General features: G+C 40.3%; 2 protein-coding genes and 2 long non-coding RNA genes across 7 annotated transcripts; all 4 read right to left on the minus strand.

Moving 5' to 3' along the window:
- Positions 1-65,995: 65,995 nt before the first annotated feature.
- COL12A1 (collagen type XII alpha 1 chain) lies at positions 65,996-185,907 on the minus strand. 3 transcript variants are annotated; one of them, XM_055534817.1, is made up of 66 exons: positions 185,465-185,907; positions 182,420-182,527; positions 175,252-175,368; positions 173,328-173,471; positions 172,840-172,899; positions 170,320-170,583; positions 169,959-170,123; positions 168,357-168,530; positions 165,943-166,233; positions 164,897-165,499; positions 163,519-163,791; positions 160,027-160,299; positions 157,679-157,951; positions 147,663-147,935; positions 141,402-141,668; positions 140,756-140,948; positions 139,330-139,451; positions 137,474-137,623; positions 137,273-137,392; positions 137,011-137,175; positions 136,283-136,429; positions 133,449-133,588; positions 132,785-132,914; positions 130,757-130,899; positions 130,287-130,416; positions 128,283-128,423; positions 127,070-127,195; positions 124,470-124,609; positions 124,125-124,257; positions 123,990-124,016; positions 123,512-123,654; positions 120,876-121,005; positions 119,724-119,863; positions 119,160-119,289; positions 117,606-117,748; positions 116,155-116,284; positions 115,714-115,856; positions 113,085-113,214; positions 110,478-110,597; positions 109,273-109,419; positions 107,429-107,545; positions 106,905-107,051; positions 106,339-106,413; positions 104,358-104,497; positions 102,584-102,707; positions 102,275-102,418; positions 100,589-100,753; positions 99,253-99,291; positions 99,018-99,156; positions 96,336-96,478; positions 95,934-96,043; positions 90,124-90,273; positions 88,026-88,103; positions 86,616-86,702; positions 85,142-85,195; positions 83,961-84,056; positions 82,653-82,706; positions 82,248-82,301; positions 78,035-78,088; positions 76,569-76,640; positions 72,652-72,687; positions 72,476-72,542; positions 71,185-71,373; positions 70,193-70,261; positions 69,238-69,408; positions 65,996-67,051 (listed from the first exon to the last, which is right to left on the minus strand). In XM_055534817.1, exons 2-66 carry the CDS (start codon positions 182,490-182,492, stop codon positions 66,876-66,878), a joined length of 9,363 nt encoding a protein of 3,120 aa, XP_055390792.1. In that variant the 5' UTR covers positions 182,493-182,527; positions 185,465-185,907; the 3' UTR covers positions 65,996-66,875. The 3 variants fall into 3 exon arrangements, with proteins under 3 accessions (XP_055390792.1, XP_055390794.1, XP_055390793.1); XM_055534818.1 differs by lacking the exon at positions 65,996-67,051 and adding an exon at positions 67,783-68,200 and having other exon boundaries at positions 185,465-185,906; XM_055534819.1 differs by lacking the exons at positions 139,330-139,451; positions 140,756-140,948; positions 141,402-141,668; ... (10 more) ...; positions 173,328-173,471; positions 175,252-175,368 and having other exon boundaries at positions 185,465-185,903.
- Positions 185,908-196,537: 10,630 nt separating this feature from the next.
- On the minus strand, positions 196,538-212,925 carry LOC129619622 (uncharacterized). Its single transcript, XR_008697968.1, has 3 exons — positions 212,235-212,925; positions 198,712-198,816; positions 196,538-197,771 (listed from the first exon to the last, which is right to left on the minus strand). It is a non-coding gene; the product is annotated as an uncharacterized LOC129619622 (long non-coding RNA).
- Positions 212,926-217,554: 4,629 nt separating this feature from the next.
- LOC129619624 (uncharacterized) lies at positions 217,555-222,637 on the minus strand. Of its 2 annotated transcripts, none has more exons than XR_008697969.1 (2): positions 221,312-222,637; positions 217,555-218,855 (listed from the first exon to the last, which is right to left on the minus strand). It is a non-coding gene; the product is annotated as an uncharacterized LOC129619624 (long non-coding RNA). The 2 variants fall into 2 exon arrangements; XR_008697970.1 differs by lacking the exon at positions 221,312-222,637 and adding an exon at positions 220,481-220,508.
- A 15,559-nt stretch (positions 222,638-238,196) lies between these two features.
- LOC129619625 (cytochrome c oxidase subunit 7A2, mitochondrial) lies at positions 238,197-243,602 on the minus strand. The gene is made up of 4 exons (XM_055534820.1): positions 243,424-243,602; positions 242,169-242,258; positions 239,982-240,066; positions 238,197-238,397 (listed from the first exon to the last, which is right to left on the minus strand). Exons 1-4 carry the CDS (start codon positions 243,439-243,441, stop codon positions 238,339-238,341), a joined length of 252 nt encoding a protein of 83 aa, XP_055390795.1. The 5' UTR covers positions 243,442-243,602; the 3' UTR covers positions 238,197-238,338.
- Positions 243,603-252,789: the final 9,187 nt, after the last annotated feature.

Consider the following 252,789-nt stretch of genomic DNA (forward strand, 5'->3'; position numbering starts at 1 on the left):
ACATGATAATAGCAGCACCTGACATTCTGCACCTCTTTTTCCCTAGCAGGTACGCCAATTCCTTCCTGGTAAACTCATCAGAATTTCTGATGTGAAGGACAACATCTCAAGAGTAAAAGCACAGTGTAAATAGAGAGGCTTTACAAAAACTGAAACCCAACTTGAATTGGTTGCACCTTTGTACAAAGATGATCTCGTATTATTCTATCTGGTGGAAGCAATTAATCATCTCAGGAATGAGATAATAGTCTCTAGAGCTTTATAATGTTTTCACATACACACAAAAAATCCTAGTATTAAGAAAAAAATTACCAAGATTACCTGAGAATGGATCAAAAGAAAATATAGAAATACAGCTAACATGAATTACATATTAGATTATTACAGATAGACTTTAAAATAACTGTGATTAATTTGTTAGAGATGAAAAGACAAAATGAATGTACCCCAATGTTCATCGTAGAACTGTTTATAATAGCCAGGACATGGAAGCAACCTAGATGTCTATTGGCAGATGAATATATAAGAAAGCTATGGTACATATACACAATGGAATATTACTCAGCCATTAAAAAGAATACATTTGAGTCAATTCTAATGAGGTGGATGAAACTGGAGCCTATTATACAGAGTAAAGTAAGTCAGAAAGAAAAACACCAATACAGTATGCTGCTGCTGCTGCTAAGTCACTTCAGTCGTGTCTGACTCTGTGTGACCCCGTAGACGGGAGCCCACCCGGCTCCCCCATCCCTGGGATTCTCCAGGCAACAATACTGGAGTGGGTTGCCAATTTCCTTCTCCAATGCATGAAAGTGGAAAGTGAAAGTGAAGTCGCTCAGTCATGTCCGACTCTTAGCGACCCCATGGACTGCAGCCCACCAGGCTCCTCTGTCCATGGGACTTTCCAGGCAAGAGTACTGGACAGTATACTAATACATATATATGGAATTTAGAAAGATGGTAACAATGACCCTATACGTGAGACAGCAAAAGAGACACAGATGTATTGAACAGTCTTTTGGACTCTGTGGGAGAGGGAGAGGGTGGGATGATTTGAGAGAATAGCATTGAAACATGTATGTTATCATATGTGAAACAGATCTCCAGTCCAGGTTCGATGTATGAGACAAGGTGCTCAGGGCTGTTGCACTGGGATGACCCTGAGGGATGGGTTGGGGAGGGAGGTGAGAGGGGGGTTCAGGATGGGGAACACATGTACACCCATGGCTAATTCATGTCAATGTATGACAAAACCCACTACAATATTGTAAAGTAATTAGCCTTCAATTAAAATAAATTTAAAAATTTTTTAAAAGACAAAGTGGAAAATTTTGCCATCAAATTAGAATTATAAAAAATTAATCTAGATGACACCACCATTATGGCAGAAAGTGAAGAGGAACTAAAAAGCCTCTTGATGAAAGTGAAAGAGGAGAATGAAAAAGATGGCTTAAAGCTCAATATTCAGAAAACGAAGATCATGACATCTGGTCCCATCACTTCATGGGAAATAGATGGGGAAACAGTGGAAACAGTGGCTGACTTTATTTTGGGGGGGCTCCAAAATCACTGCAGATGGTGATTGCAGCCATGAAATTAAAAGACACTTACTCCTTGGAAGGAAAGTTATGACCAACCTAGATAGCATATTCAAAAGCAGAGACATTACTTTGCCAATAAAGGTCCATCTAGTCAAGGCTATGGTTTTTCCAGTGGTCATGTATAGATGTGACAGTTGGACTGTGAAGAAAACTGAGCCCCGAAGAACTGATGCTTTTGAACTGTGGTGTTGGAGAAGACGCTTGAGAGTCCCTTGGACTGCAGGGAGATCCAATCAGTCCATCCTAAAGGATATCAGTCCTGAGTGTTCATTGGAAGGACTGATGTTGAAGCTGAAACTCCAATACTTTGACCACCTGATGCAAAGAGCTGACTCATTTGAAAAGACCCTGATGCTGGGGAAGATTGAGGGCAGGAGGAGAAGGGGACAACAGAGAATGAGATGGTTGGATGGCATCACAGACTCCATGGACATGAGTTTGGGTAAACTCCGAGAGTTGGTGATGGACAGGGAGGCCTGGCATGCTGCAATTCATGGGGTTGCAAAGAGTCAGACATGAATGAGTGACTGAACTGACTGAACTGAACTGAACAACTATAATATAACTAAAAGCTAATTTTTAAAAATATAAAATTTTAAATGAATTGATTTAATAAACAATGTACTTTGGTCACAGAAGAAATCACAGTAGAAATTACAAAACACTTTAGAACTAAATGAAAATGGAAATACATCATATGAAAACTTGTGAGATGTGGCTAAAGATATGCTTAGAGGAAAAATTTTAGCCTCAAATGTATATTTTAGAAAATGTATAAAGGCATAAAATCAAATTATCTTTCACTCAACTCAAAAAGTTAAAAAAAAAAAAAGACTGAGAACCCAAAGAAATTAGAAAAAAAAAAAAGAAATGAAAAAATGAGAGCACAAATTAATTAAATGGATAAACTGTAATAAAGAAAAATAAACAAGAACAAAGGAAAAGCAAAACAACTATTACAATATACAGAAAGAAATAGAAAATGTGAATATTCATGTATCTACTAAGGAACAATCCATTTTTAAAACTTCCTGTGAAGAATGCTCTCAGATCTCATAGAGGACCCAGTGACAGCCAAGAACCAAGTAGATTACTCAAGCAGTGATTCTCCAAGAGCCTAGAGAGGTTTACAAAATAATTTGATAGCAATGCCAAGAAATAATACAGAGGTAAAAGAAAAACACAGACAAAAATAAAATTGATTTCCGAAAGTGTCGTTTTATCGATGTACTTGTGAAGCAATTTTTTTTCTTTAGATTCAATACAGGAAAAAAAATTGCTTTTAAAATTTTTTATACTTACCTAGTGCATGTAAGATGTTTTGTTTTTCTATTTTGAAATTGTGCTCATATCTAGCAAATGTATGCTGGCTGAACTTTCATTTAAACCTATCTTTTCAATTGTGAGGCATTTTAAGATACTACAATAGGACATTTGTTTCAGAAGAGGTGAGATGGTCATAAGAGTGCCAGAGACTATGCATAATTGTATATATTTCCAAGAAGGCAGAACAAGGAGAAATTTTCATGTGAAAGTAAGTAGGTTACATTTAACAATCTCCATATGGGTTTGCAATAAGTATTTCCATTTTTACCTAAAGGCTTTCAGCTACCATTTTGTGAAAAGGCAGTATAAATACATGTGTTAATTAAGTCTCAGATTTACCAGCTATTAGGCTGAATTGAAGGAATTCACTCTTTAATTCTTTTATCCTGCCTGGCTCCATTCTCAACAGTGGGCATAAGTTTGCACTGGCAACCACATGTTTCCCACCAGAAGTGCTACAAATCTTGCTTATATTATATACAGGAATTTTTGATTACATAGAAGACACTAACTCTGACAGGTTGAGAGTTAGTGCCTGGGTAAGTCAGATTCTCCTACCCTTAAACATTTAGACTTTGAATACAAATGATATTTTTGGCTAAATCCATGTACCATGTCTCCGTAACTGTACTTCTTTAATAAATACTTCCTTTCTGGTTGATATGTTTAAATCTTTTGTGAATTGCACATCAATAAAACTATAATTGAGCAATAACTTTCATATTTATTTCAGATAGTGTGAAATAAATTTACTTTACATTGACACCCTCACTTAAAATTAATTTGATTTTTTTTTAATTTATAGGATGATATATTATCAGGAGAAGTCTCTTGGATTTTCTTTCAAGTTTATATGCACAATTAATGTGATAAAGCTGTATGATAAATATCCAGATCTACAAAAAAAGCAAATCAAAAAGTGGCACCCACATTAAAAAATGAAACTAGCAGTACTTTGAGTATGATGTGGGATGTTGGTTTGTCATATAGGGCTTTCATGATGTTAAAAGACGTTTTCTTTATACACACTTTGTTGAGCAATTTTATCATAAATGGATGTTGAATTTTGTCAGAGGCATTTTCCAAGTCTAATGAGATTATTTTTATTTTTTGGTTTGTTAATGTGGTGTATCACGTTGGTTGATTTGCAGATACAGAACCATCTTTGCTTCCCCGGGATAAACCTCACTTGATCGTGGCGCATGTTCCTTTTCATCTACTGTTTAATTCCACTTGCTAATACTTTGCATAGGACTTTGGCACCTATGTTAATTAATGATATTGGCCTGTAATTTGTTGTTGTTGCTGTTGTTTCTTTGTCTCCATTTGCTATCAGGATGATGCTGGCCTTATAAAATGAGATTGAAAGTATTCTTTCCTCTTCAATTTTTTGGAATAGTTTGAGAAGAATAAACACTAATTCTTCTTTAAATATTTTATAAATTTCCCAAAAACCAGTCTGGAGAAAGAATGCCAGAAATAGTCATCATGAACACTATATTTTCTTCAGCAAAAAAGTTGCAATAAAGTGGGCAAAGAAATCCCTTCAAAGCTACCTATTGAAAATAATTATTATTCGATTTCAATTGAAAATTCAGTGTCCTTTAGGAATTAAAAAATTGAGGGCCAAATTGCCCTGTGCATTGTTCCAGAAAGAGATGTAGAAAACTTAAAGACCTTCCAGAAAGTCATTGGTTGCAATTCAGTTTTTTAAAAGCCAAAATCTCTTTTTTGGTGGTTGTTGTTTTTTTGTTCTTTTTTAATTTGCTTAACTTTTATCAGCCTGTTAGGTAGTTCGAATAGGAAAAAGGAGTCCAGAATGGCAGTGGCTAAATGAAAAGGAAGGGAAAAGCCCGCAGAAATAGAACAAAGGAAGGTCAGAGGACCAGAGTGAGGACCTCAGGTAGAACAGCACTCCTGGCTAGCCCAATTTACATAGGGCAGGCCCAGGGGGAGGAGAAAAAACTTATAAAAAGGGGAGCCAGAGGGCCGGGGGTAGGGGGGTCTCTCTCTCTCTTCTCTTCGTGTCTTTTGGTTCGTCATGCCCTCACGCCTCGATTATATATTTTTCTTTATTTTCTAAATAGAACTGAGCTGTAACATGGAGCTGTAACACTGGTCCATCTGAGAGCTGGTCCGTTGCTTCAAATTTTTGTTGTGATGAGACAGAACTGAGGAAATTACACACTTCCCCGACAAGCCTATGACTGACTTCACTGACATGAGAAGTGTTTGTGTGTGTGTGTGTATCTGCACGTGTAATATAGATCTTTACAAATTATTTGCACCATTTGCACTTCTACTTTCTCTTACAAGCTTATAGGATAATCAGGTATTAATTTTTGTTATCTCTCTCTATATTCTGAAAATAGCATTTCTGTTTTCCTCACAATAGATGTACAATTAAAACTCTATCTAAACAATCCAAATTATGAAAGAATTACAGTTAACATTGTATTCCTAAACCAAAAATACATTAAAAGTTTAACCTACATTAGGTTTTCCCTCATATAGCAGTTTTACATTATATTATTCGTCCTAGAAAGTAGCTTTACTGTGAGTTCCCGTTCTCTGACAGCTGTGTTTACCTAAAGGATGTACTTGCCAAGCTATTTGCTGCCTTTTACTTTTTAAAGTTGCTTTCTTCTTATACCCCATGTTCTGAATTAATCTATTCATTCCTTTACTTCCTCTTATAGCCTCTGTTTCACTCACTTTTCTACTCCTTTGTTTTTTGCCATTCTGGTTGGATTTCAAGGATTTTAAAACAAAAACTACAGTTTAACTCTGTATACTTTCTTTAACAAAGTCATGTTTACTAAATGCAAAGAAAGATAGATTTGAACTTTTAAAATCCTCTTTATGCCTATGTTATTATGTCAGCATCCTAGCTCTTTTCCACATTACTTGTAGCCTTTTGCCAAAATGCCTTTTTGAGCACTTCTTTCTATCGTGTCATGTTTTTTTGTGGAAAAATCTGTACTAGCTGGCTTTTCACTCCCCTTCCAGGTCTAAATGTCTCTCCCTTGTCATAATACACGGGACAACTGTCCTCCACCCAACCAGTCCAGCACTGTTGCTCCCCCGCTGTCCACTGTGTGGTTTTCCCTTTTGGCAAGGATATCTTGCTGTTAGTAAACTTGGCAGAAGCACCCCTGCCTCTGGAAGATTGTTTGTGCTTTCGTTCTCCTCTGGAATTTTTTTTATAGTTCAAGAGCTGTCTTCCCTTTGAGAATCTCCCTCACTGCCTTAACACTTGCGTTTTCTTGAGTTTTCTCTTGTTTACATTTTCTTTATCACCAATCATTTCAAGAGCATTTCATATCAGCTTAATCAAATTGTAACCTATTAATTTAGAAAAAAATAAAAATTACTAAGTGCTCACAAAAATGCTGGTTAAGTGGAAAATCTGATTTTTACTGGTTGAAATATAAATTACTATGATCTTAAAAGAAAGTAATTTGTGGTAAATATTAAAGCTTAACAGTCATCCTTTGACCCAACAATCACACTTCTGGGAATCACTGTTTTAAAGGAATAATGTTCTTATATAAAAAGATGTATGTATAAGAGTGTTCACTCACTGTGGCTCTGGTTTCTGTGATAAAAGTCCATAAATACCCTCAATGTCTCGGTAGGGATTGGTTAAATGAATTATGTTTTTAAATCTTACTTATTTTTAAATGAATTCTTGAGTAAATGAAATGAATTGTAGTACATTCATGCTAAATTATGTATAGTTAGTACCGTCAAAGTATTTTGACCTTAGAAAATACTCACAGTGCATTGCTGAGAAAGAAAAGCAAGCTACAGAGCTACATTTTAAAAAAAGCCTGCATTTTTATAATATTTAAAGCATAAAAAGTAGAAAGACATTCACTGGATTAACACTGGTTACATGGTCAAAAAGGTAGAAAATTGAAAGGAGAGAGACAGGGAAAACAGGAAATTAAAAAAAAAAAAAAAGCAAAATGGAAAAACATATGTGATGGTCGTTTATTCTGCTCACTGATGCTGGGTTCTCCTCCCTTCTGTACACATGAAGCTCTGAACTTCCTGGTTTTTCTAGGCTGTGAAACTCCATGTGACTAATTCTGGCCAATCAGTTGAGAGCAGAAGTAAGGAGTGGCATTTTGAGCCCAAGCACTTAACTGACAATTAGAAACCTTGAGTTTCCATCCCACTACTGCAATAATTGTGAAGGTTCAGTCAATGCAGAGCCTCTATTCCTTGGTTCCTGAGTGACCACAGAGGTACAGAAATCAGGGACTTCCATGGACTCCATTTGCACAAGAGGCATATGCATAACTTTTCTTGCATTGAACTATTAAAATTTGAGGTTGTCTGTTACTGCAGCATAACTTAACCTATCCTGATATATATAATAAAAAGACATTACTTTTTAATATCTAATTTTATTTCATGCAAGCTATTATATAAAATTCTAATAGCACCAAAAAGCTACATAACAGAAATCTTACTTCATCCTTACTGAAACCAGGTCCATTCCCCAGAAGCAACTTATTTGACACTTTTAGCAAATGTTATGGTAGTCAACTCTGTAACACTAGATCTTTTTCTTCTACTGCTATTTCTGGATTTACCAATTTTAAACACTGGTATGGTAAGTCAAGATGCTACATTTTTATACCACAATCACTACTCCCAAATATCATCAAAAATAATAAACTATTTTAAGCTCTCCTAATATAATTATATCACATTTTTGGTCAAAATAATAATTAATGTTTACATTATTATAACTATGCAAATAATCATTGACTGGAATAACCTTTACTGCTAGACTTCCTCTGGCCATCATCCTGAAAATTCCTTATTTCTTAATTTTCTACATCCCATACTTCTGTCACTTATATGCTTCAGTGAAAAATCATGTAGGACAGACAATTTTTCAAGACCTTGAATAACCTAGTACTATAATTTCTAGAAAGGATATATTTTTCCCTCATAATTTTTAAAGCATTTCTGCATTTTTCTCCAGCTCAGTTTCTTGGAGTAATCTACAGCATTCTTAGGCCTAGATTGAAACTATGACAGGTCATCAACCTACATTTTTCCAGAATCTTCTATTTTCTAATAAATCTTGATGTGGGTCTTTTTTTACTATTCTGTACATTTGATAGGCCTCTTAATCTGGAGATTTATGTCCTTGTATTGGTTATTTGAGATTGTTCCAATTTTCCTGTTCTCAATTTATAATTTTTCTTGCGTGAATGTTGCCCTTTAAAGATTTCACAAAACTTATGATTGAGTTTCAATTTTTCTTTTTTCTTTGTCTATATCTCTGTGTGTTATTCTGCTTTATTGGACATTTCTCAAACCTTGTCTTCTGCTTAATTTTAATTTGAGGTATTGTATTTTTGATACCCATGACTTTTCTGGTTCTCAGTATTACTCTTTCCAGCATCCAATTCTAATACTAGGGATGCAGTGAACTTAATCTCTCTGAGAATATTAACTCTATTCATGTTAAGTTAAAGTCTGTTTCTTTCCCCTTTGTTGTATTTACTTCTTTTTTTTTCTGTTTACTTATCATAACCTCTGTTTAATGAAGGAGGTTTTTACTGAATAGTTCCTGGTGATCCTTGGATATTGGTTCATGTTTAAGGTGAGGCTACAAACAAGAATGCTTGGATGTTCTCCATTCAGGCAGAGGTGAAGAGCAAAGAGTATAGGGTGCAAGGAGGAAAAGAGCTGTCAGTTAATGGTTTCACTAGAGTGACTAGGCAACGAGATGGATTTCTCACTGCGATTTCTCCAAATATCAGAATGCCCAGATCCTTTCAGTTTCTCCAAAAAGGGATTCTCCCATCTCCTGCCTGGGAAGTGGATGCCTGAGAACCAGCATCCTGGGAGCTGAGGATCATGTGACTCACCATCCATGTAAAGACTTCACTCACTTGATTCCCTTTCAGCCCAGTGGTTCACTCCTGCTCCCTATCTCCCTAAATCAAGAACTAATCTGGTGTAACATCCCCATAGAAATAAATCCCCAAGCCTCTGCACTGGTAGAGAAGTACTCAACAGTGTTCCAGGAGGGAACAAAGACCTGGGAGTTTGCTTCCTACACAAAATCCCAATTCACTCCCCCAGTTTTAGCCCCATGATTTCTGAAGCACTTGGTGCCTCCATCTCAGGATGGAGATGGGGTCTGCAGGAAAAGATTACCTTCCTTTTCTATGCCGTTCCTTCTGTAGACACTCCTAGCTGCATCTTTCTTTTAAATCAGTTACAAATCCTCTAACATCTAGCTTCCAAAACTTGTAGTCATCTCTCACCTGCTGTTCCCTCCTTGCTCTGCCTCTTCATTCTTTTGGTTTATTCATCCTTTCTGTTTATTCTGTTTTACCTGTGCCATTAGCTTGGCAGGATTTTGAAAGAGAACAGATACAAACACTTGTCTCACTTTGCTATGTCTACCCTGCAGACAAATACAAATTTTCAAATAAAACAATATAAAAAGCTAATGGCAAGCTCTTTGGGGACAGTTGACCCACAGCACCTATTACAGGAAGGAGAAGACAGTAGTTAGTAAGAACTTCATTTATTTTGAGAGGAGCTTACAGGTTAAATATTCACGGACAGCGTACTGGTATTTCAGAAACTAGAACAAAGGATTTCTTCCTTGTTGTGATAGAGCCTCTTTCTGGAGGCTTTTACAGTAAATTTAACCAGAACCTTCTCTCCCACTCATTTTTCTATTTGTTTTCATTTAGGATAAAAAAAGAACATCTTGTTTAGTCTTTTCTTCTGCAGACATGTGTGCGGGTGGGAAATGGAAAGGGGGTTTTGTTACCATTATTCACGTGGGTAGAAGTGGCCTGGGAACCCACGCACGTGTCCAGCGAAACCACAGCCTACGCACCACAGAGCGCAGTGCTGACTTTTTTCCGCGTATCCGATACCAGATAAATGTAGGATACATTAAAGATGTTCAAGATGGAAGTTTCTAAAAGACAACAGAGGAAGGAGAAGGGCACATTTTTCGATGATTTGTTTTTGCCCCCAAATTCACCACAACCTTGGCTTCTTTAGAACCTGACGCTGAGGCACTCCACAGCTGGAGGAATTGGCTTTCAGCTTGCCCAGTGAATTGTACTTTTCTCTACTCGTGGCCCTCAGATTTAGACATCAGAGATGCCTGAACCCTTCATCTAAATAAACAGACCCAGTTCTGGCTGGAGGAGCATATCTGAGTGATGTCTGTCTAAGAAATAGATCCCTCTCCACATGCCAATTTCACCATGAATTCCCACATATGGAACTTTCTTCTTAGAGATGGGGTTTAGCTTATTACAAGATGTGGAATCTGTATTATATAATTTCTCATTTATGAGTCAGTAAACAAAGATCTTTTCAAGAAAATTTATACCAGAATTTAATCAAAGGAACATTTTTGGACTTATAATTAAAATTCCAAAAAGAACCACAAATTCTGCTGTTTCTGCTTCAGCTCTAATCCCACCTCATCCTTTCGTAAAAACATCACTATTAAGCAGTTACTAGCTAAGAGAAAGGAAAGGAAAGAAAAAGATTCAATTTTCTATGCTCATAATGCAATCATCTTAAAGGACATGGAAAAATGAATAGGCTATCTGCTGTGATGTATTTTAACTAAATTTTATAAAGATCATATTGGAGGAGAAAAGGGGGATTTTTTCATTAATTTTTTTAACACCAGTGCATTAGAGGAAATAGAAGCATCTGGCATTTATTTACTATCAGCTTCGTGCCAGGAACTTTGTTGTTCCTTTTTGTAGATTCTCTCATTTAATATTCACAGCAACCCAGTAGAATAGGTGTTATTGTGCCTATTTTACAGATGACGAAACTGAGGTCTGGTTTCTAGGGTTACTCAGTTAACACGTAATCTAGCCAAGGTTTGAATCTAAGTGTTTTTGAGTCTGAATTATATAGAAAACAGCACTGTTTGTGGTATAAAGCACAGATCCTATATCAAGATTGCCTGTGTTTGAATCCTAACTCTACCTTTTCTAAGTGGCCATAAGTAAGTTGTTTCGATTCTCTCTGCTTTACTTTTCTCATCAATAAAATGAAGATGATCAAATTCTTTGGAAGGAATGATGCTAAAGCTGAAACTCCAGTACTTTGGCCACCTCATGCGAAGAGTTGACTCATTGGAAAAGACTCTGATGCTGGGAGGGGTTGGGGGCAACAGGAGAAGGGGACGACAGAGGATGAGATGGCTGGATGGCATCACTGACTCGATGGACGTGAGTCTGAGTGAACTCCGGGAGTTGGTGATGGACAGGGAGGCCTGGCATGCTGCAATTCATGGGGTCGCAAAGAGTTGGACACGACTGAGCGACTGATCTGATCTGATCTGATCTGATAGGAACATTGTAGAAATTAATAAAGTGATGCCTTCAAAGTCCTTCAGAGCAGTGCTTTACAAATAGTAACCTTTCACTAAATGTAAACTATTATTATTACATTATCTATTTTCATGAAAATATTTCCCTTACTTATTATTTCTAACAGAAAAAAATGAAGAAATTTCATAAATAGACCCAATAAGAGGCATTTTCACCTCCCAAATTTTCACTTCATACAAAACAGAAGCTGAATTTGCCTGGGCATTCAACCAAATTGGAAGTTACAAATAAGCTTAGTCATCTGTTCATTTATACATCCCAAAGGACTTCCAATATCTCTTTCCTAAAATTTCAAGTATTTTTATTGGCTCTTGACACACATATTTTGATATTTTAAAACTTAAGGCAAAAGAGCTAGTTAGGAAGTAGAGTTGGCTGACATTATGGGTAGTATGTACTTTTTATAACCATATTAAGAAGAAAAAAAGGCTAAAGTCTCAAGTATTCTCTTAGACTTGAGAAGAACCAGAGTAGACAAAATAGGAGAGTGAAGGTAAGTTCATGGTCTTCATTACTTCTTAGTTTAATGATTAACAGATTCAAAGTGTTTCCACAAATGAATTTCAAGAGTTTTTATATTCCTAACATCACTCTGTTCTCTGCTTCTAGTGATGTCAGGCTCATTGTTTTGAGGAGGGGAAAATTGGTGAACTGAATATTTGAAAATTTTTGTATCAGGTCAAAGTTCATCAGAGATCTTAAAGAAAATATCTCTTATGAATTCTGCTTTTCTCTCTGGTTGCTGAATTTCTTGGAATTGATTAAATTGTCTAAGCATTTACAGTCATTAGGCTGTTTTTCCAACCTGTAGAATGAAACTATTCATAAAGCTCTGGGAGAGCTATAAAAATTCAGCATGTGCCATTTTAATGCATGCTCCAGGTTAATTAGTGCATAGTCAATGGGATAGTATAATAGGTGGCAGGAAAACAGGAGGAAAGGAAAGAAAACAAAGCAGTAGTTTTTAGAGAATTTGTGCCACAAAAATGTGCTTACATATCCATATATTTGTCTTATAGTGAAAGTGAAAGTCGCTCAGTTGTGTTCTACTCTTTGCGACCTCAGGAACTATAGAGTCCATGGAATTCTCCAAGCCAGAATACTGGAGTGGGTAGCCTTTCCCTTCTCAAGGGGAATCTTCCCAACCCAGGGATCAAACCCAGATCTCCCACATTGCAGGCAGATTCTTTACCAGCTGAGCCACAAGGGAAGCCCAAGATTGGAGTGGAAGGAAACAAGATGTGCATCACATCAGGTGTCTCCTGTTTAAGTGGTTTAGGTTTAAGGAAAATAAGACAAAACAAAATACTTCTCAGTTGTCATTTTACTTTTATAAATATATTTTTTGACCTTTAAAAGAAATATGACTGTTCTCCATTGTATACACACTTGTTGTTGTGTCGCTCAGTCATGTCCAACTCTTTGCAACCCCATGGACTATAGCCCACCAGGCTCCTCTGTCCATGGAATTTTCCAGGCAAGAATACTGGAGTGGGTTGCCATTTCCTTCTCCAGTGTACACACTTACTCATATAGTATGTGTGTGTGTGTCTAGAAATTGATGCCACAGCTGGATAAGATAAAAGTAGTCCCAGGTGGGGAGCTGTTTGATGAAAGAAGTTGTTGAGGAAGAAAAAAGAGTTTAGATAAAAATGCAAAAGAATCAGAAAGAATCAGGGATGGCAAATTCTCAAAACTGGTCTTTGAATCTCTTCTGCCTCTCATACGCACTAATTTTTTCCCATATACAGAACAGCCCATGAAATCTGCCCAAGATTTTTCATTACACAATGAATCTGGCTATACCTTTAAAGCACAGTTTAAGGGATCTCTGCTTAAATATCTTTAGATCCAAAGATAATACCATCAATGTTTACATGAGTCCTCTTTTTTAAAGTGGCACAAACTAGAGGACACAGTTCAGTTCAGTTCAGTCGCTCAGTCGTGTCCGACTCTTTGCGACCCCATGAATCACAGCACGCCAGGCCTCCCTGTCCATCACCAACTCCTGGAGTTCACTCAGACTCATGTCCATCGAGTCAGTGATGCCATCCAGCCATATCATCCTCTGTTGTCCCCTTCTCCTCCTGCCCCCAATCCCTCCCAGCATCAGAGGCTTTTCCAATGAGTCAACTCTTTGCATGAGGTGGCCAAAGTACTGGAGTTTCAGCTTCAGCATCATTCCTTCCAAAGAACTCCCAGGGCTGATCTCCTTCAGAATGGACTGGTTGGATCTCCTTGCAGTCCAAGGGACTCTCAAGAGTCTTCTCCAACACCACAGTTCAAAAGCATCAGTTCTTCGGCGCTCACCCTTCTTCACAGTCCAACTCTCATATCCATACATGACCACTGGGAAAACCATAGCCTTGACTAGATGGACCTTTGTTGGCAAAGTAATGTCTCTGCTTTTGAATACGCTATCTAGGTTGGACATAACTTTCCTTCCAAGGAGTAAGCATCTTTTAATTTCATGGCTGCAGTCACCATCTGCAGTGATTTTGGAGCCCAAAAAAATAAAGTCTGACACTGTTTCCACTGTTTCCCCATCTATTTCCCATGAAGTGATGGGACCGGATGCCAAGAAAGTTCCAATATCTGCCTGTCTCCTCACATGATTAGCAGAAATAAACATAGTTATTTAGTGCACATGATTCATTAATCTCTATATTTCATTTACATTAACATCAATCGTAGCAATTGGCCAGAGAGGTAGTTTAATATCCCTTTGAATATAAAGCAACTGTGCTTCATTTACTTTTCTTTTCCACCTAAACTAATTAAAGTTATGTCCATTTCTATATGTCATAGAAGTATTTTTCTTGGGCATTTAGCCACCAGTTTCTATTGTGGGGCTGAATTTCAGATGTGGTGTGTTTTTCAAGGAGTTCAATCAAGCAATCCTGGATTGAATTCAAGAGTGAAAATGAAAATGAAGAACAGCAGTATAATTCTAAAACAGGTCTTGATTTTTGTATAATCAAATATCAACATATTTGATTTTATTCTGTATTTTCTCAACCAGATTTAGTTGAAAAAGTCTGCCATGCCTCTAAATTGACACATCTATCTCCCAGATTTTTTGCAAATATTTATTTTACTTTGCCTTTTTAGTTGCTGCTGCTGCTGCTGCTAAGTCGCTTCAGTCATGTCCGACTCTGTGCAACCCCATAGACGGCAGCCCACCAGGCTCCCCCATCCTTGGGGTTCTCCAGGCAAGAACAGTGGAGTGGGTTGCCATTGCCTTCTCCAATGCATGAAAGTGAAAAGTGAAAGTGAAGTCGCTCAATCGTGTCCGACTCTTAGCGACCCCATGGACTACAGCCTACCAGGCTCCTCCGTCCATGGGATTTTCCAGGCAAGAGTACTGGAGTGGGTCGCCATTACCTTTTCCGTTTTAGTTGCTAGTCTATGTGAAATTTATATCTGCATGTACTGCAAGATAATGGCTCAGTTTTCTTTGCTTTCATGTGAGTAGCCAGTCTTGCAATAGCATTATTTAGTAACTAAGTAGTCATTTTCCATTGACCTGAAATACCAACCTTAACATATATTAACTTCCTATACATAATGGGAAATATTTCTGTTGTATCTACTTTATACCTTCTATTTATTTTCTTTCTTATATTAATATTTTGTTGATTTGCTCATATTAGTTACATCTAAGGAAAAATATTTAAATAAATATTTAAATTTAAAGAAATTTTATATTTCCTCTCCATATCAGATATAAACATTGGTTGATATGGTTTAACTTATGTGAATCTTCAGTGAATCAACACATCAAAAAGTCAATAACTAAACTCACTTTTACAAACCAATGCCAATCATAACATTAGTTTCAAATACATAGGATACCGAAGCTTGGTAGCTGGCAATAACTTAAATGCAAAAGTTCTTACGATAGATGCTTGTCTCTGTGCTTTCAACCCTGGACTCTACTTAGTGATTCTATTGTAAATTGTATTCTATTCTATGCTCTGATTCCTAAAAATTGAGATTCTGATATACCATAAATACTAATGCTATCTCCATAGCATTAAACTAGTTAATCCTATCTCCATAGCATCAAACTAGTCAATCCTAAAGGAAATCAACCCTTAGTATTCATTGGGAAGACTGATGCTGAAGCTGAAGCTCCAATACTTTGGTGACCTGATAAGAAGAGCCGACTCATTGGAAAAGACCCTGATGCTGGGAAAGATTGAGGGCAAAGGGAGAAGGAGAACAGAGGGTGAGATTTTTAGACAGAATCATTGACTCAACATACATGAATGTGAGCAAAGAACAGGGAAGTCTAATGACCTGAAGTCCATGGGGTCGCAAAGAGTTATATATGACAGCGACTGAACAGCAACAACTAATGCTCTGACAATAATTCTGACCCAGGTAAATGACCTTCACAAGCAATCTTCTGTCATAAACTAAAGGCATACAGGAAAGATGGTCAGGAAAAGAAAAGCTACTGAGAATGAAGCATTGGTTCTAATAGATATCTGACAAATACCACTGGGGCCAATCCATAAACCCATCCCGTATTAAACTGGGAAATCACTTCCCTAGGCATCATATTTTCTGAAACAGTGGCCCTGAAAAAACCCAGCCTTTCAGAAAGATCCCCATGCTCTCCTGTAGCAATATATTCCAGATGCAAGTGAGCAACAAGTTCTAGAATTACGCTCTGCCTGGGAGAGCTGGAAAGACCCCAGATAAGCCTGTTGAGTCCAATTTCTTCATTCATGTAGTTAGAAATTGTCATCACACAATTAAATGCTAATTGGTTTGATCTAAAGGAATATGTTTCAAACACTTTGTTATAAACATACATAAATAAACCTTAATAATATTGTCTCTATTTCATAATTTAGGCATGCAGTGGCTCTAAAGGGGAAATTTTCCAGCCAGATGCCCAAATTAAATTCTTCTTCAACACAAAGCTCTTATATCCAGCTTGTCAGAACAATCAGAGGTACAGCACGTATAAATTATACAGAATTCCAGAGTTCATCCACTTCTTTCATAGTATAGAATTTTAAAAACTGTAATAATGATATTGAGGTGTGTATACACACAGACATATACAGGTATATTTGTATGTTAGCATCCCACCATGTTCTGAAGTGGAATGATGGCATTACACAAAGTTATAGAAAATAAAGCCAGATAGTATAAATTGGAAATAAATGAGAAAGAAAAAATAAACTTAGGAATAAAGCAAATGCAAAGCTTTATATCTTTATATTTGAATATAAATATTCAAATGCATTTTGAATATATTTCAAAATATATTTGAATTCATATGCACTTGGTACCAATATACAACAAAGATGCACTAAGATTTCTCAGGAACAATACTGCTACTTCATATCTATAGCACTTTTAGGTAGATTGTGTCATTAATGGCCTTGTGCCTACAGTGTAGGTGAGGTAATACACTACTCAAACATAGATTCTAACATCATGGGACAAAAAACTTTAAGCCTCACAAAATAGAGTGTATGCCATGAACAGCCCTCAGATTTTTCTTAAAGAGTACTATGCAAGCATAATGTTCTAGGAATCAAACGGAATACATGTACAAATAATAATGACTTACTGAATGCTTGCTATATTCTAGGCACTTTTTTCTAATTCATGTATTACTGATGAAGATCTAAGCCAGTTATCAACGGGCTTATTTAGACTATGAGAAAACTAAAGACTGGCAAAATGAAAGAACTCAGACAAGGTTAGAAAGATTTAACATTAGAGATCAGCACTCCTTCCACTGTTGTGTCAATCTATAGATCAAGTTAGTAGTTTGTTTTAGACTAGGGATCACCATGAACTCCTAGCAATCCAAAGCATAAATTTAAAAAAGGGAGGTGGGTTGTAAATTAAATATAAAGTGAAAGTATTAATCGCTCAGTCACGTCTGACTCTTTGGACCCCATGGATTTTATCCCTCCAGGCTCCTATGTCCACAGGATTCTCCAGGCAAGAATACTGGAGTGGGTTGCCATAGCCTCCTACAGGGGATCTTCCTGACCCAGGGATCAAACCCAGATTTCTTGCATTGCAGACAGATTTTTTACCATCAGAGCCATCAGGGAAACCCATAATTGTTTTTATTATCTGTATACAATGAGTTGTCTACTCTAAGCTTATTTTATACTTGGGTTTTATTTTCTAATCCAATTGTTTAAGTATTTTTAGTAAACATTTTACTTAAAAGGATATGAAATGAATGTCTATAATAGCAATGTGTATAATAACAATGATAATAACTATAATTTAGAGTTCTTTCCAACTCTGACATTCTATAATAACATATCCTTGAATATTGTATAACAGTTTACATAAATCTCAGCATTTCCATTAGATATATTTTGTATATATCATACAAATTTCAGGTTTTCAGATCAAAAAATAATTAGAGTGAGGATTTTTCTGGAATGCATTCAAATCTATCATTTGCCTGACAACAAAAAAGAATAAGAATTTCCAAAATGAAGTCTTTGTAATTGGTATCAGAATAACTCCAAAACTGTAACAGATACTTTCTTTACCTCTGTGACAAAAGCCATCTGACATATAATAAACAAGCAACCATTTAATTATTATTACTGGCAAAATATCTAAAATGAACTTAAGGAATGTTTAGATTTTGTTGATAGGTTTTTTTAAAATCCATGAATAAAAAAGTTAAAGTAATCAAACGAGTCAAGAATGTAAATAAATATATTGAGGTTGATAAAAGTAAATATCATGTCAAAAACATAGTACAGAATTTTCTGGAAAAAAAAAAAAAGAAGAATTTCTTTGCAAACTAGAAAGGCAAAACTCTTGGGGGTAAAATAAGGAAAAGGTATATTATTTAAAAATCTGTATTTAATAATGAAAAGAAGTTGTGAAGTCAATTAATTCTACCCTCCAATAACTGTAAAATAGATAATTGCTATTCTGCTGAAAATTAAATTGAAAGGTTTTAGTCCTGAATTTGAGCTACTGTCTCTCACATTCTAAGTCCTCAAATCTCACTCAATGTTGAAAAATCATAAAAGTTAGGATAAAATATTTCCCTTTGTCAAGTACATATAAACACCCATCCTTCACCAAAACAAGAAAACTACATTTGAAAATTAAGCATGACACATAAAAGTCTTACTCATGGAACCTTCTGTAAAACTCCACTTCCTAGTGGATGTGACCGTGTAGACAGAGTTGCCCATGAACATTGACTCAGTGTGAGTTAGGCACTTAGAAAAATCATCAAGGAGCAGCACTGGAAGGAATTGGAGGTTATCTTAGACTAAACCCTTCACGGTAGAGTTGAGGACACTGGAGCCGGAGGGTTTAAGTGACTCATCCCAGGTTACACAGTCACCAAGTGCAGAGTTTGAACTTGAACCCATATATCTCAACTTCAGGCCTGGTCTGCTTTCTACTGACCTTCTGAGCATTCTGGTTCAGTGAAAACAGCTCCAGACCACAAATCACAAATGCTTGCTGCCATTACTTTGATCATCAGGCATGAAGAATATGATTCTATACTGTAGAGAAAAGGTAAAACGCAGCCACACTCATAGTCGTGTTCACCACGTTGGCTTCCATTGCTGCTGTAAGAAATTACCACAAGCTGTGTGGCATAAACCACAAATTTATTATCATATAGTTCTGTAGGTTAGAAGTCCAAGACAGGGCTCACTGAGCTAAAAACAAAGTGTCAGCAGGGCTGCATAACATTCTGGAGTTTCTAGGGGAGAATCTGTCTCCATGCTTTTTCCAGCCCTTAAGAGTATGTCTCCACGTCTTGGCTCATGGTCCCCTTCTCCATTTTCAATGCCCATAGTATTACATTTCTCTGGCTATTCTTCCATAATCACATCTCCCTCTTATTTTGACCATAGCATGGAATGATTCTCTGTGTTTGATTCTTGTGATTAGATTGGTCCCATCTGAAAAATCCAGAATAATCACTCCTACAGAAAGGGGAAAACCAGTCCACCTCCAGGGAGAATTTAAATTTTAAGGAGGGAGGAGGGTTCAGGGTGGGGCACACATGTATACCTGTGGCGGATTCATTTTGATATTTGGCAAAACTAATACAATTATGTAAAGTTTAAAAATAAAATAAAATTTAAAAATAAATAAATAAATAAATTTTAAATCAGAATTCTTGAAGCTCTAGCATCTTTCAGATGCCACATTTAAAACTGACTGAGGGGTCCTTTCATCTTCAATCCAAAAGCCTGTACTCCTGGACCACCATGTTTCCCTGACCTTTAGCTTCTTCTCTTTACTCTCTAGAATTTGTAGAAACCAAGAAATTGTATCCAGTTGAAATTAAACAAAAGCAGTAGATTCCAAGAACGTAGAATCTCAAGGGGAATTCACAGATGGTGAAATGTGATTCTCATTCCTGTTCTCAATTTTTCAAATAAACAAACTGTGACCAGAAGGTTAAAGTTCTTTCTAGAGGCCATTCTGTGAGTGAGAGGGCCAGAACTTGAACCCAGGTATAGGACAGGGTTCTTTGTAAATCATGATGCTTTTGTGGGTCAACCCTCCAAATCTTTAGCATTTTAGCATGTCTTTATCTTTGTTTCAGTCAAGGATCCTTTGGCTACAAGAAGCAGTAATTGCTCAAACTAAGTCAAGTTAAAAGAATGAGGGGCACTCACAAATTTGGGGCATAGCAGATATTTCTCAGCATCACGGGAACCTGAGAGTAAGGACCTAAAGCCTTCATGCCCCCTTGTGGGGCTAATGGTCCCTCCTTCTGCTCCCCTCTAATGAATCCCTACATCTGCTTCCTTTACTTACTCAAACTCTAGTTAAACACATGGTACAAGGTCATGCCCTCCAATCTCTTCAACATCAACTGACGAGGAGATGGGCTTCCCTGTGTGTCCTTCATTTCTAAATTTTACGAAATGAAATCTGATCAGAGAAGATAAGCTATACTTGGGCACAGCTTGTTCCTCTAGGAACACAAAAGAGTCAAGTGTTCACTTTGGTTCAGTGGCCACATCTGGCTCAGTAGGTAGTGGATTAAGCTACAAAGGGGAGATGGATATGACAGTAATGTTGAATTACAGTTCTACGACTTTTACTTGACACATTTTTCCTTTTTAGATGTAGAGACCAAATCTGCTTTAAAGGTTAGTTTCTGAACTTGCCCAAATTTACATTTGTATGTTGAAAGACTGAGTAGGCTTAATTTACTGCAGCTTAGTAAGACCAATGTCCAGGTCAGAGACTAGGAACTAGTGGATTACCTGGCTCTCATATCGGGAGACTTGAGGATGCTCTGAGAAGGTTAGACATTTAGTACTCCTTCAAACCACAAATACATAAATTTCTTTGAACCTTTGCTTAGTCAGGTAAAAATAACTGGATTTTTCTGTTACTAAAAATTGTATGTTCTCTGCTCAGGTTCAAAATAAGGAATTTATTACATGCATTAAGTTCATGTGCTTCTGAGTTAGTCAGCAGCTTGGGAGGCATTTGAAAGGGTTTAACTTTAGATAATAAAACAAACCATTCGTCTTGGAAAACAGCCTCATGCCATATCTTATTCAGTTTCAGAGTGACAGCTGACTATGCCTAACAACTTTGGAAGGGGGAAGTTTCTTGTCTTTTGGTAGAGTGGCTTGGAATTGTTCCATGAAGTTTGCACATAGTTTTAACAGAGATGGAAAGGCATAGATGAAAAGTGTTTAGATTGCTACTTAGAGGCACTGTCTCTATTTGCTGGATCAAGACAACTGATATTTCCTCAATTACGTAAGTAGCAGTGGAAATTTGAGTTAACTGGTAGCATGTTTCTAACGTATTTTAGTGACTTTTCTTAATGCTTCTTAATCTGGTTCTTGTTCAGATTGATAATAACTTGAGCTTCTGAAATCTGTGAGTTTCCTGACTATAATCAGACCCAAATACCTTCTTAAGTGTTATTTGACAAAAAAACACAAATACAAAAAATGCTTTTCAGCAAGGTACTTGTCTATGAAAAGAAGGGCTGGTGTTCCAATTCGTGGCTGTCATTAATTTTAAAAAGATAAAGCAAATACTTTTGCCCTCACAAACACAGAAACAAATGTCTTGAGCTGGTTTTCGCCTTTCACAAATCAATAAAGAATCCCTTAAGGACTCCAGACAGCAGTCTTAAGTTCTCAGCCTCATAAAACAACTATTTTAATTAAATACAGAGATTCCCCACCAACTTCAATCTGCAATTATTCAAGACTTTTTAAAAAGGCATTAAATGGCATTAATAAAGGTACTGACAAACTCATGACCATGGAGAGCAGAATATGAGTTTTCAATGAAAGCGATGGTTATAGCTGCTTTATAATAAATGAGGCCCTCTAACAAGGAAGGTCTGAGCACTGCCCCTCATGCTGTTTAAATTAATCCATAAAACTCTACATGCACAGCTTGTTCCACACACACCCTGAAAAAAATGTGACTACAGAAGGCAATGAAATCTATAATGAAAATCTATGTCTACTGACAGTAACAAAGGCTCACTCTCCTTTACCCTTTGTAAAGGACTGGGATGGGCACAGTTAAGGTTAAGGTCAATAATTTGAGATAAAAAGAAACATCATAGATGCTGCTCCATAAACCCGAGTGTTCAAATATCTCTCTGCACCTGACAACTACAGAAAGAAAAGAGCAAATCTACGCACAATAATGACTCTGCCAGGAGAATTTCTTTCCTGGTTATAAGAACTGTCACCTCTGCACGTCACAGTCACTGTGCCTTCTTATGAATCTAAGAACATGAATAGGATAAGAAGTATAAAACTTACCTAAAGTAATTTACATAACTTTTTATTTTTAAATCCAAACTTTTTAAAAGATGACTGGTTTTTTTAGCAACAGGAAAAACCTTTGTATCCAAAGTAATATTAATGGGTAAATAAATAGAATATGTATGCTGTTTTTAAATAAATGTTTCCCCCAAAATTATTTCAACCACATAGGAAAACTCCATTGAAGGGAAGTTAATGTGGAAGAAATTCAGTCTTGTTCCAACAAACACACATCAAAAGTTGGCATTCTGTAATCCTTAGGCAAAACTAGCATTCCATTGAGTACCAGAGATGCAAGCATTTTTCCAGATAAATAAATTCTATTTCTGGTCTATTACTTTGAAAAGGCTGACAACTTACTTAAGTATATGGAACACCCTCATCAAACAGTCTCCAAGCCACAACATCCTGGAAAAATCATATCCGTCCTTCTTTCTAACATCTATAATTAATTTAAAAAATATGAAGTTTCTATATAGTATGTATAAATCCAGGTCATAATAACAGACTACAATAACTTCATAGGAACTATTTGAAGGTTTAAAATAAAATCTGAATGAGTATCAGAGGAAGGACATACTGTATTCATAAATGGAAAATTCACTATGATTAAAATGACAATTTTATCTCAAAATAGAATACAATTTATGGAAATTCCAAGCAGAATTTCAATGAGGTTTTATTTTGAATTGATTAAAATAATCATGTATTTCATATGACTAAAACATGTATGAACAAATAAATAACTGAAAATTGCCAAGAAGTGTTTAAAAGTAAAAGGGAGGGTTGAGGGGGAAGAGACTTAGTAGAGAATTATGCCTCACTAGATATTAAAATTGACTATAAAATCACTACCACCAAAACAAATTGACATGAAAATAGACAAATGGATAAATGGAAAAGTCCAAAGAAATCTTAATATATGAAAAAATTTTCAGTTTTTAATGGGTAAACTATTTAATGTTATTGGCACAACCGTTATCTATCCAGAAAAAAGCCATGCCATTTACGTGAATGAATTTCAGATGCATTAAAGCTTTTATTACATGTGTGTTAAATTATTTCAAACTTTTATTTTGGTAAGAACACTTAGGATGAGACCTTTACAGACTTTTAAGTGTACAACTTGGTCCTGTTATCCAAAGGCACACTGCGGTGCCTCTAGTTCTTATTCTGAAGAAGGAATTCATAGGGCCTGGACTCCATCTTAGGCCTGTTCATGCTGATCATGCTTGGCCACTTTTCCAATGGACTCTGTGTTTAGTGCCTATGAAAACAACAATTGAAGAATAAGACCCCCTCCAGACAGGGGAACCTTGAAGATCATATCTAGGTTACTCATCGCCTATGAAAAACATACACTAATCACCCCTTCCTCCAGACAGGCCATAAATTTTTCCCTATCAATCGGAATGTTACCTCAGGTTTATTGATTATTGGCTAATTGTTTGACTGTTTGAGCACATAAGCACATAGCACGTGAATGATGGGGTTATTGGGATTGTATTTTCCTTGGTTTATGTAAGTCTCAAGGAATTTGGAGTGGTAGGTTCAGACACGTACACATGGAGTATAAAAGATTTTCATAAATGCTGGTCGGGGTCCTTGGCTAAGAGGAGACTCTGCCTTGGGCCCGCCGGGGTAATAAACTGCACTCCACTATCTGCATTGTCCTTCTGAGTTTGTTTCCCGGAACGCGTGGCTACAACAGTTCATCATCAGATCTCTAGAACTGGTCCATCTTCCATAACAGAAATTTCACACATGTTATTTAGGGACTCTCCATGTCCCACTCCTCCCAGTCCCCTGCAGCATTCTACTCTATGAGTTTGGCTATGTTAAACACCTCATATACCTATATTAAATCATGCAGGATTTGTCCCTCTGTGACTGGCTTGTTTAACAGAGCATAAAGTTCTCAAGGTTGATCCATGTTGTCACATATTGCAGGATCTAATTTTACATATATGTAACACAGGATATTTGTAGACCTTCATCAGAAAGATGAAATCTAGAATTACCCAGAAGAGAAGACTGCCAAACCTGACTTCATTAAAATGTAAAATGTCTCTTTGATAAAGATTGCATGTTCTCACAGGAGGAAGACATTTGCAGCCCCTGTAATTACCATTGTTAAACATCTGTAGACAAAGAGCCTCTCAAACTAAGCATTTGAAAAATGGCCAAAGGGTAAGTGACAGAAGCAGAATAGAAAATTTGAATGAGCAATCAGCATATAACAAGTACTCAAGCTCCTGGTCATCTTCAAAATGCAAAGAAAAAAATGACAATAATAAGAGGCTATCTTTCACTCACCAGATGGGCAAATATTAGGAATCACTAATGCCTGGTCTTGGCAGAGGCTCTCATGTATGGGCAATGAGAATATGAGTTGATATATTTCCAGCAAGAGATTTGGTGTAACTGTTAAAAGTACAGTTGTGTGTAACCTTTGATTCAGCAGTTCCATATCTAAACTTCTATTCATAGAAATAAGATAATCAGTACCTAATGATGAATGTTCATGAATGCTTTCTGCAGCACTATTTGTAATAGTAAAACCTGTTAACGTCCATCCATATCAGTAGAGGAAGAGGGGGATAAACTACCACAAAATCTATAGACTATCACATAGCTATTGGAAAGAATAAACTTACTGATACATATTTACCAGAAAAGCTATTCATCTTATATGCTTCAAGTTAAAAAAAAAGTTACCAAATAATGTGTATAGTAGCATATTGAAACTAAAAATAAAATCTTTGTGTGTGAGTATATTTGTAGATAAACAGAAAAAAATCATGAAATCATACATACAAACTGACTGACATTAAATTCAAAGAGTAGGTATGCATAAAATATATAACTAATAATAGCTTACTGTATACCACAGGAAATGTTACTCAATACTCTCTAATGGCCTGTATTGGAAAAGAATCTAAAAAAAGAGTGGAGATATATATATATATATATATCTGATTCATTTTGCTGTACAACCAAAACTAACACAGCATTGGGGATTAACTATACTCTAATAAGGCAGAGGAACCAGAGATCAAATTGCCAACATCTGGTAGATCATCAAAAAGGCAAAGAGTTTCAGAAAAATATCTATTTCTGCCTTATTGACTATGCCAAAGCCTTTAACTGTGTGGATCTCAATAAAATGTGGAAAATTCTGAAAGAGATGGGAATACCAGACCTCCTGACCTACCTCTTGAGAAATCTGTTTGCAGGTCAAGAAGCAACAGTTAGAACTGGACATGGAACAACAGACTGGTTCCAAATAGGAAAAGGAGTACATCAAGGCTGTACATTGTCACCCTGCTTATTTAACTTCTATGCAGAGTACATCATGAGAAATGCTGGGCTGGGTGAAGCACCAGCTAGAATCAAGATTCCTGGGAGAAATATCAATAACCTCAGATATGCAGATGACACCACCCTCATGGCAGAAAGTGAAGAACTAAAGAGCCTCTTGATGAAAATGAAAGAGGAGAGTGAAGAAGTTGGCTTAAAGCTCAACATTCAGAAAACTAAGATCATGGCATCAGGTCCCATCACTTCATGGGAAATAGATGGGGAAACAGTGGAAACAGTGTCAGACTTTATTTTGGGGGGCTCCAAAATCACTGCAGATGGTGATTGCAGCCATGAAATTAAAAGACGCTTACTCCTTGGAAGGAACGTATGACCAACCTAGATAGCATATTAAAAAGCAGACACATTGCTTTGCCAACAAAGGTCCATTTAGTCAAGGCTATGGATTTTCCAGTAGTCATGTATAGATGTGAGAGTTGGACTACAAAGAAAGCTGAGCATCAAAGAATTGATGCTTTTGAACTGTGATGTTGAAGAAGACTCTTGAGAGTCCCTTGGACTGCAAGAAGATCCAACCAGTCCATCCTAAAGGAGATTGGTCCTGAGTGTTCATTGGAAGGACCAATGTTGAAGCTAAAGCTCCAATACTTTGGCCACCTGTTGGGAAGAGCTGACTCATTGGAAAAGACCCTGATTCTGGGAAAGATTGAAGGTGGAAGAAGGGGACAACAGAGTATGAGATGATTGGATGGCATCACCGACTCAATGGATATGAGTTTGGGTAAACTCCAAGAGTTAGTGATGGACAGGGAGGCCTGGCATGCTGCAGTCCATGGGGTCGCAAAGAGTTGGACATGACTGAGTGACTGAACTGAACTGAATAAATTTTTTTTTTAAACTTCAAAGAGCAGGAGGAGAAATTTTATAAATCAGGAAGAGAAGGCTAGTGTTAGATTTGTTATACATTATAAGACAATACAGTCACATTGTTCACAGATACGTTTCTCATCTAAAATTTTACCTGCTCCTTTGGCCTATTCATGTCCCCCCTGCTATCATCTGGCCTCTCAAAACGTGTGATTCATGGATAAACGGACAAAGAATAAGGCTGATTCAAAGCATTTTATTTAGTAAGACAGTGCCCAAGTATGACCTAACAGAGGCTGCCCAAAAATTAGTAGTGAAAAGGAGATTTCAGCCTAATTTTCCCTGTGAGTAGTCAATGAAGAGGAAAGGAAATGTAAGCCAAGCTTCTGGTATTTTAACACTTTAAAACTGTGAAAAATAAATCTGTGATCTGAGCTTTCTCTTCTTCTAAAAACTTAGCCCTAGTAGGAAGGAATCTCAAACCAGCTCAGCTATTTATCGAATTATTATCTGAAAGCATATCCATTGACACATGAGTATATTTATACTCAAATACTCATGAAGTTTTACTTACTAAATAATGGGAATGGACTTCGCTGGTGGTCCGGTGGTTAAGAATATGCATACCAACAGCAGGGGGCATGGGTTTGATCCTTGGTCTGGGGAGATCCCACATTCTGTGAGGCAGCTAAGCCCATGAGATACACAGATGACACTACCCTTATGGCAGAAAGTAAAGAAGAACTAAAGAGCCTCTTGATGAAAGTGAAAAAGGAGAGGGAAAAATTTTGTTTAAAACTCAACATTCAGAAAACTAAGATCATGGCATCAGGTCCCATCACTTCATGGCAAATGGGGAAACAGTGGAAACAGTGACAGATTTATTTTGGGGGGCTCTTAAATCACTGCAGATGGTGACTGCAGCCATGAAATTAAAAGACACTTGCTCCTTGGAAGGAAAGTTATGAACAACCCAGACAGCATATTAAAAAGTGGAGACATTACTTTGCCAACAAAGATCCATCAAGTCAAAGCTGTGGTTTTTCCAGTAGTCATGTATGGATGCAAGAGTTGGACTATAAAGAAAGCTGAGCGCTGAAGAAATTGATGCTTTTGAACTGTGGTGTTGGAGAAGACTCTTGAGAGTCCCTTGGACTGCAAGGACATCCAACCAGTCAATCCTAAAAGAATTCAGTCCTGAATATTCACAGGAAAGATGGATGCTGAAGCTGAAACTCCAGGACTTTGGCCAGCTGGTGGGAAGAACTGACTCATTGGAAAAGACCCTGATGGTGGGAAAGATTGAAGGGGGTGGAGAAGGAGATGACAGAGGATGAGATGGTTGGATGACATCACCAACTCAATGGACATGAGTTTGAGTAAACTCCAGGAGTTGGTGATGGACAGGAAGGCCTGGCATGCTGCAGTCCATGGGGTTGCAACCCTGAGGGTCCCAACCCTCAGTCGGACACAACAGAACGACTGAACTGAACTGACACTGCAACTAAAGAAAGCCTGTGCATAGCATCAAAGACCCAGAGCAGCCAATAATAACTAATTAATTTAAAAAAATAAAGAAAGAATGGGAACAATTTTCAAAATGGATAGAAAAATGGTACTGATGAAAGTATGTACAGGGCAAGGATAGACACGCAGATATAGAGAATGGACTTATGGACTTGAGAGGAAGGGGAAGATAGAACAAACAGAGACTAGCATTTATATATATACACTTCTGCTCATGCTCAATTCTGGCTCTTTGCAATACTATGGACTGTAGCCCACCAGGCACCTCTGTCCACAGGATTCTCCAGGCAAGAATACTGGAGTGAGTTGCCATTTCCTTCTCCAGGGGATTTTCCTGACCCAGGGATTGAACCCAATCGCTTGCATCTCCAGCATTAGGAGACAGATTCTTTACCGCTGAGCCACCTGGGAAGCCCATGTATATACTGCCATGTGTAAAATAGATAGCTAAAGGGAAGTTGCTGTATTGTGTAGGGAGCTCAGCTCAGTGCTCTCTGATGACCTAGAGAGGTGGGAGGGGTGAGGCGGGAAGGAAGGCTCAAGAGGGAATGGATATGTGTATACATATAGCTGATTCACTTTGTTGTACAGCAAAAACTAACACAACCAATTATACTCCAATTACAAAAAGAATAGGAACAATTTTCAAACTCTTAAGCCCTTTTGTAATAATAAATGGAGAAGGCAATGGCACCCCACTCCAGTACTCTTGCCTGGAAAAACCCATGGATGGAGGAGCCTGGTAGGCTGCAGTCCATGGGGACCCTAAGAGTCGGACACGACTGAGCGACTTCACTTTCACTTTTCACTTTCATGCATTGGAGAAGGAAATGGCAACCCACTCCAGTGTTCTTGCCTGGAGAATCCCAGGGACAGGGGAGCCTGGTGGGCTGCCGTCTCTGGGGTCACACAGAGTCGGACATGACTGAAGTGACTTAGCAGCAGCAGTAATAATAAAAAAAATTACTAACACTTTTTGAAAGCTTACTTTGTGTCAGACACCATGCTAAATGCTTCATATACTATTTTATTCCATTATCACAATTCCATTAAATAGATAATATTATACACTCTGTTTTAAAAATGAAGATGCTAAGGTTAGGGACTCTGTAATCTATGCAAAGCTATGCAGCCAGGAATTGGCTTGGTCATCAGGGAACCCACTTTGCTTCCTATAGAATAGCAGAGCCCCTAGAAAGTAGTAAATGTTTCTCTTAGCATGTTCTAAAGGCTGGTGAAACAGATCAGCCAGGGGTCCCCGCATAGACAGGACCATGGGTGTTCCAAAGGAACATTCATTCTTAGAAGATTCAAGGATAATGAGCTGTCAGCCGATGAGCTTTGACTTCATTATCTAAATCCTACAGCAATAGACACATTTAGAGGCAATTCTCAGTGGTAAGATATTTTATCCCATGTACCAGAGCAACAGGATGGAAAAAATAGCCAGCACCATGCAGCTTCAAGTAGACCAATTTGCAGCAGGCCTGAGTTGGACAAGAACTTCCACTAGATAAGGATGATGCAGAGAAATGTCTCATTGTAACTGCTATCTATTCACCCTATTTTAAAAAGCATGCACCATCCTTACAGAAGCGTCCCTAGATCTAACCTATATTTTGCCACACAAAGAACTTTGGATGATTCTTCCTTATCTTTTAGTTTTGAGGGGAATAGCCTTTAAGGAGAACTCACTCTATTTAGTATGTGAGGGTCAAGACTTCTCTGGCAGTCCAGTGGTTAAGAATCTGCCTTCCAAGGCAGGGAATGTTGGTTCACTCCCTAAGATCCCACGTGCCACGAGGCAACTAAGCCTGAGCACCACAACTCCTGAGCCCATGCGCCACAACTAGAGAACCTGTGAGCCACAGCAAAAGATCCTGCATGTGGCAATGAAGATCCCCTGTGCTGCAACTGAGACCCAATGCAGCCATACAAATAATAAATATGTAAAAAAACCACACTTTTTTTTTTTAAAGAAGAAAGTCAAACGTGGCATTACGGTGTATAGAGCCATAGATAAAGTGAACTCCAAAACCTTATAGAACACTCATGTCTACTGGAAACACAAGGTTGACTTCCCAGTTTTCTTATTGCAGGAATTTTCTGTTGAATTGATTTCAATCTATGGAAGACAAGCTAAGAGCTATTATGGCATGGTATCAGAGAGATTAAAAGATTGAAGAGATTTGTTGTGGTGATCCTCTGTGTCAGCTGAGATACCAGCAAGAAACAGATGGAATGCTCAAAAAAGAAAATATGAGAACTTTAAGAAAAATGGTTGACAGAGGGGTGGGTAGGGTGTAGGAAAACCACAAGGGCTTGGCGGGTAGTCATACTAGTTACCACTCCTGAGCCTGAAGAGGGAAGGAGAGGCAGGTCTACCAAGAGAACTGTGTGGAGAAGACCATCTTAAAGGGGCTGGGACCCTCAACCAAGGCACACAATCAACCAATTGAAAACCCACAAGAAGGGGTGCCTCCCCATGGGCTAAATCCCACCCATAATGAGAGAGCAAGAGAGATCACTGATGCAATCCCTAAAAGTCAGCCTGCTTGCCATAGAAAAGGGCGAAGAATAAGAAAAAGTGACTCTGAAGGGACAAACGAAAGATGGCCAGCACAGCATCTGTCTTTCCACTCAATGTCTGCAGCAGGCCAGACTGATGACGGTTTAGCACTGAGGAAGCACACAGTATCTTTTGGCATAGTCCATGGAACAGAAACAACTCATTCAGCACACAAACTGAATGGCACAAACATGCCTTTGGCAGTTTGGTCAGAGGACAGGGGTTCATTCACTGCAAGAACAAAAAGATCATTAATTTTAGACTTGGCTTCTCCCACTCAGTTTGTAAGAGCAAAATATACTACAAATATACATAACAGCAGTCTCCATGTAAACCCGAACCCCCATTTCCCTAGCTGCTTTCATTACAGCACCTGACATAGAGAGAAAATTAGCTGGCAAGGGACAAAAAGTAAGGAAGATGAATATTCCTAATGTTACTACAGGCCACATACATACATTTTAATCATTACTTGTTTCCAGCAGGTCAAAGGTGCATTGCCGATTACCTGTAGGTGAGCAAATTGTGATGGTCTCCACTTGGGCCACTAATCATTCCATGTGTCCAAGAAGGTTCAGTTTTCAGTGTATGCTATTGGAAAGTTATCAGAATTGTATGAAGGGTTTGGACTTCCTTCCTTCTCAATGGAATATTTTAAGAGTAATTTCAACTCACATCCAGGATTCATGACCATGAGGTAATATGTCACTGCAAGATTTTAACATTTAGATAGCATCACCAATTCAATGGACATGAACTTGAGCAAACTCCAGGAGATAGTGGAGGATCAGGAAGCCTGGCATGATGCAGTCCATGGGGTTACAAAGGCTCAGACATGACTTAGCGACTTAACAACAACAATAAGTTCAATTGTTAACCTAAGAATATCATATCCATTAATACCTCTGTAATGAAACATATGACAGAATATCTTTTATACTGCCCGATTGTTAGGTTTGTAATATTTAGATAATAGATAATAAATTTTTTATGTTACTTTTCTACACTTTTTTTCAATTTACAAAAATAAAACTTAGCTCATTTCTTAAGCAAAATGAATCAAACTTCCAACTAGGAATTTCAGAGAAAAGTTTGCATGGTATCAAAAAATTTAAAAATTCTCTTTCAGTTACTTTGGCTTATAAAAAAATGTTGGTCAGAGAAGGATTCACTCCTGGGGTCTCCCCAAGCATTCTTCCTACTTGTTGTAAGATGAACTCTTAGTCACTAGGGCTCACTTTGTGAAACAGTGGACTGATGGAGAATTCCAGGCCCAGATGGTTTCATGGTGAATTCTGCCAAACATTTAAGGAAGAAATAATAACAATTTGACAAAATTTCTTCCAGAAAATAAGAGGAGGGAACACTTCTTAGCTCATTTTGTGAAGCCAGCATCAACACCCTGATACCAAAATAGAGACATTACAAGAAAACCATGGCCCCAAAGTGTGAATTCTCATGAACAAAAACCAGGGATCAGCAAACTGCAATCTGTGGGCTGGCTGGCTGTAAACAAAGCTTTGTGGGAACACAGCCACATCCATTCATTTGCTATGACAGAGTCAAATAGTTGCAGATGCAATGGAAAATATGTGGTCCAAAAGTCAACACTATGTACTCTATGGCCATTTACAAAGTTTGCCAACTCCTGACACAAAACTCAACAAATAGCAGCAAAGTTGAGTTGAGCAATATGTAAAAGTATATAATAATTACTGACCAAGTCCACAAAGGGTGTGTCAAGGATGGGATAGATCCCAGAGCCAAAGTAGGCTGAGGAGTGCCCCTACACATGGGGACAGGCAGCAGTGGCAGTAAGAAAACAATTACCTACACAGGGAACATAGACTACATGCAAGTATACAGAGAATAATCATCTTGCACCAGAACTAAAAATCCTAAAAAAAAGTCCATAGAGCATTATGAGTATATATGAGAAGGTTCTTGCTGTTGTTCAGTCACTGAGACCTATCCAACTCTGCGACCCCTTGGACTGCAGCACACAAGGCTTCCCTGTCCTTCACCATCTCCCAGAGTTTCCTCAAATTCATGTCCATTGAGCTGGTGATGACATTCAGCCATCTTATATTTTGTCATTCCCTTTTCCTCTTGCCCTCAATTTTTCCCAGCATCAGAGAAGGTAAGAGATGCCAGTTTAAAGAGCCTCCTACTGGCCAAATTATGGACAATTTGAGCATCAAAATAAGTTATGATAATAATGGTTTGCCATCTATTGGCAAAAATAGGTATCAATGAGTTTATACTCAGTGCTCAGTTCAGTTCAGTTCACTCACTCGGTCATGTCCAACATTTTGCAACCCCAGGGACTGCAGCACACCAGGCCTCCCTGTCCATCATCAACTCCCAGAGTTTACTCAAACTCATGTCCATTGAGTTGGTGATGCCATCCAACCATCTCATCCTCTGTCGTCCCCTTTTCCTCTCCCTTCAATCTTTCCCAGCATCAGGGTCTTTTCCAATGAGTCAGTTCTTCCCATCAGCTGGCCAGAATCTTGGAATTTCAGCTTTGGCATCAGTCCTTCCAATGAATATTCAAGACTGATTTCCTTTAGGATAGACTGGTTGGATTTCCTTGCAGTCCAAGGGACTCTCAAGAGTCTTCTCCAACACCACAGGTCAAAAGCATTATATCTTCAATGCTCAATTTCTTTATAATTCAACTCTCACATTCACACATGACTACTGGAAAAACCATAGCTTTGACTAGATAGACCTTTGTTGGCAAAATGATGCCTCTGCTTTTTAATGTGCTGTCTAGGTTGGTCATAACTTTTCTTCCAAGAGCAAGTGTCTTAATTTCATGGTTGCAGTCACCATCTGCCGTGATTTTGGAGCCCAAAAAAATAAAGTCTGTCACTGTTTCCACTGTTTCCCCATCTATTTCCCATGAAGTGATGGGACCAGATGCCATGATCTTAGTTTTCTGAATGTTGATCTTTAAGCCAACTTTTTCCCTCTCCTTTTTCACTTTCATCAAGAGGCTTTTTATTCTTCACTTTCTGCCATAAGCATAGTGCTATCTGCATATATGAGGTTACTGATATTTCTCTTAACAATCTTGATTCCAGCTTGTGTTTCATCCAGCCCAGCTTTTCTCATGATGCATTCTGCATATAAATTAAATAAGCAGGGTGACAATATACAGCCTTGACATACTGCTTTCCCTCTTTGGAACCAGTCTATTGTTCCATGTCCAGTTCTAAGTATTGCTTCCTGACCTGCATACAGATTTATCAAAAGGCAGATCAAGTGGTCTGCTATTCCCATCTCTTTCAGAATTTTCCACAGTTTATTGTGATCCACAGTCAAAGGCTTTGTCATAGTCAATAAAGCAGAAATAGATGTTTTTCTGGAATTCTCTTGCTTTTTCAATGATCCAGTGGATGTTGACAATTTGATCTCTTGTTCCTTTGCTTTTTCTAAAACCAGCTTGAACATCTGGAAGTTCATGGTTCATGTACTATTGAAGCCTGGCTTGGAGAATTTTCAGCATTACATAACTAGCACGTGAGATGAGTGCAATTGTGTTGTAGTTTGAACATTCTTTGGCATTGCCTTTCTTTGGAATAGGAATGAAAACTGACCTTTTCCAGTCCTGTGGCCACTGCTGAGTTTTCCAATTTGCTGGCATATTGAGCGCAGCACATTTACAGCATCATCTTTTAGGATTTGAAAGAGCTCAACTGGAATTCCATCACCTCCACTAGCTTTGTTCATAGTGATGCTTACTAAGTCCCGCTTGACTTCGCATTCCAGGATGTCTGGCTCTAGGTGAGTGATGACAACGTTGTGATTATCTGGGTCACAAAGGTCTTTTTTCTTTAGTTCGTCTGTGTATTCTTGCCACCTCTTCTTAATATCTTCTGCTTCTGTTAGGTCCATACCATTTCTATCCTTTATTGTACTCGCCTTTGTATGAAATGTTCCCTTGGTATCTCTAATTTTCTTAAAGAGATCTCTAATCTTTCCCATTCTATTGTTTCCTCTATTTCTTTGCATTGATCACCTAGGAAGGCTTTCTTATCTCTTCTTGCTATTCTTTGGAACTCTGCATTCAGAAGGGTATATCTTTCCTTTTTTCCTTTGCCTTTCACTTCTCTTCTTTCTCAACTATTTGTAAGGCCTCCTCTGACAACTATTTTGTCTTTTTGCATTTCTTTTTCTTGGGGATGGTCTTGATTCCTGTCTCCTGTACAATGTCACGAACCTCTGTCCATAGTTCTTCAGGCACTCTGTCTATCAGATCTAGTCCCTTGAATCTATTTCTCACTTCCACTGTATAATCATAAGGGATTTGATTTAGGTCATACCTGAATGGTCCAGTAGTTTTCCCTACTTTCTTCAACTTAAGTCTGAATTTGGTAATAAGGAGTTCATGATCTGAGCCACAGTCAGCTCCCGGTCTTGTTTTTCCTGACTGTATAGAGCTTCTCCATCTTGGCTGCAAAGAATATAATCAATCTGATTTCGGTGTTGACCATCTGGTGATGTCCATGTGTGGTCTTCTCTTATGTTGTTGGAAGAGGGTGTTTGCTATGACCAGTGCCTTCTCATGGCAAAACTCTATTAGCCTTTACCCTGCTTTGTTCTGTACTCCAAGGCCAAATTTGCCTGTTACTCCAGGTATTCTTGACTTCCTGCTTTTGCATTCCAGTCCCCTATAATGAAGAGGACATCTTTTTTGCATGTTAGTTCTAGAAGGTCTTGTAGGTCTTCATACAACCATTCAACTTCAGTTTCTTCAGCATTACTGGTTGGGGCATAGGCTTGGATTACTGTGATATTGAATGGTTTGCCTTGGAAATGAACAGAGTTCATTCTGTCATTTTGAGATTGCACCCAAGTACTGCATTTTGGACTCTTGTTGACTATGATGGCTACTCCATTTCTTCTAAGGGATTCTTGCCCAAAGTAGTAGATACAATGGTCATTGGAGTTAAATTCACCCATTCCAGTCCATTTTAGTTCACTGATGCCTAAAATGTCGATGTTCACTCTTGTCATCTCCTGTTTGACCACTTTCAATTTGCCTTGATTCATGGACCTAGCATTCCAGGTTCCTATGCAATATTGCTCTTTATAGCATCAGACTTTACTTCCACCACCAGTCACATCCACAAACCAAGTGTTGTTTTTGCTTTGGCTCCATCTCTTCATTCTTTCTGGAGTTATTTCTCCATTGATCTCCAGTAGCATACGGGGCACCTACCAACCTGGGGAGTTTATCTTTCAGTGTCTATCTTTTTACCTTTTCATACTGTTCATTGCTAGGTATCAATATTTTTGCTAGGTATCAATAATTCATAATGAGTTCATCAATGTGTTCATAAATAAATAGGCTGTTCTTTTGATTTAGAAGGCCAACTAATAAGGATAGAAGGAAGAACTGAACTATAAAACTTACTGTTTGTTTGGCAGTTTTTATAGTAATAATTAATTCAGCCAAGAAACACAAATGGATATTCAAAATAGAGGCGTTTGTGCATTGGAGTTGTTGGACCTTAAAATTCCTGAGAATTTAACAACTTCAGGAATTTTAAGCTTAAAGTTGTTAAAATTATTGAAATTCAGATGATCTGAATGTGCAATTAAATTATGTTTAAATAGATGTACAGACAGATTTGATCCCTCAATCATGTCTGACTCTTCATGGCCCCTTAGCCTTTAACTCGCCAGGCTCCTTTGTCCATGGAATTTTCCAGGCAAGAATGCTGGAGTGGGTTGCCATGCTGTCCTCCAAGAAGGACTGGGATACACTATGCCAATTGTAGAGGCCAGGGCCAGATGCCCAGCCCTGGACCCAAGAAGCTGGACCAGCCTCTCTGGGAACATGTGAGCTGAGGATCATGGGAAATTTGATTCTCTGATGGAAAACAGAACTAGATGAAGGAAGAGAAGGGGCAGAGAAGGCAAGGGAAAGAGCAACCATTCAGTTTTCTAGAATGTGCTAATATCCTGCTGCTGCTGTTGCTGCTGCTAAGTCGCTTCAGCTGTGTCCGACTCTTCGCAACCCCATGGACTACAGCCTACCAGGCTCCTCCGCCTATGGTATTTTCCAGGCAAGAATACTGGAGTGGGTTGCCATTACCTTCTCCGACTAATATCCTAGGAAGCAGGAAAGAAAGTCATAAGAAAGGGGCAGGGAGAGGGGCAAAGTGTTTTATTCAGCAAACATCAAAAAAAAAAAAACATAAAAAGGAAAAAGTCTTTGTATCCAGCAATCATTAACAACATCCCAAGGGCTACTTGAGCAGAGTCAGGGATGGGGTGCTGGTCATAATCAATAGTTGACAGAATGATGGTTTCAGTGGATGGTGGGGAGATGGTAATAACAGACAGAGACTCATTTTTCAAGAAGTTTCTCTGTGAAAGGTGCGAATGAGACAAAATGTTCAAAGGCATGATTTTTTAAGGGAGAAACCTGAATATATTATTTAGAGGCAGACAGGAAGAAACACCTAAATTGTGCCATGTTTGAGAACATTGGAAATTTATTGAAATAAAGAAGTAGATAGCTAGTGGACTACTGTTAGAGCTGTGTTCCAAATGATCTCACTTTCATACTTTCTAAGAAATGTTCCTTTGTTGTGGACTAAATATTCCTGAAGGCCAGGGGTTATCTTACTTCATTGGTTTACCGAAACAGGCTGACACGGTGCCACTGAATAAATTAATAGTGAAAACATATTGTGAGTGTGCTCTGTTGAGTCAGAGGTCTCAAGATAGATAAATTACACTTGGATTTCAAATTTTTGATACCAAGCAAACAGAAGCAAGCAAAACCAAACAAAATCTGACCAAAGCAGCAAAATTCCCACAAAGAGAGACACGGCCAGATATTCAGTCTTACACTGGAGCATCATACGTTCATAAGTCATTCAATTTCCAGGAGAACATTTGCTTAATATTTATTTTAAAAATATTTGATTGCCTACTATGCGTTTTAGTAATAACCCTGTCCATAATGTGGGTTTCTATCAGTGTAGATTGAGAAGCTCTTTTGTTTGATTTTTTTCCAGATAATGTCTCTGATTTTTCAGTACTAATCTAAAAATATCAGCCATGAGGACAGTCCTCCAGTTTGGAAATCTTGATGCATTCTCCAGTGAGAACACACTGTGCCTGGGGCAGGAACTGAATCTGTCTCCTCTTTTTCTCCTTCCTCTTTCCTTGAGGGTAAGACTGGCTTAGAAGAATAATCACCCATTTGAACAGTGAACATAGCTGCCTGCTTGAGAGAGTTCTTTTAAGTCCATATCTGCATAATCCTAATGAAAAATGAGAAAGAGGAATGAATTAAGAAAAGTCCCTTAATAACAATATAATGCCTCTGTCCGTATTTGTAGGATTTGAGTTTCCATTCAGTCAGAATTGGCTAAGAAATTCAAATGTGTCTTTAGTGCAGCAAAGGACACAAAACAGATACATGATGAAGAAGAGCTATTGCTCTTCTGATTTCCTAATTCTATTCAAACAAATATGTTGACAGGTCATCTAACAGAAATTCTATAAGCAAGTTCAGTTTTCCTCTGAATTAAGCAAAGGAGTCATTTCCCAGGCAAGAAGGGAGCTCTAAGTAACCCAGTGCCCCTCTGGCTCATGGCTGCCTCTCTGTTTCTCAGTCAGTGACTGGAGGGCAGAATTCCAGAGTGACTTTGAGACTTGGCCATGCCAGGGGAAAGCCTGGATTAAATAAATCCAGACACTTCGGATCATGTCACACTCTGAGTGAATATCTCCCTCTCCGTCTCTCCATCAACTCCACACTCATCCTCAAGATAAAAGTTACGTTTCTCAGCTTGACCCCAAGACCCTTTCTCCTCCTTCTGGTTCCCTTTTCCCTCTCTCAACACATCTCTGTGTCCGCTGGGTCTCCCTTCCCCCTTCCCTGTTCCTTCACACCTTTTTATAAGTGGCTTCACTGGCCAGAAATGCCCCTCCTCTAGAAAACAAAAATTGCTCGGTTATGTTGCAATGTTCTTGTCTGAGAAAATAGTAAACCCCCAAAGGTAATGCCTCACTTGTACATCTTACCACCTATAAAATGAGACTATGTATCAGTCTAAAGTTTTACTTTTGATTTTTTTTTAGGGAAGCCTAAACTCTGTTTTTGGTAATCCACTTTGAATTGATAAGTCATTAGAATTCTAATGGAAACAAGAATAACACCAACAAGACATCAAAAGAAATACTCACCATCATATATGTGATCGGTGCAATTTGACTTTCAGTTTAACGGTGTGGATTGGCCTCTCTTATGCATTATATTTGCAGTCACTGTTGTTCACTTGGAGCTGAAATGCTGAAGTGACAATGATTATCATTCTCAACAGGCATCAACAAAAATTTTTAAGCAAAAAGTCATTTGAAAAATTTTAATTAAAACCTATAATTTAAAAGGAAACTATAATTTCAGCTATTGAGGCCCTTGGGGATTCAAGAAGTTAATTTCAGATCAATTCTCATGACAATGATGTATCATTTCTATAAAAGCTAAAGCATCAGAATAACTGGAAATCACTTATAGTCTACAATTTCATTTGTTGTTGTCACTAAGTCATGTCCAACTCTTTGCAACCCTATGGACTGTAGCACGCCAGGCCTCCCTTGCCATCTGGAGTTCACCCAACTTCATATTCATTGAATCAGTAATGCCATCCAACCACCTCATCCTTTGCCACTAGAGTTTTATGAAGATGAAGGGTCACTAGGAGTTTCTTCGGAGAAGGCAATGGCACCCCACTCCAGTACTCTTGCCTGGAAAATCCCATGGACGGAGGAGCCTGGTGGACTGTAGTCCATGGGGTCACTAGGAGTCGGACACGACTGAGCGACTTCACTTTCACTTTTCACTTACATGCATTGGAGAAGGAAATGGCAACCCACTCCAGTGTTCTTGCCTGGAGAGTCCCAGGGACGGGGGAGCCTGGTGGGCTGCCGTCTATGGGGCCGCAGAGAGTTGGACATGACTGAAGCGACTTAACAGAAGCAGGAGGAGTTTCTTATAATCTGTGATAAATGTCAAGAGGAAATCTCTTAATGATATTCATCAGAATCTAGAGAATTGGTGACTAGTCTCTTCTTTGGTATTTCTCTCATATATTTTTCATCTCTACAATCCCAGATTTTGATGGCTTCTATGCTAAAAAATTAGGCCATCTATTGCTTTTCCCAAGATAATTTCCTTGTATTTTTGGAGAGGAGGAACATGAGCTATGGATAAGGCAACAAGGAAAAGGAAGAAGACTACAGAATTAAGTACCATGAATAATGACAGTAGACGTGCCAAAAGATGACATATTAATAGAATGAGACATTTAAGTCTTGCTCTGATGTGCCAAACCTGAATTGATTCAAGCTGCTTGGAATAAGGATAGCTTGGAACCTTAATGTGCAAATGATGCTGGCTGCATAAAAAATATCCCAAACAAAATCAAACAGAACTAATAAAAGTTGGAAGAACTTCAAAAAGAAATCCATATAGTATTGGTGTAATAGAGCATGTTCCTTGGCCTTGGAAGCTGAAGGATTTTTATACCTAGAAAAGTTATTCCCAGCACAGACATCAATTAAATGATTGCTCTCACTTTTAGTAAGAATGCCTATGCTCATATCAATTGACCTTTCCTTTCTCATGATGAATAAAGAACAATGAACAAAATCAAGTGGGGATACTATTCCATTTGTTCTTTTTTTTCAAAATGTATTAAATTATGTTAGACAGCTATCCTTGAACATTTTCAAAAATTCATTCATCCACTGTTATATACAGATTTTTTGTGAGTCATCATCTTCAGCATTGCTTTTGGAAATTTTACTTTCAAATTAAATATTCAATGAAAAATGCTCAAAATATCACTAAGATGGTTTTTCCTTTCTTCTTTGTTTAGTCAGGAATCTAACATAATGTAGCCATCATTGTTCACTTAAGTAAAATTTAGCTCCCAGTCCCCTACTCTTTCTCAGTCTCCCTCTTTACAAATATATTTCTTCTCTCCATCAATTTCTTCATTTATTTTTCCCTACTTACTTTTTTCTCCATAATCTCCTATTCATCCCCACATTTGACATCTCAGTAGCTTACCTTCTCAAATAGCTCTACTAGCACCTTAGACCTCTCCAGGAAAGAGGAACGCTGTAAGCTGAATGAATAACTCTAGTTTTATTTAAAATGTATGTGATTCTTCAAAAAAAAAATATAAAGTACAGTTGTTTTTAAACCTTTCATTTTTGTGCTCTCTGAGACCTGTGAATGGAGAATTGTTTTTATTGTTGTTGTTTTTTTTAAGAACTCATTAAGAGTGGCAAGTATAACCTGACATGGTCTAAAAACTGAATGAATGAAACAGTGGCCCCAGAAGGGCACCTAAAAGGGTCTAAAACTAGAGTCCAAGGGTTGCTCACATCCTCAGCTGCAGCTCCCCGCACGTGCTGTTAGGCATTGATGGCAACCCACCCACATCTCTGCAGTGACATAATCCTCCTTAACTACAGCATTTTGAACCAAGGAAATGGCTGCCTTGTCTCACAGGAAGTCCTTATAATTCTACTTCTGCCCAGCTTCCTGGGCCCTTGCATCAGTTTTCCTTATCTAGAGGAAATCCAGCCTGAGATTATGTGTGGCTTGAGAGAGAATTTTCTTAGTATTTTTTCCCTTACAAAGATAAATGTTTCCCCACAGCACCTGAATAGTTTCCAACGCAGGCTGTCTGTACTTAGATCTGTTTCCACTATCTAAAAACGACAAGACTTGTCATTCAGTCCAACCTGCCACTTTCTCTTACAGCCATTTACGCCATGTATGGTTTAGAGTCAAGAAATAATGTCCTGCCCTTTCTACACAAGGTGAAATAGAGATTCAGAGAAGCTAGAGCATCTTCTACAGGGATCAAGGAATCAGTTAGTAGCCAATCTACTTCAGATTCCACTCCAGTGTTCTTAAGTCTCATCCCCTCGTGCGTCAGTCAGAGTCCCAGAAGACAAGAAGTAGCTCCCAAAGGGTGCAAATGATATAAAGCTTGAGTAAATAGATGATTTACATAGGTGTGAGTAAGTTCAAAAGAAAATAAATTTAGAATGGTGAAGTGTTCAGAAAATGGCAACCGGAAATTGCTCATTGTAAGGCATTAGCATTCCCAGTGCTGGAGACACACAGGAAGAAACATCAATGGTATTGTTGTCAGAGTTCAGTAGGAGCTGGCGCTGAGGAGAGGAAGACACCCAGCAAGAGACAGAGTATGGTGGGACGTGGCTACTGCCGGATATTGAGACATCAAAGACTCTCCTCCTCCCTCAGAGCTCCCACTGGTGCTTCCTGTTGCCTGAGTCCCACCCAAAGAAAGTCAGTAAAAGATCCCATGTGACTTCCTCCCAAGGAGTTGGCTTCCACAGGCCAGGAGTGCAGGATAGATTTAGAGGTTAAGACTACAGGGTGAGGAACAAAACAAAAAGCCAGAACACTTTATTTACGCCATATTTGTGAATTGATGTTTCTATTTTTCAAGGTATAATTCATACCACTAGAGATATGAGTGACTCCAATTTAAAAGAGTCTAATTAAGACTTAATTGACATTTCATCCTTGTATAGTCTTACACATAAAAAGAGTGTACAACCTCAAATACTCCTAAAAATTTCAAGATTCATGATTTCTGGCAAACCAGACATCTGCTGCTGCTGCTGCTGCTAAGTCACTTCAGTCATGTCTGACTCTGTGTGACCCCAGAGACAGCAGCCCACCAGGCTCCCCCATCCCTGGGATTCTCCAGGCAAGAACAGTGGAGTGGGTTGCCATTTCCTTCTCCAATGCATGAAAGTGAAGTCACTCAGTTGTGTCTGACTCTTCGAGACCCCATGGACTGCAGCCTACCAGGCTCCTCTGACCATGGGATTTTCCAGGCAAGAGTATTGGAGTGGTTGCCATTGCCTTCTCCAACCAGTCATCTAGCATCAGAAAATTCATGTTACCAAGTCATGAACTTTCTGGAATAAGTGTGAGCCTCCCTAAGAAAGGTTATCCTGGTGGCTCATATGGTAAAGAATCTGCCTGCAATGCAGGAGACCAGAGTTTGATCCCAAGGTTGGGAAGATCCCCTGGAAAAGGGAATGGCTACCCATTCCAGTAATCATGCCTGGAGAATTTCATGGACAGAGGAGACTGGCAGGCTACAGTCCAAGGGGGTTGCAAAGATTTGGACACAACTGACCAATAAACACAAACAGGGGAGTCTACATAGACCACATGAGAATTTTTAATGCTCTTTCTCATGAGAGGCTCCATGGAAAAATCTGGAGAGAGACCTGAAAATCTGATCAACACAAAATACCACAATTTGTGAACAGTTCCTAATCTTCACAGTCACTGAGTCAAATACAGCCCTAGCTCCACTGCTCCAACAACAGAAAATACCCTTGCATCTCATCAAAGAAGAATGTTTTGTTCAGTTCAGTTCAGTCGCTCAGTCGTGTCTGACTCCTTGCGACTCCATGAACCATAGCACGCCAGGCCTCCCTGTCCACCACCAACTCCCAGAGTTCACTCAAACCCATGTACATTGAGTCGGTGATGCCATCCAACCATCTCATTCTCTGTCGTCCCCTTCTCCTTCTGCCCTCAATCTTTCCCAGCATCAGCATCTTTTCAAACGAGTCAGCTCTTCCTATCAGGTGGCCAAAGTGTTGGAGTTTCAGCTTCAACATCAGTCCCTCCAACGAACACCCAGAACTGATCTCCTTTAGAATTGACTGGTTGGATCTCCTTGCAGTCCAAGGAACTCTCAAGAGTCTTCTCCAGCACCACAGTTCAAAAGCATCAATTCTTTGGTGCTCAGCTTTCTTTATAGTCCAACTCTCACATCCATACATGACCACTGGAAAAATCATAGCCTTGACTAGACAGACCTTTGTTGGCAAAGTAAATGTCTCTGCTTTTTAATATGCTGTCTAGATTGGTCATAACTTTCCTTGCAAAGAGTAAGAGTCTTTTAATTTCATGGTTGCAATCACCATGTGCAGTGATTCTGGAGCCCAGAAAAATAAAGTCTGACCCTGTTTCCACTGTTTCCCCATCTATTTGCCATGAAGTGATGGGACCAGATGCCACGGTCTTTGTTTTCTGAATGTTGAGCTTTAAGCCAACTTTTTCACTCTCCTCTTTCACTTTCATCATGAGGCTCTTTAGTTCTTCTTCACTTTCTGCCATAAGGGTGGTGTCATCTGCATATCTGATGTTATCGATATTTCTCCCAGGAATCTTGATTCCAGCTTGTGCTTCCTCCAGCCCAGAATTTCTCATGATGTACTCTGCATATAAGTTAAATAAGCAGGGTGACAATATACAGCCTTGACGTATTCCTTTTCCTATTTGGAACCAGTGTGTTGTTCCATGTCCAGTTCTAACTGTTGCTTCTTGACCTGCATATAGGTTTCTGAAGAGGAAGGTCAGGTGGTCTGGTATTCCCATCTCTTTCAGAATTTTCCACAGTTTATTGTGATCCACACAGTCAAAGGCTTTGGCATAGTCAATAAAGCAGAAATAGATGTTTTTCTGGAACTCTCTTGCTTTTTCCATGACCCAGCAGATGTTGGCAATTTGATCTCTGGTTCCTCTGCCTTTTCTAAAACCAGCTTGAACATCTGGAAGTTCACAGTTCACATATTTCTGAAGCCTGGCTTGGAGAATTTTCAGCATTACTTTGCTAGCATGTGAGATGAGTACAATTGTGCGGTAGTTTGAGCATTCTTTGGCAATTGCCTTTCTTTGGGATTGGAATGAAAACTGACCTTTTCCAGTCCTGTGGCCACTGCTGAGTTTTCCAAATTTGCTGGCATATTGAATGCAGCACTTTCACAGCATCATCTTTCAGGATTTGAAATAGCTCAACTGGAATTCCATCACCTCCACTAGCTTTGTTCATAGTGATGCTTTCTAAGGCCCACTTGATTTCACATCCCAGGATGTCTGGCTCTAGGTGAGTAATCACACCATCGTGATTATCTAGATCATGAAGATCTTTCTTGTAAGTTCTTCTGTGAATTCTTACCACCTCTTCTTAATATCTTCTGCTTCTGTTAGGTTCCTACCATTTCTGTCCTTTATTGTGCCCATCTTTGCATGAACTGTTCCCTTGGTATCTCTAATTTTTGAAGAGATCTCTAGTCTTTCCCATTCTATTGTTTTCCTCTATTTCTTTGCATTGATTGATGAGGAAGGCTTTCTTACCTCTCCTTGCTATTCTTTGGAACTCTGCATTCAAATGGGTATATCTTTCCTTTTCACCTTTGCTTTTCGCTTCCCTTTTTTTCACAGCTATTTGTAAGGCCTCTGCAGACAGCCATTGTGCTTTTTTGCATTTCTTTTTCTTGGGGATGGTCTTGATTCCTGTCTCCTGTACAATGTCATGAACCTCCATCCATAGTTCATCAGGCAGTCTATCAAATCTAGTCCCTTAAATCTATTTCTCACTTTCACTGTATAATCATAAGAGATTTGATTTAGGTCATACCTGAATGGTCTAGTGGTTTTCCCTACTTTCTTCAATTTAAGTCTGAATTTGGCAATCAGGAGTTCATGGTCTGAGCCACAGTCAGCTCCTGGTCTTGTTTTTGCTGACTGTATAGAGCTTCTTCATCTTTGGCTCCAAAGAATATAATCAGTCTGATTTCAGTGTTGACCATCTGGTGATATCCATGTGTAGAGTCTTCTCTTGTGTTGTTGGAAGAGGGTGTTTGCTATGACCAGTGCATTCTCATGGCAGATCTCTATTAGCCTTTGCCCTACTTCATTCTGTACTCCAAGCTTAAATTTGCCTGTTACTCCAGGTGTTTCTTGACTTCCTACTTTTGTATCCAGACCCCTATAATGAAAAGGACATCTTTTTTGGGTGTTAGTTCTAGAAGATCTTGTAGGTCTTCATAGAACTGTTCAACTTCAGCTTCTTCAGCGTTGCTGGTCGGGACATAGACTTGGATTACTGTGATATTGAGTGGTTTGCCTTGGAAATGAACAGAGATTATTCTGTCATTTTTAAGATTGCATCAAAGTACTGCATTTCAGACTCTTTTGTTGACTATGATGGCTACTCCACTTCTTCTAAGGGATTCCTGCCCACGGTAGTAGATATCATGGTCATCTGAGTTAAATTCACCATTCCAGTCCATCTTACATCACTGATTCTTAGAATGTCGATGTTCACTCTTGTTATCTCCTGTTTGACCACTTCCAATTTGCCTTGATTCATGGACCTAACATTCCAGGTTCCTATGCAATATTGCTCTTTACAGCATCTAACCCTGCTTCCATCACCAGTCCCATTCACAACTGGGTATTGTTTTTCTTTGGCTTCATCCCTTCATTCTTTCTGGAGTTATTTCTCCACTGATCTCCAGTAGCATACTGAACACCTACCAACCTGGGGAGTTCCTCTTTCAGTATCCTATCATTTTTGCCTTTTCATACTGTTCATGGGGTTCTCAAGGCAAGAATACTGAAGTGGTTTGCCATTCCCTTCTCCAGTGGACCACATTCTGTCAGACCTCTCCACCATGACCCGGCCACCTTGGGTGGCCCCACACAGCATGGCTTAGTTTCATTGAGTTAGACAAGGCTGTGGTTCATGTGATCAGATTGGCTAGATGTCCATGATTTTAGTTTCAGTCTGTCTGCCCTCTGATGCCCTCCCTCAGCTCCTACCATCTTACTTGGGTTTCTCTTACCTTGGACGTGGGGTCTCTCTTCACTGCTGCTTCAGCAAAGCACAGCCACTGCTCCTTACCTCTCATGTGGGGTAGCTCCTCTCAGCCACCGCCCCTACCCTCCAGCACGGGGTAGCTCCTCTAGGCTATGCTCATGCGCCATTGCTCCACTGCTCCAACAACAGAAAATACCCTCACATCTCATCAAAGAAAAATGTTTTGTTACCAAACCCTTTATATCCTATGGGTCTTCAACACAATTTATCAATATTTCCTACCTTTTGTCTCTTAAACAGTGCTTTCTCATTTTATCTTCTGTATATTTCCACCAATCAAAAGGACTATGGCGCTTCATTCTCTGCAATTTGTGTTACTAAGTAAGTATATTGAACTTGCATCTTGGAATACATACATATCCTCACCCTTCAAATTCTGATGAGATCCTTACCAATCCCCAAGAAAATGTGCCCCCCCCCCACCCCCACCCCACCGCCGCCCCAGCCAACAATTGAAAATCACTAACCTAGAGTCCTTGGGCCACACAGGTGGAGAGCATTCAAGCTAAAGATATCTAGATTGTATTTTAATAGCCCAGTTTTCTTCTGCAAGTATTCCCAATACTTCTTCAGAAGTTTCCCTCTGGCTTTCTGTGATTTGAACTAGACTAAGTCTGTCACACACATGTGTATCTGGTACAGCTACTGGCCCCAAGAGCCTCCAAGAAAGGAGAAAGACTTTCTTGTCCTGTCTGACCCATATGTCTGGGGTCTTTATCTGCAGAATTCATGTCTATAAAATGTAATGCCCAAAGGAGAGCTCTAGGTTGAGCCATGGCCTTAACAATGGAAGCTTCTGATTCTTCCCTTCTTAGCCCTTCGAAATTTCATTCACCAAATATCTTTACACAACATCTGGTGTCTTCATCGGTTCTTCCTCATTTTTCTAATAAAATCTTCCAAAATTCATTTACTCTAAATATAGATCACAAATATCCCAAAGTGTTGTCCATCACACTCTCCACCACCACCACCACACACACACACACACACACACACACACAGACAATGGACTTGATTATAAGCAATGATCAAAGTCAGGCAAGAAAGGAGCAAGCCAAACATCAGTGGAAACTGATAAGACCTCCAAAAGAAAAAAAGTCTTGGACATCAGATACCCTGGATCTCTCTGACTCAACTTTTACTTTCCCATCTTAGATTTCTGGGATCCCTCTGTGCCATTACCAGGCCCAAATGCAAACCTCTTTTTTCCTATTTTTAAATGTTTTGAATTGGGTTATCTTTTTTCAAGTATAACTAAATAAAGCATTATATTAGTTTCAGGTGTGTTAGGTAGTGACTCAACATTTATATACGTTATAAATTAATCACCATGTTAAGCCCAATAACATCTGTCACCACACGAGAGTTATTACAATATAATTGACTATATTTCCTATGCTGTTCATAAAGTCCATGACTTATTTATTTCATAACTGGAAGTTCATATCTCTTAAATTCCCTTCACCTGCTTCATTCAACTGCCAACCATCTTCTCCTTTGGCAACCACCAGTTTTCTCTCTGTATCAATGAGTCTGCTTCAGTTTTGGTTTTTATTCATTTGTTTTGGTTTTTAGATTCATGTATAAATGAATTTATACAATATTTATCTTTCTCTGATTCATTTCGCTTAGCATAATACTCACTAGGTCCATCCATGATGTTGCAAATAGTAAGATTTCATTCTTTTTGATCACTGAGTTATATTCCTTTATATATATATATATCATCTTTTTTATCCATTCATCTAATTATGGACACTTAGGTTGTATCCATATCTTGACTATTGTAAATAAGGCTGTGGTGAACATAAAGGTGTGTATATCTTTTCAAATGAGTGTTTTCATTTCTTCTGACAAATACCCAGAAGTGGAATTGTTGGATTATATGATAGTTCTATTTTTAATTTTTTGAGGAAAGTCTGTGTTTTCTATAGTGGCTGTGCAAATTTACATTCCCACCAACAGTGTACAAGGATTCCTTTTTCTCCACATCTTTGCCAACACTGATTATTCGTTGCCTTTTTAATAATGACCATAGCAACAAGTGTGAGGTGATATCTCATTGTGGTTTCTATTTGCATTTCCCTAATGAACTCCGGGAGTTGGTGATGGACAGGGAGGCCTGGCATGCTGCGATTCATGGGGTCGCAAAGAGTCAGACACGACTGAGCGACTGAACTGAACTGAGTGGTTCATGATGAGCATTGTTTCATGTGTCTGTCGGCCATCTATATTTCTTCCTTTGAAAAATGTCTTTGGTGGTCCTCTGCCCATTTCTAATCAGATTTTTTATATTGAGGTGTATCATTGTTGTTGTTTAGTTGCTAAGTCATGTCTGACTCTTTTGCAATCCCATGGACTGAAGATCAGGCTTCTCTGTTGGATTTCCCAGGCAAGAATATTACAGTGGATTGCCATTTCTTCAGGGATCAAACCCGCATCTCCTGCATTGACAGGCAGCTTCTTTACCACTGAGCCACCTGGGAAGCCCATTGACATGTGTAGTTTTTATATACTTTGAATATTAATCCCTTCTCAGATATATCATTTGCAAATATTTTCTCCCATTCAGTAGACTTCCCTTTAATTTTGTTGATGATTTCATCTGATATGCAAGAGCTTTTTAGTTCAATAGTACTTTGGCCTCCTCATGCAAAGAGTTAACTCACTGGAAAAGACTCTGATGCTGGGAGGGATTGGGGGTAAGAGGAGAAGGGGACGACAGAGGATGAGATGGCTCGATGGCATCACTGACTCGATGGACGTGAGTCTCAGTGAACTCCGGGAGTTGGTGATGGACAGGGAGGCCTGGCGTGCTGCGATTCATGGGGTCGCAAAGAGTCAGACACGACTGAGCAACTGATCTGATCTGATCTGATTGTTTTGTTGGTTTATTTTGGCTTTTGTTGTCCTTGCCTGAGGAGACAAATCCAAAAAAAAATATTACTGAGACTGATGTCAAAGAGTATATGGTTAATATTTTCTTCTAGTTTTCTAGTATCAGATCTTACATTTGTCTTTAATCAATTTTGAGTTCATTTTCATTTAATAGTGTAAGAAAGTGATCTAGATTCATTCTTTTGCAAATAGTTCTCTGGTTTTTCCAACAACATTTATTGAAGAGATTATCTTTTCCTCATTGTATATTCTTGCCTCCTTTATCAAAAATTAATTGACCATATAAGCATGAGTTTATTTCAAGACTCTCTATTCTGTTCACTGATTTATGTGTCTGTTTTTGTGCTAGTACCACACAATTTTGATTACTATAAGCTTTGTGGCATAGTTTGAAATTAGGGAGCATAATATATCCAACTTTGTTCTTCTTTATTAAGAATATTTTGACTATTTGAAGTATTATGTGTTCCCATACAAAATTATAAAATTATTTGTTTTGTTTTATGAATAATGCCATTGGTATTTTGATAGCGATTACATTAAATCTATAGATTGCTTTGGATAGTATGGACATTGTAACAATATTAATTATTAGAATCTATTGGCACTGCATGTCTTTCCCCTTATTTGTATCATCTTCAATTTCTTTCATCAGTGTCTTATAGTTTTCAAAATACAGTCCTTTACCCCCTTGGTTAATTTTATTCTTTTTTGTGTAAATGTAAATGAAGTTGCTTTCTTAATTTCTCTTTCTGATAGTTCATCACTATTGTTTGGAACACAATAAAATTCTGTTATTAACTAAGTGTCCTACAACCTTACTGAATTCATTTATTCTAATAGCTTTCTGGAGGAGTTTTGAGGGTTTTCTATATATAGTATTGTCACCCTGTTTATTTAACTTATATGCAGAGTACATCATGAGAAACGCTGGACTGGAAGAAGCACAAGCTGGAATCAAGATTGCCGGGAGAAATAACAATAACCTCAGATATGCAGATGACACCACCCTGATGGCAGAAAGTGAAGAGGAACTAAAAAGCCTCTTGATGAAAGTGAAAGCGGAGAGTGAAAAAGTTGGCTTAAAGCTCAACATTCAGAAAACGAAGATCATGGCATCTGGTCCCATCACTTCACGGGAAATAGATGGGAAAACAGTGGAAACAGTGTCAGACTCTATTTTTCTGGGCTCCAAAAACACTACAGATGGTGACTGCAGCCATGAAAGTAAAAGACACTTACTCCTTGGAAGGAAAGTTATGACCAACCTAGATAGCATATTCAAAAGCATAGACGTTACTTTGCCAACAAAGGTTCGTCTAGTCAAGGCTATGGTTTTTCCTGTGGTCATGTATGGATGTGAGAGTTGGACTGTGAAGAAAGCTGAGTGCCGAAGAATTGATGCTTTTGAACTGTGGTGCCGGAGAAGACTCTTGAGAGTCCCTTGGACTGCAAGGAGATCCAACCAGTCCATTCTGAAGGAGATCAGCCCTGGGATTTCTTTGGAAGGAATGATGCTAAAGCTGAAACTCCAGTACTTTGGCCACCTCCTGCGAAGAGTTGACTCATTGGCAAAGACTCTGATGCTGGGAGGGATTGGGGGCAGGAGGAGAAGGGGTCGACAAAGGATGAGATGGCTGGATGGCATCACTGACTCGATGGACGTGAGTCTGAGTGAACTCCGGGAGTTGGTGATGGACAGGGAGGCCTGGCGTGCTGCAATTCATGGGTCGCAAACAGTCGGACATGACTGAGCGACTGATCTGATCTGATATATAGTATTATGCCATCTGCAAAGTGACAGTTTCACTTCTTCCTTTCCATTTTGGATGTTTTCATCTCTTTTTATTTTCTAACTGCTATGAGTAGGAATTCCAATACTATGTTGAATAAAATGGTGAGAATGACTGTCCTTGTCTTGTTTCTGACCTTAGAGGAAAATCTTTCAGTTTTTCACCATTGAGTATGATATAAGCTGTGGGTTTGTCATTTGTGGTCTTAATTAGTTTGAGGTATGTTCCCTCTGGAGAGTTTTTATCATAAATGGGTGCTGACTTTTGTCAAAAGATTTTTCTGCATCTATTGAGATGATCATATGTTGTGGGTGGAAACAATGTTTGATATGATTTCTTAAGTTTATGAAAACTTATTTTGTGGCCTAACATGTGATATTTGCTGGAGAATGTTTCATGTGCAGGTAGAAAGAACATGTATTTGGCTGCTTTGGGGTGGTATGTTCTATATATATATCAGTTAAAACTAGTCCTATTTGTCACTTAAAATCTGTATTTCTTTGTTCCTTTTATCAGGAAAATCTGTCCATTGATAGAAGTGGGTGTTAAAGTCTGCTATAATTGTTGTATTACTATCAACTTCTCCCTTTATGTTTGTTAATATTTGCTTTATGTATTTAGGTGTTCCTATGTACAGTTATTTCAATGCAATCAAGTTCAGCTTGGGGACACGAGGAGGAAGTGACGCAGAGCAGTTTATGGCTCACGTGCCAAAGATTCTTGCTATTCTCACCCAAATATAGTAGATTTTTTTTCATAAATGTTTCTTCATTTGCTGGATGCTCTTAGGACAATTTCCAAAAGCTTTAAATGGTTGCTTGGTCAATAATTTTCACTAGTTATGGTGACTTCACTGGGAAGCAGACTCACAGAGCTCCTCACACATTTACAGAGTGGATCTTTCCTCTGGTCTGTTTTTACATGTGCTTGGGGACCCTGCCCCTCCACTGCAACAGAAGCTGTGAGAGAAGAACCTAATGCTGAAATTTCAGATGGGAGCAGGTTTGGGGGTGGGTATTAGAGGCACCTTCTTAGGTCCCCAGAAATGACCAGTCTCAACCTAGATGGAAGTATACAGAGAAACCTTCCATCTCTTCAAGCTGGATCTGGCATCCATGGTTCCACCTTAGGGTACCCCCAGTTTCCAGGAAAGTGAGGACTGTGCTTCTCATAAAACATTTGCTAATAATCTTTTGCTTTCAGATTGAGTGACTTTCCTGATATTTCACTAATCTATCACAGGAGCTGAAAGAGAAAGGAATGGAGGAAAGCAAAAATAATTAGAAGAAAGAGGAGAGAGCACACAAATAAAAGCAAAACCAAAGGTTTCTACTTTGCTGAAGTTTGTAAAGGTAGCTGATTGGCAAATTGTTTTATGCACATCTTATTGTAGATAGTGAAATCCATATAAATCCCCAATATAATCTAAGGACTATCAGGTTTGCTTCTTAGGTTTCCCAGGGGCTGCCACTTGCCTTTACTGACCCCCATGTTGACCTGTCTCTTCCCCCACTATATGATTCCTTATACCAACACAAATTCATTTCTTATACCTAGTTAGACAATTTTTTTACCAGTATTATCAGACTCCTGGTACATAGGTAGCCCCTGTAAATACATTTCTGCTTTATCTCCAGATTTTTCAAATATTACTAATTAATAAATTTTTGTTCATTACAATGTACAACATTTATCAGGGCTTAAAAGAAAACTGACTAGCAATAGTCTAAATTAATATGGATCAACTCACGTTCTCGCTGTTGTTGTGCTTAGGCACTCAGTTGTGTCTGACTCTTTGCAATCCCATGGACTGTAGCCCACAAGGCTCCTCTGTCCATGGGGATTCTCCAGGCAAGAACATTGTATACTGGAGTGGGTTGCCATGCCCTCCTCCAGGGGCTCTTCCCTACCCAGGGACTGAACCCAGGTCTCCCACATTACAGGCTGCTTCTTTACTGTCTGAGCCACCAAGGAAGCCCCATGTTCTCCTTACTATTACTTAACATAAATTTAGCTTGCAGGTTGTTAGAGAATAATTTAATAAACTGAATCACAATAATTCAGTTTGGGCACTCTGAGTTAGAGATTCCTGAATTCCAATCCCAAATTTGTAAATTTACTAGCTCTGTGATCTTAAGTAAATTACTAAATCTCTTCAAACTCTGTCCTCACATTCATTTTGTAATAGATTGTATATAATAGTAGATTTGTGATAATAACAATTGCCAAAAATGCTTTTGGGTATTTACTGTGTGCCAAGAACTGATTGAAGTACTTTTCATGTATTAACTCTTTTAATGCCTATCATATGATTATCACCATGGTGACACATGATAAAAAAAACTTTAAAATGATTTTTATTAGTAGTAATGTTAATGAATCAACTTAAATTTTGACTATCAATTAGAAAGAAGAAATAAAACAAGAGCCTATCACTTTTTATCACAATAAAAACTGTCTTGTTGCTGTCGTTCAGTTGCTAAGTCATGTCCAACTCTTTGTGACCTCGTGGACTGCAGCACGCCAGACTTTCCTGCCCTTTACTACTGCCTGGAGTTTGCTCAAACTCATGTCCATTGAGCTGATCTGTTGCCCCCTTCTCCTCCTGCCTTCAATCTTTCCCAGCATCAGGATCTTTTACAATGAGTCAGCTCTTCGCATCAAGTGGCCAAAGTATTGGACCTTCAGATTCAGCATCAGTCCTTCTAATGAATAGTCAAGACTGATTTTCTTTAGGATTGACTGGTTTGATCTCCTTGCAGTGCAAGGGACTCTCAAGAGTCTTCTCCAGCATCACAGTTTGAAGCATCAAATCTTTAGTGCTCAGCCTTCTTTATGGTCCAACAATAACATCCATACATGACCACCAGAAAAACTATAGCTTTTACTATATGGACCTTTGTCAGCAAAGTGATGACTTTACTTTTCAATACACTGTCTAGATTTGTTAGAGCTTTTCTTCCAAGGAGCAAGTGTCTTTTACTTTCACGGCTACAGTTACCGTCCACAGTGATTTTGGAACCCAAGAAAATAAAATCTGTCTTATTTCCCCTTTTCCCCCTTTTATTTGCCATGAAGCAATGGGACCAGATGCCATGATCTTAGTTTTATGAATGTTGTTTTAAGTCAGCTTTTTATTTTCCACTTTCACCTTCATCAAGAGGCTCTTTAGTTCTTCTTTCTGCCCTTAGAATGGCATCACCTGAATATCTGAGGTTGTTAATATTTCTCCTGGCAATCTTGATTCCAGCTTATATTGTATTTATTATTATAATCATAAATATAATGTAATTATAGATTATTACTACAGAATATAATCTTTCTACATATTTATTTTCAAGTATGTTGTAGGAATAATGAGGCAACATTTTACCAAAGAGATTTGAATAGCACCATCCTTGACAATGATAAAAGGGAAGTCTTATTCTCTTTGTTGACTTAGCTTGGGCATAACTTTCTCTAAGAAGGTTCCCTCCTTTTAAATCCCCCACACTCACTGCCAACCTGTTCAGTTGTTCCCTTATCTTCTATGACTCTTCACACTCGATTTTAATAATCTTTTTATTAAAGACTTATTAAAGATTTAATAATCTTTTTATTAAAGATTATTTATTCAGTGAAATAGGATTTCACTGAAGAATCAGCAGATGAATGCTCATTTTCAGTGCACTACTGATCAAAGTTTTAATGAGAAGTTGGGCCAGATTTTTTCGGAAGTTTCTTCCTACCCACAAGTTCCAGAAACAGACTTTAGATTTCACATGGAAAGTACTCAGTGGTTATGGCTGCCTGCCCACAAGAATCAAAACCCCAAACAAGATCCATTTGAAGTTCTTGTGTCCCAAGACACCAGAGTGTCCGCTCCATTTACCCAACCACATACCACAGTGTGTCAAAGGGTGTTTTCACTCCTAGCTGACGTGTGTTATTATTTTTTTATTCAATTCTGAAAGTGTAGAATGTTTTTAGCGGTTTAGGAGATGACCAAGAGACTTGGTTTTGTTTGTAAATTATTCACCTCTAAATTTGTTGAAGTGATTTTTTGGATATATATTTTATTCATCTGAAGGTTGGAATATTTGCAGATTGGATGTGCTAGAAATTGAAGGAATAATTCAGTCAACAATTCACTTACTGGCTAGCCCAGTTTGAGGGAGCTTTCAAAATGCTTATGGTAAAGTAAACAATTAGATTGCATCCAGTTTGGATAGTATTAATACATGTAATTAACATTTTGGTGCCATTATGTGATTGATAGGTGTAAGATATTTCCACTAGTAACAAAAAGTATCATTTCTTAAACAAGCAAAATGCTTTACTAACATGACATCATCTAATCCTTAACATCAAGTCTAAAGCTGGTTATTAGCTTTACTAACAGACCTCTCGGAGAAGGCAATGGCACCCCACTCCAGTATTATTGCCAGGAGAATCCCATGGACAGAGGAGCCTGGTGGGCTGCAGTCCATGGGGTCCCTAAGAGTCGGACACGACTGAGCGACTTCACTTTCACTTTTCACTCTCATGCATTGGAGAAGGAAATGGCAACCCACTCCAGTGTTCTTGCTTGGAGAATCCCAGGGACGGGGGAGCCTGGTGGGCTGCTGTCTATGGGGTCACACAGAGTTGGACATGACTGAAGTGACTTAGCAGCACCAGCAGCAGCAGACCTCTAAATTCTAGATAGATCTCTGTTAAAAGATATGCCATGACAAAAAATAACCTTACTAAACAGCCAATTAACTTAAGAGCTGAGGAGGAATTTCCGAGCAGCCATAATTTAGATGTAGAATGTTTTTGAGGAAAGCTACATTTTTTTTTTCCTGGCACATTCTCTCTCATACCAGTTTGCTGGTATCCTACTTATTATAATGAATGACAGAACATCCACATGGAAATAACTCTGTATCAAATATAGAGGAAAAAAATTCTATTTTTCAATTCTATTTCGAAATATCCACTAAACTAAAAATCAATTACTATATAGCAAGTGTCTATACATGTATTAACTCTACCTCTAATACTACACTACAAAAGAAATATTATACCCATTTTATAGATTAGAAAAGCAAAACTCAGAGAAGTTGAATTACTTTCCCAAAGCAGCTAGCAAGCAGCAAAATCTAGACTTAATCCAGGTCTTCCTGGCTCCAGAGCCTTTCTTTTTCCACTACTGCACTGCCAATCCCCAAATGGGCCGCTTTCTCTTGGTATTTTGTTCTTAAAAATGCACCCTTTGGCTCCACAACCTAAGAACACAATGTTATATAAGAAGGTCATAATTCTAATACCTTCACAAGTTGTGAAACTATTTTCATTAGCAAATTCTGATAAAGGCTCCTCATGCTCCCAAAATGTTCCTATTTCATACATCCCTTCCATTTTCCCTCTCCACATTCTTCCATCTGGTTAAGTCAAGGCAAGGCATGTTAAATTCCTGTGGCATAAAATCCTTACTAAAACCTTATGCAAAGTCTTCATCATAATCCCTAAGAAGTATTGAGAAATCCAGTCACACGTCAAGACTAATTTACTGGAGCTACTGGGTGGCTAGAATGGGAAGAGAGCATTTATTCAAAGACCAGTGCTAGACAGCTGGTCATTGTCTTTTCTGATTCTATTGATATGAGGGAGGAAAAGGATGATCAGCTGTCAAAATGTGAAAGGAGAAACAGATGTTAGACCTTAAAGTGATGGAATGAAAACTGAAGAGAAAGTAAGACAGCTTCAGCTGGAAAATGAACGGGAACAACCATAGCATGAGCTGGAATAGCTACTGGAGACGTTTCTAACACCTCCTCGTGGGTTTGTATCTGGTTTAATTGTTTAATATGGTCATGTGCTAAGTCACTCCAGTCATGTCCAACTCTTTTGTGACCCCATGGACTGCAGTCCGCCAGGCTCCTCTGTCCATGAGATTCTCCTGGCAAGAATACTGGAGTGGGTTGCCAAATATTGACATGAATGTTCCCACAACTCTAGAGATAGGTATGAGGCCCAAATTTTCAGAACATGGGAATCAGAGAAGTTAAGAAAATTATTCAGATGCATGATACTGGAAGCGTGGGGCTGGTACACTGGGACGACCCAGAGGGATGGTACAGGGAGGGAGGAAGGAGGAGGGTTCAGGATGGGGAACACATATATACCTGTGGCGGATTCATGTTGATATATGGCAAAACCAACACAATATTGTAAAGTTAAAAAATAAATTAAAATTTTTAAAAAATTATTCATATGACAGTCAGAAAGCATGTGAGTCAGAGTTCAAACCCAGGTTTATCTGAGAGCTCTCTTAACACCATCAGGTGTTATACACAAGATTATGGCAGCAGAGTGTAGGAGAAAGGCACAGATTGGAAACCTCTCTTAATTGCATGACCTTCAACAGCAGTTTAATTTTTAAAAACTTTTTCTAATCTGTACAATGCAGACAATACTACATGTAAGAACAGCTAAGTAAATGCACTTAGCACCATGTCAGACACAAGATAGCTTACATGGTGGTTTTATTTCCTGTCTTTAAAATATCTCAGAAAAATATTTCATAACTTCATTAGAAGTTCCATCTAACTTAATATTCTTTGCCTCAATTACATTTTGCCTTGTTCTGAAATTAGTATTGCTAATTGAGAAACTAAGAAATTGAGAGATCAAGAAAAAATATATATATATGATAAGAAAATCTAAAGTTAACAGTGTATATAGAAGAAAAATGTGCAAATTTTCTGTTAGTATAGATGTACTTGAGTAAATTGATCAAAGCAATGTATTCCAGTGGCATTTGCCTTGAAGGATCTAAAAAGCAGAAACTTAAACTGGTGACTATATCACATGTGCCTTGAATTGTCAAACCCTGGGAGATGTTCTGATTGAAGGTGTTTCCCATTTGATACACTTGGCTTATGCCATTTGGGGTAACCAGAACTACAATCAAAAGCGCCAATGATTGACAACAGTTGTTACCAGGACCTCTCTCAAAAAAACTTTACTTTTATAATAAACTCCATTATCTAACCATCATGTCAGGTGCTGACTCTTGAGGGCATGGCTTGGGCAAAAGAATTTATTTTAATGGAAGAAAATAAGGCATTCCTTCTTTGTCACATTTCCTAAACACCTTAGGCTTTTTTCATTAAGAATTCAATGAGAATTTGGAGCAAAGTCTTTATCTGATTTTCCAGGTATGATTCTAACACAAAATGTTTCCTAAAGTCTAGCCAATTATCTTCCCTTCATTGCTCACAGTGCCTTGAATCCACAGATACAAGGGTTGATTTGAAAGCTCAGGAGCTTCCCAGGTGAAAGTTGACACTAGCCCCCGTACACAGATGGCAAGGGGAGATAAAAGATAGAGGCGGAGTGCTCCAGACTTGGGGAGCAGGTTTAATAAGTAAAGGGACTTACTTACAAGGTTTGTCGTGGGTGGGCCCAAGACCAGAAGGTCTCCACATCCACCTACCAGAATCATAAGGGTTTATATGAGGCCTTAACTGGGTACAGACTTATATTCAGTCCAGATGGTTTCAACACCACCTCACTCTCTCAAAGTTGCATCCTTGAAAATAGCTCCTAGTGTGAGAATGGTGGGTGAAGGATATATTCCACAGATGGAGGGTGGAGTGAGGAACCTCTAGTTGCCCAGATCCAGTGGAGGATCAACTGGCAGTCATGTCTGTCGATGACCTTCTCCAACAATGGTGTTCTAACACAACTGTGTAATAGCTCAAAGTAGGAGTAATCAAGGCTTCCTGTCACTTGTGGCTCTTACAGAGGGAAAAACAAACAAAAAGACAGCGGTGCCATCTGTCCTGGCTCTGCAACAAGGTAGACATGAAGTTCAGTTACAGGTGCATTATTCAATCTTCATATAGTACTTTGATGTTTCAAATAAAATCTGGTGTATAAAGGAAGAAAGTTCGTTCCACCTGATATTATTCATTAAACACCCCCTAAATACCTGTACTCTGATGGCTGCTGGAAACATAAGAGTGAACAAAATAAATATGGTTCCTGCTCTTATATAAACGTGCTATCCAGTGGGAGGGGCTTCCCTGGTTCAGTAGAAAAGAATCTGCCTGCCATGCAAGAGAACCCGGGTTCAACCCCTGGGTCAGAAATATCCTCTGAAGAAAGAAATGGCAACCCACTCCAGTATTTTCACCCAGGAAAACCCTTGGACAGAGAAACCTAGTGGGCTACAGTCCATGGGGTATGACTTAGCTACTAAACCATCACTACCGTCCAGTGGGAGAGGCAAATTGGGTAAGAAATTACTGGTATGATAGGATTCCCAGGTGGCTCAGTAGGTAAAGAATCTTCCCTCAATGCAGGAGACCTGGGTTTGAGCCCTGGGTCAGGGAGACCCCTTGGAGAAGGGAACGGCAACCCTCTCCAGTATTCTTGCCTGGAGAATACCATGGAGAGAGGAGCCTGATGGGCTACAGTCCGTGGGGTAGCGACTGACATACACACACATCAAAGGGAACATAAACAGTATTAATGCACACTGTAAGGATCTTGAACTTTGAAAGTGACAAAGAGGTGTCTGAAAGGAAGTGATTATTTCAACATCAAATTAAAGGATAAATAAGACGTGGCAAAATCAAGAGAGCAGGCTCCAGATAAAGGAAATAGCTCCCATGAAGGCTCATGATTAAGAAGGGATAGAGCAGGAAGTTCAGTGTAGTTGGGGAAAATCAATTGAGATAAATGAGGTATCATGATGGCAAAAGTAGGAAGAGCCCAGATCCTTGGCACCTAAGTCTTGATAAGGTATCCAAACTCGATACCACCAAAAATTTAAGAAATGCCATGATATGACCAGATTTGCATTCTTCACAATCATTTCAGCTGTTAAGCTGTGAGAAAAGTGGATTGAAGGGAGAAAAGTGGGATGAATGGAAAGAGAGCAGGTGGAAGACTTGAGAGGAATCCAGACAAGACCCTGGGGCCCACGGGAAGAGAATGACAGTGGGGTTACAGGGAGGTGAGCAGCTGAAAGATGCTTAGGAAACAGAAAGAAGCCAAAGGATTTGGTGATTGATGGGACGTAGGAGGTGAGAGAAAGAGAAATCATGTCAGTCCCTGGTTGCAGGCTAAGCAACTGAGAGGATGGTGGAGCCACTCGCCACAGCAAGAAACTTGCAGAAAGAAGATGGTGTGAAAAAGAGAGTGAGGGATTTCACTTCATGCATAATAAATTTGAAATGTTTGTAAAACGTCCAATAAGAGACATATCAAGGCAGTTGGATACACATTCCTTGAGGATCAGAAGCAAAGTCTGGGCTAGAAATACAGTTTTGGAATAAAAATTATATCCAAAATCAAAGAGAGAGAGTGTAAAATTTTCCCATTCCCATCATATGACTCACCTGAAGAATATATTTAAATTATACATGTTCTTAAGCCTCCATCTCCAACATGCAGGATCAGAATCTCTAGGTCTTGTTAGACTCATTAGCTATACTTCTTAATTACCTGGGGACTTTAAAAAATCCTTATTATCAGACCTCACCCTAGTCCAATTAACCAGAATTTATGAGGGTGATATTCAGACATGAAGATTTTTTTTTTTAATTCCCCAGGTGGGTAGGCAGAAGTCAAGCGCTATAGCTCTAGGAATATGCCTGGTAATCTATATAATTATGAAAGCATCCAGATTATACAATTATCAGTCAGATTTCAGTTCCATGCTTTCAGGCACCTTCATTCAGGTCCCTGTTCAAAGAAGCATATTCTACCACCCTACCTAAACCAGAACCTACACCCAGCAGTATCTATCCTTTAGCCCTGCTCTACCTTCCTCCAGAGCACTTATCATCCTCTAACTGTTATGCTTTACTTTATTAGGTAACACTAATAAGTAAAGCATATACAAAATCTCACTCAAAAAAAATGAGCCCCATGAAGGGAAGGACTTTGCCTATTCTTTCTTATATTCACTATAGAATCCCAGCACCATTTCTAACAGTACCTACCGCTGACTAGTTGCTTAATCTAAATCTGTGGAAGGAATAAAAAGGGATTCAGAGTTCAAAGAGTAGATAGAGGTGTTCCTTTTGTTGAAACAGGAGAAAAGGGTGAGTCCAGAAGCAAGTGATTTTGTAACCTTGGTGCTAGAAAAGTGAGGTTCTAGTCTGGCTTCTCATTTCAGTATGAAATAGCTGTTTCTATAAGAAGTAACAAGAAATCATGTGAACAGGATGACGTACAGAGTTGGAATCTGGAAATTTTTGACAAGAATCGAGAATATGGCTGGTCAAATTACTCTGTTGTCTGGCAAGTTGAGGTTGGTCATAATGGATTTACGACTTGACCATCTGCCCCAAAGGCTGATTTTGCCCTACTGTGCTAAGTACCCTGGGTATAGTCATGGTGATCCAAGCAGTTGGGATAATCTGGAGTTAAGGTTTTAATATATAGGTATGACAGAAGAATAAAGGAGCAAGGGAGTTTGGCTCATCTGGAAAATTGGGCTATTAAATAGCACTTTTCCTTTTGACTCAGAAGTTGACAAATGGTCATAAAGATAAAAATAACCATTAAGTACCACCCATGGTCTAGAGAGAGTCATAAAGCATATTCCATTGGGACTTCCAAGAATTTATAAAACTGGCTCTGCCATCCAAACTGTGACTCCATCACACCCAAGCAGTCTACATTTGCAAAAGAAAGAATCAAGAAGAATTCATGGAAGCAGGGGAACATTGGTGTAGGGCAGAGAGTTGGGGCTTTTACTTTCTATTATAGAAAGAGTGCTTTAAACCTTCACCCAGTGAGCCACATGAAAAAAGCGCTAAGAAAACAGTTCATAGAGACTGAGGTGTGTCTTCAAGAAGAGCATGTTATTCCATCGGTGGTTACTTATTACACAGTGAACTTGCTGACCTAACTTACATGCCTACATGCTTGAATAGGGGGAAAGGCATGGGAGGCAGCAAGGAAACAAGATGTTGTATTTGTGGGAGGAGACTTCCATTTTTCATTTGGCTTGACAAGGAAGCCTGAGTCTCCTGTGGTCAAATGGGTACCCAGACTTGAGCCATCTTACTAGAATCCCCCCTAATAAGACTTTAGGTTTGGGGAGAGGATCTGAGAAGCAAGTAACTATAAAATATTCCAGAGAGACAAAAGGCTGAGACGGGGTTGGGAGTGATCATTCTAGAGATAACTGGTAGTGGACAGAGACCCAGAAGGCTCCTCTGAAGGGCAAACACAGGTCCCCAATAAGAGGAGTAGCATTTGGGCACCATCATGCAGTAAGCACTGACATTCAAGAGAGGATTCTAGTAGCACATAATAAGTGGAGACAATATTAACCTCCTTTTTCTCTAGTTCTCATCCCCTAGCTGAACTCTGAAGAAGCTGAGTGAAAGCACTAACATACTGTCTCTACAGTTCAAGTCCTAAGTTCTGACTTCAAGTTAGAAAGGAAAAGGAATACTAAATTAGATTTCAGATTAATGTTTTCAAGTGGATTAAATTACACTGGACTAGACTGGGGTATTCATGCTTATTCATGCATTATATCAAGTATTCATGCTTGAAATAATCTGAAAGCAATGGGTTTGTATAAGGTATGTGAAGGGACAGGAAAATAATATCCAACAGAACATAACTGAAAAATAAAGGAAAGTAAACTTGGAGTTTAGGCAGTTCATTAAACTGGGTACGTTACCAAGACATGAAATCCAAAGTGTATAAAGAAGAGAGTGAAGATGAGGAGGTGCTGATGGATGGAAGATCATAGAAGCTTCACAGCACTGAGAGTCATGATGAAGCTGAAAAGAGCTCCAGTGGGGGTACTTGAGGAGGTGAGCTGGAAACTGAAGAAGAGTGGCCTGTCTAAATCAATGATTTCAAAGTAGTGGCAGTTTGATTCAAGTCCACGAACTTCAAGAGACCCAGCAGCTGAGATTAAAAGAAAATGATCGTGAAGATGAAAAGGTCAAATAGCTGAGATAATGCTATATTTCCCAAACATGGATGCTTAAGACACCCAAAAGATGGCAGACGCTGGGGTGGATAAAAACAGTGATGGCCCTCTACTAAAGCTCCTACTGATTGGGGTGGAGGAAGCACAAGCTGGAATCAAGACTGCCGGGAGGAATAGCAATAACCTCAGATATGCAGATGACACCACCCTTATGGCAGAAAGTGAAGAAGAACTAAAAGAGCCTCTTGATGAAAGTGAAAGAGGAGACTGAAAAAACTGGCTTAAAGCTCAACATTCAGAAAACTAAGATCATGGCATCTGGTCCCATCACTTCATGGCAAATAGACGGGGAAACAGTGGAAACAGTGAAAACAGTGAGAGACTTTATTTTTGGGGGCTCCAAAATCACTGTAGATGGTGACCGCGGCCATGAAATTAAAAGACACTTACTCCTTGGAAGGAAAGTTATGACCAACCTAGATAGCATATTAAAAAGCAGAGACATCACTTTGTCAACAAAGGTCCATCTAGTCTAGGGTATGGTTTTTCCAGTAGTCATGTATGGATGTGAGAGTTGGACTATATATAAAGCAAGCTGAGCACCGAAGAATTGATGCTTTTGAACTGTGGTGTTGGTGAAGACTCTTGAGAATCCCTTAGACTGCAAGGAGATCCAACCAGTCCATCCTAAAGGAGATCAGTCCTGGGTGTTCATTGGAAGGTCTGATATTGAAGCTGAAACTCCAATACTTTGGCCACTTGATGGGAAGAACTGACTCATTTGAAAAGACCCTGATGCTGGGAAAGACTGAGGGCAGGAGGAGAAGGGGACAACAGAGGATGAGATGGTTGGATGGCATCACCGACTCAATGGACATGAGTTTGGGTGGGCTCTGGGAGTTGATGTTGGACAGGGAGGCCTGGCATGCTGCAGCTCATGGGGTCATGAGCAAAGAGTCGGACATGACTGAGTGACTGAACTGAACTGAACACAAGGAAAATATATGACAGTTATGGGAAGCTGGGTATGAGCCCCAAAGGATAAAGGAACTTTACAGAAGGAAGGACTATTGGCCTGGAAACAGTGCTGAGGAGTGAGGAGGACACGTCTCCACCCACCAACTCTCAGAGGCATATACTCTCTCATAGGTATGTGCAAGGTCAAGCCAGGAGGTGCCAGGGTGGCACCCTGATTTGTGGAGACATCGGTAAACCACTTGAAGAGGGTTGAGCAGAGGACGTGACAAGGTCAGGTTGGCATTCTAGATAAATCACACTGGCCTGTGTACTTTGAGGGCTCCAAGGTAAAGGTGCAAAAACAGCTGCTAAATGGTCATACCAATGGAATACAGATCTCTTGACGCATCAGGCTTGCACCTGTCAACTACAAATTGGCACTTGTCATTTTACCTCTAGGATGACTGAATCACAAATGCTGCTGCAGCTACTGAACTTCAACGCCCCCTGAGGGAGTTCAGGGCGGAGAGCAGAAATGAGGCAACTCTGTGTTTGGGGCAGGAGGAGGTGCGGGCTGGCAGAACAGGTCCTCAGATAGTCAGATATTTTCAGGAGCCGATATTTGAGCTCAATTATTGTATCTTTTTATATCTAGAAAAGCACTAAAACCCTTCCTGGTGATGACTGTTCCTCATGACTAGAAGAAAGCTTCACAAGACTAGCGGAATCCTTGTGGGAAAATATGTACTTGATTGCATAGACTTCCCCTTCACCAAAATCACATATAACCGAGTTCTTCCCTCCTGCCTCTCTGGAGCCGGTTCTCAGAGCTGAGGTGCTCTCAGGTAGGGCTCATTTTGCCCCAGATAAAGCTTAACTCACCTTCCCTGATAGTTCAGTTGGTAAACAATCTGCCTGCAATGCAGGAGACCCCGGTTCGAATCCTGGGTCGGGAAGATCCCCTGAAGGAGGGATAGGCTACCCACTCCAGTATTCTTGGGCTTCCCTTGTGGCTCAGCAGGTCGACCTGCCATGTGGGATTCATGCCTGCCATCCATCTACCCACTCCAGTATTCTGGCCTGGAGAATTCCACAGACTGAGTGAATTTTACTTTCGCTTTTCACAATTCTCATGTTGTAGATTTTTTAAGTCGACAAAGGCTACAGGAAAAAAGACTAAGAGACTGCGATTACACTCCTGATAAGAGATCCCAAGGGTCTAAAATTGAGTAGTAACAATGGGGTGATTAAGATATGTATGTAGGATCTCAGTCAGTTAGACTTGATGAATTGGATGTGAAAAGTGAAAGGAGAAAAAAGTTTACAATCACTCAAAATTCTAGCCTCAGAAACTGGCGATTGATGGGAACAATGGAGGAAAATCAGATTTATGAGGAGGTATCTTAGGATTTTAGGGCTTCCCTGGTGGTTCAGTCAGTAATGAATCCACCTGCAATGCAGGAGACTGCCTGCAATATAGGAGATCAGGGTTTGATCTGATACTGATGAAGTGAGTCTGCTTCTTCCCACTTAAAGTGAAGACTTGGACTGGGATGGTCTCAGGGGTCTCCTTCAACTTTAAAATGTACGTATCGGAAATTACAGGTGAATACTATGAATTTGGCGACCTATTTAAAACCTCCTAATCAAACAATACAATCATTTATCTAGTCTTTTTGATCTTAGTCTCCAGGAAGTATTTAAACCTTTTGTTTTACTCTGTGGAAAATTTTCTTTCAATACTTCTCTTCAATTGATGTTGGTTCTTTCAAATGAACATTGTTTTCTTTGGTATTTAAAATGATGTTATTGTATTCATAAAATACACAAAAGAAGGTATCACTAAGGAATTACTCTTTTTGTAGTTAAACATGCTACTGGGTAAAGTATGGTATAGGAGAGTGAGTAAGTGCATGTGAAATCATGTGACTTGTTAAAAGGCTGTTTGGTTGTTTGGGGTCTCCTAGGATACTTAGTTGTTTTTCCACCAACCCACACATCCTCTACATTCCTAATAAAGCCTTTGGAATCTACTGGGCCTTTAAAGGCTCTCTCACTACTTTCTATGACTTCACCATATCATTAAAAATCTAACTTTACCATAATTTAATAGTAACAAGCTTTGTAACTGTATCCAAGGATATGAACTTGTTTGTTGTAACAATGGCCTGAATAGTCCCAAAGGACATTAAAGAAAAAACATACCATGTCAAATTTTCAGTAGTTTTATTGAAAAATGCCTCTTTTGTTCAGAAATAAATAATATAAGGCAGTGAAATTCACAATCTGCAGTTAAAATATAAAAGCAGCAATTCTATGTTCATAGTCTTGCAAACATTTTCCAACTGCTTTTGATAACTGAGAAACATTATGTTCTGGAAAAAAAAAAGTTCATACTAAATATACAACACAAACATGCAATTCCATCTCTGCAGAATAATCTGCAATTTGGCATAAATGTTAGCGTGTCTAAAACAAGGAGGTTTAAGGCAATATGGAACTGTATCCAGTTGATACAATAACTTCAGCTACATGGCTTAAGGTTTGTGGTTTTTAAAAAGAGATGTATAAGAGCATTCTATGCCCTAATGTACGACAGAGAATAGAAGAGGAAGATAAACAGTTGCAATGGAGTGACTTTTCCCTCTTTTTTGGTTTTACGAGGGAAACTGCTTGGATGGGGATGTAACTGAATTGCAAGTAAGTGTTGGAAAAGATAAACTGCCTTCTCGAAATACACCGTCACTCTGGATTCCAGGACTTAACTGCTTAAGAGTTTCACTGAGGCTGCCTGCTGAGCTACCTAATTAAGGCACAAGGCACGTTCTCTCCCCGCAGCTTTTGTGAACAAAGGATCTTGCAAGCAACTTCAAGGGCAAAGGTAAAAGACTTCTACAGACTGCGCGGGCAGCGAGCTAGGCTTCCTGCAGGAACAAGGTTCGCTAACAGTCAAAAAGGGTACTCTCCGATGAAGCAACGCCGGAAGAAACGTGGCAGGTAACACGTCCACTGCTCCGTCTGACCTGTAAATGGGAATCCGAACACCTCCCCGCAGCCCGGCCGCGCTGCGCAAGAGCGCGGGGTCAGGGTCACTGCCGGGGGCGGTGGGGCAGGGCGCGCCGCCAGCGCGCGTGGGGAGGATGCTCGCCTGCGGGCTCGTCCGCGCCGTAGTCCTCGTACTCGTCCGCTGTCCGCTCGGGCTCCACCGGCACGATGAAGGGCTCGCGCTCGGGCAAGTAGGCCCCGCCCTCGGGCACGTAGGGCTCTGTCCGATTCAACATTACAGTTACGGCATGATTTGGAAGGAATACACACACACCAAAAGCTAAACCATCACCCGAGGGGACTGCACTTCAGTCGTAATCTCATGACTATAAAAGCAGAGAAATTACAACGTTCTGATTCCATTTGCAGAGAGAATTTGGTGATCTGAAATGGCACTTGTTTGTAACCTTCAGAGGTCCAGCAGTAAATACAATCATTGCACAAACACCTGGGTAGGGTCAGCGACTGGGCCAAAGAAAACTGTCAACCAACCTAGGTAGGATTTTTTTTGCAAATCCCCAAGTAACTTCATAACTTCGAATTCCTCAGTTCAGAGAACCACTGGGAAAGATGAGGATGTGATGGGGAAGTTATATTAGCTCCTTAAAACTGAACTCTGGAGGTGAAAATCAATTATCACCAAGTAATATACAGTACATGACGTTTTCTGTGGCTGTCTGGCCCACAGCCTGAGTTACAACTGGTGGGTGAGGACCACCCTTGACGACAGCAAAACAGGAAGAAAAAAAGGGATTCTAAAATTTTGGTTTGAAAAGGGCGATTACAAAAACCCAAATGAGAGTACATGTACATAAGGTAATCAGACATCGCTAACAAGCAAGAGATGAGGAGATTCTAATTCGATGTTATTCTGGCAGAGAGCAAGCGGCAGGCAGAAGCTGATTGTAGAATTGTTAAGTGATTTTAGTGGACAGTATCACATACAAATCATTTACAAGCCATAATTAGTTTATTATTTACATAAGGTACTTCTCTTTAACCAGGTTAATTGTTTTTCCCGAAATGGCATCATCTCCGCGGTTAGTAGTTTTATTATGCGCCTCTTTCACAACCGAGGCGCCTCATGAGCTGTGTTTGAACTTTTTTTTTAAATAATATTTTTCTACATTATTACTGAAATGCATCAGGCTTATAAACTAACACCACTGCTTTTGTCTCATTCAAGTTAGTCTAAAGAGTCTCCACCCTCCTTTATGATGTCCACCCGGTTCGTTAACCAGATCTGTGGTGAGATTTCCATACAGACTCATTTTCTAATAAGCACGTGCGCAAACATCTCAGAAACAGGATTTTCATGTATTCAAACTGTAAGCAGCACTGGCGACTTAGAAAATTTGTTAGCCGGAACCTGAAACAGGTCAAAGATGATAGTTTTTAAAAGTTGAATTACTATGCAAAAAAAAAATATCTATACACATTCATTTAAGTATGTAATGGTTAAATTATATATGTATATATCCATATATTTCAAGTTACTCATACATACCAGAAGGCAGAGGTAATTAAAATTTCTTTGATAATGAAGTTGCAATTTTGTGAATGGTTTGCATAAGAAATTTAAGATTCATGATTATTTTTGGTCATATGTAAGTATGCACATAAATATATAGATATATAGATATTTAGATATTCAACTACTCATGCACTATTTGCTAGTAGCCAACCATATCAAACAGCATATCATTTTTAAAACTTGCAAGATGCTTGAGGGTGCACGGATGAAAAAGGTCACTGCTGACCACTGCCCACAGCATTAATTTTTTAATTTCTAAATCAGCATACTGCCTCTGTCCCCATATTCCCCAAATTCAGGCTTAAGAGACTTCTGCCTCCTGTAATTGTCAAATTGTCAAATATTAGAATTTCATGACCAACTCTTGAAAAATTAGGTTCCAGAGTTTATAAAATACTAATTCCATGGACAAAGTGAAATAGTGAAATATTTTCAGTTGCCTCCACTATGTTATCAAATAGTCTGCCTACACATTAGATTCCCAAAACAAATTTTATATATATTCTTAGCATTCTACAGTTGTATTCAACAAATCGCTGTTCCCAACCTTTAGGCAAAAAAAAAAAAATTCAATAACATTCTTTGAACTATCAGGAGAAACAGAGAAGTTTATATTGTGATTTGATAAATACAGAAGTATAGAAAGAACGAGAAAATAATTATTCAACTCCTATCAGTGAAATAATGTCATTAAAATTAACATTGATTCTTTTGAGAGAGACTATTACTACATAATCAAAACACACAACTGAAAGAGTTGCTATCTTCAAGAAATCTTCAAATCAACTTTCCTTCAATCCTAGGGAACTTTATTTCTGTACAGGTTTTTTTAATTCAGTTGAATTTGGGTCCCTATAATGGCAACAACATACCTGGATAGCCTTGCCCATTGTATGGGATGCTGGCACACTGGGATGAGTCACAGTATCCAGGAGGACCTGGGGGGCCTCGGATACCTGAGTTTCCAGGACGACCAGGGGGACCTGGAGGGCCTCTGGAACCTGTGGACCCTGGTGGACCCGTTCTCGATTCTCCTTGTGGACCTATTGTGGGTTTAAGACAAATATTGCCCCTCTTGTTAAATGCATCTCCTAAGGCGGTCAGCAATACTTTGGCACCTCCACGACTTCAAGACCAGCTGATTCTCTAGCATATGGTAAGAAAATATTTCCTTAGAAATCACCAGTATGAAGCAATGTTATTTCTGAATCTACTGATACTTACTCCTGGTTAACACAAATGTAAAGATTTAACCTCCAGGGCTGACCATGGTTGCAAGGGTCTCATGGACTTTATAGTGAAGAAAACAATTGATTCTCAATCTAGTAAACAAAATGCATAGAACAACTATTCTTTCCTTCCAAAACATCAATAAAAAGCCTGTGAATGAAATCTTGGGATGTGTCAGGATTTCCAACGAGGATATATTTCCTCAGTCCATTAGCAATAGTCTGTTAGTCTATTAGCATCTTGAAGAACAGAGGAAGGAACAGGAAATGACACCATCCTTAACAGCTGTGAGGCCAAACAAAACAAGTAGGAAAAAAACAAAATAGGAATCCCATAAAAAGAAAACAGCATCCTTCTGTCACTAAAACTCAGACCCTCATGTATTAAAGTTAGAGTAAATCTTAAATAGAATGTGCTGAAACTTTTTTTTTAACAAAACATAAAAATGAGCAGGATCAAGAGGAACTTCTTGCTCAAATATATACCACGATGATCGGCCTGCCCGAAGCTCACAGGATGAGTTTGTGCCTCTGAGGAGGGTTGTGTGCTCTCTCAGTCCTTACATGTTCTCTTGTTTGATGTACCAGCAAAACCTACCTGGGGGACCAGGCAGCCCTCGAGGTCCTGGAGATCCAATACCCCTTTCACCTTTCTCTCCTGGCAAACCTAAGCAAGGACAAAATGGTAAAACACAGAGGGAAAATTATCTGGGGAAAAATGTAGTTTTCATCGGAACCAATAATATCTGATTCAAGTAATTCATTTCCCTTAGTAAAAGCAGAACCCAATTTTTCACAGAAGTCCACTTTTTAAGCCAAAATTCTTTCTAGACATTTGTGTAATTCCAGATTCATGGCCAAGAAACAAATCTGGCTACAAGTCAGGGGAAAAATTATTTGAAGAAAACAAATATGTCGAATACATTATTTTAGAAACAGTAATTAAGAACAGAAATCTTGAATAAAGAATTAGAACCCACTGAAGACATCTCAAAGGTACCTTAGCTTCAGTAACCCTATGAAGATGGCATCTAAACCATCAGAATTATAGAAACATCTAGGTTTTCCCCAAATTGTTAACCGCTACGTTCACAAAGTCAGTCCCCAGCATGCTGAAACATCTGGAATCAGATAATCTTGTTTTTCTTCTTCTCCTTCAATTATACTTATCTACCATGAAATTAAAGCCAAATAAACACATAAGACCAGTTCCAGACCCTGAGTAAAGGAACCAGAAGAATTTGGATCTAAAATCGTAAGGCTGCTTACATTCAGTTGCTGCCCAGCTCTTGCCAGTCAAAACAATTAATAAGGTTTTAGCGCCTGATTCCCTTTGCCAAGAAACAATTTTGCTCGCTAACAACACTCAGAAAACGGCATTGTCTTGACCGAGATCTCCTGACAAAATCTTCCTGTGTTCTAAGATAAGGATCTCTATAGCCTGAAGCTGCCTAGAAAGAAAAACAGGTTCAGGGATGCGTGACTCTTCTGGGGCTGTCCAAACAAGACCAGCGTCGATTGCCAAGCTCAGCCTTCCATGTGCTTTTCAACCCAGCTTCTACACTTCCAGATTCCTTCCTTGTTGCCTACCTCGTTCCCCCTGGGGCCCCTGCATCCCTGGTGTGCCTGGGAAGCCGGGCCGCCCCCCAGGTCCTGGTTCTCCTCTGGCTCCTGCGCTGCCAGGGGGGCCTGGGGGGCCTGGAGGGCCTGGCTGGTTGCGACTAGAGTGGTAATCATTTGGAATCTGGTTCAGCATCTGATTGAATCTGTTCATCTGACCTAAAAATTAAAATAAGACTTATTAGTCAGAAACCCAGAAAGGAGGGGATGAGGACATGAAACAGATTTCTCTTAGTATTTAGTGACATTCATCTCTGTCCCTGTCCCCTCCGGCAAACATTTTAATTAGAATCCCAACCCTAAAATAAAACACTCCAGTCATCCCAGACAAAATGATCCCTGATAAGAACACCAAAAACTGTCTAGTAAGCCATCAGCATTACTCTAAACATAAAAGACTTGTGAAAGTTTAATATGGGTCTGATATGAAGCCCCAAGGTTTTGCCCGATGATGTCACTCAAAAGAGAACCTTTTTTAAAATTAATAAATGACAGAATTTGTGTGTGTGTGCCTACAGCAGTGATAATCAGGCTTTAGTGTAAACTGGAATCACCTGTGAGATACTTCAAACACTACAAATTTCTGGGTCTCATCTCCAAAGAGTGATTCACCAGATTTAGGGTGACCAAGGAACTCATTTCTCACACGCAGCATCGGTAACTCTAAAGCAGGTGCTCCTCGGAACCGCCCTGGGAGACAGCTGGCCTAAAACTTCTGAAAAGGGGGGCCTTGAGTTGGAGGTCACACTCAGTTTGCAGGCACTGGGCTTTATCACTTAATAAATTTCATCAAATAAGGAGAAAGAGTCCGTGAATCAAAAGGAGGCAATAAAAAGTTCCCCATCAACATGGACTTTTCAGGATCAAATTAATCTCCATGGTCCATGGTCCTCCTTCCTTAAGAGTTAGTAAAACTCAAACGTCATAACTTAAAAGATGCAATGATTGCTGCTTCAATGGAAACCCAGTAAAATATAGTAATACTGAAACTGAAAGGTCCTTTTAAAATGTGATTTTGTATCAGACTGCATATAAGGATAACTGGCTATTATTTTACCTTGGGTTACTGTTTTATCTTGATGACGATCATTAAAATATCATCAGCTTTATCTAACAGGATACAAAACTGACAATGTATAAAAAGAGGTTGTGAAAATGAAATAGAAACATTTATCTTAGAAAGTATGTATCTTAGAAAATACTCTGCATTTTCCTGCAACTAACTGAAACACTCATATATTCAAAGGAAAAGAAATTTTACCACTTATCAATTGTTCACAGACTTGTCTTGCAACTGCTCGCATCATGTTCTGGGAAGCAATGTCTCCCTAGTGAATTAAATCAGTAAGTACGATCAGCATATTATTTTCATAGTTCCAGAGTTCAATGTTTAACACACAAAATAAACTTGTAAGTCAAATTTTAAGAAATACATACTCTATCGCCTTTCTCTCCTTTCAGTCCTGATGGACCCTGAAATATAGGAATTTCAGATGTTACAAACTGACACACACGGTCTAAAATGACTTATGAATGGACATGATGAAAGACAGCAAGGTCTATTTTCCAACAAAGTAGCAAAATCACACATCATGTTCACATTGAAGTTACTCACTTTTTGCTTGTCTGTAAAAAAGAATCTAATCTGTCTCCCTGTCTCTCTCTCTCCCTCTCTCAGAAGCACGTATCCTCCAAAATAGTGCTGAGATGTGAATTTTATGATCATGTTCAGAAGTTATGTATTGTGTCTGCATTTTATGATGCCCAGTCACAATAGACATCTGGAACTGAAATACATGTCACATTGCCCTTGCTACCATTCTACCCTTTTTTCATGTCACGATGGCTGGGGAGCTCAACTGGCTATTGTAGGTTAATCTTGGTTCAGTTCTAGTAAGAACCCAGAAGACCTTGTAATAGTAAGACCTTCCATCAATCCCCTAACTAAACATGCATCTCTAACTAAACAACTTCTTCTAGTGATTTTGTGCATTGAATATGAAAGGGCTACATGCCTCACTTATTAAAGAACTTAATCCAAATGGTGGTCCCACATCCAAACAGAACTACAGAATTTGTTGTTGTTGTTCAGTTGCTAAGTCGCGTCCAAGTCTCTGCGACCCCGTGGACTGCAGAACACCAGGCTTCCCTGTCCTTCAGTATCTCCCGGAGGTTGCTCAAATTCACGTCTGTTGAGTCAGTGATGCCATCCAACCATCTCATCCTCTGCCGCCCCCTTTCCTGTTCTGTCAGGCCTCTCACTGGCCACGAGAACATCTTGGAAAAAGTCTTCCTTCTACTGCAAGAAGTTTTTGTCTTTCTGTATATCTCCAGGCTACCCCCTGAAAGGAATACCCACACCACTGACAAATCTAATGTTCAGATAACATCCCAAACTGCATCTTACCGTCTCCAAGACTTTTGCCTCAACTCCTCAACTTCCATCCAACTCGTCTTCCTTTCTCCCATTTTTGCCCCTTTCGAGTCTGTTCTCCACAGAGAAGCCAGAGTGTTACTTTTAAGAGGAAAATCGGCCCATGTCACTCTTGGCTCCAAAGGCTTCTTATCACACTTAGAATAAGTGTGGGCTGGATAGACCACGTGATGGCCTCTGCCCGGGTACCTGACGTCGCCTCTCCTCACTTCCTTCACTTCAGGTGCTCGGATCTCTCCGCTCTTCCACCCACATGCCACACTGACCTCCCTCAGCCTTTGTTCATCTTTCCCCACACCTGAAATAATGGTCCCACAGATGCTCCCAGCCTCGATGCACCTGCTTGGACAGGCTCCCTGACCACTGCATCTGAAATAGCTTGTCCATACCACCATAATGAGCCCTTAACCCCTTACTCTGTGTCTCTTTTTTTCATATCACTCATCATCACCAGAAACTATATTATGTATTTACATTTTTGGTCTATATCCCCCACCAGGATCTCCATGAGGGCAAGGACTTTGCCCTGTTTATGGTTTTATCCAGACCCTAGAATCCCAGCTAGCACAGTTAGGCACCAAACCAAAGGGTGTTGAGTAAATGAATAAAAATATTCCATCAGCAGTTCTTGGAAACATCCACTGTACAACATCAGGTATTATACGTTAACACGAAGACAACTCTGCATACGAGTGCTAATGACAAGCTAACAGTGACTCAGCTAAGTTCCCTGCTAAGACCTTTATACATGCCAACTGCTAGTTTTGGTTTTAGAAACTAAACGTAAATAGAAGAGAGAAGAAAAGGAGGGGCAATTTACCACCTTAAAAGGATGGTTAAAGGAGGAAAACAGGGTAGATAACATCCAGATAAATGTCACCAAATCGTAGTTATAAGAAAAACTGGAGCTTGACTCTCCCTTTACCAAAAGTACTGGACTCTCATGGAAAAATTATTTAGCTTGGAGCCTTTTGTAAATTTCAGGGAATCTTTTTTGCATTAACTGGTACTTTGTTCCCATTTGTTGTTGTTGTTGTTGTTGTTGTTTTAATTTACTGCTGAGATTGGTCTAGGATATATGATTTAGAACTCATCTTTATTGCCAGTATCTTGAGATCTCATTTCAAGTAAAGGAAGTAGAAATTTCTTTCAGGTTTCTAGCTGCAGCCATTGATTACATCAGTGATATTCTTATGTTAGACTCTATTTTTGGTCATTGTAAAAAGAAATAGAATTCTGAATGGGTTGAAAAGTTCCGTGAATTCTGAATGGGTTGAAAAGTTCCATGCACTTTTAACCGCTCTTGTGAAGTTTCTGCCATGATTCATTAATGAAAAGAGAGTAATAAAGTCGTGCTAGAGTATACACAGAGTATGAGGCATACTCTTTCATCATTATGCTGCTTGCTTAATTTTACATAAATGTAGAAGGTGCACCATGTCACATAAAGATTCTACCCTAAGTTCAGTTCAGTCGCTCAGTCGTGTCCAACTCTTTGTGACCCCATGAATCGCAGCATGCCAGGCCTCCCTGTCCATCACCAACTCCTGGAGTTTAAACTTTTTTTACTTGGGTTTATACTTGGGTTTATACTTTTTTTTTTTTAACTTGGACAATACTTAAGAAGAGAGAAGTTCCATTCAGACAACAGCTCTGATAGGTGTGTCATTACTAATATCGAACTTCATGATCTTTGAAATAAATTTTTATATTTCAGAATTCTACTCAAAAAACTGCTTAAAATAAATTTATTCTTCATAGACATAAATAGGGAAGAGCTTGTAAGGAAGAATATGGAGCCCAACAGTCATTACAAATATGTGCTCAGTCGCTCAGTCATGCCTGACTCTTTGCGACCCCATGGACTGTAGCCCACCAGGCTCCTCTGTCCATAGAATTTTCCAGCCAAGAAAACTGGAAGGGATTGCTATTTCCTACTCTATGGGATCTCCCCGACCCAGGGATCAAACTCCTGTCTCTTGCATTGGCAGGCAGAGTCTTTACTACTAGTACCACCTGGGAAGCATTCAGTTTTGGAGTTACAAATTTGCAAATAGATGATATGCATTATACCAGCTCCACTGTTGGAGAAGGCAATGGCACCCCACTCCAGTACTCTTGCCTGGAAATCCCATGGACGGAGGAGCCTGGTGGGCTGCAGTTCATGGGGTCGCTAAGAGTCGGACACGACTGAGCAACTTCACTTTCACTTTTCACTTTCATGCATTGGAGAAGGAAATGGCAACCCACTCCAGTGTTCTTGCCTGGAAAATCCCAGGGACGGGGGATCCTGGTGGGCTGCCGTCTATGGGGTCGCACAGAGTTGGACACTACTAAAGCGACTTAGCAGCAGCAGCAGCTCAACTATTATTTTAATCAAAACATCTGATAAAAAGAAAGTTAAACTAGATATGAGTTGGAGCAGGGCAGTGTAAAAAAGTAAGACAATGGATTAGATAAATTCTTTTAATTCTGGGGCCAGTGCTCTAGCATCCTCCACAGAAGAGGAAAGAGCGAGTGGCATGGCCACAGGACGCTCGCAAAGGGTTAACTTGCAGAGCATCCATGGGGGCACCATGCACCATCATGTTTTTCTGTCTTAAGCTGCATACCACTCCTAAATAAAAAGAATGATTCTGCTGACCCAGCTCTGAGTGTTTATACAGTGCAGAAATATGTGTCTTGGCTCATAATCCCATTCTCCTTTTAAAGAAACCCTATGACCACAATTTTCATCCCAGAATGTTATAACTTGGAGAGAAAAATTTTAGAACTAGTACCGAGTTAAATCCATGGGTTTAGCATAGTTTCAACAAATGCTTCAAACGTATTACAGCAGAGATAACATAAATAAGCCACAGTCTTGCAGTCTCTTCATCACTCACAGTGGAATGACTAGGCATGCAAGCCATCCACTTACTGGTCTGCCGTGATCTCCGGGCTTTCCTGGTTTCCCACTTGGTCCTGTGACTCCTGGAGAGCCTGGACTTCCCTGCAAGACACAGGCAGAGAAAACAAAAGGTTACCATGAAAGAGGAGTCCCATGTAAAGTAAACTAACAAAGCACAGAGGGTTTTGAAAGCTTTCAGCACATTAAGGAAGAATAAAATTAAATTTAAGATAACATGGAGGAAAAAAATATTGAAAATTCCTATTCAATCTTTATGGAGTGTATAGTTGAAAAATACACTTGAGATCATTTGAAAAATATATACATGTACTGTTTCCAATCAGTTTCACCATTCACAGACTGGGATCCTAGTAAGTTGGCTACTAAGTGAATTTACAAAAAGCAATTTCTTTTCATTTATTTCTGTTATCAAAATAGAAAACACATCAAAAGACAGGAGGGAAAACTTTGTTTGGGGAAGAAATTGAGACGGTATCTGAGCACCATGTCGTGGAGTTCCCCTTATCTCCAGGAAGTCGTAGCTCAGCCTAGAAACTCACTTTTTCTTTGGTGCATTCAAATAAAGCGTAATTCTCTTCTATCATATCAGCACCCTCAAACCCATCAAAACCATAAGAATTTCTCCCTTTTAGCACAACTTTAAGAAACTTTAACCATAGTTTAGTCTGTGGGGTGGCAAAGAGTCAGACATGACTGAGCGACTTTCACACAGCCATATTTTAGTAAAAATGTTTATAATATTGCTAGACAATACATTATCTTCTAAAGCTAAAACTTCCTTAAAATGGAATCATCAGATTTCTATAAAACAATCTTCTATTCATCAATCATATACATTTTAATCTCTGTAGCAAATACTTTAAATGAAATTTTACTATACATTTTCAACTCTACTTGAGAACATATATATTAAACATGAATCATTCATATCTAGCGAGAAGCCATGAAGAGCATCCATTACCTCCAACAACGTAATTGCAATTTCACCTGGAGGCAAGTATACAGATACTTCTTTCAGAGTCATTGGCTTCAGTATTTCTCCCAAAGATCTTAATTAGAAAACCTACTCAGTAAGAATTACATCCTCTGAATGACTTAAAACTGTTCAGTAATTAATATCCTTAAAATTCAAATATCATAAGCTACAGACTCATAATTCTAGAACAGGAAATGACCAGCAACATCATAAAACCCACCACTTAATGTACACATGGAAGGAACTAGAGCACTAACCAGTTAGGGATATTTTTCTGTTTTTCAAATATAACTTCATTAAACAGAAAGACTCTATTTTAACACATCTGTTTTCTCTAGCCTATTTTGTTTTAGGAGAATAAAAACAAGCAGGTCCCTCAACCGTGTGGTCCACAGCACAAATGGAACATGCCTCAAAGGTCAGGTTACTGAGTTTTTTCCTAGCGAGTTGGGGTAGGGGGTCAGGACAGGGAGACGAGTGTCACGCATTCCATTCTTACCGGTGGTCCAGGGGGACCCCTGGGTCCCATTGCTCCATCTTTTCCAGTAAAGCCCTATTGTAAAAATGAAATTATGTGTGGATTAGTGAAATAATGACCAAGCAAAATGGAAAGAAACTAAACAGGATGATAAAAGTGACAGGTGAGGGATTTAACCCAACTGCAGGTAACTTTTCAATACAAAGACAAATATGCCAAAAAAAAAAAAATGCTTTCCATTTAAGTTATACCTTTTACTGAATAGTTCAGTTCTAAACTCAGTCATTTATAGGGTTACAAATAAAATCGTTTTAAGAATTAAACTAGTCTTCTCCAAAGAAGGCAGTTTCCTATTATGAAGATACTAACTTTTGCTTTTGTAAGAGTATAAAGAAATCTACAGGAAGACTAGCCCTTTCTACTGAAAAGTTAACGTCCACGAACTGGCCTGGGAAGGATCAAAATAGGATGAAGGGAATGTTGCTGAGGAAACCAGGTGACGTCATAGAAGATGCAGGAGAGGCCAACCACCTGGTTAGAAAACTCCCTTCCTTGTTTCCAGACAGCCAGGACAGGCCCACTGTGCTTCACTCCTGGGGGATTTCTCTCCTCCTCTCCAAGAAAGAGGCAAAACTACGTTAACTCCACCACTCAAAAAGAAAGGAAATCCTCAGTCCTCACTTAATTGTTTAGTGGTCCATCTCTCCTCATCTCACTTACAGGCTAGACCCATACCAGATCGGGTTGAGAGGAGAGATTTACCCAGGAGTAGTGGGCATCTCTGTGCAGGTTGCACTGTGCCAGACGACCTCTGCCTGGAATGAGTCACTCACTGCCCGCTTAGTATTCATCCCAAGTGCAGACCTCTGAAATCCAGCCGAGGATTTCTGAGTCAGGCAGTTTTTTATGGTTGCTGCATTCCTCTGTCAAAGGAAATTTTTGCCTCCTTTGAGAATAAGTGATAATTTTATGCATATTCTTGGATCCTAGCAAAAAGTCAAGAACATTTGGATCACTGCCTACATTAAGTATCCACACTGCCATCGATTTTTACAAAAGAGGAAGTTTAAATTATTTCTTTAAAATTGCATTAGAAATAGCCTGTCCCTTCAAAAAAATTCAGAAACTTATAGAGATAAACATTTCAGACTGTTTTCTGGAAGATCTAGGCCTGCTTAACAAAAAACAGACTCTAAATTCATCTGATATAACATCAACACCACTCCTGGGAGCCACTTAAGAAGCAAAAATGCTCCGAGTCTGGTTCAGACAGTTGAATGTCATCTAAATTTCCTCCGACCACTGTAGAAAACACTCTTTTTTTTTTTCATTTTTTAAGGTAAGTATCATGTCTATGAATAATCCTCCTTCAGTCATCCTAAGAACTTCCTGATCAGCCATTTTCTCTTTTTTCCTTGCTTTACTGAGCTATAATTGACAAATTAAAATCGTATCTATTTATGGTGTACACGTGATGTTTTGATACATGTAGACATTGTAAAATGATTACCACAATCAAGATAACACATCCATCACCTCACAGAGCTATCATTTTTTATGTGGTGAGACTATTTAAGATACACTCTATTAGCAAATTTGAAGTACACAATATAGTATTAACTATGGTCATCATAATGTACATTAGATCTCCAGAACTTATCTGGCATAACTGAAACTCTGCATCCTTTGTCTAATATCTCCCCATTTTTCCCTCTTTTTCAGCCCCTGGCAGCCACCTGCTTCCAGGAGTTCAGCTTTTTTGAGATTTCATACATAAGTGAGATCATGCAGTATTTCTCTTTCTGTGCTTTGCTTATTTCAGGTGGCATGTCCTCCAGGTTCAAGGTTTATCCATGTTTTGGGAAATGATAGCATTTCCCTCTTCTTTTAAGACAGAATAACATTCCATTATATATAGTAAACGTATATTCATATATAAAAATATCACATTTTCTTTATCCACTCATTCATGGGCGGACAGTTAGGTCTAACCAAGTCATTTTCTCTTAGAAGAAACATATACCTAAATTGGGATGAGGCAGATTCTATTCTGGTGACCTCAGAAGGGCTAACACTGAGCCATCTGCAGAACTTTGTGCTGCAAATTTTATTTTTTTTACTTTCCATTTTCAAAGCTGCAGCAGTTATTGCTGCTTCCCTCCATGGGAGGATGGCCGAGAGGACCTGTGGTCGCTTTCACAGACGCACGTGTATGACTTGCCTGAACATGTACTTGTCTTGCTACTTTCTAACAGGCCCCACAACTGTGGCTCATTTGAAAATCCACCTGTGCTGAAGGCAACCTAAGCCTCTTGCTTCTACCAACTCCATCTTGCTAGTACATCTTCCGTCATCACCCTGGTCTTGGGCATGCTCTCCTGAGTTTATTCTCTTCTCTCCCACCACAGGGTTCAAGTTTCTTCCTTCCTTCCTTTCTTTCTTCATTCCTTCCTTCCACTCTCTGTCTCCCTTTCTCTTTTGGCTGAGATGTCTGCACCCAAAGTCTAACTTTCCAAAACCGTTTTATGTTCCATCAGCTGTGACTCCTACTCTCAGCATTAGTGACAGGAAACCGAGTTGTAGGTACAAGGCTGTGATGGAAAAAAGATGAATAATTTCCTGAAAACCTTCCTCACTCTCAACATGAGGGTCCTGGGTTGCCTCACCACAAAGCTGAATTCACAGATTAAAATGTGAGAGTGAAAAACACTGTCCTTCCCACCCCTTCACTTTCAGGGAAGCAGTGATCTTGGGGGTGGCTGCCTGATCACCAGCTCAGAAGAAGCATGTTGATGGGGTGGGCACTGACCACCCAGCGAGTCTTCATGGAACCCATGCTGAAGCACATGCCAATCCAACATGGCTTTCGTAGTAGCAGTGGAAAGGGAGGCAGCCCATCATTACCTCTGTTTTGTTTTTTTTTGTTTTTTTTTTAATTGGAGTATAGTTGATCTACAATGTTGTATTTAATTTCTGTTATACAGCAAGGTGACTCAGTTATACATATATATTCTTTTTCACATTCTTTCTTATCATGGTTTATCATAGGACATTGAACTATATTCAATATCCATTATTACTTCCTGACTGTGATATTTTTGGTTTTGTTGACTAATTGTATAGACCGACTGGTCACCCTTGCAATATCATTGTGGTCCTTTATTATAAGACAAGAATTCAAATAAAACTAGAGTGCCAGTCTCCAAAGAGTCAGAAGAATATGTATAAGTACCAGCGGGTCCCAGGCTCCCAGGAAACAGTTTTCTCTTTGACCTCATTTTCTCATAAATTCAAGAGTAGGCATTGGAGCAAATAAATTTCATGGGCAAATCATCCAACATTTGGTATTATCTGGGCAAAACTTTGCTTCATCTGATTGGCCCAACTCTTCTGCCCCATGGTGTCTTGGAGGTGTTAAGGTTAGCAAATCAATGCGTGAGTGACAAGTGGTATAGCCCGGGCCCTCTCAGAGCCTGCTGCTAGCCTTATGTTTTGACTTGATTAGTCAGAATACAGACAACACTCAGACTGCTGTCTAAACTAGAAGGTGCTGAAGTCATTAGTGACTTGGTTCTGAGCAGCTCTAAACCTTCTATTAAAGCATCTGTGGTCTCCTATGAAACCAAATGTTTCTGTAACATTAAACAGAGCACAGAACTCACTGTGCTTTTCATCTACTTGTCATAGAAAAAATTGGGTCTCCTGCACTGATTCCTCATAACTCAAGAACAGACCTGAGATCTGCCATAAAAAGCAAAATTCCTACTAAGTTCCAGGTGCTATCCATCACAGAGGCCTGCAGATGGTATCTGAGTTCTAAAGGTATAGAAAAGATGTCCCTGACCACATACAAAGTGCCACAGGAATCAAGACTATTCTTAGAGTTACATAAAAGATGCCTCATAAAAAAATTTTTAATTTTCAGAATTTAACGCAATTTTCTAGGATTCTTGAATCTCTTTCCAATGAACCAAAAGTCATTGGTTTTCAGAGCATGCTGAATTTTTTAAAATTTCCAAAATTCTAATGATTCATTTAAAGTCCCACCATTTTGTTTCATAGACCTTGAGATTGCCCTGGTGTCAGTTGGCCCACTGATATTAGCTTTTCTGCCTCCTATGAGATATGTGAACTCTGCATTTCCAGCCACACCAATTGAACTTTGGGATGGGGGGGTTAATTAATAGGCAATAATCATGTCCAACGTCATTAGAGGCCATGCAAGAAAACTTACTCTGTCTCCTGGAGGGCCCATTGGTCCTGGTGGGCCAGGTAATCCTGGAGTTCCCTACACAAAAGGAAACAAGCCAAGAAAACACTGTAATAAACGTTTTGTGTGAGGAAAGGAATTCATGTCCTTCTCCAAAATGTTTAGTAGGAAAGTCAGGGGACTCTGAGAAGGAACAGAAACTCAGTACTGAGCGCAGAGCCAGCCTGAGAGCTAGACGCTAGCTCAGTCAACAAGCCCAGACCTGACTGCACAGCCCCAGCCTGAAGCCTCAGACCAGGCGACGGAATGGAAAATGGCCAGGCTTCTGCTCTGCGGCTTAACCTTGGTTCACCTTCTGAGGCACTACAAGGGCAACTTTGCAAAGAACACTTGACGAGTCAAGAAAAGGCAAGGTGAAGAACAACTCACAGTCCTGCCTGGAAGTCCTGGCTCTCCGGCATCGCCCTTCATTCCCTGGCGACCCTGGAGCAAGCAGTGGGAAAACAGGTCTCAGCATTTTACAGAAATTAAGTGAAAGGGAAGACATGAGTCATTCCTGAAATCTCTATCACTTCATAAATCCAATGAAGCATATTTGTGAAGGGAGATGAATAAATTATTTTGGGGACTGATGCTCACTTTTTAAACTACAAATGCTGTTATAATTTCCATTTATCATGTTATGGGATCATTTTATGTAATCATGGGATAATATGCCTTTTTTGAGAGAACCCAAGTTGAAGGGGAAACTATTTTTATTATTTAACATATTTAATTTGGTGCTAACTGTAATGGAGACTCAATGAAATGTAACATAATTGTGTTCTGTATAACTACATGCTAGAAGGCACTTGTTAATAGGCAAATCTGAATTAAAGCTGATAATTTAATAGTCGTAATAAGAAAATAAATAGAAATAAAGCTCCCCCAAACTCCCCTGGGGATGTACGAAGCTAAAAGTAGATGCATTCAACCCTGTTCCTGTTTTACAGCTGCACTGAGAGGTATGCAGAGTCTTAGTTCCCTGACCAGAGATTGAACCTGTGCCCCCTGCAGTGGCAGCTCTCAGTCTTAACCACTGGACCCCAGGGAAGTCCTGCATTCAACCCTTTTGAGTGAAAAAAAAAATCCAATTCCTTCAAATGTTTCATTTCTAGCTATATCTGATATAGATTATTTTTTCTCTAAATGCAAAAAAAAAAAAAAAGTCTTTAAAGGGAGCTTAGACAAATTTAAAACTATGTAATTATCTGGATTCTTATTCATATGCTGTATTTGTTTTATCTTAAAGTATAGAAAAAAGTAGTTAAATAAAACACCAGCCTTAAAAGGTAAGACACTTCTCCTAAGTTCGGATTGGCATTTGGAATAAAACAAATTTTTATGGAAGTGATGACCTAGATAAATAAGTCATAAATATCAGACAGAACCCTAGGGCCTGCCACAGACTCAAAGCCATTTCAAAGCTTTCAGGATATTAAAGGATATTTGCATTACTTATTAAAATAATTTTTAAAGGTCAAAGAAGTAGCAACAATTTTTCCTACATAGTTACATATTATTACATATGCTATTTACATATCTGAAATTACAGTCACAGGAAGTCATCTCAATGACTAAACTTGTTGAGTTTTATGAAAAAACACTTGAATTTGGCAAAATAGAGTAGAAAATGTTCCAGTTAAATTCAGCATTAATCCACCATCCTCATTTCATACAGAAAGCCTTTGTACTTACTTGTTCACCGGGAATAGAGAGGCCATTGGGTCCCTGAGGGCCTGGAGGACCCTGGGGCCCAGGAGGACCTGTATCTCCACGAGGACCGGGGGGGCCCTACATACAGAACAGAGAAACAAGCACAGGGTCATAGACTGCCCTTCCAGGGCTGTCTTCACAACTCTAAGATACCAATCAGAATCTGCAAACGTTTTAGAAATTTCCCCATCTATTGGGTTGACCAGAAAACCCAAACAAAGTTTTTGGCCAACTCAATATAAAAGTATTTATTAATGTCATCCCTTTCTTCTTTTGACTACTCACTAAAAGAACTGGAAAGTACAATAAATTCACAAGAGCACTTAAATTTCCAAACCTATTTTTACATGGGAATAGGTTTCTTAAAAAGTAAAATGCATCCAATACATTCATATATCTATAGTCCTAGATTCATTCAGAGATCAAAACTCAAAATTCACTAGATTTGATTTCTTTTGAGCTGGTCCTGATTCCTCTTAGACTTGGGCTGATTTCTGGGACTAACATATGTCTACATCAGGCAAGGAAAGAGCAGATATGTTTACTCTATGCAGGAGCTTCTTTGCAGGGTGTCCAGGTAGAAAAGGACAAACCTAGAGTCAGACAGCCCTGGGTCAGCACCCCAGCCTCACTTTCCTGAGTTAGCTTAATGACAGTATGACAAAATCTACATATCGCCTTCATAATACATCCCCCCAAGATGCTGGAGTTGTCTTACGGAAACAGTTTTGAACCGGTAGAAGAGGCCAGTGACCCCCAGTGAAGGCAGATGTGGCCGGCTCGGCTCTTTCTCCAAGACAGATGAACCCTCCTCAGCTCCCTCTAGTAGGACTCTGCTCCTTGAAGGGGGTCTTCCAGGTGATGGCCAGGTCTCCCCCTCTGCGTCCCCATATGAGAGCAGAGCCCTTCGGTGCTTCTATAGGTCATTCTATTGCCCATGGGCAGTTCCCACTTCAGTGACATCCCCTGTACATTCCTTTATCTGACTAATCTAATCTACCATTCTGATATCCAGAGGCAAGACAGAGACCACATTATATTGCCTAAGGCTCACTAAACTTGAATCAACTTACTCAAGGGCACATTACCCTGTGAGCGGAAATTTGAATAACGAGACTTCAACATATAGGTGAAAATGTAAATGCACTCTAAAATATACTTACAACTGCCCCACTGACACCTCTTTCACCTCTCGGACCTTTAGCACCAGGTCCTCCCTAAAATACATAGTAAGAGAACATTTTAGGGTAAACATAGAAAACTAGGAAGAAGCTGATACATAAAAATTGCTTTAAGAAGCAGCGCACACTCCAGACAACCAATACTTCTACGGCTATTTATGAAATATGGAAATAAATACTTTCTATCATACAAATGTGTGGGAAAGGAGAATTTCAAAACATTCTTAAGGATCTCATTTTTATATTCTAACCTTTCCTTAATTGTTAGCAAATTTTGAAGCTGATTTGAAAATTTGAGGTTTACTTTAAAAAAAAAGCATTACTTTAAATAAAATATTTAAGCATTTCTAAGGAAAAAATCTATTTTGGAATTATATGAGTGTATTCTTCAGACAAAATAACATGCAATAAGAAGACTCTCTCAGAATCTCAGAACATGTAATTTAGTAACAGGAATTCAGAGACCTGTTCACTGAACAAAGAGGAAATAAACATGGTACTGATATCCAACAACGTTATCTTACAATTAGGAAAAAAATTCCTACTTCTCAAAAACATCGAAGTCACATCCAAGGTATAATTTTATGATTATAAATATAAATCAGGTAAGTCACTATTAATTAAAGAAAATAAATGATGTTAATTCCAGATATATTTTGATTCCATATATGAGGAGCTGGTTTGTAATTTAACCTAAAATCAATTTACATTATTTGTTAACAACATGTACAGTAAAATCTGGTGTTCTGAGGCTCTTTAAGCTGTTTCTATGTTAATTAACCCATGTTCTTAAAAGAGGTCAATAAAGCTTAGAGGTACCACTTCCATTCTGAAAAGCCAGCCTGGGTCATGTGTAATTGATCAACCAGATCTAACACTGTACTCTTCAGTGTTTTGCATTGCATTTTATTGGTCTTCCCTCCCCTCCATGGAAAGACCTGGTCAGTCTTCTCACTCAGGTTATTCCTAACCCCAACACTTTCACCGAGAGTTTATGATATCATCACATACATAAATTATCCTCTATATGTTATTCTATGATATGCTTGCTAATAACATACACATATCCTAGGCTCTAAAGTTTTTTGGGGTCAGCTTCTCAATCATGGCTCCACTACATAGGTACAAGAAGCTTTCAGGAGGTGTAAGGAATTTTCAAAATCATGTAACTAAAGAGAGAAACCCAAATCCGTATCTTGAAAAGCTCTTGAATGCTAGCCCATATCATTCATTCTCATGTGAGTAGAGAAATGTGTTCAAATGCTTTCAGATTTTCTTCTGGATTTACTCCAGTTCAGATCTCAAGATGTGCTGTGAAAATGGTCTGCAATTCATCTTGTTCTGTCCTACAACACACCAGTGGCTAGAAGCATTTTATGCGCAACACACTGACCAAAGGATGATTATGCCAAAGATTTAACTGGAAATACTAGAAGGACTATTTGAGTCTCCTTACTGCAGGCCCGGGGGGTCCTGGAGGTCCAACGCTGTCCTGTGTACATGTGCAAGCGTTCGGAAAAGCTGGGCATTTTGCTTCATCTCTCTGAAATTTGGAACAGAATATTTATCTCTGAATTGAAAGTAAACATAGCCTCTTATCCGCCACACCCACTTATCTTATACACACAAGGAAATCTATTTCCCAACTTAAAAGAATAATTTTTAATTATGATTACAAACTCTTACGCCCAATCTTGCTATGCCCCTTTCTGTCTTTAAAAGTTTTGCTTTAGGAAATCTCACGTAAGATATGTTTACAAAACCATCATCAGGACCCCTGGTAATTTAATCCAATTCTCTCTAGTCTGGTATTAGAGAAATGCTGAGTGTTTCAGATATGGATGCCCATTTCATTCAGAATAAAATTTAAAATCCCTTCCACAGCCTATAGGCCTTACACGGTCTGCAAAACAGCACCCCACCACCTTGCCCGCACCCCACTGCCCACCACCTCCCCTCTCCTTAACTCTGCCCCAGCCCCTCTCATCCGCTTCTTGTTTCTCAGATGTTCAGGGCAGCTTGTGTCCTTAGGGCCTTTACACTTACGGTCGCCTCTGGTTGGAATACTCTTTCTCCATTTTCCACATTGCTTGTCCCCTCACTTCACTCAGGTCTCTGCTTAAATCTCACCTTCTCCCTGAGGGCTGAGGGTACTCACCTGGCTACCGGTCCTTGCACCCTGCTTTGTTTTCTATGACTTTCCACTCGATAACATACTTATTAACTCCTCCTCCTCCTCTGCCTTTCTCTAGAATATTCCCTTTCACTGCTGTAACCTCAGCACACAGGATATGCCTGGCTTACAACAGGTGTTCAGTAAGTATTCATTGAGTAAATAATGCACACTTATTTTGTGGGTGTGTGCAGCTCACTGTTTGCCTAGAACTTCAAATCCATCTTCAGCATTCATCTTTGTAACCATCACCACCTACACAGATAATGTGGGGGAAGGCCATCACTCGAGCATTTCTACTTAGACATCCAGAGAGGTATGATGGCTGATCCTGTAAAGGATTTAATAAGCATTTACTGTAAAATGCTGGTATTTTACAAGCAACAGGAGGACTCTGCAGTAAATGGGTTTATCAGACATGCTGATTAAAGCAGGACTTTTCTGACTATGCCTAACCACTTGGGCTGTTAGGGAGAATTTCCAGATGCGGCCCTCTACATTCTTGACTTTTGGAGGGGGGGGTCCCAGCCTGAGCTGCGGTCGTTAATGAGCACGCACACCATGTGTGACCCTGGCTCCATCCTAACATGCAGCTGCTGAGGACTAGTTCCTCTCCCAGGCCATCCTCATCCACATCTCTTATTCCTCGAAGACTAATAAAACCATGACAAAATTCCATTCTGTTTCACTTACTCTGGAGGGAATATCACAGCATCTGTCTCTACTGGTCCACACCGGACTGCAGACAATATCAAAATTCTGGATTTGGAACTGTAAACAACCAACAGCAACATGAGCTAAAGATGCGTGAAACACATTTCATATTAACATTTCCACATTTTAACCTCTGCTAACTTCTCACGCAGACTCTCTAAAGGGTCCAGGCAATGAGAGCAATGTGATCCTTACCTCCTAAGAACAAAAAAACCCTATGCCTCAGAGAAAGGGACAGTAAAGCAAAATGCATAATGTGATAATCCCACTTCTGATTCATTTCCTTGGCTAAAATGAAATGTCTCATTGAGTTTTGTTTTTTTTTTTTTTAAGAGAACATTGATTTCTTTATATCCTTAAAAATGATGAGTGCATTTAAATCAGAATTTTAATTTGAAGACTACACACATTTAAATCAACTTTTAAGAGTCTACCTCTGTTAAAAAAAAAAAGTAACATTTTAAAAAATTCCTCATTTATTCTTAAATTGATGCTCTGTTTCTTATAAATTCTTACCTAGGGGCTAACTAATAATTTCATGTTTATTTACCTTCAGCTTAACTATTTCAGTATACATATATTTTCTATCTTACTACACTTAAAAAACAGAGTTCTTTGGATAAAAAAGAAAAGTTCACTTAGATATAGTCATTCTTTTATAAACTTGTTCTATTTAAATATTAAACCCAATATTCAATAAATGATTTTAATTGCAATTATATTATTTGCACTAAAAACTAGTTCTTCCCTCGTGGCTCTGAGGGTAAAGCGTCTGCCTGCACCTGGGAGACCTGGGTTTGATCCCTGGGTCAGGAAGATCCCCTGGAGAAGGAAATGGCAATCCATTCCAGTACTCTTGCCTGGAAAATTTCATGGACGGAGGAGCCTGGTGGGCTATAGTCCATGAGGTCACAAAGAGTTGGACACGACTGAGCAACTTCAACTTCACATGGTGAAAGCTAAGAGTGTTTTCAAGTTCAAGTTCTACATTGAGGGTTAAAAATTTCATTTCTGAATAGAGATGAAAATTCTGTCCATGAAAGAAAGCTAAGCTCAGTGAAAGCAATTTTAAAAAATAATAGAAGGGCTTCTCTGGTGACTCAGCAGTAAAGAATCCATCTGCCAATGCAGGAGACACAGGTTCAATCCCCGATCTGGGAAGATCCCACATTCCATGTAGCAACTAACCCCATGTACCACAACTATTAAGCCTGTGCTGGAGAGCCTGGGAGTCGCAACTACTGAGCCCATGTGATGCAACGTGAGCAGCACATGCCCTAGAGCCCATGCTCTACCACAAGTGAAGCCGCGGCAACCAGAAGCCAAACGCCACGACCAGAGAGTGGCCCCCATCTGTCACAACAAGGGAAAAGCCTAATAGCAACGAAGACCAAGCACAGCCAGAAATAAACAAGTAAAATTATCTTAAAAAATAATAGAAGCCAAAAATAGTAGTCTTGCTTTCAGAACAATGTTATTATTAATCAACATTTATTATGAACCTAGCCTGGGACAGTGAAAACCTCAGGTTTTAACAGTTTATTACTAAATAGCATTGTAAAAGGGTTGGCAAGCCCCCGCCTCAAACAAGCCAATGACAGTTGTGAGGCGGCTGCCACCCTACACTCATCTTCCTTCTGAGGCGGCCTGACCCCTCTGTGAGGGAGCGTAGCTCTGTGACGGTCACAGCCAGAGTCCACAAATGCAAAATGTCCCGAATGCACAAAGCTGTGTCAACAGTTCCTACTTTTGAAGAGCAAAAAAATAAATTCGTTTACATTTCACTGATTCTCCTGGCAAGGGTTTGTGCTGTACTCTCCAGTTTGATTCAGTTTCAAGTCAACTACATGATGTTCTCTGCTGCCCTGACATCTTAATTTGCTTCTAGCAGTAAAGCACATTATCATGTTTTGTCAGGAGCGTATTACCTCAGTGTAACTTCCAGTGTTTCAATCTAACCAAGATATAAAACAATTAAAAATATCATCGACGGAAAAGAAAAAGTACCAATTACTTTGAAAAATGTCATTTCTATCTTCATACAAAGTACCAAGAAAAATAAAACTGTGTTACTTACTGTGGCTGACTTCCTCTCCCCTTTAAGCAGTTTTCCAAGAATTTCATAACCGTCAGTGGTGATATTTCCAGCTTCCTTGATATCCTTCTCTACAATCTCATAGCAGTCGATGTAAATCTTAACACTTTTCGAGGTCACTACGATATGAACCTAAAAAGATCATTCGTTTCCATTATAAAATTTCTACCCAGAACAATATGGCTGACTTATACATATATCAGATCACACATTAAAAAAATGTGTACTTAAAGCTATTTATGAAATTAAAAGACGTATGCTCCTTGGAAGAATAGCTATGACCAACCTAGATAGCTTATTAAAAAGCAGAGCTTTTTAGCAAAGCTTGTTAAAAAGCATTACTTTGCCAACAAAGGTCCATCTAGTCATGGCTATGGTTTTTCCAGAAGTCATGTATGGATGAGAGAATTGGACAATAAAAAGAGCTGAGCACCGAAGAATTGATGCTTTTGAACTGTTGAGTTGGAGAAGACTCTTGAGAGTCCCTTGGACTGCAAGGAGATCCAACCAGTCCATTCTAAAGGAAATCAAGATGAATATTCATTGAAAGGACTGATGCTGAAGCTAAAACTCCAAAACTTTGGCCACCTGACGTGAAGAACTGACTCATTTAAAAAGACCCTGATGCTGGGAAAGATGAAAGCAGAAGGAGAAGGGGACGACAGAGGATGAGATGGTTGGATGGCATCACTGATGGACATAAGTTTGAGTAAACTCTGGGAGCTGGTGACAGACAGGGTGGCCTAGCATGCTGCAGTCCATGGGGTCGCAAAGAGTCAGACACAACTGAGCGACTGAACGGAAAGCTATTCTCATCCCAAATCAAGAGCCTTGAACTAAAAATTCAAGAACCAGGCTGCAGTGTCAATGTCATTTAATTTAACAACATCAAATTAAATGAACCACTTGAAGAGGAACTAAAAAGCCTCTTGATGAAGGTGAAAGAGGAGAGTGAAAAAGTTGGCTTAAAACTCAACATTCAGAAAACGAAGATCATGGCATCTGGTCCCATCACTTCATGGGAAATAGATGGGGAAACAGTGGAAACAGTGGCAGACTTTATTTTTGGGGGCTCTAAAATCACTGCAGATGGTGACTGCAGCCATGAAATTAAAAGACGCTTACTCCTTGGAAGGAAAGTTACGACCAACCTAGATAGCATATTCAAAAGCAGAGACATTACTTTGCCAACAAAGGTCCGTCTAGTCAAGACTATGGTTTTTCCAGTGGTCATGTATGGATGCAAGAGTTGGACTGTGAAGAAAGCTGAGTGCTGAAGAATTGATGCTTTTGAAGTGTGGTGTTGGAGAAGACTCTTGAGAGTCCCTTGGACTGCAAGGAGATCCAACCAGTCCATTCTGAAGGACATCAGCCCTGGGATTTCTTGGGAAGGAATGATGCTAAAGCTGAAACTCCAATACTTTGGCCACCTCATGCGAAGAGTTGACTCATTGGAAAAGACTCTGATGCTGGGAGGGATTGGGGGCAGGAGGAGAAGGGGACGACAGAGGATGAGATGGCTGGATGGCATCACTGACTCGATGGACGTGAGTCTGAGTGAACTCCGGGAGTTGGTGATGGACAGGGAGGCCTGGCGTGCTGCGATTCATGGGGTCACAAAGAGTCGGACACAACTGAGCAACTGAACTGAACTGAACTGAACTGAATCTCTCTGAGTCTCAGCCCTCCTGCTATTGTACATCAGTATAATTTCTTATTTTCCCCACGATGTATTCTTCCTGAGATGGCCAGAGATAATATAGTAGATGAGATGACTCTTTAAACGACAGAGAGCTTTTCAAAAAAAAAAGACTGACAGATACAGAGAACAAACTTGTGGTTACCTGTGGCAGGGCAGGGGGGCAAAACGGGTAGTGGATTAAGAGGTACATAGCACTTTGTATAAAATAAGCTACAAATATATACTATACAATGTGGGGAACACGGTCAATATTTCATAATAACTATTAAAAAATAAATTATAGCAAGTGAACTATTAAAATACAAGTTAATAAACTGTTATACTCAGAACAAAGGAGCCTTGAATGTCTTCCACTGATTTTGCTAAATTCAGTTTTTAATTTCTTAGTCCAGAATCCCTGCCAACTCATTGGAAAAGTCCCTGATGCTGAGAAAGATTGAGGGCAGAAGGAGAAGAAGGCATCAGATGAGATGGCTGGATGGCATCACCAATGCCATGGACATGAACTTGGGAAACTTCAGGAGAGGATGAAGGGACAGGGAGGCCTGGTACACTGCAGTCCATGGGGTTGCAAAGAGTCAGACATGACTGGGCAACTGAACAGCAACAATAGTCCTTGCCAAAAAGATCTTACACACCATGCAGATACCTAACATAGGAAAGAGCTAGGTTGTATGTTTTATAAAGAATCAGCTCTGGAAATCAAATTCAAGATTCAATTTCCTCATAAGAAAACAAACATGTTGATTTATTGTTGTTGGATATTGAAGATATTCAGAATCTTAAGAAATCTATTAGTACAGATAAATAATAAAACATCTATATTTCAATAATGTAAAGAATGGCTGCAGGCAATCTTTGGCTTTATAGTTATGCCCATAGTTTCCACTTATCACAGCCCAAATACCCAAGTAAGCCCATGATGATTACTTTAAAAAGTTTGGCTCCAAGTTAAGGAACAGAAATTCCATTAAATGCTTTAGAGTAAATAAGCATAAGGACAATCTCCAGAGATTTTTTTTTAACAGTAGATATTTTTTCCACATAGAATCACCACCAAAACATTAATTTAGTGCATCTATAAGTACTATGAATTACATACTGCTTTTATTTAAAAGTGATATATGACTTACTAAAAATAATTTTAAATACCCCAGGGCAGTCATCTAATACTGAATTCAAGATGAATGCCATATAGACATTCCCAAGGCATTTATTATCTAGTAAGAACTGAAACTTATTTATCAGATCTTATATGAACAATCTCAGAGGCTAACACTCAAAAGCTACTTGAAAAATCATAGAATCCAGAAAAACTATTTCAAAATCAAAGCTTTGAAGTTTTGAAACAAAATTATTCCAAATACACTTGTCACTCAATGCGAACCAAAAAGAAACACATGCTAAAAATATATTTTGCTATGATCTCTCCAGTGTGTTTTATTGCATTTTAAACACATGCATAATTACATTTCAAATCGGCTCTTCATCTGGGCACCACTGTCCCAAGTAATTAGGGACTATTTCCCAACCAGGAAGCATGTTGGTCACAGACCAATAGAACGAAGCAGGAACACTCTTGTCAACGCATCACCCTTCCCAAGGTCTGCCATTCCTTATTTTTCATCTATTCTACCTTTTTGTCTTGTTACAAATTTCTCACTCGAATCTACGTCACCTGTTACAATAAGATGGAGACATAGAACTTTTTCAAGAGAATCCTCCAGAAGCAGCAGTTGTCTGCCCTTCCCCACATAAGCTCTTTTAGTCTATCCCCTCTCTCCCAAGAGCCTCCTGCATGTTATTTTCACTTATTTGCTGCTTCTCTCAGAGAACTACTTGTTCTTATCTCAAGGACTGACGAACTTCAGTTCCCAAATTACATGGGAAATGAAAGAAGGGTGTTCCAAGTCCTTGGATCAGTAGCCAATAGAGACTGAACTTGGTACTTGAATGGATGCGATAAAGGAGAGTAGGTTATAAGAATGGGGTGGAGGAAGGAAGGAGGGGGAAGAAAACACAATGAAAAAGTAGAGGAGGAACTAAAAAAATAGAAAGACACTATGAAAAAAGAAGGCAGAGAATTTGAAAAGAAAAGAGTTTATGAGAAAAAGACAAGACGCATTACATAAAACCTAAGAACACAAATACCTCTCTAAAAAGGCAAATTAAGACGGGAGGGTCAAAAAACAATTCTCCTGATATGCAATAATTAATGACTATCACTATAGATCTCTTCAAAAATACTGCCTTATTTTCATCAAGTAAAACTAAACATTCAATGAAAGTTGGAAATTAAAAAATTATAATAGTTCCTAGCCTAGACGGGGGGAATAGTTTGGGGGAGAATGGATACATGTATACATATGGTTGACTCAGTTTGCTGTTCACCTGAAATTATCACAACATTGTTAATCAGCTATACCCCAGTACAAAATAAAAAGTTAAAAAGATAATAATAATAGTTCCTAAATGATTATCAGGTGGTTAATAGCAGGCTGAGTTTCCAATATCTTCAGTGGATATGGAAGAAAAATAAAATAGTCCTCTTTAGCAAGTTACTCAAATGTAAGTTTATAATAGGCATATCAATGAGCCAAAAAAAGTTCATAAGAACTTCACCAGATTCAGCATCTATTATTGGACAAGAAGCAATTGAGGCTAGTAAAAATTTGTCAAACTAGAATCTTCTTTCCCAATAAAGCATTTATTTTCCTGCACTTTACCAGTAAAGTCTGTAACTTGTTGAGCAAATATGCCTTTATACTCAGAGATCTCTGTTTCTTCATCATTGGTTTTGGGTTTTTTGTTTTTTTGTTTTTTTTTTGGCTTATCACTAATGTGCTCATTGGGCTTCCCTGGTGGCTCAGTGGTAAAGAATCCACCTGCCAATGCAGGAGACGCGGATTCAATCCGTGTCAGGAAGCTCCCCTGGAAAAGGAAATGGCAATCCACGCCAGTATTCTTGCCTGGGAAATTCCACAGACAGAAGAGCCTGGCAGGCTACAGTCCATGTGGTCCTATAGAGTTGGATACGACTGAGTGACTAAACAACAATAATGTGCACTTTGAGGCCTCTCCAAATCCCGTGAGGAGAGTCCCTTGCTATCTTCACCAAGAATCTGATTCACGAATAAGAAAACATTCTGGGAAGAAACCAAGATTCTTAGGAGGAGAATCAGCAAGAAATTCAGCTAAATCTACCTAATTATAGGGAAGTTCTTCAATTTTCACTTGAGAAATCAGATTGAATTGGAAATATTTGTTTTCTACATATGGGGACTAACTTTCTGAGCCTCATACTGGGGAAATTTTAAAGCTTGCGCAGCAAATAGTCTTCCTCCTGTTCATTTGATCCAATTGATGCAAAAATTCCATTAAAAAGTCCACTCATAACCAAGACTGTTCATTTCCAATTCTGCCAAAGTCAGTACTCTTATCTGTCAATTAATTGCCTGACAGCAAGTCTGTATTACCCTTGGATCTTAAAATTAAAAAATTAAGATCAAGAATAGATAATCCCCTAAGAATTTATCTTAGAAGTTTTAATAAAATGATTCAGAGAAGTTGTAAATGTGTTCATGCAGAAGTTAATCTCATAAACAGTTATCTTAATTATGTTGGTAGATAGTGATAACTTTTGGACTGACATGTTTGTAACTTTTCAATAAATGAGCAAGCGGAAGCAGCTTACTATGCTCTATAAAAGAAAAAATATTATCAACTAAATACAATCCACAAAAATTAAGCTTCTGAAACAAAATTACATAAAGGTTCAAAATAAAAGGTAGAAAAATGGGCGTACAACATTGTATATACTATACAACTCATATTCTAAAAAGACATTTGCATTGAATATATATTGAAATGTTAACAGTAGTTAATCTCATTAACTAGCAGATTAGTAGAAATATCATTTAAAATTTTCTTCTTTGAAAATTGATCAAATCCTCTGAAATAAGATATTGTTTTTAAAAGACATGGCTATGTTCCCACTAGTTTAACATACACTTTAATAAATAATAAATTAGTTTAAGTTTTAAGTCCACATACTTCTTTTATAAATAACCAGATAATCTTACGTTTTTACCTTATGAAAACTTCCATAAAATAATGCCTTCACTTCATCTGTGTCAAATGTAACAGTCTGCACCTCACCTCTTGTATCCTTGTTAAAGAATGATAATGTCCTGCTAGAAGCTGTAATCAACACATAATTGTTATTAAAATCAAATGCATGGAGATTCTATATTGAAAGTATTAACAATTAATTCTTGTTGAGGAGATCTCTAAAACATTAATAATTCGGTTAAGATAAAATGTGATTCAAGTATTTACTGACCTATTTTTTAAAAACTTTAAACATAAAAGCATAATCAAGGAAAAAGGTATATATGTACATACATAGACATCCAGAAGGTTCTTAAAGAGAAGGAAAACCATAATAAAAAATATGCATGCATGGGCCCTAAGAGAAGATAAAAATCCTTACGATCTGCAATCACACCAACTTGTGGTTTATAGTCTCTGTCTGTGATCTGCCAAATTGCAAAAGGGTCGCTGGGAGTTTCTGGGAGGAGTCTGAATAGTAATATAATTGTATATGAAGGAGGGAGTCCATTGGGATGTAGTTCTCTGTTGGATAAAGCAAAATTAATTAACTAATTAGTAAGGATTTCTCATCAGAAATAGATGATATTTAAAATTTTTGGACTAGAATCTTTTCATGACTAGTATTGAAGCCATTTATAATAATCCAATTATATGATAATAGTCCTTTTAATAATACATTATTAGAAGGGGAAAAATTTAAGAATGAGACCTCAAAATAGCAAACACTACAGACCCATTATGTAAGCAGTAATAGTTTATTTATAATCTGATAAAGTCAAAAAGTCTGGGAAACTGCCAAATGGTCTTTCATCCTACAGTTAATAAATCATTTTTTCTGGATACATAGATGATTATAAAACTATATAATGATTTTAGAGTGATAAACATTGTATCTACGGATGTAATTTAAAGAGCATAAATCTCACTAAATATATTCAATTTCCAACATCAGGGATATGAGATCATACGTAAGATGGCTCAAGGTTTCAATTTCCCCCTCCCTATACACTTCCAAAGTCCTCCCTTAAAATCAAATACATCAAATAAGCTCCAGAAGGTCACACGTTCCCAGAAACAAAACCAATAATATATGTTACTGCCACATACATGTGCAAATGTTTAGTGTTGATAAACGGATATGATTCAAGTTTCTTGGCTCTAAGGCTATTGAACATAAAATGCGGACCCATGTGTCCTTCTAGACTTGAGTCAATCATTGTTCTAAGGGAACCTCTGAAATAGCCTGAGACCATTGAAAAACACTTTCTTCGTAAAGATAGGAAAAGGGCCTTGAGAATCGGCCCATGGACAGAAAAGCAACTGCTCCACAGATTTTGACAGAGGCAGAGAGCGGCTCTCGGGGTTCTGAGCCTCAGGGAGCCACAGTCCCGGCACTTCTGGAATATAACGCTGTCCTATGTTTGGGTTTTTTTTTTTTCGATTTTTATTGGCATATGCTTGATTTGCAATGTTGCTTTTGCTTCTGCTGTACAGCAAAGTGAATCAGTTATACAAATACATAAAACCTCTCTTTTTTAGATTCTTTTCCCATCTGTACAGGCCAGGACCTCTACTCCACACTCTGAAATGCCCTCCTTCTTAAAGTGTATGTTCTGGGCAAGCTGACACAATGTCTTTTGTATGTTCGAAAACCAACCAAATTCATGATGAAATGAAGTGAAGAGTTGCTCAGTCGTATCTAACTCTTTGCCAACCCATGGACTATAGTCCGCCAGGCTCCTCTGTCCATGAAATCTTCGCAATATTCCACATTAAAAATAATATTGTCTCCATATAAAGTCATCAGTCACTTAGCCCATTTTTCTCCTTTTTTAGTTAATGAATGACTATGAAAAAATAAAGAAGTATTTAATTGCATTTTATGCCTCTTTCAGCCACAAGATCTGAATCTTAAGAGGACAGTGGGCTGTCTTATGTGAAAATGTAGGAATCATAGCTTGAGGTGACAGAGTTAAACACTGGGTATTTAGGTTCACTGCAAAACCTAAAACTGTGAACTAGTGTGGTTAACCATAAAGGAGTTAGGAACTCACAGTGTGGTCACACTACAACAATACAATCTGTGCTTCCTTACAAAAAATTAGCCTTGGTTTTAGTCTGCATTTTCCGTCAGCTTTCCCAGAGCATTTCAAATTTCAGGCATCATCATCTGACCCTGTCCTAAGTTTCTGAAAACTTTATTTCTTGGTGTTCTTTCCCCTCCAGAAGGTGCCAAACACATATTTTGGTTATCGGAACCAGGTACAAACTTTCATCAAGTTAAATAACATCGAGAGCTGCCCAACAGGTCCCAGGAGCACCAGCCAATAAAAACTAACTGCCGCCTGTCGGATCACAGATCACTGACAGACTGCTGCAGTCTTTCATCTTCTGGAGTCAGAAGCTCTAGGAAGAATGCCTGATCCCATTCTGCACTGATTCCATCCAGCCCTTCTGCACCCACGGAGAAACGGTCAAGAGAAGAAGGTGCCTCCCTGCTTAAATAATCTCCCTTAGAAGAAGCATAACTACAGTCCTAGCCTTAAATTCAAAAGGATTTAGTAATCCATCACGTGGCAGATACAGGATGAGATTCTCAGAGTAGCAGGCTTGAGTACTAGTCTCCCATGTGACCTGATAAAAGACCCTTAACTCAGCTGTGGGGCTTCCCTGATGGCTCAGTGGTAAAGAATCTGTCTGCAATGCAGGAGATGCGGGAAACACGGATTCAATCCTTGGGTCGGGAAAATCCCCTGGAGGAAGAAATGGCAACCCACTCCAGTATTCATGCCAGGAGAATCCCAAGGACAGAGGAGCCTGGGGGCCTACAGTCCATGGGGTCACAAAGAGTCAGACATGACTGAGCAACTGAACATACACACCACACACACACACACACACACAACCCAATTGTACTTAAGGAAACTAAATCAGGTTATCCATATGACTTTTCTGACAATTCTAAAATACCAGAGTGATAAGAAATCATCAAAGATTCTAAGAACCTCAAAAAAGCCTCTGGCCCATGGTAAGAAAGAGACCCTCCTGTTGTCAGACTCACACTGTAGGCTGGTTCACAAAGGCGTTCTTCTGAAGCCTGTAAGATGAGTAGCTGGGGAAAGAGCCTGACTCCAGGGAGACTCCTTGCACAGAAGCAAAATTCTTTTCTGTCAGATTGTACGCTTCAAGCATCTTAAAACCTTCACATCAGAACAGAAAATATTGAAATGAGGTTATCTGAATTATCTTATTGCTTAAATCCTGAAATAAATTAGCCCAAGAGTATGAACGCTTACCTGGTGAGGTGTAGCCGTCCAAATAAATGAGAGGGCAACCTGCAACGTACAGCATTGTTTAAGCACAAGGCACCAAGGAAAACTAACATTACACACGCACAGAAAGCACCTGCATATGGACAGCAAGTAACCAAACTGTTCATTCATTTACAGAACATAACAATCGAACCTTTTCTAAGTGGTTTTGTGTAGATTTTCAACTTGTAGGAGAAATTATACTATTGAGTAGTGTAACCATGTTTTCTGGACAGTCTCCAGTCCACCTGGAATTTTACAACGTTCTTAAGAATGGTAAGACAGAATTAAAGGGGGAAATTTATATATTTTTTTCGATGGATTAAAGAACTTTTCGCCCAAGGAACTTTAAATTTATGCAAGGGCAGGAGGAATTTGTTGCCAGCCAGTCCTCTTCTCGGCCAAATGCTGGAGGCTCGTGCTCCTCACTAACCATCCAGGGGCAGGTGTGCAGGGGGTCCCAACCTGGGGCCCGGAGCTGGGACAGGAAAGGCTGCATGCAAGACTCCCTGGAATGGATGGAACAGCTGCTGCTCCCTCCCTGCTCCTTTCACTAGTGCAGCTCCATTCTGAGCTGCAGTGTTAATTTTTACAGTAAGCCATTAACATTTGTTTACTTCCTCTGCCTCTAACCAGAGTTCTGAGATTCTAATATAATGTTTAATAGGGGAAAAAAACAACACTTAAAAAGCACAGCTCTGCCTGGGATTAGGGGTTTAGATGAGCCACTCAACTATCTCCTTAATCTAATACTCCAAAAATCAGAGTTCATGAATGGGGAGGAGGACAAATGGATTTAAATCTTTTGTCCTTCACTGCATCTCAAAAGTTAAACTGGAGGTCTCGGTATACCATGAATATACCCAAAGAAACAAATAAGAACCAAGTGCATTTCTACAGGGAACACTCACATAAGGCTGTTTTTTCATGGCTCTCTTGAAGCACAGATGTTGACAGAACAAATACCAATTGATTACTAACAGGGAAAACCTTCACCTCACAGAAATGCTTCTATAAATGCATTTCTAAGTTGAAGATTCATTTTCTCAAATGTCACAGGCATTGAGATGGTGGGAAAAGGATATATACAAACATTTTATTTCCATACAAGGAATATTGCATCTTCAAGACTAAAAATGGACCTCTGACAAGCACACAGTCAGCATGATCTCAATAGGAACAGTGATTCATCAGGTTCTCAAGTGGTTTCCCAGGATCTATTTATGCACAGACTTGATCTTGGTTAGGATAAGGAATGGTCTACACAGTAGTTACTTTTCAAAACAAGTGAGACTATGGATCCATATGGACCATGACTTACTTGAAGTGGCAGTTTCACACACAAATGTGATGAGGTTGTCCTCGATCTTCTCAAAAGATTCAAAGTCATCCACAATGAACACGTGCCGTTCGCTTGGTTTGCTCGCTATGTTGGCAAGTTCATTGTAGTCGACATCAGCCACGCCAACTACAAAGACACTGAACCCTGCAGAGCAATGTTTACAGAATTACACAAACTTTTATTGTCTCAACAATTCAAAATAAAATCTTATCAGAAATGATGCCAAATTTTCTCAGCTTATGCATCAAGTTCTTTCAACATACTTTTTTTTATGGATTTCCTAAAATAAAATCGTAACAATCAAAAGGTGAACATTTTAATAACAAAATGACTTAATGTAGCACTCATTTCCTTCCACACATCCTAATATACCCATTAATATAAAATTCAATTAATTGGATTTCCTAAAATAAAATCTTAACAATTAAAAGGTGAACATTTTAATAACAAAATGGCTTAATGTAGCACTCATTTCCTTCCACACATCCTAAATATACCCATTAATTCTGCAGATGTCTTAGGCAACATTAGCATTTTAAGCCGATTTGACTCAGAAACCAACAATAGGCCCATTTTAACTGAATTCCTGAAACTAATTTACTCAATAAACTCAGGCTCAAAGTCAGCACTTTGACCACTTTCAAAATGAAATCTACAACTCCCGCTGGCAATAAACTTTCATTTATTTAGGCTAACCCAAATAAACAAAAGTTTAATTGGACAGCAGGAAAAATAGGCTATATAAAGAACTGGTTACATAATTAGCTAGAAACAAGATAACTTGAGGAGCAATCATTCATAATCCCAAAGTTAAATCAGCGAGGAGCCCAACATATGAAGAAATCTGTTCAAAGTGCCTAACCACAATGGAAATAATTTATAAAAACATCAGTGCATAGAATGATCTCTATTGTAAGAAGACAGTATGACTTAGTATTAATCATGACTCAGACTTTTAGCCAAAGACCCATACATGTGCAGATGACAAACTCTATATAATGAAGTACTTTACAATTTAGACCAGAGTAAATCATGCATAGCATAGAATTCTCTCTAAAATACGTCCACCTTGGACCCTGCCTGAAGGAGTGAGGCTGTTAAAGCAAGCACTATAAAGATCTTGTTTCATCTCTAATCATCTGACATAACTAATTTGAAGGGCAGTGTAACATTCTTGCTACAGGCTTTCAGAATGTTTGATTGCCAGGATCTACACCAGTGACGTCTCCCCAGATGCCTCTCCACTCCTTTGCAGTGAACCTTCCAGCAATCTGTTTGGGGCATGAGTCTACCAGGTCATGCTAAACCTATGTCCCTCCTTAGAGTGGGTTGAACCAGCATCAAGATTTACTTCTGCTACAGCAGGAAGCCTGCTTGAGGATCATCCCATCACTGCTGTCTGTACCCTTCCAACCACTACAGGGGACAGAGCCTGAGGCATGCATGTCTTACACAAAGAATACACCATGTCTTTGCTGAGCAATTATCCAACTGTTCCATGATTAAATGTAAAATAACATTAGAAGGGTATGGAAGAGGATAAAGTCAAAGAGAAACAATAAAGTAAAATCCATAATTTTGGTCTTTTTCAAGCATTTCTGGATGTTTGAAACTGTAAAATAAGTGAGGGCAATCCCTAGGCGTCAAATGTATGCCTGTGTTTACCTGACTGCTGGATGACCAAAGCCGCCTTCTTGACCTCATCCTGCGACCGACCATCCGTGACTACAACCAGCACCTTGGGGACATTCTTCCTCATGCCGCTCTCCCAGGTCAACACCTTCTCCTTGATAAAGGTCAGAGCCTTGCCTGTAGAATGTGGCACAGAACATGTTTGTGTCTTATCAGTGAAAACTATCCAAATGCCTTTAGTCACACCCAACGGATAAGAATTTGAATGTTAGAGTTATACTCAGCCCATCACTCCAAAGGCTTTGGAGAGCAAAAGTCTAAGTACCTGCTGATGAACAGTACCTGTTCTTGTGTTTCCTCCTCTGTACCGAATGTTCTGGAGGGCCCCCAGGGCCGGGGCCTTGTCATTGTATGTGTTCAGCTTAAACTCAGACTTGACCTCGTCACTGTACTGCACAAATGAGACCTGAAGAGAAAGGCAGTTTGGTGGTGAGGGTAAGTCAACTCTTTTTATGTTTCAATTTTCAAATGAGTCCTCTAGTTGCAGAATGGGAAAGAGAAGTGTATTCGACCTGATGAAATATTATAAACACTTTACAGCTAATATTATAACACTGACTATCATTGTCTCACTAAATTCTCGAATTTCTGATCTTCATAAAAGTGTCAGTAATTGATAACTGATAAAGTACATGCACTGTATTTATTGTCCAGGATGTAAGAAGGGATGCATGAAGCTAGAGAGCAGTGAGGTTCCAGGATTAGAAATGAGAACATACTATCTTGAGCTCAAATGTTGGCTAAGCAATTGTTTCTCATTTCTACTGACTCCATCTATTCTCCATGGTAACATAAAAATGGCACATGTGTGACAATAATCATCACTCATCACAAACTCAGTGGCGGTGTGATTTAGTAGAAAGCTTATAGGCTTTATACACAGGATCAATGGGATCAAAACTCTGCCGATTGATAGCTCTGTGACATTGGGCAAGTGCCCAACATCTCCAGGTCTTCGTTTTTTTATCAGCAAAATGGAAACAATTATACTTACTTTCTTCAGTCATTTTAAGGAAGAAGAATCATATATACTAAGTAGCACATGGAAGCTAATAAAATATGGTAGCTTTTTTATTCTTATATTTTATCAGAAATATTAATTTCTAAAAGGATTTTTAAAATGGCTTAGTTGCTGACACATTAAATTAAGAACATAACTAGCCTGACATTTTACTCATCTTGGGTTGGAATAACATCCACAGGATTATTTGGGGATTTGAAATTTAATATATTCCATAAAACATTAGTCCATAAAAGAAGACGTGATTTGTTTGCAGAATTATTTGTGGTTTATGTCAAAAGCTCTTATTTTCATAACATGTCTAAGATGTCACAATGAAGAGGTACAAACAGCCAAAATAAAAAAGAAAACTCACCAAGAGAAATATGGAAGGAAAGAACAAAATTCCAAAAAAATAATAAAACAATAGTCTCTTGCCTTTAGGAGTCAATGATTTAGACAGAAAAGAAACACACAAATAATGACGATATAAAGTGGTATGGGCCATAGCAGCAATACAAACAGAACCCTTCAGGAGTCTAGAATGCCTAAAACTATCAAGGAAACTTCTCCAGAAAGCATGGAATTGAAATGGGTCTTCAAGGTTGCAGAATCTGAATTATAAGTAACAGAGCCACTGGCGCTGAGTGTCATGACAGAGGGGACAACAGGGTTCCACACCCCAACCAGTCACTAATCATCCCTGGATCTTCTGAGTTAACAGGGTAGGACAGTTACAATGCAGTTAACTTCCAGAACACAAAGTGATCTTTTGTGAAAGTGGATCCTTGTCAGAAGTTTTAAGCAGCAAGTTAGAGTTAGAATTCCCTAAATTCTTCAACAAGAACATCATCTAGCCAAGACAATACCTAGAGGAATACTTATTTTTTTCTATTCATTTTATCATTTACACCCAAGCCCTTCCCAAAAGTATATGTGTAAAGAAAATAGAAAATAAAGTCAAAATTGAGTTTATACTGAAAAGTCTTTGTACTTAAGAAGTTTGGAGGAAACGGCAAGACACTACAGATGAATAACCTTTGAAACGACACCCACCTGAATTCCAGCAGGACTGATTTCATCAAAGCCTCCCACGGTATTGAAGATGAATTTTACAACTTTGTTAAAATTATCATCCCCAATACTCCAGGAAGCATCGGTCAGGAATACAATATCTGCTTTGGCCCCTTTGCACACTGGGGGAGAAAACACAAAAGAAGCCCAAAGTCTCATAAATTCTTTCATTCAAGTGAAGTTACAAAACTGAGAAATGTAGTCTAACACCCTGCTACTCCTCTGTGGTTCCAGCAGCAACAGCATCACAGGGGAAGTTGATAGAAATGGAGTCCTGGGCCCCACCCCTGAATTCAGACTTCCTGAATCAGAATCAGCAGTAACAAGGTGCCAGATAATTCGAGCCCACAGTAAAGTTTGAGAAGTGCTCTCAATCTCTGCTCTGGAATTACGCCATCTGCACACATTCTGCAAACACATGCTCCCTCCATATAGAATTCTTCAAGTAGCTTCAAACAATGAATGTGGAGGAAATCAAATTAAAAACAATTATTCACAGAACTTGAGTCATCAGTGGGTTTGGAGATTCTATACATAATCATCAAAGACTTGATGCAGATAAGGTGTCTTTTAAATTTTAAATTAAGCCACTAGAATCCTATGGAAGGAGGAAAGGGGAGGAATAAAATAAAGAAACATCTTTAAATCTTCAGACTTGAAGGCTTAAGAAAATTCCGAAAATAAGAATTTAACAACATTTTAGTGACAAAAACTTAATGTGCAGAATATTTAACACCAAGAATGAATCCTAATGTAAATATGGACTTTGGATGATAATGATGTGCCAATATAGATTCACAGGATGTGGCAAACATCCCACTCTGGCAGCAGGGGGATGTTGAGAGTTGGGGGAGGTTTAGATGGGAGGAGGCAGGGCATGTCTGGGACCTACATGTACTTTCAGTTCAAATTTGCTGTGAACCCAAAACTGCTCTAAAATTTAACTGCTCCAAAATAAAAGTTAACGTCTATTAAGACCTTAGCATGTCTTTAAGCAAAAATTATTTACTGAATTCTTTTCAAAAGTTTAATTTAAAGAAACTCAACTATTTTATCCTATAATAATACACATTTAATTTTACTTCTTTAATAGACTTGATAAAATCATAAGATAAAATCATATCAAAAAGGCTAAGATAAAATCATAGCCTTCTAAGTTTTCCAAAATTAAAAAAAAAAAATCTTTAAAGTCTGAAAAGCTTTCAGTTAAATGCTGGAAACAGAACGTAGGAAAAGAATAAACCGGTAGTTAATTTGTTATTCAGTCGCTCAGTCATGTCCGACTCTGCAGCCCCACGGACTGCAGCACGCCAGCTTTCCTGTCCCTCCCTACCTACTGGAGCTTGCTCACACTCATGTCCATGACTCATCCAACCATCTCATCCTCTGTCACCTGAAACTTAACTTGATGAAACTCTGAGCGTTGCCCCAAATTACAGAGAGACCAGTAGGAATAGCTCAGTATATGTCTTTTTACCAGTTCTCTGCAAGTGACAATTATGTCTCCAGCTTTGGTGAATAGAAATTTTTCAGCTTTGTGTAATCCAGGGCCTCTCAGGTCAGAAGCCAGGAATTCCAAAGTCAAAGGCCACAGGAGTTACATTGCAGATTTAGCCCCAAAGGTTCCCAGTGCTTGTTAATGCCAACAGCCAGAAGAAAGAAATGCCCACCATGTGACTATGGATTATATAAGGCATCACTAGACGTTCATCTGCAAAATTGAGGAAACAGAGCTCCACTGAAGAGCTGCAGTGGTTTATGATTGATTTTAGTCACACTAAAATGTGTCTGGAGCAGGGGAAGAGCGCATGACTGGTCATCTTTGCCTTTGATCTAAAAACGCTTCAGCAGGACTAATAAATCAGAAATGTCCTATGTCAACTGTAAATGATGTACAGGGTGCGTAAGTAAGAAGGATCTCAGTCCTCATCAGCTGAATGCATGGACTGATAGCATCACTTACCTTCCCGGGCTGGTGGAATTGTAGGAGGAGGAGGGGGTGTGGGTGGCTCTGTCGGGGCTTCCGTTGGTTTTAAGGCTAGAATTTAAAACAATAATTAGAAAACCACAACACGTGCATATTTTGTATCACAGAAAGTAAATCTTAAGAGCCATTTCAGCCCTCGACAACAAATTAAGTCTCCCTGGCACTGATGCTGGGAATTCTATTTCATCCAAATTTGGTACCATTGGCAGACAGTATTGACTGCAGCAGGAACTGAAGCCCAGAATCAGAGGGAGAATGGACAAAGGTCACTAATGCAACACATATTCACCTTCTCACTGTCTGCTAGAGCCAGCTCCCTCTTTGAGGTCTTTCCTTATTATACCAAACCTAAGAGGGGCAGCACAGGTTTGCTGCAGATAAAGGTGTTGAGCCGGCCACAAACCCTCACCTCAAGGACCTGCCATCACCTCACTATTGCTGTTCGCGAGAAGTGGTCACGCAGGAGTCACTTCAGCCTCCCACACCCAGAGCATCCTATTCTGAAGCCTTACAGAGACTCCCCAGATTACTCAAGCACTTACTAGTACGTTCTTTGACCGAGACACCTGGTCCCTCAAGATTTGGTGTCTGCACAAAGACAGTGACGCTATAATCAGTTTCTGGTGACAGGTCGGTGAAGCAGTGACTGGTTTCTGATCCACGCACTGTGATTTCCTGTCCTCTGGTTCCTGGTTAGGACAACGCCAGCATTGTCAATAGTTATATTTAAAGGCATGTTGATGCATCATTTTATAACCAAAATAACATCTTTTTTTTCTTTTTTAACTTTACAATATTGTATTGGTTTTGCCATGTATCAACATGAATTCGCCACAGGTATACAGGTGTTCCCCATCCTGAACCCTCCTCCCTCCTGCCTCCCCATACCATCCCTCTGGGTCGTCCCAGTGCACTAACCCCAAGCATCCAGTATCGTGCATCGAACCTGGACTGGCAACTCGTTTCATATATGATATTATACATGTTTCAAAATAACATCTTTACTAAAGTTTAAAATGTGACTACTATGTGCTCCAGGTATCTTTTTTTTTTTTTGCACACGTACCATCTGCGGGGCTTAGTTTTAGTCTGTAGGAAGTGGCTGCTCGGTGAGCCAACCATCTGACACAGAATGTATCCCACCCGACTTGGTAAGTTTTCAGATCCGTCACATTCAAATACACTACAAAAAAAAAAAAGGCAGGAAGAAATAGACTTACTTCCTAAACAAAGACAAAAAGCAAACTTTTAATCCTAGCACATTTTTAAAACTTTCATTGTGGCTGAAAAACATAATGCCTAAAGTCTTACATTGTTCACATTGTGTCCTTATTAAGAAATATACATGAAACAAACATTAAAATATGGTACAGTCAAAATGGATTTCCCTTTTTATCACTGATTTTCAAGAGAAGCAAATTCCACATTCAGGCATAACTCTGAGATACTGCAGGTTCAGTTCCAGACCACCAGAATAAAGCAAATATTGGTTCAGTAAACGAGCGACATGAATATTTTGACTTTCCAGAGCATATAAAAGTTATGTTTACACTATACCATAGTATATTAAGTGTGAAGTAGCTTTTTGTATGGAGAAAGCAATGGCAACCCACTCCAGTACTCTTGCCTGGTAAATCTCATGGACGGAGGAGCCTGGTAGGCTGCAGTCCATGGGGTCGCTGAGTTGGACATGACTGAGCGACTTCACTTTCACTTTTCACTTTCATGCATTGGAGAAGGAAATGGCAGCCCACTCCAGTGTTCTTGCCTGGAGAATCCCAGGGACAGGGGAGCCTGGTGGGCTGCCGTCTATGGGGTCGTGCAAAGTCGGACACGACTGAAGCAACTCAACAGCAGCAGCAGCAGCTTTTTGTATAAAAAAAGTAATGTTCATACCTTCATTAAAAATACTTGATTGCTAAAAACGTTAACCATCATCTGAGCCTTCAGCTAATTGTAATCTTTTTGCAATAGTAACACCAAAGATCACTGATCTCAGATCACCATAACATAATAATAATGAAAAAGGTTGAAATATTTCAAGAACTACCAAATGTGACACAGAGACATGAAGTGAGCAAATGCTGATGGAAAAATGGCACCGGTAGACTTGCTCCATGCCAGGTTGCCACAAAACTTCAATTTACAGAAAATGCAGCATCTGCAAAGTGCAATAAAGCCAACTGCAATAAAACGAGGTCTGTCTGTAGCCCCTCTCAACACAGTGAATGTCCAAGATCTCATGAAAAATAATGAGAATTTTTTCTGAAATTCTATCTGCTAAGTTCTGAAGTAGTCATTAAAGCATTTGATAACAAAATCTATCTGTGGGCTGAATCAGTAATCATGACATTTACATGAAAACTTTCAGCTGTGCATGTGTTTACTCAGTCACTCAGTCGTGACTTTGTGACCACATGGGCTATAGTCCACCAGGTTCCTCTGTCCATGGAATTTTCCAGGCAAGGATACTGGAATGGGTTGCCTTTTCCCACTCCAGGGGATCTTCCCAACCCAGGGATTGAACTGCATCTCTTACATCTCCTGCATTGCCAGGTGAATTCTTTACAACTGAACCACCTGGGAAGCCCGTGTTTAACATCAAATGTCAGGAAAAACCACATAGTTCTCAACTCTATGATCTTACATATTATTCATGGATGAAATAATAATTCCAAAATTTTTATCTTTCAAATTTTAAAATGTATTTTATATGAAATAAACATATCTCAACACACACATTTTCTAATTTTGATTATATGGCCAAAGTATTTGTTTAGCTGGACACAAAAGGGTTACCTGCTCAATGTTGAGGAAACATGCATATGTTAAGAAAGAAAATTAAAACAGACTGACCTGATCATTTATACTACACTTTTTCTTACAACCACAAAAAGCTACGTGACTCACATGTAGTGCCTTGGTCGGTCAGAGGAACACTGAGTCCAGAATCATACTGAGCATAGACGTTCACATCATAGGTGGTGCTGGGGTTGAGATTGTGTAATGTGTATGATGTCACTTCTCCAACAAAGACTTCCATGGGCTCATTGGAACCTTTTATTACAATCACAAAAATACAGAGAAATATGTTATCCCTAGTATCAATTTTTTTCTTAAAATCAAATGACTTAAATGATAGTATGAACACTATTGATTTCATAGCCCTTATGCACTTGCTCCCCGTAATACATGCTACATTATACGGTGAATACAAAACTGTAGGCAGACACAATCCTTTTCTTGTTATTCTCAAAGTGTAGCAGAATACCTAACATGTGTGCTAATGAATGCAGCATGTGTGCAATTAATGCTCCTTTAAAGAATAAATCATCACACAGTCAACTACTCTAGACTTCAAGCTTCTTCTCTAAAGCCTCATTTTGCCAGCATAGTACTCTGTACACACTAGGTTCTCAATTAACATTTTCCTGTTGTAGAGATGATTTAAAAACATCTGTCTTGCATCCCATTCCTCCACTTTGAAGTTGTCTCTTTGTTTCTTGTACAGCTCATGTATCCTGACATTTGCCTTCTCTCCTTTTCTTTTTTCTGGTTCACACCCTTCCTGGGTACATGGAAGATACCTCAGCAAATTTAGCACATTCCATTTTGCTAAACATATAGATAGAACATGGAAACAAAGATGGCAAATAATAGAGAGGCCATCCATTTAAAAGTGAAAGTGTCAGTGGGAAGTTGAAAAGCAAGCCTGTTGTGAATAAACTAAAATGCACATGCCCCAAATGGAATAATACCTTGACATAATGGGGAAAATACAGAAATAGTTTATATTAATTAAGTACCCATTATTTCACAAGCATAATAACATATAGGTTGTCTGAACACAATTTCAATTTGTGGAATTTTATGAAACAGATCACACATCTTAGTCATGCAAATTAATGACAGTAACATCTAAACCCATAGTAACAAAGATACCTTAAACCACTGGCTTAAATACTATTTCTAGAAATGTTACCTTTGGTAGGAGAGATCTTGATGTGATAACTGAACTATCAGGAGAATCTAATCATGGAGGATGCAATTAAAAACACCCTCATACACAAACAAACCTCTAAGGCATTTCTAAGATAACAAAGTTGTTTCCTTACCCACTGGCTTATACACAATTTTATATCCAAGAACAGGAGAGGGTGAAGGATCCCAGGACACCCTGAATCTGGTATACCATTCATCAGAGATGTGTATGTTCTGAGGAGGAAGTAATCCCACTGAAAACAAATATTGGCACACATTACTGACCTTTTATTGACAAACAATGACTAACAAACATTAAGCATAGAACTTAATGAGTATTGACTATGAATATTGGCCGTGAAGCCCCATGAGAGCATATTAATAATATCTCATAATGTTCTGATCCAAAAAACAATTAATAAGCACTGAAATGTTCAACAGAAAGCTTTGAAATTTTTCAAATTCAGACAGCAAATCAAACAGACTCAGGAACTGGTGATTTCCAGAACCAGTATGTTATATGATGCAGAATCATAGAGACTAAAATATATCTCATACCAGTTTTTGAATGTTATAGATCAAAGACTGTTAGAGCAAAAAAAAAAAAAAAGGCAATTTTGAGACTATCTAGCCCAACTATCTGGAGAAGGCAATGGCAACCCACTCCAGTACTCTTGCCTGGAAAATCCCATGGACAGAGGAGCCTGGTAGGCTGCAGTCCATGGGGTTGCAAAGAGTCGGACACGAATGAGCGACTTCACTTTCACTTTTCCCTTTCATGCATTGGAGAAGGAAATGGCAACCCACTCTAGTGTTCTTGCCTTGGAGAATCCCAGGGATGGCGGAGCCTGGTGGGCGGCTGTCTATGGGGTTGCACAGAGTTGGACACGACTGAAGTGACTTAGCAGCAGCAGCAGCAGCCCAACCATCTTATCACAAAAATAAACTATGGTTCGTCCAAGACTACACAGCTAGCTAATGACTAAAACAAGATTCTTCCCCAACACTGTTATAACCTCTACCAGCAGACCTAGAGAAAATCCTTGGGCTTCCAGCGCTCAGGCTAACTCCATTCCCAGTAAGAGCAATGCTGTGAAATAGCATGATAGTCAGCCACTGAGTTATTATTCACAGCATTACACACATAAGGACTTCAACTTAAAAAACTGTTCTAATAACATAAACCAGAAGTGGCTTTGGCCCTTCCTAGAAAACTCAAGATCTAGGAGAGATTTTTTATGTTCTGTGATTCTGTGATTAAGAACAAAATTCTGAAATATGGCATTTCCTCCAGAAAAGTATCTAAATATATTCTGAAACCTCAGGGGGGGAGTGAAAATTGGAAATTGCTCAATTAAAATTATCTCGAGTCACTAAACGGAGTCTCTGTTGACTTAGTTCTGTGGACGACAAGTGTCAAGAAATACAAATTCTTGGCCTCCAGAGACTGAGCTGAAACACTGGTCCTGCTTTTCTCTCGGGAGCTTTCAAATGTTTCCTCTCCCAAATCCTGTAATGTTGTCAAGATTGTTTAAGCAGAGAAAGAGTCTGGGCAATTAAGCGTAGCAAGGACCCTGAAATCGTGTTACTTAAGGGGATTTTTGCTGAATGAAGTGGAAAAAAATTCTTAGCAATGTTGCCCAGTTAACAGAACCCAGTAGACTGATGGCCAGCCTGCCTCCAAGCTTAGCCAGAGACTCTCAGCTTTGGCTATGCACTAGAACTTTCAGTAGGTCCAGGCCACATCTAGACCGACTACTTCAGTATCTCTGTGAGTGGTGCCAAGGCATAAGCCTTTCTAAGGGTCCTCAGGTAATTCCAGCTACCAAACTGGAGAACTTGTGATCTAAATCAAGAAACTGCCACCCGTGTGGGCTAGAAAAGACACCTGAACCCTGGTAATTCTTCGTAAATGACTTAGGACTATAAAGAAAGTTGAGCGCTGAAGAAATGATGTTTTTGAACTGCGGTGTTGAAGAAGACTCTTGAGAGTCCCTTGGACTGCTAGGAGATCCAATGAGTCCATTCTGAAGGAGATCAGTCCCGAATATTCATTGGAAGGACTGATGCTGAAGCTGAAACTCCAATACTTTGGTCACCAGATGCGAAGAACTGACTCATTGGAAAAGACCCTGATGCTGGAAAAGGTAGAAGGCAGGAGGACAAGGGGACAACAGAGGATGAGATGGTTGGATGACATCACTGACTCAATGGACATGAGTTTGAGTAAACTCTGGGAGTTGGTGATGGACAGGGAAGCCTGACGTGCTGCAGTCCATGGGGTCGAAATAGTCGGACATGACTGAGCAACTGGACTGAACTGAACAATAGAAAAAAATATTTTTAAAAAAAACCTAACTTCGAAAAGGCAGAAGATGACTACTAATCATCTTGCTTTTTATGGCCAATTCAATGGTGACACAGTATTTTTTGCTGACACTTAATTGATTAACAGCCACAGCCATAACTGATACCACACAAACTAAAATATTATTCAGTGACTAGGCAGTGGCTTTCCAAAGGATAAAGCTGTCTCAGGCAAAGAAAACTACACAGGCTTGTGTCTCATTTTCCTTTTTCTAGTGGACCTTTAAAAAGTTAAAAACACATTCTGTTGTCATATCATTTTGACAAAATGCAATATATGATACAAATGTTGATGCAATATTAATACAGTATCTGAGATACAGCTACTCAAAGACTACCAAGTTTAAAGATTATGAAAGGTAGAAGACATTTACCAGTTCTTCCATTTCCAGTCAAATGGACACCATCTCCATCTTCATAAACAGGAATAACAGTAATTTTATACGGGGTATCAGGCTGCAGGGGCTGGAGAATTACGTTGTTTCTTCTGCCTGGGACGGTGGTCTGCAGGGGAAGTTAAATTATGAAGTTATTACCAGCTAGAGGATTCTCAGATCAATATGTATTCCCATAAACAGCAGTGTTTTCCTCCTGGTTCCTTCTTGTTGTACAGTGTTCATGGCGGGGCAAACTGTTTTCCCTGCCGCCAAACAGCAAGGGGAATGGTTTTAGAGTCAGGTACATCTCAGCTCAAATAGTACATCAGCCACGTCCCTGTCCTGTGGCCCAGCCTCCTGGAAGGAAGGAGGCCTTGAGAATGAAAGGCAGCATCTCACACACACGTGACCAAGCATCGCTGTGCCCCTCTCCTTTCTCACTCAGCTCTCTGTGTCAGTTTTACGGTGCTCCTTCCTCATACATGTACCCGGTGCCCACCAGGGGCCAGGTGTGACACCCTCCATGGGAGCGCACCAGGAAGCAAAAGTAGACTCAGCTTCTGTCCTCAAGAGGATCAGTTTGGCTGATATTAACTAGGGGAAAAAGAGGAAATGGAAGATGCATTCAACTGCCCCCATGAAGAGGAAATGAATCAGATAGAGCCCTCAGTCTCTCTTCCAACCCTATGCTCTGCTTCTACAAACAACAGGGATCACTTAAAACAGTGAATTCAGCATGGTGTCCCCTAAATCCAAACGGTGAAGTGGGGGGAAATTACATTTTTAGTGTCTTCAGAAAAAGACAGGAAATTGCATATTTGTCAGCGGCAAAGCTGAATAAACACTAAAGCATGAGCCTCTCTGCTTCAGCAACTAAGTGTGGTAATACTGCTTATCTCATCTTGAACAGAAACTTAAAGACAGTTATGTGACTTTCTGATTAATAAAAATAGGGGCTTGAATTCGAGTTTAATATTTCAAGTTCAAGTAGAACAAATGTTACAACATGGGGATCATGAAGGAAGAACTATCAAAGACAACTGCTGTTTTTCAGTCACTAAGCCATGTCCCAGAGAAGGCAATGGTGCCCCACTCCAGTACTCTTGCCTGGAAAATCCCATGGGTGGAGGAGCCTGGTAGGCTGCAGTCCATGGGGTTGCTGAGGGTCGGACACGACTGAGTGACTTCACTTTCACTTTTCACCTTCATGCATTGGAGAGTGAAGTGGCAACCCACTCCAGTGTTCTTGCCTGCAGAATCCCAGGGACAGGGGAGCCTGGTGGGCTGCTGTCTATGAGGTTTCACAGAGTCGGAGACGAATGAAGTGACTCAGCAGCAGCAGCAGCAGCAAGCCATGTCCAACTCTTTGCTACCCCATGGACTGCAGCATGCCAGGCTTCCCTGTCCTTCACCATCTCCCGGAGTTTACTCAAACTCACGTCCATTAAGTCAAAGAAGATACATGTGACAAAATGGCTACAAAGCACAGACTTTGCTGCCTTACAATCAACATTCTGTGTCATATTCTACCAACCTATCACATCAATTAACCATTAAACTTTAAAGAAAGTAGTGAGTTTGTCCCTCTGTAGTAGATGGATATACATACTGAGAACTAGGAAGAAGCTTGAAGAAACTTGAATCGGGTTCTAGAGTGACAAAATACGACACTCAAAAAGTTTAAGACTAATATGAGAGTGCTGCTAAGTGCTGCTAAGTCGCTTCAGTTGTGTCCAACTCTGTGCGACCCCATAGACGGCAGCCCACCAGGCTCCCCCATCCCTGGGATTCTCTAGGCAAGAATACTGGAGTGGGTTGCCATTTCCTTCTCCAATGCATAAAAGTGAAAAGTCAAAGTAAAGTCACTCAGTCGTGTCCGACTCTTAGCAACCCCATGGACTGCAGCCTACCAGGCTCCTCCATCCATGGGATTTTCCAGGCAAGAGTACTGGAGTGGGATGCCATTGCCTTCTCCAATATGAGAGTATGTATACTCAAAAACCAAAGTGTACCCAAAAATGTTCAATTCAGAGAAAAGACCGCTTGATTAGCCTGCTGGCTCAAGGAGAAAGAACCTGTCTGCCAGTGTAGGAGATGCATTCGATCCCTGGATCAGGAAGATCCCCTGGAGAAGGAAATGGCAACCCTCTCCAGTATTCTTGCCTAAAGAATCCCAAGGACAGAGGAGCCTGGTGGGCTACAGTCCATGGGGTCACAAAGAGTCACACACGACTTAGCAACTAAACAACAGCAATGATTGAAGGGAGATATTGTGGAGAAATTATATTTAAAACAAGGTTAAGATGTAAATAATCACATCACCTGAATATCTGGAAAATTCATGATAGAATAAAAATATACACATTTATATTAGATAAGACAATCTTTCAACCTGTCTTTAGAAAAGAAATGAGCCCAAAGACACTGATAGGCTGTGGTGGGGGAGGCCATGCTAGGCACAGACAGCTGCTCCAATATCACATCAGAGAAAGTCACACAAAATCTCATGAGAGACAAGAATGCAACTGTGATCACAGGACTTCCTAAAGAGGAAAGCTGATGTTCACCCTTCAACAGGTAAGAGACTACAAAATAAAATGCTCAGGCGAATGAGAATCAGACTCACATATTCATCAATCGGGTCACCAACAGTGGGAGAATAAATGATCCTGTATTGTTGAACCGGCCCGTCAGCGTGATCCCAGGCTACCGAGAGGCTGTTGGTGGTCTCCCCAAAGACTCTGAGATTTCTTGGTCCACTTCGTGGTACTAAATAAATAAATGCAACAATTAGTTTCCAGTCTGTGATCACGGTGAACGTGGGGTGGGAGGTATGAAAGAAACGTCCCCAGGGCAGGACCTCACCACTCTCTAGGTTGCTTACTCCCTTGTGACGAAGTACGCCTCTATGGTTCTCATGTGAAACCAGAATAGAAAATGCTGTATTCGGAGCAATCCAGGCTTCACTTAGGCAGCCCCCAGCACCCCTCACTCCCCACCCGCACCCCCCTAGGCCTCCCACCCTGAGTCACAAGAGAACCCGGTGGAGAAAGGATTTGCGCCTCACGTGTGCGGCCCTGGGCAGGGCTGGGATTCCCTTCGGCATCCGAGTAGAGCCCGACGATGTTCACAGAATAGGGCGTGTCCGGAATCAGCTGCTCCAAGTGCACTGTGTAGGTATTTCCTGGCACCACAATCTGGAGGGGAGGACATGCCAGATTCTGTCTGATGACAACCCAAACACTTACCAAGTCTTTCATTAGTCAGCATAATAACGTTTACAATAAAAGTGGAGCCTAACAGCAGAAGCCAACTTCTATGATACCTCGTGAGATATGCCCAAGCCATAGCAGTCGATGCAATTTAGCCTCAGAAATTTCCTCTCCAAAAAAAGTTAGTTCATACTGAACCCTTACTAACTTCAATTATCTCCTATTTATGTTTATTGTAAAAGATTCTGAAATACAACATCCAGGGCTCATAACAGTTATCCAAAAGTGTCCTGAATGTTAGGTACACATAAGAGAAGGGACCCCCCCCCCCCACACACACACACACTCGCGGGGCAGAGGTTTGCTATTAAAATAGCAACTCCATGCAATGGGTAAGGACAAAGTTGTCTGAATATACTCCACACACACAGGGACATGCAAATCAACATTCTTACAGAACACAGCCATTGCTCATTTGTTTAATCTTTGTTCATCATCATTGTTTATTGTGTAAAGACTTGTAAATTAAACTAGTTTATAAGTTTACTTTCCCATAGGTATTCTGATAATGCATGCGTGCTCAGTTACGTCCGACTCTTTGCTACCCCGTGGACTGTAGCCCACTGGATCCTCTTCCCATGGAATCTTCCAGGAAAGAATACTGGAGTGGGTTTCTCTTTCCCACTCCAGAGGATTTTCCTGACCCAGGGATCAAACCCACGTCTCTGTGTCTCCTGCATTGGCAGGCGATTCTTTACCGACTGCACCACCTGGGAAGCCCATATTCGAGGTCAAATTAGTAATTTCTGATCTCTACTAATCTACTTTTAAAAAAAATAGCACAGTGCTATGAATTGAAGATAGTCTGGGCAATCTGTTAAGAGCCAATGGAGGCAAACTTTAACAAAGTATTTTCTTAACAAAGACATGTGTATGTTATAACAAAAGCCCATATTAACAAGGTCTAGCAATGATTTGCATTAACTACTGGGGCTTTTAACTTATATAGCTAATTTCCATTTTTAAAATAAAATTCATTTTTGCTAACTAACCCTATAGGTAATACTTTAATTCATCAAAAGCCATCATTTAAGCATTACATGCAGGCTTGTCTATGGCTTGCATTCTCACAGGCAACCAACCAGGACACGAACATGAGACTAAGCTTATCAAGAAAGGAAGTTTCCAGGAGACCCAGTGCCACACCAAATGACTTATTGTCTGGGGCCAGCAACTACTACAGCTGGAGATGTAGTGAAATCCGCAGCATTCTTTTGCCAAGTTCCAAGGCAACAGCATAACTTACAGATTCGGAGGGTCTTGTACCATCCTGAGGTGAATACACAATTCGATACTGCTGAACTGGGCCAGGAGCCGAGTCCCAGCGAACGTCCAGGCTGTTTGGCGTCGGATTGTACACTTGGACGTTTCTTGCCAGCCCTCTCACCACTGAGGAAAGAAAAGCCAACACATATTTCTTAGGTTTGTTTATCTATGTTGAGTTTTTGTTATCACTTCTCCAGAACTTCCATTCTCCAAAAGGATAAAATATTGTCCTCCTTAAACGTCTAATTATCCACACACAAAAGCAGATTAAAAATTTTCAAATCCAAATGTTGTCCAAGTTAGCCAACTATGTCTTCGGTCTATATGGAAGCGAAGTTGTTGCCAATAAAAACAAGCAAGTAAAAGCAATAGTACTGGGTTGGCCATAAAACGGGCTTCCCAGGTAGCTCAGTGGTAAAGCATCCACCTGCCAATGCAGGAGACGCAAGACACGCGGGTTCAATCCCTGGGTCAGGAAGAAGATCCCCTGGAGAAGGAATGGCAAAACACTCCAGTATTCTTGCCTGGAAAAGTCCATGCGCAGAGGAGCCTGGTGGGCTACAGTCCATGGTGTCACAAAGAATAGGACACAATCAAGCAACTGAGCACTCATGGCCATAAAAGAAACTGAAACGAAGCGTCAGTTCTCCAACACAGGTACTGGAGAGATAGATGATTTTATAGCTCTGCCTTCTAAGGGAAACCTGGCAACATGGATGAAGCCATTTAATTCCAAATACCTATCTTCACCCATTCATTCCTTCTCATTCAGCAAATCGACACTGAATGTCTTCTATGATTAAAATAAAAGGCAAAAGGAAGGAGAAAAGATACACTCAGTTCTCAGTTAACTGCCTCAACTGGGACTTAGAAAAACATTCAAATTAAATCCATGTATTAACCCCAAACTCTAGTTTAGCCAATATCATCATCGTTCCAGACCACTAATCTTTTGCCAAAAGAAGTCATCTGAACTTGCTCTCTTTCAGCCATCAGCAAGTGTATTTTTAAAGCCAAAGAAATATTTATAGGTATGCCCCAAAGCCTTTAAGCAATACTACAAAGAATTGTAAAACCACCATAAACTGGTTTCTCAAGATGTTAATGGCAAATGAAAGCACTCAGATTTTCAATGCCATCAGCAAACCAGAGAAATGTGTGATTAAGTAATATGATGAACAGATTTCAAAAATTGACACTGTGAAAGCCAGTTACAAAATACTGCTCCACATAAATTTATAAAGCACAAAGCAAAGTTCATGAATTTTTGCCAGTGAAACAGAATACGGACGATTATATATATATGTATAAATTCTGAAATTGCCATTTCAGAAGAGGAATGCCATTATAACTTTTCTGTTTCACACACTAAAATAATAACAGTTGGTGGCATTTGGATGGTAAACTATTAGCAACTTTTATATTTTTATGCTATCATGAATTTTCCAAATATTCTTCAATGTGCCTATATGGCCTTTACATTGAAAAGCAAAGTGTATCTTGAAAGAGCTACGTTTTCTGCCTTCTTACTTACGTGTCCTTCCAGTATCTGATGTGCGTCCTCCATCACCTTCAGAATAAACAGGCACCACTGTAACGGTGTATTGGGTATCTGGCTGTAGATTCCTAAGAATGGCATAATTGGTATTCCCAGGGATTGGTACCTAAAGATTTTAATAAAATGTAAAGTACTTGATTTGAAAAACTTGCAAAAGAAATAATGCTTCAAATGATACAATACTCAAAATAATAAGTCAAGACCAAATCAAGAAGCAAGTTCTGTAATACTAGTACGGAATGATGGGCTCCCAGACGCACTGTTATAACTATTTGCAAAGGAAGACTTCTTACACTCATCCTAGACTCGCTCCTAGAACTCCCCAGAATTATCACTTCCCTCAGCTCCAATCCTCTGTCCCCAAATCTCCCCAATCACCCAGGCACCCGAGGCAGCAACCTACTACCCTCCGTCAAGTTCTACTAAATGAATATGTACTTCTTAGGTTCCAAGGTAAATTTTTAATTCTTTAGCTCTACTTTGCAATCATTTGGCTGCAGTTGAAACAAACACACATTCTTCTCTACAGGAAATAATTACCAGTTCCTCCGGGCCCCCTGCTGTGGGTGCGTAGAAGAGCTTGTACTGGCGAGGATTGCCCTCAGCGTGGTCCCAGCGAACGTTCACACTGCTGGTGGAAGGGTCGTACACTCTGAGGTTCCTCACGGTATTCAAAGGTTCTGAAATGCACAGAAAGCACGTCACGGTGTGATGCGAACAACCCGGCACACGCAGAACACAGGTTCACTGATGTGTCCCAGGAACCCTAGAACACAGCAGGTCCCCCACAGTAGGCACCCCATAAATATTTGCCGAAGTAGTGAATAAATGAAAGAATGTCTGTGATCATCTGATGAATGTCTGTCTCATCTCTCCAGAGACATTTTGGCTCCAAAGGCAGTTTTTATTTGCTTTATCCTACAGCATAATCCCAGGGATGGGGGAGCCTGGTGGGCTGCCATCTATGGGGTCGCACAGAGTACGACACAACTGAAGCGACTTAGCAGCAGGAGTAGCAGCAGCAGAGAATAATACCGACCCAATGGACATGAGTTTGAGTAAACGCCCAGAGCTGGTGATGGACAGGGAGGCCTGGCGTGCTTCAGTCCATGGGGTCGCAAAGAGTTGGACACGACTGAGCGACTGAACTGACAGAGTAATTACAAATGTCTTTTTTCCGTGAACAGAGACAGAGAATTCCAAGGATATTCAAAACAATTGAGATCACTATCAACATGCATTTTAAAAGATTAGCAAAGCTCTGTGTCACCCCAGGGTTTCCAGAGAAAGATGATTCCACTTCCATGAAGGTTATTTAAAAAGCCACAGAACTGGGCTTCTCTGGTGGCCCAGTGGTATACAATCTGCCTGCCAATGTGGGAGACACGGGTTCGAGCCCTGATCTGGGAAGATCCTACATGCCACGGAGCAATTCAACACACACATCACAACTGTTGAGCCTGTGCTCTAGACCCCAGAAGCTGCAACCACTGAAGCTCAAGAGCCCTAGAGCCTGGTGCTTCGCAACAAGAGACGCCACCTCAGTGAGAAGCCTGAGCACAGCAAAGAGTAGCCCCTGCTCACAGCAACTAGACAAAAGCCCACGCGGCATCAAAGACCCAGAAAAGCCAAAAGTAAATAAATGAGTTAATTCTTTTGTTTTTAAAGCCACAGGATTCTGGGTTCACTTACTGGTCTTGCCTCTTCCTGTCATGCGACCACCTTCGCCGTCCGGATACAGGGAGGACACAGTGATGGTGTAAGGAGTGTTAGGCTTCAGCTTCTGCAGCAGCACATTGTTCTGCCGTCCTCCTATAGTGGTCTTGAGCAAAACAAGAGTAAGCGTCAGCCTTGTCTCTCCATCTCACTAACCTGCTAGAGAAAGCTCTTTCTAGAGGGTAGTTATAAAGAGACGTTTGCCAAGATCTGGAAACATGTCCCACAGTGAAAGTTGGAAATATATCTTGGGTATAATTTTAAATGTAAAAGGTGTACCTTCAATCATAAAAAGGATTTTAAGCCTTAAACCTGGTGACCTTAAAAAGATATTTCAACGTGCTAGCTGCCAGCACTGTGAAATTTCATCCAAAACACGTTTCACAGAACTCTTCCCCCAAAAAAGGCATTAATCATAAGCACGCTGCAAAGGAACTTTAAGACAGCAAAGAACTGCACAGTACTGGAGGTGCCACACCATTCAGTATTATTCTTAACCTTTTTTACAGATGTTTCTTATTTGCTTTAAAAACACATTAAAATGATTCAGCAAAAAATCTAAAGCTTTTGGTCTTCCCCCTCAAAAACTACCCCTCTGACAGCATGAGCTGGGAAACTACATGACGGGACCCTCTGCCAGGCCATACTCCAGGATTCCAGCCTTGTGGTATGAAGCTTTCTCAACGTCCTCTGATTACAGAGTCCCGCTTAAGGCCATCTCGTTATCTTGTTGAAAGGGAAATTTGTATGATTTGTTAACAGTCTACAGAATTCAGATGCTTATGCCAGACTAATTAAAATCGCATGAAAATGGCATGCTGCCCACCACGAGTGCACATGCCACAGCCGGTCCAGATGTTCCCCACTTAGCGCCCATCCACTCAAGTGGTGTGAGTTTCAGGGAAAACTTCCACACGGGCAAACTCAACCACTACTGCTGCTTAGTCGCTCAGTCGCGTCCGACTCTTTGTGACCCGATGGACTGTAGCCCGCCAGGCTCGTCTGTCCATGGGGATTCTCCAGGCAAGAATGTTGGGGTGGGTTCCCATGTCCTCCTCCAGGGGATCTTCCCAACCTGCAGATCAAACCCAGGTCTCCTGCATTGCAGGCGGATTCTTTACTGTCTAAGCCACCAGGGAAGCCCACAGTGGCTAATTTTAACAAATTTAGTATCTGAGATTATGAGAGCAAACTATCAACGTATTTGATACTTAACAAATCTGAAAGCATCCACTTAGTAGAAGTAGCCCCATGAGGCAACAGAAGAGTGTGCCTACTTCTTACATCCAATTCTCCAAAATAATGCTAGCATCAGTAAGTCATTACTTTGGTTATTTTATGAGCCAGCATTAAAAGGCAAATAGCCCTAAGAATAACAGACTCTAAGGGATTGTCAGCTAATACTTTACAGAGGATAAGTTGAGGACACTCCTTCTGCTTACAACAAACAGCTGAGGGATAGCAAAAAAGACTCGAGGCAGCAGTTCGATGGTCAGTATCACCAAGAACAGAAATGCTAAGGACAAGTTTTATCTAAATCTGGCCCCGCTCAGACGAAAGTTCTGTTTCTGCCATTAAAATATCAATCCATTAAATGTCTTATTTTATATAAAAGCCACTTGATGACACTTGGTATTTAGTTTATTATGATGAACTCTAAGAAATTTTTAATCCAAATGTATCACACTCCCTAAGTCAGGTTCTACGGAAACCTCAACAGAGCAGCTCACAAGCAGCATTAGTTCAGCATAATCCACTTACTGTGTGGGTTCAGAGACCTTTAATCACTGCCAGCATCCACCTCTCCTAACACCTCTAAACTGGGAACAGGTATGGACCATTTGCTGGAGCTTGGAGTCGAATGATTAAAAGTTAATAACTCATCTCTCTCTAAGGCTTTGTGAGGAAAGAGTACAGTCCCACAAAAGTCAACAAAATGCCAGACCTCACCAAAAGAAGTATTTGAAATAAATCAGAAAGCATCACTCCGTCCAAATAAAAATCACACTGCTTCCTGACCCAGGGCAATGTGTGCAGTTTGGGCCACACCTTTCATAAAACAAAGCTGGAGAAGGTTCAAAGTAAGCAAAGTGAATGGACAAGGGCTCTGTTAAATAAGGGACGTCTGGGAAGATAAAGAAGATGAAGGCCAAGTTTACAGTCCTACTGTCTTCCTCAGGAACCTCCATTTGGATCAATGCAAATGTGATAAATAGTATAAGTCAGGCTGAACAAGTACCCAGATCAAGAAACATCAGAACTAAGACATACATCATGACATGCAAAAACAGAAAAATTAGAATAATGGAAGATTAGCAAACTCTCTCAAAACTTGATCAAGTCAGAGATATAAGAAATGAAAATACAAACAGACTCAAAAATCTAAATACCCTCATGGATAACCCAGCCCTAATAGTTTTTAAGAAAACATGAATACACTGAGGGACAAGCCTGATGCTATGAGGCTCCATTAGGGATGAAGCCAAATAATTCCAACTAATACAGTAAATTTCATAACTCTCAAGACAGTAAGTCTGACTAACTAAACACTGGGAGTGAGAGCTTGAGGAGAAAAAGAATGTAACCAAGTATCTTTTTTCCAAACAGATTACCGTTTGTTCATTGCCTTCCCCTGTTGAAGGCTGGTAGGTGATTCTGTATTTCTGCACACGACCACTAGCAGGATCCCACTTAACAGTCAAGCTGTTGGATGTTGCATTGTACACCTGAAGGTTTCGTGGGCCACTCTTTGGGGCTGAGAAAAGATTGTTGAGAAACAGAGTAAACAAACTGAAGAATGCCTCCCCCACAAATATGCACTGTCTCCAAGGAAATGAGCAGAGTTTTGTACTTCTAGACTCAGAACTAAATCTGCCCCCGTAACAAATGATGGTCATTGAGTCTCAGAGGACTCCTTAACAGATAGTAGCAAAGAGAAAAATTCTTCCAGAGAGACCTGTTTAAGAGAGGTCCCAATCAACACCTTACAATTTATTGTAAAAGCAGAAGGCCTATTTGCAATGGATTTTGTGGTATTTTTCATTCATTCATTTGTTCAGGATTCATACAATCAGCAAATTAAGTTCTTACCTTGTGTTGTTAAGGGTATCAAACGCACTAAAAAAAAAAAAAAAGAGAGAGAGTGGCAAAATATTACTAATTCAGCCAAAGCTCTATTCTGTTAATTAAAAAAAAAAAATGTCCTACTGAAGGTTAAACACCTACGTGTACGCTCGCTGCCAATCAGGTCATCGCTTTCTGACTCATCAGGATAAATGGCGGTAACAGAAACTTCATAGAGAGTGTTGGGGTTCAGGTTTTGAAACACCAGAGTATTCTCATCTCCATTTAGGATGGTCTTAAGGAAAGAGGAAAGAAAAAACAAGCCCACACAAGATTAAGTCACTGTGTGCATCACACGCTCCACGGCAGTTGGTTGACATCATTTAGCCAGATGTTCTTCCTGCTTTGAGGCATGCCATGAGCTCAAACGTCACTAGTAGGAAACGATGCTTTTCAGGCAACAAAGGTCATATATTAAAAAAAAAAAAAAAAAAGAATTAACACTACCTCCATCTTATCTGCGCTTCCTGAAGGCGCCCAGGTGATTCTATAGAGAGACACATCAGAAGCTCCATGGTCCCAAGTCCCTCTGAAACTCTCTGGTGTTACTTCAGTAATCTGTAGGTTTGTTGGGGCTGGCACGGTGTCTGTCATGAGAGAAGGCTATGTTTTTGGATGTGATCTACAAACTCAATATAATAAAACAGCCTTGAACGGACTTGAGGAAACTGGCTGACAACATTAGAACCAAGTGTCTTACAAACTCAGTTCATTTGAAAGTAAATATGGGAGAGAGCCCTGAGAACTGCAAGTATTTTATGGATATAACAGACTGCTTCAGTCCATTAAAATGGTGATTTTTTTTTAAGGTACCATTTAGTCATACTATTCTAACACAGTGGTTCTTCATCGTTTTGCCCTTCACACGTTTTGAGAATCTAAGGAAAACCCTGGACTCTTTTCCACAGCAACACAGAAGGCAAACTTTAGCCTGTAGTATCAGAGAGAGCATGAACCTTCATGGTTCATGAAGATCGTTACTTACGATATAAGTAACCCACAGATAAGCTTTTCCTACAGATCACTAACCTGACACACAACGTGAAGCTGACTGTATCAACTCTGTTCAGAGACAGGAATAGCCCTGCAGCGCTGACGATGGCTGAAATCCCGACTAAGGATTCTTCTACTGACCAGGCACCCCAGCGAGCTTGCAGTGCAAGCAATTTGGAACGTCTACCACCCGTTCTGAGCTTTCATTGTCAATTATTCCTCTATCTCCTGGTAACCAAAGCCAACTACACAAAAGCCAGAGCCATCAAAAATTTGTTTCTAATAATGACAATGAAAAGGCCCATTGAGATAAAAAGACTGGTCCCACTTTGACAAGCATGACTGCAGAACAAACCAACCATGAAGGATGCACTTTGGATGTGTCTAAAAGTTCCTAGGAAATCTTAAGGATTAAAAACAAGTACTAATTTAGTATATTAAATTACCTGCTTTCACTAGTCTTTCTTCCTGACCTTTCCTTCCCTTTACTATTCCTGTTATATTTATGCCAGTGTGCACCTATGGGCAAATGTTCATCTCCAGCCACTACCCTTTCCAAGTAAGAACTGATGCCAAGAAGGCAACTGAAGTTGCTAAGAGATTTCACATGGTAAGAAAAGAGCAGAGGTAGAGACTGTCTGAAGTTACATAGGAGGCTGTGATATTTGACAAGATGCGTTGATCATGTACGGACAGCAGGGCACTGAAGACATTTCTGATCCTCTGGTGATAACGATGCTGGAAAAGTTTTGGACCACAGCACTTACCCCAGCACTAGCTTCCTGGGCGAGGCTGGGCAAGTTGTTTGAATTCTCTAGACCTGTGCTGTCCACCATGAGAGCCAACAGTCACATGTAGCTAATGAGTACTTGAAATGTGGCATCTGAGTTGAGATGCACTGAAAGCTTAAATTAAGACACGTGTGTGCGTGTATGTTCAGTCGCTCAGTCGTATCCTTCTCTTTGAAGTTCTATGGACGGTAGCCCACCAGACTTCTCTATCCAAGGGATTCTCCAGGCACGGATATTGGAGTGGGTTGCCATTTCCTCCTCCAGGGGATTTTCCTGACCCAGGGATCAAACCCACATCTCCTGCATCTCCTGCATTGCAGGCAGATTCTTTACCACTGAGCCACTAGAGAAGCCCCAAATTAAACACATCAGATTTTTTTTTTAATTATTATCAAAAAAAAAGTGAAATATCTCACTAATAATTATTATACTGGTAAATTTTGAAATGTTAATATATTGGATACACTGGGTTGAATGCAACACATTATTAAAGTTAATTTCATTTTTCTCTTTACCTTTTCTAATGTGGCTACTAGAAAATCTTGAATTACCTACGTGGCTCCTAATATATTTCTTGGGAACTCTGCTGGCTCTAGACTTCAATTTCTTAAACACCATTTATCTAGAAAATGACGTGCTAAGCACTGAGCCAGAAACTGGAGGTTCAAAGTTGAGCAAAATACATGGACTTCATTAGGAGGGAGCCAGAGGGAAGTGGTATAGACAGGAAAAGCCCGACGGGCAATAATAATTGAGTTAAATACTGTGGAAGTAGCACGCTTTCTCTCCACCCCCGTACACAAACACACACACACCCCCACACCCACACACCAGTTAAGTATATTGAAGATGAGTTAGTGGCAGTGGCTGGTAGAATAACAGGACAGAAATTATCACAAAAGGAATAGACCTAAGGATAGAAGATGGGAAGTGACTAAGTGAGGAACCACCTGATCCCAAACAGTATTAAATTCTGGCAAAAATAACATTAGGAAATGCACAGAGAACTATACTCAACATTTTGTAATACCTATAAGGGAAAAGATTCAGGAAAGGAATATACATCTATCTATAGTATATATTACAGAGGTACATATGAAACTGAATCCCTTTGCTATACACCTGAAACTAACACAACATGATAAATCAACTATACTTCCATTGGAAAATTTTTTTTTAATTTTAAGAAATGAAAGAATCAGTTAGTGGCACATGCATGCAGTGCTATTTCCCAATTATCATTAAAGCATGAGTGCAACTCACGGGTGGTTTCTTCCGCAGTCACTGGGGGAGACTCCCCCTCTTCGTATACAGCAGACACACTGACTGTGTACAGGGTTTGTGAGAAGAGGTCTTTAAGCGGCGTGCTGGCCCGTGACCTGTCCACCTCTACCTGTAATAGAGCGGTGGAACTATTTTTACAAGGTTTAGTTTTGACATCTCTCTGTTGTTGGCTGTGTCTCTCAGCACGAGAACATAAGAACTGCAGTACAGAAAAAAAAAAAACAGCAAAGTTTTCCAATTTGCCTAAGAGTCCAGGAACTGAAAACCGTTTATAGTTTCCAAAGTGGAAACGATGTATGTACTAGAGCCTTGTGTTTGGTAAATGATGACAGCCTAGGAATTCAAACAACCTAATCACTTTCTCCCCATTTCCCTGTGAGTCACTGCCTCATTGCTTTCAGAAAAATTCTCCTGTGCATTAGCTTGTAAGACCCACTGGTCATTGTACTGCTTCTGAAAATTGAAACCCAGAATGAAAAGAATATGTGCACAGGTTTAAATTAGCCTGCATGCAGTTCAGAAGACCAGCACAGTCTGCAACTGGGTGCTTATAGAAACTATTTCTAGCTTCCAAAACTCCCTCTGAGGTTCTTACATTAGTGTCCCTTCAGGGGAACATACATTTTAAACCCATTTGCTGGTGAAGCCCCTCAGTTTGCTCCCACTCCGAAGCAGGCTGTCACAGAAATAGCTTTTCATCCCAACATCAATTCAGAAACGTTCAAAGCCAAAGAGACACCCTTCTGACACTATATTCATACTTTCTCTCTGTCCCGTTCAACTGTCTTACCTCCCTATTCCTTGACAAACTCCCCCTCTTCTTTCCTGAATCCCCTTGCTACCCTTCATTTTTAGGAACATCCTTATGACATTTTCTTAGTCATTCATAGAATGCAGAGCATCATATTAGGCATCAGGTGGAGAGTGAAATACCATCTAGATTCTGTAACCCTTTATCTACTAAGGGATGACGTTTTAGGATTAATATCACACAGCAAAACATTTCTAAACTAAATGCAAAACAGTCCAATATATTATCAATATTCAAATAGTGTCATATTTGTTAATACATGACAAGTTTTCAACACTATGTTCATAAAGGGACAAGTATCCAAAACATGCTATACCTGTTTAGATTCTTCTGTTAAACTACTAGGAAAACAAATATTTCTAAACCGCTTCCAACCTCAACCTACCTCTTTGGCTTCCTCTTCTGGGGTTTTGTAGCGAACAATGTATTTACGCACTTTTCCAGGTGCGGGTTCCCATGCGACGTTCATGGTGCTGTGAGTCACGTCTCTGAGTTTCAGGTCTCGGGGACTGGGCAGAGGCACTGGAGACGCATGATAAATTAGGACCAGAATTTATTCTCAACCACAAAGCTCTGCAGCTTCCACATGAGCTTTTAAGAAGTTGCGTGAAGAAAACTTAAAGGTGTGCAGCAAAGTAACTAAACAAATTGGTTATGATGACTAAAGCACTTTGATTCTACGAGGTACAGCTGAATTCTTAAGGCTTTTTAAAAATAGGATAAATTTAAATTTTTATAACAACACTTTCTCATTTATATTTAACTTTCTCCCATTCTATTTAAATAAACTCTTACTTGCTGCTCAGCTATAATAAATCATAATTTGCCATAAATGTACAGCTTATGTTTTTTATCAAATATTAAGTCAGTTGAGATTGAAATCAAAGTGTCATGCTTCGTGAAGTATGTGATAGCAAAACAAACGGTTACAAGAGTGAAGAATGAAGATGATTCAAAATTACACATCCAATAAGTTCATAAGAAAAAACCCACAGAAGCCCAAATGGTTAGGAGCAAATCCAACAATAAATTTTCCCCAAGACAAACAAATCTTTACCTTAAAACGGACAAGGAGGAGGATAACTAAAGAAGAGCTTTTCTCTTGTCACATGAGACATATCTTACTCTTTCTAGCTGCCTGTTTGACCAACTTTCTCTGTCTCTCGTTTCAAGTCTGCACATGTCTCTTCCTGAATCTGTCTTTCCACCTCTATGCTCCTACACCTCCATCCCTTCAATGCTTTCCTGTCTCAGCCTCTATCTGTGCCCTCCCCCTCCTCCGCTGCTGCAGTCCAGCCCTATATCCAAATCTATAGCCATGTCTGTCTTTAATCCCACTATGACTTGGGTCCCCTCACTCAGCACCTCCAAGATATGTTGCCATGCCTGGCTGGATTCCTACTCTGTCCACCCACCACCACCCCATTTCTACAAACCACAAGCTCCAGATAGGGTCTGACATGTAAAAGGTGATTATTTGATGTCAGTGACTATATCCTGCCCCACCTTGCAGGGTTTCTCTTTTCTATCTCTTCATGCTTCTGTCTCAGCCCCGTACCCCCCTGAAGGTTTCTTACAACTTCTTAATTTCCTTAGAAATGCAGTCTGAGACTCACAAAATATAAGCCAAGACATGCTTAGAATCCCAGCATGCCCACCTCAAGAAGCAGGAAACAGAACTACCAGCTGGGTAAGACCAGGGTCCTAATGTCATCACTGTCAATTTTCAAGAAAAAGCACCTAAATGCTAGTGAAACAAACCAGAAACACACAGGAGGCTGAACAACACACACAAGAGAAGTGCAAACCATGAAGGAGTCAGGGTCCTCTACCTTGCCCTACGTTATTTATCAGCACATTCCCCAAACCTAGGCACAAGACTGGAATGTCACAGTTGATCAATATGTTTGGGGATTGAGTTAATTTACTAAACATAAACAGACTGATTCAGATGTGCCATAGTTTCTACTTCAACAAGAACTTGGAACATCATGATCTTAAACCTAGTATTTTTCTGCAACATCCCCTTCTCACTAATGGTGTATACCATATTCATGGATCGACAACAACATGGACTGTAAGATGCACCATTATTTTATGCTCTGTTCCCTGACTGACACCTCACCAAGAGCAACGGTAAGACACCACTGATTGTAAGATACCATCTGAAAATCTGATATGTTAAATATGGAGAAATAAATGCAAACCTTAACAATCGATTTAAGATGCCGCCGTAAGTCTACAAACAACCTTGGCCATAAGGAATAACCCTACAACTTATGCACAATCAAAATCAGTCTTAGAATCATCGGGCAAAAGAAAAAGCTTAACAAATGAGCCACATTCACAGCAATGAGAGAAGAAGGAAACCCAGCGACATCTTACAGGTGACTTCCCTTGCTGTGACGGGTTCGCTGGTGAGGTCATGCAGGACAGCCTGGACTGTAACCGCATACTCGGTGTTAGGGAAGAGGTCACTCAGCTGCACGTCATTCACTGTTGGCTCCACGCGCATCTGCAGATGGACAAGCCAAGGCGAAAGAACACATTCAAATAAAACATTTCCGCTAATGAGGGACAGCCAATCACACCAAGCTGTGACCACTAGATTTGAGCACAACTTCTATTTTTCATTTCTCTGAATGGCATTTCCCTTTTCATACTGATATATATATATATATATATATATATATGTATATATATTTTTTTTTTTTTAAGATGTGTCACAGGCCACAAATCTAATCTGTTTTTGTTTTGTGTGTAAAGCTATACATGAGCTAATGAGCCCCTTAACGGGGACCGGACAACAGTGAAGGCTCCAGAAGAGCCAAGATAAACAAACAAAGGGCTCCCACCTCTTTGGGCTTGGTCGGAACTGTGGCATTGATGGGCTCGTAGGTCACGGTGTAGCCGGTAGCGCCCCCCACTGGCTGCCACTGCACGTGCATGGAGGTTGAGCCAATGTCGTAAATGTTCAGGCTGACCACAGGCACTGCCACTGTTGAAATGAAAAAGCAGACGTCCATCTAACTCTTGTCATTCTCCTCATTTGTTAACTGCTTCCAGTGGCTCAGTGGTAAAGTGCAATGCAGTTACTGATATTAGTATATGGTAAATAGACAATGGGCTGCTGTGAGTAATCAGTGAGAGTTAATATAATCCCTTTCTCTCCCCTCAAAAACCCAATCTCATTGTTTACCGCCAACACATACTAAGACTGCATGTGATAACTATTTCATAGAGAAAAAGACATTTAAATGTAAAATGGCATTCTAGTGTCTATCCGAAAGCCAAAACAGAGAATAACTTCCTGAGGTTTCAGTCTCTTTTTCTGGAACATCTGTAAATTGACCATTTTCATCCTTCAATCATAGAATTTCATACATAAAAAGCCAACCTAGTATTTCATTTCATTTTTACTTAAAAAAAAATAAGTGAGAGTGATGTTTATTAATAAGTGGAATTCGGGGGATTCTTCAAATAGAAGATTAGCCCATGAGGCACAGTAACAGGCTTACAGTCTCCTTTTCACTTAATATCCACACAGCTTTCTAGTTTTTTGTCCAAAGATGGACTTTAAAGTTTTAAGGAATTATCAGATTAATCTTGCCCATTATGAAATATATTATTTCCCACCTAATGGTCTAATATGAAGGGAAACATGAGAGATAAAGACCTAAGGGACTGAGCAGTCAGTGGAGTCAATTCTTGCCTTGGAGTTACGCCCATTACTTCCTCTTTCTTATAAGAGGCCTCCCTTCTTCCTGGAGGTCAGCCAAGAAGATGGGAGAAGGAAAGAGTATTTTCATATGGCCTCAGAAACCCCATCAGGAATAGGAGTGAGGAATATCTTTCCTCAAAGCTCTACTCAAAGCCAAAGCCATCAGAACTGCTCTGGTAAAAGCCAGAGTCCAAAAGTCAATAAAAAAGGAGCTCTCGCTGCCAGCTGGAAGATCTGGCCTCATGCAGAACTGAACCAGATGATTCCTGCACAGCTGCTCCTCCAGATACTCTGAGTCCCACTCCCCACATGGTACCTTCCCTTAAGAGGTGGACAATCATGAAAGGTACCCTTCCCTCTAAGGTAAACTCTTGCCATGAATACCCAGTGGGTTCCAAGATGGTAGGAACAGCCGGTAAAAGCAGAAAATCACAGAGTATTTATTGAGAACCTGCACAAAGTACACATTCAGTAAATGTGTGTTGAACAGATATCAAATAAAGGGATGATTCGGAAGGCTTACAGAAATCCCACACGCTACAAAAGAACTTATTTACAAAACACAGACAGACTCACAGACATAGAAAACAAACTTAGAGTTACCAAGGGGGATAGTGGCAGAGGTGGGGAGAGATAAATCAGGAGGCTGGGGTTAAAATATACACACTACTATATACAAAAAAAAAAAAAAACCCTGATACTGAAAAAGATGGAGGACAGGAGGAGAAGAGGGCAACAGAGGATGAGATGGTAGGATGGCATCACCGATTCAATGGACTTGAGTTTGAGCAAACTCCAGGAGATGGTGATGGACAGGGAAGCCTGGTGTGCTGCAGTCCATGGGATCACAAAGAGTCGGACACAACTTAGCAACTGAACAACAAGTATATATGAAATAGACAATCAACAAGAACCTACTGTATAGCATAGGGAACTACACTCAGTATCTTTTAATAATCTATAAGAATCTAAAAAAAATCTGAAAAAAAATAATGTACACATACAACTGAATCACTCTGCTATACTTTTGAAACTAACACAACTCTGTAAATCAACAATATTTCAATAATTTTTTTAAATGAAAATAAAAAAAATCCCACATGGCCTGTCACCTCTTTACCTTAATAAATTAAAAAATGAGTTTTTTTTTAATCTGACTTACATGTTTTTTCTGTGCCCTTCAGAGGCTCACTGTACTCATCTTCCACTACAGAATACACGTTGACAACATATTCAGTTTCAGGCTTCAGATCTTTCAGGACCGTGCTCCTTTCCAATCGGCTCACATAAAACTAGGGAGGAAAATTTACAAAAAATAACAACTTCTGTTAGAATCAGTTCCCTCTTTTCTACTGTTAATTGTGAAGTAGTTAACTTCAATGAGTTAAAGAAATATTCTTCAATGAGGTCATTGTCTTTTGTTTTTGAAAACTATCAGATTACAGTGAGATCTTGGATAATCCATACAGTTTATGCTCCCAGCTGTTGTCTCCTTATTTGTAAGATGAGTGCATAAAACAAGAACATCCTCAATGTTTCCTTCCTACTCGATGATTCTCGTATAAACTCATGAACAAATTAAACACCCTCTTAATCCCTAATTTAAAATTGTATTGATACTGTGCAATTCTTGGAAAGCATAAGAAATTAAAAGCTCTTCCCTCTAATTAAGCCCAAATGGAAGTGCTTGCCCTGCAAGAAATGGAGAACACCACCATGGACCCAGTTCTGCCCCCTACTTCCCCCTGGCATTCCTCCCAGAGCCCTAAGGAGGAGGACCCAATCTCAGGACAGGAAGGAGCGGGTTGTAAGGACTGTCTACTCACTTCTTGTCGTTTCCCTCCTGACACTGGGTAGTATTCCACCTTGTACCTGTCCACGCTGTCAGAAGGAGGTGTCCAGCTCACTCTCATAGAACGATGGGTCCGCTCAGAAAGAACTAGGTTGGAAGGTGCTTCCAAGTCACCTGCACGTGGAAATGAAGTACATAGACTTTTTCATTATCATAGCAAGATGATGATATTTAAATTAGGTTGCAATGGTGTTCCTCTCCATATTTCAAGCTTTTATACACATTCTTTCATATACTAAGAAGTTACAGTTGTTGTTCTTGTTCAGTTGCTAAATCATATCTGACTCTTTGTAACCCCATGGGCTGCAGCAGGCCAGGCTCCTCTGTCCTCCACTATCTCCTGGAGTTCGCTCAAATTCATGTCCACTGAGTTGGTGATGCTATCGAACCATCTCATCCTCGGCTGCCCCCTTCTCTTCCTTCCCTCAATCTTTCCCAGCATCAGGGGTCTTTTCTAATGAGCCAGCTCTTTGCATCAGGTGGCCAAAGTATGGGAGCTTCAGCTTCAGCATCAGTCCTTCCAATGAATATTCAAGCTTGATCTCCTTTAGGATGGACTGGTTTGATCTCCTTGCAGTCCAAGGGACTCTCAAGAGTCTTCTCCAGTAAATCAGCCCAGTGCCCGTAAGTCCTCTCTGAATGGGTGGCCTAAGATTCTTCACCCTCAGGAAATTCAAATCTGAGCTCTTGTCATCCTTTAAAAGCTGCTCCCCTCATCCTGACAGCATCACAGTTTATCCGTCACCTAGATTCAAAACCTCTGACTCGTCCTTGGATACTCTCTCTGCTCTCCCACCTTCTGCATGTATCAGTAAATGACAACATGGGGCCTGACAACTCTATTGCCTCTATCGCTATTGGTACCACCCAAGTTCACTGCCTTCATTATCATGTTGATTATTTACATTCATGTCTTATCTTCTTAACTATAAGTTATGCTCTGTGAGGACAGAAGTGATTTCTTATTCATGTTTAGTTCCTTTTCAGGATCTAATTCAGTGGTAAGAGAACCTACTTATTTTCTCACTCAGAGAGAAACAGCCAAGCCTTCTAAAATTTAGGAATATCCTACTGCTGTGTTTGTTTTTTTCTGTTCATAAGTGTAGGTGAAATGACTAATATAGAAAAATATTTGGAATCAATATAAATGAAAATAGAAATATTGGGCTCAATAAGACCATTAGAGAGACATCCCAAATAATAATCACAGGAGAGCTAATACAGTGACTCCATGAGCATGGCAAATCATTCTCATATGAACTCTTCCTACTTTCTTTGTAAGCCAAAGCTGGGAAAAAGCATTTCCATTCTTAGTATCCTAACCTTTATTGTACTTGGGTCATAATCAAGCCTACAAAATTATCGAGCAATTTTACTGTCTGGGAAACTAAATGAATGCAACTATTACATAGCTGATGTAAAAAAAATAAAGTAAAACAGATAAAAGATGTTTTCATCCCCACTCAAAGTTCTCTCCAACTAAATAAAACTACAACTCTCTCAGCTAATCCAAAGCCAGACGCCTACAAATTCTGGCTTCCTGGCTGGTCTATTTCTCCTGGGAAAAGGTCAGTCTATTGTTCAAAATCCAAAAAGAAAATCTGCAAAATTTTGAAGAGAGAAATTCAAGAAGGAACATTCAAATAAATGTATCCTTAGTATCCAAAGCACGTGAACCATTTCTACCACTTTGTTAAACTCATTCCAACTTTCCAAAACCAGAGTAAATTAATGAAAGACAGTCTTTACCAGAATCTACACTTACTTAAAAGAAATTTTTCTCATACAATAAAAACCATCATTTTATCATTAATTTTCAAAATACCTTCAGTTTAGTATTTACCATGGTTTGTCCTACAATTTACACAGGTAGTAATTATTTTATACCACTTCTCACTACAAATTCACTTCTATAATTTTATTTCTAAACCTTAATTCCTTATCAATAGCTACCTTTTTTCAAGGACCTCTCAAAACATCTATACCCATCTGACTTTGAGTAAGTAACTGTATTTCTCTAAATCTATTTCTTCAGTGGTAAAGAGAGATGATACCCTTTCTAAAAATCCACACTCTAACACTGTAACTTGTCTTTATGTTTAGAAGTTACAAGTGCAAAGTATCAAATGTGATCATCTCTGGTTGGGGCATTTAATAGTAACTTAGTAGTGATATGGAGTGAAGATGGTTTACCAGAGAAAAATATACACCAGGAGAGAAAGCACCTCTTTATTCCCTAATCTCACTTGTGTATGTGTCTGTGTGTGGTGCACACGTGTGCAGTCGCTCAGTCATGTCCAAGTCTTTGCGACCACATGGACCACAGCCCACCAGGCTCCTCTGTTCAAGGGATTATCCCAGCAAGAATACTAGAGTGGGTTGCCACTTCCTTCTCCAGGGGATCTTCCTGACTCAGGGATCAAAACTGCATCTCCTTTATTGGCAGGAGGATTCTTTACCACTGAGCCACCTAGGAAGCATGTGTTTGATACAGGCACATTTAAACTAAATGTATCCCCAAATAAACTAGAAGTCATTTACAGTTTGATGCCATCAGAGAAAATCCAAGGACTAAATCAATGATTCTCAACTGGGGGCAGTGTTCTCCCCAGCAGACGTTCAGCACATTCTGAAGGTATTTTTAGTTGTCATAACTCAGGGGATACTACTGGTATCCGGTGGGCAGTGTTCAGGGATGCTGCTAAACATCTCACAATACACAAAGTAATCCACTCCCTCCATTCTACAAAGAATTAAATGGACCAAAATACCAACAGTTCTGAGGGTGAGAACCTAGGCTAACCTTACCTGGACCTTTGACACTGTTACACAAGTTGTTGGTGAGGTCATCCACGATCCTAGAAAGTGAATCAAAATCTGCCACGTTGTATGCGTGGATATCATCAGGATCTGTTGCAATCATCTTTAACTCAACTTCATCAGCATTTTTAATACCTTGGGGAAAATGGATATACACAAATTAAAAGCATGTCTCAGAAAAAAATTCATGGAACAAAGCAAATATTTCATAGGCTACCCTTATACATTCCGTGTTAACTAGAATGTATATAAGATTTTCCCCAATAATAAAGTAATTACATAAATTAAATAGAAACAAAAAATAATACAAACTGAAGATTATTTTGTTTGGCTTCTTCTCAATGCTTCTAGCACCAATTCCCCACCAAAAAGAGTTTGTTTACTGTTTTTTTCTGGAAAGTATTATAAAATAGTGGATATCAAAAACAAACATGATGCTGTGGAAAACCAAACAGGAATTTTCCTGAATCCTATTAATAGTACAGTTGTTCTCTTGATTTATTACTCTCTTCCAAGAAGCCATGTAATTTTGTCCCATTGTAAGGAGAAAAGAAGAAAATAGATGAACTTCCTGGCACATTATTTTAATAAATCATGTGAAGGGAAAGTGTGTTTCTGTATTTTTCATGCCTCAGAAAATATTTTTAACTACAAAATTATCCTTGGCAAAAATATTTGTCACCCGTGGAGGCATGGCTATTCTCATCCATACTTACCAATAGCAAACAGTTCCACGCCTTCATCCTTGAGTTTTTTGGAAGGTGCCTCAACATCATCCTGGGATTTTCCATCAGTGATAAGAACACCGATTTTTCGAGCTCGAGGTCTCATGCCAGCTTGGGTCTTGAAGCTCTGCTGGCGAATGAAATTCAAGGCCATCCCTAGTGGGATTGTTAAAAGAGAATCAGCCACATCATTATTCAGCCACGAGCTCGGACAAAAGCGAGAGCCGACAGCGCCCTGGACCATCTGGCTCACCTGTGAGGGTGTTGCCTCCTTTGTAAGGCAGGTTCGCCACGGCCTGCAGCAAGCTCTTCTTGTCTTTGTGAGCATTTAGCTGCCACTCTGTTCTGGGGTCCCCACTATACTGAGCGAGGGCTGAAAGGACACCATTTGAGTTAGCATATGTAAGCGAACCTGATGAAGACATCTAAATGCCATCAATGTTGTCAGACCTACCAATCTGTACTCTTTTGGGGCCAATCTCAAAGACTTCCACAATACGAGAAATGAAGCTCCTGACGGTTCTAAAGTTTGCCCGGCCGATGCTCCATGATCCATCCACCAGCAGCACGATGTCTGCTTCAGCCCGGGTGAGACACTCCATCCCTGACGCAGCAATCACGAGACAGCATGGAGTCAGGGGCACATTCTTCATCAGGTTACTTCCCAGCACGCTTCTGCCACCCCCGGGGGCCAGGGTCACCTAACAATCTCAGTTCTGTGGCTCAGCGAGGTGAGTTCAAGACTTTGAAAACATGTCCATATGACTTAGAGCTTCAAATAAGAATCACAGGAACTATCCATCCCTCTAATAACCAATTCAGTTGAAATATCTTTCCTTCATCTTTGACTATATTTATGGCCACAATCATAGAACATGGAGACTTAAACTGTCATTATAAATTTGAATAGGCTCACAAACCCAAACACTGAAATATAGAAGAGGGAATGTACAGCCTTCTGACTATAAGGAAATAATAATTTTAATAAAACTTTGCATTTTCCTCAATTTTCAGTGGTCATTAGCAGACAAGTATGAGATGAACTCTAAAATGTGCAAGCCAGAAAAAGGTTCAGTGAGCCAAAAATATCTTTTGAATTAATGCAAAGTCTCAGTAATACATACATTATTAAGGATTAGACACAGAACTCTCAACCCTTCTGAAGTAAAAGATATATTGTTTAAAAATCTGATGGCTATTATTTAGTTTTAAATAACTTAATCATCTACTACATATAAGAATCAGGTAAATACAAATGGTGAAATCTGCACATTTAAAAAATCAAGAGAGAAGGAAGACAATCTAGAAAAAAGGATGCAAAGAAGTATACAAATCGAGAGCTACAGAGACCACAAGCACAAACACTGATACAAAGCTAGGGTGCTTTGGAAAGAGAGAATTATCCCAAATCCTCAGTGCACAAGCTACAAAATAAAAATATAAGTCAGTTAATATCATCATAAGAGAAAAAATAGAACATCAATGCAAAACAGCATGAGTTGAGACTTTATTTTATCCACATCCATATTTTCAAATGCTTTCTTTTCCAAGAGCTTATGTTACCAGCTATGAATTTTTCAACTACTTGCCATGTTAGCATCTGATCTTTATATTATTAAAAAAAAAAACTGAGAAAAACTCAGTGATGCTCATTATACTACAAAGGCATCACTGGTATACTGGATGGTCCATCAGAGTGAGGATTCCCCAACGCTATCCATGCACCTACGCCTTTACGAGTCTGCTCCTGCTCTGCCAAGACCTACTCTTTATAAGCAAATGATGACAATATTTAGTAGTAAACTCTACCCACCACCCTCACTGCTAAGAATGTTCAAATCTAGCTTCATGTGTATCAAAGCTGTAGTTGTGGCAGCAGCAGAAAGTCTAAGGGGTTTATGTTACCATTTTGCTTGCCAAGTCTTAGCTGCCCACCTATTAACATATCAATAACCAAATACCACTTGCTCAGCCCAAATAAATCCTTTCTACAATTACTTTAGCGAAATAAAACTGCATTTAAATCATTAAAAAGAGAGAAATGTACATCATCTACCCACTGAAAAACTCAGCTTTAAATAATACAGTACTCTAACTAATGTAATGCTGACAAGAAAGCCTTTAAAAAAAATGTTGGCAAAGTGTGCTTAGCTGGATGTCTGTAGAATTTTTTTAAGTATATATTACTGAAATAAATTTTAACATAAAATTTAATGGTTGATTTTCATGGTATAATTAATCTAACACTTTACATTTGAAAAAGTTACATGGTACTGACTTTTCTTAGGAGAATGCAATTCAATTTCTTACCAGAGGATAAAATTGGCATTACAGTTGTGTCAGAAAGAGTTGTCATTTCTTGTCCAACAAGTGGTGAACTTTCTCCTCCATCAAACATTCCAAAAACGTTTACTTTATAGGTGGTACCTGCCCTGAAATGTTAAAATACACAGTCTGTATGTATAATAGTCTCAAGTGGTAGCATTTTTTTTGTTTTGTTATAAATATTCATCTTGATTTACAAACTTTCATTCAGAGGAAGTTATAACACATAATATTGCAAGAGAAGAAAAATAATTTCCATCACATTCCAGTTTAAGCTCACACTGTGAGGTATCGAGGGAAACTAGCGTTCTAGAGAACACTGGGGGTTCAGGGCACCAGTTTCCACCTTGCCTTTCCATCAAATGTAGAATTCCCACCTTCCCACTGAGCAAGTCAGGAAAGGATCAAGCTCTCACTTTTACTACTGCTAAGTAATGGGCTTTAAGAAAATAATTTAAAATGTTGTACTTGCAGGGAAACATAAAGCCCTGGCACAGTGCCCAGAACATAGTGTGTGAAAGTTGCTCAGTCATGTCGGACTCTTTGTGACCCCATGGACAGCAGCCCACCAGGCTCCTCTGTGCATGGGGTTCTCCAGGCAAGAGTACTCGAGTGGGTAGCCATTCCCTTCTCCAGAAGATCTTCCCCACCCAGGGATCGAATCTGGGTCTTCTGCATTGCAGGTGTATACTTTACCATTTGAGCCACCAGGGAAGCCCCCTGGCACATAGTAGGCTCAATCAATTTTATCCTCCCTATTCTGATAAAAGTAAGTATTGTGCAAACAGATATCAGTGTTGTTGAATGAATAGTCAAAACAACTCAACTTTCCACCTGGCAATGAATGCAGAGCACTCTGTTTTTTTCACTATAAAGGATGTAGGCTGCTGTTCAAACTCAAACCTCCTTCTTTTCCACTGCGGAGCCTACAGCAAGACCTTCCATCAGCCCCCACTTCCCCAAGCCTCTCAGCTGACCCCAAGCACAAAGGCCCACTCCCTCCCTCGCTCCTGGGAGGGGATGTACACAGGCATCTCTGGGTCAGCCCCCTGGGCCTTTCCTGAAGCACAGGAACACCCACATTTCCACGGGGCTGGTTGGGGACAAGCTGCTCTTGGTGAAATGGTGTGATGTGGATGTCAATTTTTTAAAAGCGGGGTGCTATGGAAAAAAACACCATTCCTGATCTCTTATTAACAAACATCATTAAAATAGTGTACTTGTTCAGGCCTAAATTTGAATGTCTGAACCCAAATCTCAACTTCAGCCTCAACAAGAGTGAGAAAGCAACTTGGGCTGATTTTAAATACTCTGCCGGCGACAGACACATACGTGATCGTGTGTGGAAGGCCTATAAATGTACATCGGTTATGCAATCTGTTAACAAAAATGAAATAGAGTTCACTCCTACCTAAGTTCCTCTAGAACAACTGTGTTGTCATACGGTCCAACCACTAACTCCCCCAGTCTTCTGTCATCTCCCGTGGGATGAAACGTGACCTTGTAACCCTTGACCTCACCGGGTGCGGGCTCCCAAGTCACCCGGAAGCTTGACATGGTTGGATCAGATGTTTTGAGGTTTCTGGGTGATTTAAATCGAGAAGCTGTAGAGATAATAAATATTAAAATATTATCCAACAGCCTAGGCTCTGGAGTTTTTTTTATTAACCCCTACAATAATAAGTTGAATTCTAAATATCTAAGTGGCACACATGGCAATCATCACAAGCAAAACACTTCAAAATAAATATTTACTTTATGTTAAGTCAGAAAGCACAAACTATAATGCCCAATAAAAGTCAGAATATTAGAGTGTGAGCCAAGTGCGAGTGTAAATAGCACTCACAATTCAGATTAGAGTAACATTAATATGTAGGCTCATTTTACAAGGAACTAGATTGGTAAAAATCAAATGCTAATTAGGCATCGTATCCAACTATTTATTATAACGTAATTTATTACAGAGTTCATTTTTGATATTCACAAATGAAGCAGATATATTAAAATCCCCCATTAAAATATTATACTTTCCCCCCCAAATTATTATGATTTCATACCTGTTGTTCCTGATCCTTGCCTAAGCTTTCCTTCCCCTGTCTTGTAAACTGGGAGAACTGTGATGTCATACGTGGTCTGGGGCTGAAGTCGCTTTAACACTGTGGAGGTGACTGTGGGCGACACTTTGGCAACCATCTGCCTCCCACCCCCGCGGGGGCGATACACCACACGGTAGTTGACAACTTTCCCAGGTGCTGGTTTCCAGGTAACTCTCATCGTGTTTTCTGTTTCTTCATCCACTTTCAAGGTTTTCGAGTCTTCAGACACTGCGAGATGAAAAGAAGATTACAATGCACATCATGCTGAACGAACATGCTCATGTCACCACCGCATTGATGTGAGAAGACACCAGGTGTGGTTTCTTAAATACGGACACCCTTCCTCTACTTCGCATTGCGATCTCACTTACATTCAGGACACCGTGCGAACCTAATCTCAGTGAGGTTACACAGTGAGATGTTTTCTTTTTATCTGGCTAATAACTAAAAAATGGAAGTTCATATTGCAAGGATTTCCTATTTGCATTCCAGAGACTTTAGTAAAGAAAACATCCATTTCCGGAGATGAATTTTTAGGATTTTTATTATATTTCCATCTGTAAAGAATTCCTGTAGAAATTACAGTGTGCAGAATATGAAAAATCATAAATACAGGGTCAGAAATATTCCTTGAGTCTTTTCAGAAAAAAGTACAATGCATAAATGACTAGCCAGAGTGACTATAGTTAACACCATCCTTTGCGATTGCCATGAACACCTAAGACAATCAAGGAACAGGAAATTCTGACACAGAAAAATATCTCAGGGGCTCTGGAGATAAACCAGTATACACCGGGTGGTTTTAGAAAAAACTGTATGTAAAAAGGGTTTGATTAATATACAACAAACTTTATTCAATTATATCTTACTATAACTATATCAGAAACTGGTCACCCAACATCCACAAATAGCCAATACAGTCCTCCTTTTATATATAATTAGAGCTTATAAGCAGGATCATTTCATTCAGTTCAGTAATCTCAGCATTCAAAAATCATAAGCATCTTCTAAAAAGAGAGACAAAGCTAAAGGAAACACTGCAGACAATCTTTTTTTATTCTAAAAGAAATTTTCATGTTCAAACAGGCAAGGACAACCTGAAAAAACTAAAAAAAAAAAAAAACCTGGGAAAGCTTTAAAAAGTACACACACACACACACACACACACACACACAGAGACATAGCAGCATTTTTCAGACATGGGACATCATCAGGTAGCATAGGACTATGATCCCTGAGAGAAACAAATGAGAAGGAGCTTGATCATTGTCCTGACTTATTGCTAGGAGAGAGTTTCCAGCACCAGTACAGGAAGGGGGAACCCATAATGGAGCCTGGTGGTCTCCCTTAATTGAGGAGGTAGTTTTGTCAGTTTGGGGAGTCCAAGGCACTTAGAACTTGCAGAGAAAGTCCTGGAGATAGTGTGAAGGAGAAAAAGCTCCAAAAATCTGCAAAAGGTCCTACTTAAGTGTTCAACCCAGTACTACTCCGTACATATGAATAAGTAAACTACTCAAAACCAGAGAAAGAACCACCTAGAAGGAGTAGACACAAAAAAGTTCTTAGAGTTCATGTGGGGCCAGAAATATTCCCCCTCTTCAGAGTAGAAAATCTCAAAATTCTCTGAACATCATATAGAGTACTAAGAAGGAGTTACTGCCCCAGGACTGGTGTAAAACAAGCCCTAAACTAAAGGTTCCTCTGGTCTAGTTTTAACACAACATTAATGAAAGCTTCAAAAATATCAAACTGTTTCCAAGTGAGTTTACTACATCCCAGAACAAACCTTTAGAGGATATTTGTAAGAACATAAAAATATCTGATATCCAAAAAGGTAAAATTCATAAAGTCTAGCTTCTAATAAAAATTACCAGAAATGCAAATAGTGAAAAAATAATAACCTGTATCATGGACTGAATGATTGTGCCTCCCTATATTCATATGTTAATGTCTTAATCTCCAATGTGATAGTATTTGGACCTTTAGGAAGTAATTGGAGAAGGAAATGGCAACCCACTCAATTATTTCTTGCCTGGAGAATCCCATGGACAGAGGAGCCTGGAGCGCTACAGTGGCAAAGAGTTGGACACAACTGAAGTGATTTAGCATGCAGGGAGGTAATTAGGATTAAATGAGATTCTACAGGTAAGGCCCTAATCTGATGGAACTGGAATCCTTATAAGAAGATGAGACACCAGAGAGCTCATTTCCTCTCTCTCTCTCTCTCCCCTCCCACCCTCAACATGCACAGACTGAGGAAAGGCTACTTGAAGACACAGAAAGAACATGGCCATCTGCAAACCAGGAAGAGAGCTCTCACCAGAAACCAAGTTCTGCAAGCAGAAATAGAACTGGAAATAACACATATGACAGAACTATTCAAAGGGGACATCAAAACAGATATTATCAATATTATGATATGTACCATATTCCATATGTTAATGATTGTACAAGAAATATTAAGCATGTTAGGTAAACACATAGAATATATAACAAAGACTCAAACCAAACCTCTAGAAGTGAAAAATACAATGCCTGACACAAGAAATACACAGGGTGATATTAACATCAAATCAGAAACTGCAAAAAAAAAAAAAAAAATACTAGCAAACTTGATGACATGAGAATAAAAACTACCCAAATTGAAACATAATAAAAGAAAAAAGACTGAAAAACTGAAAAGCACAGAAGTGAGCTATGTGACAACTTCAACCAGTCATGTGGAACCAGAATACCTGAAGAAAGTGAGGAGTAATAAATAAAATATTTTAAGAAATAATGGCCTAAATATTTTCAAACTTTATAAAACTATAAACCCACAGATCCAGCAACCTCAATAACCCAAAGCACAAGAAACATGAAAAAACCACACCCAGGCACATTATTAGCAAATTACTTAAAATCAGTATAATCTTGACAGCAGCCATATAAGCAAAAGATACATTATGTATAGAGGACAAAGGTAAGAATGACAAAACAAGTAAAGAAAATCAATATATGGTTATGAATTATGTCTCTGAAAGATGCAAATAAAATTTCAACTAAGAGTATATTGGTTGCATTTTTTTAAATTTTAGGCTAAGAAAGTAAGAGAATTCTTGGCCAATTCCATTACTTCCTGGCATATTAAAATGTATTTAGTTAATCTCCAGTTCCCCATTACTATTCTTTAGGTAAGTGAACTATTAAAAGAAAAATATATATTTTTTCAAAAAAAAAAAAAAGTAAAGACCTTACATAGGATTTTTGAAAGAATATGAGAAAGAATAGTACACAGAACAATCTGTCACAAGTGTTGAGTAAATCCATGTGTGTCTAACACTTTTCTAGAAAAAGTTCTGCTAAAATATGTTTACTGACCTCTTGTTTCCATCTCTTCAACTCTTGTTCAGTAGAACAAGACATTTCTTCCTTGCACAAAATTCTCAAACCCATTTCATACCACTTAGAATTGAGACAAATGGACAGTTAAATATTATGAGTGTTGGTCTAAAACGAAGCCTATGTCCCCAAAAAGGGGGGTCACAAATTTGAAAATATTCCCAAATTTAAATATGTTAGTAACTTTCAAATAATGTACTTCATACTTTGAAATGCTTCAAGGATCTCAATTGTTTTCCTGCTTTATAATTAACTCTTTAAAATAAAGGAACTGAAGTTAAATAAAGTATGACATACCTCATCCTAGCTTTAATGGGAAACTCTGGATTTTAAGGAGGGAAAAGAAATCCTTGTTGGCTTCCCGTAAGTAAAAGGCAAGGTTTGTCGCTCCATTCATTGGTATGCCACATGCTATAAAATGCTCTAACAGTCCCATTCTAAGTTCCTTTCAAGTTTTAGTGCCTTTCACAAGATGCTCTCCAAAACTTACTGTACCTCGGCTAAACTAGCTGCCATAACTGGAGGGCCGGTAGAGTTTCCCACCTGCTGGCTTTTTAGCCACAATTCGTGGTTGTCAGTGTATTGACAGTCTGCATACCATGTCTCTGAACGTCAGGTGAAAGCAGAAAATATTTCCAAAATGTCCCCCTTGGAAGTTTATAAGATACTCTAAGAGCATGGCCCAGTTATACACACCATTTTGGACTTGTCCACCAGCCAAAGACACTACATGTGACTCGGATTTCTCAAAGTATTTTCAAAACTACCTTACTTTCCACAAAGAGAGCAAACCAAAACACAACAGCTAAGAATGGTAGCAGATGGGGGGTGGGGAGGGAGGCTCCAGAGGGAGGCGATGTGTATACGCTTGTGGCTGATTCGTGTTGCTGTAAGGCAGAAACCAATACAACATTGTAAAGCAATTGTCCTCCAAATAAAAATTTCAAAAAATGGAAGCAGAAAAAAGAAGGGTTCTTGTCTTTCATCTAATTTGCTGAGGAGTTTGAGCAAGTGACTTATACCCTCTAGAAAATGTGCCTTTCATTCCCACCTCCTCTGCTCATGGTTCAAAAGAGGCCTTTCCATTTACTAAGCTTTAAACCAATCAATTAGCCAAGAAATAATGAAAATGTCTTAGATGCTCAGCTTTTAGAAAGTTTATTTAGAATTTCTACTAACATACTTGCTTTGAGCTAAAACATATCCCTTGTGGAGATTTTAAATCCCAAATATCTGAGGATTCAATCTTTTCAGAAGGAGAAAGGATGGAGGAGAATTTTTGAAAAAGTTTCCCTCTAAATATGTATTTTTTGATAATTTCTCAGCCATGTGAATTGTAACTTTACGCCTACAAATAAATTTAGCTAGATGTGTCATATGTGGCCTAAATTTACAACATGACTTCTCTTTACAACAAATGAATAACTGCCAGAAATAGAGATGAATTTCTGCCAAGTTCTTAAACTATGTCAGTCAATATATTCAGACACAGGATTTCATTCACTATCATGGAAACCAATCATGTCAATATCTGAGAAATATGCCTTTTCATGTATTTAAATCTCCTATAAGGAGTTTGTTTTTTTAAATCTGTTAATTTTGACACAGACTTAAGCTCAGACATATCCAAATGAGTTTGCCAGTGATTAAAAAAAAAGAAAAGATGAATTCTACAGAGAACTCAGACCAAAAGATTTTAATTTAAGGACAACTTAAAATCAGGATACAGGACTTCACTGAAATTGCCCTTGGTGTTTTCCTCTCTCCTCCTCTGGCGGAAAAATCACCCAATATGTGGCCTAAATTTCACCCAATTCCTCCACTTCTTCCTAAAAAAAGAAATGCAAGAATACCCCTACTCTTTCCCCTTTTCCTAAATCCTCCCAAACAAGAGGAATAAACTTTTCTATAAATTCTTAGAAATGCCCATTTTTAATAAATTGCTTTTTAGGAAAGACAATTATGAAATACAGACACATTTCTCCCTAGCCACCTGATAATAAATGATGAGGGGTCACTCAAAATTTTTCACAGGAAAGAATAGTAATGAGACTAAGGTAAATTTTAGCCATCAGAAAACTGAGTAGACTTGACTTAGCCTCCCCAAACATAGTAAAAATAATTTAGGATTAGTCCTGGTTGCACAACATACATTGTCTCAACAGCTGCATTATACATCAGTCTTCTCTAAGTGGCTAGGTGCTATGCTTTGCCCACTGTTATTTTATTTAATGCTCAACAAAATCTGACACTGCATTCTACATATTAGGAAACTGAAGCTCAAAGAAGTTTCAAGAACTTGCGAGGCCATGTAGTTATAAATGTCCCTGAATTCTCTATTTCCATAGCTTCCTGTCTCTTTACTAGTTGAGTCTCTTATCTAGTTGATCTTTCCACCAGAAAAAAAGAAGCGAGAGAGACAGAGAGGGAGAGAAACACAGTTCATCCTTGAACAATGAAGGTTTGAACTTTGAAGGTCCACTTATACATGGATTTTTTTTTTTTCACTATCAAATGCGGCAGGACTACATGATCCGAGGTTGGTTTTATCCTGGGATGCAGAGGAACCTCAGATAAGAATGGTTGCCTATAAATTATACTCAGATTAACCCCCACATTTTCAAGGGTAAACTGTGTAGGTAGTTGGCAGGGATTCAGTATTTCAAAATTTGATACAAGTTTAGATACACAATGAACTTGATTTTAAAGCACATTCATTAAAGGTCATAAGTTTTTAGTCCTCAACTGTCACATAAAGAAAAAAAATGCAAGAGGTATCATGAGCTGATAGCTATTAGGTAGCACCAACACACTCCCAAGCCCCCTCAGAATGTTACCTACATTCAGTCATGGCTTCTCCACTCAAGGGTTCCCCTTCTCCACTACTGTAAGTTGCAAATATGGAAACTCTGTACTTGGTCTCTGGCTGCAGGTTTTCTATCACAGTATGAATTACATCTGCAGGAAGACTCTTTTCTCCAGTCTCTATATCATCATAAAGTGATTGCCAAGAGACCCTGTAACCGCGAACCATTCCTGGAGCTGACGTCCAATAAGCCCCAATCGATGTGTCCGTGATATCTTTAGTAATCAAATCTCCAGGTGAACCGCGCTCTAGAAAAGAAATGAAAGGAAGATCATTTTTTAATGTCTATTAGATATGTTAATACTCCCTCATCCTGGCAGACATCCTGACTTGTTGGACTCAATTTGTCTAACTTACCCATTTCTTCTTTCTGAGCTGTCTGTCCTGTTCTGTCAGGGGAACAGAAGATGGGATTAAACTGAATAATTATGCCTGATTCCTGCCTATCACCCTTGCCCCCATATGTCCAGTCAGATTGAAATGTCCTTCAGAACAAGAATGACATTCAAATACAAAGAAATAAATGCCTAAAGAAATTTTCAAAGAGGAAAAAAAGCATCTAAATCTCCCAATTTTACTCAGTTCTCTTCATCCATTGTTCACAAAGATCTTTATTTCTTCACCATCATCTTTCCCTCTCTTATCTTCTTTAAGTAAGCTCCATTTTAATGTACCACTTCCAGTTACTTCAACAATCTTATATCACTTGCAAATCTTAATTTCAACAGTCTTTTTTTCACAGTCTATTTTCAACTGTCTATTTGTTCAAAAAGCTAAAAACCCAGAAATGCAAAATTTCAATTATAGCTTAACCCTAAGGAAAATAAAAACCAACAATTCTGCTGGAAAACCTAAAAACGATTAGTCATCAAAATAAAACACACCACTTGCTCTAACTGATAGAAAATGTCTGCTACTAAATTTTGGCTGTCTCATTCAAAATAAAAATACAACTCAAGTGGAAAAAATATGGAAACCCTGACTTAATAGGAGGCACAGATGTCTACCAATAAAACCCTAACTTTCCATAATTTAAATGTAAGATAAATATACAAGTCATTTTATACTGGCTACCTTTACTAGGGTTTATGCCACAGTATGACATAAATATAAAACTATCTGCCTCTCCAGCATACATTTTACCAGTAATTATTGTGTATTCAAGAAAATGATATATAGTCCTGCTACAAGAATGCTGAAGGCTGCTATTCTACTTGAATCAAAGAGTAAAAATGAGTATCTTAAAAATACTCATTATTATTTAAATTTCAAGTACATAAAGATAACAATAAATGACAAAGAAATCTTGGTGGACAAAACCCTATCATATATGTCAGATTACAGAGGAAAAAATAAAATGGAAGCTGGGCATACTACCAGACCCCAAGACCAAATGGAAAATTTTAACTCTATTATAAATAAGTTTAACTGCTGACAGGACATCTCATCTCTGGAGGGAAATTAGTTACATATTTCACTGCAACCAAGAATATTTATTTTCAAGAACATACTGACTTCTTTCCCTCAGTTCCTGAGGCTCACCTTCATTTGAAGGTCTTCTTTAATTGTATTTCTACTAAGGTCACACATCTTTATATCTTCTCTACTTACAGGAATTAAACTGTTTCTTTGGTTAGGTTGTGCTCAGTTGGTTGGGTTTTACTTGCCTGTTGTTTTTTCACTTTTTATTTTGTTTTGATGGTTGATATTCCAACTACTCGTCTCTAAGTTTTAAATATGCAGCATGTTTCATTTGCTTAATATATACTACATCCATTTTTCATATGTACTTCTTCTCTTAAATTTCCCAGGCTGCAATTAGCAACAGCTTTTGTGAAATAATATTTGAAAGTACTTCAAAGGGATTCAGAATTTAAATAAGCTTAAAAGCTACATTAAGAACATTCTCCAAAAGTATAAGACAAAGTTATCTACCACCTAGGGGTAATCTTCCAAATTAACACTGGAGAGATTTACAAATAATCATTTCAGTTTCTAGTTTTCCCAAAGATTGAGCTTCTCAGCCTATTTTTCTGCCTACTTTCTATAGTTCTGAATTTGTGACATTGTTTATTTCCATGGCAACAGACATCAATCTCACAAACACAGGCTAATGATTTCACTGTGAGAAAATAATAGGAAGGAAATTTGTGGTTGAAGCAAAAATACATTCACAAAGATATTTCTGAGCTACACACAAAAGGAACTCATTAGATATGTATTCCCATGGATTTTAATCAACTACAGTAACACTCTCAAGACCTGGAAAGCTAGAACAAAATATTAATAAAATTGTAATGAAGACCTCTGTAAGACTGGTCAATGTCCTGGAAAGAATCTGTAAAAACACTTTTTAAGGCGGATTCATTTTGATATTTGGCAAAACTAATACAATTATGTAAAGTTTAAAAATAAAATAAAATTAAAAAAAAACAACAAAACCACTTTTTAAGATCCAAATACAATACGGGAGTTCCCATTAATGGAATGACAGTACTAATTCAAGTGAACATTAATTATATTCTCAATTACAGAAAAAAAAAAAAAAGGTCCTCAAAAAAAATGATAGTTTCTGCCTAACACAGAAAGGCATTACTTGTAGGTACTGGCGCTTCAACATTCCATGTTTGTGACAAAGAAATGTGAAATCCAAAGAAAGAAAAGAGACACCTCAAACCAGAAGCCAAGATTGAAAATATAAACTGCTTCAGTGGGTTTCTTATATGTCAGTCAGTTTGATAAGAATAATCCTAAATATAAGGAGATCCAACCAGTCCATCCTAAAGGAGATCAGTCCTGAATATTCATTGGAAGGACTGATGCTGAAGCTGAAACTCCAATACTTTGGCCACCTGATGAGAAGAACTGACACATCTGAAAAGACCCTGATGCGGAGAAAGATTAAAGGCAGGAGGAGAAGGGGACAACAGAGGATGAGATGGCTGGATGGCATCACCGACTCGATGGACATGAGTTTGAGTAAGCTCTGGGAGTTGGTGATGGACAGGGAAGCCTGGCATGCTGCAGTCCATGGGGTGGCAAAAAGTCGGACATGACTGAGTGACTGAACTGAACCAAACTGAAATATTAAGTGTACGCTGTTGTCAAACACATTGAAACGCCTTTTTTCTCCAAAAAGTAGGAGGGTTGGGTTTTCAAGCTGTTGCATTACATCCAAGAATCTTGAGACTATGATGTTCTCATGATAAGTATATTTTATCAGACCTATAACCTTTGAAGTTTTTAAAAATGGAATCTTGGCTTGGTCAAATGTTAAGTTACCAAAAAAAGCAGTTGAATTGCACCCTGTGATGTAACTGGCAGTCTGCCAAGGGGCCACGCTAGCCTGGGGACTAGGTGTGCAATGGGATGAGCATGCCCCTACCTCCTGGAGCCCTGGGACCCTCAGGAGTAAAACCTGGACTGGACCCGGTCAGATACAGGAATCACCAGGAGGGCTAAAGACCTGGCCATCCCAGATCAATTACCCTGGAGTGTCTGAAGATGTGCCTGAGGCCTGACGCTTTCTAAACATCATTTCAGCCTCCTCTGTGATAGCGATTCCTCCTCTGGCCTCTTTTCTCACTTAGGGGACATTTATTTATTTGGAAGCTGTGTTTGGTCAGTGTGGGAGGGAACCCTCACCCTTGCTTTCATTCAGAAATGAGAGGCAGGTGTGGTGAAGTAAAACTCCAAGGGGTGAAAGCAAAATTGGTCAAAACTGGCGGAAATGGAGACGCTGGGTAGCATGGTGTGATGGTTTCTCTATATCACGCGGGTCTATGGCCACACACAAGTCACCCTTTCAGTAGTAGCGGCATGAGCCCAAGGCCAACCCACAGAGAACCGAGAAGTTCTCATCACATCCTTTCCATCCCATTACATGAGTGGGATGTTCCCCATTCTCTCTTCCCCTCCATCCTGTGTCAAAAGGAAATGGCTTTTCAATGCTTCTTCAAGCACTGATCACATTTTCCTGTGAATGAGATTCCACTCTAGTGTTACCCAGCCAGCCACTTGCTTTAGTTTAATGTATTGAATTGCAGGTTTTCTCAAACTACAGAAGTTCAGACATCAGTAGCTACTGAAAGAGATCATTTGGCTTGGACTGGTTTGGGGACAGAGCCTATTTCTAATATACCTGGGAAGGAAGAGGAAAGAGAGAGGAACAAGAAAGAAATATAAGACCAGTATATAAGAAATACAGGATTCCCTGGTGGCTCAGATGGTAAAGCGTCTGCCTGCAATGCAGGAGACCCTGGTTCAATCCCTGGGTCGAGAAGATCCCCTGGAGAAGGAAATGGCAACCCACTCCAGTACTCTTGCCTAGAAAATTCCATGGATAGAGGAGCCTGGTGGGCTACAGTCCATGCGGTCGCAAAGAGTCGGACACAACTGAGCGACTTTGCCTTCACCTTCTATCCAGCTCTATAAGAAATATAGAGCCTCTATCCAGCAAAGGTTAGTATTAGTCACTCAGTGTGTCCAACTGTCTGTGACCCCATGGACTGTAGCCCACCAGGCTCCTCTGCCCATGGATACTCCAGGCAAGAATACTGGAGTGGGTTGCCATTCCCATCTCCAGAAAATCTTCCAGACCCAGGGATCAAACCTGGGTCTCCTGCATGCAGGAGAATTCTTTACTGTTTCAGCTAACAGGAAAGACCACAAAGGTTACTGTTCTTCAAAAGAGAAAGCCCTAGATACAGTGGCATGCACAGAAACCAATTTCAGCAGACTTCTTGCCACTTTGTCTCAGAAAGTGAAAGTGAAGTCACTCAGTCATGCCCAACTCTTTGCGACCCCATGGATAGTAGCCTGCACCAAGCTCCTCCGTCCATGGGATTTTCAAGGCAAGGTACTGGAGTGGGTTGCCATTTCCTTCTCCAGGGAATCTTCTCGACCCAGGGATCGAACCCAGGTCTCTCACATTGTAGACAGACGCTACCGTCTGAGCCACCAGGGAAGTCCACCTGTCCCTAAATATGGACCCACTTCTGCTCTAGTAAAGCCTCCCCCATCTTGAGCTCCTCCTCTCTGTCTGCCTGCAAGACTCACAAATGCATGTTTTAAGATGTTTGGGCTTGTTCACATTTTTCACCTAAGTGACATGGTTTTCAACAATATATAATCTCACTGTACTTGTTTTCTGCCATTTTGAACCACATGCCTGTACTTTGCATGTTACTTTTACCTCTGGGAATGGAATTGCTGGCAATCATTTCAAACAAGTCATACCATCATCTTCTGTAATGATGATACGCCTTCATCTCTATTCCTCTGAGTCCCTCTCAATAGTTTTCCCTTCTACTCTGCTCTCTCCAGTATAGTACTAGGGTAAGTATAAGAAATAACAAAGCTTTTCTGTCATAAATTTAAACAAACAAAATTCATCAGTTTTTGAAATTCTGATACTCAGTATTTCTGATCGGATTACAAAGCATAGTCACATATATCAAAAGGCAGCATTGCTGCTGCCTGTATGCATGCATCCCTGCGCTGCTGCTGAGGCAAGTAACTAGACAGGTGCATTTCTCATGATCTGAAGATCCACACGGGGTTGATTCTACTTTTTCCACATACGAGGCCAAAGAACTGAGGCCTCATTTAAGTAACTTTCCTACATTTCCTTAGCCCTTTTCCATTTGCTTTCTGAAAAGCAGATCATCATCCAATTCAAATACAATTATAACACAAATTAGCCAGTGATAACTGAAAAATTAATCATTAAGAAATGAAACTCTATTTTCATCTTACAGATTGTTCCAGCCGGCTTTCATTGAGTTTCACAAAGCACTTTCAAAAATAGAAATTAAGTTGAAAATGTAATGTAACCCCCTTCTAAATCAATTTGTCTTTTCCAATAGAGCTCAACTCAAAGTCATCCAACTTTCCACAGCACAATAAGGAAGACCTGCTCTGGATAATGTTCATGTGGAAACACACTTGATTTACAAGCAACAACTTGAAATCACCATTCCAAAGGACAAAGTTCACTATTGATCAGTTAACTTACTTTAAGTAACACATAGTTCTTAAAAAGCAAATTGCCCTTCAACCTCAAAGCCTGGATGAGATTTCTTCCATAATTGTCACCTCTCCAACATAGTTTAGATTTTTCTCTGATAAGCCATCAATTTGTGGGAAAGATATTACTGTTTGGTGATTGGACTAAAGTTCCCTGGAAACATCAGAATTGTTATACACAGAATGAATGATTTTTCGAATTATGAGACAGCAGTAAATCTAGGAAAACACAGAGGCCTTATTTATTCCATCTTGGAGGCACCCCATGTTACTCAACATCTTGCAGAAGAATTCCTGTGATGTGCTAAAAACCTCATGGTAACCAAATGTCAGCTGAGTTAGCTTAGTTTGATGTATAGGAAGCCTTTCATGTTTAGGACACCAGAGGGTTGCTACAGCAACTGAAACAAAAGAAATTCTGAAAAATCATCTTTTCCACAGCCAACAAACACATTCAAAAATAAAAGAACTGTATTATTCCAATGCTGAAATTTGCATTCATTTGCAGTAAATCTCTGAATTAAAGTGGGAATTATTCATCTCTTAGTTTAAAAGAGCAGGTTTCCCTCTGTAAACACTAGCAGTGACAACTAAGAATTCTTTTAAGGTTTGAAGTTCATTTACATGTATAGCAGTGTTTTAGTAATTACATTAAATCTCCTTTAACAACAACAGGAGAAAAAAACAATGTAAATCAAACCTAATAGCTTGTGCTCAGATTCCTCTGAAGTTTGGATCTGAAATAGTAATAAACTCTGCCTTTGTGATTCTATTTCATACAGTACTAGGGCCAACCATGAACCTCCCCAACGCCAATGCTAATAAATCTCTCTTCCAGGGACGGGGGAATTTTCTGATCATTGGCTGCATTTCAAGAAAGCACTAGGAAACAGATTCAAGTTAGGGATGGTTATAGCCCATGCTAAATATTTTTTTAATTCTTTTTTAATTGAATAGAATGCACTTCAGTCAATCTATAAAATTTTCAAGCCACAGAATGCCCTCGCTGGCTGAGCCATGCCTCTGGATGGAAGAAACATTCCTTCAAGGTCTGCTCTAACCACCTCCTCTCCCAAGAGAAAAACAGATTAGAAAAACAGCAACCCTCAAGAGCAGTTGGCTGGCTGTGTTTCTGGGCTTTCCATTCTCTGCATTTACCATCATATCCTATTCCTGTATATGGTATGTGGATTTGGCTGAGTTAATATAATAAAATGAAATGGAATAACCATGAGCAAAAAATATCTATTATTTTAATTTAGTCGCAACTATGCTTTCACATATTTGATAAGTTTACCACACATCATGCAATAAGATAAATATGTTAACAAAATCAGGCTGGCAGCATTTTCTCTAATCCTTCACTAAAGTGAAAAGCTTTGGTGTCAATGGGAAAAAAATCTACTATTACAATCTAGTTATGAATTAACTATATTTTTAAAGTGAAGTTGCAAATCATCTAGCTTTCCTCCATCTCAGGGAATGGGAAATAGTAATTTTTTGATTTATTTTACTATCTGTGTATCTCCCTTGGAGATTATTTCTGACCAGATATATGGGTGTGCACACTAACACACATATTCAAATTTGTAGATTATCTATACCACCTGTGCAAAGCCATAAAATTATAAAGAATTTAGCTACACACCTGGCCTAGAAAAGTCATTACCCAATAGAATGTTTGCTGTGATGTTAAAATGTGCATTTTATTTTCTAAAAATTGATAATATATTATTCTTAGTAAAAATGCATTAATCTTTAGAGGCAACATTTTGACAAAGTATATTTATAAAGTAAGAAATGCAAAAGAATATCAGAAGTTTAAAAAGTATAAGCACAAGTAAAACTATTATTTCCAAGATATCCCTTATAAGGGAGAAATGTTTGCAAATATAAACAATCTACAACTATTCTATAAAAAAAAAAAAGCTCCAAAGCCAATCCTTTAAAAATCCTAGAGGAGCAATCTATGTTGAAAGCCTGTAGAAAGCACATGAGAAAGAGAACTTAAAGGTCAAAAAAAAGGGACAAATTTCTCAGAAATTCTGAATGTTGCTCCAGGTATAAAGATCACATGCTTCCATTGTTTGGACTGTGTCCCCCTAATTAAGGCAATTTCCATTTCCATCTCTTATTATTTTCAAAATTTTAGAGTAACCAGTCAACATCTTTCATATACTTACAAAAGCTGTATCTTTAGATATCAGTTCTAAACTGAATGTTGTTTCCCCTTGATGAATTCCATATATGTGGAGTATTTTCCAGATCCCAAAGCGTTTCACTTAACACTCTACCATTTGATCTCCACAGTAAGTTTGGGAGGAAGGGGGAAAAATGGTCATCCCCTCTTTATAGATGGATAAACTGAGGTTCAGAGGGGTTAAGAGGTTATTTCAAAGTCACATGGTAGCCAAACCAGGACTCTTTGAATAATCAGTACTTTGCACACTGGGATTTAAACTTTCATTTAAACCCTCTTCTAATAATAAATTTCACAGAGTATTGGATTAAACCCTTAATCACTATTAGAGACAGAACTTGGATTAGACTGTTTTTGTCAGTTAGGTTTTATTTCTTACCTAAGTCAAAGTTTTAATCAAAACTGCCTCTTGTAGGTCTCACCCTTGTGAATTACAACATCTATCATCCTCCAAGCTCTTGGACCCACTAAATCCGATATGCATATTTGCCTAATATCACTGTGATCTCACATGACAAAAGATACTTCAGATTTATTTTCTTCCTACAATTATTTTAAATAAGGCATAGAAAAGGCGGTGATAACAAAAGGAAACCCGACCTCCCATTTAGGCCCCAGCTATGGAACTGCATCAGCATTTTAACCATCCACTGATACTGCTTTTCAAAACTACAATCCATTTTCATTGTAGTTAAGTTAAATTTGTGCTTTCTCTCTCTTGTATGACTTACTTTCTGGTTGTGGCGAGTCAAATCTAAGCTTCCATTACAGTTCAAAAGAGCCTAAGAAATATGAAGCCCTCTGACAATGAACTCTAGAGAACCAAGGAAACAGATCCAGTCTTGTTGATGGTTCTTACTAAGTACTGCATTAACTCTGAACTTCTAACACAGAACTGAATTTTAGAAGTTATTCAGAAAACAAACAGTAACTTGGACTCTCATATTTCTCAAACTTTTACAAATGCTTGTAGGCATAGTCAGAGAAGACTCCTGAGGGTCCCTTGGACTGCAAGGAGATCCAATCAGTCTGTCCTAAAGGAAATCAGTCCTGAATATTCATTGGAAGGACTGATGCTGAAGCTGAAACTCCAATACTTTGGCCACCTGATGAGAAGAACTGACTCATTGGAAAAGACCCTGATGCTGGGAAAGATTAAAGGCAGGAGGAGAAGGGGATGACAGAGGATGAGATGGTTGGATGGCATCACCGACTCAATGGACATGAGTTTCAGTAAACTCCGGGAGTTGGTGATGAACAGGGAGGCCTGGTGTGCTGTAGTCCATGGAGTTGCAAAGAGTCAGAAACGAATGGACGACTGAACTGATACTGATATTGATAGGCACGGTGCAGGAGAAGAGGTTATTAGTCAGAAAAGGGATCCTTTCTGCTCCTGGGTGACAGACCAACTGTGTTATCTCAGGCACCCCAAACCCTCTTGCTCCATTAATGTTTCCCCCTGTCCACTCTGAGAGTCACACACCTATTCTCCATTTAACCAACCCATGGCACAATAGACACATTTCTACAGCCTTACTACACACTCAGCTCCCCAGTACACTGCTTCCCAATCAAATTTAATTTTTTTGGTAGCCTACATCTCTGAATAAGAAGCAGTTTTATGACTACTTATTTTTTAATACAAATTCCTTTTAAGAGAAAAGATGGCACACACTCAGATTTCATTCTCTGAAAACATTTTAAGCTTCCTAAGCGCAATCACAAGCAAGCTCAGAGATTTCTATAAAATATGACAGTAATTACCTTCAAGTGTTGTCCCTTCTCCAAAAAGGGCATCTCCAGCTCCAGAGGCGTACAAGGCTGTCACAGATAAGGCATATTGCGTCCCTTCGTTTAATCCTCTCAGGACAGTACTTGCTGTGTCTCCCTTCACAGTGACCTCTTGAGTATCACCTCCTGCCACCGGTGTGTATGTGATGAGATACTGTTTCACCTTTCCTGGTGCCCCCGTCCAAGACAGTTTCATAGTTGATGTCGTAGGGTCAGAAACTCGTAAATCCCTTGGGTTCCCTCTAACTTCATTAAAGAAACAACAACATCAAAACTCATTATTTAATAAAATGACTTAAAAACATTTTGCTGCTTTATATATATATAATCAATTGCCATGCCCTCCTCCAGGAGATCTTCCCCACCCAGAGATCAAACCCGCGTCTCTCACTTCTCCTGCATTGGCACGCGGGTTCCTTACAGTAGTGCCCCCTGGGAAGCCCATATCTATCCACCTATCTATGAGATAGATATGTAATCAAATTCACATCCTGGGTGAGATTATGACTATTGTAACTGCTGACTAGTCAACAGAGTTTAAGCATCTCTAAACCGGGCCCTATGTGTTAGTAGAAACAAAGCAAAAGCTATCCAATTTCTCTTCTGTACCGTAGTCACACAGGTTAAAGTCTTCCATGTTAGAATCTTCCATGTAAAAAAAACTACAACATTTTCTCTAAAACTGGAACAAAGCACTATAAAATGTATATATGCTGATTAGTAATACAATGAAGATTTTTAACTCCTCTAAGAAACAGTCAATAAAAAGACTTTGTTGGAGGAAAGCTAAGAACATCTAAATGTGATGCCCATGAATTATGTTAATTGATAAAGATGATAAATAATGCTGTCTCTAGAAAAATATATATGAGAGGAAATGAGCCTTGGTTCCACTCAGGAACCACCCATCCCTTTGCAACTGTGATGTTTGGCTTTTCATGTCTTTCCTGGTAACGGGGCCATGTGGTCTCCGAAGGGTCTCAAGGCTCCCAAGTCTATCACTCTCCTCACCAGGCACACATCCCCCAGCTTTAACTCAAAAAAATAGAAGGATGAAGCATCACTGGGTCTTTTTTTTTTTTTTTTTTTTTTTTTTTTGGTGCCCAGTACAAAGATTCCTAGATCCCCAACTGGAAAGAATAAGGGTAGAGACTTCTCCAATGGAAGAAAAGAAGAGGGCAGGTGGAGAGGGTCTTTGCAGGAGAGACTAGCTAGGCTGCACCAGGAGTCATGAAGTGTCTGTAAGAGGGCAACAAACTCACATTCACTGCTTATTAGCAACATTCAGTTTCCTTAGCCTCAACATTTTTGCAATACTGGGATAATAACAGTAACAACTTCATAGGTCCTATTCAGGGATTAAATGAGATAATACATGAAAAGCTCTTTGCACAGAAGGCGAATAGGTGCTTAATGGTGGTGGGGGTTTAGTCTCTCAGTTGAGTCCAACTCTTGTTACCCGTGGACTATAGCCCAGCAGGCTCCTTTGTCCATGGGATTTCCCAGGCAAGAATATTGGAGTGGGTTGCCATTTCATGCTCCAGGTACTTAATAACTGCTCATTATTGCTGACATGGAATTATTATTATGTTTTTAAAACTTTAAAGACAAGGAATAAAATGAAAAATACATATGGCTTAATTTTTATTCATGAAATGATCCATTAAATAAATATTAATACCTTGCAATTAATATCAGAATCTATCCTGGAAGCCTAATCATTCCATTTAAATAAAAACAGGTGAGTATTTTTAAATCTTCCTGAAGAAATAACAGGTAATCTATCTCAATGGTGTATAATATGATTTTTAATCCCTAGTCATCCTTCAATTTACAATAGAATATTTAATAGTATTATATTAAAAGAATATTTAGACCATATCATACAACTCAGGTTTCTGCTGACACCAATAAATGAGGTCTGTGCTGTGCTTAGTCACTCAGTGATGTCTAACTCTTTGCGACCGCATGGGCTGTAGCCTGCCTGCCAGGCTCCTCTGTCCATGGGGATTCTTCAGGCAAGAATACTGGACTGGGTTGCCATGCCCTCCTCCAGGGGATCTTCCCAACCCAGGGGTCAAACCCAGGTCTCCAGTATTGCAGGCAGATTCTTTACCATCTGAGCTACCAGGAAAGCCCAATAAATGGGGTCATGAGTAAGTCAAATACTTGAATAAATCAAATCTAATAGGACTAGCATCTTAGATACTCCAATAATTAAGACAAAGTATCTCATGGCTTATAGTGTCTGAATAGTTGTCCAAAGCATCTCCTAGTCTAAGATTTCAGTTGTTACCAAATAATGAGCATATTTCTTCTACCTTCTTCAGTGGCTGCATTTCCAGTCAACGGAGACCCGGGTCCCGAAACATATTCAGGAATTACAGATACTTCATATTTTGTGTCTGGAGTCAGGTTCTCCAGCGTTCTCCTCCTCTGATTGGCTGGAGTGGTAACTTCTTTGCTTTCTCCACCAGCAACAGGTCTATAAATAATTCGGTACCTTAAGACTCTCCCTGGAGCTTGAGTCCAGGTAATTTTAAAGCTATCTGTAGTCTCGTCTGTCACCTTTAGGTTTCGAGGTGCTCCTTTCACTAAAATTTAAAAAAATAATAAGTTGACTGATTATATGTGAAGAATAAAAAGCTAGTTTTTTGATCACTAAGTTACAGCATTTCTCTAAGCAAATCCATGAGCATTGTTTGACAAACATCTTGGTTCCTGAATGCATTTGGCCAGATATTAACTACATTCTGAAATGGCAAACACACCACAATACCCAGAAAGCAACTGAGTACTGTCAACCATTTAATCAAATGAAGAGGTATATAACAGTAAATTTTTAAATTCATAAATACTCTATAAAATTGCAAATTAATATTGACATAAAATCAAAAATAAAGACAAACTGTTTCTTCAAGTACAAGTAACAAGGCTTTCACTCTTACTAGATTTTCTCAAAAAAGCAGGAAAGTAATACCTAACACTGAGGTCTACCATATTTACCCACTTGAACAAACTGTCTTATCCAATCAGTCACACCATTAACTTTTTTATCTCACAGTCATTTGACTTGAGAATAATTAGACCACACATGTATTAAACCAAATACATTTGTAGGTACTTAATGAATACTCCTTGGTTTAGTCGCTCAGTCATGTCCGACTCTTGTGACCCCATGGATGGTAGCCTGCCAGGCTCCTCTGTCCATGGGATTCTCCAGGCAAGAATACTGGAGTGGGTTACCATTTCCTTCTCCAGGGGATCTTCCCAACCCAGGAATCGAACCTGGGTCTCCTGCATTGCAGGCAGATTCTTTACCGACTGAGCTATGAGGGAAGCATAATGAATACTAGCTGAATCTAAATCTTGAAGTTAAATTGCAATGTAATTTAAATGAAATGAAATTTTCATTACGTCTTAAATGAAATTTTCATTAAGTCCAAATGAGAACATCACTTGGTTTTGTGGTTTGATGACTTTTTTGTCTAAGAAGCGAATTGTTCATATGGACAACACGGTCAGGAAAGATAAACTAAATCCACTAGGGTAAAACCACAATGAACCATATCTGCATGTACCTCTCATGCAATTAGAAGTTTATCTAAATGTACAACATATCAATAGACCACTCCAGGGAGGAAAAGGAATTGCATATCTCAAGAAAAGAAAGCAAATTTTTGGCAGACCTATATCCATGATTCATTTAATATGGCAAGGAAAAAGGCTGTATTTGTCCAAGCAAACAAAACTGATGGACCTGAATACTGGCTCTGAAATTTAATTAACGTGTAATTTTGAGTCTCAGCTTAGCCAAAGCAAAAACGTGACTATTTGTAGGGTTATTGAGGTGGTGAAATGAGATAGTCCTTGGAAACAATTATCATAGTATCTGACACATAGCAGAAGCTTAGTAACTGCTAGTTTAATACAGATATTAAATCAGACACTTCCTTATTGACAGAAGAAAGTTCAAATCTCAGATTTCACTACAAACAACAGAACTTGCAAGGCATTACCAAATTCTATTGTAGTAAGCCACTGAGGAAAAATTAGAGTGTGTACAAATATAGCTGACTGTACTCAAAAACCCTTTAGATTTCAATTCCTTCTTGAGACAAAGTTCCATCTCCACCCCCAAGTGCTGAAGAAAAAGGGCCAGGCTCATCAAACCACAATTTGACATTACAGAGAAATCAGCAGAAAGTCAGAAATAGCTAAGTGTGGCCTGCTAGGTTATACTATCACAAAAATCATAAGACAAGAAGACACCTTAGGCCATTTAGTCTATCTACTAGCCTTCGGAAAGGAATATACCTGAACCATGCACAAAAGAAAAATCAATCATATTTGAAAAACTCAAAGATTCTCTAGCTTTTATCAGCAAGTAGGCCTGTACATGCCTTCCCTGTCAGCAAACACTTCTTGGTTTGTAACTATCTTAAATTCCTCCTGCTGCTGTTTCAGCCTTTTCTATGCCCAGTAAAAATGGAGAACAACTGATGCCTCTTATCATACTCACTGCATTTATCTTAAAGAGTAAATATCTGGTGGTAGTCTTCTAATAAGGTTCTTCAGAATATTGTAAATATCAAATGAAGAAAAATGTATCAGAAAGTATGCAACTCTTTCCAGTAAAGTGGACACATCTAAACAAGTATCACTTAAAACATCTGGTAAACTTTGTACACCTAGGTTTTTAGCAGGCTCATCTACAGTAGCTAAAGGATGGAAGCAATCCAAGTGCTTACTGATGGGTGAACGGATAAAGAAAAGTTGGTCTATACATACATCGGAATATCATTCAATCATAGAAGAAAGGACATTCTGACACATGCTTCGAGCACAGATGAACCCTGAGGACACTAAACTAAGCGAAAGAAGCCAGTTACAAAATGACAAATACTGTATGATTCTAGTCACATGGGAACCTAGGGTCATCAAATTCATAGAAACAGAAAGTAGAATGGCTGCTGCAGGGGAGGAAGGGGGAGTTGTTTAGGAGTAGCAGTGGGAATGAAAAGTTGTTGTTTAACACGTAGAGAGTTCCAGTTTTGCAAGATAAAAAAGTTCTGGAGACGAATGTGGTGATGTTAGCACAACAATATGAATGTACTAACTGCCTCTGAAATGCACACTTTAAAAGGGTTGCTATAATGTTATTTATAGGTATGCTGCTGCTGCTGCTAAGGCACTCCAGTCATGTCCAACTCTGTGCGACCCCATAGTCGGCAGCCCACGAGGCTCCCCCGTCCCTGGGATTCTCCAGGCAAGAACACTGGAGTGGGTTGCCATTTCCTTCTCCAATGCATGAAAGTGAAAAGTGAAAGTGAAGTCACTCAGTTGTGTCCGACTCTTAGGGACCCCATGGACTGCAGCCCACCAGGCTCCTCCATCCATGGGACTCTCCAGGCAAGAGTACTGGAGTAGGGTGCCATCACCTTATTTTACCACAATTTTAGAACGATAAAAAATTGGTAATATATATCTGTCATCAGAGGTTTGGTAGCTCAGAAGTATTTGAAACATGGGACAGAAAATGCTAGATAAGCAGTATTTCAAGAGCTAATTCCATAATTATTAATGGTTCTCTATGTCTCAACCTCAAATTCATCAAAATAAACATAGGATCTTTCACTTAAAAGCTTTTTCCCTTTTGAAAAAGGTTTATGAGTAGTTGTATTTTAAAGGAACTGAATCCTACAAGGGCATTCACAGTGCTGAACTATAAAGCAGATGGTCATTTCCCATGGTGACTCTGTTCTACGATAAACTATTAGTTTGGGGGAAACTGTAGGGAATCCTCCTCACACCTTCTGCGGTGGTCTCCTCTCCAGCTAAGGGGATGCTGAAGCCATCCTCGTACTCCGCGGTCACATTGACCAGGTACAGGGTCTCTGGTTTCAGGTTGCTAAGGACCACACTGGTGCTCGAGGCTGGCTCCACCAACGTCACTTCATCATCCCCAGTAGCTTCTTTGTAGGTGATGTGGTACGAAAAAACGTTTTCTCCAGCAGGAGACCAGCTGGTTTTCAAACTGTTGGAAGTCACCTCAGAAAAATTAATATCCTTTGGAGGCACATAAGCTGTTAAGAGAAAAAGAAGGACATAGTTAAAATTTTTAAATCTACAAAGCAAACACGGACCCAACAGCTACGCATTTTCTGAAATGGCTTCCGTTCTATTGGGAGAGTGGCCACTGAGGCCAATGCACTAAGTAGTCCACACAAGACCAGTGAGAGAAAGCCTCTCACTCACAGCCCTGCAAATGATGTCAGTCTTGATCATTTGTCTTGATCATTCATAACACTAAGTTATGTTGTTTAAGTAAAAGTAAATAGTTAAAAAAAAAACTGAATTAGAGTTTTCAGCTTCATAAGGCAAAGCAGTAACAGAATGGTCATACCTACAACTGGAATATTTAAACAGTATCAGATCTAAAATGAATCATCAAGCAAATGGTTTGACAGATATTTCCATCATACCATAAGTAGATATTTCAAAGTAATAATTTAAAATGTTTTCCTAACAAAAGAATATTTATTAAACCAAATCACAGGAAGATGCAATGTTTAAGGCAAACTCCCTATCCTTAGGGGACATACAATGAAACTGGAGTGAAAAGAGAGCGCAAGGTTATTAACAAAAATGTAGTCTATTTGAATGCCAAATGACCACAAGTGGCCAGCATTATAGCACTAGAACAGTTATGAAGCTTGAGGCAAGAGATGGGACTTCTAATCAAATGTTGAAAAACAGAATTTGACCAAATGAAGAGAAGAGAATAGGGAATTCATTTGTCAGGAATGATGCCCAAAAATGGTCCAGGAAAAAGATTTCAATGATCCAGGACTATACTCCAGTTACCTTTGATTCAAAGGAACTAGCTCAGCCCTCCAGACACTCAATTCACATTTATTTAATTGGACATGACAAATGGGTGAGACAAAGCTGGTTCCTAGTCCTGTATGACTCTGAAGATAAACAGCTTTTTCACCAATAAACATCTGACCCATAGTCAGGAGAAAGCCATGTCTCAGAGGTAAATGAGCTAAGCTCAGCAGTTTTCAATAATACAGGAAAGTTACTTTTTCCTACAGATAGAATTGACAAAGCAGATTATCCTCTATTTTAGAACCAAAAATGCTTTGTTCATGAAGGGATTACTTTTACTTTAGAGAGCCTACTAACCTTTTTTCTTTATGGCTGCCAATTCTTGCTCAATTCTAAGGCAGATAGACTGTGTGAGTTCAAAAGATATCCTCTGAAAAGCATCAAAATCTTCCACTGTGAACACATGGGTCTCGGCAGGAGGAGAGGCAATGGCTTCTAGCTCTGAGCGAACAGCATCCTTCACACCAACAGCAAAGATTTCAACATCTGAATTCCTCAGTTTTATAGCCGGGTCTCTGAAAGCATCTGAAGATTTTCCGTCTGTGATAAGAATCATGACCTTTGGGACATTGCTTCTTGAACCCTTGCTCGGCACAAATATTTTCTCTCTGACATAAGTCATTGCTTTCCCAGTGTTGGTAGACCCTCCTCGGTATGGGAAAGTGTTTATTGCTTCAATTATATCTTCAACTTTGGTGAATTTTTTCAATGTGAATTCAGTATGAGGATCCCGGCTGTACTGGACAAGGCTTATCTGTACCCTATTTGGTGAAATCTCAAAACTTTTTACAAGAACTTCCAAAAAGGCCCTAACTTTAACAAAGTTTGCAATCCCAATGCTATAGGAACCATCAACCAAAAACACAATATCGGCTTTTATATCCACACCACGTGAGCATTCTGTAAAAAAGAAAGAAAGCCCATTAAAGTTCAAACATTAATCACATGAAATAAACAAATTTATAAACAAATATTAATTAATCATAAAAATATAAATACAGCAGCTTCTCTGCATCCTGGGGATGGGAGTTGTTCCAGAACCTCCTTTCCCATTCCAAACTCTGTGGATGCTCAAGTCCACTCTATAAAACAGCACAGGGAGGCTGGCCCTCCAGACTCACAGATTTCTACATCTGCGGGTTCCACCAACGTCAGACAACACAGGTGGTTGAATCTGTGGATATGGAACCCATGCATATAGAGGGCCAAAGACATCTGATTTTCTTAGTAAGCAGGCTTCTTTAAAAGAAACTTATCGCAACTGTTTTGTTTAAAAGTAAGTCTGAATCAGAAAGATATACTATCAAATGGACCTCCACATACTTCAAACCCTATTAACTCACCCACTTGAACTTTCATGGGTTGAGTCTTCTCCATTATTGAAATGGGTTCACTGGATGTCAGTCCCTTCATGGCAGAGACACTGATCTGGTACTCCGTGTCTGCTGAGAGGTCACGGACGCTGAGCGTGGTCGTCTGAGGCCCCACACTCAGAGCATGCTGTCGGCTTCCCGTGGTCATGGGTATGAGGAGAACTTTATAGCCAGTCACTGCGCTAGGAGATGGACTCCAGCTTAGCTTAACATATTTCGACGAGACTTCCGTGGCAATCAAATTTGAAGGAGGTTCAACAACTACAAAACAACATGCAGAAGAGTGATTAGAAACAGTGAGATGCAACCCCATTAATGAGGTCTTTACTGTTACACCTCAGTTTTCCTTATTCAAATTAATCATGATCATATCAGGAAAGGGCTTCCCAGGTGGCACGAGTAGTAAAAGAACCCACCTGCCAATGCAGGATCTTAAGAGACGCAAGTTCGATCCCTGGGTTGGGAAGATCCCCTGGAGGAGGGCATCACAACCCACTCCAGTATTCTTGCCTGGAGAATCCCATGAATAGAACAGCCTGGCGGGCTACAGTCCATAGGGTTGCAAAGAGTCAGACACGACTGAAGCAACTTAGCACACACACACACACGTCACATGCACGTATCAGGAAAAGTTCCCAGTCACAGACACCCACTTCCACTTGTACCCACCAAGCCAGAGATTCAGCACCTGAATTTTAATCCAGGAGATGAGAAGTTTAGGGCAAAGAAATCCTTGAAAAAAATTAATAATAGGACATCAGATGCCTAATTCATTTCTGGGACCAAGATTTTCCATTTTGGTTTTTTGGTATTACATTCATGGGCCCTTTCCCTGGAGGAGGGCAGGGCAACCCACTCCAGTATTCTTGCCTGGAGAATCCCATGGACCGAGGAGCCTGGAGGGCTACAGTCCATGGAGTCACAAAGAGTTGGACATAACTGAAGCAACTTAGCAAGCCTGCATGTCATGGCCTTTATTCAGGTACCAAAGGAGGAACTTGATAAATATTTGTTAAATCAATGACTTATTCAATACTTTAGAAATTTTTTCCCTTTTCATAAAACTTTAAGCATAATAATGTAATACTTTAAAGATACTTTATAATATGCCAAGAAAGATAAGAAGTCGGCTGTTCTTAAATGACAGATTCTTGTAATTTTAAATAATTGTATTTCCACTTCATTCGGGGTTTAGAAGAAAAAGTTCAGCTATGTTCAGAATGCCACCAAACAGAGGTGAAACCACGGTGTACAACATGCAGATTGATAAGCAAATACTGATCATCTAAAAATGTTCTATCCTTAGTCGATGTAGAACATAGTCATGTACTTAGCTAATAACAAAGTATCTTAAGCTATTTCAGACCAAATCTTCTAAGTTTTAGATCTGTCAATGGAGTCTATCTCCCAAAAGATATGGTTCTACGTTTTTATAAGTCAGCCTGAGACACTGGATGATAAAACATGCACAAGGTTACTCACTGTCTTCTCTGAAAGGCAATCAGACATAGTCCATAAAAACGATGCCTAACGAAATGAGAAATAATGGGAGAACAGGAATGGACGCACCACCTGGAAGCCTGGGCAAAGCCTTGGACTGATGCAGAGACAGTGAGGGGACAGAAGTCGCAGGCAATCGCCAGCAACAAAGAGGAGACCCCAAAGTTAAGACCTGGGATGAAGCCCACGCCCCCTGCCAGGGAGAGTGCGAACAGGGGCAGGACCGAAGTTGGCCTCACCTCACACATGCACCCTAGTGAGGATGAAAACTCAAATGTTTTAAAAGACTGAGTAGGAGAAGATGAGCAGGGGAAAGTCAGACAGGGGTGGATTTTGTAACAATATAAAGCAAAAAATCAGACATTAGGCAGTGAAACAAAGAAAGAGATTCAGAGCCCATGAGGTAATAAGAAGGAGTTCTGAAACTGAATTACAGCCCATGAACACTGCCAAAATGCTTGGGGTTTGGAGATGAAAGATTCTACACGATTGAAGATGGAGTTATTTAGAACTTATCTTTAATCAGTTGTCAATTCTCAGGCTGAGAGGAGAACAATCATGGAAACTGTGATTTTTTAACGCCCCAAAGGATCTTTATTAAATGTTTTTTCTCTCCCCCGTGTATTTAAAAGCAATGACTGATAAATGGGAACATTTTGCAAAAGTGGGAGGATCAAACTGACTGCTCTTTGAAATATTCTTAAGAGCTCTGAACACACTACACAGTTTATGGTGATAGAAAACTCTTTGCCACCGAATGGAAACAGCTCTGTGATGAGTTTAAGTTGCAGAGTACTAAGCTAAATGTCCCCGTTTGTAAAACCATAAATGCTCTCAAATAATGGAAAAGGTGAACACATGGGAACCCCCAACAATTCACTCACCTTCTTCTCCACTGACCAGTTCCCCGAGCTGTTCATCCACACCTGAGCACACCTGGGAGATGATCTCATTCTGAATATCCACAATTGCATCGAAGTTGGCCACATTGAAAACATGATTGAGTGAAGGTGTGGAGGCAATTTGTTTGAGTTCTTTTGCATCTGCAGCTTTAATGCCTTTAAAAAAGAAGGGATATGGATAACCAATGGGGACCTCCTATATGGTACATGGAACCCTGCTCAATGTTATATGGCAGCCTGGATGGAAGGGGAGTTTGGGGGAGAATGGATACATGTATGTGTACGGTTGAATCCCTTTACTATTCACCTGAAATTATCACGACATTGTTAATCAGCAATACCCCAATACAAATAAAGTTTCCAAAAAAGGGAGTAGGATATTTGAAGGGGCTTCCCTTCAAAAGTGGTTCAAAATTAAAGAATCCACCTGCAATGCAGGAGACCCAGGTTCGATCCTGGGTCAGGAAGGTCCCCTGGAGAAGGGAATGACAACCCACTCCAGTATCCTTGCTCAGAGAATCCCATGGTCAGAGGGGCCTGGTGGGCTACAGTCCACTGAGTCACAAAGAGAAGGACCCAACTGAGCAACTAACACATACGCATACACAGGATCTTTGAAAAGGGAAGTGGGTCAAATCAAGGAAGTTCCTTGCTTTCTTATTTGCTTTCTTAGTCTTTCCCAAGTGATCAGATCAGATCAGATCAGTCGCTCAGTCGTGTCCGGCTCTTTGCGACCCCATGAATCGCAGCACGCCAGGCCTCCCTGTCCCTCACCAACTCCCGGAGTTCACTCAAGTGAAGACATTTGCAAATCCTTATTCAGTCATAAACTGAATTGCTTTGTTTCCTAACGAATGGGCAACTGTTGAAAGGATAAAAACGGTTGAATGACATTTTCTCATTTCACATAATGTGGCCACAGAGGCAAATAAGTGGTTGGTAAAACAGAGTAGGCTCTCATGCCAACCACGCCATCATTTGTCCCTGCTGCCATCTGGGAAGATAATACTTTTTTCTTCCAGAGTCCTGAATGAGCTGGAGCCCTCTGAATTCTTCAAGTGTTACATAATAGAGGAAATACATATAAAACACTTAATGATAATACAAGGAGGACCTTTATGAGAACCACTGGCCCAGAATTCTTTGAAAAGCAGAGGGTTGACAAGGAATGTGAATATCGCCTTACTTAATACATATGCAGCTCTAATGCCTTTTTTAAAAAGGGGGGACATGGGGACCTCCTGTATGATACATGGAACTCTGCTCAATTATATGGCAGACTGGATGGAAGGGAAATTTGGGGGAGAATGGATACATGTACATGTATGGCTGAATCCCTTTACTATTCACCTGAAACTACACCAATAAAAAAGTTTTTTTAAAGAAGGGAGGAGTTACATGAAGAAATAGACAATCAAAATTTTACTCAAAAATGATCTGGATTAACACTACACTATAAGATGCAGTAAACCTTGTTTTCCTTCCTTGAGGAAGGATCCTTTTTGAGGAATCAAGCCTTCATCTTCTGAGCATGAAGTAGTCAAGTAGTTCTAAAAGGAAAACACTTCATCAAACATGACCTACCCAAAGAGAAAACTTCAACCCCAATATTTCGGAGCTCTCTTGCTGGAATTTCCACTTCGTCCTGGGATTTGCCATCTGTAATAATAATCGCCACTTTGGGAAAGCCAACTCTTGCCCCAGCAGACTCCGTGAAGGTATTTTTAATTAAGTAGTCAATGGCTTCCCCTGAAATGAAAAAGAGATACGTTCAGTCACTCCACACTATACAATTTTACTAAAATCAAAAAGTGGAGATTACTTTCAAAATTATTTAACCTATGATCATTTGTGCAACCCATCATTCCTTTCCCAAACAGACACTTCATTTATCTTAAACAATACCAAAATTTGTAAAAAAAAAAAAAAAAAAAAAAAAAAATACCTGTCATTGTGTTGCCACCTTTGTATGGGATTTTTTTAATTGCAGCAAGCAGCTCTTCCTGTTGGTAGTACTGATTTAAGTTAAATTCAGTCCTGGTATCAGAGCTGTACTGAACAACTCCAACCCTTGTCTTCTCTTCCCCAATGTCAAAAGCAGACACGAGAGCAGCAATGAAGTCTAAGATGTACTTGAAATTGTTTCTTCCCACACTCCATGAGCCATCCACAAGGAAAACTAAATCAGTCCAGGCACTGACAGAACATTCTGAAATATATGTGATACGTTTTTTAAATGACATGCTATTAAATCTATCTAGCACTAAAGAATGCAAACTAACATTGCAAAAATGTTGGCTCCTAAAATCATTTCGTTCATTAGAACATTTCATATTGTTCTTCCCCCACAACTGACATGCACAAAAGAACACAAAATTTTATTGGCACACATTTTCAGGCAGGTTCCCAGATGGCACTAGTGGTAAAGAACCCGCCTGCCAAGGCAGGAGACATAAGAGACATGGGTTCAATCCCTGGGTTGGGAAGATCCCCTGGAGGAGGACATGGCAACCCACTTCAGTATTCTTGCCTGGTCTGGCGGGCTACAGTCCATTGGGTCACAGAGAGTCAGACATGACTGAAGCAACTTAACACACACACAGAAGTATTTTCAGTACCTTCATGAACATGCATTTCTGCAACTATGTCTTTAAATTGTCATAGAAGACATTGTGCAAGACAAGATGAAAAGATATATGACCGATTCTCCAAGAGCCTATGACCCAAGCATTTGTGCTATTGACTTATCTATTTTTGTAACTATATCCTCACTCTTTTCTCCAAGTAAAAATTATATAAAATATCTAGGAGACATATAAAAGAAATATAAGCAAAGTGTTTTCATTCTTGGTACTTTTAGATCAATAAATACAAAACAGGAACTTCCCAAGTGGTCCAGTGGCTAAGACCCTGCATTACCGATGCAGGGGGCCTAGGTTCCATCTCTGATAAGGGGACTAGATCCCATACGAGGCAAATAAGATCTGGTACAGTCAAATAAATATTTTTTTAAAATTACAGAACAATTGCTGTGCCATTTAAGCAAATGCAATAGAGCTGAAAAAAATGCAAATCTTTTAACATTCTCCTGCACTTTACAATGTAATGGTCTAAAGTTCGCAGCTGGTTAGCCCAGAGGGTTAATGAAATCTTAACAGAAGTATCATAAATATCATAAATATAATGCAAAATACCCATAATATCTTGTCCTAATCATCAATGTATTTAAATTTCACAACTAAATCTACTTTCACTAAAGAAAAGGCAGGGAAAATATTTTAATTCAAAAGTAAAAACACATGTGGTATCTTTAAATCCCCAAAAATGCAACAATTGGTGTTTGTAATCAAACATATTTTTTCTTCTCTCTGTGGTCAGTTGGTGAGTGGGAAACAGGTTGGTTTTTATGAAAATCTGTATTCGTGAGGCAAAGCTGAGTAAATTTTCTGAAGATATTTTTGTCCCTGCAGTCAGTTGGTGGATAATAAGAGAAGTATTTGGCTCAGAAAAGAAGGAAAGGGTCCTGGAAAAAATTGCAAGCCAATACAAGTTGCCTGCCTAAATAATTTTTGCATACTATTTAATGGGCCAACATAAGTCTATTGAAAGTCAATGTTTGGAATAATACTTTGCTTTAGAATAAATATTGATGATTCAGGGAAAATATCTGCATTGTAACTGCATGCTATAAACTTCACTTCAGATTATTAGACATTATAAAGAATTATAAACAGTGATCTGGAGGGGAAAATTCCAGATAAAGGGAACTTTGTGTTCACAATATTTTTATTGTTATCCTGAGTCATAAATCCCATTTATAAGGTGGCAAAATCAGAAGTCCAACCACTTAAGGCTTTATCCCAGTAAGTCAGAACAGTGTAGGATAAAAAGGGCCTAGAAACCACAAAACCAGACTATAAAATTGCTTTCATTTGATTACAAATGCATCAATTCATCAGAGACATCCTACAGAGACTCTGGAAATGTTTAGAGTCACACCAAGTAAGCCCACGTAAACACCCTAGAGATGACCAGAATATATACAGCAATTTTCACGGCAATGGAATTGCTAAAGACACCACGAGGGCATCTCCCTTGTGGTCCAACCTTCTATTTCCCATGTGTCCCTAAGCTACCATCTGTTTCTACAATTTAAGTCCAGTGATGAGCTTTGTTTTTCACCTACTGCCAGAATACTGCAGGGAAACTTGAACATACACAAATTTAATACACCTCCAGAGAAAAGAATATTTAGTACCTAGAATGGTTAGAAAGTAAGAATGTAGGTGTTATAACCACTTAGCTGTACATTACTATTACACTGCCTATACTTGTAGATAAAACTTACAGAAATTAATATAGGAGTGAGATCACACTACGGATCGAATTGGAACATCTCCTTTATATATTACATTTATAACTTACTTCTGCAAAACCACATACAAATATTAAGGAAAATGCTTACTTTGTATCTCTGTTTTTCCAGGTTTCTTCTCCCCTGGCTTTGTCGGGCCACCTGTTTGAACTGAGTCAAAACTTGATTATTACAAAGGGAAATGAACCCATAAAAATGCTTCCTAAGAAGAAAATAAGTGTATTGTCTTTCAAGTGTATGTGTATTCCCAGCTTGTCAGAGAATACAGACAAATAAGCATTCTTTTGCAAATAAATTATTTTCAGTGAGGCTTTAGATATATTTCAAATAAAGATATTAACTTTGTAGCTTGGCAAAGTCTAATGCTTTTTAATAGTTTTCATTCATAACATTCCTGCTGCTTGCAGAGACCAAGCTTATAAATGTGAGTACATTATTCACATCTACTAATAACTAGGATCAGAGCAAGAATAGTTAATGCTGATGTAAATTAACTGCATAACAACAAATTAAATTTGAAAGTTGGAGAAACCTTCTGCAAAATATAAGGTATAAAAGTACTTTATATGTGTGCTTACTTGTTAATTGGCCTATAACTGGTACACTTTCTTCTACTTCATCATATGAAGTGATTGTCACCACATACTCTATTTCAGGTATAAGATCTGTTAATAAAGTTTCAGTGGTACTAGCTGAAAGGGTAAATTCTTTAGTGGGCCCATCTGGAAATATAGAAAGGAAAACATCAATGCAACAAACCTTTTTTCACATATAATGTAATACAATATAATGTAATTCCCAGATATACTCAAAACCTAAAAATTCAAAATACACATTTTTCTCAAAATGCCCAAGCATTATTTTTTACTGTCCTCCAAAAATAACACTTTGAATTCTAGAAATTCAATAAATGAACTGGCATTGCCTTTACCTGTTACAATCATATTCCATATTTGTTTGAAGACTCAAGTATGCCTCTAGATTAAAGATATATCAGAATATAAAAAACATCTTTCATTGTTTTTGAATACTAATGGTAGATAACTAAATTTTTATAAGTGAGATATAAAGCAGAAAATAATTTAATTTTAAATTATGTATCGGAGAGTACCAAAAGAAAATGAAGGGCTAAAAATCAACTCAAAGACAACAAACCCCATTGGCTAAAATGAATGTCTACTGAGAAACAGCATTCACTTTTATAGGAGAGATGTATCCTCCATATTCCAGGGAGTGCGGCATACTCTGAAGGGTAACCATGGTCCTCTGAACAGACTTAACTATCAAATATTTCAAAGTACAGTGTACTGAGCATTTCCTTACATGCTGGCAATTATGTATTTCCTTTTAGATTATGTTAATGCTCAATTCAACAGGAAACAGTAGTTGTTAGAGATTAAATGACTTTTAAAATTCTTCACCATATTAATTTTCATCAAAACATAAATAATCAAAAAAGGCAACAAGTGTGACAGAACCCTGAGAAATGCTCCAGGTTAATATGTGGAGCATTGCAGAACCAACCAGGGCCCACCATGGCAAAATAAGACCCCAGGGCTCTGTGGGTATGGATGGTCCCAGTGTTCGTTTCTACAGTCAGTCATTTCCAACATCTGGAAACCAGATGAACTCTTTCAACTGCTTTTTGGCCTTGGAATCAATGAAGTAGTTAACTGCAAATATATTTGGGAAGAAAAGATTCAAGGAAGAAAAAGTAAACGCCTGATCCCTTTTTAAGCTCTTGGATCATATTGAAAACAGATAACAGTTTCTCAATCCCCTGATAAATCAGCATTTAAAATCATTGGCATTTTTCAAGGCCATAAGTATGCAGACACAGCTCTGGTGATAAGTTATGTTGACATCATCTATCTCTTCTATCAGCCAATCAAGACCCCTTCCTACCACTTGGGCAGTGCTCATAAAAATGGTTTTATTCCCATTCCATGTGAGAAATAAAAGTTAGTCAAGAGAGATTGGTTCTCCCTACTCAAGCAACATCAAGGATACTGACACTTAGCCTTAGGATCTACAGAATTTACCCAGTAAATCCTTGTCTTCCATCATGGCAGCTAACCACGATCCCAGAACACTGTGTCCTGAGCACTGAAGTATGCAGGACACTGAGCAAAGTGTAACACCTCACTTCATCACTTGTCACTTGAAGTGTTGGACAGATTAAGTGATTCAAGAAGAATGTCAAGCCGTCATCGTTCTAATTTATAAAATCAAAGATTACCAGCAATATTCTGATCAGGGGATAAAGTCCAACAGCTTTACACAGCAAACCAAGTTAATAAAGCTAACACTATAAAAATATAATAGTGGGTCCTGAGCTGGAAACCTGGAGACCTGAGGCCACCAAATATCTTGTGACATTAGGTAAACCCCTCTGGTTTTCTAAATCTTGGCTTCCTCATAATGAAGCAGAAGGTGGGGGAAGGATCAGATAATATCATCTTGGATGTCTCTGTCCGAAAATCCCAACATCCCAAAACTTACCCGTTGTAGGGTCCACTGTTATTTTGAAACCCATAATTGGATCAGGTGGTATTGCCCATGACATATGAACAGTATTTTCATCTATAATTTTAAAATTCAAGTCTGAAGGTGGTTCAACTGCAAAAAGAGAGAGTTGGTATGTTACATTTTCCAATGTCACAAAATGGTCAATTTAATTAATAAAGAATTGTGTTGAGCAAAGCTTACTAAAATTGTCTTTGCATAAATTTGTTTCCAACAAATATAAAAGATATCTTGTTGGACAAGAATAAAATTAAAAGCTGACACGGTATGACAAAACATCAGAGAGTATACATATTACAGAAGACAGCACAAAACGCTTTGGATTCTTGAGTTGCTAGGTCATCCAAGAATGGCCAGCAAAATCAAGCATGATAGAAACAAATTTGGATACAAGTACATACAGGTACAATGAAATCACATATAATAACCACATATGCAAACAATTCACATAACAATTAAGGAAATTTCAATACATGCTGAGTGCATTTTGAATAAGCATGCCAAATCACAACCTGCTTACAACCACAGAAGTTAAGTTAGAACACTGACATAATACTTTTTTTTCATAATATGGAAAGAATCAATGATATTTTGGTTCATTCTCTGCATCATTGCCTTGTTATTAATTTTTGTTTGATAATTCTCAGTCTGTGGCAGAGATGAGGAATGTATTTTAATAAAAAGGAAGAAACACTGTTGGGAAATTTAGCACTGTTGCGTTTCACAAGGAAATATACATTTAAATGTATATTTGTATTCAAATAGACCAATACTCAAAAATAGTCATAAGGGATGTCAATCACTTATAAATATATAAAGAATGATATACAGGTGTTTATAAAATTACTATTCTGCCTGTTTACACCAATTTGCTGTATGTTTGCACGGTGTAAACCAACACTTATTTTCCTTTGCAGCAGGTATATTCCATACTAGAAGTGGCATTTTAAGTTAAAATGCCAGTATGGTCCTTTTACAAAAACAATGGTTAATTATGAAAAGACAACATCAATGTCTATTTATGGACATTCATTTACAGAACTTAAAGAAACTAGTAAAGCAATCTGAAGACATGACCGCATAAATCTTGGAGAAGTCAATGACAGGAATAATTGAAAAGTACAGAAAGCAATAGTTTACATACAAAACTGTTCAGCATCATGCACGTGTCAATGAAATGTTGACTGGTTTTTAGTTTCCCACAACGAACGAAAGCCTCCATGTACAGTAGTCATTGCACAAAGACGCTCCAGCAATATTTTACAATGATATTCTCCCTGCAATGTTCATGCCTCATCATGCAGCGTTGTACTGGCTCACTGTGAGTGCATGGTCGATGCATTCAAAACGATTACTCTTGAAGCAGGGCAACACAATACAATGGCTTTCTGCCATACCCGTCTTCGTTTTAAGAGTGAACGTACTCCTTGTGAGTCAGAATTTTCTGTTTTGAGAGATTACAATCTCCTTTTAGGTTTTCCTAAAGGTCAATTGAACTGTAGTAGTAGCTTGGAGACATGAGTCATAGAATTTAACTGGGGTTAGGGATTTATGTAATATTAATAGCACATTTTAATGGAAATGATACAAATTAAGCAAACATTTGCTTTCAGGAACTGCTGTTTCCAACTGTAGGAGATGGCTTTTGATTTCTACTGTATACACTAGTAATGGAATGGATGTTATTTTCCTACTATCCATACACAGGCAGTGAGATTAGACTATTAATCTACATGCATAGTTTAATTATTCAACATTCTGCTGTCTGTAACCATATTGCGAGGTTTCCCGGTAGCCATCACTTAGTATAACAAGCATGCAACAGATGTTAATAGGACAATAGGTATTAAGAATATCATTATAAAATATTATTTCAGTAGCAATGGCTCAGGACAAATTTAATGCAAAGGCAGACGCAACTGGCCTGAGCATGCTTTTGAAAAATCAGTACATGGAAAAACAGTACCACCAACCTTGCAAGGAAATTGACCTGAAGCAGCAGACACTAGGTTAAAACTGCTGAAGGGCAGCAGCAGCCCACCTTGTTGATTTCCAAATGACCAGGATTCCAGAAAAACTGAAAAATTGACTGTTGGGAAAAGTCTTTAACAATTGGATTTTAAGGTGTTCGTAGAAACTCAGATGTGGTACTTGGGGATCAAAAGTAATAAAGGATGGTTGACCAGCATATGTACAACAGACAGCCCTTTGCACTTTTCTTCTTGCCACTTTTATCACTTGCAAAATCTTTTAGGCTTGCCATTCTATGCATTTTGTTTGTTTGTTTTTTCATGAAAAAAACATAATAAAGCAGGTGTGAGTGTGGACCCCTGTTGACTTGAATCAATGCAAAATATATTTTCATTAACTTCAAAAGTCTTCTATTTTACATAAAAGTAATTCACAACTGCCTTTGCATCATTATAAACAGTGAATGCAGATGCCAGAATATTTCTAATAAAACTATCTACATAGGGATTGTGATTGCAAACAGTCATAGTTGTGTAGAATATGAACGGGAATGAAGATAAATAGAAGTGCAATTATAAATGAATAAGGTAGCAACATACCTGTATATTAATATATTCATAAAACTGAATACTGATAGTGAAGAAACTAAAGTTTTAAGTATTCGTAACACTAGCAGTTTAAGTTCATATTTATGAATAATGCTCTTTGTTATCAAAAGGCTATGCTATCAAAGCTACATTCTGATATATCTTTTTACATAAATTGGCAGGATTTAGGACTTTTTAGCAATGATAATAATAGCTAGCGTTTGCTGAGTGTCTTTTCTATGACAGGCAGAGAGTTGGTCACTTTATATATTGTCTCTCTCTCCTCTCATGACCACCCAGCAGAGTGGCCTTATTATCTGATTCACAGATGAATCAGTGAAATTCAGAAGGGTTAACACAGCAGCAAATAAGCAGCAAAACTCGGACCCCCATAGTCTGACTCCAGAACATACAGTTTTCTACCATACTGGCTTATGAAATAAATATTTGCATGAAAGATTAACTTTAGAAACCAATATTGATATGAATTTGGCTATTAAAATATACATAAGTATTTTACTTACTCTATGAAAAACCTTTATTTCATGCCTCATCAACAATAAATATGTGCTATTCAGACATCTCCAATTCAGATACAGATAAAGTTTGGTATATTAATGTTACAACTTGTTTAAGCACTTTTAAAACTAAAGTGTCTATCTTGATATATAGTGTTTACAAACATTGTTATTCATTATGGCACTCAAAAGGAAGATATGTCCAAAAGTTTAACATCAATGCAAGGATGGATGGACAGGTGGAAGGAGATTAGTTGAATAAGATTTGGTAAGTGTATGAAGTGTATTAAAGATAAGGAAAACCAAGAACAAACTGCTAAAATACCATCTTGATGAACCAGTAAGACCTTTAGTCTAATTTTTGTGATAGCAATACTGAGAAGGGTACTACTTTAATGGTAGAAACTTTGAGAAGCGAGCAAAGTGTAGTTTTACTATATTCAGTAGGCGCTAATTGTTATTTTCTGTCCAAAGCTAGTATAAATTAAATGACCTTTGCCATGATACAGATATTTATTTCATTTGTGTTTATAAGATACCAAAAATAAGCAGTTGAAAAGTTCATGTTTCAGACAAGTAATAAATTATTCTGTGCAGATTACAAAATGCATTCTTTCATTAAACTGGCTGGGTTGACCCATTGTCAAGCAAGAAAGCCGCGCAATGCGAGCAAATTAGCACGGCGCTGGCCTAGAAGACCTGGGTCTTGCCTGCGCCTTGTCCCTGGGCATCATGTTCGTTAACTGAGCCCTTCAGCCTCTCCAGTCCTCATTTTCTCACTCGGAGAATGAGAAAACTAGAAGAGATGACTACACATTCCCATCTAGTTTGAAATTTCTGTTGCAAGTTAGACACAGGATTATAGAAATACGCATTAACTTGCCTCTTAACCTAGACACAAGGTAATTAAAGCTTATAGCCTCTACTCAGTTATGAATTAAAAACACCCAATATTTCATTATATATTATGAACTACAAATCAGAGTTACTAAAATTACAACTGTTTTTCATAAAACATACGATCACCTCAAATTTACATTAATTAGAAAGGTGTCTAATTCTCAGGGAACACTGGCCATTGACCTTTACATGTTAAGTGTTAAATTTTCTAAATGGCAATTAATGTGCAGTATGATATAGGAACCAAAAATAACTCACACATTTTAGATCTTACAGAGAGCTGGCCAAGTTATAAGGTTAGGGTTAGAAATAAAGTCTATGCAGCAGCTAAAAATTATTAAAAGAAAAAAATCAAAAATAAATAAATAAAAGAAAAAATCATTTCACTCTTATTTCTATGGGAGAAAATACTAATTATGAAAAATAAAGTTCCTTGTATAAATACATAGACTAAAACAACATAATAAAGGTGGTATCCCCTATATTTTAAAAAAAGGATACTGGCTGAGTCCCTTCACTGTTCACTCCAAACTATCACAATATTGTTAATGGACTATACCCCAATACAAAATTAAAAAAAAAAAAAAAAAAGTAAATGCCAAAGTCTTTTAATTAAAGGTATGGAACTTTCCACACATAAAAATAAATTAAGTAGAAATTGACTGGAAAATAGTATGAAGACAAGAGTACAAGTTGGAAAAGGGAAAGAAAAGTTACAATGGCTACTTTAGAATTAAGGTCAAAATGACATCTCAAGAAGCAGGGCTGCCAGTTGAAGTTTTGAAATGTATCAACAGAAATGACTCAGAGAACTTCTGTTTGCTGCCCATTGTCCCCAGAAACGCCTTGGCTACAAATTTTGTTAGCCCTTCCCAGCCTCCTGGGGCCACTTAGTTGGTAATTAACACTGGACCAGTCCCATCCACCACTGGAGCCACAAGCCACATGTGGCTATCAAGCACTTGAAATGTGGCCAGTCTGGATGAAATGCACCGCAAGTGTGAAATACACACCCAGTTTCAAAGACTCAATACAAAAAATGCAAAATATCTCACTAATAATTTTTATATTGATTACATGTTAAAATGGCAATACAGTGGATATATTAGTTTAAGTGAAATATGTTGCAAAGACTAATTTCTCCTGTTTCTTTTTCCCTTTTTAATATCACAATCAGAATATTTTAAGTTGCATGTGTGGCTTGCATTTGTGGCTCACAATATATTTCTATTTGACAGTGCCAAACCAGAGAATGAGGTCCCCTTCAAATAAAAAATCTTATTAAAATATCATTATTAAATGCTGACCTAAGCAGGTGAGAGACAAGAAGAGAAACAGCTTAAGAAAGCAAAAGAAAGAGCTATACCATGTGGAAATAAATACAAACTTAAAAGATAAATTATGAGAAATACGGAAATAACTAGTAATGTAGATAGCAAAATGTTCTTTTCAACTGCACTTTGCTAACTATCTATTATCCAATTGAGAACTGATTTTTTCCCACTTACATCATTTCCAATCCAATTCTTGTCCTAAGAATTCACAACTTTTTCTGATTTTCAAATAACTATTTTCTTAATGAGCAATAAATAGGCCGCTTTAGTGAATTATCTAAAAATATCTTGAGTGGGGCTTCCAGAAGTTCCTCCAGTGAAATTCCTTCCTAACAACGACATAGAAAGGAACATTAAAAGCACTCTCATCTGAATATTACTTCACAGAGGCCACTCTGAAAAGCCTCTACATTCATGAAGTATTCATCAGATAAGCAGAGCCAGCAAGTTCCCCTTACTTTTCTGAACATGCTGTACATTTTGAAGACTCTGCTTTTCCTAATCTTAATTTTTTGTACTTGCGGTCTTGAACCAGAGGATTGAACACAACAGAAAGTTTTTGGAAAATCTCAGTGCTGTCTTGAAACCCTTCTACTTCCCCACAAACTCTAAATAAGCCTCACGCTCTGAACCCCACCCCCAATTTCCACACTGCCCCACCCAGAAATATTGCTTTTTTCCCTTAACTCCATCAGGAGCATTACTTTACCGGGAAAAAAAAAAAAAAGGCATATTTTTAAGTTGTCTTTATGGTAGTACCCCATTTACCTTGCAGAAAAATAAATCTACTATGTCAGATCTCCCATGATAACTGAGGAAACACAGAAGCTCCTACTGGGTTAATATCCAGAAAGGGCTTGTTCCACCAATACTGACAAACGAACACATCAAATGCACACAATAGTAAGGATGAAATAAGGTTGAAAACCTAGCAGAAGTCCTTCATTTTCTAAGGGGTGGAGCCTACAGAGCTTTTCCAGACCCTTGGGCCCTGAGCCCATCTCTGAGGCTCAGAAGACTCAGCGCCCAGGGATGATGCTGGGGGAAGGAGGGTTGGGGGAGGTGAAGCCCGGTTTGCCAGGCTCCCACCAGCTCCCTGGGTTAAGAACCTTGGCCCAGACCCAACCTGTGCGCGAGGGGCTGGGTCTGGGCTTGGGCCAGGCGTCCCGGGGCGCAGCGAACCAAACAGGGACAGCAGCGACCCCCCCACCCCGGCCACTGCCACCACACCCCGGGTCCCGGATTGCTACCGACCACCCACTCCCGGGGCGATCTGGCTGCTCACGTGCCCGTACCGCCCGCCTCGCCGACCGGACTCCCCACAAAACACACAGAGGCGCAGAGCCGGCGCTGTTGGAGTCTTTTATTTGGTGCTGTCACCGAGGCCGCGGCCCCGAGCCAGGGGCTCCCCCAGCCACGCGCACGAGCGAGCGCGCCGGGCGCTCCGGGGCTCCTGGGTACCACCCTTGGGGCGTCCGGTCCGTAGAGCCGGGTGCAGCCGTCGCCCCCTCCCGGACGGCTGGTCCTCGCTCCGAAGGCGGCAGCGGCGGTGGCGGTGTGGACAGCACACCGCAGAGACAAGCGCAAGGAGAGCACACAGCACTGTACGGAACGGAGGAAGCGGAAGACGGAAAAGAGCTGGACCTGAGAGCTGGGAGGTGGACGAACCTCAGAGAAGGGGGCGTTTCTCCGAAGCAGAGAAACCCCGGGAGAAAACACACGAAGGGCAGGGGAAACAGATAGAGCAACAATGGCAAGGAAGGTTTGCTTTTTTTTTTTTTCCCTTTCTAGACTTCTACCTTGTCACGGAGAGAAGGAGGGAAAAGCCTTTTACCTTCTGCCTCGATGGAAGACAGGAGCAGGGCCGCGCCCAGGGCGGCGAGCGCTGGGGGAAGCCTGGTCCGCATGCTCCGCCTCGGGGCTCACAGCCACATGAAGGAATCTGCCGGAGGAAACAGTGACCGCATCAGAACCGGGTCCGGGCGGGCCTGGAACCATGTTAGAACTGGAGCCTGGACCCGGGCCAGGACCCGACTCGCTCTGCCTTAATAACCACAGGGCCCAGCCGGGCAGAGAATGGGCCCTATTGTGGAGCAGTGGAAGAAGTCAAGTTCGTCTGCAGCAGTTCAATCAGGGCACTGAGAGCGAGTTGAAGTTTAAAGAGGGTCCTGTTTGCCTGGAGGCCGGACCTGCTTAGCATCCCGGGTGAAGGGCCTTACCAGGCCCCACATGACTTCATCCTGCCTGGGTGATGGCTAATTCAGAGATCATCTTATCCCTAAGTCAACTAAATGTCTCTTCCAGCTGGGGTTTTTATTTGGCCAGGTTTTTTTTCTCCCCCCCTAGCTGCGGAACTCTTTAGGTAACTGTACTTTAGTGGTCTCAGGGTAATTTGGAAAAGTATAATAAGCCTCTTTTACTCTCTTTTTTTCATCATTTTGTTCTGCCTACAAATATGCAGCCCTTGATGGTCTGAAATGGATTATACAGAAACATGTACAGCCCAAGAGAAACTTGACCCTCCTGCTAGCTGTGTTGTCTTAACATCTGATAAATCTTTCACTCAAGATGAGGAAAAAACAACTCTGAAATACATAATAAAAAAGGGAAAGGCAATAGAAGGACAAAGCACTCTTGTCTGTTTTCCCAAGATTTTTTTTTTATAAAATTCTCAGTAATAATTACTCTTCTCACTTAATTGTTCATTTATTCCAGAAGATTACAGGTTTACATGCTCCAGAGGAGAATATATCCTACTCTGATTTTTCCTGATTCTGTAACTAGGCTATTAATTCCTTCAAGACAAGGAAACTTATTCACCTTTTGTGGCAAGTAACACATAGTAAGTAGGTGCCTAATCCATGTTGGTAGAAGGAAATCGAAACTATTCTAAGGTCCAACTCAGGAACAAAAGCTACTAGCGATGAACTTAAAAGTGGGAGACTGCCGGAGGCAAACATAAAAAGAGAGTTGATTCTGAGATACATAAATTATTGTAAGGCAACAGACCAGGCCTCTTGAAAAACGAAGTAATGCTTGGGAACCCAAAAAGGAGCCAAAGGTTGAGCCCTCTTTGAGAAAAGAAACTGACAAGCTCCAACCGTGTCTTTCCAAATTATTGGCATGATGTATCAGGGCAGCTTTCCTGGGCCCGAGTGTAAATTGCATTTTAAATGTCTGATGAACAGGCTTGCCAGATTGCCCGAAGCTCCTTTTTATAAGCCAAGATTAAAATTTTCCCGCTGCTCTAGAGATCCAAGGACTCTAGCAATTTCTTTCTTCCTACTTAACTGTTTGACATGTCTAACCCTTTTCTACATCAGTAAAAGGCAAGAGGTGAGACTGGTCCATTGTTCCCATCATCTGGCCTTAACTTCGCTATAATAATTTCCAACTCAGTTGGCAGTCGTGCTCGCGAAAAGTTAAAGGCTGACAATCGACCCACCGAAAAACTGTGTGCAGATTTTTTTTTTTTTTTAACCGCTGAACTTGTAAAAGTTGTGGCAGGGCTATTGTGGATCTAGAGCGCCACTTACCGGCTGTCTTAACTCAGCGGCACAATGGATCCTATCTCGTCGCAGTATCTGAACATAAAGCCAGGCATTACACCCATGTTTAAAAAAGAAGAAAGAAAGAAAAGAAAAGTTCTCTCTCCTTTTAGCCAAAACATTTATCTGAATGTTTAGCAACACTTCATTGAGCATTCTCAGACACAAAAAGTCTGAAATCGGCCGCCCCTACGTGGCAGCAGGGCCATTTCACACACTCATGAATGAAAACGAGTCGGGCGGGGGTGGGGGTGGGGGGGCGCATAGATGGGGGGCTGGAAACTTGGATTCATCTCCTTGGGCCAACTCGTCCCTTCCCCCCACTCCGCTGGAAGAGCCCAATTCTTGCCAAGTTAAAAAAGGCAATTGCACCCCCACCCCGCGGGGTCCCTCCAGATTTCCTGCGCGTCACCTACCACCGACCTAACCCACTGAATCCTTGACATTAGTTTCCCAAGGACCACCAAGTTTAGCGCTCATTTCCTTTCTTGCCCCATCCCTCCCCGGCGCTCCAGCACGCTTTAGAAGGCCACAGAATCCGTGTTGAGGGGAAGGGAAAGGGGTCCCCGGCAAGCCCTGCAAGGACCACCTGCGGCCCCTAAGGGTGCCTGATGCGGTGTACCTCTTCTGCTCCCTGGCTACACTCCCCGCTCCTTTGAACCCTCTGCGACCCCTACCCTGTCTAGGATAGAGGATGGAAACTCGCGCAAAGGTTCCACGACCCTGAGGAGGGCCACCCCGTCTAGCCTGGGGGAGAAGCTGGGTAACGTCGGGCCAAAGCTGAGTCCCCGAGAGCTGAACTAACCCCCACCCCCACCACCCCCCAACGCCGGGATGCTTTGAAAAGTGGAGGAAGGAGCCAGAACACCAGCCCGGGAATCTGTCTCCAGATGCCAAACGCACCAGAGCAGCCTGGACGAGGGGTCGGCGGGCCCTCTAAAGAATTCCGCCCCGGGCGTCACCTTTTCTGCGCGCCGGCAGCCGCGAGGCCCCGGGGAGACCCGCGGCTCCAGGACCCCGCGCACCCCTCGTCAATTTCAACCAAGCATCTATAGACGAAATGCCTCCTCCAGCTGGAACAGTGAAGGGGTGCTTTACTCACGCAGAGCCGCCCGGCATCCTCTCTTGAGAAAAAAACTACCTTTCCCCCTTCATGTTACACTTGAACACCCCCCCCCCAAAATCTCCGAGTAGCCCAGGCGCACGTTCAAACGGCCCCCGCTCGGGCTCCTGAATGGCTCAGAGCCGAGCGAGGAAGAGGCTCGAAGTTAGTTTCCCCAATTATCTTTGGAAGGGACGAGGCGAGGGGGGAGGCTAGCAGCCAGACCGACCTGAGGCGGTGGTGACCGAGGTAGCGGCGGCGACAGAGGCTTCACGGCGTCGCGGAAGCCGGCGCTCCGTGTGACCCCCCGCGCACGCCCGGGTGGTCGGCGCTGCGCTCCGGGCGCACCTGGCGGCCGCGGAGAGGTGGAGCGGCCGCAGGTCCACCGGGGAGCCGGAGGCGGTGGAGCCCAGGCAGAGCGGCGGGCGCGGCCGGACAGGCGGAGACGGCCCGGGACCGCAGCTGCCGGCGCGCGGACGCGTCTGGGTCGGCTCGCCTCGGTCGAGTGGGAAGAGGCTCCGCGCCGCGGGCTCCTTAATAGAGGGCTGTTCCCAGCTCTCAGTTTACTCGGTTACGAAACGCCTGAGAAGGTGGACGGCTGCCACGGGGTGATGTATGCTCCTCCGGCGGTGAAGGAGGTCTACTTTTGGGAACGTGTGCATACTTCGAGCATTCCTTCGGCGTGAGGTGGCGATCGCCGTAGTAGCAGTGCCCCGGCGGGGAGGGGAGAAAGGGAGGGGGCAGGGGCGAAGCAGAGGAAGCGGGGAGGGGCGGGTGGGGCGGGGGGACTACAGCCGCGGCCGGGTTCACTGCCAAGGGAATCCGCTTACTCCTCCGCTTGGGGCGGGCTGGGGAGCTCGGGTTTCCCTCTCCGGGCGATTTTCTTTAATAAATTTATTTTTCTAAATTAAGAAGGAGGGGGGAGGGAAGTAGCAACTTTCCTGTATAGAACTGCAAGAATGTGACCGACCCCACCCCATCGTTAGCCCCATCCCCCATCATCGCCACCCGCACCTTTCTCCCTATCCGTCCTGGGGTGCACTTAAAACCGATTTACAGCGTTTCCATTAACTAACTGTCTGTGCACGCGGCGCGCCTTCTGTCTTTTTCAATCTCGGGCGATTGGAAACCCGGATGGCCGCCTGCGCCGGGCTCAGCGGTGGGATGGCTTTCCCAGTCCTGTCTCTCCCTCCTCCGGTGCTCCGGGACGGAACTGGGAGGCTTCATTTGAGCCAAAAGAGAGGGCGAAGGAATGCTATGAAACCTAGGGATCCTCCGAACTGGAAGCCCGCTCGGGAACAAGTTCCATCCACCGTCGAAATGTCTCACTTGAGCCAGAACAAAACTTGATTCCGAGTCGAGGCTTCGGAAAGAAAGCTCTGCCCTTCAAACCCCGCGGGGTCAAGGCGACGGAGGGAAGTGAGTTTCCCCCCGACCCCTACTGCTGGGAGCTGGCGGCCACATGGGGCTCGTGTTCTGCCAGCGCCTTCTGCAGGTTTTGCCGCCCCCCTCCCCGCTCTGCGCCACCTCTTGGCCCCGAACGGGGCGCCTGGCACTGAGGGCTGCCAAACCGTATTAGACGCACGGGAGGAGGTGAGGCACTCTTACACTGTGGCATCCGAAAAGCGCTTCTGGAAACTTTCGGGTTACACGTCAGTGCGCTCAGCGCAAGCCCCGCGCCTTTTGGCCTCTTGGAGCCCAGGGGTTAGTCGGCCTCATTTAAGCTACCGGGGATGGAGACGAGAGCGCGGAGGGGAACACCGCAGCGCCGTCCCTGAATTCACCGCCCGCAGTAGAGGAGGAGGCCGGGTGGCCAATATAACCTCTTCTCCCTGTTTGATCTGGCATCTGTAAATTTGTCTTTCCCCCCACCGGGCTCGATAGCCTCCGAACTTGCCTTCAGAATGGCAAGAACTCTCAGGGCGAGCGGTCCTCTGCACTCCGCCCCACGCACAGGCTGCTCTAGAGGAAGCCAGAGAGAACACTGGGGCGGGGAGGGAACGGATGGGGGCCGCGGAGATGGAGGAAAATGGGAATCGCCACCTCTGCACATTCCGCGAGCACACACAGCCCACTGGAAGTCCAGCTGGGAGCTCACACAAAGAGCCCACACATGCACAATGCGCAGGCCTTTTCCCCTTCAAACTTTCACAGCCCAAGTGTCTGGCACAAACCTCCAGCGCCCCAGGCGTGAATAACCCAACGTAAACACCCCAATGCGCGGTGATCGCCAGGGTAGCAGCCCTTCACCCTCACTCTGTCTCACTCCACTCCTAGGCTGGTGGCAGCCTTGGGGACAGAGCGGGGAAGCTGACAAGTCCCGGCATTCACGGCCCCGGGCACTCAGCGGTGCTGCCGGTGGCCTGGAACCGCCGGGGATGCCCCTGGGAAATCCACACCTCTGTCTAGAAAAGGAAAACTGCTGCCTTGCCAGTCAGCCCAGGCTGGCTGGAGTTTTCATTTAGCCCGGGTGGAATGTGTGTGTGTGCGCGCGCGCCTGTGCGAACGCGAGCCCGCTCTTTTTCTTTATGTGCTTTTTTAAAGTTGTAATGGCGAGGTTGCCTAGGAAGCTACTTAACCTAGGTGTTGATATTTGGGGATTAAAAAAAGAGTTTTCGGCTGTTGGTTTGATTCAGAGCTGCAAATGCATCTAGCAGCCCGGGAATCGAGCCGGGGAGCTGAGCGCAGAGGCGGGCTTCCCCTTCTGGAGGCTGGAGGCGGCAGAGTCGGTGGAAGAGGCGTCCGCCCAAGACCACGCGCCTGGCGACGCCTGGGGACCTTCAAGGCAGTCCTCGCCGGCTCAAAGCAGTCTCGTTCCCAAATTTAGATTTAATATACTCGACAACAGTTGCTGCAAAGAAGTATAGGTAATGTAAACCACGGGCTGCAAAAGTCCTCTCTCCCGTTGAAAAAAGGATCATACATAAAACTTCCTGAGTTGGATGAGAGGAGAAGGTTGGGGACACCCGGGTCGGGAAATCCACAGACGCGCATCCACAAACTAATCCAAGCACACGCACTCCTGGGGACACGAGTGCAATTCAAACATATCCAAAGGCGCTCTAGGGGAGGGTGGGGGGAAAGGGTGCTGCTCCCCGCGGGCGGTCTGCAGTGTTTGGCCTCAGGGTGCCCTTCTGCTGGGCTCCCAGTATGGTGAGCAGACAAACGTTTTTTTTAAAAAAAAAAAACTTGTAAACCGTCTTCCCCTTCAGCAGTGCGTTCAGTTCTTAATACCCTTTTAGAACCTGTTAGTTTTTGCAATAAATTAATGATATTTATGGATGAGATGGTTGGATGGCATCACCGACTCGATGGACTTGAGTTTGAGTAAACTCCGGGAGATGGTGATGGACAGGGAGGCCTGGCATGCTGCAGTCCATGGGGTCGCAAAGAGTCGGACACAACTGAGTGACTGAACTGAACTGAACTGAATCATATTTATCGACTGAGGCAGCGCCAGTTGGATTTATCGTTTTGTTGTTGTTTCCCGGCTTTTATTCCTCAGGCTGCATCCCGGAATCTCCCTCACCTCCCTCTTCCATCCACTGCTCCCACCTCTTCTCCCTCCGACTCCTGGGTTCCTGGCGGGTCCCGAGCTTCAGATTTCTTGTCCGACAGCGCAATCTAGCGGTCAGCGCGGTCCTGACGTCTAAATTCCAGAACGTAGATACATACAGGCGCAAGTTGACGGGTTTCGGTGCGTTTGGGGGAAATGTGTCATATATAGATCAGACTCCCAGGATTGACTGAAAAGCGAAGCGACAGGACGGAGGGACGTCTGTGGAGGTGACATAAATTTTCTGTGCGCCCATAAAGGAGTCGCCTTTAGAAATTCTTGCCCCTAGCTGCTGAGAGGTTCAGGTCAGGGGAAGGCAAAAGAGGTGCTAATTTCAGGAAGAAGTGCAGAGTACAGCTCCATTCTTAATTTATAAAAGCACAAAAGCGGCCTCCTCAGTGATTTGCTTGAGGTCAGCACAGCCGGCGTTCCTGGCCATAGGCTAGAGTTGTTTCCGTGGTAAGTTCTTGATGATTTCCTTTGTGGGAAGGAGAAACCTGGACTCAGCCAGCACAGATGTTCCAGTTCTTAGGCTGTGCGCAAGCTGTTCCCAGAGTGAGCTTTTAAGGGTCTTGGTGAAGAAAGCCCTGGCAATTCCTTTGGGAGAAGGGCTTCCCTGGTGGATCAGTCTGTAATGAATCTGCCTGCGATGAAGGAGACACGGGTTCTATCTCTGGGTACGGAAGACCCCTGGAGAAGAAAATGTCAACTCACTCTAGTATTCTTGCCTGGAAAATCCCATAGACAGAGGAGCCTGGCAGGCTGCAGTCCATGGGGTCACAAAAGTTGGATAGGACTTAGTGAATAAGCCACCACAATCACCAAGGGTGTAAAGAGAGGAGGCACCTGCATGGATTCTCAGAAAAAGGTATCCGAATCTTCTCCCTTAGATTGGGGTTCTCTAGGCTGCCGTCTATGGGGTCACACAGAGTCGGACACAACGGAAGTGACTTAGCAGCAGTAGCAGGCCAATTGAATCACACCAAGCAGCACCTTGCATGTGTCTATAGAGGCAAGCTCACAGTAATGGATACAAGATAACTACACAGAGGTTTCCCCCTCAAAACTCCATCAGGCGATATCTGGGGCACTTGAAACATCTTTGTGTGGCCACTTCACCTCCTCAAATCTCCCAAGAGATTTTGCCTCCAAAATGTTTTAACATTAAAATTGCAAAGCAGCAGTATATCAACTGAGTCTCCGTGTGCCTAAAGCTGTGGGCACAAGTTGAGTGAGTTACTGAATAGTTGATCTCACAGAGAACTTTCACTTCATTAAGCAGTTGTTCTTCTCCAGGCGGGTGCTTTGGAAGACAAAGGCAGGAGGCACCGGTAATTGGAGAGGTTCACTGTCTAACAAAGGCCTACTAAAACAGCCCGAGGCAGCACTTCCTCTCAGGACTGAGGATTTAACACAAAGCTGGGTTTCACACTGACAGTTCACCTATATTAATGATACGTGTTCAGCGGGGCCATAACAATGGAAATTTGTAGTGACTTAAAGGGACACACCCATCGCTGGATCTGGGTAAGGATCCCACAGGTATCAATGGCCTCAGACCCAATGGCCTGGGGGTCTTACCCAGATCCCTCTCCCTTATGTGGTGAATATTATGCAAAAGAAAAAAAAAAAAATAGCACGAAGCAGCAGGCAGACCCACACCAGGCAGTAGAAAAGCTGAAGAATCAGAGACCAAAGGCATCCCTGAAGGAAGGAAGAGGGAAGCCATGTCTTCCTGCTGTCCTGAAAGGCTTTGCTTCCTCACAAAGGACTATTTCAGGGGAGCCCACAGGCTTGGTGCTGCTTCTCACTTTCATTACAGAACCCCCATCCCCACCCTGCCCCGCCACCTCCTTCAGAATATGAGCAACTCTGGAGCAGAAAACAGTAACTCATCTTATTCATTATATTCAATGTCACAAGGTCAATGTCACATGACCTCAAAAAGTTGCCACTGCATGGAAAGCTGTGAAACCAAAAAAACAGTGTATCCAAATACAGCGTCTGGGATGAACCCTTTAGATTTAATGAAAGTCAAGTGCTGCTGGAAGTGGATTATTTGGTTAGCTCTAAACTCCTTAAGGTAAGGTAAGTCACTTCAGTCGTGTCTGACTCTGTGCTACCCCGTAGACGGCAGCCCACCAGGCTCCCCCGTCCCTGGGATTCTCCAGGCAAGAACACTAGAGTGGGTTGCCATTTCCTTCTCCATTGCATGAAAGTGAAAAGTGAAAGTGAAGTCGCTCAGTTGTGTCCAACTCTTCGCGACCCCATGGACTGCAGCCTACCAGGCTCCTCTGTCCATGGGATTTTCCAGGCAAGAGTACTGGGAGTAGGGTGCCATTGCCTTCTCCACTAAACTCCTTAAGCCAAGTGTAAAAGATAGAAGACAATACATTTTCTTAAGAGTTCAGAAAGCAACATTCTCCCACTTCCTTTTTCATTTCCATAAGATTCAACACTGTTTGAGTCATCCTTAGACCTCAAGAGACTGGGAATCTATTTAGCTTGCAACTATCCAAGTAACAGAAGGTCCAGAGCTTCTGGCCAGGTAACTGTACTGTGCATCAGCAGTGAGGACCGTGTGCTTGACATATATTTTCAGATTAGTGGGAAAATGTGAAAAATCATAGGAACTCAATGCTCAAGATTTGGTCTTGGCCTTCAAATGCACTACATAGTAGACTGAAATGTGGTGATAATGAAATGGTTTCAGGAAGGTAGACCCCTTCCAGGGCCCGAAAGTGGGCTCTAGAACACTTGGAAATGAATTGTCAGAGGAGACACACGTGCTGACAAAGCAAGAGATTTTATTGGGAAAGGGCACCCGGGTGGAGAGCGGCAGGGTAAGGGAACCCACCAGATCTGCTCTGCCACATGGCTCGAAGTCTCGGGTTTTATGGTGATGGGATTAGTTTCCGGGTTGTCTTTAGCCAATCATTCTGACTCAGAGTCCTTCCTGGTGGTGCACGCCTTGTTCAGCCATGATGGATGCCAGGGAGGAGGATTCTAGGAGGTAGTTGGACATGTGGTGTCACTTTTTGACCTTTCCTGAACTCTCCCAGTTGGTAGTGGCTTATTAGTTCCATGTTCCTTACTAGGACCTCCTGTCCTAAAACAGCTCATGCAAATGGTTACTATGGTACCTGGCCAGGGTGGGCGGTTTCAATCAGTGTGCTTCCCCTAACAAAATCACAGTCGAAAGAGAGGTTTCGTTGGCCTTGCTTCCCTGGTGGCCCAGACAGTAAAGCGTCTGCCTGCAATGTGGAATCCCTGGGTCAGGAAGATCCGCTGGAGAAGGAAATGGCAACCCACTCCAGCACTCTTAGCGGGAAAATCCCATGGTCAGAGGAGCCTGGTAGGCTACGGTCCGTGGGGCCGCAGAGTCAGACACGACTGAGAGACTTCAGTTGGAGCTCCTGTGTAGAAAGAAGTGTAACCAGACGAAGGCTGCACTTGATAATACATTTTATACACCTACTAATTCACTTAGCTAAATGTATGGCTCACAGACACCCAGGTATTCAAAGCCAAGAGCTAAGAATTGGGATGCTCCTGCTTGTGGAGTGCGCCCTCTGGTGGAGAGAGGGGGAAAGGTGGCTATCGTCTGATCAGCGAGTGTGTGCTCAGTCCCTGAGACCTGCGCAACTCTTTGCAACCCCATGGACTGGAGACCACCAGGCCCCTCTGTCCATTTTCCAGGCAAGAATACTGGACTGGGTTGCCATTTCCTCTTCCATACGATCGTCCCAACCCAAGGATCGAACCTGAGACTCCTGCGTCTCCTGCACTGGCAGGCAGGTTCTTTCTTTACCACCATGCCACCCAGGAAGCCCTGTCAGATGAGACTCATCCTTTAATCATTTTACCGTGAGCTTTCATTCAGCAGTGGCTGTTGCTCTAGTCATGATGTTCAGTAGGAAGGGTGGGAGAATTTTTTCCTTAAGACAAATCAAAAGAAGTCTTGTCCATAAATAAAACAAAAAATTTAATGTCGTAACAGAGACTAGAAACAAACATAACCAAGAGTCAAAGGCTTCAAGAGAGGTCTGGAGACTGTGTAATTGGAAGCTAAAAGACCAATATGAAAAATAGTTTGGGTGGAAATACATAGTACAAAGAAACAAGATAATTGACATCACAGGAAACAATCAGCTCGATCCATGATTCAGAATATTCCACCAGAAAAAAAATTTTTTTTGTGCAAACCAATTTCTCTATAAATCAATCTTTCCACAAACCAAAGACAAGAAAAATGGGGAGGAAAGAGTGGATTGTTATGAAAAAGTATTTAGGATACCTTTTCTAATACTAAAAGTAACAATAACAATGACAACAAAAGTTGTCAAGAAATGTGAAGGGTCTGGAGTTTTATCTTACTCGCAGGCTAACAAGATACCCAGCTGCAGTTTCATGGGTGCTGGCAGACAACCCAAGGAACCACACAAAGGAATATATTACTCACAGCAACAGCAGTAGCCAGAATAGCATGCTTCGCAAGGTTCCCTAAGCTCCAGTTCCCACTGGGCAATGCAAAGAGAGCCAGCGACGTTGCATTCACAGTAACTGCATTGCAGGACCCAAATCTGAGCGTGGGGAACCCAAGACTTTTACAAGGACAGTAAGCCTGTTTGACTTTTGCCTTGAAAAGAGACATTATATTTGTTATACTGGACAGTAAACAAACTTGCCCTTTGCTCTTCCAAGGCTACTAGTGTACAAACACCCTAGAAGGGTGTTCCTCATCTGGAACAAAAGCAGCCCCCCTCCCGGTGCCTCTGCTCAAAAGACACGCAGACACAGGAGAGACCCACGGAGAAATGTCTCAGCAGTAAGAACTACTGGGAGTTCACGGAAGGAAGAAAGCACTATGTCAAGACGGTCTCTGAAGAATTTCTGGAGGAGGAGACTTTAAAGGACTAGAACTGAGCCTTCCTAGCACCAGATTCAAAATGAGAAGTTGAAACATGAGGCAAGGTCAGGACACGTCTCGGGCAAATAAATAAAGCTGAGTTGTTTTAGCACAAAGTGTGTGAACACAATTTGGAATAGCAGTGGAACTTGGAAGTAGCTGTGATTCTGCATTTAATCCTTTAAATGTAATCGTTTACAGAGTGTATTCCAGACACTGCACAAAGCATTTTGCACATATTAGTTCCCGAAATCTGAGTTTTCTCTCTATGTTGTAGATGAGAAATTGAGGCTCCGAAGAGTCGAGTGATTTGCTAGTCAATTTTGGAACCAGGATCTAAATTCAATTCTCTGACATCTAAGCTTATGGTCTTTTCCATCATATGAAAATCAATGCAAGAAAAAATGTATTATAAAAAAAGCTTAATCTGGCAATGGTGCTTATGGTGACTTGCTGGGAAGACAGCCTCAAGCCAGGAGACCAGTTGGGGGAGGAGGGTCCATGTTAGAGGCCAGGTAGGAGAAGCAGAGGGTCTCCATCACGGTGCTCACAGCAGTGGTGGGCAAAGAGAAAGATGACTGGCTGGAGGAAGTAAGGATGGGAAAGCAATGCCTCCAAGCAAAATCAGATGTCTGGGAGAATGATGATACCATGGGGAAAATTAGGGAAGTGAGGCGGACAAGCTAGCTTCAGGAGAACAGGACACACGGCTTTAGATGTGCCTTCTCTGTGATCAAAATCCTTGTAGGTTTTTTCCTAATAAAGTTTATTGGTAACTTTCTATTGTAGTAATAAGATTAAAAGGATTTCTCTGGTAGCCCAGCTGGTAAAGAATCTTCCTGAAATGCAGGAGACCCTGGTTCAATTCCTGGGTTGGGAAGTTCCCCTAGAGAAAGGATAGGCTACCCGTTCCAGTATTTTTGAACTTCCCTGGTGGCTCAGATGGTAAAGAATCAGCCTGTAATGTGGGAGATCTGGGTTTGATCCCCAGGTTGGGAAGATCCCCTGGAGGAGGGCATGGCAACCCATTCCAGTATTCTTGTCTGGAGAATCCCCATGGAGAGAGGAGCCTGGTGGGCTACAGTCCATGGGCTCATAAAGAGTGGGACGTGACTGAGCGACTCTACACAGCACAGCATAGTATCTCAGATACAAACATGGATCCATTTTTTTTTTTTTTTTTAACATAGAGGTGTATCCTTCTCTCTTTTTTCAGGATTTTGCAAACTGTGAAAAACTACGAGTCACATTTGCACTCTGAGACAGGCAGTCATTCAAAGGGAAAAGAATGGCATTGTTGGGCCTTGGCCTCCTGCAGGCTTGTCCATGGGTGGATAAATACATAGCACTGCTTGTGACATAGAAGCATCTGGAAAATGCTTCAACAATTTCTCCATCCTCCCCCTGTCTATCTGCTGCCTGAGGATTGGACTCATCAAGCTGAAAGTGAAGCTTTCACTTCTTGTTTAAATTGAGAAAATAATCACTTCAAACTCACATATGGCCAAGCTTTGCCTTTAAAAAAGAAACTATAGTTTTATTTATTGAGTGGCTTCTTTTCTTGTAATTTTGGGGTTTTCTTTTCTGGTAGCAGCTTTGGAGCAAAACCACAAACTGCACCCAAAATAAAAGATTCTGGTGTTAGAACACTGAAGACTTGTGTTTGAAACAGGGATGTAATTAAAACACTAAGGATTTCAGATCGCATTCATGTGTTTTTATTAACACATTTCTGAAATGAAGTCTTGGACTCTTACTATTTTGATTATGAGCTATGAAAATGAAGTTGCCATGTCTGGTTTTGCATTTCCAAGCAGGGTCCAATACTGTTTCAGTGTTGGAAGCTGAGGTCTTGGCACATGGATCATGGGCTTTCACAAAGTGGTCACGGTGTGGACTCAGTGGTTGGCTCAGCCATATTCCTTCCACTGCCGCCCTATTGCATGGCCACCATGTGGCTGGAGGTGGCCCCGGTGGGTCTAAGCCAATAGGTCTCAAGTCTGCCTGCACAAAATAATCACTCTTAGAGACAGACCAATTTCTGTCAATCTTGTACTGATGTCTGAGCACCACCCATACACCAGCTAACTCTGATCCAGACTGGGGTCAGGGCATCTGCATGTTTTTGAAGCTATCTGAGTAATTTCAGTGGTCAATGAGAGTTGACACAAGCCTGTCTAAGCCAAGCCCGCTTTGTGTTAAGGAAATACTAGGAACTCGAGGCAAGCAGAGGGTAGAGAGTCATCACCTAGAACTGGCAGGTAAGAAGGACTAACCACCCACAAGAAAGTGAAAGTATTAGCTGTTCAGTCATGTTTGACAGAGGATAGGCTCCTCTGTCCATGGAATTCTTCAGGCAGGAATACTGGAGTGGGTAGTCTTTCCCTTCTCTAGGAGATCTTCCTGCCGCAGGGATCGAACCTGGGTTTCCTGCATTGCAGGCGTATTCTTTACCGTCTGAGCCACCAAGGCCCATGGGGGTGTTTAAATTTGGGTTCAGTGTTGAAAGTAGCAGTTAGAAAAAGTGTCATGATGAAACCAGCAAATGGAGGAAACGTTGATGAGCCAGAGCTGGGAACTGGGGCATCGAATCAGACCCAGCCTACCAGCTTCACAAGTCTCCACAAGCCCCGCCTCCACGTCACAGCTGCAGAGAATCTGTCATTGTCGTCAGTGGCTCCAAAGTCTAAATCAGACAAAAACATGGTCCAACATCATTTGCTGAAGGATAGTCAAGATGTTCTTTATCTCTTGTTCTTACTGATGCTGATGCTAAAATAAATGTCCAAAGGTGAGAATCTGCGTTTTATTTCTTCCGATGAAACAACTGGTAACATTTTTTTTTCCTGTTTTAGTACTGGATGGTCTAAAATATGACACAAATGAAACTAGTTGTGAAACAGAAACAATATGGGGGCATAGAGAACAGACTTGCGGCTGCCAAGGGGGAGGGGCGGCAGCGGGACGGATCGGAGCTTGGGAGCAGCAGCAGCAGCGAGCCGGTGTATATGGAGCGCAGAAGCAACATGGTCCTACCATAGACCACAGGGAACTATATGCCATTCCTGTGCTAAACCATAATGGAAGAGTATGAAAAAGAAGTTTTTGTATGTAGCTGCACAACTGAGTCACTTTCCTGTACATTGGTAATTAACATTGTAAATTCACTATACGTCAATTTTAAAAGATAAACAAATAATGTACTCAACAGATTAATGGAATAGTTTTAGAGAAAGACATGAAACTGTAGGGAGAAGGAAATGGCAACTCACTCCAGTATTCTTGCCTGGAGAATTCCATGGACAGAGGAGCCTGGCGGGCTACAGTCCGTGGGGTCACAAAAAGTCGGACACAACTGACTGACTAACACACACACACACACACACGCAAAACTGCATGGTGGGCCCAGATGATGGTGGGATTATCACAGAGTGATGGGAGCAAAAGGATCTTAGAAATCCTGCACCCCACTCCCTCATTTCACACGTGCAAAACCTGGGAACCAGAGCAGCTGAGCAGCTGGTTCAAGGTTATGTTCATCTCAGAGGATCAGTGGTGACAGGACTGGAATCCAGGTGTCAGCTGCCTGGTTGGTCTTCTTTCCATTCCTCTGGGTACCCTATTCTTGGGCATGTCATTAATTTCGCAAAACATGTTGGGACTCATCACCTCACTGTCTCAAGAACAGGCTGGACTAGAGCAGTGGAAAGCTGCCTGCCGCCTATCACAACATATCTGCATCTGCAATCTTTTAAAGTTAAAGCAAAACAAAACTTGCCACAAATAGGCAGTGACATCTGCAATGAGATGTGCCTGGCCCACCCAGCGCTCAGCGGTCCAGCTGAAGGACATCAGATGCCTGGGGCTGTGAGTCTGCTCCCAGAGCGAGCAGGGGAGGTAGCTCCCTCCTTACTGCAGACATGTAAGCAGCGCCGGAGCAGTCTGTGTGTGTTCTGAGTGCAGGTGAACAGACAGGCCTAGCGCAGTGACACGTGTCCCATGACAGCCAACGTCTGCTTTCTTCCCGAGAGGATCCTCTTCTGGGAATCCTTGAGAACATTGCCATGCCCACTTTAAAAAAAGAAATTTTTTTTTAATTGATGTGTGGTTGATTTACAATATCATGTTAGTTTCAAGTGTACAGCACAGCAATTCAGTTTTATATATATATATATACGTTGTTATGTGTGTTAGTCACTCAGTTGTGTCCAACTCTCTGTGACTCCATGAACTGTAGCCGCCTGGCTCCTCCGTCCATGGAATTCACCAGGCAAGAATACTGGAGTGGGTAGCCATTCCTTTCTCCAGGGTATCTTTCTGACCCAGGAATGGAACCTGAATCTCCTGCATTGTAGGCGGATTCTTTACCATCTGAGCCACCAGGAAAGCCCCATATGTTATTATATATACTGGTCTCCTTATTGCCAAATTCAGACTTAAATTGAAGAAAGTAGGGAAAGCCACTAGACCATTCAGGTATGAGCTAGATCAAATCCCTTATGATTATACAGTGGAAGTGAGAAATAGATTTAAGGGACTAGATCTGATAGAGTACCTGATGAACTATGGACTGAGGTTCATGACATTGTACAGGACACAGGAATCAAGACCATCCCCATGGAAAAGAAATGCAAAAAAGCAAAATGGCTGTCTGAGGAGACCTTACAAATAGCTGTGAAAAGAAGAGAAGTGAAAAGCAAAGGAGAAAAGGAAAGATACACCCATTTGAATGCAGAGTTCCAAAGAATAGCAAGGAGAGAGAAGAAAGGCTTCCTCAGCAATCAATGCAAAGAACTAGAGGAAAACAACAGAATGGGAAAGACTAGAGATCTCTTCAAAAATTAGAGATACCAAGAGAACATTTCATGCCAAGATGGGCTCAATAAAGGACAGAAATGGTATGGACCTAACAGAAGCAGAAGCTATTAAGAAGAGGTGGCAAGAATACACAGAAGAACTGTACAAAAAAGATCTTCATGACCAAGATAATCACGATGGTGTGATCACTCACCTAGAGCCAGACATCCTGGAATGTGAAGTCAAGTGGGCCTTAGAAAGCATCACTACAAACAAAGCTAGTGGAGGTGATGGAATTCCAGTTGAGCTCTTTCAAATCCTGAAAGATGATGTGAAAGTGCTACACTCAATATGCCAGCAAATCTGGAAAACTCAGCAGTGGCCACAGGACTGGAAAAGGTCAGTTTTCATTCCAATCCCAAAGAAAGGCAATGCCAAAGCATGCTCAAACTACTGCACAATTGCAACTCTTCTCACACGCTAGTAAAGTAATGCTCAAAATTCTCCAAGCCAGGCTTCAGCAATATGTGAACTGTGAACTTCCAGATGTTCAAGCTGGTTTTAGAAAGGAGACCAGTCCTGGGTGTTCATTGGAAGGACTGATGCTGAGGCTGAAACTCCAATACTTTGGCCACCTCATGCAAAGAGTTGACTCATTAGAAAAGACCCTAATGCTGGGAGGGATTGGGGGCAGGAAGAGAAGGGGATGACAGAGGATGAGATGGCTGGATGGCATCACCAACTCAATGCACATGAGTTTGGGTGATCTCCAGGAGTTGGTGATGGACAGGGAGGCCTGGCGTGCTGCAATTCGTGGGGTTGCAAAGAGTCAGACACGACTGAGTGACTGAACTGAACTGATGTATATATAATGCATAGATATTTTGTATAACTGACATATATGTATTATTTAGACTCTCCTCCTTTATAAGGTATTACAAAATATTAAGTATAGTTCCCAATGCTCTACAGTAGGTCCTTATTTTATGAAACTATTAGTCCCAACCTCCTAATTTGTCCCTTCCCCAACCCCTTCCCCTTTTGTAACCAACAACTTGTTTTCTATGTCTGTGAGTCTCTTTACAGCTGGCCCTCTATTGCATGGAGGGGTTTTGCTGCTGGCAATAGAGAACAGAAATAACAGGGATTAAAACACTCATGAAAGCAAGAGGTCAGCAGTCCACAGCTGAGATGTGGATTTGGCTCTATGAAGTTCAAATACCCGGGTTCTTCCCATCTTATGACACCACAGATGAGTCCTCTGTGTCAAAATATATACATACAAGACATGAAATACACATTTCAGCCAGAAGGTAAAGACAAAGGGCAATAAAAGGGGGGAGAAGGAGTCACAAGGTGGTCTGTGTGGTCTTCTGAAGAAGCTTCCCACAAGCTGCTCTTTGATGATTGTGATTATATCTCATTGGCCAGAACTTAGTCCCTCGGTCACCTCTAGCTGCAAACGAGGCTTGATGGTATAGTTTTTATTCTGGTCATCCAGGTACCCATTTAAAACTCTGAGGTTCTACTGGGAAACATCTAAAGGTCCAGTGGTTAAGACTCCACAGTAGGGGGCTTGGGTTTGATCCCTGGTGGGGAAACTAAGATCCCACATGCCACGTGGCTTGGCCAAAAAAAAAAAAAGAATAAAACTCTGAGGGGCTTCCCTGGTGGCTCAGAGGGTAAAGTGTCTGCCTGCAATGCTAGAGACCTGGGTTCTATCCCCGGGTTAGGAAGATACCCTCGAGAAGGAAATGGCAACCCACTCCAGTACTCTTGCCTAGAAAATGTCATGGACGGAAGAGCCTGGTAGACTATAGTCAATGAGATCAGAGAGTCATACACAACTAAGCAACTTCACTCCTCTGAGGTTCTATTATTATGGAAGAAAGAGAAAACAGATGATGGGGTTGGGGGCTGACCACTGATAGACAGCAATCCAGTGGTAAATATCCACCATCTGTGGTCATCAGCACTGGCCACTTGGTAGCCAATAAGTAAGCTAGGCCAAGCCCTATCCAAGGCATCAAACAGTCCTGGTTACCGATATCAAATTTAACAAGCCTATATTCAAAATTTGGACTTGTTCCACTCAGTCTGGAGAACTAGCTGCCAAGTACAGAGGAATCTCCTTTACACTATTGTCTTCAGAAATTCCTTAACTCCTACTAAGTTTTGGCCTGCACACTTAGCATAATTTGGAGAATTGGCTTTACTTGAGAGCAAAAGCATCCTGTGAGCTAGACGGTCTATGGAAACAGCAGGTCCCCAGAGAACAATGAGGCCGTGGAATCATCACTGGTGACATCACCGGACAGACATGTGTTTTCCCCAGCGAGTCATTTACTCCATTCAAACTTCATTTCATCTTTCCTATCATAGAGGGCATTGAAAGGATTACATGACATTGCTTTTATAAACATTATTCTGGAACACACAAAAAGGCAAAACAAATGCAGTTATAAATAGAAAGGGAATATAGGAAAATTTCCAGGAAAATGTAGGCATTTTATAAATGACTATGACTTAGCGTCTCTTGTTTAAAAAAAAAAAATGCTTGTGTTTGCCTTAGAGACAACAGAAAAGTCACAGAAGGATACCTGCATCCCCTCAGAAATTAAGAAGCCTCCTTCTAGCATTTCAGATCAATCTGAACCCCACCGCAGGTTGACTGAAACGTCATTGGAGCGTTCTTTGATCAGGGAACCTGAAACTGAAGGGCACGCTCCAGTCGTATCTCAAACCTCACAGTTTTGTTCTCTGGGTCTGAGATGGGCTCAAGTCAAAGGAAATTTATCAAAGTGCCGCTGGTTGCTTCCTAAGTGTGTAGGATGTTTCAATGGGGGCAGGAAAAGAAAGTCAATGAATCTGAAATGAAACACCATGGATATGGTAGGCAAGGGGTAAAAGTCAAAAGAAGATTCAACAGAAGAGAATTAAAGGAGGGCAAGCAGGTTAAAAACCGACCAAATAAAAGACACCCATGAAGTAGACATCACACTGACCCTACATCTCAGCGCAGGGCCCAGCAACAGTCATGCAAGGCACATGGAGCTAGTGTTACTCCTTCAGCATCCTAGATGGAAAAACACTAATAATAAATCTAATGTTTAAATAAGTGGAAGTCGCTCTGTCCTGTCCAACTCTTTGCAACCCCATGGACTATACAGTCCATGGGATTCTCCAGGCCAGAATACTGGAGTGGGTAGCCTTTGCCTTCTCCAGGGGATCTTCCCAACTCAGGGATCAAACCCAGGTCTCCCACATTGCAGGCAGATTCTCTACCAGCTGAGCCACAAGAGAAGCCCAAGGATACTGGAGCGGGTAGCCTATCCCTTCTCCAGTGGATCTTCCTGACCTAGGAATCAAACCGGGGTCTCCCGCATTGCAGGCAGATTCTCTACCAACTGAGCCACCAGGGAAGCCCCAAGAGATTACACGAGTTGCTGAAAGTGGCACAACGAGCTCTTGACCCCAAATCTACCACCACAGCTGCGAGAGAAGGAAGACAGGCTTCCACCCCGGCCGCCTGGCAACCTGGCTGTTGGGGTTTGTTGTGTGTCTCCTGCGTGCCATCATCCCACTCCCCATTTTGGTCTCACGTCCGGACTCAGACTCTGTATTCTGGGAATGGCTCTCACCACTCAGCTCTTGCTAAGCCTTTGGAAAGTGATCCTGATAAACCCTGATGGGGTGATCCTGTCAGATCGGCTTCCTGGAGGCTGAATTCTAATAAAAAATTGAGGAGGAAAAATGACACTGCAAAGAAGGAATTTCAAGTATTGCTAAAACAAAACAGTGGAGGAATTATTGGGGGAGGGATTGGTCTTATTCAATATCCTTCTACCCTGGCAACCAAAAAATTTAGACCTCAGCACATCTATCCATCTACCTTGACACTTTTTTTTTCAAAACTCAGTAAAATCTTACAACTCTAAAACCAAAAATCTAGTACAAGTATACTTACAATATTTATTTCCAAAGTACTAGAGAAATGAAAACTGCATATACTGCTGGTAGACATGTAAATTGGTACAATTGCCTCGGGAAAAGTTAGCATTTATTATTATAAAGTTAAACACACGGTTACCATATGACCCAGAAATCCTTACCCTATGTACTTACCCAAAAGAAATGAAAATATATGTCTACATAAAGACCAGTGTGTGAATGTCAATAGGAGTATTATCCACAACAATAAAAACTGAAAACAACTATAATATCATCTGGTGGATAAACACATTTAGACCATGCATACAAGAGATATTGCTGCTGCTGCTGCTGCTAAGTTGCTTCAGTCATGTCCGACTCTGCGACCCCATAGACGGCAGCCCACCAGGCTCCCCCGTCCCTGGGATTCTCCAGGCAAGAACACTGGAGTGGGTTGCCATTGCCTTCTCCAATGCATGAAAGTGAAAAGTGAAAGTGAAGTTGCTCAGTCCTGTCGGACTCTTAGCGACCCCATGGACTGCAGCCTGCCAGGCTCCTCCATCCATGGGATTTTCCAGGCAAGAGTACTGGAGTGGGGTGCCATTGCCTTTTCCAACAAGACATATTACTTAGATACAAAAACGAATAAACTACTGAAATTGGCAACAGGGATGGATCTCAAATTCATTAGACCCAATGTAAAATGTCAGACACAAAGGAATACAAGCTACATATGATTTCATTTGTATGACAGCATAGTACTAGTGAAACTGTAGAGACAGAAATCAGAACAGTGATTTCCAGGCAGGTAGGGATGGGGGATTGACTACAAAGGAATAAATAGAACTTTGAGGGAGTGATAGAAATGTCATATATCATAGTCATGGTGTGGTGTTTGAGATTTTTTTGAATCTCAGATCTGAGAAAATTATGTTTAAAAAAAGAATATGGTGCATATTTGCTCTAAGTTATGTGCTTGCTGGGATCTAGGAATACAAGAAGACCTAGTCAATGACTTTAGGGAGTTTATAGTCCAGTGGAGGAGAGCAGGGGAGCAAAGCATGACATTGAGTAATAAGTGCCTTGGTGGAGACTCGCAGAGCAGGATGGAGCACATAGACAGTATTGTTTAGTCTCTGAGTCTTGTCTGACTCTTAGAGACCCCATGGACTCTAACCTGCCAGGCTCCTCTGTCCATGGGATTTTCCAGGCAAGAATACTGGGGTAGGTTGCCATTTCCTTCTCCAGGAGATCTTCCTGATCCAGGGATCGAACCCAAGTCTCCTGCATTGCAGGCGGATTCCTTACCTCTGAACCACCAGGCAAGCCAGAAGGACACAGTAGGGTGTCTAAATCAGATTTCTGGAAATGATGGCACCAAGACAGTGCAGGAGTTAGTCAGCCAGATGAGAGAAGAGGACATCCTTAGCTAAGGAAGTAAAAATACAAAAATAGAGAGAGAGAAAAAGTTTTCATGGATCAGCTCCACTTTTGAAAACTGCCAAAATGAATAATGTAATGAATGAATAGGAGATAATTCAGACAACATGCCAGAAAAAAAATTCCATGGCAGTGAGATATAGTTAAATGTGACTTGTTCTTTCCAAGGAAGTGGTAGATGATCTTGAGCATCCAGAAAACCAAGTTCATAAATAAACAGGGCTGTGACACAGTAAGAATAAGGGTCCTTTGCTTTAGCATCATGACCTATCAATTCCTCACTGACTCAAGGATCAGCAAAGGATTGATTGTTCCATTTCTAATATCCACTACTTTACCACCGTCTGTCCTGTTTACTCCAGTTTGTTGATTTAACAGCTTGACTTTGACTTTCATCTTCCTATTGTTTTCATTAAAAAAAAAAAAGTTAAGTGCACAAAAACCTAGTTGACTGCCATGCTGCATCGCTGTGGGATACACAGGACTCATTCAGCGCTGTGTGTTCAAAGGCAAAAAAATACCAGAACAATCTAATGACATAAGTTAAAAAGCAGAGACATTACTTGGCCAACAAAGGTCTGTCTAGTCAAAGCTATGGTTTTTCCAGTAGTCAGGTATGGATGTGAGAGTTGGACCATAAAGAAACCTGAGCACCAAACAATTGATGCTTTAGAACTGTGGTGTTGGAGAAGACTCTTGCGGGGTAGGGGGGTGTGGGGGTGGGGGTGGGGTGGTCCCTTGGCTGCTGCAAGAAGATCAAACCAGTCCATCCTAAAGGAAATCAGTCCTGAATATTCATTGGAAGGACTGATGTTGAAGCTGAAACTCCAATACTTTGGCCACCTGATGCGAAGAGCTGACTCTTTAGAAAATACCCTGATGCTGGGAAAGATTGAAGGTGGGTGGAGAAGGGGATGACAGAGGGTGAAATGGTTGGATGGCATCACCGACTCGATGGACATGAGTTTGAGCAAGCTCTGGGAGTTGGTGATGGACAGGGAGGCCTGGTGTGCTGCTGTCCATGGGGTCACAAAGAGTCAGACACGACTGAGCAACTGAACTGAACTGAATGACATAAGTAAAGCATATACATAGTCTCATAACGCAGGTTACTGCATGTTACCCCCAAATACTCCCATATCTATTCCATGGGTCAGGATTTAGTCACATGGCCATGCCTAGTGGGAAGGGATGATGGGAAATGTAGTCTTTATTCCAAGACATCATAAGCCAGCTGCTAGAAATGAAAAGGAAGGGTATTGCAGGATAACCAGTGGTCCCTGAATCAAAAAAGGAGATTCCCCTTTTCCCTCAGAATACTGGGGTCACAGAGATAATGCATTTTAAAACATGGACTCTAGAATTTAATTGTCAAAATTTTCTCCTGATTGGGCACTATTTGCTTTTTCACCTAGTATTACCTGGAGCTTCACAGATTCCAAAGCACTAAGGACAGTGCTTGGCAGAGTAAGTGCTAGAATGTCACTGAAAACCGGGCAAGAAAATACTAAAAAATGTTCAGATTTCTGTATATCTCTTTCTGGGAACCACAGCTCAAGAAATGCCATTTTGTTGTACACCCAAGTGTTCTATTTTGGTAGATTTTTCCTGATGGCTAATTTTGCAAGATAGACCTGAGAAAACCTAGATAAGATTGCTGATCTATTATTTTTATTTTATTAGAAAGCATCCTGGGTAATTTCCACAGCATCAACATGACTGGGAACCTTGGGGGAGGGAGGTTGGAAGGGAGGAATAACTACATGTTTCCATTAATTGCAATGTAATAACAAAAACTAGCAAGCACATTTCCATTATCTTTCCTTTTTTAGGAAATTAAATAGAAAACATCATCGCAATTTACTTATAGACAAACTGTTTTGAGGACTGAATTTATAATTGGGCCAAAGACTAATCACATGATTATTATAAGAAGGAAACAAATTTGCCTCCAAATGGCCTTAACAAGGAGTCAGGTCCAACAGATCTTTGATCATCTTCTTTAAGAAACTAATTTATCTTCCGGGAACATGGAGCAAAAATTAAATCTTCCTAAGGCTTCTTTATTCACTAATAAAGTGAAAGTGTTAGCAATGTTTCAAACATCTTTGTCTCACAGCAATGCACAGTCTAAAATCAATGTTTCAGATTTCATTCTGTCTCTTCTCCTTCACAAAGATCTCACTATATGAGAAGTGGCTCCATGAAAATCTTCCTTGAAAAATCCCTCTCTCACCACACTTTCTGCTTTCCCAAGACTCTTATTGTTTCTGAGGTTAGATTGAGACCTATGGACAAAACTTGGCAGCCTAATAATGTAATGCCACTTTTCAAACCATAATTTGTAAACATCTGTTTGAAATGCAGGGCGGATGGGATGAACCTGATGGTCTATTAACTTTTTAAAATATATGCCCTTCAACAGAAGCGGCAGTAGGTATACCACAGTGCTTTAACCTACTTAGAAATATCTCTTAAACTGAGTGTTTTCACCGCTTAGTTTATGAGTGATGAAATGAAGGGATGAAAAAACCATAACTCAGATTAACATGCGTCACATGTCATGTATCAGTTGTATTCGTTTGCTGGGGCTTTCATAACAAAATGCCACAGCCCAGGCAACTGAAAAAATGGAAAGTTATTTCTTCCTGGTTCTAGAGGCGGGAAGCCCACGATCAAAGTGTCGACACATTGGGTCTCTCCTGAGACCTCTCTCACTGGCTTGCAGAGGCTGCTTTCTCTCCATGTGTCCACATGGTGGTTTTCTGGTGTGTCTGGGCCGCAATCGCCTCTTCTTATAAGGACACCAGCCGTATTGGATCAGAGCCCACCCTAACCATCCCGCTTGAACTTAATTACCTCTTGAAGGCTCTGTTTCCAAAATACAGTCACAGTCTACGATGCCAGGGGTTAGGGCTGTAACATATGAATTGGGGAAGACACTGTTCAGCCTACAACAGCTGGCCATCCTAGAATGCTAAAACCAGACAGGGACGGAATTTATTTCAATCCCTGACAGCTTTCCACTGCAAAACTCTAAAAGTAACAATCTGACCTAGCATGCCATACTTCACTTTTGGATTTCAAATCATTTTCTACACAAGGAAATTTGCAGAAACTGAAGGAACAAAAACAGATTTATTACTTATTTGCTTCTACTCATGAAAGCAGAGTCAGTATCCTGAGAGGGGGGGAAAAAACAGCAAAATAGGCCCTGCTTTTATTAAGTGCTAGTTCTCCTTTCAGCTCTCTTTTGTGACTTTTGGAAGCAGGCAACCTCTTGGGAGATATACTAAAGGATTTTAAATTTAGAAAACAATTTTTAAATTACTCATTCCTCAGAAGCCACAAATGTCAACTGCATCAATTATGGTTTTGGCTCCAAATAAGAGGAACTCTTGCAAACAGAGGTTTAAGCATTAAGGACACTGATTATCTAACAAGAAGCTCAGCAGCCTGCAGTTCCAGGTTGGTGAATTTAGCAGCACAGTGAAGACAGGCCCAGTGGTTTCCCGCCTGTCCCCTCCGCCGGGCAGGAGTTGAGTCCTGTCATCTTGTGGTTGCCAGGGGGCGCTCCAGGCATTACCTCACTACACAAGCGCACCCTGGGGCTGGAGGGAGACCCTTGCCCTCCTGCACCTTTGTATCAAGGGGCGAAGCTTTGCCCAGAAGTCTGCCTGTTCCACCTCATAGTGCTGAAAGGAGCAGAGTCTGTCATCCCAAAACATGACACTAGGAACTCAACACCTGTCACCCCAACATATGCTGCTCCTATATGGTGATTGCTTTGAACTGTAGGTGCTTGAAAAACCACAAATGCAGGGAGAGGCTTTCTCTGAACTCTCCTAATGTGTCTAAAGAGAGATTCTCTAGAAGGAACTCCAATGCCAGAAATCCACTCTGGGAGTTTCCTCAGCCTGGGAAGACTGACGCTTATCACAGATAAAGGACTGGAAGTCTTACCACATCCAGACAAACTGTCACCAACCATCACATCTCCCACTCGCTCTTCTAAGGGCCCTCACATCTTTGCTAAAAATTACTTGCCCTCTTCTAAGAGGTCTGCATCCCTCCTCTTTTCCCAGTAAGATGGTGTTTAACAAAGTGTTAGTCGCTCAGTCATGTCCGACTCATGGACTGTAGCCTGTCGGGCTCCTCTGTCCATGGAATTCTCCAGGCAAGAGTCCTGGAGTGGGTAGCCATTCCCTTCTCCAGGGGCTCTTCCTGACCCAGGAACTGAACTTGGGTCTACTACATTGCAGGCAGATTCTTTACCATCCGAGCTACCAGGGAAGCCCAGTAAGATAGTGTTTAATCTTAATTCTAAACCACTACAAGGAGTCACTCATTTCCCCCCACGGGTCTGCCATGCACACGAGAGGGTTACGCGCTAATAAACTTCTGCTTGTTTTTCTCTGTTAATCTGTCTTTTCTTATGGAGTCTCAGCCAAGAACTCAGAAAGATGGAGGGAAAGTTGCTTTGCCCTACTTCAGTCCCAGCCTCCCCAAGGCGTGTCCTGGTAAGGGGTGACGGAACTTTTTTGTACACAGCAGAGATGGACACGTGCTGGACTGAAGCGCTTTTAAATACATTTCCTCGCAAGGGAACCATCCACTTTAGCAGGAGGCGAGTCACTGCCCATTTCACCAGGATTTTCATGAGGAAACTGGAGGTTGGGGCACCATTCTTTCAATGTGTTCGGCAGCGTAAACACTTTTTACATGGCCATGTAAAAAGGCCAAATTGTGTATCAAAGTCTTGAAACAATAGTAATCGTTTCCTTTGCTCACTGACCGGAGTCCCTGTGTGACTGCAGCTGAGCAGTGGCCTGTCTGGGTTCATCCCGAAGCTTCTCCACCCACCTCTGTACCTGGGCTGGGGCTCCCTGGACACTTCTCTCTCGTCCTGTCTGGGAACCACCCCCCACCACACGCGCACACACACATGTGCTGACCTCAGGGGACAGTTAACTGGGCAGCTGAGGCTCCAGAAGAGAGTGTCCCAAGAGAAGCTGTCCCAAGTGGCATGGCCTTTCCCACCCTAGCCTGAGCCGTTGCACAGCATCACTTCAGCTGTGTATTCCCCAAGGCAGCCGCAGGACTGCTCCCGGTCAAGGGAAGGGATCAGAGACTCCACCCGGTGACAGGAACACTGTCACAGTGCTGGTGGGGTAACCAAGAGGGAGTGTACTAAGTCGCTCCTGTTGAGTCTGACTCTGCAACCCTATGGACTGTAGCCTGCCAGCCTCCTCTGTCCGTGGGATTCTCCAGGCAAGAATACTGGAGTGGGTTGCCACGCCCTCCTCCAGGGAACCTTCCCAACCCAGGGATTGAATCCATGTATCTGATGTCTCATGCACTGGCAGGCAGGTTCTTTATCACTAGCGCCTCCTGGGAAGCCCAGACATAACTAAAGACCACCTAAAAGGCTGGCCCTCCTGCCACCTACCCCATTAAACCACCTTAACTGGCCTGATTCCACACAGCCTCCTTTCTGCAAGTCACGTCAAGACCCTCAGCTACCTGTGGGTAGTTCCCACTCGAGTGGCACATATCCCCTCTCACAGGATGGACTATTTCAAGTGAGAGATTGTGGACCTTTTGAAAAGGGACCAGCACATCGAGTCAGCTCCTAGTTATTCTGACAAAGCCAAAATCAATGCCACTAAGACAAAGCCACTCACCACCATAGTTTCAAACTAGGAAACATGGAGGCCTTACTTCTTCTCACCCACTGTGGTCTCCGAAGGAGAAGACAACGCAAAGAAAGTCAACTAGCAGTGGAAGAAGTTCTCCTATGTCAGTGAAACCCAAGAGCACCTGGCTGTCAGGTCTGTCCGTCCCTCTGATGGATAAGAGCAGAGAAAGAGGAGGTGAGCAGCCCAGGGCGGAAGGAGCGCCACCTGGCGGGCCATTCTAGGCCTCTCTGTCCTCCCCTCTGAAGGCAGAGGGCTGGTTTCCTGTTGCTTTGCCCACCTAGCAGACAGGATAAGCATCTGAGATCTCATCTTCCTCCTCTGAACGCCTCTTGTTCAGTATTAATCAAGCTTTCCTGGAATCTGAGATTGGAGTGAAAGACTGAAGTAATGAGTATTCCTCAGAACAACGTCACAGAGAAAAATAAAATGTTTGATGCAGGGCACCCAAGCCAGTCCTCCGTGACAACCTGCAGGGACCAGTTAGGTTGGAAGGAGTGGGCTTCAGGATGTGGGGGACACATGTATACCTATGGCCGATTCATGTTGATGTATGGCAAAAACCATCATGATATTGTAAAGTAATTATCCTTCAATTTAAATAAATAAATAAACTTTAAAAAATTAAACAAACTCCCAGGACAGTTCAACCATTCAGGAAGAAAGAGAAGCTGATATATTTTGCACGTAGTGGTAGGAGGCATGGGAAGGAATTCAACGATGACAGAGAGTCACTGTGTGGAACTAAATTATTTAAGACCCAAGTATTGTCGATTCTGTCTTCATTTATATTAAAGTTACTTTGTGCATTTGTTTGTTTTGCTTTGTTTTAGCAAGAAATGTTGAAGGAAATTTTAGGAAGCTATTTTTATGCACACTTTTGAGAATGCAAAGCACAAGGCTTACAAACAGCTTTGTCTGGAAAACATAGAATTGTGCATATATATATACCAGTTACCATGAACGATATAAAAGCCTTATACTTCTGTACTTTGTCATCCTGAAATTGAATTTCTGTCTAACTGTGACTAAGATGAGGAAAGACTTATCCTATAATCCTCAAAATTTTGTCTTACTAGTTTTTAGGACTGATAATTGCAACCATGATGTTATAAACATCTGTTTTCGGAAACTGCATTTGTGAAAGTCGGCTTCCCAGGTGGCATTAGGGGTAAAGAACCTACCTGCCATGCAGGAAACATGAGAGACGTGGGTTCAATCCCTGGGTGAGGGAGATCCCCTGGAGGAAGGCACAGCAACCCATTCCAGTATTCTGGCCTTGGAGAATCCCCATAGACAGAGGAGCCTGGCAGACTACGGTCCATAGGGTCACAAAGAATTAGACACAGCAACTTAGCATGCACGGGCACATTTGTTAGTGCTGTGAGAAAGTGTTCAAGGAGAGTTGTACGATTGATTTTATTCACCAACCTCGGACAACTTGTCACTGATTTTTGACCTTGGCAATCTAGTTAACTGGTATAAAAAAAAAAAAGGAGAAAAAAAAAACCACTATGTATAGTTTCTTGAAATTAGAAGCATCGCAAAAACCATTCCTACTTATAAAAACAGTATTACACAAAATAACTTTAACAGACCAACTTTAAAATGCAACGTAGAATCCTGATTTGCCATCACCGTGGCATGGACTGTTTTAGCAGGTGAGACTTGGAATCCCCTGACATTCTGATTTTCAATCATTCTGCCTGGTGGATGTCAAACTCTAAAGAAGAAGCACCTGTAAAGGATAGTTGGCGGGTCAACCTCGAAAGAAAAAAGTTGGTGAAAATCTCACAAACATGACAGGAATGGAAAGAGATATTATAGGGAATTAAGCTGTGAAATGTGTCGCATCTATTATTTTTTTGTGACAGTGTAAAATTTGCTTTGATATTAAAACTGAAAAGGAAGGGAAGCTATAAATGTCTCATGAAGATTCCTAACGCCCTCTTCAGAAGGTGCTCCCCGCTTCCGACCCCGCGCGCTGTACTGCAGTGAAGGTCAAGTTCGCAGCTGACAGGGATAATTTATGAGAGGTGATCCGGGGGCTCCACAAGTGGACAGAAATAAAAAGGGTGCACAGACCAGTGTCCTAGCTTACAAGAACCTTGGGATGTAACAGACATAGTATGAGGTCTTTGGTAAGATCCTGACTAGGAAAAAAAGCAATATAAAAAACCTTTGAGGGTCAATTGAGGCAAAAAAAAAAAAAAAAAAAAAACCCATGGGCTGTATATTAGGAAACAATATTTCATTCACTAGGAGTGAATTAGCTACTATATTATGCAGGATAATATGGTGAAGCATTTTGGTGTGGAATTTCATATAGTCTACAAATTTAAATGGTTTAGTGGAAAGATATCTACATGAAGTATATGCAGCAAGATAAACAGTTCTCAGATACAGATGGTACGTATATAAGTATTGATTACACTCTTTTTTTTCTGCTTTGTATCTGAAAGTTTTCAAAATAGAAGTGTTTTTTAAATACCTGAATGTCATTCCTGTCCCTCAATTTTTTTAATTCTTAAAAATAAGAAGAAAGGCATGTTGAAGTTGGCCTAAGAAGATGGGACCTGTCATTCAAAATTGAGCTGGCGAATAAAGTGTTCTCCCTCAGATGTTAAGGCCTCATTATCAGGACAAAACAAAACGAGAAATCTGGGCTCACCCTTCCTTTCCTGGGCAGGCCGGGGCTCCGACAACAGTGTTCTCCGTGTGGGTGGGAGTCTGGAAGGCCCAGCAGTAGTTACCCTAGGAGCTGCCAGGCCCACCAGGGCTGAGAAGTGCTGGGCTCTCTGCTGGTTTCAGTAAGACAGCTGGTCAGAGTCAGCCTCCGGGCATGATGTAACATCGCCGCTGAGTAACGCTGTCAGCAGACAGTAATGCCTAAATCAAGCTTCCAGTGAGAGGCCTGATACAGAGACAGTCAAGATGACGTGTCGATATTAGCAACAGATAAGGCCTGTAGTCATGATGGAGAGTCTGCTCTTCAGCCGAGTGTCCAACAGAAATGAAGTCTTTCCTAGCGTCCACAAGGACAGACTCTCAAGTCAAGCACAACTGGGAGCTGTGGAGGAGCTCCGTGGGCTGGGACACCCCTCTGCCCATGTGCTCCCCTCTCCCTGACTCTGGCCTGAAGGGTGTCCATCCTCCTGCGTCCATGAAAACCTCACTCACCGCTGCTGGTGGAGGCGTCCTGCACCCTCCCTCCTTCTGGTCCTCACCCTTCAGCATCACCTGTAACCCGTTCACCGGCTCCACGTGGTCTGGGAAAAGCATGTTCACATTTCTATTCATTATCTTTTTTTTTTTTAATGGTAACAGCAATTTTTTAATTTCAAAGTGACAAGTAATCACTGTGGGGGGAAAAAAAATGAGACAATGCAGAAAGAGGTAAAGGAAAAAAAAAAAAACAACCCTCCCAAATCTCACCACTGGAGAAAACGAACCGCCATTAACACGGTCATATTTTATTCATTATTTCTTCATAGTTCTACCAACTTTTCAACTATGCTTCCTGCCCACGTCTGCCCGGAGTGGCAGGAAACACTGAAATTCCTCTGTGCCCCAGTGCCCAGGGCAAGTATGCCATCCGCCAGCCTCCCGACCCAAGCACAGATGAGCAGAGGAGCTCAGTCCTGGCGCGCTGTGGTGGGGCGGCGGAGCGTTCAGAGAAGATGACTTCTGATATTTTAAATTCAGGTTTACTGAGCTACTTTTTAATTCTGTACTAATGGGATGAATGTGAACTTTTTGTTTCTCTATACAACACTGCCCCCTAGTGGTGGCTTGTCCCCCTTGCAGAGCCGCCCAACTCCCCGCCGGGGTCCAGAAAGGGACATGGAAACACCGTGTCAGCAAATTACTACTGAATCTGGATTGATTTGTGAGCATTTGTTTCCAGATGAGCCTTTTTAAGTGAAGGCTTTATTTCTCTTGCTTTTCCCTTCCAGGAAAACCGTGCGTGCTTAGTCGTGTCGGACTCTGCTACTCTTTGGACGGTAGCCCGCCAGGCTCCCCTGTCCATGGGATTCTCCAAGCAAGAAGACTGCAGTGGGTGGCCATATCCTCCTCCAGGGGATCTCCCCGACCCAGAGCTCTAACCGGGGTCTCCTGTATTGCAGGCGGATTCTTTATCATTTGAGCCACCAGGGAAAACCGTGTCCTGCCATAAAAATATCGTGTCCTTTTGGTCCTAAGCTTTTATCACAAGCTGCACTGGGAAAAGGTGAAGACTCCGGAAAAATGATCTAAAAAGGAAAAGCAGACCTTCCGCAGGCTTCAGAGAAGGGCCCCTTCCTGCTCCCAGGCAGCTGTGGAGAGCAACCCCCCAGGAGCCGGCGAGGGAATGGGAAGCGCTCTGTTCATCATGCCTGGAGTCTCAATCCGAGGGAAACAGGGTCCAGAGAACACTGACATCCTGACATCTGTATCAGTAGCCAAAACTCCTGGCGTGTCCAAAGTGGGGCGGCTCCAAAATCACCGCAGATGGTGACTGCAGCCATGAAATTAAAAGACACTTGCTCCTTGAAAGGAAAGTTATGACTAACCTAGACAGCATATTAAAAAACAGAGACATTACTTTGTCAACAAAGGTCCGTCTAGTCAAGGCTATGGTTTTTCCAGTAGTCATGTATGGATGTGAGAGTTGGACTATAAATAAAGCTGAGTGCCAAAGAATTGATACTTTTGAACTGTGGTATTGGAGAAGACTCTTGAGAGTCCCCTGGACTGCAAGGAGATCCAACCAGTCCATCCTAAAGGAGATCAGTCCTGGGTGTTCATTGGAAGGACCAATGTTGAAGCTGAAACTCCAATACTTTGGCCACCTGATGCAAAGAGCTGATTCATTTGAAAAGACCCTGATGCTGGGAAAGATTGAGGGCAGGAGGAGAAGGGGACGACAGAGGATGAGATGGTTGGATGGCATCACCGACTCAATGAACATGAGTTTGGGTAAACTCGGGGAGTTGGTGATGGACAGGGAGGCCTGGCGTGCTGTGGTTCATGAGGTCACAAAGAGTTGGACACAACTGAGTGACTGAACTGAACTGAACTGATAAATGTGACCTCCACTGGCTCCAAAGCTGGTGTGACCCTCAGTATAAGTAACGCAGCATCACCCCTCCTGTCTGCAAGCAGTGCCTCCCTGTTCTACCTTCCCTGATTCTTGCATTCAAGGGCCTTGGAGGGCAAGTCCCCTTCCTGAAGGAAAATGCTGCATCTTTAATTCATAACTTCCAATCCTGGAGCACCTCCTCTGGCAACTTCGTTTCCTCCTCTGATTAACGAAGGTGGAAATCTAAGAATGATGCACTGACCCTCTTTACACACTTACCCATTCTTCTTTTAATTCTTCTCTCTTCATGGCAGTCGTTCTGCTTCTCACAAAGCACATAATTTGTAAGATTTAAGTTATTTTTCATTATGGAGATTCCTTAGAAAACTAAGAATAAAACTACCATATGATCTAACAATCCCACGATGGGGCATATACCCCAAGCAAACCATAATTGAAAAAGACGGTTGTGCCCCGATGTTCATTGCAGCACTAGGGCATGGAGGCACGGAGGCCTTACTCCTCTCACCCACTGTGGCCTCCGAAGGAGAAGACAATGCAAAGAGAGTCAGCCAACAGTGGGAGAGGGTCTCCTATGTCAGTTAAGCCCAAGAGCATCTGGCTGTCAGGTTTGTCCGTTCCTCCGATGGATAAGAACAGAGAAAGAGGAGGTGAGCAGCCCAGTGTGGAAGGAGCACCACCCGGCGGGCCATTCTAGGCCTCTCTGTCCTCCCCTCTGAAGGTGAAGGGCTGGTTTCTTGTTGCCGGGAGAAATATCAATAACCTCAGATATGCAGATGACACCACCCTTACGGCAGAAAGTGAAGAAGAACTAAAGAGCCTCTTGATGAAAGTGAAAGAGAGTGAGAAAGTTGGCTTAAAGATCAACATTCAGAAAACTAAGATCATGGCATCTGGTCCCTTCACTTCATGGCAGATAGACAGGGAAACAGTGGAAACAGTGGCTGATTTTATTTTCTGGGCTCCAAAATCACTGCAGATGGTGACTGCAGCCATGAAATTAAAAGACGCTTGCTCCTTGAAAGGAGCAACCTAGATATCCATCAACAGATGAATGGATAAAGAAGTTGTGGTACATATATACAATGAAATATTACTCAGCCATAAAAAAGGAACACATTTAATTCAGTTCTAATGAGGTGGATGAAATTAGAGCCTATTATACAGAATGAAGTCAGTCAGAAAAACAAATATCCCATATATTTGTTTAACACATATACATGGAATCTGGAAAGATAATTAACCTATTTGCAAGGCAGCAGTGGAGATGCAGACATAGAAAACAGTGAGGGAAGGAGAGAGTGGAATTAATTGAGAGAGTAGCATTGAAACATACACTTATCATACACAAAATAGATAGCTGGTAGGAATTTTCTGTACGATGCAGGGAGCTCACCCAGTGCTCTGTGGCAGAATGGGCTGGAAGGTGGGAGGGAGACTCAGGAGGGAGGGGACATTATATGTACCTCTGGCTGATTCATGTTGATGTATGGTAGAAACCAACACAATATTGTAAAGCAGTTATCCTCCAATTAAAAATAAATTAAAAATGTTAAAAGAACCCTAAAGAATTTGTTAGTGTTCACATCCTTCCTGACACCTTCTTTCACTCTTATGTTTCTCTCACCCAAGATGACAATTCACTTCCCTCAATATTTTAAATCTCACTTAGTCCATCATAACATTCTCCTCACTAGCCATTCTGTCTCTTAATATGGACAGTGGTCCATCTTAAATGCTATTGCCTAAATCTTCTGCATTTCTCCAATCATACCTCTTCCTGCCTTGGAAGAACCCCTTCAGAAAATTAAGAAATGTTGCAATGGATCTTTGAATGTCAAAATGTGACAAATTTCCAATCCTGTACATTTCAGAATTTCTCTTTCTCCTGCACTAAATTTTGAGCAGAGGATTTATTCTGAATTTCTAGAATTAACACATAGTTTTTCTCATCTATCAAGATATTATCCATTATGTGTTACTCTTGAAAAAAAAGAACCATATCTTCAATATGCTTACCTCCTTGATTAAAGTGCTTAACTGCACTTGTTCAAACACACCAGTATTAAACAGTATTAAATCTACTATCTTTATATGTATCATAAGTTTAATCTGTGAGAAATTCTTCAGAGATGTAGCTCCCTAAATAGAAGAAGCTATTGGTTAGCAAGGAGCGAGTCATAAAACAAAGGGGACCAATTATGGTACCTTTCTACTGAGGGATCTAGACCAGTCAGAGCGCTTTCTAGAAATTTATGAACACCAAGTCCAGACATAACATTTATTTTCTTTGAGGTGTGTCCCCTCAAACTCTGAAGCCCTAACCCTCAAGGTAACTGTCCATGGAGACAGGGTCTTTGTGGCAGTAATTAAGGTTAAATGGGATCATAAGATCTGGGCCTTAATCCAATATGAGAGGAAGAGACACCAGACTTCTCTCTCTCCCCACACCATGTGGAAGGGCCACATGAGAACACAGCAAGGTGACCATCTGCCAGCCAGGAACAAAGCTCCCACGAAGAAGCAAATAGACCAGCACCCTGATCTTGGGCTTCCGAGAAAGGAACTGAAGATGGCACAAAGAAAAGGAAATAAATACCATGCTCATGGGCTGTAATAATTAATACTGTTACATTGTCCACACTACCCAAAGCAATCTACAAATTAAATGTAATCACTATCAAAATACCAATGGCATTATATAAGAAATAATTTTAAAATGTGTATGGAAATACATAAGACACTGGATAGTCAAAATGTTTCTATAAAAGAACAACAAAGCTGGAGGTATCATGCTTTCTGGCTTCAAACACAATTACAAAACTAGACTAATAAAACTGTACGTTACTGGGACAAGAACAGACACGCAGATCAGTGGAATAGAGAGCCTAGAAATAAACCCATGATTATATGGTCAATTAATTTATTTCTTTAACTTCAAACTTGTTATTTTCTACAGGGGTCTAGCCAATTAACAATATTGTGATAGTTTCAGGTGAACAGTGAAGAGACTCAGCCATACATATACGTTTATCCGTTCTCCCCCAAACTCCCCTTTATGGTCAATTAATTTGTGATAAAGGAAGCAAGAATATCCAATGGAGAAAAGATGGTCTCTTCAATAAACGATGTTGGGAAAATTAGACACCTGCATGCAAAAGAATTAAACTAGACCACTTTCCTATATCATGTACAAAAACAACCTCAAAATTGATTAAAAACTTAAATGTAAGATCTGCTAGAAGAAAATCCCTAGAAAAAAGCATAAACTATACACTGTTTGACATCAGTCTTGGCAATATTTTTTCATGTCTGTCTCCTCAGGAAGGGAATCAAAAGCAAACCTAAAACTTTTGAACAGGAAAAAAAAAATAGCCATGAACAAAACAAAAAGGGTGATGAGAGAAGATATTTGTAAACATTATGTCTGCTAAGTGGGTTAATATTCAAAATATGTATTAAAAACTAAACTCATACAACTCAATATCAAAAAAAGCAATTCAATTTTTAAAATGAACAGAGGACCTGAATAGGCATTTTTTCCAAAGAAGACATACATTGGCCAACAGGCACATGAAAGGATATTCGGCATCGCTACTCATCAGGGAAATGCAAATCAAAATCACAATATCATCTCACACCTGTCAGAACGGCTGTCATCAAAAAGACAAGAAATAGGAATTGTTGGTGAGGTTGTGGAGGAAAGAGAATCACCATACACTGTTGGTGGAAATGTCAGTTGCTGCAGCCAATACAGCCAAGAAACATTAAAAATAAAACTGTCATCAGTTCAGTTCAATTCAGTCGCTCAGTCGTGTCCGACTCTTTGCGACCCCATGAATCACAGCAGACCAGACCTCCTTGTCCATCACCAATTCCCAGAGTTTACCCAAATTCATGTCCATCAAGTTGGTGATGCCATCCAGCCATCTCATCCTCTGTCATCCCCTTCTCCTCCTGCCCCCAATCCCTCCCAGCATCAGAGTCCTTTCCAATGAGTCAACTCTTTGCATGAGGTGGCCAAAGTATTGGAGTTTCAGCTTCAGCATCAGTCCTTCCAATGAACACCCAGGACTGATCTCCTTTAGGATGGATTGGTTGGATCTCCTTGCAGTCCAAGGGACTCTCAAGAGTCTTCTCTAAACCACAGTAGAAAAGTATCAATTCTTCGGTGCTCAGCTTTCTTCACACAATCCAGCAATTTCACTACTGGGTATTTATCCAAAGAAAATGAAACACAAATTGGAAAAGATACATGCACCCCTATGTTCATAGCAACATTATTTACATTAATTAAAATATGAAAACAACTGCATCCACCATTGGACAAATGGATAAAAATGTGCTATTTGTGTATATAGTATATAATATACACATATACATATTATATATTATATGTATTATAACTATGTATGTATATACAATGTATATACATAATATTATATACATATATATTATAACTATGCTATGCTATGCTAAGTCACTTCAGTCATGTCCGACTCTGTGTGACCCCATAGACAGCAGCCACCAGACTCCCCTGTCCCTGGGATTCTCCAGGCAAGAACACTGGAGTGGGTTGCCATTTCCTTCTCCAATGCATGAAAGTGAAGAGTGAAAGCAAAGTCGCTCAGTCATGTCCTACTCTTAGCGACCCCATGGACTGCAGCCTACCAGGCTCCTCCATCCATGGGATTTTCCAGGCAAGAGTACTGGAGTGGGGTGCCATTGCCTTCTCTGATATATTATAACTATATATATACAATGGAATATATATATACACACAATGGATTACTCAGCCATTTAAAAAAGAATAAAGCTTTGCCACTTGCAACAATATGGATAGAACTAGAGGGTATTATGCTTAGTGAAATAAATCAGACACGGAAAGACAAATATTGTATGTTTTTAGTTGTATATTTTAACAGAATCTGGAGAAGGAAATGGCAACCCACTCCAGTATTCTTGCTTGGAAAATTTCATGGACAGAGGAGCCTGGCAGGCTATACATAGTCCATGGGGTTGCAAAGAGTCAGACATGACTTAGAGACTGAACCACAACATTAATAGAATCTATAAAATAAAACAAATAGTATGGAAACAGACTCAGAGACACAGGAGAACAAAATAGTGGCTACTGGAGAAAAATAGGTGAAGAGGATTAAAAGGTACAAGCAATTAGGTATAAAAAAGTTTCAAGGATATAAGATATAGCACATAGAATGTAGCTGATATTTTAGAATAACTTTGTATTAAAAGTGTAATATGTAAAAATGGAATAATGGGCAAATTTGGCCTTGGAGTACAAAATGAAGCAGGGTAAAGGCTAACAGAGTTTTATCAAGGGAACATGCTGGTCATAGCAAACACCCTTTCCCAACAACCCAAGACATGACCCTACATATGGACATCACCAGATGGCCAATACCAAAATCAGATTGATTATGTTCTTTGCAGCCAAAGATGGAGAAGCTCTATACAGTCAGTAAAAACAAGACCTGGAGCAGATAGTGGCTCTGATCATGAGCTCCTTATTGCAAAATTCAGGCTTAAATTGAAGAAAGTATGGAAAACCACTAGGCCGTTCAGGTATGACCTAATCAAATCTCTTATGATTATACAGTGGAAGAGATGAAGAGATTCAAGGGATTAGATCTGGTAGACAGAGTGCCTGAAGAACTATGGATGGAGGTTTGTAACCCTGTACAAAAGGCAGTGACCAAAACCATCCCCAAGAAAAAGAAATGCAAGAAGGCAAAGTGATTGTCTGCAGAGGCCTTACAAACAAGTATGAAAAGAAGAAAAGTGAAAGGCAAGGGAGAAAGGGAAAGATATACCTAACTGAATGCAGAGTTCCACAGAATAGCAGGAAGAGAGAAAAAGGCCTCCTTAATGAACAATGCCAGGAAACAGAGGAAAACAATAGAATGGGAACTACTAGAGATAATATTCAAGAAAATTGGAGATATCAAGGGAACATTTCATGCGAGGTTGGGCGTGACAAAGGACAGAAACAATAAGGTTTCTGTCAGAAACCTTAGAAGGTTTCAGAATCAGAAGAGAAGCAGAAGAGGTTTAGAAGTGTGTCAAGAATACACAGAACTATACCGGAAAGGTTTTAATGACCAGGATAACCACAATGGTGCGGTCACTCACCTAGACATCCTGGACATCCTGGGGTGTAAAGTCAAGTGGGCCTTAGGAAGCATTACTATGATCAAAGCTAGTGGAGGTGATGGAATTCCAGCTGAGTCATTTAAAATCCTAAAAGATGCTGCTGCTAAAGTGCTGCATTCAATATGTCAGCAAATTTGGAAAACTCACTAGTGGCCACAAGACTGGAAAAGGTCAGTTTTCATTCCAATCCCCCAAACTGGCAGTGCCAAAGAATGCTCAGACTACTGTACAATTGCTCTCCTTTCACATGCTAGCCACGTTATGCCCCAAATCCTTCAAACTAAGCTTTAGTGTATGTGAATTGAGAACTTCCCGGTGTACAAGCTGGGTTTCAAAGAGACCAAACTGCCAGCATCTGTTGGATCGTGAAGAAAGCAATGGAGTTCCAGAAAAACATCTATTTCTGCTTCATTGACTACACTAAAGCTTTTGACCGTTTGGACTACAAACTGGGAAATTCTTAAAGAGATGTAAATACCAGACCACCTTACCTGTCTCCTGAGAAACCTGTATGCAGGTCAAGAAGCAACATTTAGAACTGGACATTAAACAATGGAGTGGTTCCAAATTGTGAAAGGAGTACATCAAGGCTGTTTATTGTCACCCATTTATTTAACTTATATGTAGAGTACATCACATGAAACGCCCAGCTGGGTGAATCACAAGCTGGAACAGGATTGCTGGGAGAAATATCAACAGTCTCAGACATGCAGATGATCCACTCTAATGGCCAAAAGTGAAGAGGAACTAGAGTGTCTTGATGAGAGTCAAAGAAGAGAGTGAAAAAAACTGGCTTGAAACTCAACATTCAAAAAACTTAGATCATGGTGAGAGAGTCAATTCCTAGGCAGGTTGATAAGAAGTCCAGGGTCCCCAAGGAGGAGGAGAAAGGGGTCTGGGACTCTCAAGGAGGAGACAGGGGTCTGGAATTCTCAAGGAGGAAAAAAGGACAAGTGCCTTTTTTCCCTCTATATTCCTTAGTCTCCAGTTCAGCTCAGTTCAGTTCAGCCGCTCATTCACGTCTGACTCTTTGCGACCCCATGAATCGCAGCACGTCAGGCCTCCCTGTCCATCACCAACTCCCGGAGTTCACTCAGACTCACGTCCATCGAGTCAGTGATGCCATCCAGCCATCTCATCCTCTGTCGTCCCCTTCTCCTCCTTAGTCTTAGTCACATAAAATGTTTTTTTTTTCTTTAAGCCCAGAACAAGGAACAACTCAGTTCAAACTCTGTAGTAAAGATTATATAACAACAATGTATCCTGCTTGAGGACATGTTTCTCCTTCTTCAAAACCTTCTCACTAATCCTGTTATCTTAGAATGTATATTATGGGAGTGGGTCTGGTAAGATCTTTCTATTGTTAGTTCTTATCCTGTCATTTTAAAATGTAAATTACGGGAGTGGGTCTAGTAAGATCTTTACAAACTTGAGACATTCTTTTGATTTATTGCAGTAGCCAATTAAAAAGGTATATAACTCCCTTGCTTAGACTAGTGAGGAGGCACTCTCCATCCCCCTTCTGATGTCTGTGTCAGAAGCTTTCTCTGTCCCTTTTTCACTTTAATAAAACTCTGCTACACAAAAGCTCTTGAGTGATCAAGTCTGGTCCCTGGTCCCAAAGCTATATCTTCTTCAGAGATCAAGAATCCAACATGACACATTCACCGTAAGCTATCAAGGGCATCTGCTTCCATCACTTCATGGCAGGAAAAAGCAGAAGCAGTGACAGGCCTTATTTTCTTGGGCTCCAAAATCACTGCAGATGGTGACTGCAGCCATGACATGAAAAGACGCTTGTTCCTTGCAAGGAAAGCTATGACAACCCTGCACAGCATATTAAAAAGCAGAGACATCACTTTGCCAACAAAGGTCCATAGAGTCAGAACCATGTTTTTTTCCAGTAGTCATGTAATGGTGCAAGAATTGGACCATAACGAAGGCTGAGAACTGATGAATTGAGGCTTTCAAATTGTGATGCTGGAGAATATTCTTGAGAGTCCCTTGGACTGCAAGAAGATCAAATCAGTCATTCCTAAAGGAAATCGACTGTGAATATTCATCAGAAGAACTATTGCTAAAGCTGAAACTCCAGTACTCTGGCCACCTGATGTGAAGAGCTGACTCATGTGAAAAGACCCTGATGCTGGGAAAGACCAAGGGCAGGAAGAGAAGGGAGTGGCAGATGATGAGATGATTGGATGGCATCACTGACTCAATGGACATGAATTTGAGCAAACTCCAGGAAATAGTAGAGCCTGGCATGCTGCAGTCCCTGGGGTTGCAGAGTTGAACATGATTTAGTGACTGAACAACAACAACATAAAAATACCTAATTATAATATTGTACACCTGAAACTAATACAACATTGTAGTCAACTATGCTTCAATTAAGAATTAAAATACATATAAAGAAATAATCATTACAATGATCATTAAGATAGAATCACGGTGGGAAAATGACCAAAGGGTGAAGGTATATTTTTGCGACCAAAGCAGTCAAAATGTTTCATCACATTCTAATTTCCCAAAGAAGATACTCTTAAGAAAAAGCACCATGGGAAGATATCCAGTAGTAATGGCCATGAATAAAACATTTAGCACATTAATTGGGGCTAAAAGGCCTGGAAAGAGATTAACAAAGCCAAATAAGGACATTAGCCTTTAATCTTCAAAATAATACCAGAGAATATTTTTAGCAACTCCCCAGAGGGAAGTTTACAGCCTCCTACAAAGAGGTCAATGAAGCTCTGACCTAATCTTAGAATTTAAGGAAACAGCCCATCTTTTATTATGTTAATGGCACATTTATCATTGGAAACCAGTGATTCTAGAACTAGAAATAAAAAATAAGAGCCATATATATGTATATATATATACACACACACATACACACATTTATTATATTCTAGCACTAAGGCTGCAAAGTTTAATCCTGTGAGTTCCTCTTCCTCAGGCAAACTTTATGTGTATTTGGAAATAACCATTTAAATGACAGCTCTCTAGTTTCCAAGCAACTTAATTGTAAACATGTAATCATTTCTCCCCTCTAGTAGATTATACTAGAATAAAAATATAGAAAGTATCTTGTGTTTTGATTTATTTTTCTCATTAATGAGGTAAGTTTTGCAAAATATCTCCGACTTAAAGAAGCTGTTTTTAAAAAATGATAAGTACCAATTGTAAAGCTATAATTTTCATAGAGATGGGCAATCAGAGCAGATACATGGTCAGCTTCACTGGAATTGGAGAGGAGAGAGAACGAGAATTAAAAATCAACAATTATAAGATACAAATTTACCAAAAATAACCAGTGAACCAACAGTGTTCACACAGGAAAAAAAAAAAATCTATGAGGAAACCAACCAGTAAAGTTGTCCTAAGTATTTTCTTTCTTCTTTGCTCATTAGGAAGTAACTTGGTACATAGTGGATCAAAATAATGTGGTTCAGAATAAGATCTTGATTTGAAATCAGGTTCAAACATAATTGCTCTGTTTGATTTCCCCTTAACTGTATTTTCTCAGCTTCTAGTTCTTGCTAATAATAATAACAACAACTATCTGGAATAGAATATTCACCTGCTGGTTTCTGTTTAGCATGCATACTAAGTCGCTTCAGTCCTGTCTGACTCTTTGTGACACTATGGACTGTAACCCACCAGCTCCTCTGTCCATAGGATTCTCCAGGAAAGAATACTGGAGTGGATTGCCATTTTCTCCAGGGGATCTACCTGACTCAGGGATGGAACCTGCTTCTCCTGCACTGCAGGTGGCTTCTTTACCACTGAGCCACCGGGGAGGCCCTGTTTAGACATTTGGTTAAGTCAATGCTATGGTCATCAGACTGTGTTGTGTAATGTTATGAAAGCAGATAAAAAAGCAATCTGGATCCGGAGTGTAGGAACATGGCCAAATGTTATGTTGGTCACAGGGGAAGCGATAACCCCTGCTGTTGTCTTTCTCTACCTCCCTGTGTTCCAACAACACTGGTCTTCTATCTGCAATTCAACCATGCAAAACAATTTCCCTTTCCCCAATACTTTTCTTCCAAGTTTTAGCACAGCAGGCTCCTTCTTTTTTGGTCTTGTTTCAAATGTCCCTTCCTCTGAGGCCTTTTCTAGCTTCTACTCTGGCACTTTTCCTAAGAGATCACACTGTCGATTCCTTTATAGCTGTTCCAATTGTAGACCATTATCCATGCTCATGAATTTACTTACTGTCTATGTCTGCTGTCTAGAATGTAAGTTCCATAGAGGAGCTTGCTCATCTAGTTCACAGTTATAGTCTCAGAGCCAGAACAGTGCCTCACACAAAGCAGACTTTCAATACGTCATTGTTGGATGGATGTCTTCAAGGGTGGATGGAGAAGGGCAAGGTCTAATTGGCTGATGGAGTAAAGCTCCTCCTCTGTTCATGATCTGATTACTTTCCATTGCCTCCATGATGATCAACTCCTGCTCTTGGTCTCCATCATTCTGAAAGGTTGTTGCTGAGCCGTGAAAGAGGCCGGAATTCTTGGCCTCTGGAGGAGAGGAATTCAATCTGGGGCCAGTGACAAGGCTTGATTGCTCAGAGCTTTTGTATAATAAAGTTTTATTAAAGTATAAAAGAGATAGAGAAAGCTTCTGACATAGATATCAGAAGCAGGCAGAAAGAGTGCCCCCCTGCTAGTCTTCAGCAGGATGTGATATAGCTACTGCTGCTGCTGCTGCTAAGTCGCTTCAGTCGTGTCCGACTCTGTGCGACCCCATAGATGGCAGCCCACCAGGCTCCCAGTCCCTGGGATTCTCCAGGCAAGAACACTGGAGTGGGTTGCCATTTCCTTCTCCAATGCATGAAAGTGAAAAAACAAAGTGAAGTCCCTCAGTCATGTCCGACTCCTAACGACCCCATGGATCGCAGCCCATCAGGCCCCTCCGTCCATAGGATTTTCCAGGCAAGAGTACTGGAGTGGGGTGCCATTGCCTTGAGAAGGGGAAAAAATATAACACTACTAGTTTGTTTCCTCCTGCCACTTAAGAGAGAGATAAAAAATTGTCTGACATTTGCAACCTATTTCCTCCATTTGGAGACCCCTGGCCTTCCTGCCTGTTACCCTCTCATTTCCTCACCTGGATAGCAGCACTAGGCTTCCTGATGAGTCCATCTGCTTCTACCCTGGGGCCCCTATGCTCTTTTTCAACATGACAGCTGAGCCAATCCTCTTTAAAACATGTCCGTCTCTCTTCTCTGAGAAACTCTGCAATGGCTCCCCCTACTACTCAGAGTAAAAGGCCACACATCCATCAAGGCCCTACTTGGCATGATCCCTTCCTGCCTCTCTCCCTTGTCGTCCCTCCATCAGCAATAACCGCCTCTGCTCTTGAACTTGCCAGGCACCTTAGGACATGTGATCTAAGCTGTTCCCTCTTCCTATGAGGCCCTTACCCCACATACCTGCTTAAGTAGCGTCCAACTCTCCTGTTCTATTTAAATATAACCCTTCCATTGAAAGGGCTTTTCTGGTGGCTCAGAAGGTAAAGAAAGCTGCCTGCCAATGCAGGAGACGTAGGTTCGATCCCTGGGTTGGGAAGACCTGCTGGAGAAGGAAATGCCAACCCGCTTCAGTATTCTTGTGTTGCAGAAACCAGTACTTGAGAAACCAAGCACCACACTCAGAGAGTTAGAGAACTCAGGTTTATTACACCAGCGAGCCCAGAGGAGGTAACACTCCAAGCTCTGAGCTGCGCATAAAGGGGTTACAGAGTTTTTATACACAGACAGGCATGATTAAGGTGGTTTACAGGTTTGCATGGGCTGGGCAATTGCAAAGAGCAGGACAAGGGTGAGTGAGATAAACTCCACTTCCTAGTATTGTGAGTCCCCACTTTCTGAGACCTATGTGATCCAGACTTTGCAAGGAGCAAGCTGAGTTACAGAGGCAGAAGGAGCAGGAGGTTATGTCACATTTTAACTTTTCCTCTTCATTCCCCCTTCTTGATGCTTCTATCACTCATCATAGAAAGCATCATCTCATGTTTTGGTAGGACATTCAGAGCTCCCCGTCGTTTAGGGGGCTATATTGAGCTTTGTAACTTTATAGATTCAATTCCAGAGGTTATAAACTGGGTAGTAGCACTGAGAATATAAGGCCAAACAAGAACGCCGCAAAGAGCATGAAGACAGGACCGGTTAAAGGGAGAAGCCACAATGCCCAGCTCCAGATACTGTTCCAGTTACCCCAGGAATTAGCTAGTTTCTCTTTCCTTTTTATGATTTGTTCCCTTAGCTGTTGGGCCATGTTCCTGACTATTCCTGATTGGTTTACATAAAAGCAGCACTCTTCATTCAAGAAGAGGCAGAGTCTTCTCTTTTCAGCTGTCAGTAGGTCTAGCCCTCTCCTAGTCTGTAAAACCACCTCAGCCAGGGAGTCTAGTTGGTCCTGTAATGAAAAGCACAACAATAATACCGATTAGGGATAGAGGCCAGGGTTGACAATGAACATCCTTCGATATTTTGATAGCTGGATCCGCAAGCTTCTGCCGTGCATGGACTAGTCAGCTTCCGGAGTGACTAGAGCAGGGCTCAGTGTCCTTCGTGGGTGAGGGCCGTTGTCTTTAGAACCAGACCTTGAGGAGGTTTTGGGGGTCTGGAACAGCTTTCCAGGTGTCCCCAACTGCTTTCCAGGTGTCCCCATCACAGGAAGTAGCTGCCTTCTTGACTCTGGTGTGGTGGATCCGAGGAATGATGCCTATAACTAACAGCAGTAGTAATGGTTGCCAGGACGACTGTGTGAGGGCCTGTCCAAACTGGCTGAAGTTTTTTTTTTTTTTTTTTTTTCCTAATTTTTAACTCATACCTCAGCTCCTGGCTGAAAGGCATGAACCCAATTGTCCAAAGGAATGGATGTCCTTTCTAAGTTTTCTTGGGCAATATGGCGGAAGACTTTCCCAGGGCCTGGAGGTGTCGGGACATCTCCAGGCCAGCTAGTTGGTGGTGGTCTCCCTTGAGCTTTTTTTTAATCACTGGGGTTGGTCTCCCATGTAAGATCTCAAAGGGGGAATAGCCTGAGGGCCTTGGGGGTGCATTTGGGGACTTTGGGGAGGGAGATGAGAGTGCACAGAATGATAAGGCAGCCTGTTGTAGCATTGTCTGGGTGTTGGCTGGGGGACATTCTTCTCGTACTACTACTTGGAGAAACAAACTCAACAAGAAAGTTAAAGATATTTGGCCCAAAGATGAATAGATGTAGGAAAGCTGCTGAGGGGCTAGCCAGGAGAAGCAGGTCCAGACACTGATTCATGATATTAGTGTTTCTCTAGGTATGAGAAGATGCAAGAATTTGGACTCATAAAAATCTTTACCTGAAAACATCTGACTATCTGAAGGCCTGTTTTTCTGGGTTTTCCCAGAGCACAGGGTGCCTTATGTTTTGTCTCCACCCTGAACTCCTTTCAAGGGGGTGTTGAAGGTCAGCATCTTGTAGTGGTCATGATTTAATCTTTGTAGAGGCAGCTGACAAGGGCCAACTTCCAGTCAGCAGGGCCCCTTCATACTCATATTTGACCACGTTTTGGGGCATTTCATGGTCATTGTGTCCCGTGGTGCTGGGAAGGCTCATTCCCAGTCTAACAAAGATTCCATTGACAGGCCACTCAATGTGTTGTCACTAGACCAGGCCTTGTAAGTAGCAAAAGTCTCTGGACCATATCTACCTTACTAACCTCTTGGGCCAGGAAAATATTTCCTTTTTGCTTCTTCCCATATCTAGAGTTACATTATTACAATTACTGATCTCATATGGAACTGCATATCAGCATTTTATCACAGGCTCAGTCACTCATTTGGTAACATAAGAAATAATCTTCTGAAACAAGCTACATAGAAAATAATATAGCTAGCAGTTATTAGTAAGGTTACAAGCAAGAATTTAAGTCAAGAACTTTCATTGGGTACAGCCGGGTATACCCCAGGTCATCTGACTCAGTTAAACGATTATAGCCAACTGTTAATCTCCTGGTTGTACATCAAGGAGCATCTGACTTTTATCCAAAGACTGGTTACTGAGATAAGCTTTAGAAACAATCTTAGTGTCCTTTCTAATAACTTAATTAAAACTTTTAGCAATATAACATAACAAGGAACTATCTCGGAAGTGAGTCTTAGTAAACACAGACCTTAATTAACAAAACTAGTACTTAATATTCAGTGAAGCATGATTTTTTTATTTCTTTTTGGAGCACTCATTGTGAGGGCATTAACACAGTAGCCAGGTAAGGCTTTAACCCATCAAATAAAAATGAGGTCTGTCAGGGAGCCAGGAAAAGCCAAGCAACCCTCTTGGATTTCCCATAGCCCTGGCTCTTTGATTTTCAGCTGTTGTTTGTTTATTTTTAATTTCCTAATTTAAGAACAGACTATAGCCATGTTTTAAGGACATCAGGATATCAAAAGTCTAACCATGAGGGTTTGTTTTTTTTTTTGAAGCAGAATGAGCTTTGTCTACATGTACCATAATCTTAAATAATGTTTATTTACTTTACCAAAGTAACAAAAAGATTTTTAAAAACAAATATAAATCACTTAAAGGCAAAGAAATTCATAATCTGTTATTGAAAGCTGCATTTTAAGAAATCTTTGTTCTCTAAGCACAGAGAAGATCAAATTCCAGTCTGGTACCAGCTTACCAGACTGTTAATATATTCTGTTAATAACAAAATTTGTTTATCTGCTTAATCTTAGAAAGTTTTTTCCATAAATCTTGAAAAACTAGCAGTATTTTTCTAAAGGCATGAAAGTAGAACCATAGAAGGCATGTTTAAAATCTGATTCTATTGCAATTGACAAATAAACCTGGTCATAACACTTTAATATGATAATTAGAATTATAATTGACCATATTTTATCAGGGCATATCAGTTCTATATGAATTTCACATAATTTTAGGATATCTATATTAGTAACATCAGCCATACAGTATAACCTGAAAAGATATTTTTCCCCACCACTTTAACAGTACTTCCCATGTAATTTAACATGTCCAGTGAACCCAGGTAACTTAATAGCTGTTTGGGATGTCTCAGGGGCCCTCTGAAGCATCCCAAACTTAGCTAGAAATCAAGTTATTTAGGAAGTTTTGTCGATAAATATCAAAAGGGTTTATAACACTCAGTCAGGTAGGATCATATAAGTCACTGTGAAATAATAGTTATTTACTTAGTCCAAGGTAACAAAAGATTTCAAAGGTAAATATAGAACTGGTCAATTAAGAGGTAAGAAACTTAAATCTATTATTAAAAGCAGTTCAACATCTGAAGAAAGTATGTCCTCTTAACAAAGAGAAAGACCGAATTCAAGTTTTGCACCAGCTTACTTTAAACTCAGGTAAACTTAATTAAATTTATTTTAAACTTAGTCCTAACCATGTACAATTTTTTTTTTTCAGGGTCTGCTTTCCACAAACTTTTTAATCACTTTCTGTAACAGCCACCTGTAAGTCAGACCTACTTTCTTTTCCCTTTATAAAATGTAATTTTTATTTTTTGCATCTTCTTTATCAAAAACATACATCCTACTTCGTTTAGATTAGCAAACAAACATTAATACTAGATATTTAATATTGAATATTTCCCAGTTCATGTGAATCTGAAATTTATTTAGGCTTATTTTTCTTGTATTTAGAATTATTTGATGTGTAAGTGCTTACTTTTCTTTAGGTCAATTAAATTAGAACTCATTTACAATTTTAACAATATTATCAGAAAACAAAACAAAAGACATACGCTGAGACATACATAAATACAGACAGACATAGATCTTATATTTTTCTGTTTGAGATTTAAAATATCTCTTTGACCCCCCCACTCTTTTTTCTTTACTTGAAGTTCTAATTTGCCCAAGGCTGAGGTCTCAGGCAAAGTAGGCTGTGTATTTCAAGGACATGGAAAGGGCTGACTTCCAGCTTTTCCCCAGGCAGGCCTTTTAACAAGCTAGTTGTTTTTAATTGCATATGCAAAAATAATTGGTTTTGCAGTTTATAAAAAGAAAAATTTCTCTCTCTGTTCAATCAGCAATCACGCAGTCACATTCAGTGGCTATCACAATGCCTCCCTTCTTCCAAGTCCCCAGGTTTCCTTAACTGTTGCTCCCTTCCAGGGAACTCCAAGGAGGTTATCAGTCACAATGCCTCCCTTTCCCATGAGTCCCCAGTTCTCCCTATCTGATGCTCCTTCCTGGGAGCTCCAAGGAGGTGATCAGTCTCCACTTCTACCCATTGGGGTAGGACCTGACTGGGGACTGGCCCTGGGGCCTTACCTGATCCTGTGGCCAATCCTGGTGAGTTGGTCCATCCCTCCAATGAGTCCAGTCGGGGCTTGGCCATCCGGAGAGTCGGAACACTGGTCCAAAAGAGAACCCGGAATACCGTCACATGGCGCGCCTGCTCCTTCATCTCGGGGTTCCTTCGCTCCAGCCCAGTCGAGCCACCAATCCGGTGGCTCAAGGGGCCGGCATGGTTGGAATCTCTCTGGGACCTCCAGAAATGTTGCGGAAACCAGTACTCAAGAAACCAAGCACCACACTCAGAGAATTGGAAAACTCAGGTTTATTACACCGGTGGGCCCAGAGGAGTTAACACTCCAAGCCCTGAGCACCGAATAAATGGGTTACAGAGTTTTTATACACGGACAGGCATGACTAAACATGTTCGTGGATTTGCAGGAACTGGGCGATTGCAGAGAGCAGGACACGGGTGAGTGAGATAAGCTCCAGTTTCTAGTATTGAGTCCCCACTTTCTGAGACCTATGTGACCCAGACTTTGCAAGGAGCAAGCTGAGTTACAGAGGCAGAAGGAGCAGCAGGAGGTTATGTAAAATTTCAAATTTTCCTCTTCTCCTGGAGAACTCCATGGACAGAGGAGCCTGGTGGACTAAAGTCTATGGGGTCATAAAGAATCAGACACAACTGAGCGAATAAGCACTAAGTCTGCTTCCCATTGACACCTATCCTCATACCTCATTTACTACTACAACCAATAACCCCAGCCCCATGCCTTTTGGTTCCCCCACCACCACATAGGATTCATTACCTGCTAACAATAGCTTACGGTGAACGGTATCAGATTCGTGATTTCTGAAGATTTAGCTTCAGAACCAGGGACCAGTCTTGATCACGCAAGAGCTTCTGTGTAGCAGAGTTTTATTAAAGTATGAAAAGTGACAGAGAAAGCTTCTGATGCAGACATCAGAAGGTGGCGGAGAGTGCCCCCCTCACTAGTATTGGCAAGGGAGCTATACACTCTTTCAATTGGTTATTACAGTAAATCAAAAGAATATCTCAAGGTTGTAAAGGTCTTACCAGACCCACTCCCACAATTTACATTTTAAGATAATGGGATTAGAACTAACAATAAACAGAAAGATCTTACCAGACCCACTCTCTTAAGATACATTTTACGATGACAGGATTAGTCAGAAGATTCTCAAGAAGGAGAAACAAGTCCTCAAGTAGGATACATTGTCATATAATCATTGGTACAGAGTTTAAGGAAAAACATATCCTTGAGCAAGATGAATTGTTTTGTTGTGCAATCATCAGCTCTGGGCTTAAAGAAAAAAAAGTTTGTCCTTTTCTTCTCCTTGAGAACTCCAGACCCATACACCCTCCTTGAGAGCCCCAGACCTCTCTCTCCTCCTCGGGGACCCCAGACTTACCAACCTACCTAGGAATTGACTCTCCCACTAACATACTGTACAATTCATCTTTACGTTTTATTAACTGTCTTCCCTGCCATCCCCTCTCTAATGGAAACTCAGTGAGGCTAAGAATCTGCATATTTTGCTCAACAATGATTCCCAGGCACCCACAAGAGTGTCTGGCACCCTGTAAGTACCCAATATATGTTAACTTGTGGTATATGTAGAAGCAAAGTCCTGGGTAGTGGCTCATGAGGTGTTGCCCTACACATGGGTGCATACAGGACCCATGCAGTGGGAGTCCCAGGCCAGATGTCCGTGAAATCAATCAGCAGCTTTGGGGAACTTGTGTATAACTACCTCAGATGACAGAAAGTGAAAGTCCCTCAGTCGTGTCCGACTCCTTGTGACCCCATGGACTGTAGTCCATGGAATTCTCCAGGCCAGAATACTGACGTGGGTAGCCTTTTCCTTCTCCAAGGGATCTTCCCAACCCAGGGTTCGAACCCAGGTCTCCCACATTGCAGGCAGATTCTTTACCAACTGAGCCACAAGAAAAATGGAACTGGAGGAATCAACCTGCCTGACTTCAGGCTCTACTACAAAGCCACAGTCATCAAGACAGTATGGTACTGGCACAAAGACAGAAATATAGATCAATGGAACAAAATAGAAAGCCCAGAGATAAATCCACGCACATATGGACACCTTATCTTTGACAAAGGAAGCAAGGATATACAATGGATTAAAGGTAAACTCATTCACAAGTGGTGCTGGGAAAACTGGTCAACCACTTGTAAAAGAATGAAACTAGAACACTTTCTAACACCATACACAAAAATAAACTCAAAATGGATTAAAGATCTAAACGTAAGACCAGAAACTATAAAACTCCTAGAGGAGAACATAGGCAAAACACTCCCCGACATACATCACAGCAGGATCCTCTATGACCCACCTCCCAGAATATTGGAAATAAAAGCAAAAATAAACAAATGGGACCTATTTAAAAGCTTCTGCACAACAAAGGAAACTATAAGCAAGGTGAAAAGACAGGCTTCAGAATGGGAGAAAATAATAGCAAATGAAGCAACTGACATACAACTAATCTCGAGAATATACAAGCAACTCCTACAGCTCAATTCCAGAAAAATAAATGACCCAATCAAAAAATGGGCCAAAGAACTAAATAGACATTTCTCCAAAGAAGACATATAGATGACTAACATGAAAAGATGCTCAACATCACTCATTATCAGAGAAATGCAAATCAAAACCGCTATGAGGTACCATTTCACGCCAGTCAGAATGGCTGCAATCCAAAAATCTACAAGCAATAAATGCTGGAGAGGGTGTGGAGAAAAGGGAACCCTCTTACACTGTTGGTGGGAATGCAAACTAGTACAGCCACTATGGAGAACAGTGTGGAGATTCCTTAAAAAACTAGAAATAGAACTGCCTTATGATCCAGCAATCCCACTGCTGGGCATACACACTGAGGAAACCAGAATTGAAAGAGACACGTGTACCCCAATGTTCATCGCAGCATTGTTTATAATAGCCAGGACATGGAAGCAACCTAGATGTCCATCAGCAGATGAATGGATAAGAAAGCTGTGGTACATATACACAATGGAGTATTACTCAGCCATTAAAAAGAATACATTTGAATCAGTTCTAATGAGGTGGATGAAACTGGAGCCTATTATACAGAGTGAAGTAAGCCAGAAAGAAAAACACCAATACAGTATACTAATGCATATATATGGAATTTAGAAAGATGGTAACGACAACCCTGTATGCGAGACAGCAAAAGAGACACTGATGTATAGAACAGTCTTTTGGACTCTGTGGGAGATGGAGAGGGTGGGATGATTTGGGAGAATGGCATTGAAACATGTATAATATCATATATGAAACGAGTCGCCAGTCCAGGTTCAATGCACGATACTGGATGCTTGGGGCTGGTGCACTGGGACGACCCAGAGGGATGGTACGGGGAGGGAGGACGGAGGAGGGTTCAGGATGGGGAACACATGTATACCTGTGGCAGATTCATGTTGATATATGGCAGAACCAATACGATATTGTAAAGTTAAAAAATAAAATAAATTAAATTAAAAAAAGAGAGAGAGAGAAGCCCTCAAATGGCAGAAAGGGTTCTGTAAACCCTGAACCAAACTGACTATGGCAGCATTGTAATTTCTGTTTTTATCACTCATGTTCTCCCTATTTGCATTCTTGTTGCTTTGAAACATTCCTGTCTGCTATGAGAAACCAGTAACGGCTGCCTTATTTAAGCATATAACTTGGTTTAGAGTAAATGGTCGAGGTGTGGTCCTAGATGGTATAAGAGATGGAAAACTTAGGAAATCGTGCTTTGGTCGCTTCTTGCTTTAAACCTGCCTGAACTGACTTAAGCACAAAGGGAAACTTATTTTATGATGGAATGCAATCAAGCCTACAAGCAGGCATGGCTGTGGGCACTGGAGACAACTACAACTAGGAACCAAAATGCCCGCAGGTCCTTCCTGTCTCCTCCAGCGAGGACTTCATTCTTTTGACAAACAAACTGGCTGGGGGAGAGCCCATGCCTTGTGACAAACCTAGAGGGGTGGGATGAGGGTGGGAGACAGGTTCAAGAGGGAGGAGATATATGTGTACGTATCGGTGACTCCTGCTCTTGTAGGTCAGAACCCAACACAACATTGTAAAGCAATTATCCTCAAATTAAAAATAAATTTGAAAAAAACTGACTAGGGGAGAGACAGTTACTTGCCAACTCAATACCCTGTCTCCCGTCACTCAACAGAACTCCAATTTTGCTTGGCAACAGACCCAGCTAATACATTTCTTAGCCTCCTTGAATGCAGACACAACCATTTGGCAGAAGATCTGGCCAAAAAGATAAGCTTAAGTCTTTGGTGGGGCTTCTGAGGCTCTTTAAATAGAGCTCGCTTGTTTAGCACGTGGTCTTTTCATCAACCTTCCTTCTTCCTGAACAAAAACAAACACAATACCAGGAGTTGCAGCAGCCATCTCACAAGGCATGATCTGTGACTAACTACAGTGCTATACTTGTTCCCAGTCTTATCAACAATTATTAATTCAAATTTGAATTCAGACTCAAAGGCATGGAATTCTTGACAAAGATGAATACAGGAAATGTTGGGAGTAAAGCAAAGAATTGACAGGTTTCCAGCAGAACCTGGGGCGCTTTCCCAGATTCTGTCGATGAGCATACACGCACCAAGCAGAGGAGCATGTGGCTGGTGACGAATGTGGACTTTAGATCGCATGTACAAAGAGGAAGAGACAGATGTTAAACAGATAGGTAGATTGCAAGCTATACAGAGATCAATGTGAAATTGAAAAATGGAAATGGAGACTGTACCGATCACCCTTTCTGGAAGCCCAACAGGCCAGGGGATGAAGTCTGCAGGGCACTCATATTTGCATACAATGCTTCCAGCAGTTCACTGAAGCTGTCCCAGCCCATAAAATTAAACACCCAGTAAGCTGAAGTATACTGCAAAGACCGTGAACTTCAACAATTCAAGATAAACCTAGCCTTGAAGTCTTGCTATTTGTATCTTTGGGTAAACTGCATGCCCTGAGCTTTAGCTTTTCAATGTAATTTCATCTAGAACAGCTGGACTACAAAAGTAATTCTGAGCACAGTACTAATAGAATTTCACTTAAATATATCTCCCATGGCATTTATATTAATGGGATATCATAGAATATCTTGTTTAGTAGCAGATACTATTCTCAAACAGTATAGTAACAGATACTATTATCAGGGCTTTCCTGGTGGCTCAGCTGGTAAAGAATCCACCTACAATGTGGGAAACCCTTGAGAAGGGAAATTCTGCCAATATTCTGCCCTGGAGAATTCCATGGACAATAGTCCATGGGGTCGCAAAGAGTCAGACACGATTGAGCAACTTTCACTTCACTATTCTCAAAAGGATAATATGTGGTAAAGCTACAAAGAAGATTGGAATGACAATTGTTTTTGAAGGGCACATTTTCAATACTTATGAGCTCTGTTCTGTGGATACTTGGTCTTTGAAATTTATCAGTCTTCTCTCCCTTACTAAATGCTAAGTACAGCAGGTAAGTTCACAGGCTTCTACCCAGCAAACCCTCTTCTGAGATCTTGCCCTTTGCCCCCTTCCCATTTCCACCCCTGCAGACTGTGCAGAATTTTAGTGTGAAGGGCAAAAACTTATTTACAGGACTTAAAAATATTTTGAAGTATCTTAAGCGTTTAACCTACTTCTACTTTATCCAATCGCATGTTTCCTCACTAGGTTTCATCGGAAATAGAAAAGTACCTCACAGCACCAAGAGATAAAGGCTGTAGAGGATACCAAGCTGGACTTCTTTTTTGCTGTACAAAAGTATCTTTCACATCATGTTATAAAAGCATTTCAAATCACATGGATGAAATTCACGCTGATTGCTATGAGGGGCTTCCCTCAGAGCTCAGTCAGTAAACAACCTGCCTGCAGTGCACAATACCCAGGTTCGATTCCTGGGTCGGGAAGATCCTCTGGAAAAGGAAATGGCAACCCACTCCAGTATTCTTGCCTGGAGAATCCCATAGAAAGAGGAGCCTGGCAGGCTATACAGCCCATGGGATTCCAAGAGTTGGACACGACTTAGTGACTAAACCACCACCACAATGCTGATAAATATAACTAGTTTTAAAATATTATCAGTGGCTGCTTTTTTGCTCTGAATCATAGAATTGGACCAGATTCCATGACAACTTCAGAACTTCCTCAGAATTTAGAAATGTCTAATGGTACTCATTCCACTCCTTTCATAAGCAGTGTTGTCTGCTGTTAGTAATGAGATTCTGAAAGAGGCTGGGCAGACTCCTGCATTCAGCAGCAGGTTAGGTATACGGCTCCCAAGATCTGACTTCCAAGATTCAAGGCTGAAACACCTTTTATCAGGTGTGTTGAGATGTATTTGTACAATAAGCCTCAATGTTTTAAAAGGCAAAGACTTAGTTTGGCTATTTTAGATTTGACTCCATTTTTCTAAATATATTGACTTTCTCAACTTTATCCAGAAATTGAAGTTTAGAAAACCATTACTCATAGATTACCCCGAGGTCTGACACACCTCACAGAGGAGATGACGAAGTCTGACTCCTTCTATTCCCCCAGAAGATTAACTGTGACAGATGAACTAAGTATTTTAAGGAAAGGCTCATTTCACATTACGGATTAAACTAACACAACAGAAGCCCACTCTGAGTGTGAAAAGAAGAACAAATGCTGGATTATTTTACAGCTACTCTACTAAAGCCTATTTTACACTGCAGAATACATCCAATATTCTTAATCATAAACACACACAGCTAAGAGAGGGGAAAAAAAAAACAAACTTGAACCCCATAAGCCAAAAATAACCCACTTCTACTAACCTCAGGTACTAGCACATCCCAGGATACAGTACAGCACAGAGGAGGAAGAGGGAAAGACTCAAAGACTCTCCATGTGTCAAGCTCTTTTAGAGCTGAAGACCATTCCCTGTTGTAATCTGAAGCTGCTAAAAATAAAGTCACTAAAATAATACAACAGTACTTTATATAACCTAATGACAAAAGAAACATTTTTTGCTCCTTATCAAGGTTTATAAGGCTAATATTACTGGTATACTAAGTGATAAAATAAAACAAGGCATGGTAAAGACTGCTTTATTGGTGGCAGCTAATACAAGACAATAAATATTGATCCCCAAAGAACTCAGTTATGTATCAGATTACTGGTCCACAGAGAGCTGAATGGAATTGAACCAACTGATTGCTGGGAGGATAAACTCAAGTCAATCCTGCTTCTTGGGAAATGAAGCCACAGCCAGTTCATACATGGCATATGCCGTTCCTGAAAAATGAGAAGAAACAAGAACTTAAGAAATCTTGAGGTTTAAATGTATAAACTCAATATTCCAGCTAAAAAGTTGTAAGGTAAAGGCAATCTTGGTATTAAGACTACTGTTATGAGAACATACAAAAGTATTTTGATAGATGCTGGCAAAATTTAAATATATATATATACAAACACACTTAATGTCATTTCAATATTAGTTAACTTGTATAGGAAGTGTTAGACACAAGAAAATAATGTATTTCCTAACTTAATGGCATGGAAAAATTTTAAATAAGTTAAGAATATATAACCTAAGATTGCCTGAGAAATGCTAAGAATGATTCAAAAGTCAAAGAAGGACAAATATCCAAGGCCTTCCCTGAAGTGTATCATCAATATAAAACCAAGGAGGAGTGACATATAATTTTTAAATAATCAAATCTATAAGTAAGAATTTCTAATTTAGGACTTTACCTTAATAAAGCCCAAATGTCACTCTCTGGTTGTCCATAAACGCCCCTTCACTACACTCAACTCAAGTCAAAGAAGGCACCTTGGCACAAGCAAGGGGACTCTGTGATTAGGGTTCAAATATCAGCTATTCCACAAAGAAGTGATATTATCTTGGGTAATTAACATAACCCCTTCATGGACCACAGCCTGGTCTCAGCGAAGGGGCTTGCATAATTCAATGAATCTATGAGCCAAGCCACGCACAGCCACCCAAGATAAATGGGTCATAATGAAGAGTTCTAACAAAATGTAGTCCACTAGAGGAGGAAATGGCAAACTACTTCAGTATTCTTGCCTCCACCATGAGGGGAGCCTGGTGTGCTGCAGTCCATGGGGTTGCAAGGAGTCAGACAGGACTTAGCGACTAAACAACAAAATTAACGTAACTTCATCTTTAAAAGGAGGATACATTACAGACTTAATACAAGGGTTACAGAAACCCATGTATGTGGCTTTCCTATCAACAGAACGAGCACACAGTAATCACTAATATTATGTTCCCTTCTCCTCTAGAGAGCAATTATTCAAATTCCTAACTCTGCTCCTAGAATACCAATTTGTGATACTCCAATCACAAATACCAATTTGTGATTGCTAATACTGAATAATGGACCCACCCAATTCACAGAAAAAATATCAAAGCGCTTTACAAGTAGTGAAAAAAGGACTGTGTTGCACAAGGTTTTATTTCCATCATAAATACGTATGTACATGGTTTACATGTAAAGTGTGTTTCTATTATGCATCACAGTCAAAATACCTAAGAACCCCTGTTACAGGAGACGGGGTGTAGCAGCTATCTTTGACTCCTCCAAAGGCCTGCACAGCCACCAGAGGCACGCTCCAAAAACCACCTCTATCACAAGAGAATCATCAAACTTCACTGGCTTATGTCTTTTTAAGACACTAAATTGTTCTTATACAATGTGTATCAATCATCTTCTTGAGTCATTGTATGTGAAGCAATTAAGACTGCAGGTTCTGGGGACAGACTGCCTGTGTTAAACACTGGCATAGTGAGAGCAATGACGTTGTTAGCTATCCCTACTATGACTTTGCTATAGAGCAAGCATTCCACCAACTTACCACCAACTGTAAGAATCATGGTGGCTCTATACAGGAGGGCATCAGCTATCCCACCCTTCAGATGCACTGGAATTCCATTATCCTCCTAGGATAAATAATAATAATGAATACATGTGTTATTAGCTTCCAACTAAATGAAAAAGATTAATCCATTCATTTGAAAGTAAGTGGCTTCTTAGACACCTGGAACTGAAATATTCTAAATATCAAAATTAAAAAGGACTGTAAGTTTCCTGATTCTTTCTCTACTGCAACTACTTTTAAAATAAAAACTTCTAAAAATCAACATTTTTATCTTTTAAAGTTAATTTCAGATCTAAAAAAGATGCTCTTTTCACGGAAAATATAAACAGTAAAGCTGTGAAAATATATTAAGTTCATCAATTTTAAAAATGCAGTAATCATCAAACTTTACATTTGGTTATAGGGATTTTCCTTCCCTTAAAAAATGGGGAGAGTATTTTGGTTTATAACCCTAAATTACATCTTTAGTCCCCCCGTCCAGCACCTGGCATATAGTAGATATTTTATACACCTATTAAATATGTTTTATTTTTTGTAGCATACAAGACAGAATTTTTTTTTAACCATTTAAAATTTTCTTTATGAAAAACCAGAGATCACAACAAAACAAAAAATCAATAACCTAACTACTTATAAAAGGTAAACTGATATGTTCCATTAAGTCTTTCCTCATGAGAAATCCACTATTAACAGCAAAATACATATCCTTAATTTTTTAAAGCTTATATTGTCAAAGCTTTTAAATTATGCACATACTTCTTTAATACATGAAATGAGATTGTGCTAGATAATGATCTATCACACTATTTTTCACGCAATACTTATCTTAAAAACCAATGTTAGTCCATTTAAACTTACTTTGTTCCTTTTAATGGCTACATAGCATTCCATTGTGTAAAAAGTGTCATAATTAAATTAGCCAATCCTCTATTATGCTACTATTCTGTATCAAAGATCCTTTTTGTGTGTGTGTGTGTAATTTTTTACTTTTTGGTCACACCTCACAGCATGTGGGATCTTAAGTTTCCCAACCAGCGATCCAACCCATGCCTTCTGCATTGGAAGTGCAGTTTTAACTCTGGACTGTCAGCAAATTCCCTATGTAGCAAAGATCTTTAAAATGGGAGTCCTGGATCATAGCATATGTAATTTGTTTCTAATGATACTATAAACACCCTGTAAAATTTCTATACCAATACTACAACCTGGCATGTATCAATGTACTGTATAGGAATGTACGTATCTCCCATACCTGGCTATCATAACCTATTTTAAATCTTCTAAAGTTTTGACAACCAATCAGGGGGAAAGAGTAGCAACTTGTCATTTTAATTTGCATTTCTTACTGATTTATAGCTCTCTGTATAATAAGGATATTGACTTTTCGTTAATTTTAAAACTTTTCTCTCAATTTGTCACTTAGCTCTTGTAACCACAGAACATTTGAAATTTTCATGTCTCCAAACCGTGCAATTGTTCTCCTTTACAGCTTCTAGGCTTTGTAAAGACTTTCTTAGCATGGCTCCTAAGATTAAACCTGATTGTGGTAATCATTCACGGATATATTAAATGTAACAATGTACACCTTAAGTAAAAATCAGGTACAACCTAAACGCATAGAATTTTTACTTGTCAAACAAACATACCTCAGTAAAACTGGAAAAAATTCTCCTATATTATCTTTTAGTTTTTTTTTGAGGGAGAAGTATTTACATCTAAAATTAATCTTTTAATATAAAATATAGAAGGGATGTAACTTTACTGTCTTCATAAGAGCCAGCCAGTTTTTCCAGTATCAATTTACTGTATCCTTTCCCCACTAATATGAAATACACCTTTAACATGTATCAAGTTTCCATGCATGTATTTGTTCTATTTCTGAGCTCCTTCTATTTGTCCACTAAGGTGCAACTACCTCGAAGAGTACTGATCCAAGGTGACCCCTCCAAAAGAAAGTGTCTTGACCTTTATCCTTCCCCCCTCATTTCTTCTGCTGTCTCAAAGGCCTCCTGGTTATAGCAAATGCCCAGTTAGCTATCAATAGGCAGTTTCTTATTATTCTTTTGCTAACACAGCAATGATTGCTAACAAACAGATTTACCTCCTACCTCCAACTTTCAGTAATCTAATTTTACAAGTAACACCTATAAAATACTTCAATACCTGAAACAGCTTTTGTTTCTCTGGAACCTTATTTTCAAACTGCCTGCGTGAAGAAGTACTTATGGTCCTCTTAGCAATCTGACGGAGAGCCTGAAATTTAAAAATCCATTATGTTAGACTTAGGGCTTAAAGAAACTCTTAACCATTTCTAATCTTTAGTACTACAGAAAAGTGAAACTGACAGTTAAAACATATCTGATTCGTCAATAACAAAGCTATAGACAAGCACTGAGGTTTTCCTCTTCGTTTCCTGTCCATTGCATTTTACATTGCATTCTGAATTACCAAATACATTCAAGAAGTAATTCATGTAGATTTTGAGCGAAAAAAATCATGACCTTTACCTGAACTGAACCAGTAACAATATATGAGGAAAACATACTGATACATAGATATTATAAAAATAAACAATGGTTACAAAAGAACACTAGAATCAAAGTTTTTTATTTAATACTGTACCATATTATTAAAAACCTATTAGTTGGTATCAAATAAACTGGCATGATTCCTATTTAATTAAAATGTTTCCCTCATTACATTTTTCCTCAAAAATCAACAGGGTATAAATATTTTACGAGAGACTTGCGTTACATATTCAGTTGAATTAAAACAACAAATGTGCACTCCATTTTCTAAAATAAATAATATATTGAGAAGATCAAGTCTTACTGGATAATTACCAAAGAAAACGACCACCGTTACATTTTCCTTTTCTTTCTCAACATTTGGGGAAACTATTTCACATGCTCAACGTCGGTGGAGGGGTAAAGGACACTGCGGAAAACCGCCTGGTGATAGCAACACGACCCTTCGGCCATGAATGTTCTTCAAGTCCCACCCAAAATTGAATAGACTGTTTTCAAACTGCCTTTTGACACCCATAAAGCCTACAACCACTGAAACTCAAACCTTTCAGTATCAGAGGATGTATCTTTCCGAGGCTTCCGGGTATCAGAAACTTCCCACCTGGACCCTCAAGACCCTGCAGGGGTGGCGACTTAAGAGCCCCAGGCGTGTGTAACGCACAACCTTCTGGCCTCCTCCCAGGCTTCCTCTCCCTACAGCTATCCAGCACAGCTTGGGGCGAGAGGGATGCACGGAAGGGAAGGAAGGTCAAGCGAAAAGGACACCAACCAAGGTGACTTCCGAAGCCGCCCTCTCCCTTCCTTCCCAGGAGATTTCCGTCCTGACTCTCCAACCTCCGCTCCCAACCCTCCCGCCCTACATCACCATGGCTAGCCGAGAAGCTCCTCACCAGAAGATTCCGTAGCATCTTTGCTCAGTTACTACCCACCAACCGCGACAAGTGACCACCAGCAACGAGAGGGTCCCACGCTGAAACCGGAACTACCTTCTGGCCTTGCGCAAGCGCCTGGAACCCAAATAGTTCCGGGCGGAGGCGGGGCCGGCGCTCCTAACCATAGAGAGCAAAAGAAAAGAGAGGGCGGCCTGCCGGCTGAGGCCGCTCTAGGCGGCTGGCTGTCTCTGCACCTCGGCCTCTTCCCTGAGCGGCGGGATGGCCCAGGAGCTGAGGCTGTGGAGACACAGACGACTTTTGAGACCAGAGAGGCAAGTAGTGAGGAGTTACGTCCTCTTTTTAACTAGCTTAGATAAAATTAATATGAGGCCAGGCTATGAAAGAAAATTAGTTTGTGTATTTTGAACAAGAAGCCGTAGAACTCTGAGCAACCTGGTTTGGCTGGATAAAATACGAAACAAAAAGGGTTAACTCCTCTTACACGGATAAATTTTTTTTTTTTTTCTCCACTGTCGTGAGACCGTTACTGTTCCTTGAGCTGAGCATGTGCCGTGCAGAGCTGCGTCGGGATACCAGTTTTTATCGTCCTCTACCTTTGGATGCTGCAGAACTCCCCATTCATGAAACTCTCCCACAGGGTGGCGAAATTGTGGAAGCTGTTCGCTTGTTTCTCTGAGTCTGGGAGAACGCTGAGAAGAGGGGGAAATTTTAATTGGGGGGCCAGAAACGAGAGGGCAAATTTAGACTCGGGGCTTGCTACCTCAGGCTGGCCGGGCACGTTCCGTGATTGGACTTCCTAAGCACAGATAGTAGTCCTGCTTCAATAACCCCACATGACAAGTGCCCACCCCCAAGCGGCTATAAATATAAAAACAGCTACCCCCAAACTACAATAAATATCTGTCCACCTTTTCACAAACATAATTATTGCATTGTCATTTCAAAAAGAAAGCTGATGATATATGGGGTCAGCTAGGTGAAATGTGTAGATAAAATAACTGAAATTCCTTATAGTCTTTAGGGTTAGAGCCAAGTTACTTGTTCCCAGTTCTTTTCCTCACAAATTTTAATACCCAATTATTTATTAATTTGTATATTTATAAACTATGAATAACCAATTCATCTATTGCCTAGATTGGGGCTGAAAGGACCTGGTTTATTCTCCACTCTGAATTATGTACTGTAATCAAGTACTTGAACATAATTACCAGAGGCCAAGGAAAGTTATGACCAACCTAGATAGCATATTCCAAAGCAGCGACATTACTTTGCCAACAAAGGTCCGTCTAGTCAAGGCTATGGTTTTTCCAGTGGTCATGTATGGATGTGAGTGTTGGACTGTGAAGAAAGCTGAGCACCGAAGAATTGATGCTTCTGAACTGTGGTGTTGGAGAAGACTCTTGAGAGTCCCTTGACTGCAAAGAGATCCAACCAGTCCATTCTAAAGGAGATCAGTCCTGGGTGTTCTTTGTAAGGAATGATGCTAAAGCTGAAACTCCAGTACTTTGGCTACCTCATGCGAAGAGTTGACTCACTGGAAAAAACTCTGATGCTGGGAGGGATTGGGGGCAGGAGAAGGGGACAACAGAAGATGAAATGGCTGGATGGTATCACCGACTCGATGAACGTGAGTTTGAGTGAACTCCGGGAGTTGGTGATGGACAGGGAGGCCTGGCGTGCTGCAATTCATGGGGTCCCAAAGAGTCGGACACAACTGAGCGACTGAACTGAACTGAACAGAACAGCTGGGGCACAGCGATTTTTTAATGGATCGTCTATAATTTGTAACTGTTAAAGTTGTATATGCTCTTATGTTTTCTCCATTTAGCCAACTGGATAGTAATTAAGAACAGAGATCATGTGAATTTCTTACCATTCCCCAGGGATTGCTTAAAGGCGATAACCTACTAGCCAGCAATGAATTAATGACATAGCGCTAAGAGTCGGATATGACTGAGCGACTTCACTTTCACTTTTCACTTTCATGCATTGGAGAAGGAAATGGCAACCCACTCCAGTGTTCTTGCCTGGAGAATCCCAGGGACGGGGGAGCCTGGTGGGCTGCCATCTATGGGGTCGCACAGAGTCGGACACGACTGAAGCGATTTAGCAGCAGCAGCAGATTAGCAGATTTACAGTTTTGTCCAAAAAGAACCAAAGGGGCACATAAAATAGATTCTAAAGTAGATGTAGTTCCCTATATTCATGTCATTACAATTTTCCCCTTATTAATGTATCATTCCATGAGCATATAAACACATTCCCAAATTAAACAAATCTCGTATGAGTTGTTACCTTACTATAACATTTCTCCACCATAAAACAGATTTCCTTATACTTTTTTCCCTTCCACTCCTGATGTTTAAACTGTATCAATTTTCCTCTTTTCCATCTATTGGCTACATTTAACACAGTAGATCATTCCCTCACAGTATCTCTTCAATTTTTAATTTGGAAATAAATCATATAGTAATACAGTATTAACGTGTATAGTTCGAAAGTTGATCCCAATGAGACTTTCACACTCCTCCTTCAGTGGTTCTATTTCCGAAGCTGCCACTATTAGGTTCCTTTCTTTGATCCTCATCCTCTCAATTTCTGAATTTCAGATTACAACTTCTTTTCTACATTCATCCCTCTTGTGATTTCATCCAATGCCATGAAACATTATTTGTGTGCAGACAGCTTCCCAATGACTTTCCCCTTGCACTCCAGACATCCCTACTTAGATGTCTAATGGGCATCTCAAACTTAACAAAACTGAATTCTTTCTACTCCTTATTTCTAAGCTTTCTCTGTAATTTTACATCAAGCCCCAAAGTTGGGCTTTTTTCTATCATATCCTGTAACTAATCCATAAAAATATCCCACTGGCTGCACTTTCAAAATATATGAATCTGACCACTTCTTGTATCTCCACAGCTACTACCACTCCAGGCCAAGTCAGCATCTATTGCTTGCATTACTGCAAAAAAAACCTTTTTAAATGGTTTCCCTGCTTCTACTCTTCCACTCAGTCTATCTTCCACACAGCAATGATCCTTTTAAGGACTTAAATTAGATAATGACTCTGCTTAAAACTTTTTCTTCACTGCTGTATCCCCAGCCCCTAGAATTGGCATGTTAGAAAAAGCTCAGTAAATACTGGTTAAGTGAATAGAACACTGTACAGAACAGCGAATTCATTTTACTGAGCATAAAAATCCACAAAATCTTTCTTAATACTTGTACTCCTTTCAATCATTTTTCAGTCCCAGGGTCCCTTACTCATCATCCCCTTGGCTCTGTAAACTGACTTTCCTGACAGAAAACACAGCTGAAATTTGCCTGGGTGCCTATCAAACTTTAATTTTCCCAGGCACACTTGAAATTTGTTACCTGATTTGTTAACTTCATTCTCTGAAGCAGAATATTTATTTTCAAAATAGGTTATTTTCCAAAACATCAGTTTGGGGTTCTTTTGTAGTATCAGAAAATTATTAGAAATGGCTCTTTCATTGAAAATCTTGCCTTCTGAGAACTCTAGAACTTCATAAGAGAACTGGCAGTATGCCATTTAGATATGTGGAAAATCTGAGGTGGGTAATGGTTAATTTTACTTTTGCTGTAAGATACCTTTCTGGATGTAGATGTGAAAGTACTAAGTGAAAAAATTTCACAGTTACTGAGGCAAAGTTACCAAATCACAGTTAACTCAATCTTCCTTTTTCTTAAAAAAAAAAAAAAAAAAGACAACACTTACTTTCATCCTGCCTAGAGCTCCTCTACATAAAAAGCAGAGGAAAGTCAGAATAGAGTTTTGTGTGATTGGGATGTATTTTAACTCTGGAAATCACCCTTAAAGCACTTAAAGCTTTACAAAAATAATGTAGCAGAATGGCTTCATGTGAAGTTTAATGTATTAAAAACTACTAGCTTGATAATAGATATAATTTCATATTTTCTTTATTACATAGGAATCAGGAAACATTTGGCTGTCTCAACTACTGTATTATTTTATTATTAAATAATTTCTCTAACTGCAAGCTCAGTCTTTTCATCATCAAAGTTAGGGATTGGGCTAATGATCTTTATCCTTGGATCTAAAATCCAATGTATGAAAAATACTTTCATAAAACCACAATATAAGTTCACTCCTGTTGAACAATTTGTTTGCTACCCCCGATAAGTTATTATTATTATGAAGATAACATTCTGTGATATGCTCACGGGTTAACTTTAAACCCCTGACCTTTAATAATTACAAAGATAATACACATATAAGAGTAAATTATGATGCAGACAGAATGACTCTCTGGTAACTGATACAGGGTTGCTACAGGAAACTTAAGGAAAGCTGTGTTCATTAGGAACGTTTTTAAAAGGCTGAGTTTTAGCAAGGTCTGGTAGAATTAAAACAAATGGGGTAAAGATTAAAAGTCATTCCACACTTAGGGCAAGAACATGATTAATAACAGGTATAATAAGCATCAAGCATAATCTACTACAGGAACTGTAAAACAGAGGCCTGGATGGGAATGAAAAGAGAAAAAAAATATTACAAGTTAAGACCTGGAAGTTAGAACCTAGATCTGTCATTTAATAGTAATCTCTTTCTCTCTTTAGTTGCTAAGTCATGTCTGACTCTTGCAACCGCATGGACTGTAGCCTGCCAGGCTCCTCTATCCATGGGTTTCTCCAGGCATGAATACTGGAGTGGGTTGCCATTTCCTTCTTCAGGGGATCTTCCCGACCCAGGAGTCGAACCTGATCTTCTGCATTGCAGGCACATTCTTCACTGAGCTATGAGGGAAGCCCTGAATAGTAATATGCTGCTGCTGCTGCTGCGTCACTTCAGTCGTGTCCGACTCTGTGCAACCCCATAGACAGCAGCCCACCAGGCTCCCCGTCCCTGGGATTCTCCAGGCAAGAACACTGGAGTGGGTTGCCATTGCCTTCTCCAATGGTTGAAAGTGAAAAGTGAAAGTGAAGTCGCTCAGTCGTGTCCAACTCTTAGTGACCCCATGGACTGCAGCCCACCAGGCTCCTCCATCCATGGGATTTTCCAGGCAAGAGTACTGGAGTGGGGTGCCATCGCCTTCACTGGAATAGTAATATGAAGGAAGGCAAATTTCTCTATTTATACCTGTTTATCTGTAAAATGGAGATACTAGTACCCATCATCATCAAGTGGCTGTGAAGATTAAATGATACAATTCAGTAAATGTGAACTATTATCACGGGAGGAAATGCTGGCAAGGAGATATGGGTCAACAGAGAAAGTATCCAGGTAGAAGGCACAGCAGTTGCAAGGTGAAGAAAAGATGGTGAACAGATCTCTTGGGGAACGGCATGCAAGTAGTTTGGTTTGGTAGGACAAATGGAAATGTAAGGCAATAGTGGAAGACAGGAGGTTTTTAATGATGAGTTTTAGATTTTATTCTGAAGGTATCTGGGCCATTTAAAGGTTTAAATGGCAAATGCTTTAGAATCAGAACTTTATTTCAAGATCATTCTGGTAGTAGTGAAAAGGCTGGATTGGATATGAGTTACTACGACAGAGAGACCATTAGCAGGCACTTGAAGGGAATTGCTACCCAGTCCAGTAGTCTTGCCTGGAGAATCCCCATGGACAGAGGAGCCTGGCAGGCTACAGTCCAAGGGGTCACAGAGTCAGACACAACTAAGGCACTAACACATTACAGTAATCCAAGAAATCCAAACAAAACCTGATGTCAGCAGCAAGAGAGATGGAGCTAAAGGAATGTCGGTTAGAAGATGGGTTAGAGAGTCAACAATGAGGAAGCACCTTCAAAAATCAACAGAATGTAGTGTATCAGACTGGGAAGTTGGAGAGGTGAGCAGATTTCTGGTTTTAACTCATAAGATGGTTGCTCATACCATTCACCACATTGAGTAATGTTAAGAGAAAGCCCAGGCTAGGATGGGATGGGCTCAGCTGATTTGACAAAAAGTTGTTCACTAAGTGCCATTTTTCTATACTTTGTGCTAAATGCTTATCATCTATCACTTGCCTTATTCTTCAAATCAAAATCTGTCAAGTGGTATTAAAATCCCCATTTTACTGGCAAGGAAATGAAAAGTAAATGATTTAGGAGATTAAATTATCTGAAGATACAGTTTATATATTTAAGAGCCAGGTCAGCCTGATTCTAAAAACTCTATTATTCTACAGAATCTTTCAGACGCAGATTGATAGTGAAGAGGCCACAGTGCAATAGTGGGGCGAAAGGCTAGCTGAAGACAGTATTAAAATATAATTTCCCTTTTACAAGCTTTGTTGTGAAAAAGGGAAGACAACACACCCCAGGGATTATTTTAGACCACTGATTCAACTGTTATTTGACATGTACTTGTAAAGCTATTTTTTTCTGCGTTTCTTGTCAACAAAGGACAAGAAATGCAGAAAGCGGCGTATCAGTCTTCATGGTAAAAGTGGTGTACGGTGAGTTCAGTCTTCTTCCACATCACCGTTTCATAGAAAAGCCTGTTAAGTACAGATAAGCTCACATTAATTTAAAAACACAATAAAATCACCAAAATGTACTTCCAGGTGGTTCCAGTTTAAGACAGTGGATTGGCCCCAAAAGTCTGTCACTCCAGTAAAATGAAAGAAAAGGAATTGAAAGAGGTATTTTTAGATACATCACCTTAGATGAATCTCAAAGGCATTATGCTGAATAAAATAAGCAAGCTTCAAAAGGTTACATATGAATACATTTATGACATTTCAGGAGACAAAACTATAGGGGTGGAAAAAAGATCAGTGGTTGCCTGGGTTCATGGGTGGAGGAAAGGGTGACTATAAAGCTGTACAGTAGAAAGGAGACAGGATTGTGGTACTGCTCTGTATTCCAAGATGGTTACACAAATCTATACATGTGTTAAAATTCACAAAACTGTACAAGAACAGAAAGTAATGATTATTGTATGACAGTCTAAAGAATATTTTAAAAAATACAGCCTAAAATGATGGAGAGTAAAAAGGAGACAGTAACAGAAATCAATTTCAACAGATTTCTGGAAAACAGAAAGGAGATGGAATATGGCTGAGCAGGACAGAGGGAGCCACCTTCTAAAGGGACTGCAAGGGGACGGATACCACTGAGAAGCATGCTGATGGGTTCCAAAAGCCCTGAGAAGCTCAGACTTGAAAGCAGAACTTAGAGCAGAGTGGAGTCAAGGGACCGGCCTGAAAATGAGTAGCTGAAAACTGTGCACCACAGAATGGTCCGATCCCCAAGATCTCCACCCCTCTGCCTCTTGACAAATACCACCTCTCGCCTCCGTCATGTCTCCCACAGGCAGAAGACGAGAGAATTTTTATCTGGAAAAAGTAATGGGAGACAACTAGGTGGACAGCATATACAAAGGGACAGGTATAGCAGAAATATGTGAAGTGGAAACAGAAACTGAGGGGGAGGACAAGGCAGAAGCAGAGGGTTCAGAGCAGTAAGAGACAGATCCTCTTTCAACCCTTCCTTTTGCAGAAGACTAGCGAATTCATCCCTAGAAAAACTGAAGAGTCCCACAGAAAAGGCCTCCAGCCAAAGGACTGGCTCTCTGACAGTCATTCCCTAATGCAGCGCTTCTCAAAATTCAATCTACCTACAGTTGCTGACCTGCCAACCATTTATTACTTGTCTAAGCATTTTATCATAAGCGGCAGTTCTGAGTAGCACTATGCTAGGGAGGCCATCACTGGTCAAGCACTAGCCCACAAACAAAGAGCTTACAATAAATTTTTGGGGTCCATTCACACACAATAGATTGCTCAGACTAGCCAGAAATGGGAGGAAATTCACCTACATGAAAAACTGAAAATAGCTCCAGTAAACAAGAGAGTAAATTAGGCCACAGCAGATCCAGCACAGGAGGGTGCAATGAGAGCATGGCGTAACAGCTGTGTAGCTCACCAAAAAATCACCAGTACAGACTGGCAGAGAAGGACAATTGCAGGACAGACCTTCCTAGTAAAAACAGGGAATCGGGTTATCTGATATTTGGAGACAAAACCCATCAAAAGACTAACAATGAGAACATGATGGACCTGCCAGAAAAGCTCGAAAAATTTTAAGACAGGCTTCCAGAAATTACGTAAATGTTAAAAAGGAGAATGATTATTAATTCTGGGAAAAATAAAGTGTACAAAGTATAATCTTGGCGCTCTCCTTTGCTCTACTGTATACAGTATTTTTAAAGTCATAATTAAACAATAGTTAATGTGTTTATTAAATATTATAACTATATAATAGGAGAAGGGGAGATATGTGTGTTAGCTAAATCGTCAGGTAATAGCATCAAGAAGACAGTAAGGTCTCAAGTTATTAAATCAAGCAATAGTAGAATAGGCATGTTATTTAGATACACCAAGATAAATACCAAAAGTAACAACTTTTGAAGTCAAAGTGATCACCCCTAGAAAAGCTGGGGCAGGTACTGCTGTTTTTCATCTTAATGCCTTCAGATATTTTTTTAACTGTGTACATTAGTTTGATAAATTTTAGATATATAAAAGGAAATAAGGTCACCATGGTCTGACTCGATTTTAGACATATTTATTCTGAAATTTCAAATGACATTAGGGGAAATATGATTTTTATGTTTACTGAAGGGCATGGGCAAGAAACCAGCTCTAATACACTTTGCTAGATTATCCAAATACTACATTTATGCATCACATTCTCCTTGAAACAGCACTTCCTTACTCCCTCCATCCTCCCCTCAAAATAGCCATGTTCACAAAGAACAGAATTCTGCAGCTTAACCAGCACAGGATGACAGAGTAACGCGAAGGCCGTGTTCCCATGAAGACAGGAGATGAGAGGCTTAGCAGCAACCATTAGGCCTACCTCTCAGCTGCTCCTCTTTCCTAGTCTGGCTTTTCATTTCTTATGCCCCCTCCCTACCTTCTTCATTATTTTCATCGCCCTTGTCTCCCTACCAGTTTTTCATTTTCTATTTACCAAAAATTTCCCTTACTCTAATACCAAATCTAGCCTGTCTGCCTATAACTGAGGTTATAATCTGACCACTTCCTAAGGAGAACAGATGCTGCTCAGTAGTGTAGATATATCTTGCAATTAATGCTGTCAGAATGACTAATACACATATAGATGGCAATCAAATCTAGGCATGGAAATGTTAAAACCTGGACTCATTGAGCTTGGGCTAAAATTTAGAGCTAAATATTAACAACAATACTGGGGCACTGTTATTTTAGCAAGACACTTAAACATAGCAAAATTAATATTTTTCATTTTTATTAATACAGAATATACTAACAGTAAGTTATCTTTCAATATAATCAAGGTTACAAATAAACTGTTACTAACCAATAAACAAATAATAGTCACTTGACTC

The sequence above is a fragment of the Bubalus kerabau genome, chromosome 9, assembly GCF_029407905.1.
Source record: "Bubalus kerabau isolate K-KA32 ecotype Philippines breed swamp buffalo chromosome 9, PCC_UOA_SB_1v2, whole genome shotgun sequence".
Taxonomy (NCBI): Eukaryota; Metazoa; Chordata; class Mammalia; order Artiodactyla; family Bovidae; genus Bubalus; species Bubalus kerabau.

Excerpts from the sequence above, each read along its gene's own strand:
- LOC129619625 (XM_055534820.1), bottom strand. Across the intron at positions 240,067-242,168 it reads AGAAACAAAAGCTGTTTCAG|GAGGATAATGGAATTCCAGT; the intron begins GTATTGAAGTAT and ends TATTTATCCTAG. Across the intron at positions 238,398-239,981 it reads CATGATTCTTACAGTTGGTG|GAACGGCATATGCCATGTAT; the intron begins GTAAGTTGGTGG and ends CTCATTTTTCAG.
- COL12A1 (XM_055534817.1), bottom strand. The coding sequence starts at position 182,492 with ATGCGGACCAGGCTTCCCCCAGCGCTCGCCGCCCTGGGCGCGGCCCTG. Across the intron at positions 128,424-130,286 it reads CACAGCAAGGGAAGTCACCT|TGCCTCTGCCCAGTCCCCGA; the intron begins GTAAGATGTCGC and ends ATGCGTCTCCAG. Across the intron at positions 90,274-95,933 it reads TTTATGGAAGTTTTCATAAG|GTTCATATCGTAGTGACCTC; the intron begins GTAAAAACGTAA and ends TGATCTTTTTAG.